We start from the raw sequence: 288,358 nt of genomic DNA on the forward strand, positions 1-288,358 counted from the left end.
TATATTCTTCATTTCATTACATTGACATACCACAAATTGTTCATCCATTCCCTAAATAATGAGGATTCATTTTGTTCTACAACTTTTTGTGACCACAAAAATGATGCTTATAAATATTGTGTAATATATATGGGCATTTCATTCTATAATTGATCTCCTTGGATTATATATGTTCAATTGTGGAATAACTGTGTCAAAGGGTATGAAAAATTCAGTCATTTTTTTCACATGATTCCATACTGCTTTTCCAGAATGACATGACCAATTTCCAGCTCAACTGCTGATACATTAGTATTTCTGACTCTCTCTCTACAGCCCATTCTAGCATTGCCTCTTTCCATTTTATATCAACTTTTCTAATTTGATGGATTTGAGGTGAAACCTCTGAAATATTTTAATTTACATGGTAAAACTATTTAGAGTTGGAGTCTAATTTTGCCTTTGATACTCACTCACTATGTTTCTGAGCCAGGACTAGTCATCAACCTGAGTCTCAGTTTCCTCTTTTGTAAAATAGACATACTACTACCCTGTAGTTGATCAGAATTGCTCTGAGGAATAAATGATATAATGTTATATGAAGTGCTTTGCAATCTTGAAGTACTCTATAAATCATTTTGGACTAAATTTTTTCTATAGTGAGTCATTCCTATAAATTTCTAAGAGGAAGTAGTATTAGGTAATATGCAGAGGATACAAAAGACCTAAAGTTACAAACATTATCAGACCGTAGGAACTATGTTCTTCATAGCAAAAATCAGTCCAAGATTAAGAAGATTCCTGGATAAAATGTATTCAGTCATGTATGATAGGGAACTGTTTATGTCACTAACCAATGGATATAGTACAATAGTCACATGGATGACAATGTTTTAGGAATAGTTATGCCTGGGGATACAAAGAGATTAGATAGTATAACCACAGGTACACAGCAGGCAAGTATGTTATATGAATAACACCACCATCAATGAATTAAGTATAATGTGGTTAGCTTCATAAACAACTATTCATCATATCAAATCATGATCTAAAAAGTCTTAAATTTAATGATAATAATTAATGAAATTGCTTTATTCCTTATTATTACTCCTTGTTTTATATTGATTTTAATTAAAATATTCTTAGTAGTATGATATTCTATACTATAAGCAAAGACAGCAAAAAAAAGATATAAAGTATTGGGAGATCTAGGTTCAAATTCTCCTATTGTACATAGCACCTGCTTGAATCTGTTAATCTACAAACTTCAATGTATTCCTCAAGTCCCTTTAGGAAGACTTACCAGAATCTGGGAAGAAATATTAGTGAAATGGCGATAGGGACAGAGATTATAATATATAACATCCTTATCCTTCTTGACCAAGAACAGATGACAGAAAAGTTCAAACTAAAAATGGAACTAAACCTAGTTGTAAGTAGTATGCTACGTCCTAATATTTAGAAAAAAAACTAGGCAAATAATAAAAAATGTACAAAGATAAGCAGAAATGATTTTGATTTCTTAGCACACAGCCCTTAATTACTTCCTCATTCATCCATTTATGATGGGGAAAAAAACCAAATTTTTCTAAAACTAATTGACTTTATAAACTGAGTTCAGTTGCTGGACTTCTTACATTTTTCATCTGAGTTTTTTCATTTGAAAAATTAGTAGCTTAGATTGTATCATTCCTAAGTGCTTTTCTCCTAATATTCTATGATCCTTTGAGTCTAAGAGATTTACCCTATATTTTTAGTTAAGCCGCATATTAGGAAATTATAAATGTTCTAAATACAGACCTTAGGAATCTGAAAAACAGTATAATTGATACTTTGTCCTGACCATTTTGAACTCAATCTGTGGGGATGGCTGTTTTTCTTCATATTTGTCCCATTTAAAACATTAAAGTTTGAAAAAGATAGAGTCATAAAAAGAATTCGTGGCATAAAGCAAGTCAACAATTAAATATTGAACACAATTATAAATTTAAAAAAACAGTTAAAACGATTCCTTGTGGCAGAGTTGTTTAAGTATTTCTAATGAGCCATCATGAAATAACTTTTATTCATTCAAATTCCATCATTAATAACTGAGCTTATTATTTTATTAGCCTCAAATGTTCTTTTACTAAATAATTTCATTATAATCTCTTTTAATAAAATCATGGATCAGATAGAATTTAGAGAAGAGGGAATTTAGAGAATTTAGGGAAGAGACTTTAGAAATCATCACATATAGCTTCTTCATTTTACAGAAATGGATTTGCCCTGGGATATGTAGCAATCTAATGGTAGAAAAAAGAACAATAAACCAGGGTCTCAAGCCATATAGGCACACATATATAATATATACATATATTTAAGTACATATATAAATTTCAGTATTAACTTTAATTGTTGTGTTCTTCATCCCTCACTTTATTTTCCATGGTCTCGGTTTTTAAAAACCAATTTTTATTCCTAATTCAAGTGATTAGGTATATTATGATAAACACTTTTCAAGATTTTTTTTTCCATGACCACAATATCTATATTGTACATGAACTTAGGCAACTGTCATTCAAAAACCTATTTGATAAATAGGACTGATCTGAAAAAAACATCATCTCTACCTTCTCTTAATGCTGAAACAAAAGGCATTTTTAATTATTTAAATAGTATTTACTCATTGTCACTTAAAGGTAGTATTTGGGTATTATCTCAATTAATAAAAATTATTAAGTACCTACTATGTTCCATGCATAGTACTATATGCTGAAAAGAAAATACATTTGTATTATGGTGCTGGGAATATAAGTAGAGTTGAATGTGTGATGATTACTTTATATGAGCATTGCAATATCGATTGCTTTAGCCCAGTCACATTGGTCTTCGGGACCCTTTTATAAGCAGCTTTTCCTAGCAGGGCAAATCAATCATTGAGAGCTTCAACATTCAGTGTTCTGTCCAATCATTTCCTATTTCTTGGCATACTCTCACCTCCCCATCCCCATTCATTGTGCCACTGCAAAAGAGCATAAGAGAAAAGAACTCTAGGATTTAAACATCAAGACCTGTGTCCCATAATTTCCCTCCTTAACATGTGACTGGATTACAGTGCCCTTAAGTGCCACCCTTAAATTATTTAAAATAAGCTGAGCAATCTAAATGCTTCTGCTGTCTAAATTATTTAGTGCATAAATATTTCCTGGTGAATGCTTTTGTGGTCCTGTTATGTGTCCTCGGACTAAGTGAATAAAATTAGCCTTAATGCAATAATACAAAAGCAATGGATAGAAATAATACATGAAGTGGCTGCCATTATGTTCTTTCTTATGAAAATGATGAAGCAGATACAAGCAATAAAATACATTTCTTATTTTCTTCAATAAAACCTAGTGTCTGTATGGAATTTGTTACAATTTTTTTTACAACATATGAAACGTCAACTGCAATAAATGTTCTTCTGTCCCCTTTTTTCCCCTTATTGCAATATTTGCCATCACTATTTCATGTTTCAGTATATAAATTCCAATTTTTTGTATTAGCAATAACATACCTACCAATGTGGGCAATTACCTTGCTGAAGAAAGTTAGTAATCTGTCATTTTATTCAAAATCTAGTACATTCTTTCCAAAGTGCCATGATTTTTATTGGTCAGAACATATTGAACTTAATTTTCCTCTTAGGCACAGGAAGAAGCTGCCATGAGGATATATAAGAGCTTCGTTTTTGTCAGTCACTTCTATTTCCTCACTAAAGCTTTTACTGTAGTCATTAGCTAGTGGCAAGATTTTGTAATGCAGTTTCATCTTGCTTCATTGCCCCTCTCACCATGTCTGTGTGTGTGTGTGTGTGTGTGTGTGTGTGTGTGTGTGTGTGTGTTGGGAGGGGGAGGTGGCAAAGTATGCCATGTCCTCAAATAAAACAGTAGAAACACAAGGAAGGAAAATCAGAGGGTTGGTATGGTTAATTCTATAAAATGTAAGGCAACTCCTTAGTAACTGAGTGTTAAATATAAAATAAAATCACTTCATTCAACAGATGTGTTCAAGAAAAGTATGTAAATCAAATATTTTTTAAATTGAATATTTTAAATGCATTGTGGCATCTGATTCTTTGGATGTTGCACAATGCTTGATAAATATTTGTGGGGGCAAATTAAAACTGATAATGAATCTTTTTGTAAAATAGAAAATACATTTATGAAGTAAATATTGACTCCCATACTACTCCACAACAAATGACAGCTATTAGTTCATAATTTTGAGGTATCTGCTTTTCTTAAATTAGGAGACATTCAAATTTTGCAAAATTTTATAATCTTAGAATAACAAAAAGAAAATTAAAGGCTGTGGGCCCTATGTAAATGCTCACAAATTAGGGACGCTTCTATTTTGCCCTAACACCCATGTCAGCTAAGAGTAAGAGAATATTTCATGAAGAAAATGTATAATTTCATCTGTTGATTGTGCCAGAGTTTTCATTTTTTTATTTTTTTTAACATCTAAGGCTAGGTTCAATTTACTTTTCTCTTTAAAGTTTCTTTCTTCTTCCATTTCCATTCTTTTTTTTTTCATTTAATAGTATTTGTTCTTATTACATGTAAAGATAGTTTTCAACCTTAATTTTTGTACTATTTTGAGTTCCAGATTTTTCTCCTTCCATCCCTTTCCTCTCCTTTTCAAAAGACAGCAAAAATATGTAACACCATGAATTTGCATGTCATCTTTGTGCAGAACCATGGAAATCTTCTCTGTATTATTATAATCTAAGTATATGTGCTACCAAATCAAGCACTTCCTTCCCTATTTTTGCTCCTCCTCATCTTCCTTCTTCCTTCTCACAGAATCTGAGAGCTGGAAAGGACTCCAGGAGTCATTTCAGTCCATCTTATGTCTTAAACAAGTCCCCATTCTCATCAACCCTGCAAGTGATCATCTTAAAGGTTCTCAAAGAAGAAGTATCTACTATTTTCTTGATGTAGCCTGTTCTACTTTGGGACATTTGTAATTGTTAGAAAACCTCCTAAATAGGCTTTTTCACAATTTGGACCCATTACTCCAAGCTGAGATTTTTCTTTTTCAGGATAACCATGAATAATCCCTTCAAATGAACAAACCCTTCTCTAGTTGGATTTCCCTCCCCTGAACATTCTGAAAGTCATCAGTAATCTTCTTAAGCTGTCACCAAAAACTAAATATAATGTTTCAGTTTTAAGTTGGACCTGGACAGTTCAAAGATCACATTAACTTTTTTTAACCACAATATCATATTGCTAACTCATTGAATTCTCAGTCCATCAAAACCTCTAGAATTTAAGATTTTTTTCCCTCCAAAATGAATACCATGTCTATTGCCATGATTTTAAAAAGCTGAGTTTTTGGACCCAAGTATAAAGCTTTACATTTATGGTCAATTTTATCTTCTTATATTTTTCCCAATGCTCTAATATATTAAAGTTTTATTGGATTGTAATTCTATTATACAATGCCTTAGCTATCCTGCTCAGCTTTACATTATTTGTAAATTTCATAAACATGTCACCTATGGCTTTGTGCAAATTAATGACAAAGACATTACATATCAGACAACCAAACACAAGTCCCCATAGGATCTTCACTAGAAATTCCCTGCCATATTAACATTAAACCTTTAACATTTAATTGAAACTTTGTAGATTAGCCATTGATGAGTTTAAAATCTAATTGTATTTTATTACCATCAATCCCATATCACTACATCATTTCCACAGCAATAATTATAAGATATTTTATCAAAAGTTGTTCTGAAGACTATGCAACCAAGAACAAGAGATAGAGAAATTCAATTTAAAATAACTGTAGACCACATTAAATACTTGGGAATCTACTTCCCAAGACAAACCCAGAAACTGTATGAAGATAATTATAAAGCTCTCCTCACCCAACAAAAGTCAGATCTAAATAATTGGAAAAATGTCAAATGATTATGGTTGGGTCAAGCTAATATATAAAAATGACAATTCTACCCAAATTAAATTACTTATTTGGTGCCATACCAATCACACTACCAAATAACTACTTTAACAGGGCAGAAAAAAAATATAAAATTCATTTGGAGCAACAAAAGGACAAAAATAGCAAGGGAACTGATGAAAAAATGTAAAGGATGGTGGCCTAGCTCTACCAGATCTAAAACAATACTATAAAGAAGCAGTCATCAAAACTGCCTGGTACTGCTTAAGAAACAGAATAATGGATCTTTGAATTAGGATAGGTTCAAAAGAAACTGCATGACAAACCCAAAGACATCAGATTCTGGGATAAGAACTCACTAATTCACAAAAATTGGGAAAACTAGAAAATAGTATATGAATAATAACATAGACCCACATCTCACACCCTATACTAAAATAAGGTTAAAATAGGTACAGGATTTAGATATGAAGAGCAATGCCATAGATGAATTAGTAGTCCAAAAAATACTCTATCTATCTGATCTATGGAAAAGGTATAAATTTATGACCAAACAAGAATTAGAGCACATTATAAACTGCAAAATGAATGATTTTGGCTATATTAAATTCAAAAGATTTTGCATTAATAAAATCAATGCTGCCAAAATTAGAAGAAAAGCAGAAAGTTGGGGAGCAATCTTTACAGCCAGGTGTTCTGATAAAGGTCTCATTTCTAAAATATATAGAGAATTGAATCAAATTTATAAGGTCACAAGTCATTCCTCAATTGATAAATGGTCAAAGGATATGAAGATAGTTTTCAAATGAAGTAATTAAAGCTATATATAATCATATGAAAAAAATTCTCCAAATCACTATTGGTTAGAGAAATGCAAATTAAAACAGCAATGAGGTATAATCTCACCCATATTAGATTAGCCTAGATAAAAAAAAGGGAAGATGATCCATGTTGGAGAGATTGTGGGAGGATTTGGCTATTGAATCATTGCTGATGGAATTGTGAACGGATCCAACCTTTCTGGAGAGTAATATGGAACTATGTCTAAAGAACGATAATGCTATTCATACCTTTTGAAGCGGTCATTTCAATTCTAGGACTAGATCCAGAAGAAATTGTAAAAAGTGGAAAAAGTCCTAAATATTCCAAAATATTCATAACAGTTATTTTTTTAATGGTAAAGAACTGAAAATTGAGGGGATGCCCATCAATTGGGGGAATGGCTAAACAAGTTATGGTACATGAACACTATGGAATATTATTATTCTATAAGAAAACATAAGTGGTCAAACTCTAGAGAAGCATGAAATGACTGATAGGATCTGATGCTGAGCAAAGGGAGTAGAGCCAAAAGACAATATACACAACAACAACATTGTGAGATGAACAACTTTGATGGAAGCAACTCCTCTTGACAGTCCAGAGAGCTAGGACATCTGTATTAGACTGTCTATGAACAATGTTATCCCTATCCAGAGGAAGAAAAACAAAACAAAATAAAACACAGAAAAAAAACCCACCAAATTTGATTAACACTTTATAAAAATTATCTATTATGTATCTCTTTCTCTTAATTATAATTCCTCATGCCAAAAATTACTAATTGATAAATATGTTTAACGAAATATGTATGTAAAATGCTAACCTGACTGTTCCCAACTGAGGGGAGGGGGGTGAGAAGTAAAAGTGGAGGGAAATTTTGTAACTTGGAAACATGCATATACAAGTGCATGAAAATTTTTAAAAAATTAAAAAGACTATACAAATTTTTTCTACAATATTCATCTCAAGTGCAAATTGAATAGCATCAAAAGAAAAGGATAGCCTTGTATGATGTGATGAAGTCATGATTACTCTAGGCAATCACTTCTTCCTAGATGTTGACTAACCATTAAATTAATGATTTCTTCCAGAATTTTTTCAGGAATTGAAATTAAATTCACTGATATAATTTTCAAATTCTATTTTTCTTCCTTGAAAATAAGGACATTTGTCATATAACATTATGGCACTTCTCCCATTTTGCATAATTATTTAATTATTACTGATAGTAGTTCAATATATAAACCTGCCATTTCTTTTATTCTCAAAGGTATGGTTCATATATATTTTGTATTTGGCACAGATGAGCTATACATTAATTCAGGTTTTTCCTTCCTTTTTTCTCCTTCCTCACAATAATTTTCATTAGTTCATTTATTTAGAAGTAGATCATACCTTAGAAAATAATGAGGACAAAAAGTTTGAAGTGGGATTTGAACCAAGGCAGATCTTTCTAACTCCAAGTCCAATGTTCTTCTACCATCCCTTCCCCCTTAAAATACCCCATCATGATTCATATAGTTACTTTAAACCAGAAATTCTGAACCATTTTAGTGAAGAGATCAATGTCTCTTTTTCCTCTTGTAAAAGCAACAAGAATGTAGAGGAAAAGACATCTTGTAATATAGAAACCAAGATGAATTTTACTACCCCATGCCTTACTCATCACTTACCAACTTAACTTGCCTAAAGTAGGAATGACGTGTGTCACTACCTTATAGCACTTTATAGCAAAGTACGTCACTAGCTTACAGCAAGACCTTCCTCTGAGCTGAAAATATCCCTGATCCAAAGAAAGGGCATGAAATGAATCAGTTAGTCAGGACCATTATGGGAGCTGATCATGGTCTAGTAAATGAAGACCCCTGACTTAGTTCCATTATCTCTCCTTAGGGACCAACATGAAAATTACTACCAATCCTATTACTCTCTTAGAAAATTCCCAGATTTCTATGTTAGAAAGCTGGAGGAGGAGCTATCTTCATCTTTGGGTCTTTATTTCTATCCTGGTCTATTGATCTAGCCTCTCACTACTCTCATTCCCTTCTAGTTCTTAGTTTGCATTAAAGTCAATTGTAGTTTCTGGCTTTGCTTTAGATATGTAATTTGTATTATATATACACCCTAGAAACCTTAGAGGACTAGGCACAATATAAATAAATCAAATCAAATGAATAAAGTATTAGGGGGATATGCAATGGAGCAAAGTTTCTCTTAAGTTTGCTGAAAATCCAATACAGGATGAATGGGCTAAAATAAAAAATGCTCAACTAGGAAAGGAGCTCAATGTAGGCCAAAGGCAATAACTCTTTCAGTCACACTCCAGTGGATCTTCCAACAGGAATTTGTATGGGTTTTGAAATGCAGCTGTTGCAATTCCCTTTTCTCTTTGAAAACTAGTGTTTCTCTGGTGAATACCTCTTGCAAAAAAAAGTTTGCAGTAAATTACAATTTATTTTTCTTGGGGTATGATTTGTGACATTAATAGGATGATATTTATAGTGAATTGTAATTATGTTAAGCATTTTCATATTTTCTTTGTAATAATTTTGAGTTGTTTCTTACAACCTATTCTTTTAAATTAGTGGAATTTCACTAATATTTTAAATGAATATTTCTCTTTTCCAGAAGCAACAGTGAATCTCTTATTACTGAGTAGGCTCTGTGTAAAATACCAGACAGTATGGCATATCAGATCCCAAGTAGTGATGTATCACAAATATTTCTATATTGTCTTCAATACTACCCTATTCCAAGGGAAGTTGTGATTATGTTTCACCTCATACTTCTAGACAGACAACTGCTTTGTCAGTAAATCAGTTTGAGGGAATCTGCTCACTGTGGCTCAATTACAGTTTTGATTTTTCATCATTCAAGTGGTTTTCAGTCGTCAATTTTCATTGTTTGAAAGAAAGGGTGACAATAATTTTGTCATCTTACTTTTCATTATTATCACCTTCAATTGTTCTGAAATGGACACCAGATTTCAAAACTGAAAATGCTCATCTTGTCAGAAATAAGAATTTGGAAAGTCATAAACTGTTTTCCAGAGCCATAAGGAGGAGACAAAAAACTAAAAAAAAAAAAAAAAAAAAAAAAAAAAAAGCTAAAACTTTTTTAATTCTAAAAATCACAAAAAATATAGAATATTAATATGCTTTGTCAAATAAACTAAATCTCTATGCAAACCAGACCTAAAGGTTGGTTCAGGTAAGAAGGACACATGATGGGGTGGCTAGGTTGTGCAGTGGATAGAGCACCAGCCCTGGAGTCGGGAGTACCTGAATTCAAATCCAGCCTCAGACAGTTAATAATTACCTAGCTGTGTGGCCCTGGGAAAGCCACTTGACCCCATTACCCTTGCAAAAAAACCCTAAAAAAAAAGAAGGAAACATGATATATGAAGGGACTAGAATGATTTTTTCCGCACTCACCTGGAACTACCTGGGCTCATGTCCTTTTTTTATTTTTTGTAAAAAAAAAATCTTTGATATGAAATATCTTAGCCTATTCCACCTCTCCTTTCTCTTACTCCCATTACATTTCCCTTTTAGCCTTGACTCCACTTTTATAATATATTATATCTTCAAATTCAGCTCTCTCCTGTGCTTCATCTATAAAAGCTCCTTCTAACCTGCTCTATTAAATGAAGAGGTTCATATGAGTATTATCAGTATCAGTTTTCTATTCAGGGATACATGTAGTTCATTATCATTAAGTCCCACATAATTTAGCATTCTCCTCCTCTCTCTAGGATTCACCTGAATCCTGTACTTGAAGGTCAAACTTTCTATTCAGCTCTGGTTATTTTAACAGTAACATTTGAAATTCCCCTGTTTGAATGTCCATCTTTTCCCCTAGAAGAGGACGTTCAGTTTCGCTGGTAGTTGATTCTTGGTTGCATTCCAAGCTCTTTTGCCTTCCAGAATATTATATGCCAAGCCCTACAAGCCCTTAATGTAGTTGCTGCTAATTCCTGTGTGAGCCTGACTGCAGCTCCATAATATTTGAATTTCCTTCTGGCTGCTTGTAATATTTTCTCTTTGACTTGGGAGTTCTGGAATTTAGCTATAATATTCCTGAAGGTTGATATATTGGTTCTCTTTCTGGGGGAGATCAGTGGATTCTCTCAATTTCTATTTTGCCCTCTGATTCTAGGATATCAGGGTAATTTTCCTGTAAGAATTCTTTCAAAATAATGTCAAAGCTCTTTTCCTGATCATGACTTTCATGTATCTCAATAATTTTTAAATTATCTTTCCTGCATTTGTTTTCCAGATCAATTGTTTTTTTTTTCAATGAGATGTTTCACATTTTCTTCTAATTTTTCATTCTTTTGGTGTTGAAGTATTGCGTCTTGATTTCTGTAAAGTCATCAGCTTCCTTTAGCTCCATTCAACTGCTGAAGGATTTGTTTTCCTCAGAAAGCTTTCATATCTCCTTTTCTATCTGGCCAGTTCTGCTTTTTAAAGCATTCTTCTACTCAATAACTTTTTGAACTATTTTATCCATTTGACCTCAGTTGGTTTTTAACAAGTTATATTCTTCAGCATTTATTTGGATCTCCTTGACTAAGCTGCTGACTTCATTTTCATGTTTTTCCTGCATCTCTCTCATTGCTTTTCTCAATTTTTCTTCTTTCTTCCTCGTGTGATTTTCAAAATCTTTTTTTGAGCTCTGTCATAGACTGAGGTCAACTTCTATTTTTCTTGGCATCTTTAGATGCAGAAGCTTGTGCTTCCTCATCTTCAGATTGAGTATTTTGATCCTCCTTGGGATCATAGGCAAAGTATTTGTCAATGGTCAGGTTCCTTTTTTTTCTGTTTACTCATTTCCCCAGCCTGTGCCTGGCTTTGGGGTTCTTCTTGAGTTTTTGAGTTTCATTGGGACACCCCCACAAGGACCTCAGTGTATAAGGCTCTGATTTCTCTCCTGGTCTGTGAATGGCCACAAACGCACCTCTCTGCCACAGGCCTGAGTCGGGGGGCTCCCTGTTCTATGGGAGGCATAGACTGCTACCAGGATCTGAATGTGGTCAGAGTGCCAGAGTCCTGTTAGAGAACAGAACTCAGAAGTCTCCCTCTACTCCCTTACCTTGCTCCTGCTTGCTGGCTCCAGGAGCCTGCTTTCGTTTCCTGAATCTGGGCATGCTGAGTACCCCAGGCTGCAAATGCGGAGGGCCTGGACTTCACATTCACTCTGGCAGAGGTCTCCCTGCTGATCTTCCAAGTTGTGCTTTGTGCTCCCTGGGGTGTAGCTTAGAAAATTGCTTCTGATGCCTGGAGTCAGGGCTCCTAGGTACCCTGAGGCTATTCTTAGGCGTCTGAAGTTTCTTCACTCTGGCGGGCCACCCCTCTAACCACATGCAACAGAGTTTTCCCACTATTTTCCAGGTTACCTTGGACTGGAGCATTGCCTCACTAGATATTTCTGGTGAGTTCTGTCTCTCTAAAATTTATTTAAAGTCACAATTTTAAGATTTTTGAAATATTTTGGAAAGAGCACCTAGGAGAGGCTCTTCTCCTACTGCCATCTTGGCTCTGCCCCCCAAAGACTTAGCTCATGTCCTTTTCTGTTCCCCTATTCACTGAGAAGTAGAAAGGAAAAGGAATGAAGATAGGGGGCTGTGATTTGGCATTTTGCAATGTTTTTGTGGAGTTTCTTTTAATCTAATCAAAAGAAATAGATTTAAGAGGTAGAAGACTGTATTTAATAAAGGACTGAACTTGGAGTAAGGGAGGCCTTAATTCAAAATCTGCCTCAGAACCTTCCTCCCTATGTGACCCTTAGAAAGGGAAATCACTGTGGATCTCAATTTCTCCATTATAAAATGAGTGGATTTGGACTCAGTTGCTACTCCAGTCCCTTCTAGCACTAAATCTATGATGCCATGATTCTATGAAATTAAAAATTGTCCTCAAAAGAACTAGAAAAAGAAGAATTCTTCACAACACTCTGCTATTTACACGCATGAACACAAAATCCTGGTTGAATAAACTAGAAAAGATCTTGTTTTCCCTGATACTGATCACAATAAAAAGAGAGCTAGAACTGAAATTTGACCTGTTTTATAATAGTTACATGATCCTAGGCAAATTGCTCAATCTCTGTACCTATCTACCAACTTGTTGTGAGTATCAAATGTCATAATATTTGTGAAATTCATTGAAAAAAATAAGCACTCTATACATGCTAACAAAATAAAATGCTAGCACTTGGTTTCCTGGCAGGATGGGGAAGGTTGGTTTTCTAATGAAGTCACATAGAGTAATAAAATTCCTTAGGGACTGATTTTGGTCCTTGTGGACACAATCAGGGAGTTTTTCCATGACATATAATTGGCTCAAGTACAAATAATTTTTAACTTCTTTATATGCAAACAAAAACTTTCCTATGTTAAATAAAGTGCAGAAGGTCCCTTGAGGGAAGCCAAATAATGAAGGACTTCCTTTAGGTTAAGGCAAGAATTGAAGAGATTTGTTGTTGCTATTGTTCTAAGGTTAGATGCTGAAATATTAAGTGTTTCTATGCCAATCCTTATTTTAATCCTGATAATCTCAGGTTTCATATTGTTGACTTTTTAATTTAAAACATAGTGACCTTTCAATTTATCTATCAGTCTCCTTAATAGCCATAACTTCCATTTCAGCTCATTCTCAATTCTCTGGGGGACTAAATTGTTATTCTTTAGTTCTTATCATAACTCTAAAATATTCTAAGTCTAGTATCTTGAATTCTGGAAAGCTTCAGGTTCAGAACAAACTATTATCCTTCAAACTTCTGTACTGCTTCCCCTCTCCTAAGTCTACTTTTCATTCTCATTGCAATGTGTTCTCTCAGTCTATCATCCATATCTTTCCTCCTTCCATTGGTTTTGGTTCTCTAGATATCAATTTGAATACAACACACCCCTGTACTTGAATCTCTGACCCCTTTTTTGCTTTACTAGTACAAACATGGCTAATCCTCAATTATAGGGCCACATCTATTGTCCAAGTTCTCTACTCTTATTCCAGAACTGCTTTTGTAGAAATTAATGAAATCATAGTGACAACAGCATAAGCTATAAAGTCATTTTAACTAATCTTACCTGGGTTTTCATTGTTTCAGTGTATTTCTATTATTCTTCTCTGATTAGCTAAACCTTACACATGCTATAGCAGATCTTCTAAAAAGAATTTCCTTCTATTCTCAGCTCCCCAATTGAAACCAATCACACAGCTCCCCTATTTGACTTAGCCTCAGTATCATGCCTAGAAGTGTGGATTTGGAGGTAGAAAGACTTGGGTTCAAAATTTATCTAGCTAGTTGTGTGTTATTCAGCAGGTCACTGAAACATTCAAAACCTCAGCATTCTTATGGGAATGATACTAGTAATACACAACTCAAGATACTATTTTAAAGATCAAATGAATTATGTTTGTAAAATGTTTCCAAATGTTGAAATCCTAAAGATTTACCAGTTGAGCAGATAACTTTGTTGTTTTTGTTTTTGTATTTTTATTTTCCTTAAAAAAAAAAAAAAAGCTAAGACCAAGATCACCTCTGCCCCTTTCATGTGGCTCACTTGCTTAAATTTACTACATTCTCACTCATTCTCATTTTCCAAGGCTAACTCCACTCTTTCTGGGTTTTTTGTTGTTGTTGTTTTTTGTTTTATTTTTAATCTATTCTTCTCTCTCCTTATGGAGTTTTCCCCATTGGTCACACCTTGCTCTCTCCCCCATCTGCTTTTCCCTTTTCCCTTCTCCCTCCCTCTCTACTTCCAGAATATAATTTAACATTTTGCTTACCCTTTAAAAAAGCTTCCCTTGATACTGTCATCTACTCTAGATATCATTTCTGTTTCTCTGTCTCTCTGTGTCTCTCTCTCCCTCTCTTTTTTTATACATATATGTGTTTATATAATATATATATATATATATTCATTTTCCAATACTATATAATCTCTTTTCTGATATCAACCTTCTACTGAAACTTCTATGGCAAAAATTATCAATGACTTCTTAATTTTTAAATACAATGGATTTTTTAGAGTGGCCCTCCTCCTTAACAGCCCTCACTCTGAATCTTCTTTCCTCTGACCTTCCATTACATCAATCTTTGCTCTTTCTCCTCTTATCTGTATAACTTCTATTATTATTTGATTTCCTTCACTCCATTATTTTTCTCCTACTCAAGTATGGGTTCAAACCAAGGTTTTCTTTAGGTCTACTCTCTTTACTTATTTTCTCTCATTGACATCATCCAATCCCAATGATTTTCACTTCAGTAGTATCAAATTCATATAGATACTAAACCAGAAGCATCCCTGCCAGCACTATGGTGTCTTAGAAAACTATATATTTACATCATTTTTGTTTTATTGTATTTTTATTTTTTAATTTTTTTTTAAATTACATTTTAACCTTGGGAGTGTTGTGGGCAACAGGCAGGTGGTATAATGGAAAACCCAGGTCTATGCAGACCATATATATATGCATACCCACATACACATGTATATAATATATGTATTGTATAAGTATAGATATATAATCTATGATCGTATACATGTATTTAATGTACATTTGCATATAGGTGTGTGCATATTTTTATTATTCATTTCAGTTCTAATCTATTCTGCATTTCAGTTATACAATCATATATGCGGGATCTCATCCATCAAGATGCCCTCCCCACCCCAGCACTACAGGTTCAACATGTTCAAAATTGAATTAATCATTTTTTCTCCAACTTCTCTATTTCTCTTGATAGCACCAACTCTCTGTTGTCTGGGCTCGAATCCTTGAAGTGATCATTGATTCTTCACATTTCCTCAACCCTTGCAACAAATCAGTTACCAAGTCCTTTTGATTCCAAAGCCAATCTTGCATCTACCACCTTCTCTCTGGTCCCAATCCTACTCCCCTTTCTGACCCTCAACTTCTTTTTCCTGGTAAGTCTATTGTAAGAGATTCCTTGCCTGGCTCTCTATCCCAAAACTTATCTTTTTAAAATTATCCTTTACATAAATTCTTAAATAATTTTTGTAAAGGACAAGCATTATCATGTCATACTCTCATTCATGAAACCCCATTGGTTTCCTATCACCTATAGATTTGTGAAAGCAAGAAAATCTATTGTTTATTATTTAGAAGACAAGTCAATATAAGATATATTCTGTAGTGTTGTCTAAAACCAAGGCAAAGAAACATATAATTAAATATCTCTATGGAATAAGTGAACTTCCTGACACAAGCCATCTCCTACAACCTTATGATGAGCAGCAGTTTGTTGAGGTTTTGGGTGGGATGGTTAGCGATTGTATGCTCTGATAATCTGTCATTGGCCTTAAATATCTAAGGCAGTGTAAACTCCTTTTTTTTGGTAATCCTTGCATAAAAATTAGGATTAAGGGAGACCAAATTTCAAGCTCAGATGTGACTGCCCATTCATATTTAAAATGTGTTGTGCTTAAATGGCATTATTCATATCAAGAAGGGAAAATACATCACACCTTAAGCCCCATCTGCCCTCATCCCAACCAGAATAAAATTTACCATTCTAGTCTTGTTTCAATTTAATTTTCTTCGTGCACCATTCATTCCAGCTAAAGTGGATTAAATTTGCCTCTCATCTCTTAAAGTTTGTGCTGACTTTTTCATATTTCTACACTACATTTCTTCCTCATCTTTACCTTTTAAGTATCTATTTATTTTCCTTTGAGGTTCATTTCAGTTACCAACACCCCTGAAAAGCTATTCCTGCCTATCACCCCAGATAAAAGCATCTTCAAATCTCACTTTCTCCAGAACCATTATTCGATACTTGTTATCTCTTCCATGTCATGGGAGCTAGAGTCACGGTGCCCCTGTGATCTGGAAAATTCTTGGAAATCTTTTTGGTCCCCCCTTTATACCAGAAAAGAAGTCTACATTTTTTCTTTTTCTTTTATGGTGTATTTACAGTACCTTACTGTAAAATGTGTGTTGATATTCTATATGTTCATTATACATGTATTTTATGAATTCCTGGATTTGTTTGTCACCTGTAGCTTCCACAAAACTCCCCAGATATTCCTATTTAATTTCTTATGCCATGGAAACTGGAAACTTATGCCACTGGAAACTCTGGTAGGTAAAGTCTCAATGTGGAAGAGATAACTAGAGAACTTTCCCTCACTCCTACACCAGTACATTATTTTATACTTGTCCACTGACATTTCTCAACCTCCCCAGTATAATAAGAATTTACTGAAAGCAGAGATTATGTAATTAAGAACAGCATATCCTAGCATAATGTACTGTGCCTACACAGAATGGGTGCTTATTCAATCTCTTTAATTGAATTTTACAGAACATCCCTAAAATAATAATAGTGAACTAAACTATAGGAATAGTTATTATTAACTTTAAACTATTTGGATTAACCACCTAAACTATTAGAAACCAAGCATGGGTTAATTTAAAATAATGTAAGAGGTGTTTTTGTTTGGGTTTGGTTTGATTTTCTTTAGTTTTCACATCTCTGCATTTGTAATTGATAGATTTTCAATCCTATAATTATACTAATGTTATAAAATGATTGATGATTTAGAATGGTTCACTGGTATGGTCCTATTCAGTTCATTGGAAAGGCCAGATCAAACATTCAGTGACTCTGAAAAGTGGGCCAAGTGACATAATAGCAAAAAAGAAATATTCTTTCTGTAGGGGATCACAAAGACATAGATATCAACTTTGGAGCCCATATTTCAAGATTTTTGGAGAATGAAGAATGTTCATTGATTTACAGCTATCATTATGACTGTCTTTCTTCCATTTAGTAGAGTAATAATTTTCACAAATCATAAAGTACAATTTAGGAATCACTCTATTGCACATATGTCCATTTAATTCCTGTCTTCACAGCCGCATTTAGTCTATGAAACATTTATGTCATTTTGGATTTTTTTTCCCCCTGAAAGATAATCTATTCCAAACATTACTGTCAGTGTTTTCAACATTATCTTAATAAAAGCAATATGAAGATACCAAAGTCTCTAAGAAGGAGTTTTGAAGAAGATTGCATTCACCAATTCTTCTACCCAATTTGTCTCCCATATAATTGGTCTTAGATGGTTTTCGATGTGCATATTTTATTTTAGAAAAAAAATTTGCTAATATTCACCTCTAGGAGACTGAATTAAAGAACCTATAGTATTTTTGCTCTTCAGATATTTTCTAACTTTGTGACCCTGGGAAAGTTATTTGACTTCTGTTTGCTTAGTTTCTTTATCTATGAGGATCATAGTGGCCCTTTTCTCCCAGAGTTGTTGTGAGAAAAAATGAGATATCTATAAAGCACTCTGCAAACCTTAAATCACTATGTAAATACCAGCTATAATGTTATTATTGCAATAATGATAATTCATATTTTTATTAAAGAGGGGAGAAAGAAGTACTCTGCCCTCATCAAATTAAATTTAAATTGGTGTGTCCCCTCTTTGAGCATCTTGCTTTAGGAAAGACATTGGCAGAGAAATCAAATAGTAACCACTTTCAAATATTTGAATGGTTGCTGTATGGAAGAGGGATAAGATTTCTTCTACTTATTCCAGTAGGGAATAATGAGTCCAATGGGAGAATGTTCTAGGAAAGTGAATAATCATTGTTTTCCTATACAGTTCTCTATCACTTGCATTTTCCAAATGCATATTTGTTAGATAAATTTCAAAAATGTCATAAACAAGATTTACAATTTGGTGAAGGGTTAGAATAGATGGTTTCTGGGGTCCTTTTCCTTTAGGAATATGTGAAATATTGAAAATACTTCCAGATATTGCATTTTTTGGATCACATTACTATTAACTACACAGATACTTTTATACTCATTTTAAAACTAAGGAAACTGAGTAAGATAGATGTTAGTGTGAAGTAAAAGGAAGAAATGGGAAATTCTTTAACTTGGAAGACCCTAGTTCTTGTCCTCTTTATTGTATGTATTTTTGTGTAGCCTTGGGCAAGTCACATACTCACTCTTGGGTTCAATTTCTTCATTTGCAAAATAAAAGTGCTGGATTTAGATGACTCTTGAAATCTTCTCTAACAGTCTAATATACTTCATTACTCTTCTAGATCCCTTCAGTCTTGTAACTTTTCCTTATCTCCAATCCCTCTGATTGGAAGATGGAGTCATAAACTACAGAATCTCCATTTTAGGAGGGAACTCAAACCTGCTCATTTCTTACTCATCTTCATTTCTTTAGGACTTCTCTAACTTTTCCACCATGCCCCTTATTTGGATACCTTCCCTGGATTCTTCCATCCTATCACCTACTTTAAAATTTTCTTTTTACATGTTATCTTCTGTTAGAATACAAGCTCCTTGAAGATAGACCCTATCTTTTTATTGTATTTTGTTTCCCCGAGGGTAGTACAGTACCTTCACCAATAGTATCTGGCACCTAATAGGATTGGTTTATATTGACTGATTATTTCCCTCCAGTTCATCTAGAATGTTCTATTATCATAATGGAAATATGCAAGTGCCTTTCTCTCTCTCTCTAATGCTACCTGCCATTTACTGTAGAAGTTCATAATTTTGTGTATGTGTGATGGACTTCTTTGTCAGACAGGAGCCAATTCCTATGGTTCCTTGATGTTTAAAATATAGGGGACTGAAAAGGAAAGCAATTCTGTGGAAATGAAGCTAATAAATTATTCTTTTTAAAAAAACAAGGCCATAGATCACAAGTTAAGGAACATTCACTTTCTTCCTTAAATATTATACCTTAAGGGTATAAATTATGTAAATTTTGATTTAGATCCTCCAGTCCCTAGAATAGTGCCTAATAAATAGTAAGTAAATCATTATGCTTGATTTTGACTTAATGATTGTAAATTCACAATCCATTTCTTTATTTCTTTATTCATGCTCTCCTCTGAATTGCTTCCTAATTCCTGTTTGCCTATAGAAATCTTGTCCATTCTTCAAAGCTCAATTTAACTTCCAGTTTTTTGGCAAAGCCTTCTTTGACTAACCAATGATAAATGACTCATTTCCCATTATTGTACAGTATCGATATGCATATGAGAATTGAAGAAGTAGACTAGAAATACTTTTTTTTTAATAATGGTCTACATTCTAAAGCTCCTTAATTGAATCAGAGGTAAAAAAGAAAAAATTCCCACCTGTTTCCTGATTTTAAGAAAGCACAATGATCTTGAAGACTCTCCTTAGACTAGGACTCCTACATTACATACAGAACCATCATCCCAAACTATGCCAAATGTGACAATAGAGAATAATCATGTATGACTGAGCCTTGACTTTGAGTGATGTGTTAAATAAGGATATAAATGATACAGATTTTGGTCAATTTCATGGAAGCTGTACTAGGAACACCAATAAGTTTATATCCACTTGGAACAGAATACCACCCTTAGTCTTGTGTTGATCAATACTTTTTATCAATGACTTGTATGTGTAGCAACCATATAAGACTTGCAGAAAGATAGCTGATGCTTTGTGTAACACAATCCTGATCCAAAAAGCTCATATAAATTAAAACTTTTGGAGAAAAAAGGAAGGAAGAAAGGGAAGAAGGAAGGAATGAAGGAAGGGAGGAAGGGAGGGAGTGAGGGAGGATGGAAAGAGAAAAGGAAGGAAGGAAGGAGGGAGGGAAGGAAGGAGGAAAAAGAAATAAACAGTAATAAGTATTTTGCTTTCAAAAATCAAATACAACCATGTAAAGACTGACAACTGCCTTCTGTGGGGTGAGGGGAGGGAAGCAAGATTGGGGGGAAAATTCTAAAACAAAATTAATAAAACCTTTCTAAAATTAAAAAATCAAATGCAGAAGTGTAAGATGGGAACATGAACTAAACAATTTATATGAAGGAAATATGCAGCATTTTGTGGATTCCTATTGATTGTCATGTGAATGCCACATGGATGTTGCAAAAGCTGAGGTCATTTTAGGTTACATTGGAAAACACAATATCCAGAACTATAAAAGTGATAGCCACATTGCATTTGATAGTAGTTAGACCAAAGGCAAGGAATAATGTTGTATTCTAGGCATCACCTTTTTAGAAGGACATTATTATACCCAGGGAAAAATTATAAGAATGTTGAAGGGATCAAAAACTACCTCTTAGGAAGAACTGTTTTGAAAGAAAAACTGAAGAAGTTTAGTCTCCATAAGAAAAAAAAATTAGAGGGGAGGGTAGTAGGATTGTGATCTTAGAATATTTAAAAGATTGTTTTATGAATGAACATATTTCATCTGCTTATCCTTAGAGGGAAGGAATGGAAAAGTAGGAAGGAAAGTTTGGACTTGCTTTAAAGAAATGAACAATATCTTAACAGCCCAAACTTTGCAAGAGCCCCAAATTTGAATGGGTTACCTTGGCTATTGATGGGTTTGCTGCTCCCTTGAGGGATGTCCTTTCCAACTCAAATATACTATAATTTTTTTACATTTATTTCAATGCTTATGTCATTGTGGATACCTACTCTATCCTATTCAAATATCATTTCTCTTAACATTTCTTCTGTGGCCCAACAGGAAGGTAAAGGTTAAGTTTAGAGGAGGGATAACAAAAAAAGAATCATATTTAAAGACAGAAAAGGCTAAAGTATGTATGTGTAGTAATGAAAATATGAGTTTTCTAGATATTATGTGAAAAATGTTCTTTAGTTTTACCTTATATTAGTAATGCTTTTATGACACTGTATAGTCTTCTATAAAGCTATAAGGTCCCTTTTCAAAGTGACCTTGCCACAAGCTCACCCACATTTTTACTCCACCAGTATGATAAAAACAAGGTCTAACAAAAAGAGGGGGAAAAACTGATATCCAGAGATGACTCAGAATAGCTACTCTTGGAGTAAAAATTTCCATCTGCATTGATGTCTTTTCTTTTCCTCAGGGAAATATGATTTCAAAAACTTATTATTTTTTCTATTTAAGAACAACTGCTGTCTCCATAGAGGAGTATTATCCCAAAATATCAGAAATTTCAGAGGGGGTCTAGGGTGGCATTATGTAGATTAGAGATGCTTGTATTAGATATTCATTATTTTAAAAAAGAATAATAATAACAGCAACAATATCCATTATCTATGCTTTCAATAAAGCCAAAGCAGACTAGCTTTATGCACCAAAAAGAATACTATTTCTGTTTAGCTAAATAACACCCAGATTTAAGCAGCCACTTTAAAACATTTTGTTTCACCAAAGACATTATATTCCATAATGATTCAGTTTTTGATCACATGGATTCCAGATTTCAAAGTACCTGTATCCAACAAACCTCATTCCCTAATATGCATGAAGGAGGAACTAGCAGTAAGTGATGGTTCACAACTTATTCAAAGAACTTGGTTACAAATGCTAATTAGTTAATTTTGATCAGTAACCTTCATCACTTTACTTTATTGACCTAGTTCTAGTATGTATCCAATCTGGTTACTGTGAGAAAAACATTATGTAATATCAGAGGCGAAAGAGAGCTCAACAGCCATATAACCCAAATTCTGCTGATGAAGTAAGCCACTCTACAAAACCTTTGAGAAATGAACAGCTATAATTCACTTGAAGAGCTCTAGCAAAGGGGAAAAACCTATTATCTCTTTGTTTAAATTTTTTTTTTTTGGAACTCATTCCACATTGGGAAAACTCAGGAAATTTTTTCTTACAATAAGCCAAAATTTTCATCTCTACAACTTTCCCACATTTTTCTTACTTTGATCCTTTGGGACTAAGAAAGATAAATCATTCATTTTTTTCTATATGTCAAATCTTCAAAGCACAATAAAACCTTACTAACAGCTGTCTTCTCTAAATTAAACATCCCTAGTTCCTTCTACATATTGTCATATGACATAATCCCCAGATTCTTTCCCATTCTGGTTTTCTTTCTCTGGATGAACTCTTCTTAACAATATCCTTCCTAAAATATGACATCCAAAAGTAATGCAGATTTAGACTTACTGCTTCCCAGTGGAAGACATGATAACCTTTTGTTATCTGCTTATTTATTCTCTCTCAAAGCAGGTTTAGGATCACACTTGGTTTTTTTTTGCTAATATAGAACATATAAATATAAATTATTATTTGAAACATAAAACAAAATGAAAAATACTATTCTTTTTTCTATAGAAAATAAACCTTGCTAAAATACGAAATTCACAATAATTATTGAGCAATAATAATAACTTGCCTTAACGAACCTAATGTGTTCATTAGGTACTTTCAAGGAATGCAATGACAGATAACTGACCTCAGAGCTAAGAAAAGTTAGATTCAATTTTGTCTTCAGACATATGCTACCTCCAAAATCGCTTCTCTATGTTCTAGGCAACTTGCGATAACTGTAAATTATGGAGAAGGTGGCAAGCTAAATTGCTAAAGGAATTTTCCTCACTGAGGCCTTTATATCAAAGTTAAAATATGTACCTATCCTCACAAAAATTAAAATAAAAACCCAATCAGATAAATTTGGATGATAGTCAAATTCAATTACAGAGCTGAGGAAGCTGAGGCACAGATACATGAAGCACCTTGTTGGAAATAGTTCAGTAAGTCACCTAAAGAAGACTCTTAAATCTTATCATAATCCTCTTTTCAATACCATTTCCTTGGAGCCCTTAAAGTTGTCTTTTGTAAAGCTTCATTGCTCTTCTACAATTGTGCTTCCTTATAGACTTAATAGTTAATGGCACAAAACACTACATCTTAAGCCATGTAATAATGCTTCCTAAATGGAATGAAAGGTAGCTAGGGAAATGTGTGAAAATGATTAAGAGAAAAGGAACCATTTCCTTTTGGTTTACTAGACCAGAGAGTGAGCCTTTGAGATTTGACTACTCACTCTGAAGGTATTTTTGACATAGGTCATTATGAAAGTGATCTAAAAGCTGTATTATTCTGTATATTTTCCTTAATCAGTATAGAACTTGTACAGTGTTCATAATCATATAATAAGAAGAGCAGTGGTCAACATAATTAAGAATTTTTGCAATAAATCCAGCGTCTGAGTGGCAATGGAACCCAAGCACATTTCCTGTTCTATAATATGACTTTATAACCTAAACTGGGGTTAGAAGATTCAAGAATTAGAGAGAGATGATGGTCAAAAAATGGAGTCAGAGGAGAGAACTTATTCACTAGTACTGCATGTTATTAAATCAATTTTAAGAAGAGGAGAGATAGAACAATTAATTGAATGACAAATTGCTTTCTGCTTTGGCTATTTCTTCATAGATATGATTGAAATTGCTTATGAGAATGTAGACTGAGAAGTTTTCTATTCAGTCAGCAGATTACATAGAATTGCAATAGATTATTTGTCCAATCTACTATTGCTTTTTTTTTTCCTATGTGACCTAGCAGAGCTATATTGTTAGGGTCAAAATTCACTTTTTGTATTCTTCTAGATATTGTAGCAACAAAAAAAAATAAACTTTTTTTTTACACTAAGAAGCTCTCTTGCTACCATAACTAATGAGATCACTGATTGTGAATTCTAAGACAATTCCTTTGCCTACAATGGAATTTTTTTTAAAAAATTGCCATTACCCTTTTGAGGACAATATATGCTGCTGTAGTTTTGATTTGTCATAGGCTCCTAATAAATACCCTCTCATTCATTCATTTATTTAATCACAATTTTCTTTCTCACCAATTTGATTTTTTTCTGTTTTCCCTAAGAGACTCATTGTTGTAATATTAGACAGTTAAGAGGTAGCATTAACTCATTCAGATCTCTAGGGCACCATACAGTAAACCTATTTAGAAAAGCACAGACCATTATCAGCTAGTAGGGGCAAAGAGTTTTGACTGTCAGTCCTGACTACTGAATAAAGGTCAGTCACTGGTGAGCAGTGACCCCTGGTGGTGGCACACAAGGGCTTAGTCAGGGAAATTTCAAATAAGGTTTTTAAATTGGCTAGAAAGAAAAGCCACCAATTTCACTAGAATTCTACAGATCCTGTTCAAATATTTATTATATGAGAAATTGTTTTTCTTTTGTTTTGTTTCCTACTTTGAAATCCTTTTTTTGCTTTATTTCATTTTTACCTCTATGCTAATGCTAAAAATTGATCCTAAATTTAATTTTGTTTAATATAAATGGTTATGTTCTCAAATGTTATATCTTTTGTATTGCTGTGTATGTTGTTATTACAACTTAGGCTAAAATAAGTAGCAGGGAGTAAAAATCTTAAGAGTATAAGGAGGGAAACATTGAAATTGAAAGCCCAAAAAAGAATTTTGATCCTAGGAGAGCTTCCTGGACATAGTAAAAATGTTTCCCTTCCTGGTGCTGTGAATATTGAGGGTTGGAGTTGTAAATACTGAATTATCTTTATAAAGTGGCAATTCTGTCTTATCTAAGACAGGAGCACATTCTAAAATCCTATAAAGAGACATGAGCTGAAGAGAATATCTAGAAACTAAATATACAGTCCCTAACCCAAGAAAAGAAAGGAAAGAAGAGATATTTATCTTTAAAGGGAGCAATGATCTGAAAAAATATAGTGACTTGTGAATAGAGTAGAGACAACACCTGGACATAGAAACCAAACCAGCCAAAGGTCAGTACAAGAACTGTACTACATCAAATTAAAATCTTCAGCAGAGTCTCTCTATATACACCTGTAGAGGAAGCAATCAAGTTCTGGAAAGAAAATGCCATTGAAATATGATAGCAATGGTAGATTAATGAAATGAAGATACAATGGGGACTAATGAAAGTCTCGAGGGATTATAACTTAACCTGGTTTAAGTGGCATGATCCAAGTAGCCCAAAGTTTTAGGGCAGAAAAACTTGCAAAATTCAAAAACGACAGTACATAAAATCTGCTGCTCAGCTCAAGGTAGATCACATGAAGGGAATAAACAAAGCTTGCATTAGTCCCATATGTGATAGCAGTGTAAGCAGCTGATATTCTGGAATGCATTGGAATCCATGGTCTTGAAAGCACTACCCAATTCATGACTGGATACTTGACTGATTTTACTGGACAGGCAGGTGATATGTATAACAGTACTACTTAACCTTGAGTCTATAAATTTTTTAAATATATTTTGATAACTGCATTTCAATATAATTGGTTTTCTTTCTAATCATTTGTATTTTATGTATTTAAAAAACATTAGACTGAGAAAGGGTCCATAGGCTTCCCTGGGCTGTCAAAACTGAGGCATAAGACTGAATTCTTTGTGTTCAGAGAAAGTTCTACTATCTTCTGCTGCATATTGGGAGAGTGTGAGTACCAAGCAAGACTTTAGGTATTGTGCAGGGAAACTTTTATCCCTAGAAGGACATAGCAGGAACTTGAGCAACACCCTGGGAGTGATGAAATTTTTTACCCAGTATGCACAAGTATGTATACTCACCAGGAACCAGAAATTTGTGATTGGCAAGATATTGATAGAAAGCTAGATCTATAGATAAGATGGATAGGATGTGTCTATCTGAATGTAGGTATATATATATATATATATATATATGTATATATATATATATATATATATATATGTGTGTGTGTGTGTGTATGTATATATATATACATATATATATATATATATATATACATATATATGCATATATGAGTGTGTGTATATGTCTTTTTTTGATAAGACATTGACAGTAAACTACTCAAGAAGATATATTTTGATAGGAATCAAGAAATTTAGAATCATATCTTACTAACCACAAATGGTTAAATCACTCACACCCTAGACACCCTAAGGAGCCAGACAAATGAACAGAAGGCTCAATAGAATGAACATGTGGCACTTTTTAGTATGGACATAGAAAACTACCAACATTAATGCCACCAGCTTTCCACTATACCTACTAATGTTTGGTTAGGTTGTGCCTTGGAGTCTCAAAAGACTAAGAAGACAAAGAGATTCATAACAAATCTTCCTTCTGGTTGAGAGGAAAGCTAGGAAAGACCTAGCTAGCTATGACTTCACTCAGGAACGAACTTATAGAAACAAATGATGGTATGATGTTGAAATTCTTTGCCAATATCTCTGGAAGCAGAATAGAATTCTGCTAGGAAATCTTTGAATACAAGGAATACAAAAGATCCTGAACCAAAGAAAAATAATTTAATGATTAGACAAATTTCCAGTCCATGAAGAAGTTTGTATGTCCAATGAAGAAAATCCATCTCAACCAATACTTGTCATCTGTGGGGCCATATTTATATGTTTATAGCCACTATATACATATGTGTGTGTGCTATATATGCATGTAAATGTATATATCTATTTATATTATATATAAATATATATAGAATGTCCGTACATACATCCACCAGATGTTACAAATTTAGTAGATACAGAAATGTATATTACATATATGTGTATATGTGTATGTGTATATGTATATATTCAATTACATATACATGCATGTGTATATTATATGTGAATTGTTTACAAATGCATCTATTTGTAAATATAAAATGCTTGCTGAATGTTTACTATATTCTAAGCTCTGTGCTAATTGGAAAGCATTTAAATAGAAGCTTACTAAATGGTCCCTGCCCCTCAAGGAGTTTACATTGGTGAAGGAGCAATACATAAAAGGGATCTGGATATTAGGAAGACTGGAGCAAGAAGCAAACATTTTCTTTTTGGCTTCATTCATTGAGGCTTCCAGGAAAATAAGGTCAAATATAGAATTTGGAAACAGTATTAGAGCACCTAGGTCATCCCCAAACTCAGAAGGCCATAGGAGAAGTCAATTGGGTCATTAAAAGAAGTGGAAAGTCCCATTTGGCCAAAAGATATCTTTTGCTATAGTTCAAGCATGTCTTTATTGTATGCTTCTTAGGCAAGCATGTATAATGCTTTTCTGTATTATTTAAGGCTTTTGTGCTTGCTATTCAATGTGCTTTTCTTCTTTACCATTGCTATTTATGCTACTTATATAGGCAGGTAAGTATATATGTTACATGTTTCTGCATGTAATCTATATATCTAGTCTCTATACAATTCTAATGTGACTTTATATGGTGTGGTATTTTTGTCCTTATTATAAATGCATTATTTCCATATGTGCTATTATTTATTTCTCTGTTTCATTAATGCTAACCATGCTATATTAGTGTTAAAAATGATAACTTAAGCATGTATGTATGAACTTCATTCTAAAGTTGAAATTATTACCTGTGTCTGTAATATTATAAGTAATGACACTTTAGAAAATAGATTCACAGATTTTAACACATCCTTCCAATCCTCCCAGTGAGAAAATTATTGGGCAAACCTGAATTAGGAGGAAGTTCATTAAGTCCAACCACCAAGCTGAAGGTTGTGTGTTTTAAAAGGGGACATGGAAAAAATAATATGGTATAGAAGACAATTCAAATTTGGTGAAGGAAAGTGAAAGAGGCAATATGGTGCTTGGTAGGAAGCTATCCTGCTCCTCAGCCTCCTGCAGTACTACAATTAGATTTTAGTAGAATGATTCTGAACTCACTTGGCATGACCCAGACCTAAAAGCATGCAATCAAAGCAGGAATAGCAGGCAGGAGAGACGTCCAGAACAAAGGACTAGCATAATTGCCACAGCAGCAACAGCAGAGGCAGAGATGGGTTGACCTGGAGGAAGCAATCAGTCTCTGATCTATCTTGCACATGGTGCTGAGCCCACCACTTCAAGAGAGAGAGAGAGAGAGAGAGAGAGAGAGAGAGAGAGAGAGAGAGAGAGACAAACTGAAAGACCCAGAATTCCTGAATCCCTATCCCCAACTAGACATTGACTCTTTGAAAGATTTTTTTTTTTCGGTTTTGTTTTTGATTTTTTTAGTGGATGAATACTCCTGTGTTGGATACCTGCCAATTTCTTGTGTGGTTGACTAAGTTGAATTAAATTCTTATGTTTTGGGTTTAGGTGTTTGGATTGGAATGAAAGGACTTGATGAGTTCATTAATATATTTGTTTCATTTCTTTAAAATAGAATGATTAATGAACTTCATATAAACATGTTTATGTATAAACAACTTCCTCTAAAGGACCTGGGATAGAATGAAAAGATGAGTTTCCCCAAGAGAGTACCAAGCACATGAATTCACATTAAACCCTTAGACTTAGAAGACAAGAACTGTGACATACAAGAGGGAAGAACTAAAGGAAAGGAGGTAGTCAGGTCTTTCAGGGCCCAAGAAAACTTGGTTGGTTCTCCCAGAGAGAGTGTCTTCTAATATTATTATGCGTAACCTTTACAACAAATCTGTGACTAGTTAGTGAATAGGGTCAGACACTGATCAGCATTGCCCTCATGGTTATTAAATAGAGAAACCCAGCTTTGGACATTTTTTGAACAGTTTATAACTCAACACTTAGGAAAACCCCTGACTTCAGTGATTTTAAGTGAATATTCAATGATTATTAGAAATAAAGTTTATTAATTATCCCATGAATGTAACTATTTAAAAAAGAATATAACAAACTCTTAAGTGGTATTAATAAAATGAGGCTCTGTATTAGAAGGTGTTTTTAGCAAGCACAACTTCTACAGCGCTGCAGTCCATTTTCATTACAAGCTGTGCATTTCAAGGCTTTGAAAGAGTCTGTAAAGCAGTTCCGAAACACTGACATCTTGCTTCCATGGCACACTGAACAGGGAAGGAAGCCAAAGCCCCCACAGGAAGGACATTCATGTGGATGTTGAACTCTCTAGAAGCACATGGGAAGAAAGAAAAAGGGGGGAAAACATTAGAATATACAGTACACCAGGTTGTCAATCTCCCTCTTCAATAGGAATTGTAAAATAATATCATAGAACACCCTTTGACACCCTTTCTTTCAAATCCATCACAGTATAAACCAAGAGGGTGAGAAGTAAGCTACCTCTCTCCTACGTATCATATTATTTCTCCTTCTTCCATTTCCAGCTCACTTTCTAACAAACAATATCACTCAGAAGATGAGAAGAGAGTGCCAAGTATTGAATGACCATTATATTTCTAAGAAAAAGACCATGTTGGTCAAAATGTGAACAACCTCACATCATTTCCGTGAACATCAATTTCTACATCTAAAAATAGGGGAAATAATATTTTCATTAAATTCATCAAAAGATTTATATGTGGAAACATGTTTTATAAACCTTAAATAATAGAGGTATGCTCCCCTTAGGAAAAAAGTCCAATATACAAAAATCTAGATTGACAAAAGATATATGGTAAGGAATGAATTATTTACATTAAGAGAAAACTATTCTTTTAATAAGAGATTTAATGAGATCATCCATTGGTTATCAAACATTACCAAATTTGAAAGAAATATTAGGAGGCAGAAGGCAGAAGTGGGGAATGAAGAAAAAAGTTCTGTATTAGATGCCACTACATTTTGAAGAAGCATAATCATAATCATATAATCTATGTTTCTACAAGTGTTTAATACTTTTCCAAGCTTTTTCAGATAGATTACATCTTTGGATACTTGTCATACTCAATATGAAGAAGATATTATCATTCTTATTTTATATATGTGAAAACTGAATGACAGAAAAATCATGAAACTTCCCTAAAGTCAGACAGTTTAAGTTATTCAACCTAATACAATTGAAGAAATACTTTGCTTCAAAATCAAAGAATATCTAACCAAAGTGATTAATTCTTTGTGAAAATTATTTGATTTATAAAACATGATGTATGCAAGGTGTCTCAAAAGTTTTAACACAGCTTTAGACGGTTATATGCTATCTACAACTTTTCAAGAATGCATTTATGTAATGATAGCTTCACCTACATCTACAAATGACAAACGGTATGAAAATGGCCAGACATGATTATCAAACATTGGAATGTTTGGCTTTTTTATAGTCTCAAAATTACTCAAATACCAAAAGGCTGAACCAGTCTGATGTACTTCTTTATTAATGATTAAGTCCCTGTGCTAAGGCAATATATTAAGGTGCTACACACAACCCTAGAGATCTTCCTTTTCTCTTTTTTTCTACTCAAAGCAGATAGATGAAAAACAATTTAGAGAGACCTGCTCATTTTCTAGATGAGTTTATTAAATTTTCATTTTGAAGCAAATTATAAGGAAGTGAAAGGAAGAATGATCATTTATTTTTCACCTAATTATGCCCCAGGAGGATGTGTTTTACCACTATCATTTGACTCTCACAAGTACTCTGAAAGGTAGGTTTATCCCCATTTTACAGTTGAAGAAAATGAAGCAGAAATGTTAAGTAACTTGCCTAAGGTCACATATCTAGACATTGTCTGAGGTGAAATTTGGACTCAGATCTTCCTAACTCCATTCCTAGTGTTCTATCCATCACATCACCTGGCTTACATGTGGTAGTCAGCAAATAATTTTAATGTTTGTCCTTCGTTTTCAAAGAAAACCATAACATCAGGGAGGTGATGCCATGAAAAGCACATGAATTGGATTTGAGTGAGGGGGTGCTGTGCTTAGTCACCAGTCTCACTTTCTCCTCCAAAATCATCTAGGTCCATTGGTCAAATATAAATCAGAATGATTGAAGATGATCCTGGCTGTGAAGTAATCAGGGTTAAGTAACTTGCCCGTGGTCACACAACTGGTAAGGGTTGGATTCAAACTCCTGATCTCCTGACTCCAAGACCAATGCTCTATAGTAAGAAATAAGAAACTCAAATCCGTTATAGGTGAAATAACATTAGGATTCAAGCTTTCTGGTATTTCCAATAATAAAATCCCTTGGATTAGATCCAGTAACAATTTTCATAGTACAAGGACAGAGTTTGATAGCAAAAACCTAGTCTGGGACCATGGCAACACTAACAAACTGAACCACTAAGAATGACTTTGACTCCTGGAGGCAGAAGGATCTGAGCTCAAATGTGGCCTCAGATACATAATAATTACCTAACTGTGACCTTGGGCAAGTCACTTAACCCAATTGATTTGCAAAAAAAAAAAAAAACTGATTATGGCTAGTATAATGCCACTGAGGAATGAATGTCCATTGTACAATGAGACAAACCCCATCTTGATAATAGTTACCACTCACTTTTGTAGTTTTGTCCTCCCAACTATATATTGATTTTAAACCACTGCTTCAGGTTCCTTAATATTTTCCCCTTCCCCTGTGAGATGTCATTCCTGGTAAATTTTGGATGGATCTGGAATGATTTTGGGGTTTCCCTTCTTTCAGGTCAGGGCTAAAGTCTTGCTCCTTTTTCCACAGGAAGATTGTGCTATCTGGACCCTTGCTCACCATTCCCCTCTTTTAAGGGATTGATCAATAAGGATTTTAATATTTCATTTAATCTTTTAAAAGTAAGAAAAAGTTAACAGCTACTGATAAGAATATTCATATCTACTCCAAGATGTGTTCCTTCTAGACAACATTATTTATGTAATAAATTCTCAAGGTCCCTTCTAAGTACCTTTCTTAGATACTTAATTTTCTAGCTTTTGGCCTAAATTCCTGAAAACCGAGTGGTAATGAACAATTTGGATGCCTTCAGCAAACATCACAAAATGACCAGCTGTGTGAAAGATATCTTTAAATTACCTTTTAAAGATAAATTGAGATTAGTAGTGGGAGGAAAAGGAAAATGAAGACCTCAGGAACTCAGACCTAAGGATGCAAGACTTTTTAGTGAGAGAGACAGGAGTGTTGGGAAACCATGAGACTGTAAGGTCACTGCTCTTCACTGAGAGTGGGAATTCATCTGGTATGTGGTATCTAGAGAGGAAAAAGTATGCTAGTCATTTCTTATTTTAATTAATTATTTTATAGCATACATGGCCCAATTTATGTCTCCTGAAAGAATAAAAATGCCCTCAGCCATCTCTAAATTGACACTTTAGACTGAGCTCCAGGCACCACAATCCAGATTCAGCACTGTTCACTCTAACCCTCCCGAGGAATTTTATAATAATAAATTAACATCTAACTTTAAAATGCAGTTTTAACTTTGAGAAAAGTTATAAGATTATAAGATTATATATATATATATATGTATATATGTGTATATGTATGTACACACACACACACACACACACACACACACACACACACACCTGGTATTTCCAAGCATTAAGATAATAGATTACATACAGTCATTTTGCATAGTGCCTCTGGTTATTTTCCAATGTTCTTTTCACATTAGTCAATCCTAGATAATATGAGATTAAGAACATATTGAATTAATTGTTTTTACTAATTAAATGCAATCATAATTAGGAGAATAAGGTTCAGTAGAAAATGTTTTGGATTCACAGTTTAATAAGATCACAGATAAAAAAACAGCAAGGGACCTTCATGTTCACCTAATCCAACTACATAATTTTAGAGATGAAGAAACTGAGGTAGAATTGGAGTGACTTGCACAGTCAAGCAGGTAGCTGGGAAGGGATCTGAATTCATATTTTATAACTTCATGTCCACCAGTTTTGTCACTATAGTCTTTGAATCCCAGCCCTCCTATTCCTACCAGGGTCACCATGACAAGCCATTTACCCTCCATGGACCACAATTAATTCATCTGTAAAATGAGGGGGTTGGACTGGGTGAATTCTATGGCATTCTTCAGCTCAGTATCCTATTCTCCTGTGAATATTTATTAAGCATTTATTCTTTGTAGAACATTGTATAGATTCTGGAGAATTCAAGAAGTCTAGCACAGACCATCCCAGTACTAATGCCTTTTAAATAAATTTTAAGTAATTCAATGCAGACATAGAGTATAAGGAGTGAGTGCTACAAGTAATGCTATGACATGCCATCCTGATATCTAAGTATCTAGAGGTGTTAAAATGCATCTCCTGAGAATCTTTTAAAAATTCTGCTACAGGAGCATCACATTTGAATCTGTGGAGCCACCAGACACATATGGCCAGGTTTGATCTGCCAAAATACCCTTATTTCTAAAATAAAGTTCAGCATCAGACTGCTCTCTCTCTCTCTCTCTCTCTCTCTCTCTCTCTCTCTCTCTCTGACTTTATCTCAGTCTAAGGGTCAAGTATTTAACTCTGTTGAACAAAACATTCTGTACTATGAAAAAAAAAGGTCATGAAGTGACCTGCTTTTTAGGAAGTTCAAAGAAATCAGACTTGGATGTACCACAAGGAGTGTAATATAGTCATGAATAATCTGATCCCCCATGGAACATATATGGAAGGAATAAAATGAAAGGTTTGTCTTTCATTGACCAACCAAAGGAATGTCTTCCCAGTTTTATAGGAAGAGAAAAGAAAAACCAGCCCCAACCTTATAAGAGAACTGCTTGGTTTTCTACATACTAGTTCTGCTTCCCCTCTGAACTTGGAACCAGCTCCCCTGAAGATGAGAACAATTGGTAGGACTAGGGAGATATAGCACCATTCCATAATAGTAGCTTACCTCACTTTTTTTTTAGATTTTTTGCAAGGCAAAGTGGCTTGCCCAAGGCCTCATAGCTAGGTAATTATTAAGTGTCTGAGGCCGGATTTGAACTCAGGTACTCCTGACTCCAGGATTAGTGCTCTATCCACTGCACAACATAGCCGCCCCTACATCACTTTTCTTTATGGGTCTCAAAGGAATAAGCAGAAGTTGGGTCTTTTACAAGATAATGTGTCCTGTCTTGCAAACTATTCAGCAAGCAATTAGGAAACATACAAGATATTGTCCTAGGTTCTGAGCAAACAAAACCAAACTGAAATAGTCCATATCTTCATTTGTGTGTTGTGTGAATGTATTTGCATTTTATTCAGACATATAAGCACATATACATGTATATATGTATAATATATGTATATGTATATATTAACACACACAATATATACACATGAAGTTATTTGTCCTTCATTCTAGAAGATGACCATGACCTCAGATGCTATAACTTGCAAATGAATTGTATTTAAGTGAGGGAAGGCTGGTAAAGTTACCAGCTTCACCCACTCCTCCTGAGCCATCTGGGTTCGGGGCATGGTATATATCAACATGAAAGGAGATAGCCCTAGAGGCTGTGGGAGACCTTGGTCTTTTTAAGCTTAAGTTCTTTCCCAAGTTTCAGTTTATTTGAGGCAATACTCACTCAGTAGATAAGTCTATGTAAGAAATAAGGTAAAAAATGATCCCTTTTTCCATAGTCAGGGAGAAAAAATCAGTCCTGGACAGGGAAGACTCAGAGTTTCTGACCAAAACAGAAATAATTGCTATTTAAATACTCTGGGACATCAGAGCCCAAGTGATGACCAAATGAGACTCGGACCAAATGAGACTCGGATTGGGACCTATTGCTGGCCAATCAGTGAAAGTGAGAGCCAGAGTGATTGGAGTTTAAGACATGATCCTTAAAAAGTGAACCAGATTGCAAATCCCAAGGTATCTTGCAAGTTTTCAGTGATGAAAGTGCCGTTCCTTTGGGCAGTGCACATCCAGGTAAAGGTATCATACCCTATATGGACAGAGGACAGAGGAGGGAGAAAAAGGAAGGAAGGAGGGAGAGGAGAAGGGAGTAGAGAAGAAAGGAAGGATCAAATCTGCATTGCCCAAATGGAACTGGTCAATTGGATCCCCAATGGGGAAACTCCTATTAGTTACAGGCTGTTGTTTGTCCTTCATTCAGGAAGAGCATCAAGACATAGGTAAGATGTATTCATGACTTACAGAAGAATTGGATACATGTATATACATATATATACATATATATATGTATATACATATATATATATATATTCATGTTTCTGTATATAAACACATATTTTTGATATAGATATAATTCCTCCCCCATTATAAATTCAATTGAACAAATATTAATGGAGCTCCTATTATGTGTATGATTGTATATTAAGAATGGGAATAAAAAGAAAAAAGAAAATTAAAACAACAATAACAAGGGGCAATACCTTGCCTAAGGAACTTACAGTCTAGTAGGGAATACAATGTGATTTAAGAAGGGAGGCAATTAGAATATCTTTATACTGTCATTTATAAAAATAATTTTTTAAAATTACAATTACCTCAATTTTAGTTAAGAGATCTTGTAGTTCACCTGACTCATTCATTGACAAAATTTTCTCAGCACCCTATAAACATGAAGAAAAAAGAAAACCCACATTGTTAGTATTTTGGAATGTAAAATGCAAGCCTGTGAAATCAAACACTTCTTCTCAAAGTGTGGAAGAGGTGTTTGTGTGACCACTCTCAAAAACATTGGTAATTCAATACCTAGGAAGGGAGAAAAAGAACTGAAATTATTTTGTAATTAGATCATGACAGTTTATCAAATAAAATCATCAATTAAGAAGTTCAGTAAAGAACACATCTGCTTTCTATGATGACTTTATGTGTTCACTGAGTTCCCATTACTCAAAAGTCATCATATAAGGTTGAGAAAGAAAAAACTAAAAATAGCGTCAGTCCTCATGGAATCTATGAGCTAGATAGGATCAAAAGATACAAGTATAAAATCTAATAATACAAAGCGGCAAGCACAAAGCAGTCAATGAACTATAAACTTGTTTGTATAGAATTGGTCATGACCCTATTGGAATGTATATTATGTATTTTCTTATATGCAAACATTTTTATTTCCCATAATAGAGTAGTAGTTTCATTCAGGAAGGCAGGACTTCCATAGTATACAGTGATTCCTTAATAAATGCTTGTTGATTTATAGATTAATTGGTTGTTAGATAATAGTCACCTAGTAAATGCTAAATGAATTTTATCTAAAAGAATATCTCTAGCCAGGGAAGAGAGAAAGAAAGCTTTGTGAAATAGGTGGGATTTAAGCTGGACTATAAAGAATGGGTAGTATTTTGATGTTTTGGTAGAATGATTTATAACCAAGTGATACCTTGATTTCTTTTCACTTCAGTATATCCTAGCTACTTCATGGCTCCTTAATCACCAGAGAGAACTGTTGAGTTAATATGTCAGGAATGCAATGAATGGATATGCAATGTTGTAGCCAATGTATAGAAGAAGAAGCAAGCTATTAAAAATGTTGATGGTGCAGGTGGAATTTGATTCTAACATACCTAATGTTTGAAGTAATGAAGTTAAGATTGAAGGTAATGAAAATACCATGACACAACATTTAAGAGGCAAAAACTCACTAATGACTGATAATATTTTAGTTCAACTACATTCTATTTCTTTTAAGAGTTAGAAAAATTGAAATAGGAAAACCTCTGGGGATCTGGGCAGCCTGAACTAAGGCAGTAATGAAAGAATGTGACTCATTTCTCTGCTGGGGAAGAAAGATGCTGAAATGACTACAAATAAAATGAATGCACCAAAGAACCCATAAACTTTTCCTTTTCTTTCCTTCAGCTTCACACTGAACCTGAATTGGATTTATTCATTTAATCAATATTTATTAAACACTTTCTATAGAGCTTGACCCTTTGTATGGCATGGCATAGGATATATAAAGATAAATAAAACATGTCTCCTGCCCTCAAGGAGTTTATAAGCTAACTGGGAAATTAGAAGTGCACAGATACGCATAATTAGTGTAAAAACAGAATCTTAAAACACATTCACATAGAGGTACCCATTCCCCCTCAGTAAGGATGTCACAGAGAGTTTGGTTTTACAGTTCTCTATCTCAATCATGCACTTTTCTAATATAGTTTTTTTTTAATTTCCTCTGCTCATAAGTATACATGTAACTTCAATGAGAGCAAATATTTTTCTGTATCATGGTTTTCCTAATTCTTACTCACCAAATATAAGTTAGATGAAACTTATCAAAATTTTGTATTTTTACTATTGATATAGCATGATAATCTTGCACATAAAAGAACATTTAATGCTTGTCAAGTGTCCAAGACTTGTCGGACTCTAAGCTGACAAGATCTCATCCCAGCCTTCACTTTCAGCACCACTTAGAGAACAAAGATTCCTAGATGTCAAACTGCAGCAGCTACCAGCCTGGATAATGAAGCATGATTTTTCCCCTAGTGGAATTATCAAAGTTTTTCATAGAGGTTATGATTCATATTTTAATAAGTACATTGATGTGAAGAAAGGTGGGATTGGTGGTGTTTCTATGGTACTTGATGCTTACATCCTGCTCAATTATTGTGCAGCTTACAAGGAACACAGACCTAAATACCACTGAAAATTCAAGACATTTCAGATGATGAATTTTATCCCTAAGTTTAAGAGAATTTTGCAATTTTAACTCTTGTTGGTGAACTATGGCCAAATAACCAACTTTAAAGGATATATTTAAGCCTGAAAAAAAATCACTTAAGGGTTGGTGAGGAAGACTTCATGAAAGAAGTAGCATTTAAACTGGTTCTTAAAGACTGGAAAAGTTACTAGGCATAGATTTGCACTTTTGGAGAAGAATCACAGAATCAAAAGTTGGATAGAAAATCAGCAATCATTCAGACAGCCCAAGCGATACTTGAAAGGAATCACTACTATAATATACTCAGAATATAAAATGCTTTCTTACTTGAAGCCTCTACTTGAAGACCTCCAAGCGTGCTCCTCCTCTTGAGGTAACCCATTCACTTTTTGAATAATTGATTTTAAAAAATATTTCTTCAGGTAAACCTAAATTTTTTTCTTTGCAACTCCTTTACAAGAAGCCTAAATTATCCTAGCTACAATTTCTGCCCAAGGTTCCTAGTTCTGTCCTCCTTAGAATTAGCTTATCAAATTCCAATCCCTCTTCAACATAATAAGAGAATCTAGTATAATAAAATAACTTTATTGTGCCTATAATGTGCTAAACACTGGTAATAAAAGGACAAAATGAAAAAAATCTATCTCCAAGGAATTAACGTATCACTAGTGGGGATAAAGTTGGGGAGAGATGGGAAACAAATGCTTTTATATATAATTTGAAGAGGAATTAGAGAGCACTTAATACCAAAGGAATTAGAATGGCTTCCAGTTGGAAATGACATATGAACTGAATCTTGAAGGAAAATGGTAATTCAATGTGGAACTGAGAAGGAAGTGTCTTCCTTGGATGGAAGACTTGAAAATATATAGTGGCTAGAAATGGAGTACCAGTATGTACAAATAGATTAGCTTGGCTAGAATTTAGAGTACATGAGTCAAAGACAACATTCTTGTACTTTTTGAGTTTTTCTTCTCTATATTAGACATCAACAGTTATATCGTCAACCATCCTGATCACTATTCTGCATATACTATAGCTTATCATTTTCCTAACTAAAATGTGGTGCCTACAACTGAACACAAAATTTAATAAATGACAACAGAGCGAAGCACAATGAATTTTCCTACTCTCCTTGTTCTAGATCTATGCTTCTCTTAATGAAGTCTCAAATTTCATTCCATCATCTTTGAATGGGGGAACGGATTAAGGGAAAAGAATTACATTTAACTTCTGAAGGATTTTCACTTGAATTGATTTCCAATCAAATTTCTCCAATCTTATCTTTGTTCAGTTAATATTTTTCAGCCCATATGTAGGACTTTCACTTGGCTCTATTAAACATTATCATTATTCTAATCAGTGGTAATCTTTGTTTGACTTTGTCAAAGAACTTTCCAGAAAGATGTCCCTGTATCATCTGCAAAGTTGACAAAGGCATTGATAAAAATTACAAAATATCTAGAACAGATCTGTTTTTACAAAGGTTAAACTTATAAAAAGTTAATATCATGGTCTTTTTTTCCATCAGTTGAATAGGTCATATTTAATTTCTTGCAATTTTATGCAATGTCTTCATCTCATCATTATTCTTTCCTCTAATTTGATCTTGATTTTCCACTTGTACCTCATTTATAGCCTCACAGAGCACAAATTGGTTCTAATATGATGCCACACAAGTGATTCATCATTCATTTCCTGCATATTCACATAAATAGTTAATTTTGTGATATGTCTCAGTGCTTGCTAAGTATAGTGACTTTCAATTCTCAAAGTATAGTGAAATTTCTAAGTAGTCCAATAAGACTGACATTTTTCATTTCTTAAACCTGAACCATGGTTTCCAATATATTTTTCTCCTTCCTTTCCTATACTTATCTTCAAACTGAAATCACTGAGAAAACAAAGAGATACTGACTTGGTTTATAGGGATTTGATAATTTCTTAGAAAAATTACTTTACCCTGTCATTTTCTGTAGCAGATGTTGATGCATAAGTTGCAATTAACTTCTTTGTGCCCTTTTTGTTGTTGTTCAATATGAGTACCACAAGACAAGATGAGTCAATGTCTTTAGAAATTATCATTTTTATTGCCTTTGAGCATAGAATGAAACCAACTCAACTAACTCCTTTGTTAGTCTCCAAAAAATAACCTCTAAGCCATCCTGCCTTTTTACAACTTTCCTGAGTTTTCTGATTCAGTTTTTGATGAGACTGTTAATAATGACTTAGTTCAACTCTTCCACTAATATGCAAATTATTGAATGTGAGGCAAAGATTTCTTGTTCAGAGTCCATGATAAAGTCAATTAATTATAGATATTCCACAAAAAAATGTGCTTCTTAGAACTTTCTGCATCCTTTTCTCATTCTTTGCCACTTCCATTGAAGAATATTTTCAAATTTGCATTATTTTCTATGTTGGTTAAATAATTCATCACCTAGTGACCAACATATTTGGCTAGACATATTTCCCTAGACTGGTCCCTGTTTAGCAGATATTGTTAGAGATATTTTAACCTGAGAGACTCTTTCAGAATTTACATTGGCTCCACTGGTATATCCTTTGAGACCCTAGGTCTTTACTGCTTGCTTCATAAATTTATAATATGTGAACACAAATTTGAGAATTTTCTCACCATTTTTTACTCCCAATATGATTTTAATCCTTATTTTCCAGATACATGCACACATGTGGAAGGCAATACATAAGCATATTCACTTAGACAGACAGACTCCATCTACTCCCTCTTTGAATTTTACTCTGCTACTCATTCAATTAGATAGTAATTCAATTAGATAGTAATCTAATGGAGATTTTATCCATTCACCTCATGGTTTTCCCATGCTATTCAAATAGATGTAAACAACAGAATATTTCCTTTATGGTTGTGGAGGCCATCATCATCTGTTTAGTTTACCAGGTTTACAATCTTAACTTTATTCTCAACTTCTTACTCATCCCACTTATTCAGTTAGTTGTCAAATCTTTTTGGTTTTATCATAACAATGTCTCTTGCCAGTCTCTAGTCAGTCACTACACTAATTCAGACCTTTTACATTCCTCACTAGACCATTGCAATTACCTCCATTTGATCTTTCTTCTTCAAATTTTCTCTCCAATTCATTACACACACAGTTAATTATGTTGTTTTTCTAAAACAAATGACCATTTAACTCATCTAGTCAATAAAATCTAAAGCTTCCCTACTTCTATAAGGAAAAAATTTTAAAAAATTCTCTTTTTGTCTTTTAAAGCCCTTCACAACCTGACCCCAACCTACCTTTTCAGCCTTATTATATGTTAACTCTTCTTCCCAAAGTCTACAGACTAGCCAAACAATTCTTGTTATTCCTCAGATATAATAATCCATCTTCTATCTCCAGACCTTTGTATTTATTGTCCACGGTGATTGGAAGTATCTTCCTTCACTTCTCCACCTTATTTCCTTCAAAACTTGGCTCAAACACCATCTTTTTTTTTTTTTTAGGTTTTTGCAAGGCAAATGGGGTTAAGTGGCTTGCCCAAGGCCACATAGCTAGGTAATTATTAAGTGTCTGAGACCGGATTTGAATCCAGATACTTCTGACTCCAAGGCCGGTTTATCCACTGCGCCACCTAGCCGCCCCTCAAACACCATCTTCTACAGATCAATGCTTACATATTAGATACTTGATAAATACTTGTTATCTGATTGACTTATGCTCCACCAGACTCTTCCATCAGGAACTGCAAATAAACTTGTATTTTTTAAATATATTTATATGTATGTTCATATTTTGATCAACAGAAATCAAGCTTCTCAAAGGCAGGAGCTGTTAAATTTTTCTCTTTTTATTACAATATCTAACAAATGGTAGGCATTTTAAAAGTGTTTGTCAACTGATAAACTGATACAATCTCCAGGATTGCATCTAAATGGGGTATAAGTACACATATGAACTTTTCACATATACAAAGCTATGTATGTATGGACATGTAGATACAAACATGTACACATGTACAAATATTTACATAAGTGTGTCCATTGTTATATTTTAGCATAAGCATTCCTTCATGTATTTATGGCATATTTTATTAAGTAATCTTTCTTGGTCAAAATAATATGTTAGCCAGATGTCATTGATGCAATCCTTAGATTGTGTTATATTCAACATCAAAACATTTTAATTAAGGATGCCAGCTTCCAAAATCAACGAATAATTTGAGGGAGGACTACTTTTTTACATTTTTAAGAGTAGTTGACAAAACTTTTCAAAGCAAAAATTATAAAAGCAGTCACAGCCAAATGTGATGATCTGCAATTGTTGAAAGGTATTATACAGTTAGAGTTTCTCAATTATTCATCAAAAAAATCAGCAGTTTTTTTAAAAGTATCCTTTTTAAGAACTGTTTATTTCATGTAGCAGATAAATTTCATTACATAAAATATAGGATTTGTGGGGTCATTGGGGAGAGGAGTTTCCTATGGTCCTATGATTTCACTAGTGCCACAAATTCCCACTGAGGAAATATCCTCAACTTAAATAGGTCTAGCACTCCTCTAAAAATTTGCAGTCAGAAAGTTGCCAAGAGTACCTGGGGGGTGGGGTGTGAGGGGGCATGCAAATAGGTGGCAGAGTGGATAGAGCATCGCCCCTGGCGTCAGGAGGACATGAATTCAAATTTAGCTTCAGACATTTAATAATTACCTAGCTGTTGACCTTGGGCAAGTCACTTAGCCCCACTGACTTAAGAAAAAAAAAGAGCACCCAGAGGTTAAGCACGTGCTTGCCCACAGTACCAATAGCAGTATATGTTAGAGGTAAGTCTTCTTTACCCCAAGGCCAACCCTCTACCATTAAACCATAATACCTCCCCTTTGGCATTTATAAAATGTTACTATTTTATAGTAATAGTTTTTGAACTTTTGTCTTTACCATGTTCCAAGTAAACTGTATCAATGATAATTATTTTGATTACTTAAAAAATGAGGGAAATTATTTGAAAAAAATGTTTCAGATTAAACTACCTCAATTTTGGCATAATGCATTTTAAATCCATAAATATTAAAATTATCACAGGCAACCAGGCATCAGAAGATTTAAGTCTCTGCAGAAGATCCATTCTCAAAAAGTTGTATGTAAATCAAGATTTTGTAAATCAAATCATGTTCCCTATTTCATTTCTATTATAATTTCAGAGGTACATTCTCATAAAAAAAATCTTTCAAAACCAAGAACTAAGACAAATCACACTTAAATATGACAGCCTGGAAGTGTGAAAAGAATGCTAGATTTGGAGTAAGTGAAACTGTTTAGCTAAGATCCTTAGAACAAGGGTAATCTTAGGTAAGTCACTTAACCAGTCAGGGGTTCCAGTTTCTCAAGTATAAAATAAGGGTCTTGAAAATGATGACTTCTGAGGTCAAAAATTACACTACATGACTTCTAAGGACTTCTTATAATTCTAAAGATCTGATCCTAATAATATCCATAATAGCTTATCTTCCCTTTGAGTCACTGCTTTCCATTTTCTATAGAGGGAATAAAATTTATCTTGAAGCCTAATGGATCAGTCTTCCACCCTTCATGGTTGCCCTCAGGCGTGGGCAAAATGATCATAAATAAATAACCAAACACTGTATCTTAACAGAGATGAACTGAACCTTCCTGTAAAGTCACAGAATCAAGATTTGGGAGAGAAGAAAACTAGTCCAACACATTCCTAGAATGCCCTCTACTGTGTTCTCAGCAAATGATCATCCATTCTTCTTAATTTTCAGTGACAGGTAATCCACTACCTCCAAAGATAGTTCATATCATTTTCAAGTAGTTATTTCCCTTGATTCTCATCCTCCCCCTTAAACTGAGGTGAAATTTATCTCTGGGCAACTTTTATCCATTGTTTCTAGTTCTACTTTCTGAGACTAAGCAAAAAAAAAAAGTTGATTCATCCTCTAGATCAGTGTTCTCCAAAGTAGGGCTTTGACCCAACAGTTCATAACATGGTTGAGGTTCACAATTAACATTCTGAATTTGGCATCTCAGTGTATTTCTGGCAGTGTTCTATTTGGACAGTGAAAGCCCTGGTTCTTCCCTCTCTCTAGACCTTTGTTTAAGGACTGTATTAAGAATGGGGATAGAAATACTTTGAATTAAAAATTATACTAAAGGTCGAGAGGAAAGAAGCAGAGGGACACAAACTAGACACATCAGGATTCATGAATGGGATTGGCAACAGTAGGGATGTTTGATACTGAAGTGGTTGGGGAGGCAGGCTTGCAGCTGGGGTAGATGTAGGTTGAGAAATGAGACTAGATCCTGGAGACAAGAGACCAACTAGTTCCAGTATTTTCAGGTTTGGGTGGAAGCAACTATTAAAGTTTGAGATGATAGAAGGGGAGACCAAAAACATAGAAAAGGAGACTACACGTGGTTTACAATAAGGTCATCTTGATTCTTCTCTTCCTCCTCACTTTCCTCCAAGTGCTAGGCAAGTATTTGATGGTACTAATAGATAAAGACTGAGCAAAAAGGGAAGAGGAAAGAAAGAGAAACTAAAGACAGGGTGTGTGGACTCAGCAGATTGGTGGGACATAGATATCAACAAATATTTTATCTTATGTGCTGGATAATGTGTCAGAGATAGACAAAAATGAAAGTCTTACAATCTAGCTGGAGGAAACAATATACTACATACATACATACATACTAAGCACACACACATATGTATATAAAAGTAGATTTTGGAGGAAGGCACCAACTTTAAGACAGAAGGTGACACTTCTACTTAGGCTAAATAAGGAAAAAAAAGAGGTTTAAGGAGTGCATGCACATATTATTTTTCCTGAAGAGTTCCCTGACCAAAACAAGTTTGGAGAACTCTGTTCCAGTTAAGAGACCTTCAAATTCTTGAAAACAGCTATACAATCCCCTTAAATCTTTTCTTCTCCAGGCCAAATATTCAAATTACTTCAACCAATCCCCACATAACATCATCTCTTATTCTCTTACTGCCCTCTAGATGTCCTTTCTAAAATCTTGTGATCATATCACTCTGCTCTGGTCAGATCCCATTTGCGATATTATGACCAATCCTTAACATCACTGCATATCAAGACCCCAAACCCCTTCTTCCACTCAAACTACACACCTCCTGCATTCTGTACTTGTGAAATTGATTTTTTTTAAACCCAAATGTAAGGCTTTCACATTGATTACTTAATCTTACATTACTAAATTTAGCCTATTGTTTTGATTTGTCAAGACTTTTACAAATTCTGAGTTATTGTCCAACATGTTAGGCATCCCCAATTTGTGTCACCTGCAAATCAAACATGCCTTGTATACCTTCATGCACTTCATAACGTCTATATATTCATTCAAGGTTGAACGAGCCAAAGCCTATGATCTCTGCCTTCATTAAAGATGCAGTCTCACATATTTATTAACTGTGTGACTTTGGACAAGTCACTTAACCCCATTGCCTTGCAAAACAAAAAAAAAAGTTGAATAATGTGATTCAAAAGTCTGATCTCTGAGGTAAAGAAATTGAGGAATATGAAGTATATATACAGAATCAGTTCCTAATTAACCTGCAAAATGAATTTAAATGCCTAAAGGAATTCATTAAAATGTCTAAAATTGTAATAGTACTCATTTATATGACATTTTCAGGTTTACAAAGTCCTTATCTCATCCCAGTATTGTAAGGTAAGATGCTTTACTATTCCTTTTACAAGCAAGAAAACTGAGACTCAAGGAGAGTGAATTTTCCCAGAGTCATATGGCTAGTAAGACTCAAGGCAGGACACAATCCACCTCTTATTACTCAAGGCTTGAGTTTTTTCTGACAGTGTACTACTGCTGATGCATGCAGTTAGTTTTCATATTGGTTTTATATATAAGTATTGGGCCTTCGTGTATGGGATATAATTACTGTAAGGTGCATTTTTGAATGGACCAGAGGCTTACAAATGTCCCAGAGAATTCAGGAAAGTGCTCAGGACTCATGTGGCAGGACCATGGCTATCAACAAAGCCTAGTGTTCGATGTATGGCATTGTAATATGCATAACTTGTAAAGAGAATCAAGAAGCATGCCACCAAAATCAGTTACTGCTGTGCCAGCTTCTTTTTTTTAAATGAAATTTGAATCATTTTTTAAAAATTTTGCTTATGCAGAAATGGTGATTTTAAAACATGTAACACAAATAAAGAATTCCTTAAGAAGAGTAAATTAAATTAACAGAGAAGCTTTTAATACATAATTCAAATTTCTTTTTTTAAGAATAAACTTAAAAATTCACATTAAATATGACATTTAAATTTAAATTTAGGGTTAGCAAGGTATTTTATGTGCATTATCTTCCAACAACCTCTTGGAAATTATGAAGTTATGATCACCCCCATTTTATTGATGAAATATGGCACTTAGAGATTATTAAATGGCTTTAATAGATTCACATTCCAAATGGCTATGATGAGAATTGTGAGAGTTGAACCCACATATTCCTGGTTTCAAGTACAGCTATCTATTCAGTAGCCATACCTCATTTACAGTAATATATAAATTCAAGATAGAAATTGTTTTTTTGTTTAATGTAATTTTTGTTCCTTTTTTTGTTCTACTATAAGAAGCCTTATGGGATTACAATATAATTATCAGGTGACTCCCAATTGTCAACATATGACAATGCCACAAGGTGTTAGGGAATTTGTGTTCAAATCTTCCTTTTGAAACATACTGGATATATGAACATGGATAAGTCACTTAACATTTTAGTCTCTTTAAACAATCCTCCAATCCAGTTGACAGTCTCTTTGGGAATTGGTAGTTTCTTCATAAGGAGCTTCCCACACTGGTTGAATAAATGAATGAATTAATGACTTGATGATTTAATTAATGAGAACAGAATAGCAAAAATTACCCAAAGATATGAGTTCTGGTGCACAGTTACTACTGTCTACAACCTTCATTAATCTTCAAGCTTACTCAGAGTTGCACAATAGTAAGTGGTAAAGTTAACTTAAATCTAGAAGTAAGGCATTTAGAGAAACTATGAAGCTTTTTATGTTATGGAACAACAAAGAAACTGAATATTAAATATTTAAAATTTAGATTATATTCAGTTTCCTATTAAGTTTTTGGATCTGATCAAATCCTTGTGGTCAAAGTCAGAAAGAAACTAGGATATTTGTCCTATGTCAACTCATTGTCAATCTCTTATAATCTCTCTTGTGCTTTAAAGGATTATATGGTACAGTAGATGCAGGATCTTGGGTCAGGAAGACCCAAGGTCAGATATGACCTCTGATACTTCCTAGCTGTATCACCCTGGACAAGTCACTAAATTATATTTGCTTCAGTTCTACATCTCTATTTCTTTGCTAAGAAAATCTCAAATGTAGTAATGAAGAATTGGACACAACTAAAACAAAAGAATGATATCCCTTAGCCCATATGAGGCCAGAAGGAGTCAGAGGACAGAAACAAAGAGAGTAATCTAGTTAGAAAAATAAGAGATAAGCCCACCCTTTGTTTCACCCTTTCTATGGAAAAATCAGTCCTTGGATGTATTCCTTTATTCATTAAAGGAGAGAAAGCTGCACACTCCTCATAGAGTAACTTCTGATGGAATAAATACATGCTATTTTAAGTCAAACTATGCTTTATTATGTTATGGGCACAAATAGTGGGTGGAAAACATGAGAGACAGAAAATTATTCAGGAATTTTATAAAATTAAAAACTTCCCTGTCAAAACTGAGGGGAGGGAGATAAAAAGAGAGGACATAAGTTAATGCATTAAGTAGACAAAAGTTCAAAGACATTTTTTTCTGAAAAATATATTTGAAATTTTCTTTTTGAAAACCATCTGTACATTGTAATTAAGTTATTACAGTAAAGTCTATGATTTCAGTTCCCACACAAAATAAATAAATAAATGTCCTTGTTTCTGGTTTCTAGATATACTGACAGCCTTGAATAATATGAGCTAATTATCTTAACACTGCACTGGATTGAATCAAATAAGAAATAACTAACCATTGAGGGGGAGTTGAGGCCAGTACCTTGAAATTATTGAGGGACTGATCTAGTCCACTGATAGCATGTTCTCAGACTAACAGCAGAACAGTTTCATCTTTGACTTCTAACTTCCTATTGTGATAGGTTATTAAGAGACATTACAAAGGTGAGAGAGGCTCAACAGTGCCAGTATCAATAGAACAGAGGTTCTGAATACTAATGTTTGAACATCAACTGTCTGTCTCTTCAGCAACAAAGAAATCAATATATTACATCTTTTCAAATGCACCCTATCTAGTTTTACAAAACAGAAACTGGAAAATTCCTTTTGGTCAGACATCAATGTTCTAATATTAACTAGCCCTTGCAATAAATAGAATAAATAAATAGAATTCTTAAAAAAGATTAAAAAGAACTTTGCATTTATTAATTTCTATTTGATCTGCCAATAGTGACAGTGACAGTGCTGCCATTATTATTATTATCACCACTTTACAAATGAAGAAACAAACCCAGAATGTTCACGTGACTTGCCAAGAGCCACTTCAATAAGTGAGGCAGAATCCAAACTCAGGTCTTTATGACTCCATATTAAGAGTTCTATTCATTATTCTACTCTGCTTCCTGTTGTCTCAATAGTAAGAGTGAAGTGGGATTTGTTGAACATGTGATTGGTTTCTTAATAAGTTCAGATCTAAGCTTTGACTTGAAAGAGACTCCTCTTCCTGCCACCTTGGGATTCTTTGGATCAAAAGCTATCGATCACTTGAAATTGCTTGGGGATTCTGTGGTGGTCACATATCCCCTATAACAACTGCATTCAAATATTAATCCAAGCTTCATAAATGTTTCACTTAACCTCTGTTTTTGCTGGTTGCCACCAAAAACAAGGATCAAGATAACTGATTTATGTTCATTACCACTCCCTATTCCTTTTTTTCCTCTGAGGTACAACCAAGCTTCAAATATGGTGCTAATATGACTAATAAATCCTCTAGGTAAAAAAATTTTATGATTAAAGTAAGTCACATTTAAAAAATATAAAGCATAAATCTTGCTTTCTAAGCATAGTTAGTATATACACATCCAAACCTTGTGACACATGCATAACTGCATAGAACCCATTACATCTGGTCTCCTCATTCAGTTTCTATCTGGAAAGTTAATGGAATGGTGTTGAAGAAAAATTGTGCATTAAAATTTATTCTAGACAGAGGCAGAGGCAGAGCCAAGATGACAGCATGAAGGCTGCATTTGCCAGAAACTCCTTCCCCAAAAAAAGCTCCAAAAGCCATCAAATGATGACTGTAACCGAAATTTAGAGGGGCAGAACCCACAGAAAGACTGAGTGATACATTTTCCCCCTCCAGGATAACTTAAAAGGTCCATGGGAAAGGTGTGTTTCACCAGGACCTGGAGTTGGAAAAAAGCCCCAGCTGCAACACAACCCAGCCCAGTCCAGAGATAACCGGGAACAGATTGAAGGGACGGTGAGAGAACTCTGCTAAACCAGAGTGAGTGTGGAATGAGGAGCACTGGCCATAGAATCTGCAACAAGAATAAGAGAAAACCAGCCTGCACCTCCAGAGCAGAGACCACAGACAGCAAGAAGGTCAAGGAAGACTGCAGAGTTCTCTCTGCTCTCTCTGGATAAGGACTCTGCTATTTGCCCACATTCAGGTCCAGGTTGAAATTTGACCTTCCATAATAAGATAGCAGAGCTCCTCCTCACAACTCTAGGGCAGAGGAGAGTGCTGTGGCTAATATGTGGCTATATATCAAAGCACAGGCAAGAGAGCATAAGACCTTGAAGGAATAAAGGTCCCAGTGGGGTGTCCTAAAACAATCCCAAAGCCTTGGAAGTGCTGTAAATTAGTCTTGGGCTGAGGAAATGAGTAAACAACAGAAAAAGAAGAATCTTACCATAGAAAATTACTTTGGTCCCATGGCAGATAAAAACACATACTCAGATAAGGACAAAATCGAAGCTTTCATATCCAAAACCTCCAAGAGCAATAGAAAATGGGTTCAGACTATGTATGAGCTCCAAAAAGACTTTGAAAAGCAATTAAGGTAGGTGAAGAAAAGATTGGGAGGAAAAATGAGAGCAATGCAGAAAAATCATGAAAACCAAATCAGCAATTTCGTGAAAGAAATACAAAAAAAAAAAAATACTGAAGGGAATAATATGTTAAAAAACCAGTTTAGGCCAAATGGCAAAAGCAAAAGGCATATGAGGAGAAGAATGCCTTTAAAAGCAGAATTGGCCAGCTAGAAAAGGAGATAAAAAAGCTCTCTGAAGAAAATAACTCCTTCAAATGCAGAATGGAACTAAAGGAAGCTGGTGACTTTGTGAGAAATCAGGAAGCAATAAAACTCTTCCAAAAATGCCAAATGTTAGAAGAAAATGTGAAATATCTCTTTGGAAAAACAACCAACCTCAAAAACAGATCCAGACAAAATAATCTGAAAATTATTGGGCCAACCTCAAAAACAGATCTAGACAAAATAATCTGAAAATTATTGGGCTATCTGAAAGTTATGAGCAGGAAAAGCTTAGGACTTCATTTTTCAAGAAATAATAATAATACAGCAAAATTGCCCTGAGATCCTAGAAGATGAGGGTAAAATAAAAATTGAAGGAATTCATTAATCACCTCCAGAAAGAGATCCCAAAAGGAAAAACTTCCAGGAATGCTATAGCCAAATTCCAAAACTCCTAAGTCAAAGAGAAAATTCTAAAAGCTGCCAGAAATAACCAATTCAACTACCATGGTTCCATAGTCAGGATTACACAGGATCTGGCAGCAACTACATTAAGGGCTTGTAGTGATTGGAATATGATATTCTGGAAGGTAAAAGATCTTGGTTTACAACCAAGAATCAACTACCCATCAAAACTGAACATCGTCTTTCATGGGAAAAGAGGGACTTTCAATGAAACAGGGGACTTTCAAACTTTCCTAATGAAACAACCAAAGCTGAACAGAAAGTTTGATCTTCAAGAACAGGACTCAAGTGAACCAAAGAGGGGATGGACAAGAAGCACTAACCATGAGGAATTTAATGATATTGACCTGTTTGTATTCCTACATGGGAAGAAGATACTAATAACTCATATGAACTTCCTCATTTCTAAGAACTATTAGAAGGAGCATATATAGAAAGGACATAGGAAGGAGTAGAATATAATGGTATAATATTGTAAAAAGATGGAGTCAATGGGTGATAAAGGAGAGTACTGGGAGGAAGAAGGAGCTAGGATATTTCACATAAGAATCAAGAAAATACTTTTTCATTGGAGTGGAACGGGGGAAGGCGAGTGGGAATGAGTGAGCCTTCATTCTCATCAGACATGGCTCAGAGAAGAAATAACAAACACACTTAATAGGGTATAGGAATCTATCTTACTGTAGAGAAAAATGAGAAGAAAGAGATGCGATAAGGGGGAATGGGGGGAGGGAAGGAGGAATAGGTGACAGAAGAGAGGGAAGATTGTGAGAGAGGGTACTCAGATACAACATACTTTTGGACCAGGACAGGAAGAAAGGAGAGAGAAAGAATAGAATAAATGAGAGGGGAGAGGAATAGAGTGGAGGGAAATTCAGCTAGTAATAGCAACTGTGGGAAAAATATTGAAGCAACTTCTCTGGTGGACTTATGATAAAGAAGGCAACTCACCCTAGAGACAGAGCCATTGGAATCTGAACATAGACTGAAGTACATTATTTTTCTCTTTCACTGTTCTTTAGGTTTCTCATCTTCTTGGGGAGGAAGGTTTATGTTTACTCTTATAACAAAATTATTGTAATAATATAAAATAAACAAAAATATTTATCCTAGGTATCTCAGACTTCACTTTTGTTCTCTTTTTCTAAATTGGAAACCAACCTTCACTTTCCCTTTTTTTTATAAAATAGGGAAAGGTACTGATATCATTTATAACAGTAATGTTTTGTCCTTCATTTTAGAAGACCACCATGATATCAGGAAGATAATGCCATGAAAAGCCAATGAACTGCATTTGAGTGAGGGTTTGCTGTGCTAAGTCATCAGTCTCACTCTCTCCTCCATAGTCTTCTGGGCCTATTGGCTAGTTATGATATCAGGATGACTGGAGATGGCCCTGGATGGGAGGCAATCAGGGTTAAGTGATTTGCCCAAGGTCACTTAACTAATAAGTATCATAGGTTGGATTCAAATTCCCATTCTCCTGATTCCAAGGCCACTGTACCACTGTAACTTCGGTTCCCTTTGGCTTTTACCTAATACTAAAGGGTTGTCCTTTTAAGCACCCAGTGACCCCCTGCCCTATCTTTTCAAACAGTAATTTTCATTTGATCCCATTACCAAAGTATTATCTGTTGGGATGCACAGAATCACATGATTTTAATAAATGGAAGGTGACCTCAGAGGTTATCTAATTGAACCTGTACATTATCCAGAATTCCTTCTGTAATATTGGCAACAAATGGTTGCTCAACTTTTGCTGGAGATCTTTGGTAAGGGGAAGTTTACCACCTTACTTTGATAGCCAATTCCACTTTTATCATCTATATTGGTAGGAAAGAAGATTTTCATTTTCCTTATGTTGAATCAAAATCTGCCACTCTATAACTTTCCCATACTTCTACTTAATGGAACAAATTTTCCCTCTTCCACAACATGCCCCTTCAAATATCCAAAGACCTTTGATGCCCTCACTCATCTTTTATTTTACAGAACAAATATGTTTATAGTGTCTGCAATTGATCCCATGTGGAAGTAGGATTCTTTTTGTTGTTCTTGTAATCAGATGATAAAACTTAGAGGAATGGTCCAGAAGCTTTAGAGGGGTAGATTTCAGCTTTCTAACAATTATAGAGAGCTTAGTTGGATTTCCCAAGGGTTGGTGCCTCAATGCTGTAGCAGCCCCAGGATTATACTAAATGATTTTTGAAGACCTATTCAATTCAAGTTCTACAGGTTTATCTTTGGTGGGGGGAGCTATTTGCAAGGAAATGGGGTTAAGGGACTTGCCCAAGGTCCCACAATTAGGTAATTATTGTCTGAGGCCTAATTTGAACTCAGGTTCTCCTGATGCCAGGGCTGGTGCTCTATCCACTGAACAGTGTAGCTTCCCTGTTTATCTTTTTTTTTCTATCTCTAATAAAGAAGTTTTTGGCAGTCACAAAAAATCAAAGTTTTAATATCATGCTCCCAGCATGCAAAAACACAACAAAACTTTGTTAAGATGTTATAGGCCCTTTTGGCCTGGAAAGGTTTCTGAAGGAATTGTCTGAGGTTGTTACTACTTGAATCCATCTACTACTATTTCCTTAGACACTTGCAATGATGTAGCATAGAGTCAAAGACAAAAAGACCTAGAGATTCTATAAGATAGCAAACCGGTCTTAATATTCTTTTAGATACTAAAGTGGGAAATATTCATAACTCTGGATTAAAACCTATTGTCCTCAAAGATTAGGACATTCTATAATTGGAGGTTACTTATGAATTACTGTGAGACTGATAGCAATATACCTAAGTTGTCTTTTCATTGGAATATACAATATATATATATATATAAGTATATATATATATATATATATATATATATATATATAGCAGGATCACTGACTTGAAAGTAAAACTTCTATTTGTAAGAAAATGAATGGATTACAGAAAATGTAATACCATTATAGAAGTACACACACTTCCAGGTATAGAAAGTACTCCAAATACTATCTTGTCTAAATTTGTCTCTCCTTTTCAATATTCCTTTCACTTGAACATTTCAATGAAAAGGAATTTCCCTTGGTCTTCTAATTCATCAGTCTCCTCCAATTCTATGACTCATAACTTTATCATACCTTGGATGTTCACAGGAATGGACTATCATCATGATCCTAAATTCTAAAGTTTTCTTGTCTGATTATAACTTCTTGGTTTTTTCCTATCTCAGCTTCTGCTTACTGTTGTAATTCATCTTTCTCATCTTTCATCTCTACTCCTCTCTGTTCTTTCAGTCAATCTTCACTGTTTTGGTCACATTTTCTTTCCTTTAGAGTTTTAATCCTACACTTGATACCATCACCACTGATGATTCAACCCTAGGATATTCTCACTGTCCTCTTCTACTCCTATTCCCATGCTTCTGAAAAAGTCTGCAACCTTACTCACTAGGTCTGAGGCCACTACAAATTCTTAATATCTTATCTCAACAAGTCTCTTAATGATACATGGTAGTCCTTCTACTATTCCTTGATTGATTCTATCAGTTTCCCCCACAAAGGCTCTTACAAACCATTTCATTCTTCCCTGAATCTTGTATATGATTCCCCTTCTATTCCATTTCAGCAAAATTCAATTTTTTATGTTACTTGGAAAAGTAAGACCCTCCTTCATTATTCTCCTAATTCATGTAAAGTTCTCTAGATGTTAACTTGTATTTGTTTTCTGTTGAATTATCTGAGAAAGGAATATTCCTTCCACCTTGAAGAGGTTAATAGCTCTACTTGCATACTGGATGTCCCCTCTTTCCTAAGTCTTCCAGGAGATTGCCTCTTAATACTCTAGTTCTCCTCAACCTTAATTTCTTGGTATCTCATAGTTTCTTCCCTCTTTCCAAAAAAACAAAAACAAAAACAAACTTTACACTCAATTCTGAGTTCCCCTTTAATTTCAAATTCCTTTTGAAGACCTTGAAAAATCATTACCAACACTTCCTCAAATAAGCTCATATCTCACTCCCTTTTCATAAGAATTCACATCCCTCTAGTGAAACTTTTCACTTCAAAGTTGCCAATGATTTCTTAACTACATATACACAAAATCCTTTTCATAATCATTACTATACTTGATCAGCTTGTAGTTTTTTGACACTATTGATCACATTCTTTACTCCTGAATATATCTTGTCACAGATTCCATAAGACTGTTATTCCTTGATCCTCCTTCTGAACTGCTCTTAATCTACTATTAGGTCATCAGGTATCTCCTAAATGTAATTATTCCAATTTCAAAATGACTTTGTCCTGGGTCCTCTTCTCTTTGTTCATCTCATCAACTCCTTTGACTTCTATCATTTTCTCTACACTGATGACCCACCATATCACCAATCTTGCTTTGTTGTCTCTTAACCATTTCCTACCTGAATCTTCTGGAGTCTACCTTGATAGCACCTCTCTTCACACAGGCAGCATTCTTCTTTTAGGCCCTCCTAATTGTGAGGTAGCTGGGTGACACAATAGATAGTGTATGGGCTTGGAGTGAGGAAGACCTGAGTTCAGATCTAGATTGAGACCTTCAGGAGCTATGTAACCTATAACAATTCAGTTGACTTCTGTTTGCCTCAGTTTCCTCAACTATAAAATGGGGATAATAATGGCACCTATCTGCCAGAGTTGTGAATATGGAATGAGTTCATATTTGTAATAAATAATATTGTTATTAATTTCTCTCTATAGTCTAATTTCTCCCTTCTCCAATTCAACTTACCAAAATAACCTTTCAAAGGCATGCATATGACCACATCACTCCCCTGCTCAGTAACAACTATTCCATTTATGTATAATGCTTTAATGTTTATAATTCCTTTCAGTATATTGTCCATGATAGGTAGTTACCCCAAACAGCATGATTTTTCATTTTATAAATGATAAAACTCAGATTTTAAAGCTTTAAATTACCTGCCCATGATAATAGATAATAAGTACATGGGACAAGTCCTATACTTCAGATCTCTGAAAACATCAGAAGTAACTTATTTGCTGGAAAGCTAGATTTTCCACAATCCAATTCCAAACTTCTTATTTCACTCCCTTCATGAACTTTGTTATAATCAAACTAGATTATTCTAGGATCCCCAAACTGACATTCTTTCTGCTGTCCCCAAGCTGTCCCTGATATGTGGAGTGCTTTCTCTCCTCATCTATGCCTCTCAGACTTCTTATTTTCTCCAATTAACACCAATTGCTAATGCTCCATTTTTTCTTCATGATGCCATATATCTACTTGCTAAGCATTATTATCTCCTCCTAGAAGATGGAAGCTCACTGAGGGTAGATCCTTTTTGGTTTTTATCTTTCCCCAGGACCTAGCAGAGTGGTTTGATATAGAAGGAATATAACAATGACTGGTCAGATTGAAATGAATAAAACACCTTACAGAATTTTTTCTACCCTTTGAGTTGAACAGACTGCTTGTCAAACAGTGACTATGTCCCCCCATCCTTTCTAATTGTAGCATTTCTCCTTTACCTCAAATTTAGCTCTTAGATTGAAAATGTAGCAATTTCATTTGCATGAGTTTTTCCAAGGTACATAAAGCAGAGAATAGTTGCACTTATTTTCATGCAAGCATAATTTTTCTTCCTCTGAAGAGACTAACAAAAAGGCTTCAAGTTGCCTAAAGCCATTTCCTCTTTTGGTTCAGCTCTAGACCCTAGAGAGTTGAATCATTAATTGTTCAGCTTGGTCCTTTTCTATATAAGATGAGAAATGGGAGGATAAAATTCAAACTCCTTCACCTGGAATGTGAGACTTTCCACAATATGGATCCAAATTGCTTTCTAGTCTTTTTTTCAAAGAACACCCCCCCCCCATCCCTGCCATGGACTCTATTATAATTCTGTGCCAAAATTTCAGTTTACAGAGAGCCTCTATTACATCTAGAAGAACCTAACATTATTCTAAGATGATGAGGGATATAAGTTGATCCTTGGATATTCAGAAAGATTCATGTTATCATCATTGTCAGCACTCTATCCACTGATACCTGCCACAACCTCTCCAGGTGTCATAACTACTATGGTTAAATAATTAAGCACCTGGTAGCTATAAAAGACTGACTGCTTAGGGGCAGCTAGGTGGCACAGTTGATAGAGAACTGGCCTTGGAGTCAGGAGGACCTGAGTTCAAATCTGACCTCAGACAGTTAATAATTACCTAGCTGTGTGGCCTTGGGCAAGCCACTTAACCCAATTGGCTTAAACAAACAAACAAAAAAGACTGATTGCTTATCTTTATTATGGACATTAAATGGAAAAGTTCTAAAGAATAGAATGCACATTGACTAGCAAATCCCCGGACCACCATTCATTTGAAGATTGTTATGTATCTTCAGAAGGACAGATTAGGAGCTTGGAGTGTCCCTGTTATTCATTGACAAGACAAAAAAAGCTTCTGCCTTGGTATTTACAGGTAAAGAAGGAAAGATAAAATTAGCAAAATAACTTGAGTAGTAGCAAAGTGGTAAAGAGTTTATTTCTTGGAAGTTAGCTATTTCTACAACTGAACTACATGGGCTGCCTAAAACCTTAGAAGTCTTTTACCCTGGAGGCAGTGCAATTCAAGTTAGAGTAAGGTTTTGTCTAAGGATAATTCTCCAGATTGCAGATCTCTTAGGTATCCATAAGCTAATTAAGCAATTCCAAGGAATTGCAACAACTCAAAACCAAAGAGAAATAAGATAAAAACCCATGAGACTTTTGAATGTGGGAGCTTCCCTGGAATTGTGAACTTGTCCTCATCTGTCAATTAAGTCTACTAGTATAGTGCTATAAAATTCTGGTCCCTTCTCTAGAATTTACTGGGATGCCAATAAAATAATCTACACAAGGCAGTATTCTTACTGTCTTAATGAAAAGCCTTTAAGTGATTTCTTTGTTCTAAGCTAAGTGCAATACAAAACACATGGGTATATAAACACAAGAAAACTAGACAATCCTTGCTCTCAAGGAGAAGATAATACATTAAAGGAGAGCTAGAAAGATGTCTGTATATGTATTTATAAATACATATACTCACATATACACATAAATAATATGTATATGTTTATATATATATATATGTTGCTTTTATGTTTGCATTATGTCGCACAAAAGGATATGCATTTTCTTATGCTTAGTTCTAACATCAATCTAGAAATTAGTGGTACTAGAAGGGAATGGAAGCAGATGCCAGTAGACGGCCCCCAGGCTGTCTGAGCCATCATTTCCCTTGTCCCTAGTATCCATCTCTAAGCAAACTACTTCATCCTTAACTGTGTATGATCTTTATCTCCCATGTTAGTGGTATTGAGGATGCTAATTTAGCATGGAAATATGGTTAGTCTCAAATACAACTCTCCTTAATATTATTATTTTTTGCTACTCTTCTCTACTTAGTTCCTAGAATATCCTAATCTGCTTTATTAAACAGAAGAATTTCTGTCTTCTTTGCCAGATTTTCTCCTCCCTCTTCTTCTCCCTCTTCTGACTTTTACATCAATTCTCCCCCATCTCTCTTACCTGACACAGTCCCTCTCTCCCCACTGTAACAGGTGAGCCTTCAGATAATGAGCTTCTCTGAACCTGACTAGACTGATCTTCAAATAACAGACTCTGGCCTTTCCAGCTTTGAATGATTTTACTCAATTGGTGTCATCCATAAAGAAGGGAAGCTAACCCTGGTTGCTGACAAAAGCCATGACCTACTATCTTAAAGAGTGGATGAAGGGACAAGCAAGAGGGTCTATGGTCAGTTTCTATAGCCTCTAAGGCACATATAATTTGATGGCTAGTTCCTATGTAAATATTTAAGTTATCTTAGAGGAAAACCAAAAGCTTGAAGTGAGCAATTTCACTAGCCCAATATTGTTCCCAAGTCCTAATTTTTAAATTTTTTAATTGTTTTGTTGTTGTTGCTATTGTTTTTCCCTCAAATATAGTGAGTTCTGTAGCTTTATTGTGTTTGAATTGAACACAAAGACTAGGGAAGGTTATTTCCTGTACTGAGTGCTATTGGAATAGCCCAGATATTTTTGCAATCACAAATCCAGAAAACTCATGATGAGACATGATGACCATTTCTGCATAGAGGGCAGAGAAATTCAGAGTTCTGATTGAACATCACATATTACATATAAGCATGTTACACATATAAAAATATATTTATGTAAACATATATACATACATATCCTACATGTATATGGAAAAAGAGAGAGAGAGAGAGAGAGAGAGAGAGAGAGAGAGAGAGAGAACACTTCAATGATGTATTTTTTTGTCTGACTCTAAATGTTTAGAACAGGGATTTTTCTGTTGCCATCACCTAGTCTCACCCTTGGTGTTCATCCAAGTGGGTCAGGGCTTACCTCCAGATGGCTGATTTATATTTAATAACAAAATAAATAATCATAACTAAAATTATTGTTTAATAATAAAAAATAAAGTTTTTAAAAAAAAATAAATAGTAAGATGCCATCTAGAGGTTAATATACAGGTTTATTTTATTTAAGACAGGCACATACAAAGGTCTACTCTCCAATACTGGAAATTTCTAGAAGGATAATAGTCCAATTTGGTGTTCTTTTCCCCACAAAACGTTTCCTCTGATCCTAGATGATTTGATAATACTCTACAATAACCTAGGTCTAGGAATTTTCTCATATGATTTCCCATCTATTAATTCTGTCTTAGTACTAGAATGGACCAGAATTCATTCAGGTCAATTCAAAGAAGAGTAAAGCAGTTCAAAGAAACAATGAAATGACTTCAAGACTCTGCAAATGGGATGAGAAATGACATAGAAACTGGAACGTTTAAGTTGCCCTTTTCAGACATCTCAAAATAAAGATATCCCTAAATCTGAATGAGCCTGGAATCTGTGGAAGGAGCTATCCTACTGTCTATACAATTTTAACTAATAATATCAATTCTCTCCTACTTGCATTACTGAAAAGACATCTTGGACACATGCATTTAGGCAATCATTTCCCAGAAACGACAAATCTATTATGTTAAAAGCATTCTAGATATTACAGTTGAGCAAGTTATTTCCTAAATTTTATCTATTATGTACAAACTTTGAATTTGGTCTTATATTCCTTACCTATAAATGTAAATGACTTCTAATTATACTTTAAAATCTATTATTCATAATTTTTTTCCATTTTTGATTTTGAAATGACTAAGATCACATATATAGAACTGTATAAGATGTAGGATCTTAAAAATGCAACTTCATCTAGTACAATTACTAACTGATGACTTCACAACTCATAAATTCTATTCAAAAAATATTTTGTTTTGGATTCTCTGACTTCAGTGGAACTTATAGATTAAAGTTATATTATCTCAGAATTGTAGGAGCCCTCCAGTGGCTAAAATAATTAGATTTTTCTACATCACTATATGCTTATAGTAATTTCCATCCTAACCAAAGTTACCCTTTTGTGAGTTACTGATATCAAATTCTGATAATACTATCTCATTACAAATTCTATTAACTGTCACCTAATCATAGAATTATGGATTAACTTTTCAAAAACAAGTTTTCTTAGACTTAGAAATCTATCCAAAAGATTTCCCATTTTAAAATGGGAAAAAATTCATCACATACAAATACATTTATTCCAAAATCAAACACAGTGAAAGTGACATACCCATTTACATTTAAATTGGGAAGCAAGAAAATTGGTTCCTTTCACTTTAGTCCATCAATTTAGTTCTCCCTAATATGGAAGTATTTTTTTAAACCAACTGACAGATTTATGATCCCTGTTAACTTTATTGCCAAATAGTTAGAGTAGTTTAATACTTTTACAATATCTAAAGCATGAGCTATATATAACTTAGTGATTAAAATTAGCATGTTTTATAACGCATATATAAACAGTCAGGTAACTTGCATAAAATTGAAAATCTGGACCTAAGGGGATAACTCCTTTGGACATATCATGAATTTTTCAGGTAACCTCATAAAGTCCAAATTCCATAATAGCCAAATATGGAAGCTTTTATTAAAAAGTAATGACAAGAGGCCAGGTAGGAGGCACAGTGGATAGAGCACTGGCCTTGAAGTCAGGAATACCAGAGTTCAAATCTGGCTGCAGACACTTAATAATTACCTAGCTGCATGGCCTTGGGTAAGCCAATTAACTCCATTTGTCTTGCAAAAAATAAAAATAAAAAAAGTAATGACAAAGTCAAGATGGTAGAGTAGAAGAAACACAAAATCAAGATCTCCCAATGATCCCCTCCAAGCAAATGGAATTCTGGAGTGGCAGAACCAAAAAAAAAGGTCAAGGTAACACATTCTTCCAGCCACAGTCAATTTAGTAGATTGGAAAGAGAAATTTGTGACATAAAAGTGGAGGTAAGCCTGGACCCACTTGGATGAACACCAAGGGTGAGACTAGGTGATGGCAACAGAAGCATCAGCAGCTTTAGGAGACCTCAAATTAGAGAGACCACTGGCCATAAAGAGATTAGAGGGGACCCATATTTTAACAGAGGTCACAGGAACAGAAAGCGTTTGCCATATGCAGGAACACAAGAAAGACTTTTATGGTATAATAGAAAATTTTGAGGAGATAGCCAATGTTTGAAACACATCTAAGTTGGTTCAAAGAAAATATACATACATACATATATGTAATATAGCCATATCGTGTGTGCATGTGTGTGTGTGTGTGTGTGTGCAATAAAATAGGTAAATCATTGGTTAATTTGGTTTTTTTAAGAGATCAAAACCCTGGGGGGACAGCTAGGTTGTGCAGTGGATAGAGCACAAATTCAGCCTCAGGCACTTAATAATTACCTAGCTGTATGACCTTGGGCAAGTCATTTAACCCCACTGCCTTACAAAAAGAAAAACAAACAAAAAAAGATAACAAAACCAAACCACTAGTATTAAAATGAAAAGGGTGAATATGCCCTTAAAAAAGATGTAGCCAAGTCAATTATAAGGAGTTATTTTGCCCAATTTTATGACAAATTTAACAACTGAAGTGAAATGGAAGAATATTTACAAAAATATAAATTGTGTAGATTAGAAGAGGAAATAGAATATTTAAGTAGACTTATTTTGTCAAAAGAATTTAAACAGGACATAAATAAACTAACTTAAAAAAATACCAAAACTAGAAGGACTGACATGTGAATTCTATCAAACATTAAAAATTAACTAATTCCAATATTTAAACAAATAAACAGTAAATTAAACAAATTTAGAATAAATAGAGATTCTATCAAACTCATTTTATAAAACAAATACAATGATACCTAAAAATCCAGAAGAGTAAAAAAGAGAGAAAGAAAATTTTATTAAATAAATATGGATGCAAAAAAATTTGAAATTTAGAATAGAAACAGCTACCAAGCAGATTACTGAAGTAATGATGTATTTGCCAGTGCTGATTGAGCAAGATGATGGTATCTCTAAATTTCTAATGATGTAGAGAAAACATCACTAGGATATTTTCTCTGGCAACCTCACAAAAGGAATTATAAAACCTGAGAGCTAAACACCTCAACAGAGACTAATTCCTGAAAAACCCCTAACGTAGTACTAAAGAGAAACAGATCTAAAAACTCTCCACAGACAAAACAGTATCCTTTGCTGGGAATGAGAATTGATCTTGATTCATGAGATGCTCCTGTTTGTCTTGGAACTTGTAAAAGAGCTTTCTTTATCTGTAGCACGGAGTCTAGCAGTAACTTTATGTAGAATAGGAACTAGCTTTATTTCTTCTTCAAATATAATTGTATAATGAATTATAAATGTAATATAATATATATATATATTTCTTAATTCACCAATTCATTTGCAATAAGATGAAAGTCTTACAGTTGAGATATGATGGCCATCAGAAGATAGTGATGGTACAAATGTTCCATATGCTCAAGTACCATCACTTATTTTTGGTTTTCATGGCCACTTTAATTTCATGGTTGAAGTAAGCTATTAGACTTCCATGAATTATATCTTTTTATAAGAATAGTTTAACAACAATTCACTTGTTTGACCTACTGAAAAGGAATTGAATGTTATAAGCAATGGACATAACTTTGATTTTTAGAAATATGTTTTCATAGGGAAATGATAATAATAATAATAATATCCTTTTCCACTTAATTTGGATTTTTTGGACTTAATGAATCAATTTTTATGTAAGACTTTCAAAAGTTACATTTATTGAGATGGTATTTTTAGTTTTCTAAAAAAGGCTACAAAGTTTTCCTGTTATTTTTATATTTCATAAAATTTTTAACCTTCAAATAGTATTTTAATGAGGACTACTATCATCAGATTTTATATTTGTGTTCAGTTCTACTTCAGGTATTTGTGTCACATTAAGACTGACAAATAATTTGGAAATGTGGAGAAAATATATATTTAATCATAATAAGCTATTTTATAATGAAAGATCTTTATATAATAAATATATAATAATTGTTAGAAAAAATTAACTCTAGACAGTATAAAACAACTAGGAGTCTCTCTGTCAAAATAAACCCAGGAATTTTATAAGCAAAATTATTAGAAAAACCTTTTTATACAAATAAATCACTTAAATAATTGGAGAAACATTTACTGCCTATAGGTAGACTGGACCAATAAAATAAAAATGACAGTTTTACTTAAACTAATTTATATAGGGGCAGCTAGGTGGCACAGTGGATAAAGCACTGGCCCTGGAATCAGGAGTACCTGGGTTCAAATCTGGTCTCAGACACTTAATAATTACCTAGCTGTGTGGCCTTGGGCAAGCCACTTAACCCCATTTGCCTTGCAAAAAAAAAAAAAAAAAAAAACCTAATTTATGTGCTTATTGACATCTAAATTAAATTAACAAAATAATTTACTGAATTAAAAAAGTACCAAAATTCATTTGGAAGAACAAAAATCAATATGAAAGGAACTAAATTTAAAAAAGGAAATTTTTCAGAACAAGATCTTAAACTGCTTTTAAGGTAATAATTATCAAAACTATTTAGTATTTGCTAAGATTGAAAGGCAGATCAATGGAACAGTAGAAATAATTTACAGCAACAAAGAAGTATAGTAACCTTGTATTTGACAAGCATAAAGACAAAATTTGAGATAAGAATTTATTATTTGGCAAAAAAAATGGAAAAACTGGAAAGCAATAAGTAGAAATTGGACATCTTGCACCATTTACTAAGATAAGCTCAAAATGAGTTCATAACCCTAGATATAGTGAGAGAAATTACAAGAAAATTGGAAGAACACTTTGAATGTGAATGTGATGTTTATAGTGACTGGTAGAAAAGAACTGGAAATTGTAGGATACCAATCAATTGAGAAATGTCTAAATTATATGGTATATGATTGTGATAGAATAATGCTCTGCTATAAAAATGATAAGCTCTAAGATGTTCGAAAAACAGATAGATGTACAAAATATCTAAGTGAAAGATATGCTGAACCAAGAAAATATTGTATATAGTAATAGAAATAGACATTTTGACAATTTAAATAGTTAAATTAGCTATGACTTTTGAAGGATCTATGAAGAAAGTTGCCATTTGCAATCAGAGAAAGAACTAAAAAATAGAAGTATTTATAGAAATATTTTCCATTTGTAATAAATAGAAGAAGATTTTACATAAAAATACATTTTTGTGTGTCATAGCAACCATCTCTGGGGATAGGGGTGAAGAAATAAAATTTAAAAAGATAACTTTATTGATATTTATTGATAACTTTATTATATATTTAAAAGGAAATATCAAACTATACACAATAGATTTGCAGTTCCATGTGCAATCATCTTTTTATTGTACTATGTTATAGAAATGGTTGTTTTAGTCAATAAAATAAAATAAATAAAATTTAAAAACCCAACAGCTCCAAGGTATCACCTCACACCTATCACATCAACTAACATGATGGAAAAGGAAAATGACAAATGCTAGAGAAATGTCTGAATTACATGGTATATAGGAGAAAAATTGGTATTTTAATACAGTGTTCATGGAGTTGTGAACTAGTTCAATTACTCTAGGGAACAATTTGGAAATATGCCCAAAGGGTTAAAAAATATTGCATATCCTTTGACAGCACAATATTACTAGTAAGTCTATATCCCAAAGATAGCAAAGAAAAGTGAAAAGGACTTATTTGTCCAAAAAAATTTTGTATAGCAACTCTTTTTGAGGAGACAAAGAATTAGAAATCAAGGGATACCTATTAATTAGGGGATGGCTGAACAAGTAGTGGTATGTGCTTGTACTGAAATGCTATTGTGATTAAAGAAATGATAAACAAGATAGTTTCAGAAAAATCTTGGAAGATTTATTTCTCATGCTAACTGAAATGAAATGAACCAGAACATGTAGACGGTAATAGCATTATCTTAGGGAGGCTCAACAATGAAAATTTAGCTATTCTGATCAAGACAATATTCTAAGACAATCCCAAAGGATCCATTAATTAAAAATGCTCTCCACCTCAGAGAGAGAACTGAGGAGCTATGAATGCAAAAATTAAACCTAATTTTTATATTATTTTTCCTGTCTTTTTTGTATTTTCTTTTGCAATATAGCTAATCTGTAAATATGTTTTATATGACTTCATATATTTAAGAAGCAACAAATTACTTGTCTTCTCAAGGAGGGGGAATGATAGATGGGAGAGAGAATTTAGAACTCAAAATTTTAAAAATAAATGCTAAAATTATGTATTTGGGAAATATTTTTTAAAATAAATAAAATATATTTAAATGTTTTAAATTAAAAATACTTGAACATTTTGAAAGAATTGAGAGGGTTGTACATTTTAAGTAATAAAATTAGAATAAAAGAAATGAGGAAAAATATCAGATGCTAAAACCTAACCAAAACCCACTGAATCACATTTTAATCTATAAAATTCTGCCACAGATTAAGAATATTTTTCAGCTTTGTTTTTAACTGCTCACCTGAGATTTCATTGCTTTTTTTCATTGACTTTCATTTCATTTTCATCATCAAGAAGGAATTCTGAATTTGAGTTCCTTGAAGGTAAAGATGTTTTGCCTTTGCAACCCCAGTGTTGAATAGAGTAGCACTTAGTAAATGCTTGTTGATTGATTAAATGTATTATGGCATCATCCCTGATACTTAGTCTTAATGAGCTAGCATATGTAGTGTGTCTTATTTGGGAGATACAAGCTAGGAAATTACCCTGACTTTCATTTGGATAGGGGATAGGGACTAGACTTGTGATTTCTTTGGTATAGGAATTGCCCAGAGGAAGAAACTTAATGTAGCATTGTGCACAACTTAAAAGTCTTAATTACCCAGAGTGACCCAGATAGGCTTGAATGTGTAAGAGAAGGAATTTGCATCTTTTGTTGAGATATTAGTACTTACAAGGGCAAAGGTGTAAATTCCTTCTCTTACACATAGAATAGAATACTAATGAAATAATTTTAAGTAATAAAATATATTCAAGATCTAAAAACAAATATTGAAAATAGCAATTAATCGATTCTTATTAAACACCCATTGTATAGGGTGTAATCTACTTATAACTATTAGTTGGGTTATATGGAAAATTATATAGGAAGAATTTCTTTCTTCCCTCCTATGTGCTGTGGCTGCTGTTGATGATGATAGGTACACTCACATATTATTTATAAGGCTTATATTTTCCACACAACCACCGAAGTTGGCTAGAAGGCAGACATGATACCACTTTGGGAGTATCCAGAAAGGCAGAAATTTAAGGAAGGATAACAAAGTAGTGAATAAAAGATTGACCTTTGATCAACATATATTTACTGATATTAGAACAAATGTGAGAAGAGGATACTTTGAGTGTTAAAATAGGATTGAAAGGAAAGGGAACTTTGTAGTTTCCTGCAGAAATGCATACTGACAACCAGACCACAGTCATGCTTTATACAGAGTACCCTCTATTGATATCTACATTATAAAACCTGCTATAATAATATTGATTGTTGGAGATCAGCTAAGCCACATAAATATCATCATGTGGGAACATTTGTTGGGAAATGGGAAGAACATTAAAGTATATTATTGGTTATATTATTGGTTAAAGGTCCACAATGAAAATGACTAATTCAACAAAACAAATTCAAACCTCACTTTATGTGCTCTGATTGTATAGGTTTGCTTTTCCAACCAAGGTGGTTTACAGTGACCTTGCTGATTTCTTCACTGAAGACATCACTTCACTGAATCAGAGTGAAATGATTGTATATTCCATATGGGTGTAGATAGAAAATGGCAACTAAACTACATTGAGGATTGGCTGTTTAAAAAGCATTTTACAGAGCATTGTGGGGAGTTAAAAAGAAAGTTATATAATGGAAGCAACTTTATGATTCATCTCATTCCCTTCATCTTATAATTGAGGAAAATGAGGGATGAAGTTATAAGTTGCCCAAAATTAAACATCTGGAAAAGCTGAGATTTTAACATCCCACCCCCTTACTCAAACTCCAATGTTCTTTCCTCAGACTTATATGTCAAAGACATTCTGATTTCATGATATTTATTAGACTTTTAAACAAATGATCGGGATCAATCAGTTCAAGTGCCTCCTCAAGTAAGATGCAAACTTCAGTGGCATAGATTGAATACATTTCTTCATCATATTTCTCTAAATACACTATTGGTATTCATATCCAAGTAAATCACCTATTATATCAAATGCTCCTTCAGAGTTAAAGTTCTTTGAGAAAGAATTTCAAGAACTACTTCATGATGAACAAATTCAGCCCTGAAGCCTACGTGGGCAAGAAGATATGTAAAATATTCTGAGTTGATAATCAGGATGATTAAAATCAAAATACTACATGCCTACCTGCTCTGGAGAAGCCCTGCAGTCAACCAAAGATTTCCATCAGTAAGTCAGACTAGTAAAATATCACTGAATTATGCAACCAAGTAGTTTCTTTCTCCTCTTACAATGAGCTGAAATCTTTTCCCCTGTAACATCTATAATTTTTCAAAGTTTTACTTTTTTGTCCAGTCCCATAATTTTATTGGTGAAATCTTTAGGGAGGATTCATCCTTCTACCAAAAAAATTACATTTCTTTTATGGACAATGATCTTTTATTTAAACTCCCAACAAGTAAGTTAATGTTTATAGATGAACCAAACCTCCCCTTTTCAGCCACCACTCTGCCCCACACAGAAAGAGAACGAAGTCACACATGACCAAGGGTCCTTTTGTATTTTCCTTTATTTCACTTTTGTATTTTCCTTTATTTCATAGTTTGCTATGAGCATAGCATCCATTATCCAGTAACTAGAGTACTGCAGTCTCTGTATGTAACTGATCTATTTTCTATTGCTAGGCCTATGTTCAAACCTTTCTAGCAGGGTAGGATCTTCAGAGCTTTGGTTTCCAAGGTAGAGAATTCAAGAATACTTACTAAAATGAGACATAAGAGGAGGATAGATGAAAGATACTAATATTGTAATCAACCAAAAAAAAATCTTTTATATGAAGTGTTTCCAAAGCCATTTCTCACTATTTTGTGTTTGTACAATTTGATTTACTGAACATTAAACATTAAAACATTAAACATTTAAAGCCGTTTGGCTTTAAAACATTTGTCTTTAAATTCCATCTTCTTGGTTTCAACTCAGTACATTTAATCTATCAAGATTTATTTCAAGTCTAATTCCTATTTAGTACAATTTCTATCTTTCCCTACTTCATATCATCCACAAATTTAACTAATATGTCATGTGTGTCCTCATGTAAATCCTTTTTAAAAAGAACAAGTTAGAGCAGAGGATAGCACCAAAGACAGAAACCAGTAGCAAGAGAAAAGAGTTCCTTTGAGCTTTACAAAATTTAGTCAACATATTTCAATATATTTATGCTGGGGGAAAATCCAAGTTTTGAAAGTCCTGAAGAGAACTTATATCTCCTTATTTTCTTTAAATTAAACACCCACAGCTCCCTCTATTGCTGTTTAAGTGATGTGAATTCACATCATGTTTGGCTTCCTTAGAACAGTACTCAACACCAAGAAGGTCACAGATAACTCTCATCCTCAGGTAATTCAAAACTTCATTTTTATCTTTAAGTTTTAAACTCTTTGCACTCATAAAGATTTTCTAAACAAGACTAAAGGGAAGTCAGGTGACAAGTATTTAGGACCATGATAACTGGTTTAGAATCATGTTTCAGTCTGTGTTCAGATGCCAATAGCTGTCTCTGGGATGGATTGTTTTCTTCATCATAAGTCTGCCAGAGAAGCTATTTCAAAATCCCCCCCCCCTCCAACAGTTGCTATTGCTAATTTCATTTGCCTCCATCTATTACTCCCCACTTCTGTTTATTATATTCTCTCTCTCTCCTTTCACTTTTTCCCTCCTCAAAAGTGTGTTGTGGGGCAGCCAAGTGGTGCAGTGGACAGAGCACGGGTCCTGGAGCCAGGAAGACCAGATCCCAAATCTGACCCTAGACACAAGCCATCCAACCCCACCACCTTGTAAAAAAAAAAAAAAAAGATGAAATTCCAGGAATCTTTTTTTTTTAGGTTTTTGCAAGGCAAATGGGGGTAAGTGGCTTGCCCAAGGCCACACAGCTAGGTAGTTATTAAGTGTCTGAGACTGGATTTGAACCCAGGTACTCCTGACTCCAGGGCCGGTGCTTTATCCACTACACCACCTAGCTGCCCCTCATGCTTTCTTCTAATCTCCTTGACAAGTTATATCTACTTGTTCATTTGATCCCATCCCCTCCTACATCTTAAGGGACCTTGCCTAGTTATCAGTTTCTCCCTATCTCCTTATTTCTTCTTCAGCCATCTATCTATAAGCATATTCAGTTTCCCCCCATAAAAATTATTGCAATTCTGCCATGACCAAAAACTTTCATCTTATATCTGCCACTTAACTACAACCTCTGCTTTGGTTGTCCTACCAAGCAATATTAATTCTAATTATAACCTACTCAAACTAGTCTCTAAAAGGTTCTTAAACATGAAATACAATGGGTTATTTTCTCATCCTCATTGACATTTTTTAATTACTCCCTCCTTCTAGACAATGTAATTTATTGGTTTCTGTGACACTGCTTTCTTGTATTTTTGTCCTAGCTGACTCATTCTTTCTTACACTTTTATATTGAATTATCATCTTACTTCTACCCTTAAGTATTACTTTCCCAAGAGGCTCTGCCCTAGAAATCTCTTTCTCTTATTTTTTTTTTCATTTGTGATCTCAGAAGTTTTCGGGGCTTAATCATCTCTATGTGAATAATTCTATTCTTTGAATATTAATTTACCTCCTGAACTTCTGTCTAGCATCATTGGCTATCAGCTGCGCATTTCTACTTAAATGTATCATCATGTATTCGCAATCCATGTATACAAAAGAGAATACATTATATTCCTTTACAAATCTATCTGTTTCAAAAGTCTCTCCATTGCTCTTGAGAAAAGTACTATCCTCCAAGTTACTTAAGAGTTGTCTTTGAGGGGGTGGCTAGGTGGTGCAGTGGACAGAGCACTGGCCCTGGAGTCAGGAGTACCTGAGTTCAAATCTAGCCCCAGAGACTTAATTACCTAGGTGTGTGGCCTTGGGAAAGCCACTTAACCCCATTGCCTTGCAAAAAAATAAAAAAAAAAAAGACTCTTTTCCTCACGCTACATATTCAATGACTTGAATGACCCTATTTGTTCCTATCTCTCCAATAGCTTTTGTCTCTTTCTCTTCACCCATATTATCACCAACAGATCTTCTAATTCAATAATGTTATAGTATCTTTCCCCTATTTTTGCTCCACATAACTGATAAAAATCATATTCTTGACATGCATATCCGATGATGTATCTCCCTAACTAAACCACTATTCTTCCTCTGTATTTTACATTTCATCTCTGGACTCTACCAAGCTGGCCACCATATCTTTACTTTTCAAAATCATATTCTCTTCTACAATTAACTCAGAAGACACCCTGATTTTTAAATATGTTATTGACGGGCAATTCTATTGCCTATAAGCAGGATGAGGTTGCAGTACCAAGACAAGAAAAGAGCTTTTGATTGATCACAAGGAAGCAAAGACCCTAGCCCCAGTTTTAGAATTATCATTATTAGGGTAGTTAAAAGCTGTTGGCAAAGACAGAGGGCGTGAGTATGTGTCATGACTTGATGATGTTGGAATGATGTCCAAAAAATAAACTTTCTCAAATTCAAAATTTTGGCTACATGTACCATGTATCCTAGAAGGAGGAATTAAGAAGAGGGAATTATCTTTTTCCCCTTCTTTGCACCATATGGTTCTCTTTCCTGAGGTTGCAGAACTTAATCCATCATTTTATATTGAAGTTCAAGTACATTATTAGATAAATAGGCTTTCCTGGTAGCTAAAACTTGCTATCTGTATAATTATTTTCTTCATAAGTAAATTATTCAGCAGTTCCAAATGAAGTAATAAAATAATAAACTTAGATGTCTCCATGACTGTGTCTAGGTGTCTCTTCCTTTTTCCCCTCTCCCCATCTAGCTATAAAGAAGAGGAAAAAAAATAGATCTGGAAAAGATATTAAAAAGACCATTCAGTCTCCTCCTTTCATAGATACGAAAGCTGAAGCTATGATGGGATAGGTGACCTTCTCAGGGCATGCAGAATGTAAGTATCTGAGAAAGAATTTTAATACAGTTTTCTTGATTCTTGGTCCAGTCCCCCACTTAATATGTTGCTGCCTATTAAATCCTAAGAGCTCTCCATCATTTGTCATTATTAAAGAAGGTGGCTAAAATCTAGTAAAGAAGGTTCCATATATGAAGATCTTCTTAATTTAGAAAATTCAGTACAAATATAAGAAGTTCCATACTACTGATTAGAATATTTACCAATATCAGCTTCTTTTTCCCCTTAAAATTATTTTACACTACATATCAGAGTCCAGTAGAGGGCATTCTTCCATTTCAGATACAGGAATTTTTCAAGAAAGGTTTCCTTACAGCTTTTAACCTTAGATATGAAATGAAAGTACAATGATAGTTGGAGAAAAAAAGCAACCCTATAATTTAATTGAGGCAGTTTTTCTCCTTTGCAATACAGGCACCTTTTCCCAAATGATAATGCCCAAGCACTGTGAAGAGGCAGTTCTTCAAACCAATCTATTAAAACCATATGAAAAATATTTCCCCAAAATTTTAAAAATTAGATAAATATAAATTAAAGCAAGTTTGACATTCCCCCCCTTTCACTCATCAAATTATCCAAGTTGAGCAAAAAAATAAAAATGACAAATCCTGGATGAACAAGGAACCAAATATTTTAAGACATTATTAATAGAGGTGTGAATTGATCTAGTCATTCTAGAAAGTAATTTGTAACTAAAATCAAAAAAAGTCATTAACATGTGGATACCTTTCAACCTAATGATACTTCTTCTAGACCTATACCCAAAAGAGATTTCAAAAATGAAGAAAGGGATCCAGATATATAAAATAATCGTTGCCACTCATTTGGTAGTGTCAAAGAAATAGAAACTAATGATGCATGCAATAATTGAGGAATAGATTAAGAATTTAAGGCACTTTGAAAGAATTAAGAACACTGACCAATACAGAAGTATTAAGATGAATTATGCTTCCACAGGTGTGATATGGATTCAAGATGACAAAAAGGTATTAAATCAAAATATAAAATGAGACATATATTTTTTGAATATGGATAATGTGAGAATTTGTTTTATTTCATTATATAGTTTTGTCTTTCTTTTTTCTTGTAAATTAGGGGTGGGCGGGAGATTTAACAACTAAATATTTATTTATTAAAAAATAAAATGTATTTTTTAAAAGAAAAAAATTAATATGTTTTGGGAGGAGAGGGGTGAAGTGGGAACAAATACAAATCATTACGCTTTTGGATGTTCTGGGGTATTGGAATTTAGGTTGATTGTGAGAAGCATTTCCTCCATCCTTCTCTTAATAAATATGCAAACAGAATGATCATTGGCAAAGGGCAATAAAGAAATCAACCTGCCTTTTGCTGCCTGGGTCCATAACATTTTCTTTTCATCCCTCAAATTGAAATGTAAAAATCAGTAATGAAATTGTATCCTGCTGATTTAGTTCTAAAATGTGAGAGGTACATGAAAGAAGAAAATAGAATGTTAAAGTGATCAAGAAACTATGGAAATATAAAATTAAACGGTAAACTTTAGCCTGAAATGCTAAGGTGTCAGATTATGTGATATATTTTCAAAGTTATTGAGAACATTCCACTGCCCTCCCTCCTGCAAAAAAAATAAAAATAAAAATAAAAATTGCCACATTTTCCCTATATTCCACAGTTTAAAACTTTCTTAGAATAACCCTCCATGTTAAAATGCAAATAACTGGAAAAAAGATTAGACTTTAAACCCTATCAATCATTTACAGTTTAGTGTAAATGTAGATGCTTTCCTGTAAGCAGATATTGATAAGAGGGGAGAGAGAACCTGAAGATATACACGTGAAAAGATAAAAGGGTGAAAGAAGAAAAGTCAGGGCACCTCAGGACAAAGTTTATCTACTCCACTCATTTTCCCTGGCGTTGACCTTCTAGAGGAAGACTATATCATTTCTTGGGTGACAGATGCTATATTTCAACTTTTCTATTTTTCTAACTTAGATTTTCAGAAAAAGAAACTTCTCCTTTGGAAAGTTATGATTCCAGATGGTGAGAGAGATACAAAACCATTCTGTACATTCTTGAAAACTTTAAATTTGAGGCATATACATTAAAAGTCAAAAGAGCTAGTTGCTAAACAAATCTAAAAATCAAATATCCATTCAGTAGTTAACAATCTTTGTAAACTTCTAATTATCTCTTTCTTCATTTCTATTTTATAAGCTCCTTAACCCAAGGTTTTTAACCACTCATTTTTCTTTTGGATAATTTTAATATACAACAGAAATGTCTAAAAATAATTCAACAAGGCAATAAGACTTAACAACAACCAACAATTTATAAATTTCCAAATGGAAAATATAGATGTAAATTTACCAAATAATAGTATAGTTTTATTGTCTTTATGTCTTTTTCTGGTCCTTGTCCATTTATGAACTCAGAATATTTTTTTCCATTGTAATATAGATATAGGGCAACCCAAAAATCTTAGTCCAGTTATAAGAACTTCCCTAAGACATTTAGGAGACCATATATATATATATATATATATATATATATATATATATATATATATATATATGTATGTATATATAGTTATATGTCAAAATGATATTTGTGTTTGGATACAAATATCTGTATACATGTACATGTATTTAATATATATATATGTATGTATGTATCTGTGTATATATGTATATAGCTGAACTTAATCTTGTCCATTTCTATTCAGACTGCAGTCTAGATTTTTTTCTATTATGCCCCAGAAAGCTCTTCAGTCTGATAACTTACTCCAGCCACTGGATGATACTTTGGCTTGTAAGGAAGATTGTGTGTCCATGAATGATACATGAAAAGGGGTAGGGTAGAAATAATTGTAATTATAATTTGATGCAATTTCACTCAATACTGCTTATCAAGCAATCAAGTAAACAATTTGTGATAATATCTTTTTTTTTTTTGGTTTTTGCAAGGCAAAGGGGTTAAGTGGCTTGCCCAAGGCCACACAGCTAAGTAATTATTAAGTGTCTGAGACCAGATTTTTGAACCCAGGTACTCCTGACTCCAGGACCGGTGCTTTATCCACTATGCCATCTAGCCACCCCTGTGATAATATCTTGATAGCAATAGGAGTTTTGTCAAGGAATCAAATAATTGAACTGTGATTGATGATACCTGATTAATAATATTACAGTCATAAATAACACGAAGGGAAGAGGCACAAAGGTTTATAATTGTAGAGAGAAAGAAGGGAGCATATGAATGCTGAGTAAATTCTATTCAATAGATTTAGCCCAGTGAGGGAATGATACATTTCCACTTGTGTTTAAAAAATATAACTTAAATTATCACACTGCCTTGTGTGTGGGGATGGCAGGAGGGAAGGGAGGGTGGGGTAAAATTCTAAAATTCCAAACCTTGCAAAAATGACAGGTAGAAACTACTGTTTTATATAATTGGAAAACAAATAAAAATAATAATGTGAGCTAAAAATTCAAAAAATTAAAAATATAACTTAATATACAGGGAAGGGGGGATTGGGAAAAGGAAAGATAAGGGAAGAAGGGACTAAAAAAAAGAGAAAATAAGAGAAAATGTACTGAAATTTAAATTTGTAAAAGAAAATTCAAAGGGTAAAGGCGGTTAAATTCTGATGAGGAAGAATAAGAGAAAAGGAAAGAGATAAATATAAATGGAGAAAGACAGCATGGAGGGACATGCAGAATTAGTAATCTTAACTGTAAATATGAATGGGATGAACTGTCCCATAAAACAGAAGCAGATAGCAGAATAGAATAAAAACCAGAATCCTACAATATGTTGTTTACAAGATAAAACATTTGAAACAGCGAGATACACATGGGGAAAGGTAAAAGTTTGGAGCAAAATATATTATGCCTCAGCAGAAGTAAAAAAATCTGGGGTAGCAATCCTAATCTCAGATAAAATAAAAACAAAAATCAATCTAATTAAAAGGGATATAAGGAAGAAAACTACATCTTTTAAAAGAACCTATTTGAAATGAAGTTATATCATTACTAAACATGTATGCACCTAGTGGTATAGCATCCAGATTCTTAGAGAAAAAACAGAATGAATTAAAAGGAGACACAGAAAGCAAAACTTTAATAACGGAGGACACCAATCTCTCTCAGAACTAGATAAATCTAGCAACAAAATAAACAAGAAACAAGTTAAGAAGGTGAATGAAATCTTAGAAAACTTAGATATGATAGACCTCTGGAGAGAACTTAATGGGGTTAGAAAAGAATATGTTTTCTCAGCAGTATATGGCACCTTCACCAAAACTGTCCATGCACTAGGGCACAAAAACCTTAAAATCAAATGCAAAAAGGCAGAAATAATAAATACACACTTCTCAGACTTTGATGCAATGAAAATTACATGTAGTAAAGGGTCAGGGAAAGATAAACCAAGACATAATTGGAAATTAAATAACTATTTTAAATAATGAATGGATCAAACAGAAAAAAAATAGAAATATTCAATAATTGCATCCAAGAAAATGATAATAACGAGACATCATACCAAAATTTATGGAATGCAGCCAAGGCAGTTTTGAGGGGAAACTTTATTTCTCTAAATGCCTATATGAATAAAATAGAGGAAGAGGAGATCAATGATTTTGGCCAAGATGGCAGAGAGAAGACAGGCACAGTTCTATACTCTTCTGATCTTTCCCCATCTATGATATGAAACAAACCTCTTAAGAGAAATTCAATTCACAAAACCCAGAAAGAAAAGCCAGGAAAAAGAACAGCTACCTCAGGATTTGTTTTTTGAGGTCCTGGGTGAATCCAGGCTCAGAGGGAAGATCAGCTGTGGATCAGACTGATTAGTAGCAGGGCTGGAGCCCAGGAGCCTGAGGGCCTGAGAGCCAGACCTGCTTGATCAGTGGGGCTAGAGCCTGGTCAACCATGGAGGCATGGGTCAACTAGGGAGCAGAGGCACTGGTGTTGGCACTGAACATCTGAAGCTTGCCAACAGGGCTGGGGGGAGTGTTCTGGTTCAGGAGAGCTGCAGACATGATCCCTGGGCTCCTCTGGTCTGAGGAACTCCAAGTCCATGTCTCCATTTTCAGCTGAGGCTGCAGAATAAACACAATTACAGACTACTTCTGCCCCAGGCACAGGTGTGTGAGCAGAAGAACCAGCTCAGCTGACAATAGGAAGAAGAATGATCTCACCCCAGGGTAAAAAGCCCACCATTGATTGAACACAAAAGTATTTAACAGCTTCACTCACTCCCTCCAGGCTAAGGGAGAAGGCCTCAATCAAGTTCACTGACACTCCAGAGAAAGCAACCAGCTCCTCCTATTGGCCAGCCAGAGAAATTGCATTCAGGAAGCAAATCCTCTAGGACCCCTAATGGCCAGGTGGACATATTGCACACAGTGAATAAAGCCTCTAAGGATCCCAACACCAAACCTCTGTGAACCAGCTCCTCCCCAACTCAAGGTCTTAGCAAAATGAAGAAAGGTCAGCAGAAAGGTGGATCCCTACAAAAATTCTTGGAAGGAAAAGACCCTAACTCAGAGAGACCTAGAACCTCTGAGGACAATATGATCTGGTCTCCTGCACAGAAAAACTTCCTTGAAGAAATAAGGAAGGAGTTTAAAAATCAATTGGAAAATTTGGGACAGTCAATTAACACCTTGCAACAAGAAAACAAATCATTGGAAAATACATTTGGACAAATACAAAATGAGAGTAATTCTCTCAGATACTCAATTGGGTAAATGCAAAAGAAAGTAATTCTCTCAAAACCTCAATTGGTCAAATGGAAAACTCTTTCAAAAATAGAATTGACCAATTAGAATAGGAGTTGCAAAAGGTAAATGAAGAAAACTCCTCTCTAAAAAAGAAAAAAGAAAGCAGTCTGCAGAAACTAAAGACTTCATGAGATAGCAAGAGCCTGTTAAACAAACCCAAAAAGTAGAAAAAATAGAAGAAAATGTAAAATACCTCATTAGCAAAACCACTGAACCTGAGAATAGATTGAGGAGGAACAGCCTGAGAATTATTGGACTTCCTGAAAACATTGAAGAGAAAAAAAGCCTGGATTTAATATTACAGGATCTAGTGATGGAAAATTGCCCTGATATCATTGAACCAGAGGTGCAAAGTAATTGTTGAAAGAATACATCAGTCCCCTCTGGAAAGAGATCCTAAAATGAAAACACCAAGGAATGTTGTGGTCAAATTCCAGAACTATCAGATAAAAGAGAAAATCCTGCAAGCAGCCAGAAAGAAACAATTTAAATACCAAGGAGCCACAGCAAGAATTATACAGGACCTGGCTGCATCAACATTAAGGGATTGAAAGGCCTGGAACAACATATTCCAGAGAGCAAGGGAACTTGGAATACAGCTAAGAATCCAAAATCCCACAAAACTGAGCCTTCTTTTTTATGGGGAAAAGATGGATTTAATGAAATGGAAGAATTCCAAAAATTCCTGATGATAAGACCAGAGCTAAATAAAAAATGTGGACATCAAACAGCAGGTTCAAGAGACATATGAAAAGGTCAAAAAGGGGGGGAGGGTAAAGAAAAAAACTGCTATCCAATATGTTGAAACTGGCTTGGAAAAAGATTATCATAACTCTTGAGAATTGTAACTCTAATAGAGAGAATATACCTAGCCAGCATTTATGGACACTCATGACTTATCCATGAGAATGGGATCCAAAGGGAAGAAACTGGATATAATCCTACTTGGAAGAAAAACTCTAATTACTCTCAAGAATTGTAACTCTAAGGGGTGGCTAGGTGGCGCAGTGGATAGAGTACCAGCCCTGGAGTCAGGAGTATATGTATGCACACCCAATGGGATAGCATCCAAATTCTTAGAGGAGAAGCTGAAAGAACTACAGGAAGCCATCAACAGCAGAACTCTACTAGTGAGAGAACTCAACCCTCCCACTCTCAGATCTAGATAAATCAAATCATGAAATAAACAAGAAAGAAGTTAAAGAGGTAAATAGATTGTTAGAAAAAGTAGATATGATAGACTTATGGAGGAAATTGAGTGTGGATAAAAAGGAATATATCTTTTTTCTCTGCAGTAAATGGCACTTATACAAAAAATGGACCATGTACAGGGCATTAAAAACCTAATGATCAACTGCAGAAAAACAGAAATAGTGAATATATCTTTCTCAGATCACAATGTAATAAAAGTCATATGCAATATTGGCCCAGGGAGATATAGACCCAGAACTAATTGGAAACTTAATAACCTCATTTTAAAGAATGAGTGGATCAAACAACAAATTATAGAATTATTTTATCCTAGATAATGATGATAATGAAACAACATACCAAAACCTATGAGATTCACTCAAATCAGCTGTCAGGGGATATATCTTTAAATGCTTGCATGAATAAATTAGAGAAAGAGGAAATCAGTGAACTAAATATGCAACTAAAACACTTAGAGAAAGAACAAATTAAAAATCCCCAATTAAATACAAAATTAGAAATTCTAAAAATCAAAGGAGAAATTAAAATCAAAAACAAAAAAAACTATTGAATTTATAAATAAAACCAAAAGTTGGTTTTAAGAAAAAAAAATCGGTAAAATTAATAAACCTCTGGTCAATTTGAATAAAAAAAGAAAGAAGAAAACCAAACTGATAGTATTATAAATGAAAAAGTTTAACTCACCACCAATGAGGAGGAAATTAAATTAATAATTCAAAATTATTTTGTCCACCTTTATGCCAAATAAATTTGACAATCTAAGTGAAATGGATGAATGTTTACCAAAAAAGTAACTTGCCCAGGTTAAATGAAGAAGAGATTAAATACCTAAACCACCACCTATCAGAAAAAAGTAATTCAACAAACCATCAATGAAATGCCTAAGAAAAAATCTCCAGGGTCTGATGGATTCATAAATGAATTGTACCAAACATTTCAGCAACAATTTTCTCCAATTCTATATAAACTCTTTGGAAAAATAGGGGAAGACAAAACTTTGCCTAACTCTTTCTATGAAACAAATATTGTGATGATACCTAAACCAGGAAGAGTTAATGCAGAGAAAGAAAATTATAGAAAAATTATCTCCCTGATGAATATAGATGCAAAAATCTTAAAATCTTAACAAAATGGTGACAACAAGTTATCACTATGATAAGACATGTTGACAAAGTAGGATTCATCCTAGGAATTCCGGGTTGGTTCAATTTTAGGAAAACTATTAGTATAATCAATTATATCAACAACAAACCTATCAGAAATTATATGATCATATCAATAGATGCTGAAAATTTTTTTGACAAAATATAGCACCCATTCCTACTAAAAATGCTAGAGAGTGTAGGAATAAATGGACTGTTCCTTAGAATAATAAGCAGTATCTACCTGAAACCATCAACAAGCATTATATTCAATGGGGAGAGGCTAGAGGTATTCCCAATAAGATCACAGGTGAAGCAAGGATGCCCACTATCACCATTACTATTCAATATCATAATAGAAATGTTAACCTCATCAATTAGAGAAGAAAAAGAAATTGAAGGAATTATAATTGGGAAGGAAGAAACAAAACTCTCTGTAGATGACATGATGGTATACCTAGAGAATCCCAAGAAATCATCCAAAAAACTACTGGCAACAATTAGACTTACTGGAAACAATCACACCTCTCAGACTGGCCAATATTACCAGAGAGGATAACAATCATTGTTGGAAGTGTGGGAAATGTGGGACACTATTACATTGTTTGTGGAGATGTGAACTCATCCAGCCTTTCTGGAAAGAAATTTGGAACTATGCCCAAAGGGCAACAAAAATGTGCATACCCTTTGATCCAGCAATACCACTACTGGGTCTATATCGTGAAGAGGTGATGAAAAAGGATAAAAAACATCACTTGTACAAAAATATTCGTAACAGCCCTGTTTGTGGTGACAAAGAATTGGAAATTAAGTAAATGTCCTTCAGTTGGGGAATGGCTGAGCAAACTGTGATATATGTATGTGATGTAACACTATTGTTCTATTAGAAACCAGGAGGGATGTGAATTCAGGGAAGCCTGGAAGGATTTGCATGAACTGATGCTGAGTGAGATGAGCAGAACCAGAAAATACACTGTTCACCCTAACAGCAACATGGAGGATCAACCTTGATGGCCTCGCTCATTCCATCAGTGCAACAATCAGGTACAATTTGGGACTCTCTGCAATGAAGAATATCAATCTGTATCCAGAGAAAGAACTGTAGAATTTGAACTGTAGAATTGACCAAGGACAATTACCTTAAATTTAGGAAAAAAACTGGCATCTTATTAACTGATCTTACTATCTTGTATACATTCTTCCTTAAGGATGTAATTTCTCTCTCTCTCATCACATTCAATTTAGATCAATGTATACCATGGAAACAATGTAAAGACTGACAAATTGCCTTCTGTGGGGGGTGGAGGGAGGGAAGTAAGATTAGGGGGAAAATTTCAAAACTGAAAATAAATAAAATCTTTAATAAAAAGGAGATCAATGAATTTGATTTGCAACTAAAAAAGCTGGAAAAAGAACAAATTAAACATCCCCAATTAAAAACCAAATTAGAAATTATAAAAATCAAGGGACAGATTAATAAAATGGAAAGCAAGAAAAATCTTGATCTCATAAATAAAATTAAGAGTTCCTTTTATGAAAAAACCAATAAAATAAACAAACCTCTGTTTAATCTGATAAAAGAAAGAAAAGAACCAAATTAACATTATCAAAAATGAAAGGTGAACTAACTACCAATGAGGAGGAAATTAAAGAGATAATTCTGAGCTACTTTGCCAAACTCTACGCATTGGCAAATTGGACAACTTGAGCAAAATGGATGAATATCTTAAAAATACCCAGATTAACAGAAGAGGAAATAAATTACTTAAATAACCCCATCTCAGAAAAAAAGAAAGTGAAGAAACCATCAATAAACTCCCTAAGAAAAAATCTCCAGGTCCAGATGGATTTACAAGGGAACTCCACCAAACATTCAAAGAACAATTAATTCCTATTCTACATAAACTATTTTTAAAAATAGGAGAGGAAGGGATTTTTCCAAATTCTTTTTATGACAGTAACATGGTCCTGATACTTAAACTAGGAAGAACCAAAACATAGAAAATTATAGACCAAGCTTCCTAATGAATACTGATGGAAGAAACTTAAATAAAATTTTAGCAATGACACTACAAGTTCTTATCAGGATAAGACCCCATGATCAGTTTGGATTTTTACCAGGCAGGCAGGCAGGGATGTTTCAACATCAGGAAAACACTCAATATAATTAAACATATCAGTAGGAAAACCAACAGAAATCATATGATTATCTCAACAGATGCTGAAAAAGCCTTTGATAAAATACAACATCCATTCCTATTAAAACATTAGAACATTTAGGAGTAAATGGAATTTTCCTGAAAATAACAAATAGTATCCATCTAAATCATCAAGAAATATTATATTTAATGCAAATAAACTCAGAGCATTTCCAATAAACTCAGAGGTGAAACAAGGATGCCCATTATCACCATTACTATTCAGTATAGTATTATAAATACTAGCAGTAGCAATAAGAGAAAAAAAAGAAATTGAAGGAATCAGAATTGGAAATGAGGAAGCTAAACTTTTACTCTTTGGAGATGATATGATGGTAGAGAACCCAAGAAAATCATATTAAAAACTCCTTGAAACTATTAACAAATTCAATAAGGTAGCAGGATACAAAATAAACCCACATAAGTCATCAGAATTTCTCTATATATAAACAATAAAGCCCAAGAACAAGAGACAGAAAAGGAAATTCCACTTAAAATAACTATAGACAACATTAAATACTTGGGGATCTACCTACCAAGACAAAGCCAGAAACTGTATGAACACAATTATGAAGCTCTCCTCATCCAAATAAAGTCAGATCAAAATAATTGGAAAAATGTCAAATTCTCATGATTAGGTTGAACTAATATAATAAAATATAATAAAAATGACAATTCTACACAAATTAAATTAATTAATTAATCAATGTCATAAAAATCAAACTACCAAATAACTCCTTTATGGAGCTAGAAAAAAATAGTAACAAAATTCATCTGGAGCAACAAAGAGGCAAGAATAGCAAGGGAACTGATGAAAAAGAAGATAAGGAAAAGTAGTCTAGCTCTACCAGATCTAAAACTATACTATAAAGCAGCAGTCATCAAAACTGCCTGGTACGGGTTTAGAAAAAAGAGTAATGGATCAGTGGATTAGGATAGGTTCAGAAAAAAAACTGCAGTAAATGACTATAGCAATCTACTATTTGACAAACGCAAAGACATCAGCTTCTGGGATAAGAACTCATTATTTCACAAAAATTGTTGGGACAACTGTAAAATAGTATAGCAAAAACTAGGCATAGACCCACATCTCACACCCTATACCAAAATAAAGTTCAAAATGGGTACAGGATTTAGACATAAAGAGCAATGCCATAGATAAATTAATAGACTAAGAAATACTCTATCCATCTAATCTATGGAAAAGGGATACATTTATGACCAAACAAGAATTAGAGCACAATATATATACTGCAAAATGAATGATTTTGACTATATTAAATTAAAAAAGGTTTTGCACTAATAAAATCAATACTACAAAATTAGAAGAAAAGCAGAAAGTTGGGGAAAAAATCTTCACCATCAGGAGTTCTGATAAAGGTCTCATTTCTAAAATATGTATAAAATTGCATCAAATTTATAAGATCACAATTCATGCCGCAATTGATAAATGGTCAAAGGATATGAAGAGACAGTTTTCAAATGAAGAAATTATATATATATGTGTATATATATATATATATATATATATATATAAAATCATGCAAAAAATGCTCCAAATAATTATTGATTAGAGAAAGGCAAATTAAAACAAAAATTAGATATCATCTTAGCCCAGATGAGGGAAAAAAGGAATATGATCAATGTTGGAGATGTTATGGGAGGACTGGGCCACTGGTGCAGTGCTGTTGAATTTGTGAAAATCCAACCTTTCTGGAGAGTAATATGGAATTATGCCCAAAGAACAAGCAAACTGTTCATACCCTTCCACCCAGCAATGCCAATTCTAGGATTATGTCCAGAGGAAAATGTAAAAATTGGGAAAAGTTTTACATGTTCCAAAATATTCATAGCAGCTATTTTGTGGAAGCAAAAACTGGAAATTGAGGGGATGTCCATCACTTTGGGAATGGCTAAACAAGTTAGGGTACATGAATACTATGGAATATTATTGTTCTATAAGAAACTATAAATGGTCAAACTCTAGAAAAACATGGGATGACTTACAGGATTTGATGCAAGAGAACAATGTGCACATCAGTAACATTATTGGATGAATAACCTTGATGGAAGCAGCTACTCCCAACAGTCCAGAGAGCTAGGACAACTGTATTTTACTGGTTATGGACTATATTATCTTCAACCAGAGGAAGAAAAACAAAACAAAACACATAGAAAAAATATCCCTTCTGAATCTGATGAACATTTTATAAAAATTATCTCTTATGTATTTATTTTCCTTAATCTTAATTCATCATGGCAAAAATTACTAATTTGTAAATATGTTTAAAAATATGTATGTAAAATGCTAACTTGACTGTTCTCTGCTGAAGGGAGAGGGGGTGAGAAAGGAGGGTGGAAGGAAAGTTTGTAACTTGGAAATATGGATGTACAAATGGATAAAAATAAATAAATTTTTAAATGGCAAATTTAAAAGTCTGTTCTCCTAGAACTCAATTTATTTTAATTCCACTTTAGGATCAACTTCTTCTGCTCATCAAGTAGGACCCAGAATACCAAGTGATGAGTCATGCTAAAATCACGTGTTTCTTTTAATAATGCATATACTTGCTGTACTGAAAAAACCCTGATTTTTAACATGGTTCTGAAAACTTCCTATTATTGAGTCATGTTGGCCACCAAACTTTCTTTTGCATAAGAAATGCATTTCTTTTTTGTTGTTGTTAATGGGACAATAGATTTAAGTGACCTGCCCAAAGACACACACCTACTGAGTATCAAGTGTCTAAGGTTGGAATAGAACTCAGGTCCTCCTGACTTCAGGACTGGTACTCCATCCACAGCACTACCTGGCTACCCTCCCCATGAAATCTATTTCAAAAGGCAATTAAATGCTGAGTTTATCTTAATTCTCAAGATTTCCAAGGGATGAATTTCCCTGATGACTGTAGATGCAAAAATCTTAAATAAAATCTTAGCAAAGAAATTATAGCAAGTTATCCCAGGATGATACACTGTGACCAAGCAGGATTTATCCCAGGAATGCAGGGTTGGGTCAATATTAGGAAAACTCTTAGTATAGTTGATGATATCAGTAACAACCCTAACAGAAATCATAATTATCTCCATACATTCTGAATAAGCATTTGACAATATAAAGCACCCATTCCAACTAAAAACACTAAAGAGCTTAGGAATAATTGGATTGTTCCTTAGAATTATAAACAGCATCTATCTGAAACCACCAATAAGCATTACATGCAACGAGGATAAATTAGAGGCATTCCCAATAAATCAGGGGTGAAACAAGGTTGCCCATTATCACTACTACTATTCAATATTGTATTAGACATGTTAGCTTCAGCAATAAGAGAAGAAAAAGAAAATTAAGGAATTAGAATTGGTAAGGAAGAAACAAAAGTCTCACTTTTTGCAGATGACATATTGGTATACCTAGAGAACCCTAAAAAAATCATCTAAAAAACTACTGGAAACAATTAGCCACTTTAGCAGTCACAGGACATAAGATAAACCCACATAATTCCTCAGCATTTCTATATATCACTAGCAAGATACAGCAAGAAGAGCTAGAAAGAGAAATCTTATTTAAAGTACCTTCAGACAATATAAAATATATGGGAGTCTACCTTCCAGGGAAGACTCAGAAACTCTATGAAAATAAATATAAAACACTTTTCATATAAAAAAATCAAATTTAAATAACTGGGCAAATGTCAACTGCTCATGGATAGGCTGAGCTAATAAAATAAAAATGACAATTCTACCTAAACAGCTTATTTAATGCCTTAACAAAAACTTCCAAAAATTATTATAATGAATCAGAAAAAAGTTGTAATTAATTTCATATGGAGAAACAAAAAGTCAAGAATATCAAGGGATTTAATGAAAAAAGTATAAAGGTAAATGGCTTAACCTTACCAGATCTAAAATTATATTATAAAGCATCAGTCATCTTAATGTCTGGGACTGGCTAAGAAACTGAGTGGGGATCAGTGGAATAGACCAAGTGAAAAAAGAAACAGAAGGAAATGTTTATAGCAATCTGCTGTTTGATAAACATAAAGAGCCCAGCTTCTGTGTTAAGAACTTGCTCTTCAATAAAAACTGTTTGGAAAATTGGAAGTTAGTGTGGCAGAAACTTGGATTAGATCATCTCACACCCTATACTAAGATAAGATCAAAATGGGTACAGGATTTAGACATAAAAGTCAATATTCTAAAGAAACTAGGAGATCAAGGAAAAGTTTACCTGTCAGATCTATGGAAAATGATACAGTTTATGATCAAGGAAGAGATAGAGAACATCATTTAAAACGAACTGGATAATTTTGATTACATTAAATAGAAAAGCTTTTGCACAAACAAAACTACTGTAACCAAGATCAAAAGATATGTAGCAAATTGGGAAACAGTTTTTACAATTAGTATTTCTGACAAAGGATTAATTTCTAAAATATATAAAGAACTGAGTCAAATTTATTTTTTTAAAAAGCCATTCTCCAATTGACAAATGGTCAAAGGATATGGAAAAGCAATTTACAGATGGGGAAACCAAAGCTAACCATAATCATAAGAAAAATTGCTCCAAGTCAATACTGATTAGAGACAAATTAAAGCATCTGAGGTACCACCTCACAACTCTCATAATGGCAAATATAACCAGAAAGGATATTGATCAATGTTGGAAGGGATGTGGGAAATCTGGGACACTCATACATTGTTGGTGGAACTATGAACTGATCCAACCTTTCTGGGGAGCAATTTGGAATTATCCCCAAAGGACAATAAAAATATGCATACCCTTTGATCCAGCAAGACCACTACTGGATATATACACTGAAGAGATCATGAAAAAGGGTAAAACCATCACTTGTACAAAAATATTCATAGCAGCTCTGTTTGTGGTGTTAAAGAATTGGAAATTGTGTGAATGTCGATCAATTGAGGAATGACTGAACAAATTATATAGGTATATTATAGAGCACTATTGTTCTATTAGAAACCAAGAGCAATGGGGCGGCTAGCTTGCTCAGTGGATAAAGCACTGGCCCTAGAGTCAGGAGTACCTGGGTTCAAATCCAGTCTCAAACACTTAATAATTACCTAGCTGTGTGGCCTTGGGCAAGCCACTTAACCCCATTTGCCTTGCAAAAACATAAAGGAAAAATTTAAAAAAATTAAAAATTAAAAAAGAAACCAAGAGCAATGGAATTGCAGAGAAGCCCGGAAAGACTTGCATGAACTGATGCTTAACAAGATGAGCAAAATAAGAAGAACATTGTACAGTCTAACAGCAACATGGGGGTGATGATGAGCCTTAATGGACTTGTTCATTCTATCAGTGCAATAATCAGGGACAATTTTAGGGTATCTGCAATAGAGAAGATCATCTGTATACAGAGAAAGAACTGTGGAATTTAAACAAAGACCAAAGACTAATACCTTCAATTAAAAAAAGTTGTCTTATGTACTACATAATTTTGCTACCTCTAATATTTTGTCTTTTCCTCAAGGATTTGATTTTTCTCTCAACACATTCAATTTTGATCAATGTATATCATAAAAACAATGTAAAGATTATCAGACTGCCTTCTGTGGAGGGGATGGGGAAGATAGGGAGGGTGGGGGAAAACGTGTAAAATTCAAAACCTTACCAAAAAATGATAGGTAGAAACCGATATTGTATATAATTGGAAAACAAATAAAATATTTAAATAATAAAATTTGAAAATAGCATCCTCAAAAAAATAAAAAGTTTTCCAAGGGATGAGTATTCTACTGACTCATTGATTTGGAGTAGAAATAAGTTTTTCTTTCCCTCTGCTTCAAGCTTCAAAGGGGGGGGGGGAAGTTCGAGTTTGAAACTTCCATTCACCTTTCTTAGGATTTGTAGAATTCTGCAGATCTTATAATAGGTTTTAAAAGATCCCAGTTTTCCTCATAGTGCACTTACCCCAAGGTAATGGCCATCAATAAAAACCACAGGCAGAGAGGGTATTTCAGACACCCTCTTGCATCTCTCATCAAGCTCTTTTCCATATTCACCATTCAGAGCAATATTTTTCTCTTCAAATTTGACTCGATGATTTTGGAAGATTTTTCTAACAAGTTCACACCTTTCAAAAGTTGTCCGTACCACACGAAGACAAGTTGTGTAAATCACTATCCGATCAAATTCTAGATCAGTTGATGGTTGCTGGAAAAGGTAAAAAATGCAAATTTTGTGTTAATCAGGGAAGGAAAATATATATATATATATATATATATATATATATATATATATATATATATATATTTAATAAATTTGAGGTTTGAACCCTAATCAAATCTGTCTACATTCTTATAACCACATCAGAGGATTATTATATAAACTCACTGCTAGGTTTTAGTCTTAGACTTTATTTCATACTATTGAGTGAGGATCTTTTGACTCTAGAGATTAGAGGAAAATGCTGTCTTAATACATTAATAAATATTTTTTTTCATCATTGCAAATTTGGATGTCAAAATCATTCCTTTGGGAGGGGATCATTTAGAAAGTGGTATGAACAGTGTACAAAACTCATAAACAAATAGAAAGAGTCCTTGCTCTGGACTTACAGGTTCTGGATGCAATTCCTACCTATTATCCTTTCTGCCAGTGAAACCTTATGTAAACACCTCTAAATAGTTCAGTTTCCTTATCTTTAAAACTAGAAAATGAAGGGTGGAAAAAGCAATATCTACTTTGAAGATTGGATTAGTTATTTTGGTTGTTTTATTAAATGATATTGAAACTGGGGCAGCTAGGTGGCACAGTGTTTGAACACTGACCCTGGTGTCAGGAGGACCTGAGTTCAAATCCTACCTCAGACACTTAATAATTACCTAGCTGTGTGACCTTGGGCAAGTTACTTAACCCCATTTTCTTGTAAAACAAAGAAAAAAGATATATAAACTGTACTTGAGCAAATTCCAAGCTGTCATATGGGTTCTTGGTTGCCTGAACAAAGCCAGTCCATAAGAAGATAGGAATTTCTCTTTCCTAAGACTTCTGATCAAGAGACCAGTACAACCATCACAGAAATAAGATGATTTACTCTACTGAGCAATGTTGTATCTTAACTGTTTATCTGTTTCCTGATATACCTAAATAATGCTCTGTTAATTGTGAGATGCACTATGAGTGTCTCGTTTCATTATAGTTCTAAACATGAAACACCAATACTAGGAGTCAGTCCTGCTTATAACAACGGGATTGGGCTAAATGGTCTCTGAGGTCTCTTTCACCTATATATCCACAATGACCTTGAGAACAAGGAAGATGGAACAAATAGCTGAGATGGGTATCCTGTGATCTGTAGTCCTAAGAAGTGTCTATTACTTAGTCAATGAAAAAGATATGAAACCATAAATATGATGGTAGAATCAAAGAAGTGGGTTCTTAGAAGGAATTTGGTTGAACATGAACACATCAGGAAATAATATAAAGGTCAATTTAATTCTAGCAGTTCCCAAAATATGTTGTCAAAAAAAATTATCCATCCCATTGTTAATACTTTTACTTAGTTGCACCTATAAGCAAAACTTCTATGGAATGATAACTCCCCACATGAAGATACATTGCAATCCATCTAAAACAAAGTAAATCTCAAAAAGATACCTAAGTCTTATAGAGTTTATGTGATTTGACTGAGGTCATATAGCCAGTATCAGAGGTGACATATGAACCCAAGTCTTCCTGAATGAGAATATCAAACTACCATGCTTACGACAAAGTAAGATTATACTAAGTGATGCAGGTCCATTCCAGCTTAAAATTCTATGTTATTTAAATTGGAGCTGTGTTGCATAAGTTATCACATGGATATAAAATGAGACTCATAGATAAATAAAAATTCTAGTTGACCTTTCCCATTACTGGATTTTTTTTTCCTCTTTGTGACATTTACACACATTTCAACAGGTCTTCAAACAAAATGTTTAATTCAGGCAAGTGGGTTAATTGCTAAGTGGGCTGTCTCCAGTCAATAACAAGTTGTTCAACTGAATTAAACTAGCAGGTTGCCTTGTTTGCCTGGGTTGGGTATATACAGATACAGCATCTGATTTCAGTGGGTGACATTTTCATTAAAGTCCACAGAGACCTAAAGAAAGATTAACTTGCTGTTACATTATTATTCCTGGAGCACATATGACCTTTTCTCAGTAAAAATATTAAATCACCATGGGAAGATATATTAAAAATGATCAGATCATAGATTGAGAAATGGAAGGAACCTTAAAGGCAATTGATTCCAAAGTGCTCTCTCTTCTACATTTTACAGATGAGGAAACTGAGATAGAGAATGGTTTGAATGATTGGTCAAGGTTCACACAATTAATAGGATCTGAACCCAGTTCCTTCTGACTCAGTCCAGTGTTCTATATTACAATATTGAGAATTTTCACCAGGGTAAAAGTGAAGCTGTGCAAGTTTTAAGTGATTTCCCTGAGTGCAACTATTAACTAATTATTATGAAAAAACATTAAGATGAAAAATTCTACATTTATATAGGGTTTTTTTGCATTACCAAGTGTTTCTACATATATTTTTTCTCAATCCTAATAAAATTTTTGTGCAGGGTAGGCAACATTTTCTCCATTCATCATGAAGAAGGCACCAAAGCTCAGTGTGTTAACTGTCTTAGAATCATATAATGGTATATTTATGGTTGGAAGGGACTTCAAGATCATATAATCCAACTTCTTCATTTTATAATATGAAAACTTGCCCAAGGTAATCAAATCAATTAGAGTCACAGCCAAGTCAATCTAAGCCAAACTAGTAATTTGAGAAGACAACTGAGATTTTGTCCCAGAATACAATGTGGCTCTATAGATAGAGCTCATCTCCCCAAGGTCAAATTTGACTTCAAGACACTTACTATGTGACCCATCTAATGCTATTTGCCTCAGTTTCCTCATATGGAAAATGAATTGAAGAAGGAAATGACAAACCACTCCAGTAACTCTTCCAAGAAAATGGAGACATAAAGACTGCTCAGTCATCAAAGAACTGTTAATGACTGAGCAAACCCAACATCTAAGGGAGGTAAACTTTCTCCTTAAAGTAATCTTTGCTCCAGGGAAGGGGGAGGAAGTAGCTGCTCCACATCCATATCAAGTTGGTCATCTGTTAGATAACAGACAAGAATGTGGTCCAGTAAAGAAACAATGCCCTTCAGGTCCAATTCTGACTACTGCCAGGCAATTTAGAGGAGGAGAATAAGTCTTGACCATGGTCCACACAAGGAGAAGAAGCATGTCAAGTCCATGGACCTCCAAGAAAAGTGATGGAAGTTACATTTTTTATCTATGTTCAATCCAAGGAGAAACATAGCATTAAAAATATGTAGTCCTGAGACAAGGTATGGCCTAGGAAGTAGCGCAAATGATAAAAGGTATTAAAGACATCGTCAAACAAAAATATGTGACCCAATAGTACTTCACAAACCAGATTGAAACTTAACTAGGAATAAATAAAATTTAAAATTCAATAAAAACATAGATAACATTTTTGTGTGGCTTTTCTCTTTGATTCGCGGGATTTCATTTCCATTGGAGTTTGATATCACTCATCTGAACCACAATCTCCATTATACATTCCTATTAGTCCTAGTCATGAAGAGAGAAACAGGATGGTCTTAACCTAACAGAGAAGCCAACTGACTGCATCAGTTTTCCTTTTCCCAAAGGTCCTTTCCCCTATATTCCCATGTCTCAATCAATTGCATCTCATGGAGAATTGAACCAAAGATGACATAGAAACATCTTCCTGACTTTATCCCTATCCCCTCCTCAAATTTCTCAATAATGTTTTTTATCCATGTTCACATTGTATTCTCCTAGCATAATAAAAGTTCCTTGAAGACAGACACAATTTCATTTTGACCTTGTGAATTCTAGCCTATCACATGGCAAGTGCATTATAATTGTTTGATGAACTTAATATATTCAATAAATAGTTAGTGCTTTCTCTGAAGGAGCACTATACTAAGTTAACTCTGTAGTGCAATAAAGTAGTTTGTTACAATGGAGAATTCATAGAACTAAGTCAGGAGATGAATCTTTAATTGCATCACCAACTGGTTCACATAATAAATTGATATAGTTCATCAAAATTTGCAATACAAACAACTTTGTGAGGTCAGTTCTACATATATTATTTTTGGTTGAAGAAACAAAAACCTAAAGGTATTGACCAAGGTCGCATAACACAGGTATCAGTGGCATGATCTGAACTTAGGTCAAGGTGACATTATTTAGTTGAGTCTTTAGCTTTATCCTAAGTGAAAACTTGTGCTCAAAGAGTATGGAAAATGAAGAAAAGATAGTATTGGTTTTAAGAAACATTGGAGGAGTGGCTAGGTGGTACAGTGGTTCCATTCTTTAATCCCCTGATCTCTGGGAGAGCACTTTTACTATAGTAGTAGGGTTGAAAGTCAAATTTCCAAGAATTGGGGGAGCAGAAGGTAATAAGTAAGTAAAAGCATCAGGTAAAGACACTTTCAAGAATATTTCCCAATCATATTTTAATCTGATTTGAACCCATGTGCTCCATTTTTGATGCTACTCTTCTAGAAATATAGAATAAATGATTTCTATAGAAAGATCCAGGAGAGAGAAGGCAGTAGGGGACCAAAGTATAATGTCATGAAGCATACCACTTTCTGTAATTTGAGGAAATGAGAAGAGAGTTGAAAATCCTAAGATTCAACAAATGAAGAAAGTGAACTAAGGTGTTCATGTCAAAAGACCTCCATCTTCTCAATAGTGTTAGAGACCCATCATTTATCATATTTGGACCTCTGTTTCCTCATCTACCAAGTGAGCACACTTTACTTGATGATCTCTAAAATCTAGTCTGCCTGCAGTAACATGGGAAACTTGTGTTGAATAGTAAAGCTCAATAGAAAAGTCTCAAGGTAATATTAGCCAACAAATACAAGGCTGAAATATTCACTAACAACAAGAATTTCAAATCCCATACCCACAAATATGAAAGGCATTCATAACTAAGCTCAAAGAGGATTCACAATGTTCCCTTTCCAATAGTTCATCTCTCCTATGTCCCCATATCCCAATCAACTGACCAATATAGTATTCAAGATTTACAGTGTGAGATATAGGGTACTAGCCCCAGGATTCACTCTCAGTAATAATAAATAAAATCAAGTTTTACAATCAACTGATTATTTTTCAGTCTTTGACAGAAAGAAATCTTTTTGCTGTTTGTATTTTGTGAATTTTGAGGGACTGCCTCTCTGAGATATAACTAGTATGGGAGTTTTCAACCCTGCCCCTTCTCTTTCCATTTTGAAGACCTAGAGGAATAATCTGGGGGGGGGGTAATGTAAATAATGTCACTTAACTGGTCTAAAAGGAGGAAAGAGAAAGACAAACAAAATTTATTTTGGAGAGACAACATAAATAGAAGGAACTTCACTCAGATTCTGAAGGAGAGAGAAGGTAACACCTACAGGTGCTACATGTAAGCTGTCAATAGAACAGAAACAGGATTGTTTGAGTAGCTCTTGAGAGAAGTGTTCCCATAGCCCACCAAAATTAGGAGGCTGGGGATTATGGGACAAGAATATAACATTCTAAAAGGTAAGAATAAACCAGAGGTCCTCAATGTCTTCAGTAACATCAACCAACTTTAACACTGAGGAGGGTTATGTTATAACCCCATAATCCAGTTGCTTGAGAACTGCTATTTAGATGGGTTAGTAGAACTGATTCTGTTAGAGGAGATTGGTAAGACAGATCCACACACCTTGAGCCCAGAGAAAAAGACAATAATTTTTGAACTATGATGCAAGGGCATCATTGCCAATGATAAAAGTAATAAGGTATAAATGACCAAATTCCAGTTATTACCTTGGCTAGGGTCCTTCAGGAAGAGTGTTGTGAGTCAGTGGAATTATATAAATCAATTGATCAGAGTGGAGATGGGTCAGAACTAAGGAAGTGGACATGGAAACTGATGAAATTGTTGCTGTTGTTCAGTTGTCTCAGTTGTGTTCAGGGGTCCCATTAGGATTTTCTTACTAAAGATATTGGAAAGGTTTGCCATTTTCTTCTCCAGTTCATTTTACAGTCAAGGAACTGAGGTAAAAAGGGTTAAATGATTTACCCAGGATTATATAGTCAGTAAATGAGACCAATTTGAATTCAGGAAGATGAAGCCTGTCGCTCTATCCACTGTACCACCTAACTGTCCCTTCCTGGAAGCTATAAAATCAATTCTCTATGACCTCTCTATCTTTGTGTAAACAGAAATGTTTTGTATTAAAGTCTTACAAGCCTGAGTAATTATATGGATTTCCAAATTCCATTTGTAAAGGGACAAAGAGTATACATATAAGAGGTCTCAGGAAACACAGACCCATTGTGTCAGAATGGAGGTTCTACCTTTTGTGAAAGTAGAAAACTTTGGAGCCAAGTCACCCACCCTACTTCATAATCAACCTGATTACATAGAATCCTGGATATCCATTTTTATTTTCAAATCTCTAAAATACACTAGAATTGGATGGGGCAGAAAGAAGGACCTTCATCTGTAGGTTGATGTTGACATGCTTCCTGCTAAAGGAAACTCCATAAAAGAGATAACAGATTCACAAATATGGACAACAGAAGATGCTTTTCTCCTCACCTGGCCAGCAGTCTAACAAGAAACTTGTATTTGCTAATTATTAATTTCAATCTTTTTACTAATTTTTTTTACTAGTGGGCAAGTTGTTGAAAATATTTTGGTAAAACATCTGAAATTAAAAACAGAATTTTATAGTGCTTACTATGTTCTGTTCTTGGCATTTTACAAAGACGAATTCATTTGATTCTCTCAATGTCCCTGGGAAGTAGGTACTACTATTATCCCCAAGTTATGAATGAAGAAACTGAGGCTGAGGAAGCTAATTGTCTTGCCCATGGTCACATAGCTATTAAATGTCTGCAGCAAGATTTGAACTCCTATCTTCCTGAGTCTAGTCTTGTCTCAAGTTAATTGCAATATAGCGCTTGGTCTGGTAATTTAAGAAACTTATAAGAATAAAACTATCTAAATATAAGAATACAAAGTATAAGGAATATGCATGTTATTATATAAAAGGCTAATATCTGTTTTCTATACTGTTTAGAAACATGAATTTTAACTTTTCAGTCTTATCTACTCAAACTCTAAGTTTCAAAGAAAGTAATAACCCAAACTGCTAAGGGTTTGTTAAACCCAGAATTCCTTATGCCATTGAAAAGAAGAGGGGCAGGGAAAGAGAAGGAAACAAGCAATTATTATATGCCTACTATGTACCAGATACAGTTATAAGCACTTTGCAAATATGCTCATTTTATGACTCATTAGTGTTTTGAGAATGAGAGACAATCTATGTGATTCTTTCGGAGTTGTTAAAAGGACAAATAGGGTGGTCCCCAATGGACAATATTCTTCACAAAGGATTCTTGGGGAAACAGGAAAGATAACCACAAAGGATGAGAAATGTGGAGGAGTTATAATTTTCATGGAAAGGATGAGAATCCAAAACATGAAATCATGTATCTAGAGAATTATCCAAATATGAAAACATTTACTTAAAGCCTTTCCCCCCCGGCAAATTTTCTACAAATAGGATACAGTTAACTTGTCCCTCTTATCAAAAGCTGGATGTTACTATGGCAATAGATTAATAAGGAAAAGTTTATTCCTGAGACCACTTCATTAAAAAATATTACAATTGGCTTCTTACAGATGCAAAGCTAGATAGCAATAAAAGGAAGTTATAAGGTTTCTCCTTTTTCTTGATTTTATAAAAGAATAAATTGAAGTTATATGAGATTCCTTGCTGACAGTCTCACAAGTAAAAAAAAAAATCTCAAGTTGGATTTGAACTCAGGTCCTCTGATCCCAGAAACAGTCTTTCCTATTGTATACCAATGAGGCTTACATTCAATATCTTTTTCTCTTGACCAATTCACCTTGAACCCATCTGATTATCTCAAAAGAAGAGCAGGGTCAGGGCTGGTTAGCATTTAAATTAGAAAGAATTTAGAAATGCTGGAGAGAAAACTAAAACTGGGATTTGGGAATTTGGTTTGATACTCTAAGATGTGGGCTGAAGTTCTAGCTCTGACACATACATGAAACTTAGGGAAGATCATCTAGCCCCTAGGAATATCCATGTCCTCATCTTTCAATGAGGGTAATAATTGCAATAATTCTTGGACTATCTCTTAGAAAGTTGTGAAGACAAAAATGGGATTATATTCAAAAGTAAAAGTGAGTTTGTTATAGTTCTCTGGACTTTTAGGTTGCCCAGCATTTAAAGAAAAGATCTTAAATAGATGTCTCCATCCCAGACAACCATGATTCCAGGACTTCTCTAAGTCAGTTTTGGGTTCAGATATGAGCAAATGTATATCATGGATACAAATCTACTTGTCTGTGTGTCTCCAGAAAGAAAATGTCTCAGCAATTGTGAACCAAATTGGAACAGAGCCAATTAATTTTTGGTGAGATAACTAATATGACTTGAAGAAATTGTCTTGCTTACTAAATTATGCCACCACACATCTAACAATATGTCATAACAACACTTCTGTTTATAAAATACCCATCTCAAAGGAGCATCTTGACATTTTTTCTTGGGTCTTATTTTAGGAAAGCTCCTGTAAGTGGTGATACTCAAGTCTTCTTCTTCATGAATGAAGAAATTGAAGTCAGAACTGTGATCACCTGACTTGTGAGCCATTGATTCAGTAATTATTGTAGCTGGAAAAGACATTGTACTCCTGTTGTACTCTTACTTTATGCATAACTCATAGCCAATGACACCCAAAACTTCAGGTTAAAGACCAGAGTCAAAGCTTTTTGGTTTAGTATTCTGCAACCCAGAATTTACTGTAAGAAAATTTCCAAGTCCAACTTGTGTATCAGTTTTCAAAGAAATTCCCAGATAACAAGATTCAATTAAGAAGCCAGAATTAGAAGCCATGTCCACAAATGTTCAAAGATGGAGAAGCAAGATCAATGAGACTAGGGGACATGATGCTTATTGTTCAGAATAATGTGTTCAAAGAAACAGAAAAAGGTTAAGTCCTCTTTATATAAAAAGAATTGTGAATGTGAGGAAATCTAGAAACTACAGCTGAGAAACATGATAGAGAACATTTTTGCATGAGGATCAATGGATGGAGTAATAGAAGTGGTTCTTTGTCATTAAGATATACTAGAAACAATGGTGAGAAAAAGAAAAAAATAACAAGACTGGGAAACTGGTCACAGAGACTGTGACATAGAGACTACAATAGAGAGACATGATCTAGTATTGTTTGGAAACTTACACTACCCAGACATCAGCTGAATCTCTCTCTCTATAAAGAGCAAATTAATTAAGAATTTCAAGACTTTTAATCTGGTTTGAGCTATACTGAGACCCACACAATGTATTTAATGCTTCTAGTTTAGAGTAAGGAGACTAAACTTCTATGGAAGTCAGTTCAGGAGAGATGAGAAAATAAGAATGAAATTCTGAATTGGCTTCTGTTTTTTCTCCTTAATGTAAAAATTTCTTTTTTGGTTTTCAGAATCATCATGTATCATTGCATTGCTTTGTATAGCTAAATCACTCAGTTGCTCATCCTGCAATATTGCTACTACTGGGAACAATGTGCTCATACTTCTGCTCTTTTCATTTTGCCAGGTTTTTCTGAAATCAACCTCTTAATTTCTTATAGCACAGTAGAATTCTATTATAATTACACATCACAAGTGATAGGCATCTCCTCAATTTCCAGTTCTTCCCCAACATGGAAAGAGCTGCTATATTTTTGCAAAACATTTAATAATTACATAGCTGTGTGACTTTGGGCACATTGCCTTAAATTAAAAAAAAAAAAACAATTGCCTTAAATTGAAAAAAAACTTTAATAAATGGGTTCTTCCCCTTTTTTATATCTCTGGAATTTCTTATGGGGCAGCTAGGTGGTGCAAATGTATAGCTCACCAGTTCTGGAGTCAGGAGGACCAAAGTTCAAATCTAACTTCAGACACTTACTATCTGTGTCACTTGGGCAAGTCACTTAACCCTGATTGCCTTGCATCCAGGGTCATCTTCAATCATCCTGACCCATATGTGGCCACTAGACCCAGATGGCTACAAAAGAGAAAGTAAGAGCCGTGTGGCCTTGGGCAAGCTACTTAACCCCATTGCCTTGCAAAAAAAGAGAAAGGAAGGCCATTGACTTAGCACAGAAACCCCTCAGTCAAATCCAGTTCACTTGCTTGTCATGGCATCCCCTCCCTGATGTCATGGTCTTCTTTGAGAATAAAGGACAAACATCATCATCCCTTAGGGATACAGATCAAGTAGAGGTATTGCTGGAACAAAAGGATGTACATTATTATAGCCCTATGGGCATAGGTTTAATTTGCTCTGCAAAATGATTAGATCAATTCACAGTTCTACCAAAAGAGAAATAGTGATATCAATTTTCCCATATCTCCTCCAATATTTATCATTTTCCTTTTTTATCATATAAGTGAATATAATTAAGTGAAAGGTGGCACCTCAGAGTTGTTTTAATTTGCATTTCTCTAATGAATAATGATTTATAACATTTATCATATGACTATAGATAGCTTTGATTTCTTCATCTGGAAACTTCCTTATCATATTTCTGACCATTTATATTTGGCAAATGACCTAGTAGTCTTGTAAATTTGATCAGTTCTCCACATATTTGAGAAATGAGACCTCCATCAGAGATATTTGCAGTACACAAATTTTTTTCCCAGTTTTATGCATTCCTTCTAATCTTGGCAGTATTGGGTTTTGTTCATTCAAAAAATTTTAATATAATCAAAATTACCCATTTTAAATCTCATAATGCTCTCTATCTCTTGGTTAGTCAGGAATTCTTTCCTTATTCATAGATCTGACAAGTAAACTATCCCTTGCTCCTGTAATATCATCATTTATGTCTGAATTATGTGCATTTTGATTTTATAATTGATATATGGTGTAAGATGTTGATCTATACTTCCATAATGTTTTCCAGTTTTCCCAGCAATTTTATCTAGTTTTATCCCAAAAGTTTATGTTCATGTTTGTCAAACAGTAAATTTCTATGGTCATTTACTATTATGTATTATGTACCTAATCTATTCCACTGATCCTCCACTCCATTTCTATGCCAATGCTAAAATGTTTTGATGATTATTGATTTAATATCTGTTAGTGGTAGGCTATCCTTCCTTCACATTTATTTTCATTAATTCCCTTGAAATTCTTTTTTTGTTTTAGATGAATATAAAATAAAATATATTTTTGTTTATAATTTAATTTAGGCAAAATAATCATTTTATTATATTAGCTTGACTTACCCATGAGAAATTAATTTTTCTCCAAAATAAAGACTATTTCACTCTTTTTTGAAAAGTTTTATTTTTCTTTCAATTACATACAAAAACAATTTTTAACATTTGATTTCCTAAAATTTTTGAGTTCCCAATTCTATTCCTCCTTCTGCCCCCTCCCCCATCTCCGAGGCAAAGAGCAATTTGATATAGGTTACATATATGCAGTTATGCAAAACATTTCTCATAAGTAATTTTATGCAAGATAATTCAGACAAAAATGAAAATGAAAAACATTATGTTTCAGTCTATATTCATACATTATCAGTTCTTTCTCTGGAAACAGTATTTTTCATCATCAGTCCTTCAGGATCATTTTGGTTCTTTGTAATGCTAAGAATGGCTAATTCATTAATAGTTCTTCAGCCTACAACATTACTGTGTATGATGTCTCTTGGTTCTATTCACTTTGTAGCAGTTCATGTAAATCTTTCTGGTTTTTTTCTGAAATCATCTTGCTTGTCATTTCTTAAAGCACAACAATTTCCTACTGCTATCATGGACCACAACTTGTTTAGCCCTCCTTCAACTGGCGGACATCCCCTCAATTTACAAGTCTCAGTTACCACAAAAAAGCTACTATGAATATTTTGTACAAAAATGCTACTTTTCCACTTGAGATTTTTTCCCAATCTCCATGGGATACTACATTAGTGTGCTGCTTTTCCACACCCTCTCCAAGATTTATCATTTTTCCTTTTTTGTTATATTGGTCAATCTGACAGGTGAGGTGGTATATCAAGAGTTGTTTCAATTTGCAATTCTTCAATCAATAATGATTTAGAACATTTTTCCATATGATTAACACACACGGCAAGATAGATAATCTTTGAATTCTTTGAAAACTTACAGTTTATATCTTTTGATCATTTGTCAATTGGGGAATGACTTGTATTTTTATGAATTTGAGTCAGTTCTCTACATATTTGTGAAATGCAAATTTTATGACAGATACTTGCTATTAATTTTTCCCCAATTTTATGCTTCCCTTCTAATTTGGTTGAGTTTTTTATTCATGCAAAAACTTTTTAATTTTATATAGTCTCCCAGGCACCTGTTTTACATTTCATAATCATCTCTATAACTTGTTTAATGCTAATTTTTTCTCTTATTCATACAGCTAACAGCTAAACTATTCTATGCTCTCCTAATATGCTTATGGTATCATGCTTTACATTTATATTGTGTACCCATTTTGACCTTATCTTGTTATATAGTATGATGTGTTTATACAAAGTTTCTGCCATACTGTTTTCCAGGTTTTGTCAAATAATGAGTTTTTATCCCAAAATTTTGGATCTTTAGTTTATCAAATATCAGTTAACTATGGCCATGTACTACAATGTCTTGCCTATTTTATTCCTTTGATTTCTATTTCTGTCTTATTACTATAGTTAGTATTTCATGAATGAAACTGAATAATAGTGGCAATAATTCTTCACTCCTGATCTTAAACACTCACTTGGTCACAATGTACAATTTTTATAATTTAGTTGTTTTCTTTTTTTAGTATGTTATTTAATTTTTATTAGGTAAATTGGGTCTACAGTTTTCTTTATTTTTACTTTCTATGGTTTATATATCAGTACTATATTGTGTCATTAAAGAAATTTGTCAGACTCCTCTGTCTATCTTTTTTTCTAAATAGTTTATTTAGTGTTGGGATTAGTTGTTCCTTAAATGTTTTATAGAATTCACTTGTGAATTCATCTAAACTTGGGTTTTTTCTTATGGTGTTCATTAAAGGTTTATTCAATTTCTTTTTCTGAGATAGTATTATTTAAGTATTCTTTTTCCTTTCCTGTTAGACTGGGCAATTTATATTTTTGTAAATATTTCCTTCACCTTCTAGATTTATTTGGCATATAATTGGGTATACTAATTCCTAATAATTGCTGTAATTTCCTCTTCATTGCTAGGAAATTTATATATTTTTCAGTTTTGATAATGGAATTTTTAAATTTTTTCTTTATCAAATTAATCAAAGGTATATCTATTTTGCTGGTTCTTTCATAAAATCAACTAGTTTTATTTTTATTAGTTCAATGCTTTTCTTTCAATTTCATTTATTTCTCCTTTGATTTTCATGATTTAAATTTAGTGTTTATTGGGGTTTTTTAATGTGTTTTTTTCTATTTTCTTAAGTTGGATTTTCAAATCCTTGATATATTCTTTCTCTTTTATTGCTGTGTTTAGATATGCAAATTCTGCACCTAATTCTTCTAGAAGTGCATCCCATAATTTTGCATTTTGTCTCATTTTTAACATTCTCTTTAATAAAATTGATTGTATGTTTTTAATCCATTCATTTTTTAGAATTTAGCTTCCAATCAGTTTTTAATATGTTCATGTTTCTTTACTAAATGTAATTTTTATCACATTATAATCTAAAATATGCATATAATATTTCTGCTTTCTTCATTTAAGTGTGAGGCTTTTTTATCCTAATAATACATTTTTGTGTTTCATATACCACTTGGAAAAAGTATATTCCTTTCTATTTCCATTCAATTTTCTCCATAGGTCTTTCATATCTTTTCTAAATTCTATTCATCTCTTTAATTTCTTTCTTGCTTATTTTAGATTTATTTACTTATGAGAGGGGAAAATTGAGGTTCCCCAACTATTATACTTCTATTTCTATTTCTTCCTTATAACTCATTTAGTTTCTCCTTTAAATATCAGTTCTTTAGTATTGATATTACATCATTGTTTAGAGTAAGATGCAATTTGCTTATCTCTTAATTACATCTATTTTTGCATTGTCAAAGATTGTGATTGCTACCGCTTTTTAAAAAAATTATTTCAGTTTAAGCATAATGAATTCTGCTCTGGCTTTTTATCTTTATTCTTTGTGTTTGTGTGTGTGTGTGTGTGTGTATGTGTGTGTGTGTGTGTGTGTATGTGTGTGTCTGCTTAACATGTTTTTGGCAAACAACACAATTTAAGATTTTGGTTTTGAATCTACTATTCACTTTGTTTTATGGGGAGTTCATCCCACTCATCTTCACATATATGATTACTGTATATTTCCCTCCATTCTGTTCATCCCTGTTCATCATCTCTTTCCACCATCCCCACCTTCTGTCAGTTCCCATTCTCTTATCTTCTCCTCCTGTTTCCTGAAAAAGGTAAAATAAATTGCCATAACCAAATGGGTGTGTATGCTATTCACTATGTTAGCCACTTCTGATGAAAGTAAGGTTCAAGTATTTTGTGCCAACATTCACCCATCTTTCCTTCCACAGTAAAAGGTATTTTACCTCTCTTCATGTGAAATAATTTAACCCATTCTACCTCTCCCTTCCCTCTTTCTCCAGGACAATCCTCTATCTCATCTTTTAATTGGAGGAGAAAAGATATTGGATAACATTCCAAAAAGTTAACTTATTGCCATGCCCTCTATGTATACTCTGTTTTAATAATAATAAAAATCTTAAGCATTATAAGTATCATCTTCCCAAATCAGAATGCTAACAATTTAACCTTATTTAATCTTTTCTGTTTTCCTCTTTCCTTTTTATGCTTCTTTAAGTCTAACATTTTAAAATTAAAATTTCTGTTTTTCTCTAATCTTTGCATCAGGAATGCTTCAAAATATCATGTGTCATTGAATATCTGTTTCCCACCCCCACCCCCACCCCAAAAGATTGTATTTAATTTTGGTGGGTATGTAATCCTTAAATGTAATCCTAACTTCTTTGTTGTCCAGAATACCATATTCCATGTCCTCTGCTCCTTTCATATAGAAACCAATAAATCTTGTGTGATGCTGACTGGTGCTCTACAATGTTTGAATTGTTTCTTTCTGGCTGCTTTTGAAGACTTTTGAAGTATTTGACCTGAAAATTCTGAAAATTGGTTAGAAATATCCTGGGAATTTTCATTTTATGATCTTTGTCAAGAAGTGATTTTTTTTAGATTGTTTCAATTTCTAGTTTACCGGGATCTAGGATATAAGGGCAGTCTTCATTGATACTTTCTTGAATTATGATGTCTAGAGTTTGCATGTTTGTTTCATGAAGCCCAATAATTCTTAAATTATCTCTCTGATCTATTTTCTAAGTCAATTGTTTTTCTGATGAAATATTTCACATTGTGTTCCATTTCTTAAAACTGTTTTTTCTTTCTTGATGTTTCATTTGTCTTAATTTTCACTTGCCCAATTCTAATTTTTTTTAAAAAAAAAGTTTTATTCAATGATCTTTTGTATCACTTTTTCCATTTGGTGAATTCTACATCTTAAGCAGTACTTTTCTTTAGTGAATTTCTGTGTCTCCTTTTCCATTTGGTCAATTCTCCTTTTTAAAAGCATGTTTTCTTTAGTAAATTTTTGAACATCTCTTTCCACTTTTTGTGTTGCCTTCACCAATTGGTTGACACTTCTTTCATGAGCCATTTGTATCATTCTCATTTCATTTTCCAATTTTTCCTCTACATCTCTTATTTGTTTTTTAAAATCCTTCTTGAGTTCTTCCAGGAATTCTTTTTGTTCCTGAGAACAATTCACATTTCTCTTTGAAGCTTTGCATTTAGCTGTTTTGACATTGTTGCCCTCAAAAAAGAAAAAAAAAAGAAGAGGGAGAAGAAGAGGGAGAGAACATTGTAGATTATGTGCCAGTTTGTTTGACTTTGATCCCTAAGATAGTTTTAGAATGGATGATGAGGAAAGAATTAAAATTTAGTTAAAGAATTAATGTCATCAAGAATACAATGAATCATGCCATTATCAAAGAACAGGTCATGCTTGATTAACCTTATATATACTTCTTGACAAGAATACTAAAAGTATGTATCAGACAAATATTAGAGATAGACTTTGTTAAAGTAGTCTAAAATATTATTCTATTATGTAGGAAAAGAAGATATGGAATATACAATTATATAATTGGATATATTTAGAATTAAAGTTTAAATTTAGGCTTCCGATATAGAAAATCTTCCTAACTGTTAACAGTTTTTCAAAGTGGAATGCTCTGCTTCATGAAGTATTATATTGCCCTCTTGGAAATGATCAAATACCTGACTACTTGTTAGGTATTTTGTAGTGTTGCTTATTTTTCTAATACAGGTTGAACTAGATTTCTACTAATATTCATTCAAATTCTAAAATTCTAGAATTTTATGTATAATTTACAAGATTTTAATATCCTACACAAGCAGTAAAAGTAAAAATCAGGTGCAGAGAAGACTTTTATTCCAATCACAGAAAAGTTAAAAGGATTCACATTTTTCTCAGAAGATGTTCTAAAACTTTGAGGTTCTAAATAGATAACCCAATCCCATCTCACTGGACCAAGGGAGTTTGGCTATGCCACAGATGAAAATAACAACAATGGAAATAAATATTTCAGTTAGTAAAGTGCCCACACAATAGTGAATGTTACTGTTATAATGAGACTCTTATCTTGAATAATTGTTCAGGTCCATACTTGCCCTTTGGACATAAGGAAAAAGCTCAAAACATTTTTAAATGCTAGAATATCTTTTGAGAAAATGTTCTCTTTTCAAGCTATTCCATGATGCAGAAAATAAATTAATTTCTGTGCTTTCCTTTATATTGCAGCTATCTTTGTATTCAAATCAATTACTATCTGAACTAGCAGAGAATTGAAAATTGAAAAACTAGGTAGAACCATTTCCCTTACATTGAAATTCCTTTCCCATAGGGTTTTTTCATGGTAATATTGAACTATTGCTATGATTGAACACCTCTTAGGATAAATAATCAGTAAGAATCGAAATTTTCAGACCAAACATTCATTTTCCTTGAAATATTATTATATCAAATTGTTACCTACCATATTTTTCATAGCAGAAGAGCAAACAACATAGGAATTTATAGAATTTGTCAAGAGCTGAAAGATAATAATATCAGGAAGCAGCACAACCAGATGGTCCAGCAAAATTATTTCAATCAACTTGGGACACTAATGTATTTAAATGATGACATCACAAAGAGTGATGTCATGATGTCTGAGCTAGTCTAGTCATAGTAAGGATACATAAAGACCTGGAATATGAGGGAAAGAGCAAAGGGGATAGAGAGATATGTTAGTTGTAGCATATGGGAGGGGGTAGAAAAGCATTTTATAAAAGGAGTATTAAAAAAGATAACTATAACCCAAAACAACTAGAGGCTTAAGTGAGATAATATCTTAAGGAAAGGAAGATGACTATCCAAACCCAAATAGCAAACAAGACCGAAAGGAAATCAAATCAGCTTTAAAAACAGGATTGAGAACAAAGCCTATAAGATGAAAAGACATAGGGACATGTGATGTTTTGCATAGTTGGAATGACTCCTGTATCACTAATTTATTTTGGCTGTTATGATCATTCATTCAATAAATAAAACAAAAACAAACCTGAGCACAGTCTCCATATATATATATATATATATATATATATATATATATATATATATATATATATGTATATACATATATATACAAATGTATCTATCTATATATAATATGTGTGTATAATTTCTAAATTATACACATATATTATTATATTGATAATTGAATAGGTAATAAACCCTTATACAAAAAATAGAAATTGTGAAATGGTGACATAAAAATGAAATGTTTGATTCTATAGTGCATAAGAAGCCAAAGAAGTTTATTGAGTAAGGCAAAAAATGCTTAATGTGGAAAGAGAGAAGGCTAAGTTCAGCCACTTCTAAAAACCTAGATGCTCAAATGACAATTTGGATCAGTTTAATAACTATTTTCTAAGAACCTACTTTTTACAAAGTCCCAGTGGTAGAGCTAGAAGAAATAAAAATTGAAAAGTCCAAAAGGTCCACCCATAGATAAACAGATACTCTCCTTTTTCTCTAGAAACTGAACAGAACAAAATCTCCAAGCTAAGGGACTCCATACTTCTTTTTTTTTAAGCTAGGAAGAATATACACCTTGACATGGAACCAAGCAAAATATCTTAGAACACTTGACTCACAAATTTTAACAGTCTTGCTCTAGACAAACTTGGCTCTTTGTATCTAGATTGGGGATCACCAAATTTTCAAATTCATGAACTCTTCCATTTCACTTCCATTCCTAGATAGTTGAAAATTATGTGTTGTGGACACTCATATTTGACAGAAAAAAAATGTATTTCTAACTTTTATTGTTGGATCAGAAAAATGTACTAAGAGGTCACTGCAAAGATCAAAAAATAACTTTTGGCATGGACATTTTTTTTTGTTTTATGGATGTCAAATGGTCACATGATCTCTATGTATCTTGGAAACAAAATGTCTTTCTCAGTTATTTAAGGTTTGTCTTGTCTCTTCATACAAAACTTACGTCATATGATAAGAGACAAAACTAAATAGACTCCAAAGTATCTGACTTTCATCATGACGTATTTGAATCAGTAAAGAGCTAAAGAAAATAAATCAGGAATTTAGCAGGAGTAAAACAAATAAGTGAAGAATTTAGAATGGAATTGTAACAGATATGATTATAATCCATGAAAAGTCAACAACTCTTTATCTGAGTCTATTCCCTGGTTAAAAATTCAGTTACCCTTGTTTCCAAGTTCAGTCTCACTCTTCCAACTTTCATATATACTGTGAATACCACCTATGTCCCAACCCTGTATATTCTATTTCTAAACCCCTTAAATAGCATAAAAACTTAGAAGATGTAAAGTTGGTTAATGATAAGAAAGATGGAAATGGAGAAATGGAGAAGTGATCATGGACTCTGTTATTATACAGTGACACCACATTGTCAAGAGAACTCGAGGAAAACTCAGAGGATGTTTGATTAATTCCCTATGGAGGTTTTTTTTTAAAGAATACATGGATAGAAGACACATTATGTGCCATCAAGGTTATGCCAATCAAGAGACAGGCAAAGTATTAATTAAGGCAAGCAAGAAAGTTATGAGCAAAATTAAAAGACAATAGTAGACCCTTGACTCTTTTCATTCCTTTTTCTTTCTTCCCAATTCCTTTGTGGGAAGAAAAAGATCAAATTCTTTAAACTGACAAAGTTCTTTGCAAACATTTCTTATCTTGTTTCACTTTTCTTCAGTGCCATGGTGTTGACACTAATTTAAGACCAAGAAAATAAAGTATAGCAAATTTAAATTAGCAAGTATTGATTAAATGTGAACGTGATCTTAAATTTCTTTGCACAAGGATCTATAAGTTTCGTTGGAAAAGCCAGACACATTATTAAAAAAAAACCCTGGAGACAGAATAAAGCAGTACAATAATTTGGTTTTAGAAAATGAAAGTTAACAAATGGACACAACTGAGGGGGTGGAGCCAAGATGGCAGATTAGAAGCAGTTCATCTGAACTCTCTCAGCATTTCCCTCTAAACAATTTTAAAATAACATGTCAATCTTTTGGAGTCACAGAGCTAAAACAACTCAGAAAGTTGACAAGTTTGTGACACCAGGCTATCCAAGGTCCAAACCTGGGCAGCAGCAAAAGGCCCAATAGCAACAATAGCAGTAGCTTCAGGATCAGATTACTGGGTGTTTTTTCCCTCTGTTGTCTGTTAAGGGGACTAGATAGCTAATACACTGTTAATGAGAAAGTGAAAACTTTGGTTTACTAATCTCTGAGTGTTCCTTCTAATTGGGGAATTTCTATTAGAAGTAAAACAATGGATTTACATAGATTATACATAAAAATGTTGATTATTTCTGAGATAAGCTTTAAAAATTCAAGGAGAAGGTTCTCACCATATTCTACTTTGCTCAGATCTCATTTCCATCTGACTATAACAATTTGTTGAAGGAACTAAAGATGTTTAGCCTAAGGAAGAGAAAACTCAGGAAGGCCACATTAGAAGTCTTCAAGTATTTAAAGTCCTCTCTGCATGTGGAAGTGTACTTGAATTTATTCTTTGATTTTGGCTGAAAACAGGAGCAATGGATGGAAAATTCAAAGAAGTAAAATTGGATTAATGTCAAGAAATATTACTTAACAATTATACTGGACCAAAAGTGGGTTCCCTCTTCCTTGTTGATCTTTAATCTGATTACTTTATCTGTATGCTTTAGAAAGTGATTCCATTCTGTAGAGATTAGACTAGATGGCCATTGATGTTCCTTTCAACTTTCAATTCTCTGATCTTATAATTTTATAATTTAAGAAGCATTTAAATGCAGAACATTGTGGTAAAACCCTAGGGGGCATAAGAATGTTTAATCATTGCCCCCTGTGCTTGCCATTTAGAAAATAAATAATAAAGATAAGACTAATACAAAATATTTTATAGGTGCATTGATAGATGCAAAAGTTAAAGTAGTATTTGCATCAAAATAGATCTCTATGGTTTTAATTAATATTAATTTTAGGATTTGGTCCAATAATTCAGTGTTATTTTCTATAAGAAGCAACTAGGCCCTGTGTGCCCATGCCCTTCACTTCTCTAGGCTCAAGGTTTCTGCAAAATGATGGTGCTGTACAAGGTCTCTAAGGTCACTTCCTGCTCTAAATGTATAATTCTAAGCTCAAATAATCATGAGATTGTTGCCTAAAATAGGCTTCACCAGAGACACATTTGGGCTCTATTCACACAGTCAGGAAAACAGCAAGTATCCCCAGTAATCCTGATGAGGAGGACACCATTGTCTTTCCCTGTAAGGCCATCTATAGGCATCTTATAAAATCAAGTTTAGCCCTTTGCTTCTGGGGCAGGATTCCTACACTGGTTCTCATACTATAGCACGGGTATTTATAGAATTCATTATGTTGTCAGCAGATTGAGCCAGAGAGCCAGATGAAACATCAATAAGGCAGAGCACGGCAACTCTAGAGTATGATTATTTGGGTATTTTTTTCCACTGTGTCTGCATATTCCCAGTGAGAGTTGCAGGCAGAGAGCTGCATTAAAAGTTGAAGAGAAAACAGATCAGCTGGGCTGGGAAATGATATTTTATCAAATATCACCAATCAATGTATGGGTCCCTGACACATTTTGGATTTTTCTGGATTGTTTCCAATATGACTGTGCCAGAGATCATAAGACACTGACCAGAATTATTTGGTCTCATTTATCCCTCTAGGAAGCCAGATACCAACAAAATCATGGAATTTAACTAAAGTGATTTGGAATGCAGTGAGTTAACGGGGGGGGGGGGGGGAATAAAGAATAGAAATAAATCTAAATTACAAATTTCAGGTCTGTCTTTCTGGTCTTTATTGCTACTTTTGTTGAAATATTTACATCATTGTCAATAAGGAAATGTATTCTGTAGAGATCTGTCCTTTCTCATTGACCAACATCATACCCCGTGGTTGTGACAATGTAGCTTTTTTGTTGATGTCCTTGTTTAGTTCCTCCAGAGCAGTGTCATTCCAAATAGAAGAAATCATAACTCTTTTCTGTGATTAATCTGAATTTATGTTGCCAGACTAAAAGAGGCAAGACAGCTTTCCTGTTGCATAGAATCCAGAGACATTGCATTAGTGCAACAAAATAAATCATTAAAATGATTTTTTGTTATTCCATTTTACCTCCTTAACAGAATGTTTCTTCCTTCAATATGCAGCTACTACATATAGCCGTAGAAATGAATTTTCTTTATTCTTCTATATTTTATTAAATATTTGAAGGCATTTAAGCTTTTTAATATGAGTAATAATAGTTTCAATAAATCTACTTAGGAAAATCAAGCAGTTTTAACTATAAACATGAAGTCTAACTAGTTTGTAATTGAACTTATTTCTAGTTCAACAAGATTTTTAAAAATTAATGCAATCACAGGCTAACAATATGAAGATCAGTAATTCCCAAAAGAAGATGATGATAGCACTCTTCTCTGGTCAAGTCAATCTGAATTAGTATGACCACAACTAATCATCTCATCGAAGGAATATTGATAAGTTATAGGAGGTTCAAAGATAAAACTGGGATGGTAAATAACCTCCAAACCCATACTATATGAGAACTTGTTGAAGGAACTGAAAAAGGCAAGCTTGGATGATAGAAAAGTCATAAGGATAATTGTCAGGTTATATATCTCTTATACTGCTTCTGCCATATAATTCTTTTTTGGAAGGCATTAGAATCCATTTACATCTATCAATCACTAGTCCATTGCCAATTGGGTGACCTAGTACTAGAATTCTTTTGTTTTCATTCTAGACTTGTGACCTTCAAATAAGAGAAATTGATCCAGGGTCTTAAATTAACTCTCCTCTGGATTTCCCTAATGACTGAATACAATAGCAACTCCAAGATGGTAGTGTCAGACTTGATGGATCAAATTATGAACTCTTTCAGTGACTAGGAATCTCATTTAAGAGACTCTTTGTTGTTTTGGGTTTAGGGTTCAATTAGCTTGTCATTCAAAAACAATTGGAGAATCCCTATTACCTTAGACTCTGTACCAGACATCCCTCTACCCCAATGACCATTGTTAAGTAGGCTCCTTTGGCAACTCACCACGCTTGATCTGTGCCTTCGATGCAAAGGTTGTCATAAAAAAAGATGGTGAAAATTTTTAGGAAATATGGCTCAGGATTAAGACAGGGAAAATTCCAAGGGTCTTTAGATTATATGGCCTTCATAGCTCTACATTTCATAAATACTTTCTTCAAGAAGAGTCAGAAGATAGCAAACATAGCCATCATTGACCATCAGCAAAAATGAAATTTATTATGATTTCAAAGGAAACATCTAGTTACTAATGTGGGAATCATTGCTGAATTAATTACATGTGTGCAGTAAAAGTATGAACTTAAGATCAAAATCAATACCAAATTCCAGGAAAGTGTAAAAATAAAGAAAAATAATCATAATTACAACAAATTCAGGATCTATTCAAACAGCCTTTCATTCAATCAGCATTCATTAAGCATTTCCTATGTTTCAGGATTTGTGTTTCATGCTAGGAATACAGAGATAAATTAAAAAATATTACCTGTGATATAAACTATCACTTTTTCCTACAGAAGCTTAACTGACATAAAGCAATTTCTACAACAAGAAAATCAAGTGATTACAGATTACCACTTCTAGCAATAAATAGCTAATCAAGTGGTCAGAGACATGGCTTTCAAAGCATATACTAGATAAGTACTCTCATTTCTAAAATTTTATTTAGGAAGGACTATTATCTTATGAGTAATGTGATGCCTCCAAATTAAAAAAAAGCAATGGAAGGAAACTGTGCACCAAATTTGAAGTGAAATTCAATAAAGTCATGTGATTATGGAAACATTTAAAGATAAAACTTGCTGGATAACAAGAAAAATTAAATATTTATCCTATTTCTATGTCAAACCAGTTTTTCCTCATCAATAACCCTGTAATCACTATAGTAAGATTCTAGCATCTCAGTTTCTATCACATTAAATGAAAAGAAATAGAAATAGCATTAACAGAGACAAAGATGATGAAGATAGTTGTACCAGACCAAATGCAAATAGAAGAAACTCATGCTGTAGGTCTCACAATTTTAATTTTTTATTGATGGATCAACTGCTAAGGTATCAAGAGGGGAATAGTTGAGGGGAAAAATACCAGGTTGCATCTTTTTAAAATACAATGAAACAAACATCAATAGATGCTGCAATTCTATTTTTCTGGGGGGGTTTCTGGTTTTTTTTGTTTGTTTTTAGGTTTTTTGCAAGGCAATGGGGTTAAGTGGTTTGCCCAAGGCCACACAGGTTGATAATTATTAAGTGTCTGAGGCCGGATTTGAACTCAGGTACTTCTGACTACAGGGCCAGTGCTCTATCCATTGTGCCACGTAGCCAATCCTATTTTTCTTTTAATTAAAAAATAGAATGATTAATGCATTTAGATGAATTAATTGCATGTATTTGATGAAAATAGGAAATTGAAAAACAAGCTTTTCCAAATTATTCTTTATCTTTAAAATCATATAAGAGACTGATAGCTATAAAGATTTATAAAGCACTTGCTTCTTTAGAGAAAAAAATGTATTTTTGAAGCTTTTCCTTCAAAAAGAAAATACCCATACATAGTCATGATCACACAAGATTGCCTAACAAATACAACTAGATAATTGTTGGATTCTCTGATTATCCATCAAGGTCCAAAAATCAAGAAGATATATGCTTCCCAAAGGTGGTTGCTACTGCAATGGAGAATTATTGTGCAGAGTTTAAAAACTCAATCTCTATAGACCATGAAGTCCTCAAGTTGTTCCTTTGGTGATGATATCATGTTCATAATATTATAAAAGTCAGAAGATACTACTGGTGCTCTTGAAAGAGATCGACAATCATCACAAGGACTTCAACCTACTTCCACAAAAGAAAAACTAAGTAGATAAAGAATTATTATTGTTCAGACTCTGAAATGCAGTTGGAAAGCCATCATGTTGAATTTAGTACAACAGTATATACATATATATATATATATATATATATATATATGTATATATATATATATATATATGCAGTAAATAAAGACAATGAGTTAGAGCCAAAATTGAATAGTATATTGAGAGAAGACTTCATTTCAAAATTGCACAGTATTTTCTGTGATTCAAATCTTCTATGAGAAAGGTCTTCATTCTCAACACCATTATCATTCCTAGATTGTGAAATGGCTATAAATAAAGCCACAAGTTCTGAGAGATAAAAATTATTACAAACTAAAAGCCAGTAGAAATATATCTTTGCATGTGTGTCTGTTACATATATATTATATATATGTATATATCTAGTCATGTGCCTTATATTTATTACATATTTGCAACTAATGTGAGTGTGCATATTATATGTGTGTATGATGTGTCTGACATCAATAATTTCTGCCCTAATCTTAGGAGAACAGTTGTTTTTATAACCCTATTTAAGGCTACTAGACCATAAGTAGGTGGCAGCATAGTACCAATTATGATGGGTATAAAAGAAGAGAGATAAAAGATATCAAGTAAGAGAGGTAAGATCAAAAAAGGATGTGGGTAGGGTCATATAACAAGAGTAAGGTACAAATGAACAGCCCGAGTATTTATATTGATAACTATGAAATGCCAAAAAAATCAAAATGAAAAAGATACAAAAATCTTTAAAATCATTAAGTGGAACCCTTATAAAGGATTTATGACAGGACAAGGACAAAAAAAATGATAAGATAGAGATAAGCTTTTATCAATAGTTAGAAATACCCACACTGTTGACATCACAAATGTATTAAATTTATTATTCTAATCAATCTAATTAAATCTATTAAACCTTTCAATGATCTTTGAATTTATCAAATTTATCAAACACATTCAATTCCAATTTCCTATCATATCAAGTATAAATTCATATCATCTAAGTAATTATGAACAAAAAATAAGTTCTATCCATAATCTAACATCAGCTAATTTCTTTTTCTCATCCCCTGAAATTTATTCAGTTCATATTAGAAACATTTTCTTTAGTTCTCTCATAAATATTCTCTATCCATTCTTTACTTTTATATTGCCATTCATGTATTTTTCCAACTAAATTCATCTTATCCTTCTCAAGAAAATATTATGTTAATACCAGATATGGTCATACTAATATTATTATTCAACAAATTAAATTCAACAATCATTTAGGAAGCCCCATCCACATGTAAAGTTCTAGGGAGATTTTTTTCAACTAGTTTACATTATATATGATTCAACTCGAGTTTTACATGTCTCCCCAAGCCCTAAACACAATCTCACTATTTTCCCTGCTCTGAAGAACTCCCACTCTTAAGAGTTGCTAGGATTGAATTTTCTGGGAGAAGTCAAACAGTCATATGTCTATCAGTCATTTCTGCTTGGATCTTTCCAAAACAAATGTTTCAATAATTATTTTCTAGAATCATCAATTAAGTCCCTGGATATGGAGGTAGAATACTTGAGAATGAGTATGAAGAGTAAGGGCATTGATATATGGAACTTGAGCACTGATTTCATATTTAAGAGTTGTTAGTAGACAGAGTTAAGATGATTCTTGGACCATGAAAAGGCAGACATCTCCTGTCCATGTAACTAGCTAGAGAGGTTGGCTATGTCTAAGTTCTTCTATCACACTGTCAAGTATTGCTACAAGCATCTGAAAACAGTAGTGATAGACCCCTGACAGATGTCATATTTGAATGGCTTAGTTTTGAACCCCCAAGAGTTTCTACTTCCACATGGGAAAAGAAGGTACTCAGGGAGAAGAAAAGATTGTAAGGTTTGAATATAAGCACAATTACTATTAAGTGGTCAAATAGTTTAATAGTTTTCAGTTTTATATTATTTGCCCATTTTTAAGTCATGTGTCTTCCTCTGCCCAAATAAATTATACATTTTTGAAGGGAAGTAATGATATCTTATTCTTCCAAATCCTCCACAGCACCTAAAACATTATTAAATACAGAATATACTTGGTGAATAATTGGTGGAGGGGTTAAATACTTCCATAAAAATTAAGAAAAAAATTTAAAATACTTGCAGAAGGGAATAGAATAAATCATATAAAAATTATGAGTAACCTGGTTCTCATCACAAATGCGGACATTGGATAAAGCAGATTTTATTTGAATGTTTCCAAAAGCAAACAAATATTTTAGCAACAAGTATATCAGTTCACATGCCTAGAAAAGGCTGGATAAAGGGGTGGGCAAGTGGTGTTTGTCTCCATTTTCCAACCTTAAAGGATTACTTTCTACCATATGTACCATATGCTAAAAGATGAAAACTTCTTGAAGTGGTTTTTGATGATTTTGATTCTTACCATTCTATTTCTTGATCTCTATAAACAAAAAATGTGACAAAATGGAGAGGAGAAACCACAAAAGAGAAAAGCATAGTTGTTTTTAAGCATGTAGTTGATGTTAAAATGAGTCTCTATTTCCCCCTTCTTTTATAGGATAATTCTCCATTCAAGCAATGAATCAGTTGTGCAGACTGATAATTCCCAAGAGATTATAACTCATCTTCCCATTTTGTCTTAGTCGAAATGATTTCATTGTTGTTACCATGACTACAACTAGAAATAGCTTCCTATTGTTATGTTCCTCTCCCTACACAAACAATTTTAACTTTTCATTTTACAAAAACAGCAGAAAAATCATGTTGTGGATAGAAAACCTCTTGAAAGTTCCTCAATTAAATATTTGGGCTGTTTCTGGATATTTCATTTTCTCACTTGAAATCATCAAAGTGTCATATTAAATGTTTTTAAAATTATATTTAGAATGCTAAACTTTTGACCATCAATAATGGCATATTCAAAGAACGGGAATGTCCCGTTCTTTTTTTGTATAGGCTTGTAATAAAGGGATCACCTGTGTTGTAAAAAAAAATGCTATCAACTCATTACCAGAAGTAAATTCAATCCAGTTCAAAAGACATTTACTAATTGCTTACTATTCACCAGGTACCTTATTTTAAGAGATTTTTCATGTGCAGCATATGGACTTGTGCTGAGCCCTTCATATTCTCTTCCTGCTTCCTTGTGATCATTGACATGCATTTAAGATAACTGTCAGATTAAAGAAAGACAGTCTCTGTGGCTGTGGGAGACAGCATTTTTTTCTCTGCCAAGTTAACTAAAGGGAATTGCAGAGTATTGGAGCATACACTAAACTGAAATCAGTAAGTACATCATTTATGCCAGTAGTTAGTTTCATAAACCTAGGCGATACACTTATTTTTCTGAAATCCATTTTTCTCATCTATGAAATAAAGGTTCCTTCTAATGATTCCCTCTAGATCTACAATTCTGTAATTTGCAATATGATTTGTTTTGTACTGATCACCCTGGCTGCTATTCTGGAAGTAGAACATGTTGTCAAGTTTCCCCAACTCAATAAGCATTCGTGAAGCACCCACATTCTGTACCAGTCACCATACTAGATGAAGAGACTATATCATGGGAAAAAGTTCCTGTTATCAAGAAAATGGCATTTCTCAGTCAACTAATAAATGTTAGATGGCTGAGAACTGTTGGGAAACTATGCATACAGATATTGGAGAGCTGAAAGGTCTCATGAAAGGGGTAATGCTTGACTTGGAGATGGGAATATTCCAAAAAATTGAGGTGAGGAGAAATACCATTTCAGACAATGGCAACTGCCTAGGAAAAGGCTTGTAGACACATAATGAAACCTTGGCATGGAAAACAGCAACTAAGTAGGTTATTTGAATAGAACATTATCCATGTAAGTGGAAGTACTGAGAAATAAGACTGGAAAGATAGAATAGAACGAGATTTTGAAGGGCTGTAAAGGCTAAATTAAAAAGCTTATATTTTACTAGGGGTAATAGGGAATCACTATATATTCTTGAGTAGATTAATGACATGCTCAGACTTCTGTTTTATGAATACTAATGTGGAAACCAGTCTTAAAATGGAGTATCTACATCTGAACAATACAAAAGTTTTGGTTTTATCATAAGAGAATAGAATAAGCCCTTGTTTTAGACATTATATATTTACAAAATACTCAAAAACCAATCTGAATTTTTTTGACAGTCACATTTCACTGTGTATTTATTTTGAGTTGGCAATTAATTAAAATTCCCCATCTTCATATAAACTATTTGGTCATATAAACTGACTGATCTCTTCCAACATGTACTTGTATTGTTCATCATTTAATCTATGTGCAGATTGTTGTGCTTCTTCTTGCTTCTTGTGTTGATGTAAATCTAACTGGCAGTTCCAGGGCACCCCCTGTCAGACAGTGGGCTATGCTGTATAATCATGAATCAATTAACTGGGAGAAGAGGGCATTAGGCCATAAAGTCCATTTGTATAAGAAATAATGGGAGAGTATTTTATGGTCATGTAAATTCAATATTCAATTCTTAGTTTTCCACTTAAGATATTTTTACTGACTGACCTGAGTAGCTGTTCCTCTCATTCAATCTCCTCCATTTAAAAGATGAAATTTTCAACATATCCAGTCTGGAGCTGCCCAGATACTTCTTTAAAGAATGATACTTCCAGCAAATGATTAGGTATTTAAAGTTTATAGCTTGCCTATGGGCGAGTCAGGAAAATGTTTGACCTTAAAGTTGCTTCTCTGATGTTAAAGGAACAAACCTCATTACACACATTGGCAAAGCCCAAAAGGTAATAAAATTAAAGAATTGTAAAACTGAAAGTTGTTAAAAGCCATTTCAGTCTAAATTCCTCTGTCCATGTACGACATATCATTTTGAATTTATTCTACTTGCTTTTTGTTCAAGGGATTTAACAATCTAATTTAACTGACAAATCAAAATGCCAAATGAAAATTTTAATCCTTCAAAACTCTTAACTCTAATACAACCCCAACAATTATTACCTAAAATTAGCAAAAATCAATGTCATTTCTCATTCACAACCAACTTCCAGCTTAGCATGTGGTCTCAAAGACCAGACAATTCTGGAACGCTAGAATTGTTATTGAAATGCTAGCAACATTTTTAATAGAAGACAAAAAGCCTATCTCCTTGATTTATGCCAGATATACTGTCTTGAACAAATATTATTTAGCAATTAGGGGTTGTGAAAGGTGGGACAGGTGACATTGAAGGGAAAGCCAGTTCTCCCCATTAGCTAATTAATTTCACAGAGCAAAACAGTGAATTCAGTTCTAAAACTTAAGTTTTTCTGTCCAAGGAGATTCACTGAACTTTCCTAAATTGAGTTTCTTCATTGCCTCAAATGATTCTACCAGACCTTGAAGGCTCTCCACACTGTCAATGAAATTTTCAGCACCATGTCTCCTACTATGCTCTTGACTTATTCTTTCCCTAGGCAGCCTTATCAATCAATTCTATGTCCCAGACACAACATTAATCACTAGAAATACAAAGGGAGGCAAAGATAATCCTTGCTCTGAAAGAACTTAGAATCTAGGCTAATTTTCATATTGTTCTTGGTATTCCTCTTACCCGAAACACCTTTCCCATCACTATTCTCTATACTCTCCCCATAAACCAGGACCCATTTCAAGTTCCACTTTTTCATCCAATACTTTCCTGACCATTTTACTACTCACTGAGCTCTCTTCTGTCTGATGTCCATTGGGCATATATACTGTCATATTGTTATTTCACTACATGTGATATTTCTTTTCTCCTTAATTTAATTTCAAGCACATGAAATGAAGAACTATATTTTACACAAGATGTTCCAAAAATCTTCATGAAATTTTAACTCCTTGAAGCTTAAAACTCTGCTAAGACCTTTGAAACACACTATTCATTCTTATAAAGTCTAAGTATCAATCACAGTCTTATTCACAGAATTATTATTCAATTGTGTCCAACTCTTTTTGAACCCCATTTGGGATTTTTCTTGACAAAAATACAATAGTGCTTTGCCATTTCCTTCTCCAGATCATTTTACAAATGAGAAAATTGAGTCAAAAAATAAGAGTTAACTGACTTGCCCAGGTTCACATAACTAAGTATTTGAGGTCAGATTAGAATTTAGGATGATGAATCTTCCTGATTCCAGCCTCAGTGCTTTATCTACTTCACCACTTAACTGCACCTATTTTTTTTTCAGGGAAAGGATCTAGATCTGACCTTTCAGAACTTTCAATTCTTGATTTGTGATTTTTTTAAAAAATGTGCCATTAAAATGTACCAGTTTAATGATTATACCTGTATCTAGAGGAACCATTTGTGAACATTTATTTGCTATTTCTTCAGGTTTGGGAAGTAAAGTACATACTGTGGTCCATCCTTTAACAAATCATCCAACCAGTCAGCAGAGTGATTTTCCTAAAGCACAGATCTGGCTGTTTCTCCCCAAATAAAAAAAGTTCTAAATATTACCTCTAGGATCAAATATAAACTCCTTTCTAAGTGCTTCCAACCTGGACCTGATCTACACAGACTTGTACACCTAACTCCCTCCATCTCTCTTTCTCTCTCTCTCTCTCTCTCTCTCTCTCTCTCTCTCTCTCTCTCTCTCTCACACACACACACACACACACACACACACACACACACACACACAAACACACAACACTTCACTGGAGTGTACTTCTTCATCACTTCTAATTCTTAGATTCCTAAGTTTCATTCAAGGGTTAGTTCAAGTGTGCCACCTTCTAAATCCTGACAACCCCAGCTGCTGATTTTCTGCAAATATTATCTTTATCTATTTTGTACATCCATTTATATGTACAAGGGTGTGGGCCAGGTACTGAACCTATGGAAATAACAGTGACCTAGAGAACCATAAAACCCAGTGACAAAAATTAGTTAAAATGAAGTGGATTCAGGGTCACTAGGTGGTGCAGTGGATGGAGCACTGACTCTGGAATCAGGGGTACCTAAGTTCAAATCCATCCTCAGACACTTAATAATTACCTAGCTGTGTGACCTTGGTCAAGTCACTTAACCCAATTGAATTGCAAAGGCCTCCAAAAAAGATAGCGTGAGCTTAAAAAATAATAGGAAATTATTGAAAGATAGTAACAGAGGGTCATTGATGCTGAAGAGTAAGGAGTAAACCAACTCTCCCTTCTTACCTTGTGTCTGAAGGGATTTAAGGAGAAATCATTCTTGGAGAGATGCCAAGAGCTACTAATATCTTCAAAAGATTACTAGGTTGCTATGAGCACGAGAATAATCAAGAGAAAAATAAATCCAGGAGAAAGACAGTTTAAAAGCAGATTTTTAGACAGCTCCATCCAAGAGTAAGTAAGCCAGTCTAATCAATACAGTAAGCTACCCAAGGGAGAAAGAGAAAACATATCAATCATGTCAAGCCAGACTGCTAATACCTCTATGAACACCATTTCCTTTCATGAAAACATCCTGAACTCAACATTCTTGGAAACAGGAGTAACTCAAACTATAAGACCAATCAACAGACCAGCTCCCATAGACATCATCAAGAGGAAAAATCATTATGAAAAAGAGACCCACTTCCAGCATCAACTGCTGACCAACTGCCACTAACAGGCAGAGAATGGCAGAAACCCTGATATTAGCAGGCTAAATCTCTGCCTCCAGTGAAAGCATCACAACTCCCAGGCAAAGAATCAACACCATTAGAGAGAGGACCAATAATCCATCCCCTCTAACTATGAATCAATTACTATACATAGAACAGACAAGACAGGAGGCAGCAAGATTCAGGAAAGCTTTTAAATAACTACTACTACTACTACCTTGATTAGTTCCCTTTAGACTCTGATAAGGACAGTTGAGAACCTGAACCTAAGATCCCTGAGAATGGTGATATTAAATGATAATGCTGAAGAAGAATCATTAATATCTGTTTTACAATTTCACAGAGCATGGGACTTTTCCATTTGTTTTATAACTGAAACCTTCCCCATACGTTGTCACCTCTTTTAGAATATTAGACTCCTGAATAGTAGGAAGTGTCTTCTTTTTTTATTTCCATCTTTGTGACCATAGCACAGTGCTTTTAACAGAGTGATTAATAAATGCTTTCTTTCATTCATTCATGCCTTCATACATTCATTCATTTATTCAATATATGCTATTTCTTCTATTCCCTTACGGGAATGGACTATTTTATTTACATCTGTGTATCTCCTTAACCCTCTGTTTAATAGGTGAATACTGAATTCGGAATCATGAAAATATCAGTTCAAATCCTGCTTAAAATATTTACAAGCTATGTGACCCTAGACAAGTCACTCGCTTAGCCTCATCATATTCATTAGAAAAGTGGAAATAATATTAATTCTCTAACTGACTTGTTGGGAGAATCAAATAAGGTAACATTTATGGGATTTTGCAAACCTCAAGAAATTATATAAAGTCTTTGGTGTTGTTCAGTCATTTTTTTAATCATGTCTGATTCTATGACCCCCATTTGGGGTTTTCTTGGCAAGGATGCTAGAGTACTTTGTCATTTCCTTCTCCAGTTCATTTTACAGGTGAGGAACTGAGGCTAATAGGATTAAGTGACTTGCTCAGTATTTGAGGTCAGATTTGAACTTGGTTCTTTCTGGCTCTGGGCCCAGCCCTCTATCTGTTAAGCCAGATACCTGCCCTACATAAAAGTTAGCTATTATCATTATTATTAGTAGTAGTAGTAGTAGTAGTAGTAGTATCATTATTATTAGTATCATTATTATCATTATTATTATTTTTATTTGCCTACTTTACCTTATTTGATTGAATGAAAATATAATTTTTAAAGGTTTATAACATGGAAGGTCAGATGGCTAACTCAATATAAGTGAGAATAGCCTATTCAAGAATTTTCCTCTGCTTTGGATATTGTAAAATTCACATCGCCTGACATTCCTTGTTGAGGCTAACTAAACTATAGTGATTAACTCAGTTCCCATACTAGAGGGTAAAAACTCTTCTCAAGAATATACATCTCAGAGAGAGAGAGTGACTTGTAGCTCTTGACCAGTTATTGCCGCAACCACTGTGGTTTATTTTCCCTAGGATTTAAATCATCAATATCAAAGGTATCTTTAAAAATTTTTTGGTTTGTATTTATTGATGTGTTACTTTTCTAAATACATGTTATATAATTTTTTTATCATTCATCCATATCTCTATGCAGATTTCTAAGTTGAAAAATTTTCTTCCACCCTCCCTCCCTACCCCCCCACCCCAGTGAAATAGGTTAATATTGTACTTAACAAATTTGTGTTAAGCATGTTTACAGGTTAGTCATTTTTGGTATGAGGAATAAGGATAAAAGGAAAGAAATATATGAGAGATTTTTTTTTTTAAAGATGAATGTACTGTTCCTCACATTCTTAAGGATTTTGTTTTGTTTTGTTTTTCTTCCTCCAGATGGGGATAGCATTGTCCATAGCCGGTCTAACAGAATTGTCCTAGCTCTCTGAAAAGCTGAGAGGAGTTACTTCCATCAAGGTTGATCATCTCACAATACTGTTTTTAGTGTGTACATTGTTCTCTTGGTTCTCCTCCCTTCACTCAACATCAGATCCTTTAAGTCATTCCATGCTTCTCTAGAGTCTGACCATTTATGGATTCTTATAGAATAATAGAATTCCATAATATTCATGTAACATAACTTGTTTAGCCATTCCCTATTTGATGGGCATCCCCTCAATTCTCAATTCTTTACCACTACAAAAAGAACTGCTATGAATATTTGGAAGCATGCGGGACTTTTGCCATTTTTTTTGTGATTTTTTTTCTGAATATAGACCTAGAATTGGAATTGCTGAGTCAAAGGGTATGAACAGTTATTTTGTTCTTCGGGCATAGTTTTATATTGCTCTAGAATGGTTATATTTGTTCACAACTCCAATACACCAAGGTCTCAATCCTCCAAAAACTTCTCCAACATTAATCATTTTCCATTTTTCTTATTTTTGCCAATCAAATAGGTGTGAGTTGATACATCAGAATTCTATTAATTTGCATTTCTCTAATCAATAATTATTTGGAGTAATTTTTCATATGATTTTATTTAGCTTTAATTTCTTTATTTGACCATTGGGGAATGACTTGCAATCCTATAAACTTGATACACATCTCTATATATTTTAGAAATGAGACCTTTATAAGAATTCACAATTGTGAAGATTGTTTCCCAGTTTCCTGCTTTCCTTCTAATTTTGGCAGCATTGATTTTATTAGTGCAAAAAATTTAATTTAATACAGTCAAAATCATTCATTTTGGTTATAATGTACTCTTTTTTTCTTGTTCGGTCATAAATTTGTCCTCTTTTCATAGATCTGAGAGAGTAATTCTTGGTCTATGAGTTTATATGTAGTGTAACTCTTTATATCTCAATCCTATACCTATTTTGACCTTGTTTTGGTATAGAATATGAGATGCAGATTTTTGTCTAATATTTGCCATACTATTTTCCACTTTTTTTTTCAAATAGTGAGTTCTTATCCCAAAAGCTATTTTCTTTGGGATTGCTGTAGTCAATTACTGCAGTTTCTTTTGAACCTATTCTAATTTACTGATCCATTACTCTATTTCTTAACTAGTATCAATCAGTTTTATGACTACTGATTTATAGCATATTTTTAGATCTAGTAGAGCTAGGCCACCTTTCCTTACAAATTTTTTCATCAATTCCCTTGCTATTTTTTCCCTTTTGTTGCTCCAGATGAATATTGTTACTATTTTTTCTAGCTCATTAAATAATTATTTGGTAGTTTTATTGGTATGGCAAAGAATAAGTAATTAAATTTGGGTAAAATTGTCATTTTATTATTATATTAATATATTAACTCAACCTAACCAAGAGCAATTGACCTTTTTCCAATTTTTTAGATCTGATTTTATTTGGGTGAGAATTGTTTAATAATTGTGTTCATTCAGTTTCTGGGTTTGTCTTGGGAGGTAGATTCTCAAGTATTTAATATTATCTATAGTTACTTTAAATGGAATTTCATTTTCTATCTCTTGTTCTTGGGCATTGTTTATATATATTTGTAGAAATGATGTGATTTATTTGGGTTTATTTTATATTCTGCTACTTTGCTGAATTTGTTAATTGTTTCAAGGAGTTATTTTGGATGATTTATTCAGATTCTCTAAGTATACCATCATATCAAGTGAAAAGAGTGAAAGCTTTGCTTCCTCATTGCCAGCTCTGCTTGCTTCAATTTCTTTTTCTTATTGCTAGAGTTAACATTTCTAAAACTATATTGAATAGTAATGGTGATAATGGGTATCCTTGTTTCACGTCTTGTTGTTGGTTTAGACAGATCCCCCCTTATTTTAAGAACTCCATTTATTCCTAAATTTCTAGTGGTTTTTAATAGGAATGGATGTTGTATTTTATCAAAGGCTTTTTTTCAGCATCTATTTAGATAATCACATGATTTCTGTTGGTTTTGCTATTGATATGTTCGATTATGTTAAGTGTTTTCCTAAAATTGAAACATCCCTGCTGACCTGTCACAAATACTACCTGACCATGGTGTATTATTCTACTAATAACTTGCTTTAATCTCATTGCTAAAATTTTATTTAAGATATTTTCATCAATGTTCATTAAGGAGATTGGTTTATAATTTACTTGGTTTTGGTTCTTCCTGGATCAAATACATTTATTGACTTGCCTCTTTACCTGTAGCTAGGTAATGTGTGTGGTCTTACTAGTTTCCCAGCTAATGATATGAATCATAGCATTACCAGTAACCTAAAGGAGTTTTCTTCATGCAAACAACTGAGCAGATACTGAACACAATTATAAGATAAAGGTTTAACTAAAACTGGAACAAGTAATTGGATAATTGAGGGCTAGTGTGACATTGTTTGGACAAGGTATGGTTCAAAGAATTGACTGCCATTTATAATCAGTAAAGTATTTTTTTTTGAAAGAAGTAGAATTTCAGAAGGAAGTCAAGGGGAGGGAAAGAATGTATTTCTTTCCTTTGGACATGATACATCTTCAAAGTTCTTTTATTACTTTGAAAGAAAATAATGTTATGTGACATTAGCTATAAGAATAAGCTTTAACCCATCCATCCCAGAGCCTAAAAAATAAAGGTGGGTCTAAAAAAATTGAATATAAGTATCTTACTATGATTACCTTACTTTTTTGAGGACTATGACTGAACAAAGCATATAATTGTTTTCTCTGTTTCCAGTCTCTCTTCTTTCCAATCCATCTTTCATACAGATACAAAAATAATATTTCTAATTCATGAATCTGATTTATTTCAATAATCATAACACATCTATTCCTTACCAAAAAAAAGGCCTAATGGACTTTAGAGCTATTGGATTTATTAAAGCCTAAATTCCACTAAGATTTATGGGATATCCTGAAGAGTTCTTTGATGTTTATATCATACGTTTTCCACAAGGCAGGCAGAGTGATGGAAGAGCTCCATCTACTGAGATCAGAGCAGAGATATTCAAATATAGGTTCTGCTAATTGTCTGAAAAATGAAAGAAAGTTCCCTTATAGATGATCCGAGTGATCCTTTAGGTAATTCAGAATTAAAATAACTCTATTAATTAAGTAGGTCAATTATTGTTTTCCTTATTTTACAGAAAAGGAAAATGAGAATGAGTCACAGGGGTAGATGAAATGCCCATTATGCCACAATATTCAAAGTCAATCTCTTGATCCCAAGCCTGTTGTTCTCATTAAACTATAATACACTCACCCCCTAAATCTTCATGTCCACAGTATGACTCCAACCATGCCTTCCTAGACTTATTTCATACACCTCTACTTGTAAATTATATATCCTCCCTTCCCCTACCACCCCAATGTTCTACCCACCACCACTGGACTAGCAACTTATTCCTTGTTTCATTTTTTATTCTTTTGCTTTCTTGTGCTCAAGAAAGGGAATGCATATCAAATATTCACTTTAGTGCTTCTTTAGAAGATTACAATACAAGTACCTTAGACCCTCTACAATATATTTCCAACACTATCTTCCTAGCCTGGATATACATAGAACTGTACTTGCACACTCTATATCTATCTATTGATCCCTAATCTCATCTTTCACTCTCTTGCTGCCATATATTCACAAAGGGTCTCCCCATATCTTTTCCTACTGAGCTTGTTCTCTTCCTTCCAGTATTAGTTCAAAGGAAGCCCAACTGAGTCCTTCCACAGCTATGTATGATCATTTCCTCCTCAAATGTCTTCTAGTACTTTGTCTAGGCTTCTCCTTTATCTTTGGTTTTCATCATATCTATCCTTACTTTGCATAAGCACTTTATCCTTTCTATTAGAGTAGTCTATAAACTCCTTGAGCACAAGGATTGCGTCTTTATATTTTCACTCAGTAAATACCACATGCTTATAATAGTTGGGAACTTACTACAGAATAGCTGAATTTATTTAAATGTGTGAGCATGACCTACAAGTGCTATTTCTAACCTATCCACTGATTTACCTCTTATTAATTGCATTATCAATTTTAGCTATAGTGTTTAAAAACCCAGTGAGAGGCTTTGTATGAAAATCATAGTACTTTCCTTCTTGGCAGTTTTTCTCCAAAGTCCATTTTAACTGCTTCCCACATATTTTCAAGAGTTTGAAACTATGAAAATGTGTGAGATAGATCAGATCAATAACTTCACCTTACCTATGAAATCTTCCTTTAAATGAGTCTATAGAATAGAAATTGTGTTCCTTTAAAGGCATAGTAGATAATGAATCAATATTAAAATGTGAAAAGGTGTTCTTTGTGCTTTTTTTTTTGGAAAAGGCAATTAAAAATATAGGCTCTGTTCCTCACCTTTTCCATGCTATTGTACTAAGAAAATTTATGTCATGGAACTTCCTGAATTGAGGTTTAGGATTTACATTAGATACAAGTAATATATTGATATTTACCTAACAAAATGCACATAGCAAACTAAAACATTTTCATTAATTATTATTTATAAAGAAAAATAACAACTAAGTCCCAAAGAGACAAACAATGAGCAAAATTAAGGTATCTAATCATAGGATCATAGACTTAGATCTCAAAAGATCTTGAGTTCATTTAACCCAGGACACTTTGCATTTCTTATGTTTTCATAGTTAACTTTGAAACATGTGCTGAGTCTCAACTTGCCTCCTTGTGTTTTCATAATTATCCTCAAACTGTGTGCTGACATCTCAATAAAGCATCAAAAAAGTAAAACAGAGAGAAGCATAGTATAGAAAACTTATGAACTAAATAATTAGTCCTTAAATATCCAGTTCAACAAATACTATTTGATTACATACATCATTTGTTCCATGGTTTTGAAAGATTTATTGGCTACTTTTCTTAAAGAATATTAGCTAATTAAAATAAATTGGAACACATAGATGATATAGGATGCCAATGAATAGGAAAATTATGATGTATGCCAGTCTTACATCTTGGAGCAAGCAATTTGATATATCCTCTTTCCAAGTGGAAAATAATATCTTCACTAACTATGATAAAATTTAAGCAGGGTTTAAAAAATATAAAAAGAAAAATAGACTTTCACTACAGATACAAGTCCAAAGTAATGTTATTTATACTGTTTTCTATCATGAATAAAATTTTCTTTAAGAAGTTGTCCACTATGGAGTCAGTCAGCCACTCACTCCCTTGGAATTATACTTGATCTGATCTTTTTTTATTGGTTGGGGCATCAGCAATATACCGACTATTAAATAGATTTTGTCCAGTGTGTTTCTGCCCTTCTAATTCAGATGCTATATTTCTTTTTTTTAGGTTTTTGCAAGGCAGATGGGGTCAAATAGCTTGCCCAAGCTCACACAGCTATGTAATTAAGTGACTGAGACCAGATTTGAACTCAGGTACTCCTGACTCCAGAGCCGGGGCTCTAGCCGCCCCAAGATGCTATATTTCTGAAATAAAACATATTATGCTCAAGTCTAAGGAGATATTTGTCCTTTAGTATTCTGAAGAGAATATGGTAGCTACGCAATGAAGATTCTGTTACTATCCTGTGACGTAACCTTAGGCAAGTCACTTTAGCTCTCTAGGTCTCAGGAAGTTTGACTAAATGATCTCTTAGTTCAAAGATGATCTTATTTTTCTTAATAAAAAAACAAACCCAACAATATCCTATCCATAAAGTATAGAGGAGGATTTATCTCCATCCACATAATACAGTTCCAACTCTCCCATTGGTTTATGATTCCATTTGCTTCTACTTAGTTTTCAGGTTCCTGAATCTTGACTTGTGGACTTGCTACATTTAACCTGTGGTCTACCAAACATTATAGGTCAGTTAGTCCAACAGTTTAATTTTTCAGATGATAACCTGAGCCAAAGAGATGTTATATGACTTACCCAAGATCATGCAAGTTGCAAGTGGCAAAGGCAGGATTGAATCCAAATTTTCTAATTCCAATACAACTGGACATTATACCATACTAGCTACAAAGGTAGACCTGCTTTCCATTTGCAAGAACTCTAAATGAGCATTGAGCTAGACCAAGAATTGCAGAATAAGAGGAGATTGAGCTGTAGAGTACTGGAGAAATTGAATGGTGCCTTTTTTTTGTTTCAACTACTTACTGAAACAGAAATATCCTAAATACATCTCAAATCAAAGATTCAAATTTTGAGTAACACAAAAAGCAATGGAAAGAGGTACGGTAGGACTGAGTAGCCTGTAGCAAATCTCCAATGATAATATAGGAGATTAGTATCAAATAAATACATATGAACAGTCATATAAAGACAATTGGAGATACCTGATAAGCAGTTTGGTATTACAATGCCAGCTCTAAGATATGAAAAAAAGCTAGACTCTAGCACACTTAATCTATCATCTAAGTACAGAAATAAATGTACATAAATTCCAGAGGTTGAGCAGAAATAAAAATGGGTCCATGTTATTGAAATGACAAATCCAAATATATGAGCAGCCTCAAGTTTCAGTTGGAATTTTGAAACAAAAATGGTTCATGAATTATTTTAAACAATGTTAGAAATGGTAGTTATATTCTCAAGTACCTTCCCAAATTTCAATGTAATGAAAGTATATAATCCAGTCATATCTACTGGGCATGTGAATAAGTTAGGTGTTTGTCAAATAGACCTTATCTATAATTTAATGGTTTGGTTTTATTTTACATACATTGGCTCAGCATCAAGAGTAGAAGGATATTGGATTTAATAAACATTGATTAAGTAGCTACCACTTAGAGTTTCCTCAACTGACCTTCTTCTTGGAACAGAGTTGACACTGAGTTTTCAAAATCTATGTCAGGAGGTCAAAAGTCCTGGAAGCTCTTACCAACTTGGAAAAGGTTCAAATACAGTCCTGGAAACAGCTTTTGTTTATTATCCAGAGCCAACAAAGTGTAGCACAAATTTCCTCAGTAGCAAGTAGCTACCCCAAGTAGCAACCACTTGGCAATAATGATCCTTGAAACAGATAAAAATATGAAATTTCTCTCAGTTCTATGAAACTCCTTCCAATGAATAGATTGAAGAGCCACAGGTCTTAATAAGAATCAACAATTTTAGGACCTCTTATAAGCATTTATTTTTTCTCTTATGCAAATTTTTGTTTTCAAAGAAAGTAAATTTCCTGGAGACAGGTAGAGCACTGACCCTGGAGTCAGGAAGACCTGAATTCAAATTTGATCTCAGACATTAGTCACTCGCTGTAGGACTCTGGGCAAGTCACTTAACTTCAACTGTCTTGCTAAAAAAAACAGCAACAACAAAAAATGAAATGAAGCATTATAACAAATTCCCTCCATAGCTAAATACAAAATTACATAGATATAATTTCCATTCTGTCATGTCATTCTTTATAAAAGATAAGAATTGTTCATTTTTATAATACTGTTTCAGTATAAATTGTTCTTGTGTTTCTGATAATTTTACTCTAGATATGTTTTTCATATCTCTTTTAAATCATTTCTCTATATTTTAGCATACTATTATTCCAGCATATTAATACAACATAACATTCAGATTTGTTCAAAATTTATTCATTTAAATTTTTGTATTTCAAACATGAGCTCTTGATCTAATGAACAATGAACTGACACACTACTAAATAAACAAGTCAATAATTTAACTATTAATGTAATTAAAAGATATGAAGCTATTGTAGCAAAAAAATTGAATGATGGCTCATAGAATCCCCCCCTGGAAAGGCAAATAAAGTAGTTTAGGTAGTTTCACTATGTGTCCAAGAATAACAGGAAATACAATTCTATTGTATTAAAGAAATTTTATTAGGAAAATTCCTCAATCTTTGTGAACTTAAAGATGATGAATTTTTATTGGGAACTTCTATAAGTTCATCTCCCAATGGACATTCTCCCTGGCAATTTGTTCAGAGGTCTAAAACAAGGTCCCAGAGAAAGAAGGTTAAAGTGAATTAACTGATTTGGAGCTACCTCTTGGTCCTTGACTAGTAGATGAGTTTCAATAAATGGAGTTACATACTAGATGATTTGCTTTGTTAGGACCATTTAGAGAATCAATTGGTAAAAAGTTACCCCAGTGCTTGCCTATAAAAGTGAGACATAGGTCATGCCTTTTTTTTCCCCTGTTAATGACAAAGCATTTTTTCTGTCAAGGGAGTAGACCAGAGTATACTAGGAAAGAACTATCATTAATTACCTGGGACTTATATGTGTTCACTCATCACTTTCTCCTTACTGAGACAAAAAGGAGAGTTCCTGAAAATGAAATCTCACAGTTCAAGTCATGGCATCAGCTGGAGTTATAATAGAATATCTAGAGTTGCTCCAAAAATATAGATCAAACTTGCATATGCCCACAAAAGGTAAAATGATAGTTAATGAGCAAAGTTCTTGAAGCCCCTCCCACAATTAATGTCTTCTCTGAGAAATTATCTCCTAATAATTTGTATATTTTATGTGCATAGTTGTTCACACATTGTCTCCCCCATTAGAATGGAAACTATTTGAAAGCCAAGACCTTGTTTTTGTCGTTTTTTTAATCCCTAGGACTAATTACAGAGAAGGTTAAAATTAACACCAAGAAGGAATAAAAGAAAAAAGATTGGAAGAAGACTGTATGTTTCAAAACATTTCCATCTTGAATAACAATTAATAATAGCATGAAAAACAAACATTTTAATCTTGTACAGCTTGCCAAAGCCTGTTCAAATGAAATGTTTACTCAGAAAAAGTATTGGACCATGGCAAAATATAATGCATATCTCCACTTCATGGATAAATTTAACTGATGTAAAAGAAATTAGACACTGAAGAGGTCAAACAAATTCAGAAACCATTTTAGCCAACAAATTCTTAATTTCCTTGCCAAACTGAAAGATGTGGTAACCAATGGCAACATTGCTTTGCAATATAAACACATTCGCAAAACATACAGAGCAGTGACAAAAGATTATGTCACAAAATAGGGAAAAGCAGTGAAGAAGAAAATGAAACTTTAGAAATATTTGTGAGATCCAATTAAGTCATGTCATCCTGGCAAGTAAAAATGGTAGGAAAGTAACAAACAGATGAGAAATGAAATAGATGGATATCCTTGTATTTTATTGATAGGAACTCTTTCATGTTTTGTATTTATCCCCAGAGCTTAGCACAATGAATGAATAGTAGATATTTAATAAAAATTTTTCTCATCAGTGACAATAGAATCTTAAATTTCTTGATACTTCATGATGTACTACTATATGTAAAACTGAAGTTGATATTTAAGAAAATAAAGTCAAATCAATAAAATCAATAAACCTCTGGTTAATTTGATTTAAAAACAATAAAGAAGACAACCAAATTGCTAGTATCAAAAATGAAAAACTAACCACCATTGAGGAAGAAATTTAAGTAATAATTTGGAATTATTTTGCCCAACTCTGTGCCAATAAATTTGATAATTTAAGTGAAATGGACAAATATTTACAAAAATATAAGTCACCCAGGTTAAATGAAGAGGAAATTAAAAACCTAAATAATCCTATCTCAGAAAAAAAGAAATTCAACAAGCCATTATTGAACTCCCTAAGAAAACATCTCCAGGGCCAAACATTTAAGGAACAATTGGTTCTAATTCTATATGAACTCTTTGGAAAAATAGGTGAAGATGGAACTCTGCTTAACTCTTTCTATGACACCAATATGGTGCTGATCCCTAAACCAGGAAGAGTTTAAACAGAGAAAGAAAATTATAGACCTATCTCCCTGATGAATATAGATACAAATATCTTAAATAAAATCTTGGTAAAACAATTACAAGACTTATCACTAGGATAATACATTATGACTAAGTAGAATTTATCCCAGGAATTAAGGGTTGGTTTAATATTAGGAAAACTGTTAGTATAATTAATTATATCAATAACAAACCTATCAGAAATCATATGATTATATCAATAGATGCTAAAAAAGCTTTGGACAAACTACAACACCCATTCCTGCTAAAAACACTATAAAGTATAGGAATAAATGGATTGTTCTTTAGAATAATAACCCGGATCTATCTGAAAACATCAACAAGCATTATATGCAATGGGGATAAGCTAGAGGCATTCCCAATAAGATCTGGTGAAACAAGGCTGTCTTTTATCACCACTACTATTCAATATTGTACTATAAATGTTAGCTATAGCAATAACAGAAGAAAAAATAATTAAAGGAATTAGAATTGGGAAAGAATAAACAAAACTGTCACACTTTGCAGGTGGCATGATGGTATACCTAGAAAATCCCCCCCCCAAAATCATCTAAAAAAACTACCAGAAATAATTAACAACTTTATCAAAGTGACAGGATATAAAATAAACCCTCATAAATCTTCAATATTTCTATATATGAGTAGCAAGATACAGCAGAAAAAGAAACCCATTCAAAATACTGGGGAGTCTACCTGCCAAGGCAGACTAAGAAACTTTTTGAAAACAATTACAAAACACTTCTCACACAAATAAAATCAGATTTAAATAACTAGTAAAATATCAACTGCTCATGGATAGAACTAGCTAATATAATAAAAATGTCAATTCTACCAAAAGTAAACCACTTATTTTGTGCCCCACCAATCAAAATTCCAAAAATTTACTTTAATGAGTTAGAAAAAATTGTAAGTAAATTTATATGGAGAAATAAAAAGTCGAGAATTTCTAGGGATTCAATGAAAAAAAAGTGCAAAAGAAGGTGGCTTAGCCCTACCAGATCTAAAATTATATTATAAAGCATCAGTCATCAAAACTGCCTGGTATTGGCTAAGAAATAGAGTGGTGGATCACTGGAATAGACTAGGCTCAATAGTAGGAAATGATTATAGTAATCTGCTTTTTTGATAAACCCAAAGAGTCCAGCTATTGGGATAAAAACTCTCTCTTTGATAAAAACTGTTGGGAAAATTGAAAGTTAGCATGGCAAAATCTTGGATTAGACCAATACCTCACACCCTATACCAAGATAAGATCAAAATGGATACAGTATATAGACATAAAAAACACTATTATAAGCAAACTTAGATGATCAAGGAATAGTTTACCTGCCAGTCCTATGGAAAGGGAAGGAATTTATGACCAAGGATGAGATGGAGAATATCATTTAAAAACAAGCTAGAGAATTTTGATTACATTAAATTAAAAAAACTTTTGCACAGACAAAACCAATGTAACCAAGATCAAAAGAAATGTAGTAAATTGGGAAAGAATTTTTACAACTAGTATTTCTGACAAAGCATTCATTTCTAAAATATACATAGAACTGAGTCAAACTTTTGGAAAAAAACAAGTCATTCCCCAATTGACAAATGCTCAAAGTATATGCAAAGACAATTTACAGATGAGGAAATCAAAACAATCCAGTCATATGGAAAATTGCTCTAAATAATTAATTATTAGAGAAATGCAAATTAAAGAATCCCTGAGGTAGCACCTCACACCTCTCAGACTGGTCAATATGACCAGAAAGGACAATGATCAATGTTGGAAAGTATATGGGAAATCTGGGACACTAATACATTGTTGGTGGAACTGTGAACTCATCCAACTTCTCTGGAGAGCAATTTTTTAATTATCCCCAAAGGACAATAAAAATGTGCATACCCTTTGATCCAGCAAGACCACTACTGGGTCTATACCCTGAAGAGATAATGAAAAAGGTTAAAAACATCACTTTTACAAAAATATTCAAAGCTACTCTGTTTATAGGTGACAAATAATTGGAAATAGAAAGTATCTATCAGTTGGGAATGGCTTAACAAATTGTGGTATATGTATGTGATGGAACACTATTGTTCTATTAGAAACCAGGAGGGATGGGAATTCTGGGAAGTCTGTATGGATTTGCATGAACTGATGCTACTCGAGATGAGCAGAATCAGAAGGACTTTGTATACCCTAACAGTAATATGGGGGTGATGTTCAATCTCAATGGACTTGCTCATTCCATCAGTTCAACAATCAGGCACAATTTTAGGGTATCTGTGGTGGAGAATACTATATGTATCTAGATAAATAATTGTGGAGTTTGAACTTAGACCAAAGTCTATTACTTTTAATTTAAAAGGAACTGTTATCTTATTATATAATTTTGCTATCACATATGATTTATTTTTCTTCCTCAAGGATATGTTTTCTTTCTCATCACATTCAATTTAGATCAATGTATTCCATGGACACAATATAAAGACTAACAGATGGCCTTCTATGGGAGGGGGGAGAGGGAAGCAAGATTGGGGGAAAATTGTAAAATTCAAAATAAATAAATAACTTAAAAAATAAAGTCAAGCAAAAATAGCTAAGCATGACCAAAAATATGAACAGGAAAATGTTTTTCAGGAGTCTAAAAATAAAGCCTCATTAGGATTTCCAAAATAATTTCTGACCTGATTGATTTTCTTCATATTTCTTCCTTTCACCTGCTTCCATGGGAAGAGTACTAGATAGGAATTAAAACCCAAGATCAATGCCTTAATCTATCATTTTTTGATGTATGTTTCCTTGGACAACTTATTTTCATGAATTCTCATTATCTGCAAAATGAATTGAATGGACTAAGAAGTCTCTGAAATACATCCCAAATCTTTAGCTATTATAAAAATACAAAATAAAATGTTTAGAAATTTTTTTAGTTATTGTCTATCCTTCCTGGGAATTTGCTTGGTAATATCTTTTTGAAGAAGATATAAATCAAGCAACATCTGGGGAGATAGGAAGCAAGTACTTCAGGAAAGGTTACAAGCAGATATAATATCTTTTAGTTAATTCTGATGTTTGAGGGAACTCACAAGTTAGAAATACAAATACACAGCTCAAATCAGTCAGAATTACCTCTAAGGAAACAAGGGTCAAAGACTTTAAGAAATCCTTTATGAGACTGAAAACTTTTTGCAAACTACCAAAACTGAAAATTTTGCAACCAGGGAAATATATTCAAAAGTATAATGCAATAGAAAAGAAAGCATCGATGACAGATGCTGATAGAGTCAAAGGAAATTTATATAAAACTTATTTTCCCCTAATAACAACTCAACCTCAACAACTAGGAGAGGAAATGAAGAAATTGTACCCTCCCTTCTTTTGGCATAGAGTTGGGACTTTAAAAATATGCTTTTCACAATATCTAGCACATGGTAATTGCTTACTGCTTTGTCTGCAATTAACCCTTTTTCTTGAACTCTCTATTTCCCATTCCTTTCCTGTAAATACTTACTTCCTATCTCTCAAAATGTTGGCTGATTTATTGCTTCTTCAATTCTTCAATTCTTGTTTCTTCACTGCAATGACACATAGGAATGGAACTAGCTCAATATGGTACCAAGGAACAGAACTCTAGTATTGGCATCAGAGTATTTGTGTTCCAATTCTTACTCAGACACTTTTATTTCCTGAGTGACTTTGGGAAGCCATTTAACCTCTGGTCTTCAGTTTCATCCATATATGAAGTATAGTTGAAATATGCATTCTCTAAGTTCTCTTCCAGCTCTCATTCTAAAAGTATTTGGGAGCGCTACATGTATTTGTTTAAGGAGAGCAGCATATTTTGTTAATAACATAAATGTTTCATATATACATATATTTATATATTCAATGATGACACATGATAAAACTATGATCTACATGCACCCTTCAGAAATATAGTAACGATTGGTCATTTTTTTAATTGACACATAATAAATGTTGGTGACACTGTGAAGTTTTCCACTGTGGAAAATGATATTGTAAGACTGTGTGATGTAGAAAAGTAGTTTTATATTTGTAGGACCCAACCCTAAAACAGATCTCAAGTTTATTACACAAGATTGAATTCAATACTGTGGAACAGTTCATTTATGAGATCCTCACATAGAAGGCATTGCAGATTGAGCTAAATAGTCAAAGGAGTAGGTAAAGAAGAACAGGGTGTTACAGTAAATTTTAATTAAACTTAGAAAAGTTGCTTAGATAAATATTTAGAATAAAGAGCTTGAAACAGGAAATTATCATAATTCTAAATGATAAAAACCAAAGAAAAGCAAATGGATAATTGCTAGTAATAACCTTCTTGTTAGGACAAAGGACTCAAAGAGAAAGAGTGGGAAAAGTGTAAAAATGAGTAAAATATGTATCCCAGGAAGGAATTTTTTAAAATCTCTTACATAGAAATGAAAAGGCAAACTTGATAAAAGCAGTATTTGTTGTTGGATTTTTTCCAAAGTTCATTTTTATGAAATTTTTAAAGGATTTTGTGCCCCCAATAAGCTGTGTCATGTTATCATTTAGGCAATAGATGCATTTTATATTATACAGTCAAGTTTGAGTCAAAACCTGCCCTCTAAATTAAATATATGCTTCACAACCACCACGCCAGGAGTTTTTTTTTCTAAACTTCCGATTTCTTTTGGGTTTTTTACTATAAATTATTTTGTCCTTTCATGTTTATTATAGAGAAAGTATTATTTAGTTAAGAAATATACAGTGATGGCAGGGTTAGGAAACTCCCACATTATTAATGTCACCTTGTATAGAATTTGTTTTCTCAGGAGAATGAAATAACAACTATCCTTCATGGGATGCCCATCAATTGGGAATGACTGAATGTGGTATATGACTGTGATGGAATATTATGGTTCTTTAAGAAATGATGGGCAGGATTTTTACAGAAAAACATAGAAAGACCTATGTAAAGAACTAATGTAAAAATGAAGTGAGCAGAGCTAGGAGAACATTGTTCACAGCAATAGCAATAATGAATAACTATCAATTATGAAAGACTTAACTATTCTGATAAATAAAGATCCAAGACACTTCCAAAGGAGTCATGATGTGAAATGCTATCTGTCTGCAATGAAAGAATTGAGAAAATCTGAATAAAGATTGAAGAATAATTTTTTAAACTTTCTTTACTTTTCTTGCTTTTTTATACCATAGTTAATATGAAAGTATGTTTTGCATGATTTCAAATGAATAATTGACATCATATTGCTTGCCTTCACAATGAGTTGGAAGGGAAGGGATGAAGAAAGAGAAATTTAGAATTCAAAAGAAATTAACTACTACTAAAATAAATAAATGATAAATTTAAAAAATTAACAACTCTCACTCATGTGGCATATGAAAAGGGTCTCTTTAGTTTAATAATTGTGAATGCTAAAATTCATTGCATGTCTTTCTCTCCATCTCCTCTTTCTGTCCACACATTGCTGATTCAAAATGGGCCTTAAAGGTTAGCCTTACAGTAAATTGCCACATACCATCTGATTAATAGAAGCACAAAGAAGAATGATCTTATTGTGGTAAAAAAGCAATTCCAGAATTGACTTTGTCCCTTTTTGACTGGTTATGTAATATGATTGTGTTGTATTCATTTTCTCCTCTTCCTCCTTTCCTTCTTTCCCTCCTTCTATCCCTCTGCCTCTATCTCTCTGTCTCTATGTCTTAATTACACTATTCTCCCCTTCCTTCTTTTATCTTTTCCTCTGTTAACCTCAGTGTCCTTCCTTTCCTCCTTACCTTCCTTTATCCTACTATAAAGGGCTATAATTTCCTCATAACAAACCTGTGGAGCAGCTGATGTTGATAACGATTGCAAATAGCTGAGAAAAGATATTCTCAAAGATATCTTAATATCATGCACATAGTGAGGTAGCATTACTCAAGTCTTCCTGACACCAGATCGAGAACTCTATCCATTAAGCAACCTACTTGCCAAGATGATTAAGTTAAATAAACAGGAATAGGAATAGGGGCAGCTAAGCAGCACAGTGGATAGAGCACTGGAGTCAGCAGGACCTGAGTTCAAATCCAGAATCAGTCACTTAATAATTGCCTAGCTGTGTGACCTTGGTCAAGTCACTTAACCCCACTGCCTTAAATAAATAAATATTTTTTGAAAGAAATAACAATAAATACTAGACTTATTACTTCATTGGTTTTGAAAGTTTCCATTGAAAAATTCCTCCAAAAAAAGGAAAATTTCCTTCATCCAACAGAGATATGCATTCTCTACAACTTATAGTCTTAGATCAGTGATATCAGTCTATGATAAGTGAAAAATGAAATGAATGATTGAGGAAACAATGGTTCAGTCTTCTAAGCATATCAATTTAATAACTATTGCATGCCAATTGCCTAACAAATCAGGATCAGACTCTTTCCCAGTTTAGGGTCAGACTCCCAAAACAGGCAGAGACAGACTTTTCTACATTAAAAACAATCAAACAAAACCAAGTAATTAAAATGAAATGATACAATGTTAGGTATTCTGATTTCTAATTGGAGGAAGGATTAAGGACTTTCCTAGTTGGGAAAGGGGTGGACAGGGGCAATTCTCTTAAAATCAAATAAGTCTCACAGTGTCTGTAAGTAAACCACCGTGGAAATAATAGGGTATATTAAAAAAAAATGAAACAAGAAAACTGATGGATCAGTATGGGACCACTTTTCAGATAAGACATATGAGTTGCTCATGAGCAATTGTGAAAAAATTCCCTGAATCAATTTTAAGATCTGACCCAGTTTCAGGTCAGTATAACCTGTGTTCAAACAATACAATAAGGTTTTCTCCCCATTCCCATAATTGTATAAAGTTTTCTCACAGGACAGAAATTGCTTTAAAATCCAGCTTTTTAAAAAAGAAATTCTTACTCTTTCATGCTTTCACACAATAGGTGAGATCAAAAGACTTCTTTCCCAATGCTATATATTAATAAGAAATTTCTGTCCTTTCCCTAATTGGAATAGTAGTACTTTTATCACCCTTCAGAGAAACTTTCAGGGAGTAGCATTAATAGGAAATTTTTAGCTCTCTGAGTATGCAATAGGATTAAATTGTCTATATTTCATGGCTATTGAGGTACAGAAATTAAAATTTAAAAAGAATTTCAAAACTAAGACCAATATTTTACATCTTAGGAAACTAAGAATCCGTGATATAATGATATAATCAGTCTTACAGAGCTTTGCCAAGGTCAGCTCAAAAAGAAGTCTGCAATGGCACATCCTAGAAACCTGGTTTTGACTTTGGACAAAACATTTTTATCAATGCCTTGGATAAAGGAACAGATGACATCTTTATCAAATATTCTAATGCTTCAAAGATTAAAGGAATAGCTGTCATATTATATGACAGATAATGATATTATCCCATCTAGTAATCCCAATTGCTCTCTATCATGGAAAACTATCTTTAAATAGTCTGTAGTTAATTACAAACCTCTTGATAAGGAGGATTCCCACTTGTCATTCTTGATAAGTTAGACTTTCATATTTTTCTCATGCTAGGCTCTATATACACTTCTCATAATATCCTATTCTGGTAAATATTCCCCTTTCCCAAAACAGACTCAATTAGTGGACATATGTATTCTCCAAAGGAAACAGAGATGAAATGTTGGAATTTCTGGACATGTTGACACAGTACCAGAGAGCTGCAATATTTTCATGCAAAAGTGAATAATGGGGGTGGGTAGTTATGTATTTCCCAATAACATTAAACTTGCCCTGGAATGGCAACCCAAAGACTTCCCTAATTTTTCATACTCATAGACTTATCTTTTGTTTGCTATTTCTGCAGAATGCTAAAATATTAATCCAAATTCAGTTCTTCAATTTGATAAACATTTAATACATGCTAATGTTCAATCAAATGTTCAAGTAGTCAAGTACTCTCCGTGTTCTCAAGAAGCTTCCATCCTCTCAAAAACTACACTATTTCTGGTCATTTCAGACACTAGAGATAATTCAGGACAAAACTTGCATCTGCTGTATTTGCCAAGCACATACATACTGATCTCACTTCTCTGATATTGAAAACAAGGAAGGAAAGACCATGACCCTTACTACTGTTGCCTCAAGTTGCTTCATATCTTTTCTTGATGTTATTGAACTATATTGTGTTATCTTTTGTGTGAGATTCTCTAACAAGAAACACAAGGAACTATGATTCTGAATATCAGATTCAAATATGAAAGTTGCCCCAATGGATCACAAAAAATGGGTGCCCTTTCCACTGGTATATATCATACGCCTTTCCACATGCTGATTTTTCCTCACATTTCTCTATAGATACACAGAAAGGATCAGACCAGTTAAAGACTCTCCTCTCAACTATTTTACAGCAATTTGACTGGTCATTATTTCCCACTTGCCAAATGATTGACCCACTTCGTTTCTTAATCCTATATTTCCTCAACAATAAAAAAATATTCCTAGACAACTATTAAAGATTGTAAGTTGCAGAATTTCTACAATTCTGTATTGGCAAAAGAAGCTTCCAAGAAGTTATTCCTTTTACCAGTAGCATCACAGACCCATGTAAAAGATTTTTTAATTCATTTGTCAACAATGAAAATTACAATCTACTTGTTCTGACATGCATCTATCTCTCACCATTTGGTTCACCTGAAATTTTGATTCTTTGGAGGCTATGATGTTCCAAACTTTCAAGCACACATAATTTCTATAAAAATGTTAAGTTAAAGGCATATCTTTTTTTCAGGAACATGTTTAGAACAAGAAAAAACTGACTCAATCCACACTTTACTTCCTATTTGTCTGAGTCAAACCCACATCCATCTGCATTGGTTGTACCAGATCTCTCCACTAACGCAATAACTGGCCATCTAGGTACAGAATAGAAACCTAATTTTCCAGAAGAAGAAATTGAGACTCAGAGAACTGAAGTGATTTTTCCAGTCATATAGATAGCCAATAGCAATGTCAATATTCAGACTTGGGACTTCTAGCCTCAAATCCAATCTTCCTTTTACAACCATCCAGTTATTTTGATTTGGTAGCTAATTTCAAAAACTCTATTAATTAAAGAAGGGACAGAGGGTAAAATTAGTAATTATTCCAGTGTAAGAAAGAGTAATCAGGAAGTAAAAAATAACTCATACTGGTTATACCAGGTTCAGCTGAAAATAAAGTACATTTTCGTTGGCAGCTGCTCCAACCTTTCATGTGGAATTAATTACTCTCTAGGAGTAGTATATCTGGTACAACAAAATAATTTTCACTCGTCAACTGTAAGTAAGCGATTAACCAAAGTCACAATATCACTAGAATGAAACACCAGGCTATAATTTATATTATCAATAGTGGAGTAAATCGGAAATTTTTGCTTCTTTTCTACTATTAATAGAAAATATTTTTCCTTTAGAAATTCAAATGGACAAAGATTTTAGCAGATTTTTAGTCTTCACATTCCACATATGATAATTTTTTAATGTTTTATGTCTTTACATGTTAATCTCCCAGTGCAATGCTCTTATCATTTTATACCCTGACTCTAAAATTTTTAGAAGATTCCTTTCCCTACTAAATAAAGTTCTCATTCCAAGCCAACTGCAATCTGTTTTCCTGCATTTTTATCCTGATCCTTGCCACATATTCTATACTTCTGTGAAAAAGAAATTACCTTAATTTCTAGAATTTATTCTGTCCCATTCAAATTGGTTAGCACCATTCCCCCCCATGCCTAGAATGCTTTCTCTTTTCATCTTACTTGCTAAAATATGACTAAATGATGACTAAATAATACTATTTAGTGTTTTATGGTTTTCAAAATGTAAACTCATTTGATTCTCATAACAACTTTATGAGATTAGGTGCTATGATTATGATGAGGAAACAAACTCAAAGGTTATGACTGTCAAGTGTCACATACCTAAGAAGTATATGATGCAATGTCTTCCTGTATATTCTCTATTCACTAAGGTACCTCCAGAGGTGAAGAGCATAACTCATCCTTGCCTTCATATTCTGTGCAGTTCTTATTCATATCTTTATAAGTATTCCATAAAAGATTCAATTACATATGTATAGTTATGATAGGTTCAGGATCATCTGAGAAAGCAAAGGTGAGGCAAACAAATAGCTCAAGAATATTATTTCTTCCTTAGTTTAACCTGGTCAAATCCATGCTATTTTCCATTATACCACTTTATATCTCTGACTGTATTGGACTAATGAGCATGACCCTAGCAAAACTAATCAATATCTCAGAAAAAGGCTTTAACCACATATTTTGTTATGCTACTTGTTTTGACCTTTGGAAAGTCATAAAATCTTTGAGCCTCAGTTTCATTGTCTCTAAAATGATGGGTTAGACCAGAAAACTTCTAAGATCTCTTCAAGTTAATTACACCCAAAGGACAATAAAACTGTGCATACCCTTTGATCCAGCAACACTATTGCTGGGTCTGTATCTTAAAGAGATCATGAAAAGGGTAAGAATTCCACACGTACAAAAAATATTCATAGCATCTCTTTTTTGTAGTGGCAAAGAATTGTAAATTGAGGGGATGCTCATCAATTGGGGAAAGGCTGAACAAATTGCCATATATGTATGTGATGGACACTATTGTTCTGTAAGAAATGAGGAGGGATGGGACTTTGGAAATGCTTGGAGAGACTTCCATGAATTGATGCTGGGTGAAATGTGCAGAAGAACATTATACACACCAACAACAATGCGGGGTGATGATCAACCTTGATTGACTTGTTCATCTCAGCAGTACAATAATCAAAGACAATTCTAAAAGACTTGTGATGGAAAATACCATCCATATCCATACAATGAACTGTGGAGTTTAAATGAAGATAAAAGCTTACTATCTTCAATTCTAAAAAGTTTTCTTATGTACTATGTCATTTTTAAATTTTTTTCTTCCATTTGGATTAGATGTTTCTTTCACAACATGATTAATATTGGATCTATGATTAGCATAGTTATAAATGTAGTACCTATATTAAATTGTTTTCTGTCAGGAGGAAGGGAAGAAAAGGCAGGGAAGGAGAAAAATGTAAAACTCTAAACTTTGCCAAAATGATTAGTTAAAAACTACAATTTCAAGTAATTGAAAAACAAATAAAAAGAAATAAAAGAAGAAAACTTTTTAAAATAAATTTGAGAAGGAAAAATGAATATTGAAAACTAAACTTACATGAAATTGGAAAAAATAAAATACTCAACATAAAATTTGTTTAAAAAAGACAGTATCTCCAAGTTCTAAATTCTATATTTAAGTAATATGGAAATATAATAATGGAATCATAGAATTAGAGAATTGGAGGAGACTTCATTGACAATCAAGTCAAACCCATACACAAAAGAGATCTCCATTATATGAGAGATGTTTTTAATATGGTGTTCAAGAAAAAGAATTCACGAATATCTGCTGCATGAAAGGGAAAAGACAGGTTTATACCCAAATTTGAAGAGCAATTTTTTAACTGCTGTTTTCTCCAAGGGAAAGCTTATCACTTTTTGTTTCTGCTCTCTGATAATTCAACTGATGTCCTTTTGTCAACCAAGCAAACAAGACACTCTGTGCTCAGACTAAAGATATAAAGACATAAAGGAAATAGTCCATGCCTTTATGGGATAGAATAAGGCACATATATAGAAACATTACTTTCTGGGTAATCCTCCAAGAACATCATTGGGGTTAACTCTGGATTTCTCGATCTAACTCCCTACAGTAATGACTACAGATTTCCACTGCTCTATTCAGGTTTCAGGGCCCAGTTACCTTGGGAGCACAGCATAAAGTCTTACTAACTCCTATTACTCTTTGCTTTTAGTTGCTGCTTCACTTTACTATGAATAAAATGTACATGAATAGTTCAATATAATCAATAACATCAGCTCATTCTTAGGGAAAAATATCTGTTCAAAGATTTTAACTTAATTTGTTAGCTTCTAGCCCCCACCCCTTCCCATTTATTTTGACTTAATAATAACTAGTATTAGTTCAAGTTCACCACCAAAAGATATTAGTTCAAGTTCACCACCAAAAGAATTATAGCAAGGAAATGTGAGACTCTTCATGCTAATTGAATTCAAATTTGCAATTCAGTCCTTATACTGATTCAGTAATTGATTTCAACAAATAGACTTCTCCAAAGGGAATTGCAGAAATTAATTAATTTTCATGACCTTAAAACAGTTCAAAAAGGAGAAAATTGTCTAGGCAAAATCCCCAGTTCTGAACAATCTATTGCATCACTTATAAAAGAATAGCTATATGTTTGAGTCTTCAAATACAAACTCACCTCTTAGTATGGTTTATGTGATATCCTTCATAAAGACAAAGAGATCAAATAGGTTACTGTTTAAAGTCTCTCTCCAATTATAAGACTCTTGAGACATTACTAAAGAATATTTTGAAACTTTTGGCAGCAATAAAAGAAGGATTGTCATAAAAAGAAAGAAAAAAATGTTCTAGATACGTATTTGGGGGAGCAGTGAGAGGTGTGAATGGGGGTTATTGTTTATGTGTCTGAGTGTCTACATGAGTGTGAGATGATGATCTACTTGGCAGTACTGATACAATAGATTTAACAAAAATAACTACCACAATCTCACAGAGGACATGTTAAAAACTCCTAATTTAAACTTGATATAGTATTTTCATTTGGCATCAATGAGAGAAATATTTCTAAACCATATTATATTCTGAAAAAAGTAAAAAAAAAAACAAACAGCAGCCTAGATGAAAGTAAATATTTTCCAGAGAACCAAAGCTCACTAATAGTAGCTTTCAGTTTCACTCATAAAAGCTATGGATTCAATAGATTAAGCCATATTTTATTTATGACAACAGCCAAATTGCAAGATTCTTGCTTGCATTCATAGTATCTAATGAGATCTTATTTGTAAAAGCACTTAGAAAAGTGCCTGGCAGATGGTAAGCATTTAATATTTGTTCCTCCTTATCTCCCACCCCTAACTGACCCTGTTACTCTAAAAATAAAGATAAAAGACTAAGCCTCTAGAAGTCTCCCCCCCATCTTTGAGATAACTGGACACCAGACATTGTGAAGGTGATTTTATCTCTTCTTGCCTCTGCATCTAAAATTCTAGATATTATATATATATATATATACATATATATATATATATATATATATGTATATATGTATATATGTTCTCACCCTAGGACCATGGAATAGAATCTGAGAATAATAAAACAGAAAAGAAACTTCCCTTGCCCCATCATAATTTTATCCCTTACCAAAATACTGATTCTTTGTTATGTGCAGAAAGAACCTAACAGGGAAAAAGATACACATACTGGTCCCTAGCTGCTTCGATACAGATTAAAAGCCAGAAGAAAAGACAAATTAAATGTCAAGTCTGGGAAACTTTATGTGACAGAAAGGCAATGGAATGGTTCTCTTCTGCCCCAGAGTCTCACAGAGGTCTTACTCTTGAACTGTGAACACTCCAGAACATAAATGCAGAATATTGGTCCATTCTAATTGAATTTACAAGCACTGTGGATGCAATACTATTTAATCAGAAAATGGTTTATTACTTGTTCACTATCTTAAAACTGCATCAACCACTTTCACCATCATTGCTGGCCAGAATGCCAATAACTCTGATTAGAAATGCTAAATTTTTTTTTTGGTTTTAGGAGAATAATCTATACATTCACTACTCCACACACTCATCTTTCAATGAATTACAATCTGGTTTTCCTTCTCTATTCTCTCAAAGGTAATCTAATAATATTTTCTTTGCTAAATTCAGTGACTTTATGTTATTTTCGATGTTTCTTAGTTTATGACATTGACCATCCCTCTCCATTTTGTCTGTCACTCTTCCTTAGACTTTGATGAAGTTGTTCTCTATTAATTCTTCTCTGGACAGTTTAATTATTTGCCTTTAGTCCCCTTCTATACCTCATTCTCTCTCTCCCACCACTAAGAGATAGGTGTCCTCCAAGATTTTTACCTCAGTTCCCATTGCTCTCCATTTTTTTTTTACCTTGACAAGCTCAGCACAGAAGTGTGAACTCTCTGCTCTGATACCAAGATCCTATTATCTCCTCCTTTATTTTCATTAAAAATTTTGCTGTGTGTTTTTCCCTTCCTCAATCTTTCCTAGTACACTTCAGTATTCAATGATATCATTTTCTTTTGAATTCATAGAGCCTATACTTTTCATTTCCTGAAGTGCCTTTGGACAGCATTTATAGTGACATCATGGAACAGACAAAGGAATGCTGCCTTGAAGAACTTAATTAAAGAACTTAATTAATTAAATCCTAGTTCTAATATAATAGTATTGTAAACATGGATAATTAATTTTCTTTACCTCTTCTTCATATCTAAAGTAGAAATAATAATGAAGAGGGGTGGGGCCAAGATGGCAGCATGAAGACAGCATTTCCCAGGAACTCCTCCCCCCAAAATCTCCAAAAGCTGTCAAATTATGACTCTAGCCAAAATTTCGAGGGCTAGGACCCACAGAAAGACTGAGTGATACATTTTTCCAAACTAAGATAACTTAGAAGCTCAGTGGAAAAGGCGTGTTTCACCAGGACTTGGAATTGGAAAAAAGCCCTTGCCTCAAGGCAGCCCAGCCCAGCCAGCCCAGCCCAGGGATAACTTGGAATAACCTAAAGAGGGCAGTGAGAGAACTCTCCTGAACCAGAATGAATGTGGAGTGAGGAGCACCAGCCACAGAACCTGCAGCTAGGATCAGGGGAAACCAGTCTGCACCTCCAGAACACAGCCTACAGAAGGTTAAGGGGGTCAGGGGAAACTGCAGAAATCTCTCTGCTCTCCTTGGGGCAGGACTCTGCTGTTTACCCACACTCAGATCCAGGTTGTCCTTTGGCCTTCCATACTAAGATAGCAGGGATCCTCCTCACAGCTCCAGGGCAGAGGGGAGTGCTGTGGTCATCTACATATCAAAGCACAGGCAAGAGAGCATAAGACCTTGGAGGAATATAGGTCCTGGTGGGGTATGCCCTCCCCCCCCAAAAAAAACCCAAATCCTTGGAAGTGCTGTAAATTAGTCTTGGGCTGAGGAAATGAGTAAATAACAGAAAAAAAAGAAGCATCTGACCATCGAAAATTACTTTAGTCCGATGGAAGAGCAAAACACATACTCAGATGAGAACAAAATCAAAGCTTCTGTATCCAAAACCTCCATGAGAAATAGAAAATGGGCTCAGACTATGGATGAGCTCAAAAATGACTTTGAAAAGCAATTAAGGGAGGTGGAGGAAAAAATTGGGAGGAGAAATGAGAGAAATGCAGAAAAATAGTGAAAAACCAAATCAGCAGCTTGGTAAAATAAATACAAAAAATAATGAAGAAAATAATATGTTAACAACCAGTTTAGGCGAAATGGAAAAAAAGCAAAACAAAGGGCAAATGAGGAAAAGAATTCCTTAAGAAGTAGAATTGGCCAGGTGGAAAAGGAAATAAAAAAAGCTCTCTGAAGAAAATAATTCCTTCAAAACCAGAAGGGAACTAAAGGAAGCTGAAGACTTTGCAAGAAACCAGGAAAAAATAAAACTTCCAAAAAAGCCCAAACTTAGAAGAAAATATGAAATATCTCTTTGGAAAAACAATCGGCCTTGAAAAAATATTCTAGAAGAAATAATTTAAAAATTATTGGGCTACCTGAAAGTCATGACCAGGAAAAGGGCCTAGACTTCATTTTTCAAAAAATAATATAGCAAAATTGCCCTGAGATCCTAGAAGCAGAGGGTAAAATAGAAATTGAGGGAATTCACCAATCACCTCCTGAAAGAGATCTCACAAGAAAAACTTCTAGGAATATTATAGCCAAATTCCAAAACTCCCAAGTCAAAGAGAAAATTCCAAAAGTTGCCAGAAACAAACAGTTCAACTACTGAGGCTCCATAGTCAGGATTACACAGCATCTAGCAACATCTATATTAAGGGCCCATAGGGATTGGAATATGATATTCTGGAAGGCAAAATATCTTGGTTTACAACTGAGAATTAACTACCCAGCAAAATTGAACATCCTCTTTCAGGGGAAAAGATGGACTTTCAATGAAATTGAGGACTTTCAAACTTTCCTATTGAGACAACCAGAGCTGAACAGAAAGTTTGATCTCCCAGTACAGGACTCTGGTGAACCATAGATGGAGTGGAAGAGAAGCACTAACTAACTATGAGGAACTTAATGATACTGAACTGTTTGTATCCTTGCATGGGAAGAAGATATTGATAACTCATATGAACTTTCTCATTTATAAGAGCTGTTAGAAGGGTAAAAAGATGGAGTCAATGGGTGATAAAGGAAAGTACTGGGAGGAAGGGAAAGGAGAGGAAGAAGGAGCTATGAAATTTCACATAAGAGTCAAGAAAAAGATTTTTAAATGGTGTGGAACAGGGGAAGGTGAGCGGGAATGAATGAGCCATCATTCTCATCAGAAATGGCTCAGAGAGGAAATAATATGGATACTTAATATGGTATAGAAATCTATCTTACCCTAGAGAAAAATGAAAAATAATGGATGAGAGAGAAGATTGTGGGAGAGAGAGAGCACCAAGATACAACGCACTTTTGGACAGGGCCAGGATGAAAGGAGAAAGAGAACAGAATAAATAAGAGTGGGGAGGAATAGAGTGGAGGGAAATACAGATAGTAATAGCAACCATGGGGAAAATATTGAAGCAACTTCTCTGGTGGACTTATGATAAAGAAGGGAATTCACCCCAGAGACAGTTTCATTAGAATCTGAACACTGACTGAAGTACATTTTTTTTCCTCTCTCTCACTATTCTTGAGATTTCTCATCTTCTTGGGAGGTTGGCAGTTTATATTTACTCTTACAACAAAATTGTGTTAAAATATGAAATAAATAAACCAAAATCATACAAAAAAATAATGCTTATACTATCTACCTCACATGTCTGGTATAAGGAAAAGGCCATATAAATATGAAACCACTGGACTTTTATAGATTTTTTTTTTATTTTTACACTGGAGCAGTAGTGTCAAATTCAATTAGAAACAGATGTCTATGGACTAAAAGCTGACTTTAAGAAAACACAAATTAAGAGTATCTATTTTGTATTGTGTTCTTATTTGTCAAACATTTCCCAATTATATTTTAATCTGACTCAGGCCTCTCTTAAGTATTTTACTGCTCACTTTGCTTGAAGTCTTGAGTTTGACATCTATGGACTATTCATGAAAATGTCTTGAGTTTGACATCTATGGACTATTCATGAAAATGAATACTGTACTTACATATATTTGGGTCCACAAAGTTCCTTAGAAACCTTAGAAATAGAAGATTTAGCTCAATAGTTGTATGCTACCTCCCTCTCACTAGAAATCTTCCAACAATATCAGTTATTCAGGTTGATTAAATGGAATTTTTTAGAAGAAATTGGTTGGAATAGATGCATTTGCTTCAATTTCTGCTGTTTAAGAATAAAATTTGTAGGACAAGTAGGATGTATATTCCTTGAACAGAAAGGAGAGTTTAGCTTATGTCTTTGCACGCCCCCCCCAGAGTCTTTCACAGAGTAGATTATTAACAAAATATTGAATTGAGTTGTTCAATCTCAAAAAACAGTTGTGAGTCACAAATGAAACTATGTATTTAAGTTCATTAAAGGCTAACATTGACATGTGTCTTAAATTTTTCAATTGCCTCTATGTCCCAAAAGCATAGGACAAAAATTCTTATAGAAGTTCTTTTCACAATAGCTCCAAATTGGAAGCTAATATAATAACCTTCTTTTGGGGAATGTCTAAACCAATTATAGCATACAAATGTAATTGAATGTTATCATGCCATAAAAAATGATAAATCAGACAATTTCAGGAACTAATAGGAAGATTTCTGTAAAGCAATACAAAATAAGCAGATATAGGAGAAAAAACATAAAAAAACACAGAAAAATATTATTTTGAAAAACTTTAGAATTCTGGGCAATGTAATGATAAACCACTGATCCAAAAGACTGACAGTGAAGTCTTTTTAAAGAAAGATACAGTTTGGGTATGATCAATATAAGCATTTATTTTCCTGGGCAATATGTTTATGACAGTTTATTTTTATTTTGTTCAGGGGAAGGGAGCAGTGAGAGTGACAGCTTATAATGTATATAAAATAAATAAAATGTTAAAAATAAAATAATAAAACTCTTGCTAGTAAATTCCTTTAAAACTGTTTGAACATTTTAATTATTTTAATTTCATTTGCAATTTTTTGGCACATATAAAGATCTTACAATCCATTATCAAATATGTTTAAAAGTGCAAATGAATGAGTTTCTACATATAAAGGCATGTACCATTGAGACAAATGTATGGATTTGTTTTTATTTGAAAAGAAAACACACTTTAGTAAATGCTACTTTCTCATAATTAATCATAACAAAGGGGGAATTGTCTCAATATGTGCTAAGTAGGTAATTTTCTATCCAACATTCATACACACTTCTCTACCACCACCATCACTTCCATTGTTTATTCTTTCATCAGATTTTTTTGCCACCTATTTGCTATTTAATCCCCTAGAAAGTCACCTTTTTCTTCATACCTTTCTTTCCCATCTTGCCTCTATTGAAGTTTGTCTTATATCCTACAGCTGCTTTCTAAGCTAATATCTAGATAACTTCAAATCAACTAATTATTCATCTCTTACCATGTGAACCATATTGTGATAGATCATTACTTGAATTAATTGATTCATTATTCAAAAGACTTTTGTCTACTATATGTATTGTTCTGTAATAGGGCACTGAAAAAAATGTATAAATTATCCATGGTCTCTGTCCTCATGAAAAAAGATGACATAAATATAAAAAATAATTATATTATTAGCACAATTATTACATATTATATAACAAAGATTATATTGCCAAAGATTCGTATGAAGTATTAAGAGATCAAATGAAAAGAAACCACTTCCATCTGAATGGTCCCTATCTTTGCTCATATGAGTTATTGACTTAATGCCTTACCCCACTGGTAGTATATATTAATTTTTAAAGTAGTCTTCTATGTTATTCAAAAATTAAATTTAATGGTTGGAATTTAATGCATCATGGTATATTTTACCAGAGTATCTATTGTCTCTGAAGGGTAGGTGTATTTGATCACAAACATGCATTCAAATGATCTTCAAAAAAGCCAATATGTCACCACCATCCTTTCTTACAAGCCTAGCCATAACCAATATCTTTGTGATCCAGCTGATACAATCTATAGAGAAGTCTTTTTTTTTAACATAAATCAAAAAAATTGTTAGGAGACCAGTTGAGGTTAGATTAGATGAGAAAGTGCTGCCCTACAGTGTATGTAAATGTTTTATCTTTCCTTGTTCTTTCTCAAGTGTGAAATGAGTCCCACTTCACTGACTCCAGAGTCTCTTTAACAGTCAGTTTCTGTTGATAGGAGGGAAAGGTTGGATTCTGAAAAAAGACCATTCTTTCTACAGATATTTTTGTTTTAAAAATTTTTGAGAATGATTAGAAACCAAATAATAGCCCATAATATTTGGCACAGATTGTGACAAAATTAAACCAATATCTTTAATTCCTGATGCTACAGAAAAATGACAGATCTAAATGGACAAGGCCTAAAATAGTGTCATTAAATTTCAATCCTGGCTTGATTCTTGACTTGCATAATCTTTTTTTTTTATTTATCCAAATGTGGGGTTCAAGTGAACAAAGGGTTGAATAAAAGTCATAGAAGTTCAACAATACTTAGAACTTTTGTTGGATTTCATTAATTATTGTTAAATTTTATTTATAGGAATAGAGTTTAGAATTATTTCTTATGCATAATTTTGTCAACTGGTATATTTGAGTATATAGATATTATTGAATAATATAAGCAACTTATACTATTAGTTGGTTGATATCCATATTCACTAGTCCCAGAAATATAGAGAGTAATGATAGCACCAAGGTATTACTGCAGTTAGCAAAGGAAGAGAATCAGTGGAGACAGTAGTAAAGCCAAGGTCCCAGATACCAGTTCAGGATCTTATAACTGAATGAGTTGTCTAAAGGCTAAAATAAGTGATTACTCAGTACACTTTCTTTTTTTTCTTTTTTTTTTTTTTTGGTTTTTGCAAGGAAGTGGGGTTAAGTGACTTGCCCAAGGTTGCACAGCTAGGTAATTATTAAGTGTCTGAGGCCAGATTTGAACTCAGGTACTACTGACTCCCAGGCCAGTGCTCTTTCCACTGTGCCACCTAGCTGGCTCCTATACTTTCAAATATCTGTTATTTCATCAATGTGATTCCACCCTCTTTAGTATGGAACCATTGGTCTAGAGCTGAAAGAGACATCAGAATCCATCTAGTCTAATCTTAAAATTAGGAAATTAAGGCCCATATAAGCCAAATGACTTGCCTAAAGTTCTAATCAGAGGATGGAATTCAACTCAGGGCATCTATCTCCAGAGTCAGCTGTTAGATCTTAGGAGATTGTACAATGAGTCACTGTCACCAAAAACATTAATCACCTCAATTCTAAGTATATAATGATAAACCTCTATTCTTAGATAGTCTAGTCCTTGAATATCTGAAAGATTTTGCTGGAGAAATTTTAAACTGAGGACACAGCTTTAGAAGTCAAGTGAGAATAGGTAACAAGTCAGATAAGAAAAGTCAGAGAAAGTTTCAAGGTAAAGGAATTTGAAACTTTGACAAAGCTGATCTGGTTTCCTAAGGTAAGTGGTAGATAACCTTCCATGGGAAATCTGTCTGGGCCGACACAGTACCAGATCTTTCCAGTCAGTACTCCTGATAGCCAGTTAAGAGGTAAATGATTTTGACCATTTAGATTCAGTATATTAACTGCAAAGTGTATTCAGGTCTCAAAGTGCAATGAAGACATGTAATCCAGGAGGCAAATATCTACCCATTCCTCTAATATCATTAAAAAGAGGACTAAAACAATAGTTGAATTTATAAACAATTTAGAAGGTAAGCATAAATTCAACTCTAAATATCAAACGATCAATGTACTGGATTTTGACTTTTGAAAATGCAATACAATCATAAAAAGTAACAGAATGAAAATAGATTGTTAGAGAAATTATAACACTCTCTGTTCCATCACCACAAGGCAGTTATATATTCTCTGTCCCCTCTTATTCTATGTTTGGATCAGTGAGTTGAAAATTGGCCATATTTTAAAAGTTAACAAGCTATTTTCATATCGAATTATATTTTATTCATTTCACATATAACCACTTTATTCTGACCTCTATAGATATGACCAAAAAATGTTTATAGCAGTAGTTTTTGTGTGATAGTAAAGAACTAAAAACAAAATAGATGCCCATTGTTTGAGATACGGCTAAACAAATTGTGATACATGAAAGTAATATGGACAATTACTATGCTATAAGAAATTAAAAATAAAATGAAAACAGAGAAGCATGAAAAGACATAAACTTATGCAAAGTAAAGAAACATGACCAATATATGACCACAAAAATGTACGTGGAAGGAGCAACTACCAAAACATAGTCAAAACAGAAAGTTGCAAAATGATAAAGAATAAGGTTGGTCCCAAAGAGATATGTATGAGAAGACATTACACCCCATTCCTTCACAAAGTTGTCAGTACCTTGGGGCATGGAATATTGTGAATAATATCAAAGGTTTTTTATATGTAATGATATGGTTTTGGTTAATTTTTTCTTCTGCTTCCTTTGAAAAAAAATTATTATAAGTTAGGAGTAATTAACCTTTGATCATTTTAAAAAATATTTTGATAATCGAATTTCAATAGAATTGGTTTCTTTTGCAATTCTATGCATTTTATGTATTTAAAACCATTATCTCAAGGAGCCCATAGGTTTTACCAGATTTCCAAAGAGATGTATATCACATGACCAAAAAATGAATTAAGAATCCTTATTCCAAGGGGTGACTCTCTGGGATAGAGCAATGAAGGATATATAAGGAAATCTAGGAAAAGCTTCAAAAACTAAATATATCAATAAAATCCATTTTAAAAATAATAGACAATATTTGTGCTTGCTTGTCTTTCTTCTGCATTTATGGAATATTTCCTCCTTCAAACTTCTTAAATAGCCATGAATGTGCTAATTATAGAAAACTCAATTGGAAGCATCCACTTCTACCCCAGTTACACAGGAAAGCATTAAATAGATATCAGCTTCTTAGCGAGAAGACTTTGGGCAGTTTTCTCATATTTATGAAAATCTCTAACCAAGACTGTTGTGCTCATGATAATAGAGCTTTAAGGTTGGTCAATATTATTTCATTTTCCTCAAAAAAATCATAAAGAGTAAAATGCAATTATTACTTACCTTTTACAATTAAGAAAACTGAGGCAAATAGTTTAAGTGATTTACCTGGTTTAACGTAGCTTGTTAGTTTCTAATGATGTATTTGAGCTCAAATCCTCCTGATTCTAAATCTCTCCAATGCACCCCCATTCCTTAATATATTGAATATTCAACCTATGGCCAAATGAAGCTTCCAGACTTTAGGGATTACAAACATTTTAATAAATTACTAAGATGACTTCAAAAAGCTACAAATTTGAGTATCTCATTTTTCAAAGCCAGCTACCCCTGGAGAATTCAAGGAAAACCTTTTGCCTTTCTGTAGATGCATAACTAGATTAAAAAGGATTAAAAAACAGTCTTCTTCCCATGATAATCAGATGCCATCAAATTATCACATTTGTAATGTAATTCTAACTAAAGTAATCCCAATTCTCATATTGCAAAATTCTTCTAAACCTAAAATATCCAGAAGGCCTCTTTTTCTATTTGATATTTTTAAAAAAATAAATGTTCCCCTCGGATGTAATGAAATATATTTATAAGGTACATTAATTTTCATCTGTTAGGTGTTTATACAGTTTTTTTATTCATTCCAAATAAAACCCCAGAAATTTTGCCAGATTTAGGAATGAGGCCACAATAATGTTTGTGAAGACCTGCTGTTACATTGTTTTCTTAAGTTGTTTGGAAACACCAGGTGTTGACTTACTAATTAGAGATACATCAGAGACTTCCACTAAAAATAATTAACTAGAACCTAAATTCTTTCTTGTAAAATATTTGTGTTTATTCAGCCTTCAGTGTTTAGCATTACTCATTCAATTGACAACTGCTAGCAATAGAGTTAGATTGTCATGAATTTTAAATGCCATTGGAATAGACAAATAGCTGGTCAATTGGGTAAGATAACTGGAAACAAGCACTTCCCACCAAGAGGAGGTACAATATACCCTAGCTATTCCTAAAATTAAAAATGTAATGGATTCAAGAAAGTCCCAGGACTAAAACTAGTCAGAATTCATGACCAGAGCTATGCTCCACAGTAATAAACTATCCTCTGAGATTACATCCTTGGATCAAGACAAAGGAAATTAACGCTGCAGGACAGTTTCTATAATCTGAGCCTTGGAATTTAGAAGAGAGAGAAAACAGAGAAGCAGAAAAAATAAGGCATAAAAGAAACAAAGGCATCTGCAAGGAGTTCAAGTAAAGTAGAAGAAAAAGAACAAAAGAAAATGATGTTGAAAACTTTAGGAAATATAGTGGGGAAAGGAAGGAAAAAGCAAGAATGATGTCTCAACAAGGAAGAATAATAGAAGGATTCTAGGTTTGGGATTTCTTATGTATCTGAATATTAGAGAAAAAACTACTATGCCAGTTCTCAGTGGGCATTATCAGATGATGAATGACAGAAAGAATGGAATGGAATAAACTATTACCACTTTACAATACATATATTAGTATACTTGGTAATAATTCTTCAAATCCAAAAGAAGTGGGGGGAGGCAGAAGCTAGATGTAGAGAAAGAATTCTCATTGTTTGTTAAACATCACCAAAAACTCACCAAAAATTGGAACAGGTAGTTAGGAAGATAATATAGAAAGTATAAATCTAGAACTTTTCACCTCAACATTTCAAGACCAAAAAAGTTATGAAACTTCCACACACAGATATCTTCTATATACTGTGTGATGGGATGAACTCTTTGTCATTCTCCAAGCCATGTCTGGCATTGTTCCATCTCTGGGTCTTCACTAAAATCATTCCCTGTGCTTAAAATGCTTAAAATAACCATCTGAAATTCTATCCTTAAACATCAAAGGTCAATTTGACTGTTTCCTTTAAAAAGTCTTCTTTAACTTGCCCAAGTGGAAGTGCTTTTTTTTTCCCCAAATCATCCTTCATATTGCTACCTGTGCAATACTCCTAAAACACTATTCTAATCAAGTCATCCCACATATTCAAATACTATCAATGGCTCCCTACTACCTATTGTCTATCAGCTCTTGATACTGGCATCCAAGGTCTTCTACAATCTGTCTTCAGTTTACTTTTGCAGAATCATCTCATGCTATACCTTTTCATATACTTTATAATGACTAATTCTTAATATGTTAATAACTCCTTCCCATGCCTTTGTTTAAACCATCTCCTATGTCTTTAATAGACCTCCTCTTTAGCTTTCTCCATTTGTTGAAGTCTCTACTTGAAGTCAAGTCAATTTTCAAGTCAAATACCAACTCAGACACCATTATCTTCCATGAAGTCTTCCTTAATCCTTCTTCTTCATCAGAAAGAGACACTTTTTTCCCTCAAATCACTCTTTTCCCTTTTTACTGTTCTGCCTACCATAAGAATTATGTAAGTATAATTCTTAATCATTCTATTAAGCTGTAAACTTCAAAAAAAATAGTGTCTATGTTGTCTCTTTTTATATCACCACTACCTGGTCTAGTGACTTGCACATAGTAGGCACTCAAAAAAATTTTGAAGTCTAATTATATTATAAGCAAGTCTATAAATCAACCATACTAAGACCATAGATAAGAGAAACATACAAACATAATTTGTATAATTTAAAATTTTAATTAATTGATTAAATTGCAATTATGCAATGATATGGGTACATTGTTATTCTCATTAAACTCAACCTTGAAGATTCTACTTAATCCAGCACAGCATAAGATTAGTATTCTTTTAATAGTTTCCTATATTTCTTAAAAGTGTTGAAAAATTATAAACATAATTTCAATGTAGAATCAATATTTGGAGGCCCAAGTATTTGTAAGAGAAAATAAAAGAGATAGAAAAATAAAGAGGAAGCAAAATGATTTACAAAAGCATTAAAAATGCTTCTAATATTTAGAATTTCTTTTCTTCCGAGTCCTACCTCTCATATTTCTATATTCATTGTTCTAGAGGAAGAAGGACAGGCAGTTGCAAAAGTGCAAAGTAAATATTTCAGTGCTTCTCCATAAGATTGGAGATGCAAAAATTTTCAAGATATTACTACTCACTGGAGCAGCTAGGCAGCACAGTGGATAGAGCACTGGCCCTGGAGTCAGGAGGACCTGAACTCAAATCTGACCTCAGACTCTTATTAATTTCCTAGCTGTGTGACCTTGGGTAAGTCACTTAACCCCATTGCCTTACATTTATTTTAAATATACTAACTTTTGTCCCTGAAAGATTCTTCTCAATGAAAGTTATATATGTTGAAATAATCATATATATAGTTAACTATAGTGTTTTAATAAAATAGAATATATTAATAATAGCTAGCTATAGTATTTTAATGTTTACAAAGTGCCTTGTAAATAGTATCTCATTTAAGTCTCATAACAACACTGGGAAGTAGATGTTATGATTATTCCCATTTTGCAGAAGAAGAAATGGAGGCTAAGAGGTTAATTAGCTTACTCAAGATAACACAGCATAGTCTGTGAAATGTGAAGGAAAAATGAGAAAAGAGAAAGATAAATTTAAGGAAGTGGAAAAAGAAATAAAAAGTAAATGATTCTCCCCACCCTGTACTCTACATCAACCAAGAAACCAGATCTAACTTATTAGTCCTTAAATTTCACCTTTTGTCTTCACAAGGTCAAAAGAATACTTCATTTAATTTTTGAAATAGTTTATTAAGGATACAACAAACTAAGAAAAGGGAAACACTTTATAAATTACTCTTCCTCAGCTACAAAGCAGATTAATGGTTCTTAGGTCCTTTACAGATCTCTGATAGCAATTGTGGTTATTGTTTTAAAACAAAAACAAAAAATAAGGAAATTAAATTATAAGAGAAGGATATCTTGCTTTGTTTTCTTCATAAAGTATAGGCAAATATTATGTGAAAGCAGAAAATATACAAGGAAATAGTTAATCCTAAATTAATATTAAAACCCAAACTTTAGGACTTTTTATAAATAGCTATTTGTAAATTAATATCATTTGCAGAATGAGGTTATGTTAAAGGGGTGAATTTCTTCCTTTGTAAATTTTACATATAAATAGTCAAAGTAATTAATTTTAGCCAGTAAAGAATGAATAAAGTTTCAAAAAATAGGATAAAATTGGATGCAATAATATAGAATAATGCTTCAATGAATCATAATACAATTTAAATAACTTCCTTTAGAGGAGAGAGAAAAGATGCATATTGAGTTTAAACATTTACAAAATTTATCTATAATACAAGTAAAAATTACAAAATAATCATCATTCAAAACAGTTGTAGAAGCAATTCCTGCCTTAGGCAAGAGGTTAAAATGCACTACATCAAAGGGTCCATGAAACATACAGATATTCTATAAATTTAGTTCTAATTAAAACGTGTGTGGAATGGTTTCTAACCTCCTAGATACAGTGCATCATTTTACCACCTGATTTAATTTGTCTAAATCTCACAAAACTTAGGATCATAGATTTGGAGATATAAAGGACATCAGCAATCATCTAGTCCAACCTCCTTATTTTATAGATAAGGAAACTGATCAGAGAGATTAAATTATTTGGCAGGAGTCACAGAAGTGATGAGGGTAGAGTCAAATTTTAAACTTAAATCCTCTAACTTCAAATGCAATAGGCTTTCCCCTGCACTATATATATATATATATATATATATATATATATATATATATATATATATATATATATAATTCTATGTCCCAGTATTCATTCAAAAAAGAAAACATTTTGTAGTTTGTCTATAAGGTAAAAACATTTCTTCCTTTGAAACAAAAATATTCAAATACATTTTACTGAGATTGCCCACTCTTAGTACCACTTCCTCACAGCATACACAATTGGGGGCCCCGGTGAGACATTTAAAGTTTTCAAAAAATATCAATTTTCAAGATGTTAGGAATCAGAGAAAATGGAATTATAATGAATATTTGATTACAACCTTACTGAAAATGATCAAGACTCTCTTTTCTGAAATAATGATTCATATTTTCACCAGCAAACCTTTTATCAAAATAATCCTGACCAAACCAGAATTTTCCATTTATAAAATGTGCCTTGACACGAAATCATTTTGAATAAAGGATAGCCAAAGACCCCAAAGCTTTTGCATAGCACATTCTTATGCTAATGTGTGAAATCACTCATATTTTAGAGAACTTTATTTCCTGTGAAATTAGGTCTATGCCTATACCTTCACATTGGAATAACCTTTTCCAAGACTTACTCTTGAAATCTTAGAAGCAGAGTAATGGATTTTGGGGATTCAAACTGTAATTCTTTTAGGATTAAAAGTAAAAGAAATGTCACCCACAACCAAACATGTCTTCATAAAATTGTGTGTAATTTCTTTGGGACCAATTGTTAGCATTTCTAAGTATTTATGAGTCTGGAGAGGGATGTGACCACTAAGTTGCCAAGCAGAGAGCTGGCATAGAGCCCACCATTTCTCTCTGAGGGCTTGTACTCTAGCTGAAAATGTATGTTTCTCTCATGTCTTGTTCCTAGACTAAGGAAAATCGTTACCCTGTTTAGTCAGCACCCCCTGAGGGGAACACAGAACCCAAAAGATTTCAGAGCAGTGTTTGGCTTTGAGAAATAGTTCTAATTTACTAAGTGCAGTGACCCTATCCTCAGCTTGGCTGCCTGGGGAGACAGCATCTTAGATGCACAAGGGTGCCACTGTGAGTCATGAAGTATGTAAGAGAAGTCATGAATAAGAGAGTTTTAATTTAGAGCGGAAACTGGAGGGAGCAGGGTCCAGATGGTAAGCTCGGAGCAAATTCACAGGAAAGGAAAGCTAGATTACTTACCTGTAGCACTTTGGTTAAGTTGTTAAAAAGGGCTTGACCAGCACTAACTTTGTATTTGATACCTCTGACTGTACCATTTTTGCTTAAAATGTTGACTCGTCTTGTACTAAATCCCTTCTCGGTGGTAGCCCTCGCTAACACAAGCAAGTTGTCTTGGTCGTTTTCATTTTCATCCCCCTCTGATCCTAAATGGCCATTCGGTTGTCCTTCTCCTTCACTTGGCCCACTGTTGTGATCTGTCCCACAGATACTGGCACATTCAGAATCCAGCGAATCTGAAGGCTCTCCATCTTCAAAAACCTCCTTCAGGACTCTGCCACTGTGAGACGAGGCAATTCGGAATCGGACTTTCCGTTGCCTGTCACCTTCAGACTTCATCTCACTCCTAAACATGGTCCCATCTGCCCAAACGAACAAACAGGTTTACATCATTCTGGTTTCAGTTGGTATTAGACCTGCCAGCTTGTCACGCTTACAACAATGTCCCGGCTCGTTTCGAGGGATGGCAGGTCCCATATGGGAGTAATCCTGTCAAGGAAAGAGGACTCCCAAGAATGGACAGCACATCCCTGCAATGAATAATAAATGTAAGTGTGTGTGCTATGGTTACCTTTAAGCTAAAACCTGCAAGGTGATCTCATCCATTAAATATTGAACAGGCATGCTTTGACTCTCCCATGCACCCAATGCAATGGAACAGAAAATAAGTGTAAGATAGAAAAATGAACTTAGTATATTTGAAGCAAATACTGTTGAAAGAGTTCCTAGTAGGAGTGTCTCTTTCAATTTCCTTTGACTAGAGGAGCCAGAAAAAAGATACTACTTCAGAAAGTAATGTAGATGTGTCAAGAACCCTATTGTTGACACCTAGGTGATGTCATTTGTCAGAAAACAAATTGGTTTTTTTTTTCTTTTATGCTCCTTTTCCAGGAGGGCTAGTATATAAAATGTAATCATCTCAAGCAGTAAAACTGAGTAAAATTATTCCTTTAAACCACTATTAATGCAAATAAGATGTCTTCTGGTTAGTATATGCTGAATTCACAGAAGATAGTATCATGTTCAATCCCAGATAACTAGAGGAATATTCCTTTGGGGGGAATTCCTTTGTGCTTAATAAGAGCTTTTCTCATGGTGCTATATACCAAGGTGTTAGGGAACAGTCCTAGCTTTGAGCCACATGTGGAGCAGGAGCAATGAGAAAGGACAGGGAAATCCATCTAAGCAGCCCAATCCAGTCAAACCAATCCTGGGAATCAATGGGAGAGTAGATATTGCTTCCAGATTGACTACCCCATCAAAATGTTTGTTATAGTTTTTCTTATACATAGTCTCTTTCAAAGAACCAGATGCTTATTAGAAATCTGCCACTTAATTCTCCTTAGTAATATCACAACTGATCCCTTTTGTGGTGTGGTGCAGAGGATAGGGAGCAGTAACATGCCCTCCCTTCTACTTTAGCCTTGCCTGGAATAATAGGTCTGAGAAAATAGCAAAAGAATGGATGTAAGAGGCACAAGTACATGATGTAGTGGATAGAGCACCAGCCCTGGAGTCAGGAAGACCCTGAGTTCAAATCTGACCTCAAACACTTGAAAATTTCCTAATTGTGTGCTCTTGGGCAAATCACTTAACCCCATTGTTTTGCAAAATACAAAGAAAAAACAAAAACAAAAAGAATGATAGTAAGATCATATTGATATGATAAGCTTCTGTGGTTAATCACAATGGACCTCCCTTATTATGCAGAATTCATCTTTATTGTAAATGGAAGCAGTATTGCCAAGGATATTCACATCTAATAGAGAGTTTGTCTTGCAAAAGGTACAATTTTGCCTCCAATGATCAAGAAAATTGAACAGCAAACTATACAGACTGAAGCAAAAGAGATGGCAATTACATATGTCCCAATCTGAGAGAAAGAACAAAAAGAAAGATAAAACAGTATATAAGACTCTACTTGTCACTTTCACTCTCTTCTATCTTTTCTCTTTCTTCTATTTCTTCCAATTGAACAAAGCTGGTAGTAGCAGCCATGTGGCTTCTCCTCTTGAAGGCAAAAGATCAGCACTATTATGATTCTCTCGCCCAGCTGCAGGCACCTTGCTCCCCCCACTATTTTGTCTAATATAAAGGCAAAAGTTTCAGTGGTTTCACATCATAATCTAATTGGGCCCAGGAAAAATGACCTAAGTCTTTCATTTCAAGATAGAAAATTTCAAATCAGGTTCAAATATTACCTTTGATTTTAGCCTTGTAAATCTCTGAGTCTCAAAATTCTCATTTGTAAAATGGGGAGAATAAAACTTATCTGCCCTTCACAGGATTATTTACAAGTAATTCTTATTATGCTATCTAAAGGAAATTATGGTGATCTCTGACTTCAGGGTTCTCAAGAATTATATTCTTTATACATAGAAGTCATTTCTGACAGATTTCCAAATTTGCGCTTAAATACAAATTTTCCAGAAAACTCATACACTTACATTTCTTCATATATTTCTAATTCTCTCTAGAGAAAAAATTGTCCTTATTTAGTGTACTTCAACAAGTCAAAAATACACATTAGCATCCACCAGAAACAGATACCAGAAGTGATGATCATGAATGGGAAAGTCTCCTTTACCATCAAGTTCCTCCCCAGAACAGTACTGCTAACTAACCCTATATACTCAGGTGATATGTCTTCATAAGGACTACTCTTGATTTCTCCAAAGTAGAAGTGATCCCTTTCTGATGTGTCCTAGAACATTGTCTCTATTTTTTATTATTTTTAGTATTATCCCATTATCCTTTATTACTGTCCAATTAAATATTATGGCATAGTTATTCATGTGCATGATTTATTTCCTCTATTAAAGAATTTGGGATAGGGGAGTAGTTTTGTTTTGCTTTGTTCATTTTTTAATATCATTGTTTAGGTACTCATGGCAAATTCTATGAACCCCTACTCAAAATAATGTTTTCAAATAAGTGAATGAAATGCTAAATTTTAGAAAAAAATGAAAATAAAGATATAATTTCTTTCTATTGAAGTTTACAGATCACTTAAGTCAACTCTTTGACACTATAGAGATTCATAAATCTTAAGTGAAATGCTCCTCCTTTAACAGGCTGTCAAGTCCTTAAAAACAGGGTATGCATTTTATTAATCATTGTATACCCAACACTTTGCACCTTGTAGACACTGAATCAATGTATATTGGATTTCATGAATTTGTGGATCCCTCCCCACAACCATGGACCATAAAATGTTCCAAGGTCAGTCTCAGAACTGTTGCTTGATATTGATTTCTTTGTGATATCAGTACTTCAGAGAACATCTAGCTGTCAAACCTCCACATAGAGGAGCCTTACTTTCACCATGTCCTTCTCTGAGTCTACTCAAAGGTTAGATATTAGCTCATCAGGAAACAAATCCAAAGAAACAACCCAACTGGACCCTTTTCCTTTGAAACATTTACTCATAACTAATATTTTTTTAAAAAATCAATTTGGAAGAAAAGGGGATGAGGGGATAATAGGGGAAGAGGTAAAATCTAGCATAATAAAAAAAATCGACCTGTAAATAAAATATAACAGTAGATCTAAAGTAACTGAAGAAAAGAAGAAAAAATACCTATGGGAAAGTAAAAGTGCATAAGCACCAGAACAAATAAATTCAGTGACATAAACAGTACAGAATTCATATAGGGGAGAAATTCATGGTTGTCTTAAAAAAATAAAGGATCATTAGTTGACATTAGTCCTGACTTTCAGCCCAGCCCTCCATCCACTTCTGGAGAATCAATTATGTGATATGTTCCCAAGAAATGCTCATTTCTACAGAAAATATATTGGAAAGAAATTAGCCCAAGGTGAAAAGTATTCAAATTCATTATCTCTATTTGCCTCTTGGGTTCCCTAATATTATATTGGTCCTAAATTCAATAACCCTTTCTTTACTTTTGAGCAGAGTTGATAATATCTCATTTGATATAATGGATGCTGGACAAAACAACTGAGATATCTAAGCCAAAGCAATTTGATTTGACAGTGCTTCCAGACTTGACAAAATTCTCAATCTTTTCCAAAACCTGCTCTGTATTTAGTTCTATTTCTGGGAATGATTCCCCCCCCCCACCTACTATATCACCAAGGTAGTGCTATTCAAGGTAGTCAGGTAATACTGAAGCCCCATTCAGTCACTCTGAAATTTCCCTAGTCTAGTCCCTTATCTCAAGGATCCCTAGAATTCCTTTTCTGAGTTTCACAATGACCTTATGATGATGATGATGATGATGATAATGATTATGATGATGATGATGATGATGATCTCCTTCAGTCTTCTCTTAGTTATCTTTTTGGCTCCAGACAACAAATGAAAATCTTACCCTCTCCATTTACTGTTTTTCCCCAACCTATTCAGTTGGCCAGAAGTATTCCAATGTTTCCCCATTTCTGGGTATTGGGGGTGGGGGAAGGGGCAGTCAGAATCTTGTTCAAAGAATTGTTCATGAGACTCCACTAATGAATCTACTTTTGTTGGTCATCTGGAAGACATTTCAAGTAGAAGGTATTTCGTAATAGGCAAATATATTAAAATAACAATAGAACAATGTTTTCATAAATCTTAAGCCCACTCACCCAATGAGCACACACATACCTCATTTCACAGCAAATTGCTCTTTGAGAAATAGGTCTAATTTGTTAATGAGCTTATGTTCATTAAGAAGAGTAAATCTATACATTTGAACAAATCAAGAAGTATTTAGGAATTGCTTGCTTTATTCCAATCACTGTGCTGGGGCTACAAAGAAAACAAAAAAAGAACTGGTCCTTAAGGAGTTCTAATGGTGGAGGTTACATGAAAATAACAACAAACAAATAAGATATATATAGAATAATTGGTTGGTAATTTCGGAGGAAAGACACTACTATTAAGATAGACCAGAAAGGTTATTTGCAGATGGTTGGACATTAGTTGAGCAGGGGAAGTCATAAGGCAGAAATGAAGGAGGAAACATTCCAGGTTTGAAAGTCAGTCAGAGAAAAGGTCAGAAAATGGAATATCTTGAGTAAAGAATAGCAAGGAGACCAGTGTCATTCAATTGTATTTATGTGAAGAGGAATAAAGCCTATAATGATCGTAAAAGGCAAACATCATATTGAAACATAAAAAACATGAAACACATTTCTAGGATAGCCATGTGAGGAGTTAATGCATGATTAAAGTATATGGGGAAAACAATTCATACTTCCATTATTACAAAACTGAAGTCACAATATCATTCTGTTGGAACTGCTCCTTGCCTAGTGTGTATCATTTCTCTGCCCTATCAGCTCTTCAGGAATCCAGTTATCTTTTGGGATATCTAAAGTCCTAAGCAATGGAAAGCTATGCTTAAAAGACAAGAACCTCATATAGGTTATACAGAAATAAAACATGTGTCCAGGGACCTCTGCAAACAGGTATACATAGGTAATAACATGGCCAATACACACAAGGAAAAATAAACCTTTAAAGGAAACACTATGACTGTCAAAACAATTTTCCACCATTTTCACTAGGGAGTGCTGTGGTTAATAAGCCTTTTTTCTATTGTGCCTCATATGAGGTACTATCTTAAAGGTCATTTGCTATAATCTTCCAGTTTACTGCTATCTCTGTTCATAGGAAGTCTTTCATTCACTCCATAAAAGGAGGCATTGAAATGCTTTTCAACTTTCCTCCATCAGTCCTCTCATCCAATTACCATGAAGATACCTTCAGATAGGTCATTCCTTTATGTTTATGAAGCTCTTACCCTCAGCAGGGTTATGGTAGAAAATAGAGAGTTACAGGCTAAAATCAGGTGTATCTTTTCATCTCTTCCATTTGAATCTTCTCTAAACTGAACTTATTATTTTATTTCATATTTATCAAATGTTTTTCCTGATTGTCTTAATTTGATTTTCCAACTGAAGGGTACAAATCTATATTAGATCTTAGGATTTATCATAGCCCTCTCATTACATAAATTTCTCCATGGCTCTGCATTGTCAAATGGGAAAAAAAATCATTAATATTGTATGACTATATGACCACCCTTGACTTCCCACATTAATCTTTTCTGTTAAAATAGAAATAATTTTCTGGCTAGGGAAAGCTCGAAAGCTTGGTCTCGCCTAGATCTCTGAAATGTAGCTTGCCCTTGTGAATAATTCTAACTTTCAATAAATTTTAACTTTTTTTTCCATCTCCCATTAAGAGTTATTCCAGCATCTGGGCCTAGTTTTTCTAGTAACTATGTGGCATTGATGAAAGGCTCCATCTCTTTTAGAGTATATATTCATCAATTCTGCTTTTCCCCAAGGTTCAAAAAGAGGTTATTCTATTTCAAATACAGAGTCAAAAGTTTAGGCTAAAAGAAAATTTTCCTTCCTCCTTCCACATCCATTGACTGAGAAAAGAAGACTGACATGCCTTGAGTCCAATGAATAAGTCATTCATGGTTCAGGTTTTCAACACTGTCTTGTACCCTCAGGTTCTCATCTGTGCTTTATCCTTTAGATGTCTCCAGGGAGAAGATCTTCAGTTAAAAGTGTTTTATATCTCAAGGAGATTTTTTTAGCATAGTATTAATGGGATTTCCCCCTATTGAGTTATTATTTGTAGATTTGTCTCCTTTTGAAGTCTTAATTGAATATTGCAGTGATCTCAGAATAAGAGAAATATACCTCTTAATTTCAGTGTCTTCCCTCTGATTATTATTTCTTATTTATCCTGTATATAGCTTAATGAATAGATAGATAAATAGATAATTTATATATATATATATATGTATATATATGGGTATGTAGGTATATATATATATATATATATATATATAAAATCTGTGTATATAAGTATACACATATACAAACATATACAGTATATATATATATATATATATATATTTTTTTTTTTTTTGCATGTTCTCTCCTTCCCATTAGATTGCTAGTTCCTTGAGGGTAGGGACTATCTTTGCCTCTTTTTTTGCATCCACTTGCATATAGCAAAGTATGACACATAGTATGTCCTTAATTAATTAATGCTGATTGATTGATTGATTGATAGTGGATAGTATGTTGGCCTTGGAACTAGAATGGTCTGAATTTAAATCCTGCCTCAGAAAATTTCTGTCAGTGTGACCCTGAGCAACTTATTTAACTTATCCCAGCTTCATTTTACACATATGTGAAATGGAGAGAACAATAGAACCCTCTTCTCAATAGATCAAATAAAATTATATGACAGTGTTTTGAAAGTATTATGTAAATGCAAGCAATTTAGATTTAACACAGTAGTTTTTAAGCCATAGGAGATTTTCATGTCCCTGGCCTACTTATCCTTTGTCTGACAGCTTCAGTAAATATCTATTGAATGAATTGATTAATGCTTTTTCCGACTGCTGACCTGATTGTTTCAAATTACTAAATTTGGTGTTATGGTTGTTCAGTCATTTCAATTGTGTTCATTCTTTTGATCTCATTCGGGGATCTCTTGAAAATTATACTGGAGTTGTTTGCCATTTCCTTCTCTAGCTCATTTTACAGATGAAGAAACTAAGGCAAACTGAGTTAAGTGATTTACCCAGGGCCACACAGTTCCTAAGCATCGGAGGCTATATTTGAATTCACAAATATGAGTTTTTTTGACTCCAGGTCCCTGCTATACCATCTAGCTCTCTCTAACAACAGTATGTGGGGTCCCTCTATGACTTCATGCAAAATCATAAGAATTTCTATGACTGAAAAATAATCAAAATTGTTGAGGTTCACTTACAGAGGAATATTATAAAAAACATCCAGGCTTATCTTCTAAGAGCAGATACATAGTCAATGTCAATGTAGTGGAAGTTCTTAGGATCTACCAAAATGGAATTTTTCAAGCCAGCTCCTAATCCTGCCCCCTTGGAACATGAGTTTTGCAAATACTAGAGTCACATCCCATGCCACAATGAGGAACTGGTGAAGGAAATATCAGCATGATATAGGGGAAAAGGCAGTGGCTCTAGAGACAGAAGACTCAGGTTCAAGTCCATCTGTCTCTGACACTGCATGACCCTTGGCAAGTCACTTAATCTCCATGACAATCAGTTTCCTCATCTGTAAAATGAAGAGGTTGGATTACTTGTTCTCTGAGATCCCTTACAGCTAGTTCTAAATCTATGATGCTCTGGCCTTCAACAGTGACCAGAGATGTCACTTTTGCAAGAATACATGGGTTCTATTACATTTCAAGTCCCCTTTTTGCCAAAGAATCATTCTTTCAAGAGAAATAGGAATTTTCTTCCCCATAAAATAGAAAGTCCATGAGGACAGAGACTGAATCTCCTCTATACCAAAAAAACAAACAAACGAACAAAAAAACCTCACCTTGGAAAAACAGAAAATGGTCCTGTGCTTATTAAAGGCAATCATGATATTTACAAGACTACAACTTTGAAATCTCTTTTCTTCACCTCCAACCACTAAGTAAATTTAGACAAATTGTAGGGAACATACAGAGAAGAACAAAAACAAAATGATTAGAGAGGTGGGTACATCATGTGAGAGGAAAGATTAAAATAGCTAAGTCTAGTATGACTCAGTAATGACTAAAGGGAAACATGATTACAATCTCTAAATATTTTTGAGTGAATTTCAAAGGAAGAGTTGTAGACCAGGACTCAAAATGCTCAATTAACTCTTTGAGTTGAAAAAATATAAGCTCTTTCATTGAAGAATGAGATCAATAGATGAATCATGTTTCAAGGAAAATTTAAATTTTGAAAAAAATATTTTGGAGGTAGGAGAATTGTGATTTCTCCCCCCAAAAAAAACTCATCAGTGTAAGAGTTTATTTGATTAGAGAACTGACCAGTTAAGTCACTTGCCCATAATCATACAATTAATATGTGTTCGAATCAAGATATAAATCCTATGAATTCCCAATTTAGCCGACCATTTGTTATACTGAAAACTATCAGTAAATGCAGAGAAATGTATGTTGAAAATCCAGGTGACAAATTCTCATGAGCTAATGAATGATTTATTGGTTTTGTTTTCTATTGGTCTAATGGATCATCATATACATTATTTTAAATTTAAATAAAATAGGGGCAGCTAGGTGGCACAGTAGATAGAGTACCGGCCCTGGAGTCAGGAGTACCTGAGTCCAAATCCAGCCTCATACATATAATAATTACCTAGCTGTGTGGCCTTGGGAAAGCCACTTAATCCCATTGCCTTGCAAAAACTAAAAATTAAAATTTTTTTTAAAAATTAAAAAAATAAATTTAAATAAAATAAATTATTCATTTCTGTGATTCTATATATGTTCTTCCCCATTCATTCATATGTAAATGTAAGGAAAAGCTGTGAGAAAAGCTGTGAATATAAGTAATTACAAGGGAGTATATTTTAATATCATATAAATGATACAATTGAGAAAAACTCTAGCAATAATATTTCTTCTTTTATATCTCCAGCAACATCTCCAGTTATCCTAATCTAAGTCTTCCTACTGGACTCTCTGGAGGAAAAAGTGAAGCTGAAGGCTTAGTGTAGCCCTGCATCACTTAAATACAATTCACCTTCTTAATATCATTGGGTCCCACTGAGAATGAAGGATGAACAACAATCAACCCAAATCTCCTCAACATCCTTCTCAGTGACCTCAGCTATGGTTGTCTTTGAATCTAGTCTACTGAAGTCATTTTTGGTCTCCAAAATTTGTCCATGACAAAGTTCCTGTGACTACTTTTTTCATGTTGTCATGACAAGGAAACTTCATATGGCATTCTGTCAGACAATAGCAGCTAGCATTTATCAAATACTTATCATACATGTGACAATGTGCTGACCACTGAGACACAAATAATGGTAATGTACCACTACCTACCTTCAAGGAATTCCCATTCTAAAGGACATAGTCAATATAAAAACCACTATGTATATATGATATTATAAATATAAAGTCATATGATTTATATATTATATAACATATTCTATTATACACATATTTATAAATAATATTATAATATTTTACATTACAGACATTTAGATAGTGCCTTCAGTAACAATAAGTATTGAAAAGGAGAGAGTGAGTGAAGGGGTGGAAATAATGAGTTTTGTTTTAAACATGAATTTGAGATACTTTCTAGGACATTGAGTTTGAAAGATGCAATAGACAGGTAGTAATTCATGATTTGGGCAGTTAGAGTGCTCAATGGATAGAGATCCTGGACCAGTGTCAAAAAAGAGTTATCTTCCTGGGTTCAAATCTGCTCTTAGACATTTGCTATAGCTGTGGCAAGTCACTTAACACTATTTGCCTCAGTTTTTCAATTGTCAAATGAACTGGAGACAAAAAAGGCAAACCACACCATTATCTTTGCCAAGAAAACCCCAAATGGGGTCCCAATGAGTTAGATACAACTGAACAACAAAAAAAATAATTTAGGAATGGAGCTCAGAAGAGAATGTAGAGCTAGATATAGAAATATAGAAAATCTGCATGGAGATAGTGAAGCCAATAGAACAAATGAGATCAAGTGAGTGAGAATAGAGAGAAAAGAGAAGCTGGCCAAAGAGAGAAGTTTAAGGAACATCCACAAATAATGGGTATGTCAAGGAAGATTCAGAAAAAGAGACTTTTACTTTCTAAACTCCTAAATATTATAGATTTTGCTATAATATACACATTATTATGCATATACATGGACACGATAAATATTACATAGTGATGAATTCAAAGATGAGAATGTCAGATACTATTTTCCAAAAGAACCCAAGAAAATAAATCTTCTTGCAAGGAGAATTCTAATTCCTTTTTTCTATAGCAGAAATAAAATCAAATAATCATTCTTTTATTCATATAAGCATATAAATAAAAAGCATAAATATTATGCTACAGATAATCATGAAGCAAATGTGGGTCAAGTGAGTGTAGCTGAGTTTTGACATTTAAAGTAATAGTAACAGAAAGTCAATGAACCCATTAACAGTAAATGCATTCCCTGTGCCCTTACTGTTACTACTTCCTAGATATCACTTTTATTCTCTTATTTTTCTCAATCTCAGAAATGCTAAAAATTGATCAGTACAAGTGAAGCAGCAGCTTCATTCCAATACTTGGCAATGCAATTGTCTGTTTTCTAACAGCACTTGTCCCTTGTGTAGGAATAAACCATTAATCACTCCTCAAATTCTATTCTTAAGGCCTCCTACCTAAAGGAAAGAAAACAAGTTTGAATTTTTCAAAAATACTGGTGGAGTAAAAACAAGTAATTTGATAGCATGTGAAACTTCAGGATTTATAGAATATTGTCTTATTTAATCCAAATTTAGTTAATGTTTCATATATATATATGACAACATGAAAAATAGAGGAATTATATATAGAGAAAAATATTTAGTTCCCTATATCGGAATTCATTACTTAATTATGCATGACAATTCTGAATGTTAAGAGTGAAAATTTTGTTATGGGAAGAAAAAGAAAAGGGAATTTTTAAAAGACAGACTTGAAAATGTTGTTTCTGACAAAAGGGCCATTCTTGGATTACGTATCTAGAGGAAAATATGAAGAATTTTATTATATTAGTTCCTTATTTAGTAGAATTTTGCTGGAGTTAAAAAACTAGAATAAATTGAACTAATTATCCTTACTATGTCCATCAATGCAAGCTAAATCCATCTGCTTGAACAAGGTCCAGAACAGTGTGACAGAGAGCTTGGGATGGGGGGAGTATTTAATTTAAGAATAGTCTCTAGATATCAACCCCAGGCATTTATAGTTCTCTGAGGATCTTTCTCTATTACAGGAACACTGAAATTTTTGAGGATTTTCTCATTCAGAGGGATTATATGGATTAATCAACCACTAAGATTCTAAGTCAAAACTTTTCACTGAATAAAGAATATCAATGATCATTCCATATTGGTATGGATTGAAAGAATTTATGATGATTCATAAAAGGAAAATTTAGGAGAAGCATGATTTCTGTCTTCCAGTATTTGAAGGTCTATCATATGGAATACTATTAACTAATTCTGCTTGACCCCAAAGACAAATGAGTACATATAATAGAGACATAATTTAGCTCCAAACTAAGTCAATTCCAAAGTGGAATGCACTGATGCTTCAGGACTCAGTAATACTTATAAGTTTTTAGTCAGAAACTAAATAATCATTTATTGGAGATGTTATGGGAGATAGCAGAGAGGAAACATTCGACTCTCATTTGCCACTCCCTTGCATAAGACTGAACTCTGATTGGGAAACTCAAAAAGTCATAGTGAGCCATTTATTTTCCCAGTGCTAGAGGACTTCCTGAGATGAATAAAAGTGGTCCTGAAGACAGGATTAGACTAAGAACCTGATAGGAAAAATTCTAGTACTTAGGAACTGAGAGAAAGCTGAGATGGGGCACCAATGCAAGAAGTATCAAGACAGAAAGAGATTCCAAGGGATCCCTAGACATTTCTAGATCTAGGAACAGGTTCCATCTGGCAGCACTGTCACCTACTATACAAGTCCAAAGTAATATTGGCCCTAGCTATATAATGAGCAAGGAACAAATTCTGAGAAAGAAATAATCATAGTGTGATGCTGATCCCAGGAGAAAAGAAATCTACTGGATATCAAAGGAAAACATTCTCTACCTGCAGAGCCTCCCAGTGGGCTAATAGTGACTGAGTCTAACAGCACACTACTGAAATGCCCAACAACTTATCAAGCAATAGACCCAAAACTTTTTTTTTTATCAAAGAGCAATAGACAGACCTCTCCTTAAATTATATTACTCTAGGTGCACTGAAAGTGCTTAAGTTCCCAGTAGGAGCTATGAAAGCAGCAAATGAAAGAGGAGAAATGTTCAGATCAGACCAGGAGTGTGCATTAACAACAAAGAAATGTCATGAAGAAGGCTAGAACAATGGACATAAAGAAATCAGAAATAAAAGACCCTTGTAGTGATAGGGAAGACTAAAATAAAAGCATAGAAGAAGAAAATGACTTGGAAAAAACCTACAAGCAAAATCTAAAGCAAAAATGCAGCTTAGACACAAGTCCAACAAGAATTTCAAGAACAGTTAAAACAAGAGATTAAGGGGGAAAGAGCTAAAATGTTTTTAAAACTAATTAGAATAATAAAGGGAAAATAGGAAAAATAAGCAAGAGCTGAGGGGAAAAACACATGAAGAGAATTAATGATTCGGAAATAGAGAAATAAAATTTTAGTGAAGAAAATGACTTTTAAAAAAGGAAAATTAGCCGAATAGGAGCTAATGACAAATTAAAATTTAAAAATTGAATAATAATAATTTAATAATAATGAAAATAATGAAAAATTGGAAAATTGGAAAAAGAAAGAGAATATAAAGAATATTATAGGAAAAAAAATCTGTGAGTAGAGAAAATTTGACAATCACTAGACTACTTGAAAACCATGAGCTACAACAACAACAACAAAAAATCCTTGACATCATATTTCAAGAAATCATAAAGAAAACTATTCATTTATCTTGGAACTAGAGGGTAAAGTGGAAATTAAAATCATTCTTGGTCATCACCTGAAAGAAATCTCCAAATGAAAAATACTAGAAATCTTAAAGCCAAAATTAATAATTCTCTAGTCAAAGAAAGAAATACTACATGTAACCATTTTCCAATTCTAGAACTATGGCTAAATGTATAGTGTTATTGCTCTTAGAAAGGACAAAATTATTCAACTTCCCCATGGCTCAATTCATCATTCTTATGGCATAGCAAAATATTTCACCCCCAACCCATAATAATTTAATTATAGGTGTTGTCTTCATCTTTTAGAGTATAAGCTCCTTGAAGGTAATTTTAATTTTTTTAATTTTAGTTTTGTCTCTAAGTTTGTATCTTTCCTATTTAGCATAATGCTTAATACATAGTAGGCATTAAGCAAAAGTTTTTTTATTCATTCATTCATTCATTCATTTCATTCCCATTCTGACAATGTATGACAAGTTTAGAAAACTATGTTACTACTTCATCTACACAGACAAAAACACAAGACCCACCAACTAACTTGATAGAAGGGAAATTTTTCTGTCTCCTTCCTTTCTCCTTGATTAATCATGGAATATGAAACAATCAGAAGTGGGTCACAGAATGAAAATTGATTGTCAAACCCTGATCTTAACTAAGTAATCATGTCTAAAAAATGATTGTACAAGTCTGTCTTCCCACTAAATTCCATTTGATATTTAAAGACAGATTGGTAGAATATTATAAATTTCTGCATGAGTATTTCTCTCATTGTTCAGCAGGGATAAAAACAAAACAAAAATAAACAAACAAAAGCCAAAATAGCATTCGACTTTATCATAAAACATTGATATTTATTCTTGAGGTTTTTCCAGCTATAATAATAAAAACACTAGCTGAGACAAACTGAGAAATAAGTACAAAAATGTCACTGTAGAAAACTGAAGCCAATTATGTTGATCTGAAACCGGATTCAAATTAGGTGCTATGCCAACAAAGGGGGCTCATGTTGTTTACTTTTTATATAGTTGGCATGTTGATAGAAGAAATGTAAAAATCTTAAAAGTATTTTCAACCCCATTTAAATGAAAAGTCAGTGCTCTAATTTTGAGTCAGATCTCCGGAGTTCAATTCCATTCCTTACCACTTATCTAAAAAATTTTGAGTAACTCATTTAAGGACACTGGGATAAAATATTCTAAAGATATAATGAGAGAATTTAGAAGCATTCTTCTCTAAACTTCTAATATTTTAGATGACAGATATGAATCCAAAAAAATTAAATCATTTGCCTAATGTCACAAAAAATAGTGAGTGACAGAGGTGGGATTTAAATATAGTTCCTATTCTTAGATGGGACTGTAAGATAGTGGAGTGGATAGAGTACCAGGCCTGGAATCAGGAAGACTCATTATTGTGAGTTAGAATTTGATCTTACATACCTACTTGTCACTTAACTCTGCTTGTTTCAGTTTTCTCATCATTCTCATCACATGGCAGACCACTACAAGAAACCTCCCAACGGAGTAATGAAAATTCAGACATGATTGAAAAACAACCAGATAATAAACAAGTCTCATTCTACTTCCATCATATCATGCTGCTTCCTTCCTCTAACATGATGGTAGGTGGGTAGTTGTTCTTAAATCTCAAAGAAGGCAATGACATCAGGGAAGTCATACAGATAAGGTTAATTATAGAGAGAGGGTGTTATACAAAGACACAAATCTCACTATCTTTTCCAGAGTCATGTGAGTCCAGTGGTCTGACATAATAAGATCAGATCAACTGAGATGACCACTATATGGTGTGATACTTTGACCTTTTAGAGCCAAGTCTTAAGTCAGATCATCGAGGTTCCTCAACATTACAGTATCATTGACTAAGCAACATTCAGTCATATCTCCACATATGGTAACTAGTTTGCAAAGGTATCTCAGCCAAAAAGACACATGGATTGTACAAAGCTGCAATTCTATTTTAATGACAACAAACTTTCAACATCAGGGTAAGGCTAATCTGTCTCTTGGTGGTCTATCCTATTCAACACTGCAAACTTACTCCCCTTAGAACCCAAAGAGTTGGGTTTCCCAGAATTGTCTGATATGTCATGGGAATAATGATATTTGGAATCAATTATAGTCAGAACTATGAAGGTATCTGATAGTGCCAAAAAATAACAATAAAGGATTCTTTTGAGACCCTGTAATTGGAATGAGTACACTTTAAATCCTTTAAAGAAGAGCCTTTGGAGGGCAAGTCTGGTGCCAACAGCCTCCAACTCAAATAGCATATATTAAAATTGCTGCATTTAAAAAGCTCATAGTTAGATCTTGGAATTGAGTTGGTAGTGGGTTGTGAGGTGAGTCACCCATCTGTTCCTGCCCCTGCCTCTAAGTACCCCCTTGATACTCTTAGCTATATCCCACAAGGCTGAAGTGGTTACTTTGAAAAGATTAGTGTCCAAAATAGAGTCAAATCTTCTAGACACCCCAACTAGAAATAATGGAATAGGACATCAGGTTCTATTTTTGTTGGTTATTTTGGTTTTCTGATCTAGAGGTCATGATTAAGGGGATGATTGGGTACATTCATATTGTATTTCCAGAGGTGAAATTCTTGAAATGCCACAAGACAGTCCAGAGCAAAAGTTATGGTTTCAATAATCTAGAACAAAAGTCAGACGTCTAAAGACAATCAGATACCGTCCAAATTCTGACCTCTAAAATGAAGATACACGTATAAGATCTCTAAATCAATGAACACAGGTGACACAATGAATAGAGCACTGGTTCTGGAGTCAGGATGACCTGAATTCAAATCTAGCCACAGACACTTGATGATTGCCTAGTTGTGTGACCTTGGGCAAGTCACTTAACCCTGTTACCTAGCAGAAGCCAAAAAGAAAGAGAGAAATGTACTATAAGAGCCTACTATAGACTAAGGATGAAAAAGGTTCTCAACCTGAGAAACAAGTTATTGTCCTATTTCTGTGGTTGTAGTCATTATATTTCATTTCCCATTTTTCAGCAGAAATCCTTTAATATGTATATAGGACCATGGAATCACAGATTTAGGATTGACAGTTAGTAGTCATGTGGTAAAATCTCTTCATTATATAGCTGAAAAAAAAATGAAACTCACAAGTTAAGGGTCTTGTTAAGAAAAATAAGGGTTTGGAACCAAGTTCTCAGACTTCAAATGTAGTGCTACCTTTTTCATCTATGTGACAACTTCAGTTGGAATCAATGAATCCTGCCACTTGGAGGCACCATTAACAATTTTTTTAAATTATTTTATTATTTGATCTATTTGAGAGTATTCAAATGGAGCTCTGGGACATTCTATTATCCTATCAGTTGCCAAGGTGGGGGGGCAAGATGGCAGTGTGAGGGGTAGGAATTCCCAGAAACATCTCCCCAAATCTCCAAAAACTGTAAATTTGTGCCTCTATACAAAATTTAGAGGGGCAGAAACCACAGAAAGCCTTAGTGAAACAATTTCCCAGCCCAAGACAACTTGAAAGATCTAAGAGAAAGGTTTCTTCCCTTGGGGCTGGGAGTTGGAAATAGCCACAGTGCAACCAGGCAGCAGCCATGACAGGTCACCAACTCCAACCTTCCAGGCACAGCCCATGGGGCATTTGGGTCCCTGGAGCCACCTGTGTCCATGGCAAAGGGAGAGGTTTCCAGACCTCTTTGCCCAGGGCACATTGGGGATGGCTTGAAGAGGCAGTGAGGAGATGCACCAGAGTGGTCAGCTCCAGTCTGGGAAGAGTCCTGTATGGGAACCTGGGAGCTGCCCAACATTTTCAGATCACTCAGCCCACAGATGGAAAAGAGAAGGGGAGAGACTGCAGAGGTCTCTATGCTATCCCTAGGGCAGGTCCTTTTGTATGTTTTATATTTTGGATTATAAAAGTGCATGAAGACACTTTTTTCAGTAGTCCTTCATGGAAATAACAATGTAGAAGAGTTAGTCCCCAAATAAAATGATCCAGGTGAGTTTTCTTCAAGGCCCTTAAGGACTGGAAAACATCACTCCAAGAATTCTCTGTGTGTTATTAACTCTGCCAGACTACAAATTATAACCTGCAGGAAGGGGGTGGGGGAGGTGGAGGGATTGGACCTCTTCCATTTCAGTAATAAGGGATGGGTCACCGATTTCTCTCCATCAGGAAGAAGATAATTGGAACCCTAGCCTTTCCCCCAACTTCAATGAATTAGCACACCTCAGAAGGACCAAAACTCATTGGCAGGTTTTGCAAACTGAGACCATCTGACTAACTGGGCTTTAGACCGACCAGGTTGAATAAATAGGTTCTAATGGATATGTTATTTAAACCAGTGTTTTCTCATAGAGGCATTTCATCTTAATCAAAAATTGTATTTTTCTCTGTTCAAAATCATCAATAACTTTTGTAAATGGATGGATTAGATTTGGAATTTAACTATATCTAATAGCTGTTCTTACTCTTCTTACTTCTTTATCACAGGGGCTTTTGGAGTACTTTGTTTTTTGTTGTTGCTGTTGTTAGTAGTGTTTTTATTTAACTGACACTTTATGCTACATAAAAGTAAATACCATGAACCCTGAGAAGTAGAAGATCTCTCCTCCCACAGAGGATACTTGGTCTGATAGCAATTCTCTAACTTTTTGGTCTCAGGCCCTTCACATTCTTAAAAATATTGAAACAATCAATGAGTATTGCTAAGGTAGATTATGTCTATTGAAATATACCATATTGGGGGCAGCTGGGTGGCACAGTGGACAGAGCACCACCAATTGAGGCAGGAGGTACTGAATTCAAATCTAACCTCAGACACTTACTAATAACCTAATTGTATCACCTTGGACAAGTCACTTAACCCCATTGCCTTGCTAAAACCTAACAAAAAAAAAGTAAAGAAATTTACCCTATTAGACATTAAAACTGATAAATACTTTAAGATATCTTAATTCATTTTATATAATGAAAATAAATCCAATCAAAGTTAATCTAAATAAGACAATTTTATAAAAAATATGTCAAAAAACAAAATTAACAAGAAGAGTAACATTGTTTCACATGGGTAAATCTCCTTAATGTCTAGCTTAAGAGAGGGCAGCAAGATTCTCACATAAGATTCTCCATTCAAGCTGTTGCAGTGTTATTTTGATTGAAGTATATGACTATGACTTAAATCTGGCCTCACGCAGATAGTACTTGCATGAAGACGCAGTATATTAATAGGTTAAAAAAAAATCTTAGTAATACAAAATAAGTTTTGACCTTGCAAAACCCCTTAAAGTGTATTATAAGGATCACACTTTGAGAATTCTTGGTCTAAGTTTTCTTAATTCATCTTTGGGTCTACAGAAGCCCAAGATACACACACACACACACACACACACACACACACACACACACACACACACACACACACCGCATTCCCTGCCAAGTCTCCACTGACATTTCAAAGATAGATTTAATTTAGATCATGAGTGAACTAAAAAGTTAATATTTGCATCATGTTGAATACAAGGGTTTCTTTTAATGAAAAAGATTTGATAAACCCATACATGGAGTAGATGAAGATCCAAGCCACAAAATACTATGTAACTCTAGGATGTCACTGAGTGTTCATAATTTCCCATAAGTCTCAGGGGAAATTGTAACAACCTCTCAAATATAATTAGGAATAAATAGAATTTGAGCATTTCATGAAATTTATCCCTTCCTAAGGTACTATTTTGTACAGTCAGGAGTGAACTAATATTCTAATTTCACATGACTATTTTTCTATCATAAGACATGGCATATCTCAAATTGATTCTTTGCTTTTCCCTGACTAAATTTAAATTTCATAAATATTTTTAAAATATATATCATGTAAATAAATACCTTGAATGATTGTAATACACAATATAAAATCATGAGTAAAAAACATAATAAGGTCAGGAAGACCAGTGTTCAAATCCCATTTTTGAAACATAACTGGGTTACTCTAAGTATTTAACCTCTTTGCGATTTAAAACAACATTCTAGGACTCTATCTCCAAAATCATAAAAAGATAGTAATCTTAATTATCTACCCCAAAGAAATACTCATTTAAAGGATGGAATAACTTTAGAAATTTTAGGTCTAGAATTGTTGGTTAAGTCCTAATTACAAGAAATCTTAGAATTCATCTATCCCAGTCCCTTTATTTTACAGATGTGAAAAAAAAAATGAAACTAAGGATGGTATAGTCAGGTGCTCTGTGCCACACGTAGTAAATATTAGAGCAAGATAAGAAATCAACTCTTCTGACTCCAGATCTCTTTTGCTTTCTACTACAAGAAGAAAGTAGGATTTTCTCTTCTCTTTAGACCTAGAATTCTTAATATGTGTGTTATGTTTGTGAGATAGACCCCTTTAGCAAACTGGTGAAACATGAATCTTTTCTCAAAATAAGACACTTAAACATATAAAATTTAATAACTAGGATTTCAAAGGGGGTGGAAATATGCACTAATTAAGCACCTACAGTATGCAAGCACCAGGAAAAATGTTTTCTGAATATTACATTTGATAAAAAGAAGTCAAATTATATTAATGTACAGTTATCAAAAGTATTATAGAAGGGTTCACAAATACCAGGTTAAGATCCTAGCTTTAGAAGCAGACAATATTTCATGAATGTCCCCATATACAGAGCAGCATCTTGAACTGGACAATCAACTGGTTTCTACCCAGAATTAAACATTATCAATTCAATCTATTACCTTCTAGCACCTGCCCTAATAATTGCTCTGCTTTAGCTTTTCTAGAGACTCACTTTCATACTTTCCCAAACGCCCTCTCTTCATTTAAACTCCTTTTCAGAATAATACCACAGATTTTTTTAACCTTGAAAAATTAATTACTATAATCAAAGTTCCATATAACCTCAGGTGGGAGGACAAAGTTAGGTAAGCCTTTTGTTATGTGGGACAATAGAGTTAAGCAAAATACATATGTATATATGTGTATGTATGTATGTATGTGTGTATATGCAGTTAAGAACAGAGACCAGACCAGAAAGCAAACATCTACTTTGGCATTTACTTTACATAGATTTATTGATTAACATTTTCCTTGAATAACATCTTACCTTTAAGAAAATTTAGAATTTCATAAATATTAAGTTGCACCATTATCATGTGTCTGCATGATAGTTTCCATTTTTTATTTCTCTTTTTAAAACAGAAAACCAACATAAATAGTTTCCAGGGTTTCAATGAGTCTGGGCAGTAGCTAGGAAGCAGAGACAAGCATCTAGACAGGCACGTACAATTACAGTAATGTTGAAGGGTAAGAAAAATGAGCTGCTGGTGTCAGACTGACACAGTATGTATAGGAGAGCCCCAAGAAGATGGATATGATATTGGGGTCAGCCAACCAGACAATGGATGATATTCCTGCAGCTGTTAGAGCATTGTCTGAGCCTACACTGGCAACAGCTTGTGGTCTAGCTTCGAAACTGGATCTCTCTCACGTAAAATAAATTAATTAACATCAATCCTTCTAAATAAGAATGTCCAGCTATTCAGCCTGCTTAGCTTCTGTCAGCTTTCTTCCTTAATCCCTGAGTCTACTCTGTGTTTTCCAATAGCCTTCCAAACTGTAGACCAAGCAATTCCTAATATTTAATTCAACTGTGTCATTCCAGGAGATTGTAATCAAGTTTCAGGAAAACTCTGAAACGTGGCTACATGAGCAGCTCCTGAAGGCCAGCTTTCCTTTGTAACAGAGGCATCCATCCAAGAAGGGTTCAAGACCCCACCTGGAATTACCTGGCCAGTAAGTAAATCAATCACTCTGTAATGCCAGTTGGAGGACACATATGAAGGGCTATCCATCTGCAGATCCAACAGCTTTCATATCTCCTTTCAAGATTTATAAATAAAAGAGTTTGTGTAATATGCCCTAATCTAGGAGAATAGCAGGAAAAATGAAGAATATAAAAATCTGGAAGCAATGTTGTACTGAAGCCAGTTACTATGACTTCCATGAGAGAAATTTTAAATTTTTAGTGTGAAAATTTACATCTTAGAAATCAGCAAATTCTACAAATTAAAATGATTTATTATTTTGTGGATTATCTAGGTTCATGAAAATGATAGATTAAATTGTTAATAATATAAATTTAACTTTAAAAAAGTTCCATGCCTACACTTTTTGTAGAGGCAGATGTCAAATATTTGCCAGTATATATCCCTGCTTGAAAGCATTCCTTACAAAGTTTTCAATATGGCAATCCAATGACTATGTAATGCAAGTGACATAGTTTCTCCCTCCAAGAATATAGATCCCAACCCATATAGGTCTTCCTATCCTTTATGACTTTTAACCATGCTGTCCCATAAATTTGCTACAACTATTCCCTGCAATGGATTGACAACTCCTTTCACATTCTCCTGACATCATGAGCATACCCTAGAGCACTCATGCAATTCATAGGAGGTGAAAGGGAAGCACAAGAATAGAGGGAAGAAGGGAGCAATGAATAAGGGGAAGGAGAGTAGGAAGAGCAAAAAGGAGGGAGAGGAGGAATGGGAGGAGGAATAGTGAGAAGAGCAAGGGAGAATGAGGGAGGGTGGGAGGAAAAGGAGGAAAATGTTATCACAAGGACTAATTGATTAAGTAGGACCCATTCCCACCAGAATGGAGTCTTTGCCAGCTTTGATGTAGCATAATTCCACCAAGTTGGACCAAGATGGTTGATAGAAAATTATCTAAGCACCTCTGCTGTGTGGGAAAAGAGGATTATGCTAAGACAATGAAGTCTACTCAGAGCAAGCTCTTTTAAGATGACTTCAAACTGTGGAGGAAATGGTTTACAACAGAAAACAACAGTAGTGGATTACCTAAACTGAATGAAGCAATCAGAGATTAGGCAGTTTTGTTATTCCAAGCAAAGAACTCTATAAATCTATTCATTCCCAAGGTGGAATCATCTACAACACTGAGCTGTGCAAAGAAAAACTGAAGCTAATTTCAAGACATTCTACATGGCTTTATTGCATGGAAAGGACTGCACTAGCTCATAAAAAGTCACCATCTGCTATGGTGTCATTAGAATCAGACTAACTCAGAGCATAATTCTGCTGCACAGAAGCTTTAAGAATCATTTCCAGAGGAGATAGGCCACTACTTCTCCCTCCTTATCTCTGAAATTGAGGTGGGGAGGTTATGTCTCAGATGAAGATTCAGTTTTCCTAAATATTTCCTAAATATTATCCTTCAATATAGAAATGATAAAGTAATTAACCTCAAGGAGCTTACTACTAGAGAAATATATTATGTGCAGTATGCACCTCTTCATTTTAGTGCTAAACTATTCATTACTGATAATGGGCTTGATTTTATCTTTGGATTCCAATTATCCATTCCTCCAGAGGAACATTCCTATTTCGTTTCTCAGATTTACCTGGACCTGTGTTTGTCCTTTTTTCTTGAAGAAGCTAATGGCATTAAGAAGGTGACATCTTGACTTGAAAGTGAATTGGATTTAAGAGAGGGAGAGCAGAGTCACCAACATCCCTCTCTCCTCAGGAGCCATCTTTGTTCAGTGGCAAAATATAGATCAAGATGACTGGAGATGGCCCCAAAAGCAGTGGGAGAGCTTGGTCTTTTTAAACTAAGGTATTTTCTTATGATGTAAAATGTCATCTAAATCCAAAGAAGGAACTCTGGAGTTTAAAGGAAGACCAAAATTTATTATCTTCCACTTTTAAAAATTGTCTATAAATTGTCATTTTTTTCTCTCTAATGTTTTCTTTCTTCTGTTCAGATGTGATTCTTTTTCTTACAACACATTCAATATGGATCTGTGTTTAGCATGGTTATAAATGTAGAGCTTATATCAGATTGCTTTCTGCAAGGGGAATGGGGGATGGAAGGGAGAGAAGAAGAAGAAAAATGTAAAACTCAAAACCTTGCAAAAAACAAGATTGGTAAAAATCAACATTACATATATTTGGAAAAACATGTAAAATATTTTTAAAAATAAACTAAGGTCTTTCCCAGATTTCATTATGCCTCAGGCAATGCCAATTCAGTGATTAAGGCTAGGTAAGAAATGAGTCAAACACACACACATGCAAACACACATATATACATACAAACACACACACACACACACACACACACACACACAAATGGCCTTTTTGTCAAAAAAATAATCAATCTGGGAGAGGAAGACATCAGAGTTTCTGGCCAAAACAGAAACAATTGCTATTTACACTTATTCTGGTCCATCAAAACCCAAACAATAACCAAGTAAGTCTCGCTCTGGGACATACTGTGGACAATCAGTGAGAGTCAGAGTGATTTGGGTTTGAGCCATGAACAAGTAGCTCCATTTAAATCTAAATGGGTTTTATTAAAGTCTGGGTTTCCAAGGCTATATTTCAAGAAATCAGAAATGAAACAGCATGAGGCAAAAGCATTAATTGTCAGGGCAGCTAGGTGATGCTGTGGATAGAGTATTGGTCCTGGAGTCAGGAGGACCTGAGTTCAAATCTGTACTCAGAAACCTAATAATTACCAAGTTATGTGATCTTGGGCATGTCACTAAACCACACTGCATTTCAAAAAAAAACCCAAAACAAAACAAGATTTGCAAAAATGTTCAATGTCTCAGGTATTGTTGGGATATTTTTTTAAATGAAAGGATAAATATGAAAGGAAGGGGGGAAAGTATTTAGCCTATAAACTCCAAGATATCTTGGGAGGTTTCAGTGATCTGGAAGGTGATGTATTTACTTGCAAATGAAGAGGTGATAAAATGCATAATTATAGAAAATTGTTTAATTAAAAATAAAAATCAAAAAACTTCATCAACAAGCTATGATTTAGTAGATAAATTCTAGGGAGAAGCATGGCACATATAGAAGTCAAGTGACTTTCCCAGGGTCACATAGCCAGTAAATGTCACTTGTGGAATTCAAATCCAGGTCTTCCCAATTCCAAGTCAAAAACTTCTTTATACAGTTACATAAAATATAAACTATATAATTTTAATGAGGAAATTTCTACCAAACTATTATCTACTTGGATTAGCTGTTATTAATATCTCCTCTTTTAATATATTGCAACTGTCTTAGAAGTTAAGGTGGTTCTTTTGCCTTGTTATGCCATATTATTTCCCCCTCCCATAATGGTGTGTTTTGTAGGGAAAATTTCAGAGGAAATTTGGTTTCAGAAATCAGATTCGAGCATAAACCCTCCTATAGGAACTTCCCCCTGCCCTGTCGTATGTATATATGCATTCTACACAATTGCAAATTTGAAATTCTTTAGATCTATTAACCTAAAATATACCCCCATGAAAAGGGGATTCATATTCTCATTTGGAAAATAGCAAGCACTTGATAAAAAACAAAATACAAATACAAACATATATACCCCCCCCAAAAGAAACCGTACATTATTACCCTGAGTTGTAGGACCCTATTTCCAGCTGCCTTTACAATACTTCTATTTAGATTTCTCATTATCATCTAAAACTCAGCACGTGTAAAACCAAACATCATCTTCCTCACTAGATTGAGATCTGAGAAGAGGGATTGTTTTACTCAATCCTCACTCCCCTAAAAGAAGGAACATGATGCCATGGTCAAGGTCAGTTATAGGCCTTAGATTAAGTGCAAAAAAGGTTTTGAATTGGAATGATGTAGCATAAAAATCCTAGTGGATGGGCTGAGGAAATTGATCCATGCTCCTTAGGACATTTATAAATGCTGAATTTAGCTGAGTTAAATGAAGTCCCAAGAAAAAGTTGGCTCTTTTACAAATTTCCTATTTTCCCTGGGCCTAACATTCACAAATGTTATGATAAAATCAACTATGTTGTAAGCCAAATGTTTCCATCAAATTGAATTCTGCCTTAATCACAAAATGAGCAGGGATTAACTAAGCAAAAATATAAATTTAAAGGTAGACAGAAAATCCAAACTCTGCTTAAATTGTTAGGATTTCCCTAATTAAGGGCTCAGATTATGAACCCTTATATTAAAATTTTTCATCTGAAATAAACTCCCTAGGAACCAAAGAGAGAAAATCCACATGGACATTATAAACCATTATAGTTTCTGCTAGGATAAAATGAGCTAATTATTATAACAAGATGTAACAGGGGTTTATCTCTTGGTGTAAATTTTTAATTAAATAATTCCACATAATTTCCCCATTGCCTAAAATGAAACTGATTTGGGAAATTTCTAATTGGAATTGAATTTATTCTATTTTCTCTTAAATGAGAGAATGGCATATTTGTCTATATTTCTCTTTCTCTCCTCTGTCTTTTCTTTGAAAATTTTCCATTTCTATAAAGGACCGTGTTTTGTTTTGTTCAAACATATATAGCTCTGAATTTTCCTCCTGGTTCTTGCGACCTTCCCACTCCCTCATTCTACCACATTCGATCAGTCACCAAGTCCTATTTATTCACCCTGACTCCAGTCTCACCTAAATCAAATCTACTCTTCACAGAGTTGTCAGATTAGTTTTTCCTGAAAAACTTTTCATCACATCAGTTCTGTTTCTGATTCCTTTTAATCAAAACCAAATTCTTTTTTGTGCCAGCCAAGAGTCTCCCTGGCCCGTGTCTACCTATTAGATTGTTCCATTGACAGTTGGTCAACTTGATCCTTCCATGCCACACAGTTGATTTCTGCTGGGAGCCTTAGATGTCTTGACCTTGGTCATGTTCCATTCTGTTTCTATAACTTTTCTCTTGCTGTTTCCACTTCTTCTGCAGTCCAACTCTAAAGTTACTTCCAAGGTCAGATAAACATTCAACTCTGCTATCTGCCTATGATGAATAGTTGCTCACCATCCAACTGAGGGAGGAAAAGGCAACAGGAAGGATGCAATAAGCAAGAATAAAAGAGGGAAATTCAGGAGAAGTACTAAGGGAGTCACAGTTTCTCCATATGCCTTGTCTTGATTTTTCCTTTGTTCCTGTCCTCAACCTGCCCCCACCCCGGTTTGTTTTATCATTGAAAGAGCTCTGCATCATGCTATGGTATCTGATTCCCTTGCCTTCCCCAAAGTCGTTCTTCCTTGACTGTCTCTTTAGAGGCAGTTAGGTAATGCATCTGAATCGAACTCAGGGCTTAGAGCCAGGAAGAACTGACTTCAAATATAACCTCAACTCACTATATGACTCTGGGCAAGTCATTTAATCGCTGTTTGCCTCAATTTCCTCAATAGTAAAATAGAGATAACAGTGCCTCAAAAGATCAAATGAGATATTTGTAAAGTGTTTAAGCACATCATGGATTCTATATAATTGTTTATTCCCTATTCTGACTGAGATTGAACTATATTTAGATATTATACATTTGCTCTAGTTTCTCCTCTAGTTACCCCTCCTGGCTGCTTAATCAGATCTAACTGACATGTGCTTTGATGAGGGACATATATACTCCCTATTTAGTCACCATTCTGTCCGCTCATTCATCCATTCATCAAGTATTATAAAGTATCAATTATATATAAAGTGGGGTGGCAAAGTAGAAAGAGTTCTGAGCCTGGAGTCAGGAAGATTCATTTTCCTGAGTCCAAATCTGGCCTCAGACATTTACTAGCTTTGGGATCATATTCAAGTTACTTAACCCCAATTGCCTCAAAAACAGAGATAAAATAATGGACTCAGCTTCTTCTAATAGTCATGAAAAAAAAAGCAGAATATTGAAAAAAATTAGGAAAAAAAGTAAAGTTTTACATTATGATCTTTCTGGTCAAACTTCTGAAATAAAGGGAAGTTACATTTCAGCAAGATAGGATAGTTTAGAACACTAATATGAGGAGGGGGAAAATTACAAAACAAGAATTATGTTTTTCTCAAAAAGTTCCTTAGGTTTTTGGGGTGGCATGTTCTGAAAGTTAACCAAATTGATAGCTTTTGGTCCAGTGTGATACCCTGATGGCTATCTGAGATCTATTGTTCTAAACAAACAAAACTGGCAGAGGGTCATTAGAAGATTCCTGTTTCATGTGTTTAGTGGAAGTAGAACATGTAGATTCTGGAAACCCCAGAACTATGAAAGCATCCAAGGAAATTTTCAGGGTGATTGAAGAGATGGGGTTGACATTACCTCCATTTCACAAAATGACTAATGTCAATGGAATCATTCGACTTGTATATGAAGAACTAATTTCAGATTCATAGAATTTTAGAGCCAAAAGGACTCTAGCGATGACCTAATGCATTTCCCTCATTTCACAGATGAGGAAATGATTTTTGAATGTTTTTTCTCTCTCTTTGTGTGCACTATTTAATTCAATGATTAAATTTCCTCAGTGCCTAGAATAAAACTGGTTTTGTGAACTTTGAGAATTAACTGATAATGGATTGTAGTATTATATTTTCTATTAAAGTGAGAATACCATATTCATCTATAGTTCTTTTGTCTTCCCTTTGAATGTGGAATGTGGAAAGGAAATAGGTAGTTATGCAGTGATCAAGTATGAAAATATAGTATCAAGAAAAATGACTCAAGTCAGAAACCTTGGGTTCAAATCACTGCTTTAATGATGACTACTTCTATGATTTTGAACAAGACATTTAGCCTAAAGGGTCCTCAGTTTCTTACTACATAAAAATGAAGATATTAGACTATAGCCTCTGAGATCTCAAGATCCATGATCTTATGTACCTGAGAAAGGAAATGAAGCATTAAATAACTGCTAATGAACAGAAAACTTTCCTTATTATTGAGAGGTAGCCTGGAATTATAGAACTGGGTGTTCTGATCAGGTCTTCACCTAAAGATAGACAGACTTTCTGTATGCTTGTTGTGCAATCAGGCTTGTTAAGTTGTAGATTATTTTCACCAATTTAAATACAGAACAATTAAATATTCAGCCACAGAAACTTTCCATTTCCATGTCTTGGGCTATTGAGATGTATATTGTTCTACACTGGTAGAAGGAATACCTACAACAACAGAATAGAGACCCTTTAAATATTGAAGTATGTATAGGAGACATAGTATGGTGCTGCAGGTAGAGGGCTAGCCTAGAAGTTGGAAGATTTAGGTTCTAGGAATGCCTCTATTAGATTCAAGATTCACTATAGGACTTTTTTCTCCCCCTCCAAAATAATCATGGAAATCTCTTCATCTTTGGACTCCTCCTTATTTTAAAATTATTCTCAATCCATCTCCTTACTCCTTCAACCTCTTCTCTGATTTATTAGTTCCTCCCAGAACCTCCATTTTAAGGTAACCCAGGACAGCCATCATCATTCTTTTACAGGCTGCAACTAAAGACTGACTATCCGATGGACCTTCTCTATTATGCTCCATCACTGGGTATCTCCTGGTATTTTCCTCCCTTCTCATCTCCTATTTAGTGTTTCCTTCCTCTATTAGAATGTAAGCTGCTTGTTTCTGTGTTCTCAAGACTTACCATAATGACTATATTACAGTAAGTACCCAATAAATGTTTGTTGACTTGATTTATAAGTGTTCTGGGCCAATGGATGACTTTAGTTAACCCCCCAAACTCCTACAATATCAACTAGGGCTACTGTAGACCAGGGAACTGTAGAGCAGAACTGGACCAGTTTGAGTTAACTAAATTCCCAAATGAATTGATCTGGGGTACAGCTGTTGGTCCTTTGGGCAAGGAGTACGTAAAGACAACTCTAGGACTCTGGAATTGAACTCCTAGGAACATCTTTGCATACTGTTTTTATCTTCTTTTAATACTTTGTGGATCACCTTTACCTTGGGGCTGCTGAATGCATTTTTATTAAAGAAATTATGCATCCTAATTCTCAGTCATTGAGTGGTCCTTTGTATCAGATGTGAAAACATAACTGGGCAAATGGAGAAGTTAATTAAAATCTTATGAATCCAATTATTTCTCTTAGACTTCCTGTGCACCTCCTCCCCAATAAGATAGATAGATAGATAGATAGACAGATAGATAGACTGATAGATAGATTGATAGACAGATATATATATGCATACATATAAAATGTATATACATGTGTATAGATTTTTCCTATGAGGCTAGTAATATATAGCTATAGCTATATAAATATGTAAGTATTATACTAAAATATTAGAATAGGAACAAATCTAAGTAAAATAAATATACACACATACAAGATTAGAATTAAAAAAGATGCAGCAAGAGTAAGCAGTGGGTTGTAGCAAAATGAAATAGAGAGAAAAAATATCACTAATGTACCATAACTGATAAGTAGCTTGCATAATATGAAATATTCCAATTCTTTCATGCCACTTTTATGCAAATGTGGCATGGTTTGCCCTGTGTAGTTATGAGACAGTGTGCCTAGCTTACCAATAGGCAGATTTGGGCAAACACCCAGATCTGAAAATCTCAAAAGAAGGAAGAGTCCATGAAATTTTCCAACTTCTTTTTTCAGGCTCTGGTTAGAGGTCCTGCTTAGGCGCTTGGGTATTCTGTGTACTGTTGCAGTACTGCCCCTTTGACCCAGAGGAACCATGTAAATTTTTGCTCTAAAAGAGTAGTTCATTGAAACACAGTAGCTTAATCTGCCACAATATAAACTCAATTCTGCTGATCTTCAGGAAGACATTCATTTTCAAATGCTTATTGACAGCTATTACGATCTAGATACTCTAAAGGGAGAAAGAATTCAAACAGTCATGATTCATGCTATATACTAAGGGTTAGGTTAGGGACACACAGTTATTTATTTCTAGGAGCTGATACCCTAGCTGGGTGAGAAGACAGCATTAATTTGGGTAAATACATAAAACAAATCAAAAGCAGATATATGGTAATTTTGGCATGGAGGATATTACCAACTGTAGGACATGGGAAGGAAAACTCTAACTAGAGCAAATTATGAATCTGTGAAGTAGTTACATGTTTTTGAATTTGAACTAGTCTAAGTATATATAATATGTGCATTTTCTAGCCCAATTGAAATATCCAGTTCAAACTCAATTATTTCTGCAGCTTCATGGATTTATTGTTTGAATTAATTGGAGTTATAACTTTGTACTTTTCTTTGGTCTGCTGCTCCTCAATCTAGTGCCTATGAGTAAAGATTGAGGCAATGCTGCGAAAAGAATTCAGTGACTTCATCCAATTCAACTTAACAACCTTGTATTGAATACCTCCAATGCACAAAGCACCATGTATCCAGTTTGGTTCTTCCAGTGAAAAATCTCTAGCAATAAGAAGTGAGCTCTCCAGTTGGCTGTTTCTGACTCTCACAGGATTATAACACATTGATGACTCAAGGGTCTGGGATTTACCCAAGGTTAATAAGGGTATAAAAAACTGATGCACTCTAGGACCCCATATCCAGGTACAGCCAGAAACAGAAACCTGTGACCAACTGGATGTCAGGCTTCTTTGTAGAAAACAACTCAGATCTTAACACTAGATGAAGTACCACATTTGCATTTAATAGAAAGGATAGTTCAGTCTGGACAAGCATATACATAGGAATATAACAGAGATATAAAATGGTTCAGAGTACTATCTTAAGAGAGGAAGGAAAAAGTTGGTACAAGAGTCATTTTCTACCTCTGCTAAGTGCTCATATAGAAACTTATCCAATCTGAACTGCCCTTACCTATTAGATACATGCATCCTTGAAAAAAGAAATTCCTTAGAAAAAAATATATTACCAATCTCTTGGGGGGGGGGATGTAACAAAATATATTCTACCAGTAATACTGATTTTCACCTGGTGTCTGCATCTTTCAAGTAATTTATTTCCTTGGCACTCATCTTGATACCCATCTCCACTAATCTGTCACATGGTAATACCTCCAGGAATGCAATAGGGAAGAGACTCATTCTGGTGTCAGCTCCATGCAAATATTATCCTCGCACAAAATCACCCCTGTAGATAAAATAATTGCAATAATATAGGGGGGAAAACCTTTAGAGATGAGGGGTAATGAGTGGATAGAGCACTAGAACTATAATCAGGAAGATTCATGTTCAAATCCAGTCTCAGATACTTTATAGCTGTGACCCTCAGTAAATCACTTTACTTTGTTCAGTTATTTCTCTAGTATCTTTGCCAAGAAAACTCCAGTACTCTGATGGGGAATACTGTCCCATTCTGGTCTCAATTTCATGCAACTAGTATTGCTCCACAAAATCACCTATGTAGGAAAAAATAATGATATAGGAAAAAGATTTTAGAGAGGAAGCCTGTTCATTTGATGTGGTATAAAAATCTAGACTTATGATGTTGCTCTGTTTACAAACCACTACCACCTGGGGCTCTTCCCAAAAGTCAAATCAATGTCTGAAATCAGCAGCAGATATTACTTTTCTTTCCCTTTTCTAGGTGCCCATCTCATAACACTGGTGGAAAAATTCACCCTCAAGAAAAAATAGGAATCTGACTCCACCCAAAAATAGCTATTGTGCCCTGAAAAAATTCCAATATTTTCCTACCCCCAAGTGGATTTCAGCACAAATACAGAATTACAAACCCACATCACTATTCTCTAATTCAGCCACCATTCTAGCAAGGTGCTCCCTATATTCTGTTCAGAGGTATCTCAGCCATTAGTAACTATCAACTTCGCAAATTTGAATCCATTTAATTGCAGTACAAATATATAATGGAACATTTTACACCATTAGAATTGTCAACAGAGAAAGTGTCAAAGAAAATGAGGAGAATGAGGAAAATAATTTAACAATAAATAATGAAATAATAACATTGTAAAACAACTTTGAATGACTTAAAGACACTGATCAACTTAATGAGTAGCCAATATTCCAAAGCACCTATATGAATCATGCTACCCACTTTCTAATACACAGACAGATATGAGACATATATTTTCAGACATGACAAATGCAGGGATTTCTCTTGCTTCACTATACATACTTGTTACAAAAGTTTTGTTGGATTTTCTTTTTTAGATAAGGTAAAGGTTAAAAAAAGGACAAATAGTGTTGCAAAAAGAGAAAAAACATTTTTTAAATTCATAGTAGAAAAACAGAAGAAAAATAAATAGATAAGCAGGACAACTTAGAAAATTACATTATTTTATTATATGCTTAAAAGGAAAAGGAAGGAGATTTTTTTTTAAGAACAATCTTGTTTTTCTGTCCATCTTGGTACATGAAAATGTTCCTTTTCTTTGGCATTTGATAAGATAATTTATTTTTAATTTTAATCTTCTACTCAAATTATAATAGGTTTCATAGACTTAAAAGACTTAAGAAATCAAACATTGCCCTTTGGAGACCAAGATATGATTTTTATACCCATTACCACTGAGTCTTGCAGTTCTAGTCCACCTAGGGATTATAAAATAAGGCAATCACATTTTTAATATTTTTCCTTACTATCAGGTTCATTTTCCTAGACTGCAGAGGAAGGGAACCATTTTTCTGACAAGGGTCATTTGGATATTATATCATCTGCAGGCCATAGTTTATCAAACACTGAATTAATTCACCCCTAAAAAGCTACTGAATTGATTGAATTTCCAGTCCTACCTGCAATGGTCTTGGCAACATCAGCCCAATGTGACCCTTTGGGGGGGAGGCTCCCTACCTTACCTAGATAATGGTCAACTATATCCCTCAGAAACACCCATAAAACACATGTTTCTTCCCCCCATCTCTTTTTCTGCTAAAAGAGACTCTAATCTATATCCCTCAATTGTTCCCTAGCTTCTGTGATACATGGACTAAGAAAAACTAGGTGCCTAAGGATCAGACAAGAGGACCAACCCTCCCTTTGTGTGTCCAAATTTGGTGAAAGTCTCTCCCTAAAATGACTCATTATATTAGATGTTGAACAGAGAATAGAAGGAAGTCTTTCTTCCTTAGATAGTGACTTCCTCTGTTTTCTGACCAGTATTGGGCATCTAGGTAGCACAGTAGATAGGGCACTATCCAGGAGTCAGGAGGACCTGAATTCAAATCTGCCCTCAGACACTTAATAATTGTCTAGCTAGATGACCTTGGACAAGTCACTTAACCCAATTGCCTTAAATCAAATAAAATTTAAAAAATATTAGTTCAATAACATTTCACATTTGCATTGTAACTGGTATGTTGAACTCTTCTAGCCTTGGACTTACTTTTAGGTACTTTCTGTTGTTACCATTTGGTCCACATTTTACTTGGGCCAGAAATATTTGATTAGTTCAACTACATTGTATTAACTGGGCAAGATGACACGGATTGTAATCAGAGTCATCTATGGAAATGTCCCCTTTTTTCCTCCTTGAGGTCTATTCTTGAATAAATTTGAAAGGTTCCAGGAAGTTTACCTACCTTCAAAAATCTTATAATTGATTATTATGTCCATAATTATATCATAAGCCATTTATTTCATTCTATTACATGCTATTCTCTTTCCCTGGTTTTTTGAAACTGCAAATACACGAGGGATGAATGTCAGTGAGTCAATAATATATTGGTCTAAATTCCTTTCAATAGGAAATTTTCTTCTTTTAGAAAAAGCAAGGACAATTTGAGAATCCTGGGTGCCACTCTAGAAGAATGAGAACAAAGTGATGTAGGTCAAATGATGGTTGTGGTTTCGGTAGGATAGTGGCAAACTTTATATTAATGTCAGTTATTAGAGAATGAAAGGAAGGGAAAGCAGAAATGGCCAAATAAACTAAAAAGTTAACAAGTACTGAAAACAAACTTTGAATATTAGAATCTCAATTCTGCCCTTTTTAAAGAGATAATGATGAGAAAAGTAAAACAAAACACTTCCTTCAGCATTGGGCAGCTAGGTAACACAGTGAATAGAGTTCCAAGCATGGAGTCAGGAAGAACCAAGTTCAAATTTGGTCTCATACACTTTAATTGTGTGATAATGGGCAAGTCACTTAATCTCTATTTGTCTCAGTTTCCTCCTCTGTAAAATATAGTAATAATATTTACCTCCTAGGGTTGTTATAAAGATCAAATAAGAATAATTGTACAGTGCCTGCCATATAATAAACACTATAAGTTAACTATAATTACTAAGAGAAGGCTTCTCCTGATGTCACTAAGGAAGCTGAAGAATTCTCCCAGGACTAGATTCCCTACACTCCTTTGCCACTCTCAGATGCCAATTGCTCATTCCTTCAGAAGATTCTATAATGAACCTGTTTTTCCCTATACTTTTGTTAAGATTGACTTGTATTGATTGTCCACTGAACCAATCTTGCATTGCATCCTAACTCTCAAAGCATCCTGTCTACTATCTTCCTATGAATCTCCTATTGAAGCAATTCAAAAGCTAGCTAATTCAAAAGTATCTGTGAAATCATCTCCCCCTTTCCACTCTGGAACCCATCTTCCTGACCGCACAACCCCACTCTATAGGTCAAGCTAAGATAGCTAACTTCACAATTCTGAATGTAAAGGTTTATTTCCTTTTAATATACACCAGTCAGGAAACAGGACACATAAAATTTCATTAAAGACTTCCAGCCAAGATGTCGGAAAGAAGACAGGCACAGTTCTAAAGTCTCCTGATCTTTTCCCCATCTATCACATGAAACAAACCTCTTAAAAGAAATCCAAACCAGGAAACCCAGAAAGAAAAGCCAGGAGAAGGAACATCTACCTCAGGATTTGTCTCCCACAGCAGCCTTGGCTGAGTACCGGCAGGTGAGTCTGGGCTCTGAGAGAGGATCAGCCCGGGATCAGCCAGATTAACAGCTGAATTGGAGCCGGGAGTCTGAGGGCCCGAGAGCCAGACCTGCTGGATCAGCGGTGGGGCTGGAATAAAGGGGCTTGGGTCCATGGGGAAGCACAGGCACTGGTGTTGGTGCTGTCCCCCTGGAGCTTGGGGAAGGGGCTGCAGGGAGAGGTCTGGTGCAGGAGAGCTACAGACTAAATTGCTGGGCTCCTCAGGTCTGAAAAACTCTGAGTCCATGCCTCCATTACACTGAGGACTCCTCCAAAACAAACAATTGCAAACTACTTCTGCCTCAGGTCCAGGTGTGTGAGCAAAAGAACCAGCCCAGCTGAGGAATGATCTCAGGCCAGGGTAAAGCCCACCATTGATTGAAGGCAAAACAATTCAATAGCTCCAATTCATTCCCTGAAGCAAAGGAAGAAGGCCTCTCAACCAAGGTCACAGACACTCCAGAGAAAGTAACCAGCACCTCCTACTGGCCAGCCAGAGAAACTGCACTCAGTAAAGCCTTTGGCGATCCCAAGCCCAGGTGAACCAGCCCCACCCAACTCAAGGTCTTAGTGTAATGAAGAAGGGTCAGCGGAAAGGTGGATCCATAAAAAAATTTCTGGAAGGGAAAGACCCCAACTCAGAGAGACCTGGAACCTCTGAGGAGAATACAATCTGGTTTCCAGCACAGAAAGACTTCCTTGAAGAAATAAGGAAGGAGCTTAAAAATTTGGGAGAGACAATTAATACCTTGCAACAAGAAAACAAAACCTTAGAAAGTACAATTGGACAAACACAAATGGAGAATAAATCTCTCAGAATCTCAAATGAGCAAATGCAAAAAGAAATTAATTCTCTCAAAACCTCAATTGGTCAAATGGAAAGCTCTTTCATAAGTAGAATTGACCAACTAGAAAAGGAGTTGCAAAAGGTTAATGAAGAAAATTCCTCCCCCAAAAAAAGAATGGAGTCTACAGAAACTAATGACTCCATGAGATAGCAAGAGTCAGTTAAACAAAATCAAAAAATAGAAAAAATAGAAGCAAACATAAAATACCTCATCAACAAAATCACTGACCTTGAGAATAGATCAAGAAGGGGCAACCTGAAAATTATAGGACTTCCTGAAAACATTGAAGAGAAAAATAAAAGCCTGGACTTAATATTACAGGACCTAGTGATGGAAAACTGCCCTGATATCATGGAATCGGAGGGCAAAGTAGTTATTGAAAGAGTACATCGATGCCCACCAGAAAAAGATCCTAAATTGAAAACACCAAGGAATGTTGTGGCCAAACTCCAGAACTATCATATAAAAGAGAAAATCCTGCAAGCAGCCAGAAAGAAACAATTTAAATATCAAGGAGCCACAGTAAGGATCACGCAGGACCTGGCTGCATCAACTTTAAGGGATCGAAGGGCCTGGAACAAGATATTTCGAAGAGCACGAGAGCTTGGAATGCAGCCAAGAATCTACTTTCCTGCAAAGCTGATCCTTCTCTTCCAGGGAAAAAGATGGACATTTAACGAAATGGAAGAATTCCAAAAATTTCTGATGAAAAGACCAGAGCTAAACAGAAAATTTGGACATCAAACAGGAGGTTCAAGAGACACAAGAAAAGGTAAAAAAAAAGGGGGGGTGGTAAAAGGAAAAAAAATGCAATCCAGTAAATTGAAACTGGCTATATCCCAGCATGTTGGGGGGGGGGAAGAGACTCTCATAAATCCTGAGAAATGTAACTCTAACAGAGAGAATATACCTAGCCAGAAATGATGGACATCCATGACCTGTCCAGGAGACTGCTATCTAATGGGATGTAACTGGCTTTAACCCCACTTGGGAAAAAGATTCTAATAACTCTCAGGAATTTTGACTCTATTCAATAGAATATACTGAACTAGAAGGGACAGACACTCAGAATTTTCTATGACTTAGATAGAATGATCTAAAAAACAGTACACTACCTCCCTGAAAAGGGGGACAGGAAAGAGATGGGAGGAGCCAGGGGATTGAATGGGACAAATCTCATTACACTAAGAGGTACAAAAAACCTATGGTAATAGAGGGGAAGAAGGGAGCAGAGGGGAAACAACCGAATCTTCTTCTCATCAGACTTGGCTTAAAGTCAACCTACACATACTCAGTTAACTTATAAAATATCTAATCTTTCAAGTATTAAAAGGGGAAAAGGGGACAGAGAAAGGGAAGGGGAGTGGGGGAAATAAGGGGAATAACAAAAGGAAGGGAAGGGAAAAGAGAAAAAGTGAAAGGGGAAAGAAAGGGGAGGGTGTGATATAGGAGGGCAAACACACTGAAGGGGGTGGTATTCAAAAACAAAATACTGGAGAATATGGATAAAAGGGGGGTAAAGGGGGAAAAATACAAACAGAGGGAAGATAGCACAGAGGGCAATAAAGAATTAGTAATCATAACCTTGAATGTGAATGGGATGAACTCTCCCTTGAAACATAAGCAAATAGCAGAGTGGATTAAAAACCAGAATCCTACAATATGCTGCTTACAAGAAACTCATTTGAAGTAGAGAGATACATATAGAGTAAAGGTAAAAGGTTGGAGCAAAATATATTTTGCTTCAGCTGAAGTAAAAAAAGCAGGGGTAGCAATCCTTATCTCAGACAAAGCAGCAGCAAAAATAGATAGCATTAAAAGAGATAAGGAAGGAGACTTTATCCTCCTAAAAGGTACCATAGACAATAAAGTCATTTCAATATTGAATATATATGCACCCAGTGGGACAACACCCAAATTATTAGAGGAGAACCTGAAAGAACTACAGGAAGACATAGACAGCAAAACTCTACTAGTGGGAGACCTCAACCTCCCACTATCAGATCTAGATAAATCAAATCATAAACCAAACAAGACAAAAATTAGGGAGGTAAATAGATTGTTAAAAAAATTAGATATGGTAGACTTATGGAGGAAACTGAATGGGGACAGAAAGGAATATACCTTTTTCTCTGCAGTACATGGAACTTATACAAAAATTGACCATGTACTAGGACATAAAAACCTAATGATCAACTGCAGAAAGGCAGAAATAGTGAATACATCTTTCTCAGATCACAATGCAATAAAATTCATATGCAATACTGGGCCAAGGATATATAGACCCAGAACAAACTGGAAACTGAATAACTTCATTTTAAAAAATGAGTGGACCAAAAAACAAATTATAGAAAGAATTAACCATTTTATCCTAGATAATGATAATAATGAAACAACATACCAAAACCTATGGGATTCATTCAAAGCAACTCTCAGGGGATATATTATAGCTCTAAATGCTTATATGAATAAATTGGAGAAAGAGGAATTCAATGAACTAAACATGCAACTAAAAGAATTAGAGAAAGAACAAATCAAAAATCCCAAATCAAATACCAAATTAGAAATTCTCAAAATTAAAGGAGAAATTAATAAAATTGAAAGCAAAAAAATTATTGAATTAATAAATAAAACCAACAGTTGGTATTATGAAAAACCAATAAAATTGATAAACCCCTGGTCAATTTGATTAAAAAAAGAAGAAAACCAAATTGCTGGTATTATAAATGAAAAAGGTGAACTTACCACCAATGAGGAGGAAATTAAAGTAATAATTCGAAATTATTTTGCCCAACTCTATGCCAATAAATTTGATAATCTAAGTGAAATGGATGAATATTTACAAAAATATAAGTTGCCCAGGTTAAATGAAGAAGAGATTAAACACCTAAACAACCCTATCTCAGAAAAAGAAATTCAACAAGCCATTATTGAACTCCCTAAAAAAAAAATCTCCAGGGCCTGATGGATTCACAAGTGAATTCTACCAAACATTTAAGGAACAATTGGTTCCAGTCCTATATAAACTCTTTGGAAAAATAGGGAAAGATAGAACTCTGCCTAACTCTTTCTATGAAACCAATATGGTACTGTTACCTAAACCAGGTACAGTTAAAACAGAGAAAGAAAATTACAGACCTATTTCCCTGATGAATATAGATGCAAAAATCCTAAATAAAATCTTAGCAAAACGACTACAAGTCATCACTAGGATAATACATTATGATCAAGTAGTATTTAGTCCAGGAATGCAGGGTTGGTTCAATATTAGGAAAACTGTTAGTATACTCAATTATATCAATAACAAACCTATCAGAAACCATATGATCATATCAATAGATGCTGAAAAAGCTTTTGACAAAATACAGCATCCATTCCTATTAAAAGCACTAGAGAGTGTAGGAATAAATGGACTGTTCCTTAAAATAATGAGTAGTATCTATCTGAAACCATCAACAAGCATTATATTCAATGGGGAGAGGCTAGAGGCATTCCCAATAAGATCAGGGGTGAAACAAGGGTGCCCATTATCACCACTACTATTCAATATTGTATTAGAAATGTTAGCATCAGCAATTAGCAAAGAAAAAGAAATTAAAGGAATTAGAATTGGCAAGGAAGAGACAAAACTCTCACTCTTTGCAGATGACATGATAGTCTACCTAGAGAATCCCAAGAAATCATCTAAAAAACTACTGGAAACAATTAGCAATTTTAGCAAAGTTGCAGGTTATAAAATAAACCCTCATAAATCCTCAACTTTTCTATATATGTCTAGCAAGAAACAGCAGGAAGAGCTAGAAAGTGAAATCCCATTGAAAGTAACCTCAGACACTGTAAAATATTTGGGAGTCTATTTGCCAAGACAGACTCTGAATCTTTTTGAAAACAATTATAAAACACTTCTCACACAAATTAAATCAGATTTAAATAACTCGGCAAATATCAACTGCTCATGGATAGGGAGAGCTAATATAATAAAAATGACAATTCTACCAAAACTAAACTATCTCTTTAGTGCCCTACCAATCAAAATTCCAAAAACTTACTTTAATGAGTTAGAAAAAATTGTAAGTAAATTCATATGGAGAAATAAAAAGTCAAGAATTGCCAGGAGGTTAATGAAAAAAAGTGCAAACGAAGGTGGCTTAGCACTACCCGATCTAAAATTATATTATAAACATCAGTCATCAAAACTGTTTGGTATTGGCTAAGAAATAGAATGGTGGACCAGTGGAACAGACTAGGTGTAAAAGCAGGAGAGGATTATAGTAATCTGCTGTTTGATAAAACCAAAGAGTCTGGCCATTGGGATAAAAACTCCCTCTTTGATAAAAACTGTTGGGATAATTGGAAGTTAGTATGGAAAAAACTTAGATTAGACAAACACCTCACACCCTTTACCAAGATAAGATCCAAATGGTTACAGATTTAGATATAGATGTACGCTTTGTCTGATTTCTGTCTTGTTATTGCATTGGATAATTGTATTTCTCTGCTATTTATTACACTGGATTCATTGTAGAATTACTATTTGATGGAAAGGGATACAAAGTTTGAAACATTTCTCCATGATAGAACAGTGATCAGTAATTCAGCTTGAGCCCCAAAATTATGTCCCCTGGATTAATAATATTTAAGAAAACAGATCATCCAAACCTGCTATTCCCATTTCTCTGAGGAGAGCAGAGTGGTGACTAGTTTCTCACCCAACCTCCTATTTGCCTTACTGGTAGGAATTAAGTGTCCCTTGAAAAAGCATTTTGGTGGGGTGGCAGGGTGGCTAGGTTGCACAGTGGATAGAACACCAGTCTTGGAGTCAGGAGTACCTGGGTTCAAATCTGACCTCAGACACTTAATAATTACCTAGCCATGTGGCCTTGGGCAAGTCACTTAACCCCATTGCCTTGAAAAAAATCAAAAAGAAAAAACATGGTGGGTGAGGGGAAGATTTGCCAAAGATTCTTGCCTTCCTGAGAACCACAAAAGATACCACTTACTACACTATCAATAAATTATTCTAGTTCATGCTTGGACACTGATGCTTGGACACTGAAATAAAGGGAGAAGAGATCCTGTCCTCCAGAAGCCCCATGTAGTCTGACCAATATGTGAGCCACATATGCCCAAGTCATGAGCTACTGCACTCAAAAACTAAGATTCTGTGCTTCCAAGTAAGATCTGGGCAAATGTTGATGAAGCCAAATCATTTCTGGAAAGTAAGATTTCTAGGGACAGAAGATTTAGGAAAAATGAGAAGAAAGATTTAAAAATATTTTACATGTTTTAGCAAAAACTGCTCACCTCCTTTTATGATACTTAACAATATTTTGAAGATGTCTTCAAAATCACTTAGTATAACTGCTTTGGATCCATATTCTATCTACTTCCCTTCATTTTACTAACCTTTTACTAGATGAAACAGTCATAAAAAGTGGTCTAATATATTGCAGACTCAGGGTAAAAGGTAATAGAGAATGTTATGGAAAATTCAACTCATTAACTGAAGTGTATACTCATTTAAAAGAAAACATAAATTTGGCCCCAGACACTTAAGAATTCCGACTCAGACACTTAAGAATTACCCTATTTGCCTTGCAAAAACCTAAAAAAAAATACATATAAAATCAAACATAATAAAATCATAATAATCATCATAATAATTTGAAAGAAAGTAATCTATGAAGCCTGAAAGCAGAATAGAAAAGTAGATAAAATAGCATGAAAAGGACACAGTTTTGGCCCAGGGAGCTAATAGGGGTTGGGGAAGGGATATTTCTTCACCTAAGCCCTGGATTAAAATCAACTGGTTCTAGTCCAGTAGAAAGAGACTGCCTGGAATCTGAAGGGTTGAACTGAGATCTTGTATCTGAGATTGACTGCCTTATAAATTTGGTCAATTCACTTTACCTTCCTTGGCCTCAGTTTCCTATATGTAAAATGATACGAGTGGATCAGGTGGTCACTGCAGTCTCTTTCAATTCTTGATCTGTGATCCTATATAATTCCCTCTCCCAGGAGCAACTTTCTCTTCAGTATTCAAAAAGGGCTCAAAGTCCTGGATACAAAAGAGCCTTCTCTCTGTATGACTGCCTCCATAGTAAGATTGTCATCTATGCACCACTCTAGCAGAATTTAATGAACAAGTTTAGATTCCTAAGAATTGCTTCATGGAAAGGATAGGACAGAAATTCACTTCCAAATATTTCACAAAGTTCAAAGAAAAGTATTAATTCATTTCCAAGTTGAGAATAGTTACCTTGAATAAGCTTTATTCACATTTGTAATTAACCTATTTTGTTATTTAATCAATCCTGTTGCTTTAAGGAAGAAAAAAAAAGATCATGAATATCTGATCTAGAGGCAGAGAAAAGCAAGTGGTTTGAAGCATCATAGAAGGAAAATTAAATGTCTGCTCATTTGGAATTTTCATTTCCATTCCTTTGGATTGGCAGTTGCTCAGGTAGTGAAATTTTGACATGAGGTTGTTGGTGTTTTTGTCCTTTTTAAAGATGTAAACCTGGCTTTGATTTATTTCTATGTTATGTTATTGTTTCAGATTCAGTTTATTGCCTGGAATGGTGAGTTATGACCTGCCACAGCCATTGCAGCAAGAGCAGCAGAAGCAAAAGCTAGCCACAAGTTAATCCTGTTGTGATTTGTTTTTATTTCAACATGGATGCTGAGCAGCCACTAAGATAATGCAATTTTCAGGCCCATTAATCCGGAACTGCAAATCAAATAGAAGACAATGCATCTCCCTGATAAGTCTCAAAAATCCACCAACAGCAGCAGCATCTTGAAATCTCTTCAGATGCCTGCTGACTGAACCCAGATCTCAGGGACCTTGATCTCAGGATGGCATGATTTTCTAAAGGACAGAAAAGGAATAATAAAACAGAAGAAATGGGGCATTATACAGGGCCATTTTGAAAAATAAATCAAGTACACTGGAGTGTTTTTAATTCTCTCTCTCTCTCTCTCTCTCTCTCACACACACACACACACACACACACACACACACACACACACATACACACACACACACAAATCCCAAAGGGATAGCATGACAAACAGGAAGATTAGGATTTCCATGATTTACCACTTTTATTTCGCATTCACATATGCAAATATCCTTAGGAAGTCCCTGTAAAGGAATTCTCTCCACAGCACAGATTTACCTTGGAAAATAAATCCTAGAGAGTTGCACAAGACACTTGGGTTTAAGTGGTTCAGAGTTATACAGCTAGTAAGTATTAGAGCAAAAGTTTACCTCAGGTTTTCCTGATTCAAGTCAACACTTCATCAACTATACTATGTGCCCTTCTCATTAATACAGAGAAGAAAAAGCAATTAGAGTGTATCTTTACTATCCCTGGATTCATTCAGCAAATATTATTGCATACAACTATAATACTAAGTGCTGGGAAAACAAAGACAAAAATGAAATCATCACTGCCCTTCACTTACCTATTAGGAAAATAATCTTTTATAGAAGCTCTTTGAGGATTAGAGCTGTTTTTGTTTAATGTATATAGCCACACTACTTAGCACAATTACTTAAATATAACGAGTGTTTAGTAAGTGAATGATTGATCAAAAATTCAATTCATGCAAATCAGCACCTAATCTATAACTAAGTAGATCTTAAAAGAATAAAAGAATGGATTCCTCCCTCTGGTGGTTCTCTCTCTCTCTCTCTCTCTCTCTCTCTCTCTCTCTCTCTCTATATATATATATATATATATATATATATATATATATATATATATATAATCTTTAATTATATAATCAAATCAGGTACAAACGAAGCTTGAAAGCAAAAAGTTTCTCCTTTACAAAAGAAAAACCTGAATAAGAAAACCTGTATAAGAAAACAAAAACTGTCTGTATGAATTGCACTTGCATGTTGTTGGGTTTTAACCAGTGGTTTTTGTAGAAGGGGTCAGTTTGAAGATTTGTATAAAAGCAGGCAGAACTTAATGTTTCCATTTGAACTCCAATGGACTGAATCCATACCTTATGAGAAGAAATTCTCAGAGTAGCTGAGAATGAAAAATTAAGACTCTGTATCCTAGACATTCTCTAAAAGCATGCATCAGTATTCCAGATGAGTTAGAGGAGTGTGTCTGACTTTCACCATTAATTACAAGTGCAAGGGATTCTGTGACAATATAAATGAGTTTTAAAGTACAAGCCAGCTCAATCCAGAATTTCTTGACATGCCATTTTTAAAAAAAACATAGCTTTGTTTACAAGATTTTACAGCTAAAATATAACTACTTTAATTGATTTAAAAGAAGCTGACTTTCAGTTCGGTTTGGACTGTCTTTTCTCCATAAATTAGTGTCAGAAGATGCTGGAAATGGGAGATTTTTATGCCCAGCCAAGAAGGGTAATTGGCATGTCTTGCAAAATATGTTGCAAATAACAATTCCTGGGACATCACGTGAATATAAATAGAAATGAATAATCAAATGCTCAGTGTTCTAGTGAATGGCCTATTTATGTGAATTTTCTCAAACTTATAAAAGTCACAGGAATTCATCCCATTGATCTTTGATTAAGGTAAATTTGTAGAGTTTTGTAATAAATAAATGTCATGGGGAGATAGTTGCTGGTCTGTAATGAAGTTTAGACCATGGCTAAAATGATCTTAGAGCTCAGAAAAATACAGTTCTTATGTCTAAAGGACAATAAAAATGTGCATACCCTTTGATCCCACAATACCAGAGATAATAAAATAGGGGGCAAAGAGTTACATGTACAAACATATTCATAGTAGCTCTTTTTGTAGTAGCAAAGAATTGAAAACTGAGAGGATGCCCATCATTGGATAATGACTAAACAAATTGTGTTATATAAATGTGATGGAGTACTATTGTTCTTTCAGAAATAATGAACAAGTGGACTTCAGGAAAGCCTGGAAAGACTTGCATGAACTGATGCTGAGTGATGTGAGCAAAATCAGGATAAAATTGTATACATTAACAGCAACACTGGGTGAAGATCAACCTATGATGGACTTAGGTCATCTATATAGTTCAGTGATCAAGGACAATTCTAAAAGACTTATGATGGAAAATACTATCCATGTCTGGAGAAAAATGCATCAGTTTAAATGCAGACCAAAGCATTCAATTTTCACTTTTTAAAACTTTTTTATGTTTTTTTCTCATGGTTTTTTTCCTTTTAGTGCTGATTCTTCTTTCATAATATGACTAAAATATGGAACTATGTTAAACATAATTGTGCATGTATAAGACATATTAGATTATATTCTGTCATGGGGAAGGGAGAGTGGTATAAAAATGTGGAACTCAGAAGCTTTCGAAAAGATGAATGTTCAAAACTGTCTTTGCATGTAATTGGAAAAAAAAGAAAATAACATGCAAAAGAGAAAAAAATATAGCTCTTCTTTCCTTGATGGCCATTGTTGCTATGGTATTCATGGGATACTTAGATTATCCAGACTGTGAAATAGTTAAATAAATGGCTTGTGGAAAACTAGTGAATAAAAAAATTCTTTCAGTTAGTGAAGGTTCTGCTTTTCCCCACATTAACTGTTACTTTGCCTCATGCTTGGTTCTTCTGACAAATAATTTAGTTTCATTTGGTTAATGGCTCACCATATTTCCAGTTCCTTCCCTCTCCTGTCTATATTCCATACAGCTGCCAGAAGGACATTCCTAAAATGCAAATCTGACTGTATCACACTATACTCCAAAATCTTCAGTGCCTCCAGATTGTCTCTAAAATAAAATAAATGCATCCTCATCTTTGTATTTATAGACTTTCACAATATGGCTTGCTTCTGTCAATCTAGTTTTATTTCATAAGATTCCTGTTCATGCAATCTTCATTTTATTCACTGACCTACTCATATGGCAGCGTATATTCTGCCTTCCAGCCTTTACATATAGATGGAATGGACTTCTTCCTCAACCCTTAAGTTATTAATGTCCTTTCCCTATTGAAATCACTTTGTATTTATTTTTGTATTCTTTGTGCTTATTGATCTTTGTACATGTATTCCTCCCATCATAAACAAATTGCTCAAAGGCAGGGATTTCTTCAGTTTTGTCTTTTTTATCTTTGGCATTAAGGCCAGTGATTTGCTCTTTGGTTGTTGAATTGATACCTCTTACCTCTTCTGCCCCACTACTTTATCTCCATACTCCAAACTTCTTCATGTGGATTTTCATAGCCAATGGCAGTGTTTGGAACTCATTCATGTCCTTGCTCCAACTGAATACCAGCCATTATTGCTGTTAATGCCAGATCTCAGACAAGCCTAGAAGTAACTTGCTTATACATCTCTGTTGATCCCATCAATGTAGGTATACCTTCCAGAAATGCAAATTGCAACCGGTTCATATTTTTTTCATTCTCTGTCCTCAAAAAAAAATTTCTCACAGGGAATACCATCTAACATGCTAGAGGAATTTCTCTAGCTCTCCTGACATCATGTCAAAACTGATAAATGAAATTGGTTATACTTCACTCTCACTGCATAACTAATCTACTTCCCTTTTTCAATCATACATATATGATGACATCCTTTTATACCATTTTTAAAGGTGAAGGGGAGAAGAGGGCTTGGAAATTATCATCTCCCTTGGACATCTTGCGTTCTCTACCTAAATTATAAAAATAATCTTCCCATTCAAATTGACTATTTCTCATACGTACAAATGAGAATTTACTGGAGCCTTATCATAGTATCATTCTTGCTAAGGGTACATGCAATACTAGGAGAACCTTCAGAACTCCAACTCCCTTAGGAAAGATCCAATATAGTTTCACTTAATCATAGATTCCATGAATTATGGTTAGTAATCCTAGAATATTTGGAAGGCACAAAAATTTTCAGGAAAAAAAAGATCATAGGATTAGATTCAGAGAAGAAAGGAAGCTTAAAGCTCATTAAATCCAATCATCTCATTTTGTAGATGAGAAAAATGAATACTAGAAAGGTTGCATGACTTGCCCACAGTCACACAGCTAGCTTATTGCAAGATTCTAATTCACATTTTCCTGACTCTCAGTTCAGCGGTCTATCAACTATATGACCCAAATATCTTATATAACTTGAGAACACTGACAATAAAATCAATATCTGATATAAGCAAAATTTGTCTTCAGCAAACTAGTACCTGTTCTTTCCATTCCTTCTTTCACCAAGCAATTAATGGGTATTTTGGTGCCCTTGGCTACACATGAGAGCATTCTAGACAGATTTCTCCTTTCCTTCAAAATTATTGTTCCCTTCTACTACCAAAAATAATATTTTCCCCAATCATAGATCATTCTGATGGTATCCATTTTTTAACTGGAGGAGGAGGGAGAGAGATCATCACCTCTCTGTGGTCATTTTAGTTTCTCTATCTTTGAATTATGACAATAATTTCCTGATTTGTTTCTTTGCTTCATTTAATTTAGTTATTGCCTGGGAAATGTGGCAAAGTCAATGAATTCATAATAAATATAGATAAATAAATGATAATGGTTAATGTATCATTACCCAGCTCAAGGAATCTGCATTTTAAAAAATGATGTAATGCTATGTTAAGACAAACAGTAGAATTTCAATTGCTGATGGCAAGTAGGTGGAAGAAAATCCTTTGGAAATCAAAGACCTTCTTGGGAATCCTCAATTATACCAAGTAAGGTGATAAGTTGCTCTTCCTATTAAAAAGACAATCATTGAATCAATTATTCAATAAGAATTTATTAAGTGCCTACTATGTCCTAATATTATCTTAGATTATTTAACTACAGAAGCAAAAAGACGTAGAACTTTTTTTAGTTGTTTTTTTTTTTTGCAAGGCAAATGGGGTTAAGTGGCTTGCCCAAGGCCACACAGCTAGGTAACTATTAAGTGTCTGAGATCAGATTTGAACCCAGGTACTCCTGACTCCAAGGCCTGTGCTTTATCCACTACACCACCTAGCCATCCCTACATAGAACTTTTATTATATATATAAAACACCTTTCTTAGCAGAATAATAGAAGTACATCAGAGTGTATTGATATGTCTTTCTCATATGATATTTCCTACTCACATTTCTAAATTTGAGGTAGATTAGGAGGAAGATAAAAGATATATTAAATCCTGACATAAGGGTCTCTTCTATAATATGACTGTCTTGTTTCTAAGTGGTATCAGTGCAATGCCATTTGACATCATCCAAACTGAACCAATCTTAAGAATGTCATCTTGCATTTCCCAACCAGACCTCCATCTTCCATCTAGGGATAGAAATTTGAACTCAATTTAACTGTTACTTTTCCAACAGGCAGATGAGATTGGAGCTAACTAAAGTTCTCTTCTGTTTTCTTTGTCTCTGTGTGTGTGTATGTGTGTGTGTGTGTGTGTGTGTGTGTGTGTGTGTGTGTGTGTGTGTGTAGGGGTAGCCTAGAGCAGCACAATTATTATAACGGGCAGAAATACCTATAAATGAACCCTTTCACCATAATAGTCAATGAAATTAGCTGGACTCATTTTACAGATTAGGAAATAAAGCACTTCAGTCACTAAATCCATCAAATATTTATCAAGCCCCTACTATGCACCATATACTATGCTAAATATTGGTGATTAAAAGAAAGACAAAAGATAGACTTTGTCCTCAAAGAGCTTACACTCTAATGGAAGACACAATTATGTACAAACAAGATAAATATATGTATATGCACATATACATATTTATAGTTTATATAAATATGATAAATGGAAGATAATCATTGGAATCAGAAAAGATGTCCTATATAAGGTAGGATTTTAACTAGGATTTGAAGAAAGACAGGAAACAAAAATGAGGAGGAAAAGCAACACAGTCATGAGAGATAGCCAGTGAAAATGTTTGGAGCTGTGAAATTGAGTAGCTTGTCCAAGAAATCGCAAGTAAAACAGTGTCACTGTATTATAGAAATTATGGCATGGAAGTATAAGAAGACTGGAAATATGGGGATAGAAAGGATCAGGTGAGGATGGGAGTGAAAAGGATGGGGCAGTGGAATTCTAGGAGGAAAATCAGGTTGTAAAGTGCTTTAAATGACTGAAGATTTTATTTTTGATCCTGGAGGTGACAGGAAGCCACTGAAATCTACTGAGTAAATGGGAGGGGGTGACACCTGTTTTGGGGAAATCAATTTGACATTTGAGTAGAGGATGAACAGGAATGGGTAAAGACATATTAAGGAAACAAACCAATAGGCTATCATTCTCTTCTAGGTGTGAGTATTAGAGTGGTGGCAGTATAAAATGAGGTAAAGGGAAATATTCAAGAGATATTACCAAATTTAAATCAACACATTGGATGAGAGAGTGGTGAAAGAGACTGAGGAGTCAAATAGGACACCTAGGTTACAATCATGGGTGATGGGATGGTGGTACCCTCAACAATAAAAGGTTAAAAATAAAATGATAAAAGTTAAGATAAGGCAAAGGTTTGGGAAGCAAAATAAGTTAAGCATTGGACACGTTCAATTTAAGAGGTCTACAGAGAGTCCAGTTGGAGATGTTCAAAGAAATTAACAGATTTAACTAAAATCAGATATCTAGTAAGCAACAGAAACAAGCTTCAAACTTAGGTTTTCTGATTTCTAGTTCTTCACAGTATACTTCCTTTCTTAGTCACCTCTGATTCCCTCACACTATCTGATCTAATTCCTTGCTTGCATTTTATGTTTAATAACTATATGTTGCTGGATAGATAAAATAACTGAAAACATTGAAAGTCCCTCAATGAAATCACGAAGCTCAGAGAACTCTTGAACATAAATATAGAACTGGGCAAGATTACATAAAGTACAATGGATTTTGTTAATACAGCTAGCATATGGTCATGGCATATTTATAGCAGAGATGTCTGAGTCCTATCATATCACCAAGGATTATGAAATACTAAAGAAAAACCAATTTTCCAACAATAGTGGGATAATAATCATAATTCATATTTCCTCCTGATTTGCATATTTATATCTTAAAAGGTTCAAAAATTAAAGCTTAACTTGCACCAAGAATATTTGTACCAATATTTTGAAGTTTGGTTCTCAAATAAGAAGTATAGAAATTTATTTGAGGACACAGAGGAACACATGCCCCAAAATTGTCTTACAGGTTTTTTTTAAAGGTATGTGAATTTTTGTTTTCTAGAACTGAGCAATGCATTTATGCCCATTTTTAAAACGATATACTTGGTGATTTTGATTTTTTTTGTTTTACTTACTATAATTTGACTCTTACCTCCCACATACATAAGTTGCCAAAACCTATTAATTTTAATTCCAGTGGCTCTCTCATATCCATCCTATCCTCACTGCTAATGTTCTTCCTGCAACCATCTAATATGCTCAGTTTCCAGTTCCCTGAATTATTTCAATAGGTTCTTAAATAACTACAAGATCCTCCTACCTTTGATTCCATCAAATGTACTGATTTTTGAAGTAGGCACTTAATAAACGTGTGTTCCCTTTCCCCCTCCCTCCTACCTAAATGCCAGAAACTTGTTTCTATGGTACTGAGTGTTTCTTTCATTTGCCCAAATGCTAAAATAGATCAATTATCTAATTTATCTGGATGCTTTCTTCCCCAGCAGTGTAGATCGAACACCTGCCCTTTTATGGTAATTCACATGCATGGCTTCCCATAAATTCATCATCCAGGATCCATCCAATGATGCTGGCTTCCTTCACTTCCTTTATTTTCTCCAGATTTCACAAGGATGCAGGTAGAATATCCAAATTATCTACTTGTCAGTAATATCTACCTGGCCTCACTACTTGTCCAGGCCAAAACTCATTCTTATCATACAACCCATATAACAAAGAAAACTGTAAAATGATCTTCAGTCCTGAACCTTTTCTTATTAGGTAAACAATAAATAGGTTGGTCACAAGATGACCCCTTGGGTATACATACAAACACATACACACATGCATTCACACATACACACATGTACACAGAAGTGCATGCAAACACAAACAATGACTAAGAGGGGATCAGTATAAAAGAGGAAAACGTTGATTATTCCCCAAACCACACTGCCCTGATATATACATTTAGAGCTTCACCAGATTCTGTATCATTCTTTCCTCACATTCAATCTCTCTATGAATTATAGAAACATATATTCTCCAGAGAAGCTGTAATCTTTCTCATTCAGATCATTATTACTCAATAAGTGGGGGGGGGGAGGGGGAAGGAGGAGCAATGTGGGAGAAAGGGAAATGAAGAGAAAGGGAATAAACAGTGTTTACTATCTGCCAGTCATTGTGCTAAATTCTTTCTTTCTACAAATATTATCTCATTTGATGCTCACATAAACTTTGCAATGCAGGTACTGTTAACCTCATTTTATAGTTGCAGAAATTCAGGTAGACAAAGGTTAAATGACTTAACCAAGGACAAAGAGTCTTAGGGATTTGAACTCAAATCTTTCTAACTCCAAGCCCAACACTCTATCCATTTTACCCCCTTCTTGCAAGTAACAGTACAATCTATCAGTCGTATTCTGGGGTTTCTATACTACTGTCAAGAACTACAATATCACACAAACATCCCAAACATGTGATATTCTTTTTCAGAACAGATTTCTGAGTGACTGAACTTTTCTCCCAGACTGAATTGTTTCTTGACTTCATATATAGCAGTTAGGTCTACTCCCACTCTCCTAAGCTTCTCCTGGCCTCAGTTTCCATATTCATAAAAGATAGTTGAACTAGATTATCACTGAAGTCCCTCCTAGCTCTAATTCTTTGGAAACTTCTGAAATTCTCAGGGTTCAGGAGGACAAATAATCTCAAATCTCTAATCTGTGCTCACAGGCAATGGGAGAGATCTAGAGAGTTAATTCTGAAAGGAAAAGAAAATATATTGAAAAACCTCATTAACACAGGAATTAGAAGAACTACATTCATATTATTCCTATCTATGTGACTTTACTGATGCCAATATCTTCATCTCAAATACCTTCATTTGCCTATTCATATCCGTCTCATCATTCACAACTCAAGTTATAACTCTAACAGGAATCTTTTCTTGACTTTTCTCATTCTATTGATATCTGTAGAATCATACACTATGAGGTCTGGAAGGGCCTTTAATACCATCCATTCATTAGATCAAATGAATTTGGAACCACAAATAACTCTGGAAATTATTTTGGTCAATCCCTTCACTTTCCAGATGAAGAAACCTGGGGTCCAAGAGATATAATGATTGTTCCTAATATATAGAAAGTAAATAACAAGACAAGGCATTTGAACTCAGGTTTTCTAACTCCAAATCTAGCGCTTTATTTTCATTTATATAAGATTGAGCATCTCTTTTTACAGATGAGGAAACTAAGGTTAAAAGGGTGATGAGGTATGATTTGCCCTCTACTAATAAATAGTTGACTAGAATTCAGGTTTTCTGAAACCTTCTTGTTGCATTCCTTTACACTGAGTTGTCTGTTCTCTGTACCACTCTACAAACCATGCTGTTTAGAACATGCTCATCTAATTCCTCTTCACTATTGCTTTATCCATTTTAATGTCTGCTTTTTCCTTCTGATTGATAACTTCTGATTTCACTATTTCTGTTGAGCATACAGTCTCCCCTGTTCAAGGCCTTGGTGTCCACTTTCATTCTTCCATCTCCATCTGATACCCAAGTCTTGTTGATTTAACCTTCACATCTTTAATAGTTTTATCTCCTTTCTAGTCCTTTTCACCCTCATACAGGCTGTTACTCTCATTCACTTGACCTACCATGGTAGCCACCTAATTTAAACTCTACTTCCTTAATAAAAGCTGACAGATTAATCTTTTTAGGCATAAATTTGGTTCCATTATTTCTCTACTCAACAATTTTTACTAGTTCCCCATTGACAAGTAAATAAAGTGCCATTTCCTTTTACCCGGCATTCAAAATCCAAAACTTTACTGCAATCCTAGCATTCTAACCTTAGTTTATGATACTTCCCTTTATCTACTTAAGGCTCTAATAAAGCAAGTCTACTTTATAATAACCTTCTGACCCCCATCCCCAAAAATACCCTCTGTTTTCCAACTTGTAAGGATTCACTCACACTGTGCTTCTTGGTCAGAACTTCCTTTCTGATTCTGAAAGGAATAACCTTTCATTTTTAGATTTCATAGTGCACATTCATCTTTTCCCCCTCCTAAAATGCAGTTACTTTTGTTTGTTAGGTTCATGCATTCATTAATTTAGCAAACATTAATTTATAAAATGCCTACAACATGACTTACCACACAGATTGGAAATCAGGTTGTTTTTTTTTAAACTTTTATCTCCAGAATTTCTACCCTAAGGAAGCTTCCAATGTCTTGATTGTTGTTTGCCTCAAATGTTTCACTGTATTTAGGAAATCTCAGCCATGTTTCACTTAACTTCCTGACTATTTTCTCAAAAGCTCCTTGCCACTTCACATTTATCTATTCTCTGATTTTCATTTCTAGAACCATAATAAAACAAACTCTGCCATTATTACAGGAAATTGTATGTCAATCATCTTTTCTATAACTTTACTTACCATTCCTGAAATTTTCTGAACCAAATACTCCTTTCCATTATGTTGTCTCTTCTGATTAGAATGCAAGTTACTTGGAACTATGTCCCAAATGTTACTAAAATGTGCCTAATTATAACTCTACTAGGCCTATATCCTTAAAGAAATAAAAGAGAGAAGAAAAGGATATATATTTGCAAAAAGAAAAAAAAATATTTCATCTCTTTTCTAGAGAGTGAAAAAATTCAGAATTTTGGAGCTGTTCTGTTGGGAAATAGTTAAACATATTGTTACATGTGAATTTAAAAATATTATTTGCCCTTAAAAATTATGAAATGTATGAAAAACTGGGAAGATCTCTATTAACTGATAGAGAGTAAAGTAAGCAGAACTAGCAGAACAATTTATACAATAAAGACTACATTATAGAGAAACACAACTTTGAAAAACTTTAGAACTCTGATCAGCACTATGATATCATTAAGTCCAAAAACTGAAAGTAAAACACATGCATAAAGAGGCATACTTTTAGAAAATAGCCAGAGGGACTTTGTTTTGCCAGACTATGCAACTATGTTGTAATGGCTTTATTTTGGGATGCTGCTTTTCAAATTTGCTCAAACATCAGAGAAAGTAGAAAGGACAGATTAATTTTAAGCTATATTTATTCTTTGACATACCACATTTATTTCAATATAAATTTTTGTTCAATAGTGGTGTTGCTCTGAATTAAAACTCAGCCACTAACCCACACTGACAAAAAGGGATTTTAAATATGCAATGCTTTATATCTTGCTAAAATTTTATATAGGACTCCTCAGAACTTAACATACAGTAAGAGCTTAATAAATGTTTTTTCATGGGGTGGCTAGGTGGTTCAGTGGATAGAGCACCAGCCCTGGAGTCAGGAGTACCTGAGTTCAAATCCAACCTTAGACATTTAATGATTACCTAGCTGTGTGGCTTGGGAAAACCACTTAAACCCATTTGCCTTGCAAAAACGTAAAAATAATGTTTTTGCATTAATTCATTTATCAGTAAGTGACCCCAAAATATCATCAAAACATATGCCTAAAAAAGTTAGTTAGTCATGCAGTAAAAAAAATAAAATAGACTCACCACCACAACCACCACCTGACCATGGGCTATTCTGGTATTCTGGAACAATTCAATATACAGAGGATGGTAAATTTTCTAGAGAGAATTTATGGAAGTATATACACAATGATCACATAGAACGGAAAAGCTTGAAGAGATTACAGTTCTGTTCTTAGAAAAAGAAAATTAGTAACAGAACCCAATAATATTACAGATCTCCTTAAGCATTTACAGTGAAATTAAAGTCTTATCTAAGATAGCAGGAATTACTGGCTTATCTAGGGTAAATGGGGTATTCATAGAAGACTAAGACTGGTGAGAGGACTTTTTGGGTCCTTTTCAGGACTGATCATCCAGCTTTGAATGGATTCACCCAAATTCTTTCCTGTTGCTCCAAGAAGCTATAGCATATGCAACAGTCACATTCTAGTAAATCATCTCAGCAAATGAAATATACTAGGTTGAGGGTAAATCCATAGGCCTCAAATCCATCAGCAAGTTCTAGATGTGTCTACCCCAAGAGCAGTTGAGAACATGTCTTCCAAAAGCCACGAAGGAGACTTCATTACTTAGAACTTGATCAGACATCAAAGACTCCAAAGTTACCCACTACATCCTGGATCTTTACCAGCCATCCTATCTCACTTAAATTCAATCATGAGTAAGTCAAGACATCAGCCATCATCCACCATTTTACCCTAACACCATGATTCATTTGTCCCCTTTGAAAAAAAAAAACAAAAAATAAACTTATCTAAACTTCATATCCCTTCAATGTCTAACCCAATACCCTATTATACAATAGATATCTAATAAAAGTTTGCTGAAGTTGTTGAACTATATAATAACCTCTCTGAATGAAACAATGTCAATTAATCCTGAATGCAGAATTCCAGAGAATTACAAGGAAAATAAGGGTTTCTTAAATGAACAAAGTGAAGCAATAACACAATAAAATGGGAATGAAAAGAGATGACTTCAAGAAAATTAGAGATTTGGAGAACAATATGAAACTATTCCCTAAAAGCAATAAAATCTATCACATTTGACCTAACAATTCCAATTCCAGGCCTATATCCAGAAGAAATCATAAAAAATGAGCAAAGTCCCACATGTTCCAAAATATTCATAGCATCTTCTTTTGTAGTGGCAAAGAACTGGAAATTAGGGGATGTCCATCAGTTGAGGAATAATTGAACAAGTTATGGCAAATGAATGTTATAGAGTACTATTGCTTTATTAAAAAACCATAAGTGATTAGACTCTAGAGAAGCATATAATGTCTTATAGGATCTGATGCTGAGCGAAGGGAGCAGAACCAAGAAAACATTCTACACATTAACAACATTGTGAGTTGATCAACCTTGAAGGATGCAGCTCCTCTCAGCAGTTTAGAGAGCTAGGACAACTGAATTGGATTGACTATGGAAAATGTTATCCCCATCCAGAGGAAGAATAACAACACCAAGAAACCCTTCAGAATCTGATGAACTCTACATTCACTTTTTAAAAAATTTCTCTTATTTACTTCTTTGTCTTAATCCTAATTCCTCATACTGAAAATGACTAAACTGTAAACATTTTTAACACAAATGTGTATGTACAATATTAATTGGACTGTTCCCAACCAAGGGGAGGAGGGGTGGGAAGGGAGGGTGGAAGGAAATTTTGTAACTAAAAAATACACATATGAATATGGATGAATGTTGAAAAACTTTCATATCATGTGTTTGGAAAAATAAAATACCAATAAATAAAGAAAGTTTCATGCAAAAAAGGTGGCATGATAAAAGCAAAAGCAAAAGAGATTTAAGAAGAGTTGGAAAGAATACACAAAAGTGCTAAACAAGAAATGTCTTAAAATGACCAATAATCACAATGGTGTAATTACTGATCTAGAGTCTTACATCCTGGAGAATGAAGTCAAGTGGGCCTTAGAAAATATTGCTAAAAATAAGGCTAGTGGAGGTGATGGTATTCCAGCTAAATGTTTTAAAAATACTACAAGATGATGCTGGTAAAATACTGCACTAAATATTCCAATAAATTTAGAAAACACTTTGGATTGGAAAAAAATCAGTTTATATCCTAATTCTAAAGAAGGCCAATGCCAAGGAATGTTCAAATTACAGAACTTGTCAGGAAGGTTATGCTTAAGAGTCTACAAGCTAGGCTTCATTAATATGTGAACCAAGAATTACCAGAGGAACAGGTTTGTTTTCCAAGTGGCATAAGAACAGGGGACTAAATTGCCAACATTCATTGGAATAGGAAGAAGCAAAAGAGCTCCAGTAAAACACCTACTTCATCGTTGATCACACTGAAATCTTTGACCTAAAACATCTTACTTATCTCTTGACATACTATATGCAGGCTAAGAAGCAACAGTTAGAATAAAAAATGGAACAACTGATTGGTTTAAGATTGAAAAAGGGTACCATAAGACTTATATTTACATTTTATTAATTAACATATTGAAATTCCAGGATGAGTGAATCAAAGGCTGCAATTAAGGTTTCCAAGAGAAATATCAACAGTCTCAGATATGCAGATATTACTGGGATGGCAGAAAGTGAAGAATAAAGAAGTCTCTTGATGAGGTAGAAAGAAGAGAGTGTAAAAGTTGACTCGCAGCTTAGCAATTAAAAACAACAACAACAACAACTAAGATCTTGGCAACTGATCCATCATTTCCTGGCAAATAGAGGGACAATAAATGAAAGAATTAGATTTTATATTTTTGGGCTTAAATATCCCTGCAGACAGTGATTGCAGCCATGAAATTAAATGATGCTAGCTTCTAGGAAGGAAGACTGGATATTAGCAAATAACTAATCTAGATAGCAAATCTGGATAGGTACTAAAAAGCAGAAACACCACCTTACCAATAAAAGTTGAGAGATTCAAACTCTAGTTCATCTAATATTAATGCAGCAACTGTGAGAGATGAACTATAAGGAAAGTTGAATATCGAAGAATCAATGCTTTTGAATTGCAGTGCTGAAGAAGACTTTTAACAGTCCCTTGAACAGCATAGAGGTCAAATCAGTTAATACTTTAAAAAAAAAACTTAATTCAAGCTATTTATTGGAAGTTCAAATACTAAAGCTGAAGCTTAAACACTTTGGCTACACAATGAGAAGATGGGACTCATTAGACTACACAATGAGAAGATGGGACTCATTAGAAATGATGTTGATATTGGGAAAGTTTGAAGGAAAAAGGAGAAAGGGAAAGCAAAGGATGAGTAGTAACATGAAAACAATGAATTTGAACTTGGACAGATTTCAAGAGATAGTGGAAGATATAAGGGTCTGCTGTTCTTTGAATAACAGCAAAATAGGTAAACAGTCAATAAGTGTTTATAAAGGGACTACTTTGTATGAGGGATGTACTAATCTTACATTGTGAATATCACCAAAAATTCTAGAAGAACTCTGCATCTAATGGAGAATATAACATAAAATCAATTATGCACAAACAAAATATATATTGGATGAATTCAATCCTTCCTGAGAATCTGACTCCTAAACCCAATTAAATCAGTTTAAATATTAGTCAGTTAAAAATATCCCTGGGGCTTAGTTTCCTCATCTCTAAAATTAAGAATATGACTGGATGGCCTATGGAGTCCCTCCTTACTCAAGCTCTATGTTTTTAGCATCCTTTGATCTACCAACAAAAAATTGATATACAAAAGAAAGTGGCTGTTAAAAGCAAACGGTCCAATAACACTCCTTTTGCTTTCTTTCTACATTTCCAATTAATAGTTATCTGTAGTACTGTTTCATTACAGACTCAAGTATGTGTTCATGGTTAAGCTTGACTATGCCAATATTTCTTTAATTTAAAGGAGTGAATATGGTTACTCTCAAGGATGATAGAACAAATAAAATATCTCAGCCTCTAACTATGAAAACATGTTATTTTAGTTCAAAGCAACTATTTTTAAAAATATTTCAGCCCTTGCAGAATGATTCACCCTTCAGTGGATGATCTGTACGTGCAGTTGATTTAATTATATTTTCTAGTTTCTGTAATGACCCATCTTTATTAATTACACAGTATGCCTATTTCCTACCAACTAGTAACCAGCTGCAGAGTTTCAGTGTTTTCATCTCAAAATGTCAAATCCACCATTGATTCCATAATTCAAAGAAATGGTTGCATGGCTTCTGGAGTACTGTAATGAAATGTTTTCATTACATTTTTTTTATTACTCCAAAGTCTGGCATGTTTTTTAAACTCATAGTATGATGGCCTGCTCTAGGACACACTTCGATTGCCACAGCAAGAGAATTCTTAATTTGATGATGTACTGCTTATTGAAAGCTTGTCTTACTTCAGGAACCTCTATAATTTAATAAACAAAACAAAACAAAACTAACTCTAACTCTTTCAATTCCAAGTCTTTCATTCATATCTCTAGCAATGGAACTCATGGTGATTGATAGCACATCACAGGAATATCAGAGATTGACCCATAAGCATCTTTGCACTACAGGTCAGCAGGCCAAAATGCATATGGCACAAACCATACCTTCAGAATTCAATTGAAACTGGGGCAGGGGAGGACATGACACTGTAGATAAAGTGGGTGGAAAGCCTCTAATAATGGAGAGACTGCTTCTGGGAGAAAAGTGAGGGTCAAGGACAAAAGGAAAAAAAGGAAGCAGCAAGGGAAGAACTCATCTGAGTTAGAAACAGCTAGGGTACAGGGAGAGAGAGAGAGAGAAGAAGCAAATCATTAAGTAGTTTCTTATTATAACTATTCTTGACCAAGAAATGGTAAGCTCAATTGAATCCTATAAGTCATTTATGACTTATAATCCTCTAAATTTCATCACTCAAGGCAAAAATTTATTTACCTTCCTCCTATATTGAGAAGTCAGCAGTTAATATCTCAAAAATTATCTATGTCTCTCTATTCTAGTGACCTAGTGAAATGAGTGCCAGATTGAATCAAAGAAGCTGGGTTTAAATTCTATTACCACCTGTGTGTACTTGGGCACATGACTTAATCTCCTTGGACTTCTGTTTTCTCATCTGTAAAATGAAGGTTTTAGACTGGGTGCCCTCTGAAATCCCTTTCAGTTGCAAAGCCCTAAGGATGCAAAAAGAGACAAAAGAGAGTGCCAAAGTCAGAAGCCAAAAGACTTCAAGGAACTTACAGTTTACTAGGGGAGACAATATGAAAACAAAAAAAAAATTATATAAGCATTATTTATTTATATGTATGTATACATATATATATATACATATATATATATATATATATTCGGCATATAGCTTGCTTTATTTCTATGTATAGAGAGATATAGATAAATGAAATAAGTAACAGAGGAAAGATCTAGAATTAAGTGAAGTTGGAAATATATTGGTGATATATTCTTTTCCATTTATTGATGAGTGAATAAATTCATTCAATAGTGCAGGAGAGAAATTCTGGATCATTTTCATCCACATAATTTCTCTTTATCTACTATGAATTCAGGGGATTGTATTTAATTCTCTTTTCTTGTTATGTATAATTAATCACACTATTCTTGCATTATTATACAAATTATTTTGTATAATAAGGAGCTCAATTCTCCTTCTGACTTGTAAGCCAGAAAGTGATTTCATATTGTATTGTCCATGAACTTGAGTTGAGCAGAGAATCATGGATGTAGAGAGTAAAGAAAAAGCAGCCTCTTTATTACAGGCAGGGAATAGTATTCTGTCTTGTACTAGAATCCAGCAGATCAGCAGTCATTATTGGACAAACAAGAGTAACAAAAACAAGACAATTTCTTTTCATGATCCTGAACTTGGATATGAAAAAAACACTTTTCACATTTAAAGTTTTTAGGGTAGGGTATAAGAGAAGGAGACTAATTATTTATTAAACAATTATAATGTGCTAGTCACTGTCTAAACACTTTACAATCATTATCTCACCTCATCACAGCAGCCCTGCAAAGTAAATGCTATGCTGATCCACTTCTTACAGTTGAGAAAACTGAAGTTAAGTCATACAACTATTGAGTGTCTGAGTCTGAATTTGAACTTTAGTCTTTTTTGTCTCTCAGCTTTAACACTCTATTCACTGTGACATCTTTTGATTTGCCAATAAATGAAGTTACAAAACTTTGTGTGTGTGTATATATATATATATATATATATATATATATATATATATATCCTTGAAGAATCATATCCCATTATTTTCTTCCTTTCTAAACATGATACAACAAAAATTTATTAGGTATTACATAATATTTTCTTCATTAAAAATTAAACATTTTATTTTATTTCTTAGGTGACTATGCAAAATAAACTCTAGAAATTATTCCCTTCCAGATTTCATATTGACTCGGGGTACATGGGAATGAAGAGGTACAGGGACCAAAAATGATTTGAAGTAAATCTGAATAAACAGGAAATGAAATTTATTATGTGTGTATAAGAAATTCATTTGGTCCTCCCTCTATGTCTAATCAGTATTTTGTTTGTTGTACAAATACAAGTGGCATATAAATAGAATATATGAGGGATCATTGGGAACTATTACAATACTCTACCTTGGAGTAGCACAATAATTGAAGCTAATCAAGAAACTTGGACAATTCCAGAGCCACTCACCTCTCTTATGTATTGATAAGAAGTTCAAACATTCCTTTTCATTTGTTTAACATGGAAATTAATTAATTCAATGTCAAATCTATAATCAAGTTCTATTTTTGAGGCACTCTTTCACTATTACCTTTCTCCCAACTTCAAAATATGTACCCTGTAGTCAGTAAAAACACTTTCTTGCCTACTCCTCCCTTCCTATTTTTATTTACTCACCTATATATTGTTTTCTCCCAAGCAGAATATTAGCTCCTTGAAAAATGGAATTGTTTCCTTTTGGTCTTTGTATCTCTAGTATCTAGTATAGTACCTGGTCTATATGTGATCTTAATAATTGTTTATTGAATTTAATTTTTGAAAACATGAAAAAAATTACTTTGGTGTATATGGAGAAAAAGTATTAAAGACTCATTGCTGTAATGAGAGAACATTGCATTTAGGGGTGACCAGGAAAATGCTTAACATCAATGTCTCCAGAAATAACAAGTGTTATATACATAAATATACAAAAATACATATATATTTATATGTGTGTAAATGTATATATTTATATTTGTATGCATGTGTATATAGATGTGGATAATAGATCTTTGAAGAAAGTATACTGAAGAGTTCCTTGAGTAGTTTAATATGATTCTGAAAAGATGAAATCTTGTTTTAGACTCTGCTTATACATATTAATGTAGACTATGCGAAGCATTACTTATTTAATCACAGATTTTAGATTTTATGGCATGCTAGATGCAACAATCTAAACTGATATATTCAATGAAAAATTATTAATATTTTGCCACAGAACTTTTAGGTATTTGCTCCTAATATGACCATTTAGTACAAAACAGAAAACTGGACCATGGTTCTTACAGCTATAATAAATAGAACATCTAAATAGTATGGTTACAAAGGTATCATTTAATTTGGATTTATGTACTTTTTAAGGAATTTTTTGGATTTGTTTGGATTTTTGCAAGGCAATGGGGTTAAGTGACTTGCCCAAAGTCAGATAGCTTAAGTAAGTATTAAGTGTCTGAGGTCCGATTTGAACTCAGGCTTTCCTAACTTCAGGGTCGATGCTCTATCCACTGCACTACCTAACTGCCCCAGATTTATTTACTTTGAAGGAATTGTGGGGAGTGAAGTGGGTTCCCCACTGCCTCGGGGAGAAGTTGAATAGAGAAAAGACACAAGCAGGGTTAGGGCATTGGGAGAGCAATCCCTTTGTTGTTCAGAGAGTCAGAACATTTGAAAATGAAAACCTCAAAGGGTATGTAAGCAAAAATGCAAGCTTATGAGAATTGTAACCTTTGATCTGGTCACAGACCACTGTGCACTGTTTTCCCACGTCCTGGGTACAGGCTTTGTTTTTTTTTTTTTTTTTCTAACTCAGTACTTGTCTCTGCACCTGCATAACTGTGTATAATATTTTCAGGCAGGTTTTCTTCCCAAGTTGGATACTCCTTCTGTTCTCAGGGTCCTTACCTAGCACTGCATAAATCTTCAGAGTTCATGAAGAACTGTAATGGAGGAATCTTTGAGCACCACAGATACAGGTGTCAGCTAACATATGGACCAGATCACAGATACACACTCCTGTTCCAATCCTCACAAGGAATGCAAAGAATCTCACATATATTGTTATGTTAATTCTCATGCCACCCTTTCTAAATTAATGAGTATATAGATATAAATAATGCAATTATCTTGTAGGGTAATCAAGCCATAGTAAAACTAATTTCTTGTTCAAAGTCATCAGATTCCCAGTATTCTCTGTTCTTTTTTTTTAAATAAAATAATAGCATTATAAAATTCTGTGTATTTACCAACTTTGGCCCTTGAGGAAATGCTTTGATTTTATATCATTGAAGTTTAAATACCATTGAGAGCAATACTTCTAGAACTTCTGACATCAATAAAATATAAATATAAATTATAAGTGATAGAAGTTCATATTCTCTGGGCCTATAAAATTTTGAGGGATTTATTGTTATAAAAACCCTATAAGGTAATATAAATATTATATTCTTTTCCCTAGCTATTATATGCAGGAACTGACACACAGAGAAGCTAACTGAATTGCCAGAGGTCACCCAGATAATAGTTGTTAAAAATTAGTATTATGGGATGGCTAGGTGTTGCAGTGGTTAAAGCACAGGCTCTGGAGTCAGGAGTACCTGGGTTCAAATCTGGTCTCAGACACTTAATAATTACCTAGCTGTGTGGCCTTGGGCAAGCCACTTAACCACATTTGCTTTGCCAAAAAACCTAAACAAACAACCAAACAAAAAACATAAAATTAGGATTGTAATTCAGATCTCCTGACTCCAACTCAAGAATTTTTTTCACTACAATAACAAAGCCATTTCAAAAATAATCTGTTTTCAACAGATGTGCAAAAAAAATCTTCTGAACTCACAAACTATATACCTCCCTCATCCCTTAACCATTTCCACTAAAACGGCCCTTATGAATTAGTATTGATTCTAAAACTCATTGTTGCTTTGCTGTTTGGCAATTCTCTCAAGCTAGAAATTCTTTGAGTTTTCTGTATTATAATAGATACTCATCTTAGGTTATACCATTAGGATTCAATTACTTATGTATATTTTGATGGGATAATTTTTTAGCAATTCATTAATAGGACTGTTTATTTTATTTAAAAACCATTCTGGCTTTATTTTAAAGCTTTTCTTTTGATCAAACAAATCTGCCCAGTTTTCTCTGAATTCCCTATATTTGTTATATCTTATAACAAAATAATATTCCATTACATTCAACTTCACAGTATAGGATACCCAGGATGTAATCACAGAAAGTAAGGGGAGGACATCCTAAGTTCTCTAAATGGGATGCCGAGAGAGAGAGAGAGAGAGAGAGAGAGAGAGAGAGAGAGAGAGAGAGAGAGAGAGAGAGAGAGAAGGTGGGGAGAGAGAGAAAGAACAGGACTAGAAAAAAAGTTCACATAGAAGACGGCAATGGAGTATACCTTGAAGCTAAGCAATTCAAAAGGCAAAGGAAGGAAAGAATACATTTCAGAAAATGAAAATAGCAAATGCAAAACACAGAGACAGAAGGAAAAGATCTTGTTTGGAAAACAGGAGATCAGATTTGCTGGATTCTAGTTGTCATTAAAATTAAATGAATTTAAAAATATGGGTCAGAAACAAACTAAGAAAGAATTTAAATGAAAAGCTGAGGAGTCAGAATTTTATCTTAGGAGAAATAGGGATTCATTGAATCCCTAGTTCTTTATTGAAGAAAGATGTCAAAATTGGGCTTAAGAAAGATTGTTTTGGCAGCTAAAGAAGATGGATTAAAGAGGTGATGGAATAAAGACAGAGAATTCAATTAGAAGGCTATATTCTAGGTATGAGGGATGAGAATTATGATGAAGTCCACGTAAGTGGAGGAAAGTGATGGAAGTGATGCATCTAATTAAAAATGTTTAAGCAAGAAAACAGTCAGGGAGTTATACTGACTGTATGACCAAGTGGATCAAAGAAAATGTAAGATCAGCATTCTTAACAGAAAAGACCTTCAGAGTCAGTTAGTTTAGTTTATAGATGGAAATCCTGAGGTCAAGAGAGTTTTTAATCATCTGCCAATAGATCATAAAAGCAATAGGTCAAAGACCTAAACTCAAAGATAAGTGTCTCTGACTCCAGACCCAGCACTCTTTCCATAGGACCTACATAGATTACAACCTCTCTGTACCTAAGTACATGACTTAATGAGCTTTTGTGAACCAAAAAAATATACATTATCTCATAATATACATTATCTCATAGGTGATTCTTTTCACTCTACCCCCTTGACCACCATTCTAGTTGTAGTACTAACCTAGTATTAATTTATCTCCCTCTGTCTAAACTTTCCATTCTCCAATTTCTCCCCTACAAATTGATTTTTTTAAGTACAATGCCAATCATGACTATCATTGCTCTGCTCAAGGTCAAGTGGCTCCCTATTACCTGTAGTTGAAAATTGCACTTTTTCGTATTTAAATTCTTTCAAAATGTAGTTCCAGGCTATTGTTACAATCTTATTGCATATTTCTCCCCTTCATGCATATGATCCAGGCAAATTCACCTACTTTCTGTCCCTTAGACACTATACATCTACCTCTGTACTTCTGCAAATCCTATCTTTGAATTATTGATATTTCTTCTAGGTTCATAGTGACGTCATGGTCTTTGAGATTAAAGGAAAATGAATGAAATAGAATTAATGAAGATAAACTACCTATTTTCAGATCTTACATTTTACAGCAAATATCTTTACAAATAAGTGATTTCATGGAAAATATGCAACCAAACTTAGAAAGACAAAATGGGTTCCATGTGCAAAACATATAACTCAGTAAAATTAATGAAATATAGTCTTTACTGCAGGCCAGATTAATTAAAAAACAAATCAACCAATCTATGTCAGATCAATGAAGGAGAAGGACATAGCATTCTTTTACTAACTTTCCCTATTTGTACGGGAAAAGTTCTATCACTGACTATCTATTGATGATGTTTCACCAATTTTCTTTTCTTCCTAGACAGTTTCAGGTAATGATTGATGGAGAAGCAATGTGATATGATACGTTGCCCAGATCTATAATTTGGTATCTTTAAATGAGTGATTGATAAGTATGGCAAGGGAGGGAAGAATAAGGAAAGAATATTTGTTTTTCTAATTCTATTTCTAATTCTAATTTCTACTGTTAATTTGGTCTATTTATTAGAACATTTTTATAAAGAGATAGAGCTTTGCTCTCATGATTTTGTCTGAATTCTAGGAAAACATTCCTGGAACCTAGAGGGGCCTATTCCTCTGTACTGGTGGTCATGAGTTTATAGGGGGATGTAATGACAAAACAGAACAAGGGTGCCAAATTATGGTCATGTCTTTCATTTCTAATAATCCTAATTCTGTTGGTCTTCAGACATTAAAATACACTGCACTTAGAGAAAGATAGCTCTAGCCACTCAGGGCTTAGTTTTCAATACTTTATATTTTGGGGTATATTATATGAGAAAGGAGTCAATTATTAGGAGCTAGGAATATGAATGATACAATCCCCATGCCTGAAAAACTCTTTCAAATGTCTTTCTACCTTTTAGAAATACTATTACCCTGCAAACCTAAACTCAAATATTACTTCCTATGTGAAGAATATCTTAATCCTCCAAGTTATTAATGTCACATTCATCACTTTTGATTATTTCATATTCATCTCTTCATCCTGAATGATAATATTTCATTGCATCAGGAGTTCTTAAATTGTGACTTACAAACATGTGATGTTAAATATATGAAACTATAAATATATGCAGATATAAATATGTAGAGATATATTGAAAATTATTTCATTTGAATTTGTTTCCTATATAATCCTATATATTTTATTGTATGTATATTAAAATCTTTTTTATGAACAGAGGTCCATAAGGTTCACTAGATTGACAAGGGAGGTATAACATACACAAAAAGTTAAGAAACCCAGAGTTACATCCAGCACCTCACTTTGTTGAACCATTCATGAATATTCACTTGATTTTCTTTGTTTATTCAATATATTCCTGAAGGCCACTGTTCTTGAAAATTTTTTAATTTCCTTTATAAAACACATTCTGTAGAATCTTTAAAAGTTAAATTTTGTATAAGATCCCCAGAAAAGCTCTAACATTTAGTTCTCTTGCATAACAAGGATAAATTAGCAAAAATAAGCAAATCCACCTATATTTGTGTAATGCTTACTACTATATTAGATACTTTCTCTGCTTGACAGATTTAAGTCTAGTAACCTAGAAGGTTTATAATGAATGAAATTATGCTCCAAAATGCTTTTTTTTAATTATATTTGTATTCTTATGCCTCTCTTAAACTAATATCAGCTGAATTCAGTATAGAAATGAGTATAGAAAGTAGACAACTCACCCTCCTGTGGACTGATAAATCAAAATGGAATATTAGAAATCCTAAAAGTCAAGGAACACAAACAATAATGAATTTATTTCTAGATCAGATTCTAATTGAATTATGAGAGAAATATCATCTGGACAAACACTCAAATAAGTGCATTTTCGGGAAAGCGATGAATAATCACAGAAATAAAATTAGTTCTGCTTCAAATAATTCTCATTTCACCTTTGGTACACAGAAAGCAGGATGCAGAGTTAGAGTCCTCTTGCCCAAGGGTGCTTTTGAATGTTTGATGTGGCAGACCTGGGTCCAGAGAAACAAGTCAATTTTTCAGATATCTTAAGACTTCTTTTATGCATCATCAGCTTTTCAATTTCAATTTTTAACAATGTTTTTCAGTGGAATACAGTCATTCAAGCCATTTAATGAGGTGGTTAATTAAATGACCTCTAAGATCACTTTCAGTTATAAATCTGCAGGTGCCTTATCTGTAACAAACTTGGTTAGAACTTTGCAGTCTAGTTGTAATACATACAATCTTCCACAGGAGGGTATAAATCTCAATTAACTTGTGGCTCCCCTGTGACAATGCTTGGGGCTGGGTGGAGGGAAACCTTTTGGTTTAATAACTAAAACCTTCATCCTATATAATCTCAATTCCAAAATTGCAATGGCAAAGAACAACTGCAAATCTATCCCTACATATCAATCAAATAGACAGCTGTCTGCAATTCTTGAAATGAGGGGTCTTTTCTGTCCCCCTTTTGAGCCTATTATGACTCTTTCTTCCCTTCCAAACTAGCTTGAAATTAGATTCATTTCCCTGGGTCAGGTGACAAAGGGTAGCATATCCAATGCTTATCAAAGTGCCTAATATACAGTCCATGCTTAATAAATGTTAATTGATAATCATCTCCACAAGTCTATATCTACATTTTACATGCTACTTGAGCTTGAGGGATACAGTTAACAAGTACTCAAAAATTCAAACATTTAGATATGGCTACATTGTTACTTCTTTCACATAAGATATTTGGATGCTAACCATATGGACCACACAAATGGCTTTCACTTAAACTTTGAGTTTTCTTTCCAGGTCAAAGCTAAAACTGTCTTTCTTCCTCTATCTTTTAAAAGAGGTTCACAGATCTGTTTTTGGTCTCAGTCTAGCTTAACAGTGTTGAAAAGTTCCCCAGACCATTTCCAAACCAAAATACAAAGCCCGAGCAGTCACTAGTTCAATTATGAAAGCCTTGCCAATACCCAAGAGGCACAGATGTCATTAAAACCTACCAACCATTTCTATCCTGTAGAAGTCAGGAAATCAAAAGAAAATGTACAGAATTAGATAATTGGATATTTAAAGAAAATGTGATAACTAAGTCATGTGGGGTCAAACCCACAACTTGGGCATTAACAAATATCAATCCATATCAAATGAGCTAATCAAAGAAAATAAAAAAGCATCTTTGTGCTTATTTACATAAGAATAATCAGTCTCCAGGGCAGGGTCCAGGACATAACTTCACAAAGAGTACCAACAAAATAGGGTTGTACATCAGCATCTTTTGGCAGGTTTCTCATTCAAAGAGGCAGTCAAGGAGAGAATTCATATTGAACTCTCAAAATTCAGGCAGGAGAGGATTATATTTAGATTTCTACTCTAACCCTGGTCATATGATGGAAGAGTGGGTAGAGTCTCTGGCCTAAGGTCTTCTGACCTTGAGATGACCTTGAGTTCATGTTTTATATCAGACACTTATTAGATGTACAACCCTGAAACAAGGCACTCAAACTCCATTTGTCTCAGTTTCCTCATCTGTAAAATATAGATAACAGTAGCTCCTATCTTCCAGAATTGTTGTGAGGATCAAATCAATAATACATAATATTATCTGGCACATAGTGAGCGTTGTCTAAATGTTAGGCTTATTGTTTTTTTATTATTATTATTATTATTATTATTATTATTATTAGCAAGGGCAAACCACTTAAGATCTATGAGACCTGGGGGTTTTCCCCCTTCTGTAAAATGGGAATAATAAGGAGCACTGACATCACAGGGTTGAGTGAAGATCAATAATGTTCATTAAAAATTTTTGCAACCTCAAATTGATGCCAGTTAACCTAAGAAAAGCCTCAGGTCCTAGTTCCCTCAGTAAATTCAACAGAAACAAAGTACTGACATTTTTGGAGCATTTTACAGTTTACAAAGTGCTTTTCTAAACACCTCATTTGTGTTTCACAACCATCCAATGAGGTGCATGCTATTCTTGTAGGAACTAAGACCCCATTTTATCACTTACCCACAAGTCATGCAAATAGTGTTAGAGACAGAATCTGAACCAAATTCTTCCTGAGTTCAACAGCAACTCTCTTGTTCCTGTATATGTGTGTGTGTGTGTGTGTGTGTGTGTGTGTGTGTGTGTGTGTATAGTTCTTGAGTAGTTTGATTTTTTTCTAAGATGTACTCTGATATTTCAATCCATTCCTATAACTTCCTTTCCAGAAACCCTGAATTGGTCTTCTTTCTTTCCAGATGGATTTTCTTATTCTCACTAAGCCTCCATAGGGACTCCATTTCAAGATCAATGATTTAGCACAATCAGAAATTCAACATAGGAGAAAAATTACAAAATCTCACCTCTAGAGCTGTCTTCATCTCCACCACCAACCACCATTTACATTCTGAAACAAAATTTCTTTTTTATCACTCTTATCCAAAGCAGTACGTGTTGGGTTTTATCCACTAATGTAACTAAAAGCAATGATTACCAATAGCTGATAAACAATTATTTGGAACCAAAGGAAATTGAATGAAATGGAAAATATTAAGAAAGAATAACAACTGTCCATTCTAAATGTGAAAATACTGGTTTATTCACATAATATCTTATTCTGCTCATTTAAGCAGAGCCGAAGAATTTAATATGCTTGGTTCATAAGGTTTACAATAACTTACAAATGTTCTTTCTTTCACTGATCTAAAAAATTGGTTGAAAACTATCTGGATCACTTTCTGTTCTATGTCAAATAAAAAAGGCATCAATGCCTTCCTTTAGAATTGTGCCTAAAATGTCAATATGAGAAATACCATTTACCTTTACAATTTCAGCTGAGCCAAGATAATAGCCAAGACGTCTAGTTAAAGTCAAGGTGAGCAGTCGGCTGTGACCACATTCTTTTCTGTTTTTAAGTTCTTCCAGGTATGAAAAGTTTATCTCTCAGTCTAAACTTCTCAATGCCATTACTGTTAAGTTAAAGCAAGGGTGGGGAACCTGCAGCCCACAAGTCATAAAAAATACAAAAACATTTGGTCTGCTGTTGCCAAGGCAACTGGGGGGGGACTTGAAATTCAATAAATCTAGGAGTAAATGTAAATTAATTTTAAGGGTAAAATAATTAACTGTTTGACCAAATATAGCTGACTAATTTTTAAGATGAAAATTTTGTAGGGCCATGAATAATGATTTAAATATCTAAATAACCCTTGACAAAAAAAAATGTTCCCTATTCTTGATCTAAAGAAAGCCCTTACCAGGTAGAGTTCAAGGTCATTCCCAGATCCGATCAGTTGAATAAAATCACTCTTGTACATTTGGGTAATTTGAATTCCTCGCTTGAACTTAAGCCATAAACTATAAGAAAAAAAAGAATAACAACCACAAAACAAATTCAAATAATCCTGAGAAAGAGAAAGAAAAGTACTCTCACAAATGGTCAGAGCAAGAAAAGGTGTGTACATCAACCCATGCCTAAATAGAAATATTCTCCACTACAGATCATATAACCTTCCATTGTGAAGAATTCACAACACTCTGAGGTGTGCCATTTAATTTTGAGATTGTTCCAATTGTTAAGATTTTTCTTACATCAAGCTAAAATTTTACTCTGTAATTTTTAACCTTATCTCCTAGTTCTGCATTCTGGACCTAGTCATAAAGTGAATTGCTTTTCTACACAATTATCTTTTATATATTTGAAAATAGTGGTCATGCTCCTATTCATCTTCTCTTCTCCAGGCTAAATCTTCCCCAACAATTCAACCAACCCTTTTATAGCAATTTTGAATTGTCTCTAGTCTTAATCAGTGTCCTCTGGATTTTGCCTGTTTGGCAATATCACACTAAAATACAGCCTTCAAAACTGAACTTAGTACTCCTGGTATTATCTTAGCAAAAGTATTATCCCCTTCCTCATTTTGATCACTATGACTCTATTAAGTCAGTTTAAGTTCATGTTAACTTTTTGAGAACCCACCTCACAAATTTAAAGTATTCTAATTCATTTTCAGCTATCAGTGACCTTAAGTGACCGTGTCACCTCACCTCTAAATGGGCTTTAATAAAACAGAGTGGCTGGTACATTGTAAGTACTTAATAAATGCTTATTGATTTGCCTGGACATTCCTTCTTGAGCCTGTCTTTCTCATGTGACCAGTAGGCAGTATTGTTGGCCATATTCTGTTCCTATTCATCTGAAAGAAACAAGACAAACAAACTTGGCCCAACACCAGAGGAAGCTCTAGGGGAATATAAAATTGTCTAATTCTGAGACTATCCATTACCCCTTTCCTTCATCTCTACATTTTTCTAGGTGATCATTCTCATCATAATGAAGATTAAGCAAGAACCTCCACGCACTGGGAAATTTATCACACTTCTAGATTCATCACATCCCAGTGAAGATGGTAAATCATATCATCAGAACATGGTAAAATGGCATCTTCCAAACAACTAGACAAATATGTACATCTTCTTTTCCTTCCTCCTTTCCAGATGAATGTTCTTATTCTTACTAGGCTCTATAGGTACCCCATTTCAGAACTAAAGATTTAACACAATCAGGAGCTTCACATAGGAGCAAAGCTATAAAACCTCACCTCTAGAACTCTCTCCCTCACCCCCATACACATTCTGAAATAATATCTCTTTTTAACATTCTTATCCAAAGTAGTTTTTGTATCAAAGGAGCATATTAGCTAATATTTTTGAATAATAGTCTAATAATATAGTGGAATAATATAATTCTTCCTCAATCTGTCAGTCAGTCAGAAAATACCTACCTTGTGCTAGGATTCAACTGTGTAATTGCAGCAGACCATGACTTCTACTATTGGGCATAAATTTAGCAAAACAGAATAAAATCAAGATTTATTTAAACTTCAATTTAAGCTAGGAAGCATTAGTTTTGTCAACAGTAGGCAATCTATGACAAGCCTTAGGCATAAGACTATGGACAAATCACAGACATGGGAGTTCTAGGGCATAATGCAAGGTACCCAGGGCTCAGAGCTGACTGTTGCTCTACTTCTACTACAACTTGGGAAAGAGGAAAGGAGTTTAATATAATAAAATTCAGTTCCCATGTACAGCTTACTCGCAATTCCCAGAAGGGTTTAATCAGATCAGAGAAATGATGATTATATAGTGACTCAGTTCTAGAAGGACTGGGTATGGTCTCAGGAAAACCCTTCAGTTCCAAAAGAAATTCCTATAGTTGCCTTTTTTTCCTATTAACTGCTATGCTCACATAATGTCTCTGGTCTCTTCTTCTCTGGCAGCTTGCCTCAGGAGTAATATAGTGCCTATAGGTAAAATAGTCTTATTAAGGGAATTTGCTGGCTGATCTGGAGTGGTCATATTCTGTCCTGATTGCCATCTAACCTCATCTACTCTTGAACTCGTTTTCTTTCAAACTTAACACAGCAACCAAGTCCATGTGAAATCACCAGAACTAAGTTCTCCTACCTTTTCTGGCCTAGATTCAGTAAACTAAGTTCACTGAAGAACCTAAGACTTCTCTAGAGTAACATTTATATATTCTCTATTACATTTGACAAGACTGTTTTTTAATCATCCATCTACATCTTGTACAAGTGTAGGCACTTTTTTAAAAGCAATGTAGAATTTTGCCACCTCTTTTGTACTTCTCCATACTCATTAAAACATGGGTAATAGGCTGATTCAGGAATTTTTTATTGTAACAACCATGAATTTCATATTCCTATTAAACGTTTCTTAATCTATAATGAAAAGTGTCTTAGACATACTAATCTATAAAAACTGACCTCACAAAATCTTCTCATGATCCTAGGAAGGAAATTATTTTAACTTACTGGATTTATCTAGACTAATGATTTTCAGTCTTTTAAGAGAGAATTTTTCAAGAGATTAGCTATGTTGTCTTCAACTGAAAGGAAAGAAGGAAAGAGTCCATGGTCATTCTAAAATGGTACTGCCTCAGTTTAGTCAGTTAATAAATAAAAAAGTCCCTACAATGTGCCAAACACTGCTGTGTATTTACAGTAGTCCTCCCTCTCATTTTCCTGCTACCAGTTTTCTTGTCTAATCCATGAAGCTCCAGGGTTTGATCCTTTGGACCATGCTATTGCTTGTTCTATTCTTTACTGGTGTCTGTTGCTGTATTTAGATCATTCCTTATCTTTTAAAGGTTTCCCGAGTCTTTCACACTCTTGATTCAGTTAATTACCCACCAGTCCAATGTACATAATTCATGCTTCACATACTCATCAGGTATGACAATGAGTTGGAATGGGAAAGTGAAATGATATTAGGAAGCAGCTGTGGAACTGTGGCCATTGATTATTCAAAAGGTACAGAAAGAATAAAGGAAACATCAATAAACTGAAAGTAGTCAAACTCTATTTAAGGGATAGTGAGTGAAGTTCAGACAGATGGTCTAATGTTAAAAAAAATAATATGTGTAACTCTTTCTCCTGTCATGATCCCTCAACTTGAAGAATTTGCACTAGGTCAGTGGGAGGGATTATTTATTTCTTCTTTTTATAAGGAATAGACTTAAACAAGTTTATACTAGTAAAGTAATTCAACAAATGTCCTGGCACTTTCTAGTATTCAAAACATGAGAGTAGGTGACAAGCCAGATCTCAGTTCTAATATTGGTTCTATCACTTACTGGGTATATGGCCAAGGGGAAGTTATTCTCTGTAGATTTCAATATGCTCATGTACAAAATTAGAATAATAACACTTTCATAACTTACTTCACAGGATAGTTGTAGTGTGAGGAAAACACCAGGAAAATGTTAAAGTTGTCTCTCAATAGTAATATGATTGTGATCTTATTTGCCATAGCACCCCAAGTTAGACTCTACCACACCATTTATATGTGTCAGAAAAGGAAAAGAGCATAGAATAGCAAGATAAAGATATAAAGATTATGAACTAAAGGGCTGAACCTGTCAAATCTTGACTTTTCTAATATATATATATATATATATATATATATATATATATATATATATATATATATATGTATGTATCTTCCACACTTATACAGCCATCGCCCTAGTTCAGGCCCTCATGACTTTTTTGCCTCTGTGATTACAATAGAGTTCTAATCAGTTTCCCTCCCTAAAAGCTTTCCCAACCTCAATCCATCCTTTACAAGGTGATTTTGCTAAAAACAGAAGTCTGACTAAATCACACACAGAGACTCACCTTTTTAATGAGCTCCCTATTAAACCTAGGATCAAATCTGAACTCCTTAATTTGGCATTTACATGACTTCCAAACCTAACGCCTTCTTATCTTTCAGTGTGTCTGGGTATATATGTATAATTTATAAATACATCTGTATATATATGCATACACATATATGCATATGTATATTTTATATCTGTATAATGATCACAAGTATTATATGTGTGTTTTATGAACATGCAAATATACAATATGTCATGTTACATATATGTATACACACGTTGGTTTCTTCATGATAATATAAGTTCCATGATAACAGAAACTATTTTTGACTTTATTTATATCACCAATGCTTAACTCAGTATCTGGCAATAATAAATAATTGATAAATTCTTATTTATTAAGCATCAATCAATTAAGTAATTTAAAATTAGCTAATTAATTCTCTTTGTTTGAACTCACTCTCCCCAAGGACTTTGAGTACAAGGAAAAACACATTCCCTGTCATTTTGGGGAGAGGGAGAAGATATTTTTATCAATTGTTCTTTCCAATATGTTCCTTTCCTAAATGTAATGGAGTTCAACTGGGTGATTGATAACAGGAGGCATATTACCTATGAATTAGGAATTATGGTATCAGAAACCCAGAAACTCAGTATTACCCTTGGACGAGTTGAAAAAAAAAGTAGGGTTCCAATCAAAGTTGGTAGAAAAGGAAGTTCATGAAAGGAACCAAAAGAGAAACGAGGGAGTAAATATCACAAGGAACAAGAATTTAAATAGTAGAAAATTCTATTATTTTAGATTATCTATTTGATCTTAGACAATAGCAAAAATTTGATTGATTATATTTCTTCAGTATAGTTCTCATTCCCAAAAGCAATGCTTGCTGTGTTTAAGTCTTAGTAGCATAGTTTATCTGTAAAATCAAATTAGGGAACAGTCAAAACAAACGAACTTTAACCTAGTCTCATTTCTTTGTAGTTATGCAGATTCAGTAATAAACCAACATAACATTGCTTAATCTAAATTCTTGAGGCAGAAAGCCTCATGAAACACATAGCTTCAGTTCTGGGTCAAAATCAAGACTTAATTGAGCCAACAGTGTTGGTGGCTCTTAAGTATAGCAAACAATTGGGGGGGGATCTCCCCTTGTGACTAGTAATATCCATGTTTTCATACACACACTGGTTTTAGCCCTGAGGTTGGCAGTTTGGTGTCCATTTGATTGGGAACTAAGAAAAGTTTCAAATCTAAGCAAATAATCCGCAACAGAAAATAAGAGCTCTACAGATATAAGGACAAGGTACAACTCCCAGTCTTCACTCTCACTATTGTGTGGCACAACATCTTGGACTTCCTTATTCAAAGTTCTGCCTTCAAAACATTCTTCTTGGAGTGTTTTGAAGCATTGGCCAGGACAAGTTATCTCCTTTCTCCAAGTAATGGCATCTACTGTCTTTTCCCTGTACTAAGTGAGTGCTAGCATTCCTAATTATTGACCTATAGATAATTATAATTAATATTCGACTTAGTTCTCTCCCTTGGGAATTTGGAAGAATGAAAATAACATGAAGGAAAATTTTTATAATAAAGCAAAGGTCCCTCAACCAAATCAAAAGAGGGTCTGGTAATAAAACTCTATTCTGCTTCATGAGGTTTCTAATAGACTAGGTTGCTTTTTCATTTATTAGAGTCCTTCACATATTTATATCAGGAAGTAAAAATGACATTTAAGGAATTAATTGAGTGCAGGGTGAAGAGTGTGCCTTCTTCATTCGATACATTTAGAAGTCTAAATATAAATTAAAATGTCTGTCAAAGCATGTTTCAGAATTTTTATAAGGCTATAATTATACATATATTTAATAACCCCATTAGGCAGAATGCTTCAGAAAACATTGAAGGCTTAGATTATTATGATTATCATAATAATTAGGTCTTTCATCAGGAGAAGTTATAAATAATTCATTCTAATTAAGTAACTGATAGAAACAGTGAATCAATCACCAGTGTCAGAGGCCAATAAGCTTTGGACTGTAGTAAATTATCATTGAAGGTATGTTCTGAGGAGCAGAATATAATCAATGAAAATGTTTTTAAAGATCACTGCATAGCTTAAAAAATAAAAATGAAAACACTAAAAACCCTTAAAGTTCCTTCAAATTATTTTCCTGTATTTTGACTTTTAGCAAAAAACATTTGTCCCAGATGTGTCTCATTCTGCTGGAACTTTATTAGAAAATCAGAAGAAAGGAACAGAATTATAAAGTATTAAAAATTGATGTCTGTCATCTTGGTAATAAATTTAACAACCATGTTGTCTTTTTCTTGACAATTCAAGTTGTGAACTATCAGAATGAAATATCCAAAGTTAACCGTGTTCCAGGATAAGTATGTATATAAACAACTATAACAATTAGTCAGTTTTTGAGGTTGGTATTTGAATTCAGGTTTTCTTGTCTTCAGACCTAGCTCTCTAACCATTGGGAATACCTTGATGCCTAAAACTCAACATAGAAATTCCATGTCGATTTTTTGGTCACTGACAATGTTTTCAAAAACAGGAATAATAATGAGGTCTCTATAAAATAGGAATAATAATGAGGCCTTTATAATGAGGTCCAATGTATATCCTCTTGACAAGTAAGCCAGTTTCAATATAGTAAGAGAAAGCCTTGTGGTTTGTTTCACAACTGAATATATACATGTACTCTATCCAAAAATCAGCATAGCACACCAGATCACAACAATTTGAAAGAAATGTTATCAATCTCTCCCAGCATGCTTCACAGTACTCTACTTAATAAGCACAGTAGGTGTTTAATAACTGGTTGCTGAATCAAAATGAAATATTTTAATAAAAATTCATGGATCTCATTAACTTGGAAGAATCATAGAATTATAGAAGGGCAGAGTTAGAAGGTACTTGAGCAACTGTCTCACACACATAGCTCCCCAAAAGAACCACCTCTTATAGCATAGCTAAGATATTATTTAGCCTTTTCCTAAAGAACTCCATAATAGTGAACTCATTATATCTTTAAAAAAATTTATTCTACTTTTGGATTGGTCTAAAGTTTAAATACTTTGTACTGTATATTGTACTATTTCATTGAAATGCCCCCTCTCATTTTGTTTTCTTATCAATACATACATCAAAAATGTATCACTATTATATAGATTTGACTTGTCCATAAAGCTGCTAAAACAGAATAAAAATTTAAAGCAATTTATAAAGCTAAAATTTGCCTTTGTAATTTCTTCTAGTTCTGCTCTCTTTTCTAGTTCTTCCACACAACAACTTTTCAACTACTTGAACATAGGTATCATGATCCCTGTCCCTTTGTCTTCTTTTTTTCAGGCTTCTTTTTTTTCCTCATTTCTTTAAACCAATCCTCTGATATTGTGCACTTAAGTTCCAGCACCATCCTGGTTAACCTTGCTTCAACTCATCAATTTCCTTCCTAAAATGTGATTGTCAGAATGCAATTTAAAGATATGTTATAACCAAGGCACAGTACCATTGTACTGGTACAGTAGAGAGAGCACCAGATTGGGAGCCAGAAAACTTAGACTTGAATTCCTATCTGTCTAACCTCAGGAAAAAGTCTATCATCTCAGCTTCCTCATTTGTAAAATGATGTAATTAGACATGATGGTCTTCATGGTCCCTTCCAAATCTACATGCTTCAGTTTTATGAGCTGCTGAAACCTGGCTTTAACATAGTACAGTATTTCGTCAACTTTTTTGCTGTTTCAGAAGGTTCATTGATTTGAAGCTTGAGGTCTATCAAAATATTCTGTTAGTCAAACTACTAGCTAATGATGCATCTCCCATTTTATATTTTTGCAGCTAATTTTTTGAAACTATGTGTAAGAGTTTATATTTAGACCTAGTAAATTTTATCTTATTTGATTTGGTACAGTTTTTGGCTCATCTTTTTTTTTTTTAATCCTGCACATTAGCTTTGCCTTTCAAATGTGTGTTATTTGATCAGGTCCTCAAATAAACCTTTATCCAAACCATTGATAAAAATATTAAATATTATATATCCCTCAGATATTCTACTAGAAATAATCCAAAATACCATTTGAGTCTGGTAGCTTGGAATAGAAGAAAGTATCTGAGTTCTAATCCTTTGTCAAACACTTATTAGCTGTTTGACTAAGGGTACTATTTAAAATCTCTGTGTTTCATCTATGAAATTGGTGAGTTGAATTTAGCTTCTATGATTCCTTACAACTATAAATCTATGATCCTATGACCCAATTCAAAATCCAATTAATTTTCTTGTCTTCTACCCTATCTCTCTGTTTTTTTTTCATTTAGAACAGTATGAGAGCTTTTATCAAATGCTTTCCTTAAATCTAGGTGAACTAAATTTATAGCACTCTAAATCTTCTAGAATCAGAGGATAATTTTAATTCTGTGTTGCCTACCAAGAATGGTTTTCAGACTACAAAGGAGAAAAACAAAAATGATTCAGGGAATTGAAAGCCAAGATAAATTAGGATAAACTAAAAGAGGACTTAATTACCTTAAATGAGTTATCACCACAATGGAAGGAATTACAGGCTAAACTACAAGCTTTTGCATTTGATGTGAATTATAGATAAATTTCTAAAATGTATTATTAAAAATTAAGTAACATATTGAGAAAATGCAATGATGATTATCATGAGCTAATATTGGATAAGTGATTGCATGACCACTTGTGAACTATTTTTATTTTAGTATAGGTTGGTCTAGATCCAAGGTAACAACTCTATAACTCTACTTTTTTTATTCTTATTTATTTCATATACATTTCCCAATTAGCTCTTAATCTGCTTTAGGTAACACTCAAGAATGTTTTGGGCTTCATGGGTTCTGTACACAAGTATTTGACACCTCTGGTCTAGATAACTACTGAGTTCAATTCAAAATTCTATGATTCTGTTATCAAGAATAAATTGTGTGAGGTTAATTTTATTTATTCAATTTTTTATTTTTTATTGGCTAGATTGACAAATCAGGGAATGTAGAAATCATTTATTATAATGTGAAAAAGACAGTTGACTAAGCCTCATGATAGTCTTCTAAATAAGATGGAAAGATGTGGATAAAATAGTAGTCATATGAATTAAGACCTTGATAAAGCAACCCCAGAGATGGTCAATAAATGAATTGATTAGTAATGTGAAGCATGATTTCAAGCAATATGTCACAAGCAGTATGTTTATCTTTGGCTTTGTCCTAAGCAACATTTTTATCAATGACCAGGAAACGATACTCATTCTATTTATGGATTACAATGAAGTAGGATGAATTTCTAGTATGTTTAATGGTATTTCATCAAAAATAGATGATAAAATAAGGATTCAAAAATATCCTCCAGAGACTTGAATGCTGAGTGAAATCTAATTATATGCTAATTCATAGAAATTAATACATTTGGTAACAGAAAACAGACTTCACATGTGAAGGATAAGTAGATATGTTATGTTGAAATTCAAGTTAAAAGGAGCCGTGTTTTAAACCAATGGAGAACTTAATATGAGTCAGCAGAATGAGAATAGTCACCCCAGAAATGTAATTTCATTCCTTATTGATAGTTATATAATGTCTAGAAAAAGGAAAGTGGGAATCATTCTTAATCAGACAATATCTAGAACAATATGCTTGGTTGACCAGAACAACATTTGGGGGGGGATGACAAGCTGGTGCATATTTAGATAAGAGTAACAAAAATGATGAGGTGACTCAAAACTCCCTTCAGTGAGAATAAGTTAAAGGAACTGGAAAGATTTAACCCAGAGAAAACAAGGTGGACATTATGACCTTCTCTAAATATTTGAAGAATTAAGGGATTTGATGATTTATGGATGAAGAATTATGCCTGTTAAACTGGTCTTAGTAAACAGAACTAGAATCAACTAGTGGAAATTAAAGAAACAAATTTCATCACAGTTAATGATTAGAATTGCCCAGAAATAGAATGGGTGATTTCCTAAGGAAATGTGTATCTTCTCACTTTAGAATCTAAATAGTCAAACAATAATTGAATGAAGTTATCTCCAAAGACATTTCAAAAAAATTCAGGTTTTAAGTAAGAGATGAGTGAATGAGTGACTTGTTCTATATCTAAGCTATGATACCAAGAATAAAATGAACGATAATGTGCCAGAGTGAATCCAGTTGCCTCAAAATCAGAAAGATTTAGATTCAAATTCTGCCTCTGACATATATTAACTGTGTGACACCAGATAAGTTATTTAACATCTCATTGCTCTGTCACCTCCACAAACAAATCCCAAGACTATACATTATACAGAAAGTAGTTATCTATATTAGTAGATTCCTCACTGGGAACTTTCTTCACTAACAAAATCACAGATCCTGTAATAGAGAAAAACAATTGAATAAGATGCAAGACTGCTTTTTATCAAATGATTTTCCTCCTTTGAAATATCTCTCCATGTTCACTGTAGATGAATTTCATCTGTAAGATAAAATTGGCAGAGGAAGTGAGGAATGCCACAAGCATTATTTAGACCTTGTCCTCATTCCCATTAAGGACAGCCCAAAACTTGGGCTGAAATCATTATTGAACAGATCAATTTTCCCCTGTCCCACAGATTTTGTGCCTATAAACATAGCCAAACTAGTCATTATATAATCTTCACCCCTAAAATGAAAAAATAACCCATAATAAAAGGATGCCATCCTAAACTGTGCCTGAGATAATTGATTGCAATACCAAAGCATAGCTGAAGATGGAACTCTTTGTTCTCCTTTATTGCCTACACAAATTGGAAGAGCAATAGATGTCCATGTATCTTAATATTCACAGCATTATCATTTCAGAGCTGCATTTTTTAAGCCTGTGAAACTTCCTTTCTAAAGACATTCTATTTCTCATTAAAAACAAACATGAATTCTTGAGAAATAAAGCTAGAATCAGTTTTAGTTGGCTTTTTGTTTGATCATTTTCAAATGAATTGTTTTATATCTGCTAAGCTTAAACAGAAATGCCCTAACTGAAAACTAGCAAGACTCTCTTCTATCCTTCTTTTAAATATTTCAGACAGTGGTTTGTTTTCATAGATACTTTACAAATTACTATTTAAAACAACTCTTTGAAGAAAAGACTCAAGAAGCTTATTGTTTTGGGAGAAACTTGAGAAAGTTGAAGAGATTAAAAAAAACTACACTTCCCAAGTTCAAGCACATATTGAATCTATAGTTTGAAACATTCCCCATAAATATATCTATAGTAGTTGAGGATATAGTGTATAAAAGTAGGTGAAAATACTGCAAGAGTTGACAAATAATTAAATGAAGAAAATTACAGTTGACCTTAAACTAGTCACTATGTGTGTGGACATGTGAGTGCCCATTACTCTGAAAATGAACAGAAAACTGCTTTGGGAGACATATTAAACAGAACATCAAACTTGGAATTAGGAAGACTTCAATTGAAATATATGTCATATACAAATGAACCAGGTGACCCTGAAAAGGTCACTTGAACTGTCTGGGCTTCACATTCCTTATATGTTAAAAAATAAAAGTTAAACTCAGTAGCTCCTGTTATTCTCTCAAGTTCTAAATGCATGATCATATCCTCCTTAGGAAGTGACAGTCTTATTTTGTTCTGTTTTATTTTGTTGTATATAAGTTCCACTCAAATTTTCCATTTCTGGTTTAAATGTGACCAGGCTAAGCTCATGATGCTTTGTCAATTAATTTCACATTCTTTGTGTTAACTGGGCTCAGCAGAGAATGGATCAAATGCAAAACAAGGGCTTCAACCCACAAGGGGGGAAAGAGTATTTCCTATTCTGTTATGATTCTTCCAGAGGTCTAAGATTAGGCTATAAACTCTCAAAAGAAAGTTTATGTAATTTGGCATAAACTGTTGATTTATGTATTTTTAGGCAGCATAGGATCTCAATGTTCCATACAATACCTGCTCCTGTGAGTCCTAAATAAATGTCTTTTACCCTTAGTTATTGCTTTTATGAGTGTTGGCATCATTTTAAGAATATATTGATATTATCTAAGGAAAACTCTCTCTGTACTTTTGAAGGGAAAATAACATTGGGAATACAGAGATACCAAAATGTTGTATTTCTTCCAATACAAATTCTAATATTATCTAGTAGTAAGATGTTGATTTTCCTGACAACAGGGCAGCTAGATGGTTCAGTGATTAAAGTACCAGGTCTGGAAGTAGGAAAATTCATCTTCCTGATTTCAAATCTGGTCTCAGGTTATTTACTAACTAGGCAAGTCACTTAAGCCTGTTTAAGTTTCTTCCTCTAAAAAATGAGTGGAGAAAGAAATGACAAACCATTGTAGTAGCTTAACCAAAAAAAAAAAAAATATACCAGACATGACTAAACAACTTTCTGGCATTTCTATCAGCACAAGTTCTTAAATATTTCTGGAATGGATAGGGAGATGATAAGATTGATTTATATCCACTATACCTTGTCTCATCTCATTACTTCATATTGATGAGATAGGCCTAATGATCAAGGGTTCAATCACTTTCCCTAAAGATATGAATATGTACTTATATTATCAGTCTCTACAGAACTAATGCCTACATCTGTGGCTATGTAGATATGCAGATAAAGATATAATACACACACACACATACACAGAGTATAGGGTTTGATTATGATTTCCAAGCAGATAAATATAAAAGACTAGAACACAAGAAATGTTGACATTCCTTCCCCATCAGCTTAGTAACCACTACCAACTACTTGGTCATAGACCTCAGAGAACATTAGTATCAAAAACCTGTAACCTCACAGTTGCTCATATTCCCACCTGATTCACTTCTTTTTTCCCCATCATTTCATGATGACACATGCCTATGTAGATTACAACCGAAAAGAACTTTAGAGAACTCCTGATATAACCTACCCATTTCCTAAATGAGAAAAGTGAAGTTCACAGTAATGAGTATTTACTGCTTTGAAGGACGTTGACAATGCTATTATTCTTACCAATCCACTAATTTCAAAATCTGTCTGTGTGAAGATTCTTTATACTTTATTTGTCATCCATCTTTTGTATAGTTTTTTAGGTCAAGTTACAGTGCACTGTAAAAAGAAACACATGAGATGCACAAATTTAGAGAATCCATCCCAAATGTTCACATGGACTACCTGTGCACAACCTGAAATAAAGTATTCCAGACTCATAATGGTCTGTTCAAGCAAAGTCGGACATACTGTAAATTTAGTCTAGCATAATGATATAATTTTGGTCCTATTCAAGAATGGAGAATGATTACCAAGCAACCAAAAGTGTATTGTAATTGTTGCCCTTCTCTAAGCTACAACCATATCAGTAATCCATCTACCATTCCCATTGTAGCAGATTTTTAAAGTAAAAGAGAATATGCTTTTTTAAAATAATGATTTAGATGTGCTTCTTAATGACAACCCGCAAGTCATTGACTAGAATTAAGATTCTACTAAATGCAGACTTATGACTCTTTCTTCCTTCCTACAGAGTGGGAAATGAAACCCAACAGCACTGAAATGGGTTAATGAAATGCCTAAGAGAACACTGTCTAGACACAATGCATTATAGATAAGTCTCCCTGAGAGCAGGGGAAATTAACAGAACAAAAAGATAAATCTTGTTTTTGAGACTTTTTTCCTTCAAGTATGAGCTGTTGTTTTTAAAGAAGAAAGTTTATGATTTGCTGAGCAAGTAAGTCTATTTGACAAATGGAATTTCCAGCTGATTATCATGAACATGCTTACTTTGAGTAATCTACATGTCTATATGATAAATGGAGTTCTCCCACTTGGAATCAAAACTTAAACAAGTACTGAACAGCTTAGTTTCCCTCTCTACCAATGAGGACTATATGTTCTCTGAGATCAGATAGGGAGCATTTTGATTCTGCCCTTACTACAAATACATTTTTTCCTTTTAGCTAGGTTTCTACTAGATTGAAGGAAAGTCCTAATCCTTTCTTTTCCAGCTGTATTGAAAACAGAGTCAAGATAATACATATTTTTCACATAGTAATGAAGCTTAATTTCAACCCCTACTGGCAGCTATATTTTGTTCATATTCACTGGGGGTAAAGCACATCCCAAGTACAGTACAGATAATGTTGACAGAAGAGACAAGGAAGACAACAAACATTTTTAAGCATCTACTATATTTCAAGCGACTATTTAAGCACTTTAAAAATATATCCCATTGAAGCTTGAAACAACCCTTTGGTAGGAACTAGTTGTTATCTTCATTTTTTACAATTGATGAGACTGAGGCAGACAGAGGTTAAGTGACTTGCCCAGAATCACAAATGTCTCATATGACTGAAACTAAGTTTGAATTCTGGTTCAACAGATAATCCCACCTAGAGGTGATATAATCCAGAAGTTTTTAACCCAGAGTCCATGAAGTTTGATTAAATATACGCACATATATGTATATAGAGATATATATTTGATAACTATATATTCCCTTTGTAATCCTATGTATTTTATTTTATTTATTTTAAAACATTATTTTGAGATCATAGATTTACCAGATTTCCAAAGAGGTCTATAGCACAAAAGAAGTGCTTTAATTTTGCTCTAATTCAACCTTCTAATTTTTCAACTGAGGAAACTGAGACCAAAGAGATGATTTACTTAGTAATACAGGTAGAATTGTCACCTAGATCTCTTACAAACTACTATGTGGGATGGTCCACAGTGATTTCCATTATGTTATACTACCTTCCTTCATCATACTTCCATGCTGTTAAGTATGTCTTAAAACTGATGAGTCCATTCTTCATACTAGGCAGAACACTAGGATTGTGCCATAATACCATCCTCAGAGCCCATACAACAGTATCCCATCACAGATGAAACAGTTGCAATTCCATTGTGATATTTTTTGTTACTAAAGCCAGGTCCCAAATGAAAACAAGTGAAATTTAATTTTACAATGCAATTGATTATGTTATAATAAGATTCCAATGGAAGAGGAAGATTTATTTTACTAATTAGGAGATAAATACATATATATCACATACATATATATATATATATATATATATATATTGATAGATACATAGATACATATAGTCCTAGATAGATAAATGGAGATACTGGAGGGCTGGGGAGCACTTATTGAGTACCTACTATGTGCAAACCATGACATTAGGTTCTGGGAGTGGAAGGACAAACTGAAAAAAAATTGGCCTTGCCCTCAAGAAGCTGACATCTACTGAAATGCCATACTTTAAGTTTATCCACAGACAAAGCCCTATCATGATACCTCATTCTCTTGCCAAAGACATCTTGGATTCTTAAACATTATTCCAATGAATTCCATGCCCTTTTGAATCCTATCAACCAAACTTCAAAGACTCCATGACCCAGCAATGAACTATATATAACCTAGGTAAGGATCACACTAGTTGGGTTTGTTGAGTATTATCAGGAGAAGATTGGTTATTAGGGAATGAATATTCTGGCCCCAGCAATTATGAATCACATTTTACATCAGCATATCAAGTTTATGTTACATGTTTTTATGGCGAGTTACTAAATCAAAAAAATCACTAATTCTTGAAATACTGAAAACATTTGAATAATGTAACTTGTTGAATAACTTTTATGGTGACACTGGCTACATATGAATTCAGGAGAAATGCTATGCAATAAGTTTGCAGCATTTTGGTGTTGCTAAAGATTATTGTTTGTTTTTTATTAGATTGCCAAAAGGAAAGGCAGCATTCACAGGCATGTGCAAGAGACAGTTTGATCTGATTTTCAAGAACCTATTATTAAATTTTGTGTGTGAGTATTTACATCTCCAAAATTAATTAAGGCTACATAACAGTATTTGAATTTTTATTTGGTTGATTTTCTAAAGTTATGAAATTGATGGAGGGAGGTGGCTAGATAGTGAAGTGGATAGAGCACAGGCCCTGGAGTCAGAAGTACCTGAGTTCAAATCCAGCCTCAGACACTTAATTATTACCTAGCTGTGTGGTCTTGGGCAAGCCACTTAACCCCATTTGCCTTGACAAAAAAAAACTAAAAAAAAGTGGTGGAAGGAAGCATTAATAGTGTAGATTAATCTTAAAAATGTGTGCAGTTTACTTTTTTATTAAAGAACTGGTCATTAAACATTTACCAGCACATCCCTGCAGTATAAGATAGTAGGTAGAATGCTGGTAGGAACTAGGAAGGTATCTAGTGTTCATATCTACCTAAAATATTTACTGTGTGTAACCATGGGATCCATGTTTAGCTTCAGTCAGTCTCACTTTTCTTGTCAGTAAAATGAAGGGGTTAGACTAAGACAATTTCATAAATTCCCTTCCAGGTCTAAATCTCTGATCCTGTGAGGAAGAACATCGCCATGGAACTACATCTCATACCTCACTTGCCTCAATTAATGACCTGACTTCCACCACAGATGGATCTCTACCCCTTACAATGCAGGGATTCAAGGAGAAGAAACAGTACAGGAAGAAGCATCTGAATGTATGCTTTGTAAAAATATCATAGAAGTGTACCCCCAAAGGGTATATAAATAACGAGGCTCCCTGAAATTATAAGATGGATACTGATAGTCTATGTTTTAACACCTCCATCAATTATTTGTTTCATTGGTCCAACATACATATGGTTTTCATCTTTTTAGTGGGTGTCTTTGGGTTTTTATTTATATGTACAATTTATCAAAATAGCTTTCTAACCATTATAGCATGAGTTTTTCCTTTGATTTATGCATGCTATAATCTAGCCTCAAGGAAGTAATTCTGGTTTTATATTCTAAGTCACTATTAATTAGGAATGGGAAGAGGAGGGCCAATCAATTGACTATAAATTCTCTTACTGTAGATTCTTTACTGTAACTGTAAAAGAGGCAGAAAAAAAGAAAAAAATCAATGCTTTTAATTTAAGTTTGGCATTGGAATGGGAATAGTTTCTTTGATTTGTATTTTGGTTTCCTCCCTTCTCTATCCCCATTTTAAAGCAATCTAACACTTCAGACTTTGTGATTAATAAGTCTGAAGACTATATCCTTTCCTTTATGTAGTCAGGTGATGCATTCAGGTGGCTATGAGTTCAGATTCTGATGAATAATACTTGCAAAGTAATTTGTAAACCTTAAAATACTATGCAAAATCAAGTCATGATGATGACACATATACTGTACCCAAATTTTCCCTCCTGAACTTTTTCTTTAACAAGTTTTAGGTTTTCTTTAATTTACTACTCTTTTTTTTCCTGTTGGAGAACAGCAGTAGCATTGAGCCAGGTGCCAGGTGAAAAAGGCTTTGATCCAGTGTGTAACGAGGAAAGGCACTTGTGTGTGATCCAGCAGAAAAAAAAAGATAAGACAATGAGACCTGCCTCCTGACTCTGAGCCTCCTTTAGAGAGTTGTTCTCAGATTCCCCCCATTTTTAGGAAGAGCCCCCAGACCACTTATTCCTCATTCTTTGGACATAATGACCATACCCTTGTCTGTGTATGTTCATCCCTTCTGCCAGTTTTTCTACTCCTCATTTATATGCTGTTTTTCTTCCCTGAGAATGGAAACTCTTAGAGGAAAGGGACTGTCTTTCACTGTGCTGGTGTCCTTGTATTTCTTTGAGTTTTACTGAACATCCTCAATCACATATTTAGGGGGGGGGTTTTAGGTTTTTTTTTTGCAAGGCAAACGGGATTAAGTGGCTTGCCCAAGGCCACACAGCTAGGTAATTATTAAATGTCTGAGACCGGATTTGAACCCAGGTACTCCTGACTCCAGGGCCGGTGCTTTATCCACTATGCCACCTAGCCGCCCCTCTCAATCACATATTAATCGCTTAATAGATGTTTGTTGACTGACTGCTATCCTGATTGGAACAGAATCAAGGATGAGGTCTTGGCAGCCTGGCATCTACCTTCTCTAGGGTAGGACAATCACAGAAAAACTTCACTTTAGCCCCTACAAATAATAAGACTGGCTGCGCCACACTAACTTTAGCAATGGCTCTGGGCTGATTTGAGTAAAGGAGTGAGGGCAATCAGATCCTAATATTCTTCACTGAGAATAGTGCAAGAAAACTGGGAATATCCTGAGTTTTGGATAACTAGGGACAGATTAAGGCAGGAGACATCTGCTTAGACCTGCCTCCTCTGTATTGGCAGCAGGCAGTTCCTGGGAGCTTAATGGGGCTCCAGGAAACAATGTTTAGTACAGAATTCCGAAAGGACTTGGAACAGTCTGATCCCAAAGCAAGGAAGATAGACTCACTGGGTCCTACCTCCAAATCTGAAAACAAGTCAGCCAGTCAAAAGGAAAGGTTAAAAAGGGATAGCCAAAGAATCTCCCTCCATCCCCCAAAAAACCTTGTTCCAGTGGTATCTGAGTGAAGCAATATAACAGATATCTATTGGCTCCAAAGCTCAAGAGTTCCCATACCTCCTGGCTCCTGAGGCAGTAGATTTTGCAGTCTCTCCCCTTCTACCCATCTGTGAAAGGTAATAAATATATCTGAATACTAGTCCTATCATTTTTGGCCTCTGTAACCTTGAGAAAAATGAAATTCTCTGGACCTAAGTTTCCTCATCAGTAAAATGAGAGGAGTGGTATAAACTGGAAGATCTCTGAATTCATCCAAATTGGAATAGAATAAAAAGATCATGGATTTAGAGTCAGACAAGAATTTTGTGGACTACAGATTGTGACTGTTAAAAATTGGCCAGGGGCTACAGCTGAAAAATGAGCAACCTTAAACTTCTTAAATTTGTACCAGTCTAAAAGAAAAATCCATTCTTTGACTCTCTTTGAAATATAGTTTCAGCTAAGGTGGCCAGATAGTTCCAGTAAATCACAAGTTGAAGATAGCCTAGGGTATAGAACAATAATTAACTAGCATAATTAATTTAAAGTTCAGATGCAAGATAATCATTATCATTTTCAGTAACAATCAGGAATTATGAATTGTGAATTGCTATTCTTTCTTTGGGGGAGGTCTTTTTCTAATATTGGTAATTATGAATTGTAAAGTGTCAACTTCAATCAAGCAAGTGCCAGAAGGTTCACATATTGGTCACATAAATGGCACGAAAGATTCTTCAAGGTGTTCTTTCTTTGACAGTCTCTCTTGCTGCCAGAGTCTAAAGCATAAACGGAAGAAGGTCCCTTTTCTGGTCAGATTTTAAAAGTACATGGTACTACATAGATCATTGGTATTTTTAAATAGTGGATTTAAGAAGTTGGCTATCACAGAAATAAAAAAAATCATATAGCAATTACAGTCAATAATTTCATTAGAAAATGTCACAGAAAATAGAATAGTGATGTAAATTCATTAAATTAATTAGAACCGCTAAGTTAGGGAAGAGTCCTTAAGGAATCAGGTGATACTTTAGATTATAGCTAAATAGTACAGTAGATATAGTACAATAGATAGAATGCCAGGGCTAGGGTCAGGAAGACTTGAGTTCAAATCCAGATACAGGTATTTACCACTTTTAGTGTGATCCTATTTGCCTCAGTTTCCTCATCTTTAAAACAGAGATAATAATAACACCTATCTACCAGGATTATTATTATGAAAAATAATCAAAAATAGTTGTCATTTTTTCAATGAAGTCACAAGTTATTGAACTGAATTAAACAAATTAGCAATATTCTGATGGTTAAAGAATCTCCCTGTCAGGAACCTCATTCTTTATTATTGCTGAAACAAAATCTAAGATCATTTTGTAATTGTACATACATATTTTTGATAAACATGTTTACATATTATTCATTTTCAGTATGAGGAATTATAATTAAGAGAAAGATACACAAGAGATAATTTTTATAACATGTTCATCAAATTTTGAAGGATTGTTTTGTTTTGCTTTGTTTTTCTTCCTCTGGATGGGATTAACATTGCTCATAGCCAGTCTAATATGGTTGTCCTAGCTCTCTGAACTGCTGAAGTGCTTCCATCAAGATTGATTATCTCATAGTGTTGTTGTTAATATGTACATTGTTCTCTTGGCTCTGTTCCTTTCACTCATCATCAGATCCTGTAAGTCATTCTATGCTTCTCTAGAGTCTAGCCATTTATGGTTTATTATAGAACAAACGTATCCCATAGTATTAATATACCATAAGGTTTTTAGCCATTCCCTAATTGATGGCCATTCCCTCAATTTCCAATTCTTTACCACTACAAAATGAGTTTCTATGAATATTTTGGAACATGTGGGACTTTTCCCATTTTTTATGATTTCTTCTTGATATAGGTCTATAATTGGAACTCCTGAGTGAAAGGCAATGAAGATTTTTATTGCTCTTTGAGCATAGTTACATTTTTGCTTTCCAGAATGGTTGGATCTGTTCACAACACCACCAGTAATGCAGCAATGTCCCAGTCCTCCCACAACCTCTCCAACATTGATCATTTTCCCATTTTCTCATCTTGGCTAATCTTGTTTTAATTTTTATTTCTCTAATCAATAATTATTTGGGGTATTTTTTCATATAGTTATATATAGCTTTTATTTCTTCATTTGAAAACTGTCTTTGACCATTTATCAATTGGGGAATGACTTGTGATCTTATAAATATGATGCAATTCTCTATATATTTTAGAAATGAGACCTTTATCAGAACTCCCACTTGTGAAGATTGTTTCCCAGATTTCTGCTTTCCTTCTAATTTTGACAGCATTGATTTTATTAGTGTAAATATTTTTAATTTAACATAGTCCAAAAATCATTCATTTTGCACTTTATAATGTACTCTAATTCTTGTTTGGTCATAAATTTATCCCCTTTCCAGAGATCTAATAGAACATTTCTTGGTCTATTAATTTATCTATGGGGTCTTTTTTTTAATCTAAATCCTTTACCCATTTTGACTTTATTTTGGTATAGGGTATAAGTTGTGGTTCTATGCCTAGTTTTGCTATACTATTTTCCAGTTTTCCCAACAATTTTTGTCAAATAGGGAGTTCTTATACCAGAAGCTGATGTCTTTGGGTTTATCAAACAGCAGAATGCTATAGTGTCATTTACTGTGGTTTCTTTTGAACCTATCCTAATCCACTGATCCTTTACTCTATTTCTTAACCAGTACCAGGCAGTTTTGATAACTGTTGCTTTATAGTATAGCTTTAGATCTGGTAGAGCTAGGCCACCTTCCTTTTACCTTTTTTTTCCAACAGTTCCCTTGCTATTTTTGACCTTTTGTTGTGCTAGATGAATTTTGTTACTATTTTTTCTAGCACAGTAAAGTAGTTATCTGGTAGTTTGATTGATATGGTACGGAATAAGCAATTTCTTTTGGGTAGAACTGTCTTTTTGATTATATTATCTTAACTTAACCATGAGCAATTGACAATTTTCCAATTATTAATATTTGACTTTATTTGGGTGAGAAGTGCTTGGGTTTTTTTTTATTTTATACATTTTTCCTATCTCTTTAACCCTGGAGTTATTTATTTTTATGACTTTTACATAAGCATATTTATAACTTCCTTTTTAGTTCAACTGAAAATAGTAAGAAATAAGTATATTTTAGTCTAAAGTCCTTCCCAAATTCTTTCCTGTAGCAAAATATATAAATAGTCAATAACATAACAAGTTAAAGTCTTGGACCTAGTAGATTAACTTTGGTAGTCAAAAGCTAAACACAAAAAATTCTTGTATAGTTAATATTGCTGTTTTCCTCATTTTTGAAGGCTTGAGAGTCATGATGGCCCACCTAAGACCATTCTTAAAGAATGGTCTAAAACCATTCAGGGATTAGGCTACTTTGTTTATTCCAGAGGGGAGCAGTCAATGAAGGGTCTGAGTAGTTTTAGAAAATCAGAAATGACTGATGTTCAATTATATGAAGTTAAATGTTAACCTGAAATTGTAATTTTTTTCCTTGTCCATGAGTCCTCTAAAAATTCCCTCATGATCTTATGGAGAGATGTTCAAAGGCCTAAAGAACTATGCCAGTTCTGGGGCGGCTGGGTGGCATAGTGGATAAAGCACCGGCCTTGGAGTCAGGAGTACCTGGGCTCAAATCCGGTCTCAGACACTTAATGATTACCTAGCTGTGTGGCCTTGGGCAAGCCACTTAACCCCGTTTGCCTTGCAAAAAACTAAAAACAAAAAAAAGAACTATGCCAGTTTGGGCATTTCTCTCGGTGAACTAAAAATAAATAAATTTAGATGAATGTTAAGTTAATTTTTAAAATTGTTTCTGGTAGACATGACTAAGATAAGCTAAATCATATTTTATACAGTTTTATAATTTTTCTTCAATAATTTTCATTGTATCTTCTTCAAATTCTAAATGCATCATTTTAGTTGAGATTGACTGTCATTGTCAAGTCATCTGGATACAAAAAGAAGGATTGCTCAGTGGTTCCAACAGGTCATGCTTTTCTAGGTACTTTGTTTCTCTTTTTGAAGTATGGGCATGAAGATAACTCTCCTGTGGCCACAAGAAGTTGTAGTAAGTATTGTAGTCACACCCCAGTAAAACCACCTTGGCAGATAGGCTAAAGTAGGTTGAGGGCATCTGACAGTCCTCATATTTGTTGATGAGTTATACATGTAAAGATTTCCCCTGGTGGAACGAGTGGATGAGAACAATTTCTTCCAATGGCTATGAAGAAGTACTTAGAATTTGGTCAGATATCAAAGAAACCATGGTCTTCTATTACAACCCAGGCCATGTTGCCTTTTGTTTTGCCACTGGACTTCTAAGACTCTGGGAGAGAAAGTGAGACTGGAAGCTTTGTGCAGCTCTCTTTCATTTAAATATAATTCTTGCACAAGTCAAGACATTACCCCATCATGTCTTTAGTCATCTTTGAAAACAAAAGACAAACAATATAAAGATAGTTTAAAGCAGGGAGGTAAGAAGGAGAAGCCTCTAGTAATGTAAATATAGCCCTAGGACTTTCTTTTGTCCTAAACCAACTGCTTAGGTACACTTTCATTCTCATGCCAGAATCACGGAAGCATATTAATTCACAGTTGAAAAGTCCATCAATAATCTTCTATTCCAACTCTCACTTGAGAAACAATTCCCCTACAATTTTTCCAAATAAGTGGTCATCTAGCCTCTTCTATAAGATTTCCAATTAGAAGAGAACTAGGGTATTCATTCAATTATTGAATATCTCTAATTCTTAGATGAATCATCAACCTTAAATGTGCCTCTGCGGATTCCTCTCATTGCTACAAGTTCTAGTCTGTGGGCTCAAATACGATGTTTGTTGCCTCTAATTGCTTCTTTACTGAATCAGGGTTTTGAGATTATTTACCTTTCCAATGATCATATATAAGCAATTCAAAGCAATTTCTAAGCAATTTACACTACCTGAATATAGAAAAAAGAACAAAGTCACCTTACATGAGTCACAGATAATACTCATTTTCTTTTTTAGACAGGATCAGCCTATTTGGGATCACCAATTTCCCTTTTTGCTTTATCACCCATTGTTTGAAATTCTGGTTACTCTTCTCTGCTGGTGCACCATTTTATAAAATAGAGTTTCATGACTTTGGGTTTTTTGTTTTTGTTTTTGTTTTTGATTTGTTTTTTTGTTTGTTGACTTTTCAAAATTCTTTTAAGATGTAGGGATTTCAAATACTGACTACAGCAAAGAAATTAAGAGTAAAGGTGTGGGGGGAGTGTAAAGGTAAAGGTGGCTAGGTGGCACAGCGGATAGAGTACCGGTCCTGGAGTTCAGGAGTTCCTGAGTTCAAATCTGGCCTCAGACACTTAATAATTTCTTAGCTGTGTGGCCTTGGACAAGACACTTAACCCCATTGCCTTGAAAAAACAAAAACAAAAACAAAAGAGTAAAGGTAACTAAGAAGGGAAAATTATAAAGCTTCAATAAGTCTCATCAAGTCTTGCAGAAAAGCTGTTCCTAGTTCTTACAAGACTATAAAAGCAGCTAGCTATCTGTTACACTTCTAGCTCCCTTTTAACTCTTCTGCTATATATATCTTGACCTAAAATTTTTGCGTTTAAGTAGTGTTTTCAAAAATTAATAATTTGTTTAGCAATAACATACAAAGATAGTTTTTTCAACATCCTTTTGTAAGCTTTTGAGTTCCACATTTTTCTACCACCCTCCTTCCTACACTTTCCTCATGGCAGCAATCTGATATAGATTATACTTGTAGAATTATTTTTAATATATTTACATATTAGTCACATTGTGAAAGAATAGAACTAAGAGGAAAAAATCATGAGAAAGAAAAAAAAAGACATAAAATAACTTTTAAAAAGTGAATATAGTATTCTTTGCTCTGCACTCAGACTCCATAGCTTTTTCCCTCTGGATGTGGATGGCATTTTCCGTAAGAGGTCACTCAGGATTGTCCTTGATCACTGAACTCAGGCTCTCTTTCTAAACACTCTCTTGTCCCCTGGTATATATATAGAATTTCTTTTTCTTGGTCTTCTACCCATCTCTCTCAATGTGTCTGGGATTTCTCACTGATAGATGGTTATGTTTAAGGATTTTTCTCCCCTCAGGTCTCAATATCGCTACACTCTCTTGGCTTACTGATCAAATCTAAGAATAAAATTCTCAAATCTACATCTCCAATCTTTACCTCTTCCCTTAACTCTAGTCTTGAATTTGCAAAAGTAGATCCTTTATTTTATATATATATATATATATATATATATATATATGTATATATATATATATATGTATATATATATATAAAACTAAATTTATCTTTTCTCCCTATCTGATCAACCTCCCAACACGTAATTTTTTAAAGTACTATCATTTCCCAAGTAACCCAGGTTATACAATTCTGAGTCATCTATGACTTTTCCTCTGCCTATTGCTTATATCTGATTTGACATAGAGTTCTGGATTATGTGAGAAACACCTGGATTTGAATCCTACCTCTGACACATTAAGACTGGGTAAATCATTTAAGCTCTTGAAATCTCATTTTCCTCACCTACCAAAAGATAAGAAAATTGAATTAGATGATCACTGAAGTTAATTCTAACTGTGAAACTATGAATTCTTTAACTTAAAATCTGTCTCTGGTGTTTCCCTTCCTTACCACTTCCCCTTCTAGAAATCTGACTGAATCCCTCATTATTTCACTTTTCAGATGATAGTCTTTGAAGGTAAGATGTAAATTTGTTTCCTCGTATGTAGTTTTCAAATATTGTACATGCTACTCACCTTTTGGGAATTCTTTTCCTGTTAAATAGGACTATTCTCAAATTGCAAACTTCTGTCTTTTACCTCTAGCCTATACTAAGTAAATTCCTTGTGCATCTTCTTTTTGAAATCTTGGCCTTCCTTTAGCTTTATTATAAACATTTTTTTCTTTCTTTCTTTTTGAAAGATTTTATTTATTTTGAGTTTTACAATTTTCCCCCCAAACTTGCTTCCCTCCCCACACCCTCCACAAAAGGTAGTCTGTCAGTCTTTACATTGTTCCCATGGTATGCATTGATCTAAGTTGAATGTGATGAGAGAGAAATCATATCCTTAAGTAAGAAACATAAAGTATGATATATAGCAGAATTATATAATAAGATAACTTTTTTAAAAATTAAAGGTAATAATCTTTGAAACTCCACAATTTTTCCTCAGGATACAGATGGCATTCTCCATTGCTAATACCCCCAAATTGTGCCTGATTGTTGGACTGTTGGTAAGAGCAAGTTCATTAATATTGATCATCACTCCCATGTTGCTATTAGGGTATACAATGTTCTGGTTCTGCTCATCTCACTCAGCATCAATTCTTGCAAATCCTTCCAGGCTTCCCTGAATTCCCATCCCTTATGTTTTCTAATAGAACAATAGTGTTCCATCACATACCAAAGTTTACTAAGAAATTACCCAATTGATGGACACTCACTCAATTTCCAGTTCTTTGCCACCACAAACAGAGCTGTTATGAATATTTTTGCACAGGTAATGTTTTTACCCTTTTCACAATCTCTTCAGAGTTTAGCCCCAGTACTGTTATTGCTGGATCAAAGAATATGCACATATTTATTGTCTATTGGGCATAATTCCAAACTGTTCTCCAGAAAGGTTGGATGACTTCACAGCTCCACCAACAATGTATCAGTGTCCCAGATTTCCCACAACCCTTCCAACATTGATCATTGTCCTTTCTAGTCATGTTGGCCAGTCTGAGAGATATGAGATGTTTTAATTTTCATTTCTCTAATAATTAGTTATTTAGAGCAATTTTTCATATGACTATGGATCATTTTGATTTCCTCATCTGTAAATTGCCTTTGCATATCTTTTGATCATTTTTCAATTGGGGAATGGCTTGTCTTTTTTTTTTTAATTGACTCAGGATCTAGACATAAAAAAACAATATTATAAGCAAGTTAGGAGATGAAGAAATAGTTTACCTGTCCGATCTATGGAAAGGGAAACAGTTTATGACCAAGGAAGAGATGGGAACACCATTAAAAATAAACTAGATTATTTTGATTACATTAAATTAAAAACTTTTGCACAGACAAAAGCACTGTAACCAAGATTAAAAGAAATGTAGTAAATTGGGAAACAATTTTTTGACTAGTATTTCTGACAAATGACTCATTTCTAAAATATACAGAGAACTGAGTCCTATAAACTTTTCTAAAAATAATGAAAAAAGTTGCTTCCTGGATTTGAGTTGGGAGATGAAATATTGCACCCTAACAGCAGTGCATATGCCTCTCTCTTTTGTGTCTCTCCTTAAAATGAGAGGCAATATAGTAGAGTGCACAAAAGATTCAATGGTCTTGAAATAAGACCTGAGTCTTACTCCTAAGCAACTGTAGAACACTTACTAGCTAGATGACCCCTAAGGAAGTCTTTTCATCACAACAAGATTCATTTTCTTCAAATGTCCATAACCTGCAGCATAGCGCTGGTTGTTTAAATGGAACTGGTTCAATCTTGGTGGCAGTGTTCCCACTCCCACCCCAATCACAGTTCATTGTCTTCCTACTTTAAATGTATTATGCTATGACTCATTTTACTCCTACCCAGAATTTCCTTTGAGAACTCAAAAATATATCATGTCTTCTGAGACATGAGTAAAAACATCACCTAATAAAGAAAAAGAAAATGATGCTCTGGGTAGAAATTGGGAAGATAAAAAAGAATAATGAGTTTAGAAATTAAAAACTAGGAGATATTTAGGTGATGTCCTTTCCATTCCCCAGGACTTCTCTTTTCCAGGTAAGATATTCCTAGTTGCAGTGTTCACTTGACAAAGCTACAGGATGGGACCTGAATTTCTCATAGAAAGGAAGGCAAGTATTATCCTTCCCCTTCCCATTACAATTTTATAGATGGAAAGAGAGCCCCAAAAGTTTGAATTTTCTGAAGTCATACAGCTACTAAGTGAAAACTAGAACTGTTTTCCATTATATTATACTCAGATCTGTTGATTAATAATTATTTTATCCTTTATATAGAAAAACCACATATTATCTAACACCTAAAAGCCATTTCAAATCATTCAAATATAGAAAGGATGTCACTAAGATACTAACTGCTCCTTTGGACAACTGACGTCAAACCTTCAAATTCTCTGAAATATATAATCATTGTAAGTTCTGTAACAATTAATTACTATAACTACTGGTGAATGCCAGCAATTGATCAAAACTGAAATCTTATTTCTCTAGTCTCATGCCTTTTCTTACTTCCGTTTCTAATTATGTTGAATTTTTATAAGAGATTCTGAAGCATTTTCCATTGAAGAAAACAAAAACATTTAAATAATCGATGGTGTTGTTTTGCCAATGGCCACAGAACAAAGTCCAATAATCTCTTCAATGATAATTTAGAGGAATTGAACTGTTAGAACTTTATCATTTTAAAGTTGATTTTTTTAATGAAAAATACTTCTTAAGACTTAAATGATCTGATGAAGAATGAAATATGCAAAACTGGGACAATAATATGGATAATGATTTTAACAATGTAAATGAAAAAAGTACTGTGAATCTTTGTTTTTTTAGGTTTTTGCAAGGCAAATGGGGTTAAGTGGCTTGCCCAAGGCCACCACAGCTAGGTAATTATTAAGTGTCTGAGGCTGGATTTGAACTCAGGTACTCCTGACTCCAGGACCAGTGCTCTATCCTCTGTGCCACCTAGCTGCCCAAGAAGTCCAAAAGCCACCAGAGTTGTACTGTGAATCTTAATGTAATTACAGCTGCTTTGTATTTGTTTCTTCCTAAGTAATGTATCTGCCTCTCCCTTGGTCAGTTCTTGTTTTGATGTATGTAGCATCTACACTTTGATTATCCAGTGGCAATATCAAGAGAAGGACAAAAATGGAAACAGAAGAGAAGTGGCAGCATTGGAGAGGTATGATAGAAAAGATACTGAACCCGGGGTAAATAGGGGTAAGTACAGAGAGTAAGTAACATTCTACCAACTACTAAAAATAAGAATTTTAGAGGTCCAAATTTGAGAGAGGAGAGAGCACTGTTTTCCAGCTCTCCTTTATACATATACTAGAGGAGTGGTTATAGAAAATTAAATAAACCAAATTGTTCCTTCTTGACAACTTCTGAGTTCAGAACAAGTTATTATATTGTGGCTTGACTAAAACAAAGAAAAGCAACTTTTATTATTTTTATGTCAAGAGTAAAGCATTGCACACAATTAAAGTTGTACTCTATGTTCCTATGGAAAACAATCTTACTGCACCAACTCAAAGTGAGCATATGACTAGACTAGACAGGGAAATATAAAATGTCCAAAAAAGTCTAAGTACAATTTTTAAACTACTAATTCATAAGACAATTTAATTTCTATTGCCAGGAGGATAAGGGGTCAACAAAGCCATAAATCTTGCCCTGGTTTGTGACATTTGCCAATTTTCAAGGGGTAAATGATCACATTGAAAATTTAATAACTAAAAAAAGAAAAGAGAAAAGAAAATTTAATAACTGACTCCCAGAATTATATACAGTACTCTCTGAATCCCTCAGAAGAATGTAAACTCCTTAAGGGCAGGAACTATTTTGTTCTTGTCGCTGTATCCTCATCTATTAACACAGTGCTTTGCATATAGCAGAAGCTAATTAAATAATTAATTAATGTGATGAAATAGACATATCCTAAGATGAGTTTGGATCAGGAAAAGAATTAGATATTAGGTCTATTAAATTCAAATCCACAGTTCTTTCTTCTTTTGTTTTTGCAAGGCAAATGGGGTTAAGTGGCTTGCCCAAGGCCACACAGCTAGGTAATTATTAAGTGTCTGAGACCGGATTTGAACCCAGGTACTCCTGACTCCACTACGCCACCTAGCCGCCCCTACAGTTCTTTCTACCATTCCTAAATATCTACCTTTAACTCAAAGTATATCAGTATTTATTTTGCGTGTTAAGATTTAAAAGTATTTTATCCATTTTGCAAATGAAGGAACTGAGGTTAAGAGGGACCAAATAACCTACTCAGAATCATGGAGTGAGTACCAAAGTCAAATATTCAATCAATAAATATTATTAAGTGCCTACATTGTGCCAGGCTAGGATTGGGAAAAGAATTCCTGTTGAAAATGAAATTTTAGCCAAGGTTTGATTCCCTTATAGTCAAAGTGGAAAGAACCTTGCATTTAGAGTCAGAGGATTTGAGTTCAAATCATTACTTTGACAAATTATTTATAAGACAATACATGTTATTTAATTGCTCTGGGTCTCAGTTTCATCATCTGTATAATTTATAAAAGAATTGTAATGGGTGATGACATCTAGGTCCCTTCCAGTTCAAAACTGATGAGCCTTAAAATTGATGGTTTCTAATTCCAACATCACTACACAATTTCGCATCTCCCTAAATGCTGATAGAACATCAAGTATAGAAAATTAAATAAAATCTGAATTCAATAATAACAAAGAATTCCTGGTGCTGTATAGAGCGATAATGAGAAATAGTCTATACACCTCAACCACCATGGCATTACCCAACCCAAATGTATTTTAATTATTTTGGTACTGCCTCCTTAAGGCTGTTCATCATCAAAGAACCAGTATTTGGTGGAGAAGGAAATGAAAGTCATAAGTTTATCAAAGTCCAAATACAAATCAATCAGATAGCATTCTGATAAAACCAAATCTCTCATGTAGACAAGGACAATGGATTCAGAAAATAATCTAGCCCTATAAAGCATAAGATAAATAACTGATGATTAATTCTAAAGCTAGCTATTATATATAGTCATTCAGTGGGTTATTAAGCTTTACAGTCATTCTTTTCCACTTTGATTCTACACCAATTGACAACAGTATGACTAAACATAAAAAGAAAACAAAATAGACTTTTCTAGAAATTTTTCTATGCTCCATTTGGAGCTCAGAAAACAAATGATTCTTTCTAATGTTCCTCATCTATAACTATGTACCTGAGTTAATCAATAAACATTTGTTTATCACTCAATAACCATTTATTAAGCACCTACTATGTACTTGATAAAATAAAAGATTATCCAGTATGGAAGGAAATGACTTTACCAAAAAAATGACCCCATGAAAAAAATAGTCATGAAGAGTTGACACAACTGAACAACTCAATGACAACTACAATTGCCAGGGACTAGGGCCACAAAGAGGAAAAAAAGAAGCTCACAATGTAATGGGTATTCAATAGACCTTTGCAAATGCAATTATAATGGATTCCTTTTCTTTTTAAAATACTTCAGTCGAGGCTCTAATGGTTAAGAATTTCTTCAAACTAAAAATTATTTAATGATAATATTTTCCAAGTAGTTAGTCTTGTATTTGAACTCAGGAAGATATGGGTTGAAATCCTTCCTGTGACAAATCTATCTGAGTCTCAGTGTTTCATATATCTCACAGATTAGCCATGAGTATAACTTTGTATGATGCACATAAAGAATTTAACAAGTATCATATGGTACAAATGCTGTAAATATCACATGTTATTATAAAGTTGAGAGACCCCAAGTAATATTCTTATTTAGGTCCTTGGCTTCAAGAGTGATTTCTTATTCCAAATCTGTGATTGCATTGCTTTAGAGAATTCCAAAAGAAGAAATTTTCTCCATTAGAGCATATTACCAGTTGTTGTAAAATTTACAGTCTTGGAGAGTTTCCTAGGTTACTGAGAGTTAAATGATTTACCCGGGGTCACACAGTAACCATCAGCTCACAAGAATTTAATCATCATCTCTTTGCTGATGATTCTCAATCCAAATCTAATTTCACTACTGATCCTTAGACTGCCATCTCCACATGCCTTTCAGACATCTCAAAGTAGATGTCCAGTTGACATCTTAAAATTACCATGTAAAAATTCAAACTCATTATCTTTCCCTCAAATCCTTTCCTCATTTAAATGTTCCTATGATTGTCAAGGGTTCCCACATCTTCCCAGTCAACTGGGCTCATCCTCAGATGTTATCCTCAACTCCTCACTATATTTCTCTCTCCATATCTAATCTGTGGACAAGGTCTATCAATTCCATCTTTGAAACATCTCTCAAATGCACCTACTTCTTTCCTCTGTTACTACCACTACTCATGTATTCAAATACTTAATCCTCAGCTTGATGTTCAAAATTCTTCATAACCTACTCCCTGCCTTTACAGTCTTCTTATGGTTCAGTTGCTGTTTCCTAATGAGACATTCTGTCTCTCAGCTTCAGGTATTTTCACTAATTGTCCTTCATGGTAGAATGCTCTTCCTTCTCACCTCTCCCTACTGGATAATCCAGATTTCTTAAAGGCCCAGGTAAAATTCACCGTCCATAAGAAGCCTTTACCAATCCCTCTTAACTCTCTGAAAATTCCCTCCCTTCTGATAATGATGTCCTATTCATCACGAAAATATATATAATTCCTGTATATTGTCTTTCCCATTACACTGTGAGCTACGTGAGGACGAGGGCTGGTTTATTTGTTCTTGACCTCTTTATTTCCATCACTTAGCATAGTAGCTAGTCCATAGTAGATACTTAATAAATTTTTATTGCTGGCTAACACTGAAAAGTAGACTTGAACTCATGTTCTCTTGACTCCAGAATTGCCAAGGTCCCTCTTAACTTCAGGAACATTTCTTCATATTCTGCAGAGCTCTTGGACCTTTACATTACTTCACTGTCCTATGTCCCCTACTGGGTGTTAACCGTCTTGTTCAATAATCAGAGAATCATCTCATAATATTGGTTCTCATTTGACACTGTCTATGAGCAAGATAGTAAGGTTGCTGGAGAGAGCAAAATGTGAACAGCAAGTAAGAAAAATTGCTTAAAAAGAGAATTCTGTAGCTGGAATCTTTCTATATATTCATAGAAATGAGAAACTAGAAACAGTTGTTTAACTTGACAGCCTGTCTTAAAAAAGTGCTTTTAGAACTAGTATGAAAAATGCCATTTTTCAGATGACTTCCTCTCCAATTACAAAAGCCTAAATTTTACTCTCTATAAAGTGCTAGATCTTCTCCAGTTTACAATGTTTAGAGACATTTATCTCATCTTCCAACTCAAACTGACAGTTTTTCCTCTTGCTTTTTCTGAAATATTTGAATTCCCCTACCAGATTAATTATTTTCTACTAAGCCCCATGTTTATTTTAACATATATGAAACCACTGTTTCATTTCTAAGAGTGGAAAGAGAGAATATTAAAGAATAATTCTTGCTATTAAAAAAGTTAGACTGGTAAAAAATTTCCTCCCCTTCTCCCAGGAACTGCAAAGATTGCACTGTGAAAAATTCGAAAAAGAATAATGTGCCTTTGACCACATGTTCAAAACTGTGGGATTGTTTATTTAAATTTAATTTACATAAATATATAGACACATATAAAGGATTTCAAAACACACTCATTGATCAGCTTAGATTCCTTCTCCCCTTCTCTAAAACATTTTTCTGTGACCTTGAGTAGTAATCTTTCACTTGCTGTACAATTAATAAATTACCAATAAGTCTAATTTTCCTCCATTGGATAAGATTTAGCTTGTCTAAATCCAGTAGTAATTGGTCAAGAAAACGATTATGATCACTGATATCACTGATATTTTGCCCCAAGAGGAGTAGTAGAATGGAAAAAGGTTATAAGTGGAAAATTCACTATTCAGTTAAACAAGCAAAAATAAGCCTTTTTGATCATTACATGAATTTCCAAGTCATCAAGAAATATTTCCTTTATGTGATTTTTTTTTAGGTTTTTGCAAGGCAAATGGGGTTAAGTGGCTTGCCCAAGGTCACACAGCTAGGTGATTATTAAGCATAGGAGGCCAGATTGGAACTCAGGTACTCCTGACTCCAGGGCCAGTGCTCTATCCACTGCGCCACCTAGCTGCCCTGTGTGATTATTTTTTAAACCAAGAGAACAAAACTCAGCCAGAATTGATTCTAAAAAACAGTAAAAATAAATCAATAATAACATATTACATTTTCTAGATTCTATTCTTCTTTTTCTCTCTGAGCAATTGAATTCCTTATCAAGATTCCAAAACTCCTTCCATTTTACCCCAGGAGGTAAGACTCTTACTTGGCAGCTAGGTAACATAAAATCAGTCACCTTTGTCCATTCCACATCTGATATCATGCCCGGGTTTGGTATCAAGTTTCACTTTTCTCATATGAAGCAGGCTGCAGTAATTAGAAAGGACAATGAATTTGGAAGATTTGTTTTTTAATTCACTTTAAAGTGGAATATAATACACACTAACTTTCAATACTCATATGATTTTCTGAAACATTTAAAATCTATTCTTTCAAAAGCAGGGGTGGTTTGGGAGACTGGTCCTAATTACATTCTTTTCTATAACTAACTCTAAGATAAGTGATTTATTCCCTCTAAGGCTCTTAACATTTCCACCTGAGCAACCAGTTACTCTTTGTTGGTGAGAGAATCAGAGTAAAAATGGAGTTTTGATTTTTCACTTTTGAAAGAGGAAAATATGGGGGCAGCTAGATGGCACAGTGGATAGAGTGCCAGCCCTGGAGTCAGGAGGACCTGAGTTCAAATCCAACTTCAGACACTTAAAAGTTACCTAGCTATGTGACTTTGGGCAAATCATTTAACCCTATTGCCTTGCCAAAAAAAAAATTCAAAACAAAAAATAAAAGAGGAAAACATGATTAAAATCAGAAATGATTAGTTGCTTTACTCCTGGCAAAGGTAATGTTCTTTCTCCAAATTCTTTCTCCAGAGAACTGAATTTCTCCAAATCTGCCTCAATGGTTTCCTTATCATCTATTTCTCCAAGAATCTTATTTATCTGCTCATTCTGTTAAAGATATCTAGTAGACATGGAAACAATATAAAGACTAACAAACTGCCCTCTGTGAGGGTGGGGGGAGGGAAGCAAGATTGGAGGAAAATTGTAAAATTCAAAAATAAATAAAATCTTTCTTAAAAAAACAACATTGGGGCAGCTAGGTGGCACAGTGAATAGAGCATTGTCCCTGGAGTCAGGAGTACCTGAGTTCAAAGCTGACCTCAGACACTTAATAATTACCTAGCTGTGTGGCCTTGGGCAAGCCACTTAACCCCATTTGCCTTGCAAAAACCTAAAAAAAACATTTCAGTAAAAGAAAAAAGAAAGAAAGACATAGCACTTCTGCCCCTCTTGATCTTTGCCAAAATGACCTCCATTATGCTTTCACTCTCTGGTTCCTAGATTTCCTCACATTAATAAATCTTAGTTAATATATATATATATATATATTTTTTTTTTACTAAGTTTTATATATACATATATATATATATATATATATATATGTCTTATTAACATGTGAGGCTATCCATTCTCTATATGTTCCTTTCCTGTTTGCTTTGAATAAGGGATAAATTTCCAAAGGTATTTTTAATTATGGATCTTATGATATGAAACCTCAAGATACCTACTAGCTCAAATTTGTCACTTTGTGTTAAGACCTATGTTTTGTCTTGCTCACTACATACATTTTATACACTTAAAACAATGAGTTTTGACAGTATCTTTTAACTTCTAAGTAATACAAATCTCTTCATCTTGTATTGGGTCACCCTCATAATCATTGGCAGTATTTTTCTGTATTCTTTCTAACAATGTCTTTTGTGCCCACAAGAATCATGAGAAGTGGGTGGTAGTCATCTTTTTTCATTAGTCTTAGGAATGCCCTTTGATCCAGCAATATCACTACTAGTCTATATCTCAAAGAGATCATTAAATAGGGGAAAGGAGCCACATGTACAAAATAATTATAGCTGCTCTTTTTTTTGGTGGCAAAGAATTAGAAATTTAGGGGATGTCCATCAATTGGAGAATGACTGACCAAGTTATGGTATATGAATGCTATTATGTTCTGTAAGAAAATATGAGTATAGAACTTCTGGCCAAGATGGCAGAAAGAAGACAAGCACTGTGCTAAGGTTTCCTGGTTTCCCCTCAGAAATAATATGAAAGAAGCCTCAATCAACAAAATCCAGAAAAGAAGCCCAGAGAAGAAAATCTACCAAAAAAGTCTGTCTCAGGGGACTGTGGGTGAACCAGGACATGAGAACAGAGGGTCAGCAGGGGCACAATGAAGCCAAAGAATGGGTCTTAGCCCCAGAGGCTTTGGATGTGGGAGCAGCATGTCCAAGGACTAACCTTAGCCACCAAGTTTTGGGTGGCAGAACTGCGGTCTACAGAGGGAGAGTTCTAGCACAGAGAGCTGCAGAGTGCCTCTGGACATCAATCCACTCAGCTCCTTCCTAAACTCCATGTTTTCAGCATAGTCTTCTTCCCAAAACAAACACAGTAAAAGACCTCCCCCACCCTGCCAAGAGTCCAGTGTGGGCAGAGCTCCCTCAGCTGCATGGGGAGATTAACAGTCTCACACCAGGGCAAAGTCCACAAAGATCAAGGATAACTCAGACCCTGCTGCTCCAACCACACCCCTCCAGGTATAGGGAGAGAGCCTCAAATCAAGGCCACAGACTCTCCAGAGAAAGCAACCAGCACCCCCTACTGACCAGCCCACTTGGAGTTATAAAAATCAGTGAGTAAAGCCTCTAGCACCCCTTACTGGTAGGCCCAATTGGAGTTACTAAACCCAGTCAGCAAAGCCTCTAGGGTTTTCAAAATCATACTTCTGTGTGCTGGTCCTTCCCCCAACACAAGATGCTAGGAAAATAATGAAAGGCCTCCAAAAGGGGGGCCCATTGAAAATGACTTTGAGAACACAGATCCTAACCCAGAGACATCTAGAACTTCTGAAGAGAATATGAATTGGTCTCCAGCCCAGAAAGATTTAATAGAAGAAATCAGGAAGGAGTTTAATAATCAATTGGGAACACTGGGAAAAGAAACTCAAGAGAAAATTAATACCTTGCAAGAGAAAATTAACATCTCACTACAAGATAACAAATCTTTGTAAAATACGATTGGACAAATACAAAAAGAAAACAATTCTCTCAAAACTATAGTTGGGCAAATGGCAAAATGCTTCAAAAATAGAATTGACCAATTAGAAAAGGAATTGCAAAAGGTAAATGAAAATTCTTCTCTAAAAAAAGAATTAGATCTGTGGAAACTAATGACTTCATGAGACAACAAGAATCTGTTAAACAAAACCAAAAAATAAAAACAATAGAAGAAAATGTAAAATACCTCATCGGCAAAAAGACTGACTCAAGAATTGATCTAGAAGAGACAAGCTAAGAATCAATGGATTCCTGAGAACATTGAGGAAAAGAGAAACTAACAGAAGGAAGAAGGGGCAAAAGGAAAGTGGAAATAAAGAAGAGGGGTTATTGGATATAAGGGGGCAAACACACTGAAGGTGGTGATATTCAGAAACAAAATACTGGGGAATGTGGATAAAGTGACAAAAGGGGAAAATATAAACACAGGGTAGATAGCATGGAGGGCAATAAAGAGTTAGTAATTATAACTTTGAATGTAAATGGGATGAACTTTCCCATAAAATGCAAGTGAAAAGCAGACTAGATACAAACCAGAATCCTACGATATAGGAATTCATTTGAAGCACAGAGATACATATAGCATAAAGGTAAAAGGTTGGAGCAAAATATATTTTACTTCAGCTGAAGGCAAAAAGGCAGGAGTAGCAATCCTCATCTCAGACAAAGCAGCTGCAAAAATAAATAGCTTTAAAAGAAATAAAAATGGAAACCATAACCTCCTAAAAGATAACATAAACAGGGAAGCAATTTCAATACCAAATATGTACTCACCAAGTGGTAAAGCATCCAAATTTTTAAAGGAGAAGTTGAATGAGTTACAGAAAGACATAGACAGCAAAACTCTACTGGAGAAGACCTCAAACTCCCACTCTCAGATTTAGATAAATCTAACCATAAAATAAAGAAGAAGGAAATTAAGGAAGTAAATAGAATTTTAGAAAACCTAGGCATGATAGACCTTTGGAGAAAGCTGAATGTGGATTAAAAGGAATATACTTTTTTTTCTGCAGTACATGACACACAAAAATTGACTGTGTGCTAGGCCATAAAAACCTAATAATCAAATGCAGAAAGGTAGAAATAGTGAATACATCCTTCTCAGATATAATTCAGCAAAAAATCACAAGCAATAATGGGCCAAGGAGAACCAGACCTAAAACTAATTGGAAACTAAATAGCCTCATTTTCAAGAACAAGTGGATCAAACAACAAATTGTAGAAAGAATTCATGATTTCATCCTAGATAATGACGATAACAAGATAACATATCAAAATTTATGGGATACAGCCAAGGCAGTTGTCAGGAGATATTTTATATCTTTAAATGCTTACAAGAATAAATTGGAAAAAAAGTAAATCAATGAACTAAACATGCAACTAAAAAATAGAGAAAGAACAAATTAAAAAAAAAACACAATTGAATACCAAATTAGAAATTCTAAAAATTAAAAGAGAAATTAATAAAATCAAAAGCAAGAAAACTATTGAATTAATAAATAAAACTAAGAGTTGATTTTATGAAAAAAATAATAAAATTCATAAACCTCTGGTTAATTTGATGAAAAAAAGAAAGTATAAAATCAAATTACCACTATCATAAATGAAAAAGGTGAAGTCACCACCAATGAGGAGGAAATTAAAATAACAATGCAGAATTATTTTGCCAACTTTATGCTAATAAATTTGATAATCTAATGGATTAATATTTACAAAATGGATGAATATTTACAAAAAAAGTTTCCCAGGTTAAATGAAGAGGAAATTAAATAATTAAATAACCCTATTTCATAAAAAAAAATTCAACAAGCCATTATTGAACTCCCTAAGAAAAAATCTCCACAGTCAGACAGATTCACAAGTGAATTTTATCAAACATTTAAGGAATAATTGGTTCCAATTCTATATTAACTCTGGCAAAACAGATGAGGACAGAACTCTGCCTAACTCTTTTACTGGTCTCATAATACCAATATTAGGCTGATACCTAAACCGGGAAGAGTCAAAACAGAGAAAGAAATTTATAGACCTATCTCCCTAATAAATATAGATGCAAAAATCTTAAATAAAATCTTAGCAAAGTGATTACAGCAAGTTAGGATAATACACTATGACTAAGCAGGATTTATTCCAGAAATGCAGGGTTGGTTCAATATTAGAAAACTGTTAGTTTAATTAACTATATAAATAACAAACCTATCAGAAATAATATGATTATGTAAATAGATTCGGAAAAAGCTTTGACAAAATACTACACCCATTCTAACTAAAAACATTAGAGGACATGGCAATAAATGGATAGTTCCTTAGAATGATAAACAATATCTCTATATGAAACCTTCAACAAGCATTATATGCAATGGGGATAAGCTAGAGGCATTGCCAATAAGATCAGGGGTGAAACAAGGATGAACATTATCACCACTTCTATGCAATATTGTGTTAGTAATGTTGGCAATAGCAATAAGAGAAGAAAAAGAAATTGGAAAAAACAAAACAAAAACAAACAAAAAACCTCTCACTCTTTGCAAATGACATGAAGGTATACCTAGATAATCCTTAAAAATCATCTAAAAAATTAGTAGAAACAAATAGCAACTTTATCAAAGTCACAGGATATAAAATAAACCCTCATAAATCTTCAGCATTCCTATATATGAGTAGTAAGATACAGCAGCAAAAGCTAGATAGAGAAATCCCATTGAAAATAACTTCAGACAATATAAAATACTTGAGAGTCTACCTGCCAAGACAGACTCCAAAAATCTATGAAAAAAAACTACAAAACACTTCTCTCACAAATAAAATCAGATTTTAAAAGATGGGCAAAAATCAATGGCTCATGGATAGGCCAAGCTAATATAATAAAAATGACAGTTTTACCTAAATTAAACTATTTATTTAGTGTCCTACCAATCAAAATTCAAAAAAAGTTGTTTCAATGAGTTAGAAAAAATTGTAAGTAAATTCATATGGAGAAATAAAAATTTGAGAATTTCCAGGGATATAATGGGGAAAAAGTCCAAAAGAAGGTGGCTTAGCCCTACCAGATCTAAAAATTATTATATAAAGCATCAGTCAGTCATCAAAACTGTCTGGTTTGGCTAAGGAATAGAGCAGTGCATCAGTGGGATGTATTAGGCATCATAGTAGGAAATGATTATAGTAATCTGCTATTTCATAAGCCCAAAGAGTCTAGCTTTTGGCATAAAAACTCTCTTTGATAAAAAACTGTTGGGAGAATTGGAAGTTAGTATGGCAGAAACTTGGATTAGACCAATACCTTGCACCCTATACCAAGATAAGATCAAAATGAATACAGGATTTAGACATAAAAGACAATATTATAAGAAAACTTGGAGATCAAGGAATAGTTTACCTGTCAGATCTATGGAAAGGGAAGCAGTTTATGACCAAGGAAGAGATGGAGAATATCGTTAAAACAAACTAGATAATTTTGATTACATTAAATTAAAAAGCTTCTGAACAGACAAAACCACTGTAATCAAGTTCAAAAGAAATGTAGTAAATTGGAAAATAATTTTTACAACTAGTACTTCTGTCAAAGGACTCATTTCTAAAGTATATAGAGAACTGAATCAAATTTATAAAAAAAAATGCCGTTCTCCAATTGACAAATGGTCAAAGAATATGCAAGGCAATTTACAGATGAGGAAATGAAAGGAATCCATAGTCATATGAAAAATAGCTCTAAAGCATTACTTATCAGTGAAATGCAAATCAAAGCATCTCTAAGGTACCACCTCACATCTCTCAGACTGGTCAATATGACGAGAAAGGACAATGTTCAATGTTGGAAGGGATGTCGGAAATCTGGGACACTAATACATTGTTGTTGGAGATGCGAACTCATCCAACCTTTCTGGCAAGAAATTTGGAATTACACCCAAAGGACAATAAAAATGTGCATAACCTTTGATCCAGCCATACCACTACTGGGTCTATACTCTGAAGAGATTATGAAAAAGGATTAAAAACATCACTTGTGCAAAAATATTCATAGCAACTCTGTGGTGGCAAAGAAAAGGAAATTGAGTGAATGTCGATCAATTGGGGAATGGCTGAACCAATTGTGATATATATATATATATATATATATATATATATATATATCACAATTGGTATATTGATATATATAGATATATAGATACACACACACACACACACACACACACACACACACACACATATATATATATATATATATATATATATATATATATATATATGTTATAGAACACTACTGTTCTATTAGAAACCAGAAGGTATGGGAATTCAGAGATGTCTGGAAGGATTTTCATGAACTGATGCTGAGTGAGATGAGATGAGCAGAACCAGAAGAACATTGTACATCATAACAGCAACATGGGGGTGATGATCAACCTTGATGGACTTGCTTATTCCATCAGTGCAACAATCAGGGAAAATTTTGGGGTATCTGCAATGGAGAATACCATCTGTACATGGAGATAGCATTGTAGAGTTTGAACAAAAACCAGAGACTACTACCTTTAATTTAAAAAAAATGTTGCCTTATTATGTAATTTTATATCTTTTTTTCCCTTAAGGATATGATTTCTCTCTCAGAACATTCATTTTAGATCAATGTATAGCATGGAAAGAATGTAAAGTTTAACAGACTGCCTTCTGTGTTTTGTGAGTGGAGGGAAGTGAGAGTAGGAGAAAAATTGTAAAATTCAAAAAAAAAATAAATTTTACAAAATCAAAACACAAGTAGCTGGATTTCAGAAAAGGCTGGAAATACTTGTATGAAGTGATGTGAATGAAGTGAGTAGAACCAGCAGAACATTACATACATTAACTGCAACATTGTGAGATGTTTAATTATGATCTATACAACTCTTAGTTCAGCAATCAAGGACAATCCTGAGGGATTTATTAAGAAAAATGCCATCCATATCCAGAGTAAAAATACCATGGATTCTAAATATAAAGTAAAGCATACTTTGTTCACTTTTTTAAAACTTTTATTTTTTTTTCTTTCTGATATTTTCCCCTTAGTTTCTTTTTTATTTTAAATTTGTTTGTTTGTTTATTTATTTATTTTCATCCATTTATAAATGCCTATTTCCAAGTTACAAAATGTCCCTCCATCATCCCTTTCCACCCCTGTCCCCTCATCAGGGAATAGTCAGGTTAGCATTTTACATACATATTTTGTTAAACATATTTACAAATTAGTAACTTTTGGCAAGAGGAATTAGGATTAAGTGAAAGAAATACATAAGAGATAATTTTAATAAAGTATTCATCATATTAGGAAGGGTTGTGTTTTTTTTCTGTGGTTTTTTTTGTTTTTCTTCCTCTGTTTGGGGAAAATCTAGTCCATAACCAGTCAGATACAGTTGTTCTAGCTCTCTGGACTGTCAAGAGGAGCTGCTTCCATCAAGGGTGTTCATATCATAATATTGTTGATGTGTACATTGTTCTCTTGGCTCTACTCCTTTAACTCAGTATCAGATCCTGTAAGTCATTCCATGCTTCTCTAGAGTCCATCCATATATGATTTCCTATAGAACAATAATATTCCAAAATATTTATGTCCCATAACTTGTTTAGCCATTCCTCAATTGCTGGGCATCCCTTCAATTTCCAATTCTTTGCCACCATAAAAAGAGATGCTATGAATATTTTGGAACATGTAGGACCTTTACCATTTTTTTACAATTTCTTCTGAATATAGTCCTAGAATTGGAATTGCGGGGGTCAAAGGGTAAATGGTATAAATAGTTTTATTACCCTTTGGGAATAGTTCTATGTTGTTCTCCAGGCTTAGATCTGTTCACAACTCCACCAATGCATCAAAATACCAATCCTCCCAATAGGTGTGAGATAATACCTCATTGTTTTTTTTTAACTTGCATTTATCTAATCAATAGTGATTTGCAGCATTTTTTTCATATGATTATACATAGTTTTAATCTCTTCATTTGAAAACTGTCTGTTCATATTCTTTGATCATTTATCAATTGGGGAATGTCTTGTGATCTTATAAATTTGAAGCAATTCTCTATATATTTTAGAAATGAGACTTTTATCAGAACTCCTGATTGTGAAGGTTGCTTCCCAGCTTTCTGCTTTCTTTATTTTGGCATCATTGATTTTATTAGTTCATAAACTTTTTAATTTAATATAGTCAAAATCATTCATTTTGCAGTTCATAATATGCTCTAATTCCTGTTTGGTCATAAATGTGTCCCTTTTCCATAGATCAAATAGATTTCACTCAATTTTTCCAATGTATTAGCATACAGTTCAGCAACGTAGCTCCAAATATCTCTTTGATTTCCTCCTCATTGGTGAGTAGATAACCCTTTTCATTTTGATACTGGAATTTGGTGATTTTCTTTCTTTTTTAAATCAGATTAGCCAGAGATTTGTCTATTTTATTGGCTCTTTCATAAAACCAACTCAATTTTATTTATGAGATCAATGGCTCTATTGCTTACTATTTTATTAATCTCTCCCTTGATTTTTAAAATTTCTAATTTGGTATTTAATTGGTGATGTTTAATTTGTTCTTTTTCTAGCTTTTTTAGTTCCATAGCCAATTCATTGATCTCTTCTTCCTCTATTTTATTCACATAGGCATTTAGAGATATAAAGTTTCCCCTCAAACCTGCCTTGGCTGCATCCCATAAATTTTGGTATGATATCTCATTTTTATCATTTTTCTTGGATATAATTAATGATTATTTCTATTATTTGCTGTTTGATTTATCCATTATTTAAAAATAAAAGTATTTAATTTCCATTTAGTTCTTGGTTTATCTTTTCTTAACCCTTTATTACATGTAATTTTTAATTGCATCATGGTCTGAGAAGTGTATATTTATTATTTCTGCCTTTTTGCATTTGATTTTAAGGTTTTGTGCTCTAGTACATGGTCAGTTTTGGTAAAGGTGCCATGTACTGTCCAGAAAAAAGGTATATTCTTTTCTATCCCCATTAAGTTTTCTCCAGAGGTCTATCATATCTCAGCTTTCTAAGATTTCATTCACCTTCTTAACTTCCCTCTTGTTTATTTTGATGTTAGATTTATCTAGTTCAGAGATAGGGAGATTGAGTTCTCCAATCATTAAAGTTTGGCTGTATATTTCACCTTGTAATTCACTCAGCTTTTTCTCTAGGAATTTGAATGCTATACCACTAGGTGCATACATGTTCAGTAATGATATAGTTTCAATTCCAATGGTGCTTTTTAAGAAGATGTAGATCCCTTCCTTATCACTTTTAATGAGATTGATTTTTGCTTTTATTTTGTCTGAGATTAGAATCTCTATACCATATTTTTTTTACTTCTGCTGAGGCATACTATATTTTGCTCCAACCTTTTACCTTTACCCTTTGTGCATATCTCTGTTTCAAATGTGTTTCTTGTAAACAAATATTGTAGAATTCTGGTTTTTAATCCATTCTATTATCTGCATCTGATTTTGGGGACAATTCATTCCATTCACATTTTCTGTTAAGATTACTAATTCTGTATTTCCCTCCATGTTCTTTTTCTTCATTTATATTTATCTCTTTCCTTTTCTCTTATTCCTCCTCACCAATATTTTACTGCCTTTCCCCTTTGACTTTTCTTTTAAAAATTTAATTTTCAATTTATTTTCACTTATACCTTCCCCTCCCTTCTATCAGTCCCTTCTTCCCTTATCTTTCCCTTTCCCAGTCCTTCCCTTCCCTGTAGATTAAGTTAGATTTTTAAACCCAAGTTGGAATGTATTTTATTCCCTCTTTGGCTAAATCTATTGAATAGAATTTACTCAGCATTCACATTCTCCCTTTTTTCCCCTCTAAAATTATAATTGAAAACCTCTAAGTACTGTAAGTCTCTGGAGGTCTCACCTGAGAACTTTACAAATGATTATAAGTAACAAAAACACTGTCTCAGGTGCTTGCAGTTTATGATTCCCTCATTAGACACGGTGCTTAGCTCCTTGTGATTGAAGTGAATCAAAGTATAATAAAATGCTTAATTTAAATTTAACACCCTTGCTTTTCTTTTAAAGGTTTTTTTTGTCTCAGACATAGTGACGTTATCTTAGACCTCTTCTATTGAGAGACAAGACCCAATTGTACCAACATCCTTTAGGTTCATTCTATTCAATTATATTCTAATCTCTATCCTTAAAGAAGTAAAGTTCTAAAGTTCTATAAAATTTGATAGTCAACCAATATTTGTTTAAAACATTTCCCCTTTGCATTTACCTTGTTTATGCAATTCTTCAGTCATGTATTTGGTGATTGAATTCTCTGTTCAGTTCTGTTCTTTATGTCAGGAAATTCTGGAAATCCTCTATTCCATTAAATATCCATCTTTCTAGGGCAGCTAGATGGTACAGTGGATAAAGCAGCAGCCCTGGAGTCAGTAGGACCTGAGTTTAAATCTGGCCTCAAACATTTAATAATTATCTAGCTGTGTGACCTTGGACAAATCACTTAACCCCATTGCCTTGCAAAACCAAAAAAAAATCCATCTTCTCTCCTGACAGTATATGCTGAATTTTACAGGGTAGTTCATTCTGTGTTGTAATCCTAGGTCCTTAGCTCCCCAAAATGTTATTACAGTTCTTCCAATACTTCAATCTTGAGACTGTTAGGTCCTGTCTTAGTCTGATTGTGTTCCCTTTATCTTTGAATTGTTTTTGCTGTTTGCAATATCTCTCTTTTATTTGAGTGTTCTGGAATTTGGCTATTGCAACTCTTGGAGTATTTATCCTGGGGTATCTTTATGGAGGGATTCTGTGGATTCTTTCAGTGGTTATATTGTTATCTTGTTTTAGTATATTTGAACAGTTTTCCCTTATAATTTCAGGCATGCTGTTTTCCAGGTTCTTTTCTTTGTCCAGGCTTTCTAGTAGTCCAGTGATTCATAGATTGTCTCTTCTGGATCTATTTTTCAAGTCACATATCTTCCCTAAAAGATACATAACCTTTTCTTCCATTTTTTCAGTCTTTTTATTTGTTTGATGGAATTTTGTAGTCTTTAGATTCATTGGTTTCCAAATGTTCAATTCTAATGTTTAGGATTTTATTTTCTTCAATTAACTTCTATGCTTCCTTTTCAAGTTGGTTCTTTTACTCTTAATGGCATTGATTTCTTTGGTCAGCTTTTCACAATTTTCCTGCATGATTTTCACTTCTTTTTTCCCTTTTATTTCTTCCTCTTTTCTTTGGTTTTTAAATTCTTTTTTAAGCTCTTTGATGAGCTTTTGTGTTTGAGTCCAATTTATAGACTGTTTTGATACTTCCCCTGTGAGTGATTTTTCACTGCTTTCTTCTTCAGACATGGCATTGTCGTCATCTTTGTCTGTAAAGTAGTTTTCTTTGGTGAGAACTCTTTTTGCTTTTTTGTTCATCTTTACTGTTTTAGTTCTGTTCCTTGGGTAAATGGAGTATCGATCCAAGGTTTGTTTTTCCTGGACCTGGGTTCTGATCCCTGAAATGTTGTTGGTCAAGATGTGACCTATGCAGTCCAGGCCTTCCAAACTTTGCAGAGGTTTGTTTTTTTTTTTCTTTCTACTTTATGCCCAGGTTGTGACTTAACAGAGGATTGTTCCCAACCCAGTTCTGTCTTTTGCTCTGGTGTTATCAGACTGAATGAAATATTCCCTCTTAAGAGTGAATATTCCTAGTGAAGCTCTCTCAGGGATAAAAATCATTAAAACAAAGACAGTCTATTACTCAGACTATTCTTAGAAGAAAGAGGGAGAGAGACCTTACATTCCAAGCCAGGCACCCTCCCAATTCTGTTGTTGGGGGCACAGTGGACTATTTCCAGAGAGACCTTGCATTTTTAGTTAGTCCCCTATTTGATGATAAAACTATCTTAACTGGGAGAACAATAGACTGTTCCCATGAAAAAAATCTTGCATTCCAACAAAGCTCATAAGACTCCCCTTGTTTGATGGTAAGTAGACTGTTCCTAGACCTTGTGTTCTAAGACAAGTTACATTACTTCAATAAGATAGTTATAATTCTAAAGATTGGGGCAGCTAGGTGGCCCAATGGATAGAGCATCAGCCCTGGAGCCGGGAGTACCTGAGTTCAAATCCAACCTCAGACATTTAATAATTACCTGGCTGTGTGGCCTTGAGCAAGTTGCTTAACCCTATTGCCTTGCAAAATCTAAAAATAAAAATAATAAGAATAAAAATAATAATCCTGAAGATTATTCTCCCCATGTGTATGATGAGGCAATATTTTATGAAAACCTTTCATTCTTTTCTTTGTTTCTAGGGTAGATTTTCACAAGTAGAATTTAACTCTGAAGACTAACCAATGAGTCCACAGAGAGGGACATAGGGAGGAGGAAGGGATCAAGTTAGGCCACATAATCATGCTTGATTGTCAATTCAGAGCAGTTCCTTGATCTTCACTACCTTTGTGAGACTTAGAGTGTGTCCTTTTTTCTCAATAAAAAACAAAAAAAGCTCCCTTTTATTGCTCAGAGGAATCACTATATTTTTTTTAGGTTTTTGCAAGGCAATGGGGTTAAATGGCTTGCCCAAGGTCACACAGCCAGGTAATTATTAAGTGTCTGAGGTCAGGTTTGAACTCAGGTCCTCCCAACTCCAGGGCTGATGCTCTATTCACTGGGCCACTTAGCCACCCCAAGTGTATAAATTTTAAGTGGATTTTTGTCCCACACAAGACTTTGTTAGAGTTGGCATCCTCCCTGCTGGCTTGCTATTTAACTTCCAGGACCTCTTATTATAAAGCTGTCAGGACCTGGATTGCACTGTGGTTAAAAGCCTCCCACTGTCTTTCCCCACTCTCCCACCTCCTGGACTTTGCTTCTACTCCCCCCCAAAAGAGACAGACCTACACAAAAGATCCCTTATGATGTCTACAATTGAAAACTTCTTTGAATCTTCTCTTTTTCTTGGTGGGATCTGTAGTGGTGAATGTCAGAGTAAAGGTTTCATTTATCATTGCTAGGGAAAGGCTCCAGGAGTATGTTAGCATCACACCACTATCTTGGCTCTGACCTAGAAGTCTTTCCCCCTTAGTTCTCGTTCTTCTTTCACAGTTAAACTAATGTAGAAATATGTTAAACGGGATTTTACATTTGCAACCTATAACAGATTGATTGCTGCCATGGGGAGAGTGGTGGAAAAATGTAAAACTCAAAAGCTAGCAAAAGGATGAATGTTGAAAACTATCTTTGCATGTAATTATAAAATAAATAAATAAGAAAAAAATTAATGCAGCAGAAAAATAAAAATACGTTTTTCATTGGAAAAAAAGAACAGAAGCACTGAGAAAAACAAAGTCTAAGGAAGGTCATGTTAGATATATGTTAACAGTAGCTGTCTTGCATCTGGTACAATGGATCACTCAGAGTCAGAAGATTTAAGCAAAGAATCTTTTATTAAAATAAGATTCCAATACTGTTTAGATAGACGCTATTCCCAAGTTGGTTTAAAAGCAGCCCAAAGGATAAAAACAAATAAAGGTTTAAGAAAAGAAAGTTAAAAGATCATCATTCAGGAGCTTCCCTGGAAGTTCATTGCCTGTCTCAAAAACTGTGTTTATGATAATCTTGCCTAAAGGATCCACACTATGCTCCAAATAAATCCACTTGAGGGCAGATCTAAATCCAGTTATTTCATCACAACATATTTGCTTGGAATGACCTTAGCTGGTATTGGGGGAAATGTATCTAACTCAGACCTTATTAGTTCCCCCAGCATCCTGGACCACTGCACATGCCTTAGGGGGAAAAAAACAGGTATTGCTACTATTGTTGATTTAATGAGTAGCTGCCTCTATACCTCTCTGCAGGACATGACTATCTTCTACTACTCATTACTTCTTCCTCTGAGCCTGATTGCTTGACATTTCACCTAACAGTACTGTTAATGTATTGAAAAAGTATATAGCAAGTGGCAAACACCATGTTCTAGGAATACAAAAAGCAATAGAAGTACTTTTTTCATTCCTTGGAATATGAGCTGTTCCTCCAGAATTCCCTCCTCTTTGGAAGAACGTCAGATTTATTTCTTAGCTTCAAGTGTTTGGGAGTTTTTTCTATCTTCCTGCTTGCAATTATTTTTTACTCTCTAGGCTCCAGTTTAGCTAGAGATATGTCTCTGCCTTTTTAAATGTTTATTTTCATCCTAACATCCTTACCTACACTATGGAGAGAATTCCTTAGCACCTTTCATTTTCTTTCTAGGAGTAAGATCAAACTGTACTTAGAGCATCATTTACAGTCACTTGGCTATAGAAAAAACACAAAAAGCGCTCAATGAATGCAGGTGATGTTCAAATTGTTCCTATTTTCTCTACTTATTGGAAATGAGATCCTTAGCCTTTGTGTCTCTTGATAGTAGCTCCCCTTTAGAACTATTGTGGGAAACTGCTTTGGGTGATTACAGTTTGAGAGTTGACATTTTCCTCATTTCTTTAGACCTCCATTACAAAAATCTAACAACTCTTAGCACCTTATCTTGCTGATTCTTTCCCTTCCATCACTGACCTCTAATCTTGTCTTACCAAAATGATTCTCGTTTTCTCTTACTTTCTCTGTGAATCATTTCTTTTCCTCCTCCTCCTCCTCCTCCTCAGGTCCTTCACCTTCACCTTCCTTGTGCTCCTCCATCAGATTAAATGCCCCGCCAGATTAAGACCTCTACTTCAGTTTCTCTTTAAATTTTCACAGAAGCTGTCTCTTACCTCTCTATAAATCACCCACAGAATTCCTTTCTTTTCTTATTAAGCTCAAGTCAGTCATATTCCCCTCGTCTGTCCTTTCTTCTACACCTAGGAATTGATTTTAAAATTCCATTTTCTGTTTCCTAATAATGATAACAGAAGAAGTTATATATATATATATATATATATATATATATACATATATATATATATATATATATATATATTTATAGCTTTTCATTCATTTGTTGTCATTCCAGTTTCAGTCTTTTATTCTTTTGGAATGATTCCTTGCAAGGTTTCTTTGTCCATGACCCCCTCTCCTTTGCTCATTGCTTTTTTTATAAAAAGATACTCTCAATTTCCCACCATCCTCTTCTCTAAAATTTTAACCAAACCAGTCAATCACTCAACAATCATTTATTAATCATTTGCTGTATACTTACCTACCCTCAGAGAGCTCACACTCTGATGGAAGAAAAAATAAGCAAAGAACTATATTCATACACATACTAGATAGATAAATAGATAGATAGATAGATAGATAGATAGAGATAGAGATAGAGATATAAATATATTTATATATATATACATATATAGTATGTGTAAATAAATATATAGTATAATTGGTTGATTCTTGACTTTCATTGTCATTCATTATTGAAGAAGACCAAAAGAAGACCAAAAGAAGACCAAAATGACATCACTATATCTGAGATAAATTACAGTGTATCCAGCTGTGGTTGATCAGAACAATACTAGCTAGGAATGCTCACCACAGACTGGGCACAAATAATCCATGTGAACACCTGGTATGGTTACTCTAAACTTATGTATCTATTGTTTCCTTTGAGTTATTTCAATTCTACCTTGTTCTCTGATGAGGGCACACCATGCTGGGTGATCCTATGTCAGAGTCTCTCATACTGTTCAATTAATTGCAAGTTTCTTTTTTTTTAGGTTTTTGCAAAGCAAATGGGGTTAAGTGGCTTACCCAAGGCCACACAGCTAGGTAATTATTAAGTGTCTGAGACCAGATTTGAACCCAGGTACTCCAGACTCCAGGGCCTGTGCTTTATACACTGTACCACCTAGCCGCCCCTAATTGCAAGTTTCTTAAGAGAGACCCTCAGGTTGTCCCAGAATCGCTTCTTCTGACCCTCTTGTGAGTGCTTTCCCTGTGTAAGTTCTCCATAAAATAGTCTTTTTGGAAGCTTACATCTGGCATTCTAACATGACCATCATAGCTGCACTCTCTGTAGTAATGTTGGAATGCTTGACAGTTTAGCTTGAGAAAGAACCTCGGTGTCTGGCACCTTTTCCTGCCAGGTGATCTTCAGAATCTTCCTAACACAATTTAAATGGAAGGGATTCATTTTCCTGGCATGGCACTGGTTGACTATCCAGGCATATAGCAATGAGGTCAGTACGATCTTCAATTTGGTGATCATTTCTAATATCTCTTATCTCCCTCACTTACAGAGCCTCACAAACACTGAACTAGCTAGCTCTGGTAATATGTATTTCAACCCCATTCAATGTGTACCTCCCTGGAAAGGATATTGCCAAGTTAAGTGAACTTATCCACAATATGCAAAACCTTCTCCACTTGGTGTAACTGATGGTTCCACTTATGTGTGTGGTGTTGGCTGAGGGAGCACCTGTGTTTTCTTGGTGTTAATTGTTAGGCCAAAATTAGCACAATCAGCAGAGAATTGATCCTCTCAGTTTCAGTCCACATTGAGTGCACAATCATCTGCACCAACACTACCTCCATTTTGGTCTTGCCTTACATCCTTTACAAGTTGTAAAATTTACCATCTGTGAAGTAGTTGACCTTGACTCCATGTTCATCCTCAGTGGAGGTGTCTGATAACATGATAACCAAAATATCATGCTAAAAAGCATGGAAGCAAGGACACAGCCTTATTTCATCCCATTGGTAACCAGGAAATTGTGAGAGCATTTTCTTTATTGTCCATCATGAAACTGATGTACAATAGTGATAAACTCCAAGCAACAAAATTTTGACATAATTTTCCATAAACCTTCACAACTGATGGTATCAAAGGCCTTAGCCAGATTTACAAAAATTGTATACAGACCTCTGCTCTGCTTCTCGCATTTTTCCTAGAGTTTTCAGGCAGCAAATACCCTATCAACTCTTCCTCAACCCTTTCTGAAGCCAGAAGGGCTGACTGGCTCTCAGGGAAGTGACCTTCTTCTAGGTGAAGGAACAGTCTATTGAGATGTAAAGAAGAATCTTACCAGCAATGACTAAAGAAACACTCCTGTGATTATCACAGAACAATCTATTCCTTTTACCTTTATAGACATGAACAATGGAGGCATCTTTGAATTCTTGGGGGATAATCTCTTAATGCCACATAACCTGGAAAATTTCAATCAACTTTTTTTTTAGGTTTTTGCAAGGCAAATGGGGTTAAGTAGCTTGCCCAAGGCCACATGGCTAGGTAATTATTAAGTGTCTGAGACCAGATTTGAACCCAGGTACTCCTGACTCCAAGGCCGATGCTTTATCCACTATTCCACCTAGCCACCCCCTCAATCAACTTTTGTATGAGCAATGGACCCCCCTCCACCTTGTCGATCTCAGCTGGAATAGAATCAGCAACAGGTGCTTTGCCACTTGAAAGGAGCCTAATGGCATTCAAAACCTCTTCTTCAGTTGGAACTTCAGCTAGATTGAGTTCAACTTGTAGTAAAAGGTTAATGATTTCTGCTTTGATAGATGATGATCTGTTAAGAACATCATGGAAGTGCTCAATCGATCTCTCTAGGATCATGTCCCCATCCATCATTAATCAATGTAGATATCAGTTCTGAGTAGCTGAGATGAACCATAGGTAGCCTTCAGGGAATCATAAAAGCACTTTGGATTGTTACTATCTGCATAAAACTGAATTTCATTTGCTTTCTTGCTGAGACAAGAGACTTGCAACTTTTTATGTTTCATTTATACATATAGTATATAGATATATAAGTGTATATGTATATTACATATATATTAATTTAAATTAATCTTAGAGGGAACTCAATCAAGGGGTTGCCATGGGGATGGGGAAAGGGACTTGGAAAGGGTTACCCTTGGTAATTACATCACTGTACTTGGCAGAGATCAAAATGTGCCTGTTAAAATAGTTTCCAGATTCTTTTTAACTCTTTGATGTGCCCATTGACACATAGATTAAATTTCATTTATAAAGATTTATGGAATTGTTTTGCTGCAGCGTGGCATAGATTTGATGCAACATGGCATTTCTTTATGGCCTTGTTTTGATGCAGCATGATATAGTGAATAGAGCTCTAGAGTTAAGAAGACCTGAATTCAAATTCCACAACTGACAAATATTAACTGTATGTTAAGATCCTAGAGCTCTTTGTACCTCTGATAACTAAGATATATAAACTAAGCCAACAAGTAAGTGATATTTCTACTCCTGAAAAATATCACAAAGCTTTCTAAACTATTTAAAAATTATTATAGCAAATGAGTATATCTGTTTATTTTTGTTTTTCATTTTTACTTTGTTTAAATAGGTCAGGTTGAAGTTGACTTAATTGCAGGTAATATCGTATCATTTTTCTGCTTTTCTTCTGTTTGGGAGCAATTTTTAATCTTTGCTCTAAAAATCAATGGTCTGACCACACATGAACCCTGAACTTGGAAATGATTCAATTAGTAACCATTTTTTTTGTCTCAATTTCATTTTCTTATATGTTATTTGTTATTCATGAAAGCCAAAGACTCCCAACTCTGAAAAACAAAAGTATTCATGCTTTATATTTGTAAAATTTCTATGTATACAAGACTCTCACTTCTTACATTTTACTTCTGAACCATGATTTCTAACCTCGTTTTTTACCATTTTCCCCTAAATCTATTATTGCATTGAACATCACAAATCAGATATACATATATATTTAATTTGGAAGGCTATACCAATTTCTTTGTAAAATTTCCCCCACTTCCATCATTTGCAAGAAAATTTGATAAATAAGGCTATAATTATCTTCATGATGTGGTCATTTTCAAATATATACAATGTAATATGAAAGGACTATCTCATTAGATTGTTTCATGATGCCTTAATACAACTTCTGCCAACTCATTAATATGTTGCTCAAAAGAGACTTTCTGAGCAATCATTGTAATTAATCACAGCTTCCTTTTGTCTTCTAGTTATTCTTGGTATAAGAATGTCAATGTTGATATGATTCAGTTCCTCCAAGAATATATACACATTTGTTTTTCACTGAACAAAGTAAATTAAATTGACATCATAGATGCTCTAAAAACTGATTTTTAGTACTCTCTAACTTCTTTTGGGTTACTTTGCCCCTCTACTGCAGGAGACAGGACCAAGATCTACTTTGAAAGTTTCTTCTTGAATATGAGGGAGTTATGAGGAATGAAGGGTATTGTTGGTCTTCAAAGGGTGTGGAGGGGGGCCCCTTTGAAATCCATTACAAAGGGGGAATGGACCCAGCCAGTCACAAAACTGGGAGAGTTCTCCTAATCCCATTCCAAAAATGACAAACCCAAGATTAGAAGAAACTAACTAGATTAGAAGAAACCAGTCCTTAACTCCTCAAGAATAACCTAGAGTCTTGACCTTCTCTTATACACATGCTCAAGGAGATCTATCTGTTTTTGTTCATTAGTAAAATGAGCAGGGTGGGGAAATTTATAGGAACCAATGTATCAATTAGATTTATGACCCCAGCATATGGTGGACATGAAGGGGCAGGAACAAAGTCTTTCAAAGTGCATGAAAGAGCTTGTATGTTGGGATTTCCCAAACCCTCTCTCCCACCATGAGAGAAGTGTGCCATTTTGTTAAGATATCTTAATAAAAAGCATTTAATCACTCTGGAAAAAAGAAAGTTTCTTTTTTATGTTGCCATGACTTAAATAATTCATCAGCATGTGATCAGACTAATGTGGATTAACTTCTCTGAATTTAGTTAAACTGACTCTTTAAAAGCAAAGTTATTCTGTTACCAAAAACTGCATTTGAAATATTTCAGCCAATACTCAACTAGCATAGACTAGGAATATCTGGGTCATCTACATGACATAATAAAAAACATTGGAGTAGAATTTTGTGGATATGAGACAACACTCTTAAAAAACATATAATATGATATACAGTGCTACTCTTGCTGATTGGAAAAGAAAATATTAAAATTCATTACTCATTTTCTACAGAACAAAGATTTTTAAAAACATGTGTCCAACTAAGAGAAATTAAAATATTTTGACAAAGTGAGATGATTAGTTTTTGAAATATGGTTATTTACATTTTACCATGAAATTCTAATTCATTAACATGAGTTGTAGTATAAGAAACTTCAGGTGTCAAATAAGATGATCTAATTCTCAGTTACATAAAGAAAAAACAGAAAACTTTTGGTAAAACATTATTTAAATGTACATTACAAACATTTGATTAAATATATATAACACACATTTAAAAATACATGAACCCTGCAAATACAAATTTTATATATATATATATATACATATATATATATATATATATATATATATATATATGTACTATGCATCTTCAATTCACTCTGCATGGGATCCCTAGCATAATTTATGAACATTTCTAATAAATGCATTTCCTTGCTCTTATCTGAGGAATATTAGACTTGTGTCATGTCCCATTTAGTCATCAGTAAGACGTGGTTGAGTTTTCTAGGACATCAGATAAACCTTAACTGCTAAGATATATTAGGACTTGGTGTCATAGATTCCCACTTGGAGCAGCTGTGTAGAACACTGAGACTGGAGACAGGAAGATAGGAATCAGGATGACTGGAGATGGCCCTGCATGAGAGGCAATCAGAGTAAAGTGACTTGCCCAGGATCACAAAGCTAGTATGTGGCAAGTGTCTAAGGATGAATTCAAACTCCCATCAACCTGAATCCAAGGGCAATGCTCTATCTACTCTGCCACCTGACTGCCCTATGTATAGACAGATAGATAGGTATATGTATTAAAATCTGAGACCAAGCCCAAAGGTTTTTAACTAAACACTTAGTTTCAGCATCAAACATTTATTAAGTTCCTTCTGTATGCAGAGCAGGGAGTCAGGTATTTGGGAAGATAATAACTTCAGTGGTTAAAGTACCAATAGATAACCCAATACTCAACAATACATCATAAATTCTATGGGCAAAGGTTGTTACCATATAGAAAGATCAAAGGAAGCTTACTTGATGATATGGATTTTGACTTAGACTTTAAAAATTGATAGGATAAATAATATTTTAATTAAAAATAAAAAAAATAGATCAGTAGGTAGGAATATTACAGACCGACAATTAAGTGAGTGCACAGTACATATCCAAGAAGTAAAGAACTGGCTGGAGTATAAGCTATGAAGAGAATTGAAATGTTAAAAAAGAAAAATTAACACTTCCTTAGAGAAAGTCATGAATACCTGGCAAAGAAGTATGAGAATTACTCTTGGTAATAAGGAGAAACTAAGGATTATTTTTTAATCCACTAAAGGAGTAACATAGGAAAACCTGTGCATAAGATTAGGTAAAATTATATTATAGGCAGCTTAGTAGTATGCCAGGCCTAGACTCAGGAAGAATAAATTAAAATCCAATCTTCAGACATTTACTAGCTGTGTGACTCTATACTAGTCACTTAACCTCTATTTGCCTCAGCTTCCTCATCTATAAGTGGAAATAATAGAATCTAGCTGCCAAGGCTGTTGTGAGGGTCAAATGAGAAAAATTTTGAAGTGCTTATCATAAGGACTGGCTGGCACAAATAAACTTAATAAAATTTATTTCATAAACCCTCCCCATAAAACAAACAAAAAAAAAGACTAGATTATCTTAAACGTCCCTTCCAGCTCTAAATCAGAATGGGACCATAAATGTATTCATATTTTTATTTAGAAATTTAGAAATTAATCTGGATTGCCTTTCCCTGAGGTAATTCTTAAGCTATAGTTATTTTAAAAATCATTTAAGGGGGGAGCCAAGATGGCAGAAGGAGAAGAGCTAGGTGTTCTTTCCAAAATATTTCAAAAATCTTGAAATTATGACTCTAACTAAATTTTGAGAGTTAAAACCCCAGAAATATCAAGTGAGGCAATTATCCAGCCCAAGGTAACCTGGAAAATAGTGGAAAAACTAAGTTCCATAGGGTTAGAAGGACAGCCCACCAGAATGAAGAAACTTCAGCCTCAGGAACAGCTCCAGAGCTTCTGGGAACTGTGGCTCTCGGCAACAGAAGCAGTTTCCTGACTTGCACTCCAAGGAGCACTGGGCACAACTTGGAGGATCAACGGGGATACCTCTACCAGAGCAAGCCCAAAAGCCAGGCCCTCAGGGCAGTTGCAGCAGTCAGCAGTTCTGCAAGGTGGCAGCAATCATCTTGTCCAGATCCAGGAAATGGAAGCAGGAGCCTCCAGGCAACTACACCCTGAGTGCTCAGTCTACCTTAGGTAAGGGAGTAGAGAGAGAATTCCAAGGTCTATCCTTTGTCCCTGGATCAGTACTCTGGGGCCCTGACCACATTCATATCCTGGTCACAGTGTAGGCCCCCGATAGAACAGGGATCTCCCCCACCAGCCCCATGGCACACCAGGAAAGCAGTCAGAATTTCACACACTGAAATAAAACACAAAAGATCAGGAAGCACCCCCAAACCAGGCACAGGTTGGAGAAATGAGTAAACAGAGAAAAAAGAGGAACCAGACCATTGACAAATACTTTGTCTATGATCCCAAGGAGGATCAAAATACTCAATCAGAAGATGAGGAAGTACAAGCTTCTGCATCTAAAGAGTTCAAGAAAAATGGAAGTAGGGCTCAGGCTATAACAGAATGCAAAAAAGATTTTGAAAATCAAGTGAAGGAGATAAAGAAAAATTGGGAAAAGAAATGAAAAAGATGCAAGAAAAACATGAAAATGAAGTCAGCAGCTTGACTAAGGAGATCCAAAAAATGCTGAAGAAAATAAGATGTTAAAAACCAGCTTAGGTCAAATGGATAAAACAGTTCAAAAAGTTATTGAGAAGAAGAATGCTTTAAAAAGCAGAACTGGCCAGATGAAAAAGGAGATAAGAAAGCTCTCTGAGGAAAACAAATCCTCCAGATGAGAATGGCGCTAAAGGAAGCTGATGACTTTACAAGAAATCAAGACACAATACTTCAACACCCAACGAATTAAAAATTATAAGAAAAGGTAAAACATCTCATTGAAAAAAGACAACTGATCTGGAAAACAGATTTGGGAAAGATAATTTAAAAATTATTGGGATACCTGAAAATCATGATGAGGAAATGAGCCTTGACCTCATTATTAAAGAATTCCTATAGGAAAATTGCCCTTATATCATAGAAGCTGAGGGCAAAATAGAAACTGAGAGAATCCACCTATCTCCCCTGGAAAAAGATTTAAAAAACAACCCCCAGGAATATTATAGCCAAATTCTAGAACTCCCAAGTCAAAGAAAAAATATTATAAGGAGCCAGAAGGAGACAATTAAAATATCATGGAGCTGCAGTCAGGATCACACAGGATTTAGCAGCAACTACATTAAGTGTACATAGGGCTTGGAATATAATATTCTGGAAGGCAAAAGAGCTTGGAATTCAACCAAGAATCAACTACCCAGAAAAGCTGAAATCCTCTTCCAGGGGAAAAGACGGAGTTTCAATAGCCAGGGGAATTTCAAATGTTCCTGTTGAAATGACCAGAGTTGAACAGAAAGTATAACCTTCAAATATAGGTGGAGCATAGAGAACAGAGGAGAAGGGTAAATTATGAGGGACTTAATGATGATGAACTGTATGTATTCCTGCATAGAAAAATGATGTTGATAATGCTCATATGAGCCTCCTCATTTGGTAGAGCAGGCAGAAGGAGCTTTTATAGATTAAACCCAGGAGAAAGCTGAATTTGAAGATATAAGATGTTGTAAAAATGGAGTCAATGGCTAAAAGGGAAATGTACTGGGAGTAAGAGAAAGGACAGGCTGAATAGGATAAAATATTTTATATAAAAGATATTTTTTGCAATGATGTAGAAGGGGTGAAGGCA

The 288,358-nt window shown here is 34.0% G+C and overlaps 1 protein-coding gene, 1 long non-coding RNA gene and 1 other non-coding gene across 6 annotated transcripts; 1 reads left to right on the plus strand and 2 right to left on the minus strand.

Moving 5' to 3' along the window:
• Positions 1 to 4,655: 4,655 nt before the first annotated feature.
• Positions 4,656 to 4,759, minus strand: LOC141519732 (U6 spliceosomal RNA). Its single transcript, XR_012477383.1, has one exon. It is a non-coding gene; the product is annotated as a U6 spliceosomal RNA (small nuclear RNA).
• A 24,424-nt stretch (positions 4,760 to 29,183) lies between these two features.
• Positions 29,184 to 160,355, minus strand: GRXCR1 (glutaredoxin and cysteine rich domain containing 1). Of its 2 annotated transcripts, XM_074229522.1 has the most exons (5): positions 160,157 to 160,355; positions 159,547 to 159,947; positions 87,456 to 87,698; positions 35,679 to 35,744; positions 29,184 to 29,402 (listed from the first exon to the last, which is right to left on the minus strand). In XM_074229522.1, exons 2-5 carry the CDS (start codon positions 159,937 to 159,939, stop codon positions 29,223 to 29,225), a joined length of 882 nt encoding a protein of 293 aa, XP_074085623.1. In that variant the 5' UTR covers positions 159,940 to 159,947; positions 160,157 to 160,355; the 3' UTR covers positions 29,184 to 29,222. The 2 variants fall into 2 exon arrangements, with proteins under 2 accessions (XP_074085623.1, XP_074085622.1); XM_074229521.1 differs by lacking the exon at positions 160,157 to 160,355 and having other exon boundaries at positions 159,547 to 160,149.
• Positions 159,160 to 202,461, plus strand: LOC141517963 (uncharacterized). Of its 3 annotated transcripts, XR_012477032.1 has the most exons (7): positions 159,160 to 159,500; positions 159,794 to 160,133; positions 169,020 to 169,413; positions 174,526 to 174,677; positions 180,728 to 180,858; positions 201,870 to 202,005; positions 202,102 to 202,461. It is a non-coding gene; the product is annotated as an uncharacterized LOC141517963 (long non-coding RNA). The 3 variants fall into 3 exon arrangements; XR_012477034.1 differs by lacking the exon at positions 201,870 to 202,005; XR_012477033.1 differs by lacking the exon at positions 169,020 to 169,413.
• The last annotated feature ends 85,897 nt before the right edge of the window (positions 202,462 to 288,358 follow it).

Source organism: Macrotis lagotis, chromosome 3 (genome assembly GCF_037893015.1).
Source record: "Macrotis lagotis isolate mMagLag1 chromosome 3, bilby.v1.9.chrom.fasta, whole genome shotgun sequence".
Taxonomy (NCBI): domain Eukaryota; kingdom Metazoa; phylum Chordata; class Mammalia; order Peramelemorphia; family Peramelidae; genus Macrotis; species Macrotis lagotis.

What these genes read in the sequence shown, in the direction of transcription:
- GRXCR1 (XM_074229522.1), bottom strand. Translation starts at nt 159,939, where the DNA reads ATGTTTAGGAGTGAGATGAAGTCTGAAGGTGACAGGCAACGGAAAGTC. An exon ending in TTGATGGCCATTACCTTGGG is followed by an intron (nt 35,745 to 87,455) that starts GTAAGTGCACTA and finishes TCATGTTTATAG; the next exon opens with GGTGCTGAGAAAATTTTGTC. An exon ending in ATCTCTTAACTAAAATTGAG is followed by an intron (nt 29,403 to 35,678) that starts GTAATTGTAATT and finishes ATGTGCTTCTAG; the next exon opens with AGAGTTCAACATCCACATGA.